Source organism: Amia ocellicauda, chromosome 10 (assembly GCF_036373705.1).
Source record: "Amia ocellicauda isolate fAmiCal2 chromosome 10, fAmiCal2.hap1, whole genome shotgun sequence".
Lineage (NCBI taxonomy): Eukaryota > Metazoa > Chordata > Actinopteri > Amiiformes > Amiidae > Amia > Amia ocellicauda.
The window spans coordinates 30,130,822-30,419,179 of record NC_089859.1 but is presented as its reverse complement, the minus strand read 5'-3'; the positions used below and the strand labels follow the sequence as shown (position 1 = coordinate 30,419,179).

Sequence of the window (288,358 nt, the reverse complement as noted above, 5' to 3'; positions counted from 1 at the left end):
GACTACTCAACTCAGCTGCTCGTCCAGTCCCTGGTCCTCTCCCGCCTGGACTACTGCAACTCCCTCCTGACCGGCCGGCCTGCAACTATACCCGCCGCTCCAGCTCATCCAGAACTCTGCGGCTTGTCTGGTATTCTCTCTGCCCCGATTCACACTCTACTCCACTACTCCGCTCCCTCCACTGGCTCCTGATACCAGCACGCATTCAGTTCAAGACATTGACCCTCACCTGCTGACCAGGTGCATTTAATAGTCTTTTTGTATGTCATCTTGTGAAGGTGTGCATTTAAGTATGAATGTAAATTGACTTGCAGTATGAAATGAGGTTGTTAAGTCATGATGCTTAAAGCCAAAGCTGGATTGCACATATATTGTATTGTCAAGTGTGTGCATTTTTACTGTTTTAATTGAAAGTAGAAGACTGATTCAACAGGTTGTGGTTTTTAAATGCAGCCACTTGTTGAGAAAAATGTAAACCAGTAAAATGTATGAAGAAAAACAAACCTTGAATATAATAAGTTCACTTGTTTAAACAGTTGAAAAACTATAGTGAGGGGGGAAGAAAACACAAAAATCCACCAGCTTTCATATTTAAACCCCACATAGATATCGTGGCTTGATTGTAAAGATGCTTTGAATAAAAATAACAGTGAAATAGCTTTATTATTTGGGTGAGTTGAACTGAACAGAGGAATTCACATGGACTCCACCTGGCAGGCTGATATTGTGATATTGTGATAAGCATCATGGTTCAGGTAGGCCTACACACTCTTTTGCCAGTATAGTGAACAAAAATGTTTTAGTAATTATACTGTTTTATTAATTAAATATATTTAAATGTATGGTGGTAACTATTACATATACATACAATTGCAGAATTATTTGCTGAATCACCTAAGAGACAAATTGTGCATATAGCACCTATTATTTGTTTTTGGTTAAATAACTGACGTACACCGTGTTTTATTAATAACTACATCTCCATTTTTATCTGCAGTTAGTACGCAGCCTTCAGGTCGTTGCGATTGACCCATTAAGTCCAAACTCGCAGGCGTTCAACAGTGACGAGGTTACGGTCCCGTTGTTTTTAGCGCAGATGTACGCAACTCTGCGCAGACCTGCACAATCCCACCGACACCATTGGTGGATCAGCAACGAAACTGCGGCAGCCTGCGCAACACGGAGGCGACCTATGACAGCGGCGCGTCGGCTCGCATGTGCAGGAAGCAGGAAGTGAAGCGCGGAAGGTCGGCGCGCTGCTGCGGGAGGGGGCCGGGCCAGTACGGACTCGCAACATGGACCCGTGATGTGGAGTCTGAAACGGGACAAGCTGAGAGACACGGCTTCGGTACCAGAAGTGGAGGAACTGTCATGACCATTCAGACATAACAAAACCAGCACACACACACTGAACCAACCCTGAAGATGTTTGAGAATTTCAGGGAGAGGTTACAGACCGTGCAGCAGGACTTCACGACGGGGTTGGTGTTTCGTTTTGCAATGTTAAGGGTGTTAGCAAGTTTTGCATTTGCGTGGGTTTGTAAGAGGGGCTGTTTGTCGCACGAATACCATTTAAATACAACAACGCAAGGCAGGCATGCTGAAGATGGTAAGCATGTAACCGACCTTTCTTTAAATGTTGTCTTTTACTCTGCTCGGTGTGTTATATTTTCATATTTCTTGGGGAACATGTACAAGGAAGCATTTGGCGAAAGTGGAAAACAGGTCGTTATTTTTAAATAAGGAGAAAGAGAGTATCAACCACAATGTATATTGCACAGCTTCGGTTTACAAACGTGCATGAGGAAATGCAGCTAAGTATTTGGCAAGTGCACTTATTGTACTCGGTCTCGACTTTATATTTCCCAAAGTATTCTTCGAAAAACTATATTAAAAGTAGGCGCAACGTATTATTATTAGATTTGTCCTTCTGAAATCCTTGAAAGGCAGCGCTTTTGACATTTTGCACAATCTCGGGTATTTCTCGCAGCTGACTGTCATGTGATGACTGGGGGAAAGGGCTTCACATAGTTTTCTGATTACGATGCATTTGCAAAGATGGACCACGTTAAAGCATGCCAACGTACTTTATTTTGCTTTCATTTTGTTAATATTAAGTTTCATAGAGGACGCATGGAGACACCAGCTTTTCGAAGGGTGCATTTCACTCCAGTTATGCTGGGTTTGTTTTTGTGGACTGGTGGTCTTGGCAGCCCCCCAGCTGGGCCTCCAAAGCCCCACTACTTCAGTCCAGAAGCCTCCTGTAAACAGTGGCCAAAGAGTATATTGTTGACAAATGAGGGTAATCAATAAGTTAACTAAGTGATTTGGATCTAGGTTTTAAACCAGAGGCAACTTTAGCTTGGTGGACCTATCACTGGTTAGGGGGGATCTAGATTTGTTTATGACAGTTTCTTGTCATGAACTATACAGGGAATTGGCCACATACGTCCCCTTCTGTTAAATAATACAAAACAAACCCATATAATTCAATTTTAAAACATGCACTTGTTTATTATTGTTCTCTTGCAGATATTCAATCCCTAGTCCAAAGCTGAGCTGAAAAGATAAATGTCTTATCTATCTAGTCTTTCACACCGTGTCTCTGAAAACAGGCCAACTTGTCTTCCTAGGGCCTTTGTGAGTGTATGCCCATCACAAGTTACTATTGCACACATGGCTACATTTAAATACATTAATATATGCTTTGTTCTGACTTAGAAAATGCCATCCTGAGGGGAAATCTCACAACATGTACCAAATAAACCATTAAAAATTACATTATTTCCATTGTCTGTGGGTTTATGCTAGAACTGGTACTGAGCAGGGTGGTCAAACTTCTGCAGAGTTTGGGTCTCTGCAGAAAGCTTGGTTATGACACGGCAGTTATAACTGCAATTGATAGGCTTTGACTGTCTATAAATGTTACACATTTCTCCTGCTGAAACAGGCAAATGCTTCATGTTCTTCATGTCCATTAAAAGTAACAGTTACAGTACATCATCAGATTATTAATTACCATGAAGGGCTGTCTTAATAACAGCTGTCAGTTCCAATTAAGTGTAAAGACCAAAGCTTTCCCTTGTCAAAGCATGCCCTGGCATATCAGATAGCAAGCAGTGCATTAGTAAAGAAAATATATTTTATACTTTGCTGTAAGTGTGTGACTGGTGAACAGGAGGAACTATTAAATTAAAAGAGTAAAAAACTCTTAAAATATTTGTTGTAATTAAAATGCTACAAAACTCATGTCCATAATAATGTCATATCTCCTATTTTAGATATTGGGGTGCTTGTAAGGGCATTCCTCATGTACAGTCCTCTTTATTTACATAATATGATTCGTAAGAGATTAGAAGTTGCTTTCTGTTAGGGATAGCACACAGGCGAAGTCATACATATGGCTTACATGTTTTAAAAGATCTTCAGATGAAATATGGAAACACAACTGGAATCTAAATGTTTGTTTCATACGAATTTAGAATAGTGCTGCAGACTTAGACATATAAATTTAGGGGGTAGGTCGGCCTGTATAATTTTACTTCACAACGCTTAATTAACTCCTGTCAGATCAGAGAATTCACATGGCAATGATAATCTCAAAATGTTTTGAACCATTTCAGGATCAAGACACTGAGTGACAAGTCGAAGGAAGCAAAAGGCATGAAGAAGCAGAGGTAAGGTATCAATCGGTTATGTTTTGTGCAGGTCTTGAATTGTCACTACTGACTGCAGACTGTTTACAACTTCAGTTTTACATCCCCTTTTTGGATTTTTAAAATGAAACATACTGACTTTTAAATAGTATTACCACTTTATAGTGATCTGGACAAATCATGAAACTTGAGTAGAAGATGTGGCTATCATTTTTAAATATCAAAATCCCTCTTCAGAGTAAAAAATAAATAAAGATTACATTTTGGCAAAGAAAAAAGTAATTAAAAAGCATACAACATTATTTATCAGATAACATGCACATCCACCCAAGTTGTACAGCTTTTGTGGAAAGAAGTAGGGTGTATTAGGCTGTGTTTCAATTCATGGCATATCATGCAAACAAATGATTGTTTGTCTCTGTAGGGTAACCAATACTTTGTGAGCTAGTTTCTGTGAAGAATGAGTTATACAATTCTCGGTCCATCTGGACATTATGCAGTTGTCCTGGACATAATCCAGACAATGAGAAGTTTTAATGTAGTACCCTGAGAACTTTATTTTTTGGAATGTTATCAGAATCTTCCAAGAGATCATTATCAAGCATTACCTTAATTATTTGCTTAATTATGAATAACTTGTGTAATCTTCTAATTGAAGTTTATAAAATAAGATTTATATTGACTTTGGCCTCTCAATTTTCTTGTTTTTTTATTTTTGTTAGGAGAGTGGATCATCTGCCACAGTTTTCTGCAGGTGTGGAGCTTCTAAACCGGTATGTTTTTAATAATTTAAGGTGATTTGCATTAAATCAAAATAAACTAGGATTATGAGCTTCCTTTATTTCATTTCCAAACAGGAATGCTCTATCATTTTCTGTCCCATGTCCAGTTTTTATTAACATGCACAACATAATGACTAATGAGAAGTAATGATGACAATGCCATATATTTGTTTAATTAATTCACCTATCTACTGTTTCCAATAATTAACACCTCCATTTAGCATAACCTAATTTGTATTCTTATTTCTTATAAAAGTATCTCTTATTGTCTTATTATTTGTAACTAGTTGGCATAGCAAAGTAATCAAACCAGAAGCAATAAAGAATCGCAAGTACAAACAATACTATGTACACAAAATTGAACACTAGGACTCTATTGTTGGCATGCACCATTCTATTTAGACAAATGCCATCTGCATCTTGCAAGAATGTACAAGTTCTTCCAGAAAACTGATTATATGACACAATTTCCTCCCTTATAGCTCTCTTTTTGACAGCCTGTTAAAACTCAAGCAGTATTAGCATCATTGATGCAGAGTCCCTTAAGAATTCTTCATCAGAATTACACAGTGCAGTGCCTTACATGTAGCTGCCAATTTGGAGGCTTGTTCTGTCCTGCCTGACAGTAATCGGTTTTATTGCTCAAATTTCCAGTGCAGTAGCTTCCCAGTGTGAATGCTTTAGATGACAGAAGTTGAAACTGAGAAGAACACATAAACAAATATGTCAAGGGGCAATTCAATACGTTGATATTTGACAGACAACAACCCCTGGAAATATATATATGTGTATATATATATATATATATATATAATGCCAATCACAAACACCCATTTAATTTTAATGTAAATGGATTAGGACATAAACCGTTCTAGGTAGATTAATCAAGTCTGTGTGCTCACCAATGAATGGTCTAATTTTGTGCATTCCAGTTTCCCACAGATGGAACCTATTTCATTTAAATTAGTTGAACATTTCTAAAATGGAGGTGTGATTTTGAGCAGCTTGGTTTATCTTTCATTTGGAGCCCAATTCAATTACTTTGCGTGGAGAATAAACATATCAGTTTTGCAACAGTAACACTGTAGACCAATGCTGAAGAGTTCCTTTGCTGCAAAGAACATGGACTAATTAATGGCATGACAGCTTTGTGAAGAATTTTGTCTAGCCAATTAAAAGCCATATGACAAACGCATCAAGCTGTTAATTGCATTGCTGATTTATTACATCCGCAGATTTTCAGACTGCATGTGTCCATAACTCTAAATGAAGACAAAAAGATTTGGGGAAGAGCTTTTTAGTAAAATATGAACAGAGGCTATTTGACAAAGGTTGACAGTATATGAGTGTTAAGTTAAGACTAAATAATCAAACAGGTTACCTAATCCTGAATCCAAACCTAGTTAAGCATTTCCCATGCATTCAGAAATGTTTTCAGGACATTTTCATTAATCACTCAATATAATGATTGGTGTTCTTAGGCTTAGGCATTAGTAGGAAATGTGTAGGTATTTTTCTCACTTAAAATTTGATAACTGATGTCAGGGTTGGGGTGAATTCCACTAATTTAATTCCAATTCAATTCTTTATCCCTTTAAATTCCATCAAATCAATTTATTATCCAAAACATTTTCCCAAATTCCTTTTCAATTCAGTTAATCTCTATTTCATATTCAGATCAATTCCAATACGATATTTCTCCCACACCAATTCCTTAATCCTTAACGATTTCCTTCTTTGTTACCATCACTTAAGTTTTCAAAGTGATCAAACACCAGAGGATTATCTGACATTGTGAAAGTGTTTGTCCAAATGGGTAGGCAGTGGGTCCTCAGCCAGTCCAGATTCAATCACAAAATCGGGGTTCTCAGTAACAGTCCAAGTCAAAAATACAAGCAATCCTTACAAAAATTATATGTTAACACCACCACAATCCTTCTACCCAACAAACAAGGAGAGTGAGGTAGGTCCTTATATAGTAAGTATTAGAACAGTGGGTAATTGAGATGGTTCTTGGGATATATCCTTCCCAACAAGAGGGCAGGACTAGGACACTGTCTTGTATGAGTGTCTGTTAGGTGGATGAGGAACTCATTGGCTGAGATTCAGATAATAGAAATTCCTCTAGAAGGCCAGGAAAAATTAACCTGAGAAGCTGCTGAGAGGCATTTACCTGTAACTTTAATTATAAAACATTGTCTTGTAAACATTATATTGTCTAAATCATTAAAAAGTGTGATGAAAACACAATTATTACAAAATAAAATAGTTTAAGAACAGCTAATACATAATTCTAGAGGATTCATAATGGATTAGAAAGGGTAAAATGATTAAAACAAGGCACATTAAAAGCATTTCCAATGAGATATTGACAATTACAAATTCAATTCCAGCTTAAAATGTTTAAATTCCAATTAAATTCCAATCCCAAAGGCTGAAACATTCACATTTCCAATTAGAAGAATCACAATTCCAATTCATGAATTTGAATTACAAGAATCATTAAGAATTTAAATTGTATAAGTATAAGATTTGAGATGGAATTAAACCATGAATTTCAATTTCATTTGAATTGACCCCAACCCTGACTAATGTATCATCTATTTTAGAAATAGCATCATCACCATTAAACATAATATATGACTGTATAAAATACAGAGTTTTACTGTAGTCAAATGGTTTTCTGCAGTCTGGTTTTCAGGGTCCATGGTATTTAGAAAGGCCTACCACATCCAGATCATGTTTCTTCACTGTGCAAGTGCCAGAGCCTCCAACCAAATATAAATCTCTGCTCTGGCTTGTGACCTTCAGTTCATGTCTTACCAGCACAGCATATATTGAGCCTGCTGGCAAGGTGCAGCACAAGTGACCCTTAAACAATAATTTGAGTTATTGTTGTTTACTTTCATTAAACACCGCCTTCGGTATTGAAGTAAATGTGTCCTCTGAGATGAGGAATAATTATCCACTGCCACAGATTGTCAATAGCTCTGAGTGAACCCTCTTGGACTAGTGGAAATGGCACTAAAGTTAATAGATTGGACAAGGAGAAACATGAGGTTGACCTTTCTCATAGGCAAGAAGTATGATGTACTGAATGTTACTTTAACAGTAAGGGTACTGAAAGTGATGTGGTCATTAGTTGAGTAGCACAGCAAAATAAATTAAAACAAAATAAATATAGCATATATAAAAATGATTTACATTACCATGATCTGTAAACTTTAAGAGTCCAAATCATGCATTTTGTTGTCACAGCGTCTCCAACACAACAACGATATTATAATATGCAGTACTTTGAACTGCCTAAAGTCAGGGGTATTGGTAAAAACATAATTCAAAACTCCCTGTTCCTCAAGCTATGATATCCCTACAGAAACAAGTAGATTATCGAAAAAAATGGTCTGGTCCGCCAGTGTTAGTTCTAGAAAGAAGAAAAATAGTGAGTCTTTTCTGAATTCTATTCAATAAGGAAGATGCATTTCAGTTAAATTATTTTGTGCAATTTACACTGGCAAGTTTTCAGATAAAATCTATTTATTCATTTTCTAAACTAGCGATCACTTTGAATATAGTGGATATAGATATTTATCTGTTGACCCGGGCGGCCAAAAAGTAGCACACGATTGTAAAGGGCTAAAGTAGAATTTACTTCCCTCTGAATTTTTTGCTCATATCATTACATAGGAATTATAGCTGTGTAGTTGGATTTCCAGTACAAATTGGACTTTGGTCATACTAGTGGTGCCACCTACTGCATTTTTTAGGAAACAATTGTTGTTCTGCAGAAGATAGAATGTGTCATAGAGATATTTATTTCCTGTCTGTGGCTCAAATTCTTGAAGGAAATAAAAAGGATGACACCAGGAATTATTTTGTTTATTTTCTCCATATCAGTAGTGCTCTTCTGTTTGTAAGAAGAAGAATATAACTATTCTGTAAAATTAGCGATTGGTATCTTTTTTATTGAGTTAAATCTACCCCATTTTACTTATCCTTTAACATCTGTGATATATTCTAAGAAAATGCAGCCTCGGCCTAGACAAAATCCAAACTTTTACGTTCCTGCATATCTGCTCAAAAGCCCCTAATCTCTAACAAATCAATGTTTTATTTACTACCAGAAGTCAAAAATACATAAAGTGATTGGGCACAGATTGATCAGTTGTGGTTCATCAGTAGGTTTAATTCTTATTTGGTCTAGGCCTCCATCTAATTCACTGAAATACATAATGCTGAAATAGGGCTGGGCGATATGACTTAAAAATAATATCTCGATATTTTTAGGAGTTTGGGTGATACACAACATATATCTCTATTTCTTTATCCAATCAAGCCACAAAATAAGACCAAAGACATTCAAACTGCAAGTATTTCGTTAATCCTCCAATAAGCAAAACTAACAGATACTACATGCAGTCTGTCATGGTAAATATATGCAGAATGCAACACATTCTGCAAGTGTTGTGTGATTACTATTATGTGTGTTATTATGTTGTTATGGGATATATATACATACACACACACACACACACACACACACACACACACACACACACACACACACACACACACACACATTTGTTTACAAATAGCTGGCGTTATAATAGTTTTAATAAATCTTAAATGCGGGGTGCCTTATCCCAGGGATTTTATATAGAACAATTATGGTACAGCAGCTCCCGTCTAAAAACAGTCCATTTTCACCGATGTCTCAAAAATTATTTATTAGAGAAAAAGTGAACATCATAATGCTTACGCGTTTCGACTTATCTTCCTCAGAGCGCATACATACATATACACATTATGATTTACTGTCACATAACAACAATAACACAAGTAATAGTGATCACGCAACACATGCGCTGTAAAGGTACAGATTCAGAGAGATTTAGCACAGCCGGGTTTATAGTGGCGCATTAACATCTGCTACACAGAGTTAATGTTGAACCACTTCACCATCTTAATAAAAATAAAATGATACTTTCTGCATGTGTTTGCATTGCTTTCCAATTAATTAAAATGCAAACAAACGTTATTATTAATTTTATACAAATGATATCAGTCTAAATTATCGGGGGTGGGGGTGCTTGCAGATCGAGTTCAGCCCGGCGACGAGAGCCCACTAAAGTATGTCTTGGTTGTGTTGGTTATTGTGTGTCAGGTCTCTCTCCTCATGTCTGTCTGTGTTTCTGATGCTCATTTCAGCCGCATCCGACACGTGTGGAAGAACCGGGAGGAACGCAAAACGTCCTAATGATGAAAAATACTGCCGTAAAGATTGCGATTTGCGACACCACGATATAAATGGTATAGCATAATATGAAACGATAGACATTTTTCTATCGTCATATCGCACAGCCCTATGCTGAAATAATGGGCTCTGGCTTCACAGCTGTCCTTTGGGGTTAGGCCTATTTTGTAAAAGGTTTATACTCATGTACAAAGTATAGGGTTGTGTTTAGTGAAGCTGTAAACTGGGTACCAGCTGGTGTGTTGTATTTCTCTGACTGAGCTGTCTGAGTGTCTCGGCCCACATGGGAGTCTCCTCGGCGTGTTACTACCTGCCTGAGAATTTCAAACGGGAAAGCTGCCCTGCCTGAGATGTTCAGGCGAATGCTGAAACTTGTCTGAACGCTGGCATTCATGTTGTAACCTGTCTCAATGGCGGATCGGCATGCAGTTGCTTGCCTTGAAGGCATGTCTACATGTTTCTTCTTGTCCTCCCATGTAGGTCTGCTTGTTCATGCCTGTCAGTGTGGGGGGCCTGTTGTTACATGCCCAAGATAGATGCATTTTCTTACAAAAGTTTTTTGTTTTGTTTTTTAATTCCCCACGACTTCAAAATATATTTAGATTATTATTATTAGTACTTATTAGCAGATTCCCTTACCCTGGGTGATTTATACTTGTCACAAAGTATACACATTTCAACAACAGTACCGTGAGACCAAGAAAAAACATTATGTAAGTTTAGTCCTAATTAGAGTAAATTAACATCAAGCACAACATACAATGCTTTATTCTATTTATGGGCAGCTAAAGGGTAGTTCAAATTAGAACAATAGGCACTTCAGTGCTACCGTGCTGTGGAGTTTTGTGCCTTATAATGAGATCCTTTACATCCCTTTAGGACATTTGACCTGCCCCCTACGAATCTAGCTGGATTGAAAATAAGATTTTGTTAGTTATCTGTTCAAAATGTCTTTTCTTCCATTTTCTTTCTGCAAAATGAAGACATATACACAAATATATGTACTATTACATGAAGTATTGATTAAAAATAGTAATGAAACCATGAATCCTTCATCTAGGAAAGAGAGTGAGTTCCTCCTGGGGAGATAAGTGATTGTTCTTAATAAGTAAAATAAGTTTGATTGTGTAGAGAATGCTGGGTTAATTTTTTTCAGTCAGGTTGTGTTGAGCTCAGCAGTACTGATATTTGGCAGAACATGGCAAAGCACACCAAAAAAAAAAAAAAAAAAAGTCCCACCAACTGATTAATTTTTTTACAGATTTATTGAAAATTGCAGTGTGTAAACTGAGGAAATGGAAATCAAAGAGTATCGTGTAATAACAGTGCAGGATAATTTTCAACAAATGTTTCCAGAACAGCAATACACTTATTTTGCAGTTCTGTAGGTATCTATTTATAGATATGCTTCTACAAGTCTACTACTTGTATATACACACTGAACAAAAATATAAACATGCAGGGTTTCCCGCAAATCCTGCTCACTAACAGGGATTTAAACAAATTTGTTCACAAAATGTGAGAGAAATATGCTTTCTGTGTGTATGGAAAATGTTTGTAATCTATAATTTCAGCTCATGAAACATGGACCAATACTTATGTTACGTTTGTATTTTTTTTTCCAGTGTGTATACACATATACTGTATATGTAATTACTTTAAGTTTCAAGTACATTAGGTGAGTCATTGAGATTGTATGTTTGGAGGAGGAGATTGGTGAGGTGTCACTGTTTGCAACAAAATTAACAAGCAAATAAGGTTGCTTGTATTATACCTGTAGTTATAAAAACATTTTGGAAAGTTCTCCTGTGTTGAAATACACTAAATTCACTACAATTCAAATTTTAAATATTAATGTTGTCATCCATTTTTTTTTCCCAAATACAGAATTGTGTCCTCAGACTGACTCTACTAAAGGTCCATAACTCCTCTTCCTCTATTACTGCTTAAAACTTACTTTAAAATGCTCACTATTACTGCTAATGATAGAAAGGTATGCAGTTTTCCACATGATTGAAAATTACAAATGTTCCCTTTTTGTGATGTTTCTGGGCTTCATAAAGATTTCATATGATTTTCAGAGAACAGATAAATAGACTTTGAAATATTTAATTTCATGAAGAACTTTGAAGTGATCTGATTATGTTCAGAGAGGTATAGGCCTAACTGCTTTTTCTGATGGCTTGTATCTGTTCACTGCATTCCACTGTGATGACTACATTAAGCTTCATATCTATAACCTGAGGTTTTATGGAATTGCTTTCTCTGTGGACATAATATACCGAGTGCTCAGCTGCAACTCAACTGGCACGAGTGACCTCTTAGCAGAAGAGGATACTGTTATGGTTTCCGATTACATAACCGATTGGGCAAATAACATAACGAGAGAGAATTTCTGCCAAGCTTTCAGCTAGCTCCAAAACATTCAAAATTCTTGTGAATTATATCAATTTTAAGATCCATTACATACACCACGTACATATGCACAATACCATACAATCTTTCAGGACCAAAAAAAAAAATCAAAACATGTATTTAATTTTGTGGAGAAATTATCTCTGGAATAGCATGCATTTTCCAACCTCGTGGTTCATGCAGATCAGACTTGTTTTCATAGTATTTTACTGCTGATCATTTTAAATATAATTTAAGTCAAGGTGAATTGCCAGCAAAGTTCTCTGAACCCAGAAGAGAAGTTCAATGTGTTTATTCAGTCAAATATTCAGACAGATTAAATACTTGAAAACTCAGGTGAAACAGGAGTGAGGCCCTCCTGAGTTGGACAGGTTACTCTAATTGAATTATAAATAATGTAGAAGATTAAATAAATGGCTATGTGTCATCCTTTCATGGGGAAATGACATTTTCACTGTACTTGTGTTGATATAGCTATCCACAGATGTCCAACTTTATTAAAATTCTGTGTGTACAGCACCACAAACTGAGAAATTCACATTTGTAATACCTAGCTCTTAACCCTCTGTGAAAGCCAAGCAGCTATAAAGATGTGAGCAGTTGTTAAAGTCTCAAATGATTGCTGTGAATCTGGATTCTTGGTTTAGGGGGTTGTTTACTGTGGGACAGTACTTTCCAAGCTCCCTGAGATTTTACCGTGTTCATAAATAACTGTAGCTGTCATTCCTTGTTTGCCAGATGGATAGAGTGATTTTATGGTTGTTACAGTATTGTATTAATGCATAGTTCTTGTGAGTCCAATCACAGATGCACTTCAAAGCACGAGTGTTGCCAAAAGGGCTTTAACGAAGAGAGACTCCTACAAAGGAGGGAAAGTGAAAGGACATTGTACGATACTACTGCTCTCTGAGAAAGCTGATGATAACAGACTTGCCTAGGAGAATGCTCACTGTGTATTGATTTTTTTTTATTTTTTTTTAGTCTTTTGGCTTTGTTAACTCTGCAGCATAATCCTATGTTTGCTGCCTTTAAACTGATTAGTTTGCCGTTGCTATGGACAGCAGCTCTTCATACGATGTGTGAAGGTTAGGATTTCAGGAACTTCACATAACGTATTTCAAAAAAGAACCCATGAGACCCATCTATACACATATACAATTTTTTTTTTTTTTACTGCGTGTTATTCAGCTGAATCTGTTTTTTACTTTTGTTCCTAGCAATATAGTGCAATATTCAGAGGTGTCTGTGAGATGTTTTTTAAATGTGACTCTGAACGTTGTTTTTTTTTTTAATGATTTTTGAAGCATGGCATAGTGATCCACACAAACAGTGTAATGAATTCAGTTAGCTCACCTCTCACACTCACTAGACTGAAATATACACTGCCTGCTGTGTCTTCAAACATTCCTGTCTATGAAGTCCATAGTCTACATTATTCCATAGTACTTAAGCAGTTCTTTGTTAACACTAAGTTGATCCAAATCTCCTACTGCAGAGTTGTTCTTATTTAAACTTCTACCAAAATTAAACTGATCACATTGATACTGAACCACTGGAAGCAAAATGATCCCTCCTGAAACACTGTCTAGTGCTGTTATAATTATTAAAGATTATGCAAATACTCAATAAGCTTGGTTTTTTCCAGTTATTGTGTTTTTGTTTCTACAATGATGCAAACAAAATATGTGGTTGTCTCATGCTTTTGTCTGGTTACTATGGGGTATTTTGTAGTTGTAAGAGCCCTGACTTGCTCAATTGAATGCCTCCATCATTTGTGTTGTATTCAGGTATATTTCTTATCCTGTTTCTTTCTGCTCTCCTTAGTTACGTAATTGTACTTTATTTGCTAGATATGAAGAGACCTGGGTGACCCTACACAAGCGAGCCAAGGATTATGCTAAAGCTGGCGAGGTGAGGCCTTTTACATAATGGAGTTGATGTTTTATTGTATTGTCTGTCTTTGTTAATGAAAACAATACATAAATAAATAAATTCCATGTCTAAACAGGAGCTTTGCTTGCATGACAATGCTAATTATTGTTTCAAGTAAATGCAGTAACAAACATTAATAATTACTCAACCAGATACAAATAAGTCAACAGATATTTTTGGAGACGTCTTTATAGGAGTACATCTTTAAAGGCAGACGTGCTTAGATTTAGAATGCATGTCTGGAATCTAATACCTGTAAAAACTCCTAATTTCTTCTGAACCAATTAATGATCTATTATTTCTGGAACCCCTGACTTGCAGGTAACAAATTGACTAAAGGAGATTTCGTGGCACAGAATCTTTTTTCTTTCTGTACCTCTTAATTCTCCCTTGACTGCAACAAAGTGTGGTTGTGGCTATACCTCATGTTTAGTGAGGTTATCAGGGAATGCTTTGCTAAAACAGGATTGTATTGACAGATTGATTTCTCTTTTACCATGTATTCAGGAATGCAATTATGAAGTCAATTTCATTTTCCCATTTCCTCCTTCATTTGGAATTCCATATCCAGATTATTCTCCTCTGCGGTAGGGAGAAAGACTGATTAGTGCCCCCCACTGGTAACTGCCTGAATTCTCTTTGCATCTATACACCCAATTAGCACTTGTTGCCAAGCCATTTAGCCCAGGAGGACAGCTTAACCCTGTTCGATCGCCAGCTGAAATCAGTTGGAGTCTCTTCATTAGGGTCGCTGTGATGAGGGGAGGTAAAATAATCCTTTCCACAAAAGAGACACAATCCAGATGCTTTCTGTCTGTTCTTTTCAGTTTTCAGGTAAATTAAATTTTTGCATGTTTTAATATCCTATAGATGTAATTGTGTGTGATTGTCTGTTGATCATTCTGTTTAGCTGATTTTCCCTGTCAATTAACAGTTCCCTGTCAATTTTCCAGTTTCCTATTGCTATACTGTGTGCCTTATTTGTGCAGTGGAAATAAAACTGTCATAAATGTAAATACATAAATAAGGAGAACCCGATATGCTTATATACATATTATACTCACTTCATCAGATTAGCTGTACTGAAGTGCTGTTCCATGTTGCCTGGAGCCTGTTTTTAAATATTTATATTTAAAGAGCTAGTTAAGACTAGCTAGTTTCCTGTAGTAACCACTTTACTTAATTGTTATTAATGGAATAGTCTTGCTGGGTGCTACACATCATCACATTTATTTACATAGTGTTTATTGTTTGTTTTATTGTTTGTATACCTCACTGTCATTTCTCTGCAATTGACAGCATTTCACATCCCATAATTAGCGTACTTCTTTACATAAATATATACAGTGCCTTGCGAAAGTATTCATCCCCCTTGCCGTTTTTCCTATTTTGCATTACAACCTGTAATTTAAATGGATTTTTATTTGGATTTCATGTAATGGACATATATAAAATAGTCCAAATTGGTGAAATGAAATGGAAAAAATAACTTGTTTTAAAAAAAATCTAAAAAATAAAAAACGGAAAAGTGGTGCATGCATATGTATTCACCCCCTTTGCTATGAAGCCCCTAAAAAAGATTTGGTGCAACCAATTACCTTCAGAAGTCACATCATTAGTTAAATAAAGTCCACCTGTGTGCAATCTAAGTGTCACATGATCTGTCACATGATCTCAGTATATATACACCTGTTCTGAAAGGCCCCAGAGTCTGCAACCACCAAGCAAGCGGCACCATGGAGACCAAGGAGCTCTCCAAACAGGTCAGAGACAAAGTTTTGGAGAAGTACAGATCAGTGTTGTGTTATAAAAAGAAATATCTGAAACTTTGAACATCCTACGGAGCATCATTAAATCCATTATTAAAACATTGAAAGAATATGGCACCACAACAAACCTGCCAAGAGAGGGCTGCCCACCAAAACTCACAGACCAGGCAAGGAGGGCATTAATCAGAGAGGCAACAAAGAGACCAAAGATAACCCTGAAGGAGCTGCAAAGCTCCACAGCGGAGATTGGAATATCTAACCATAGGAGCACTTTAACATATGGAAGAAGGTACTCTGGTCAGATGATACTAAAATTGAGCTTTTTGGCCATCAAAGAAAACGCTATGTCTGGTGCAAAACCAATATCTCATCACCCCGAGAACACCATGTTTTTCATGTTTTTCATGTTTTTCATCGGCAAGGCCTGGAAACTGGTCAGAATTGAAGGAATGATGGATGGTGCTAAATACAGCCGTCAGCCATAACATTATGACCACTGACAGGTGAAGTGAAAAACACTGATAATCTCATTAACATGGCACCTGTCAGTGGGTGGGATATATTAGGCAGCAAGTGAACATTTTCTCCTCAAAGTTGATGTGTTTGAAGCAGGAAAAATGGGCAGCGTAAGGATCTGAGCGACTTTGTCAAGGGACAAATTGTGACTGCTAGACAACTGGGTCAGAGCATCTCCAAAACTGCAGCTCTTGTGGGGTGTTCCCAGTCTGCGGTGGTCAGTACCTATCAAAAGTGGTCCTAGGAAGGAAAAGCGGTGAACTGGCGACAGGGTCCTGGGTGATTGTGACGACTCTGTGTGTGAAGAAGTGTCTCCTGTTTTCCGTTTTGAATGCCTTGAAGCCCAATTTCCATTTGTGTCCCCGGGTGCGTGTGTCCCTGCTGTGTGGAAAAGCTCCTTTGGTTTGATGTGGTCGATGCCTTTGATGATGCCTTCATGATTTTGAAGACTTGGATCAAGTCCTCACGTAGTCTCCTCTGTTCCAGGGTGAAAAGGTTCAGTTCCCTCAGTCTCTCAGTAGGACTTTCCCTTCAGACCTGGAATAAGTCTGGTTGCTCTCCTCTGAACTGCCTCTAGAGCAGCGATATCCTTCTTGAAGTGTGGAGCCCAGAACTGTCCACAGTATCCAGATGAGCTCTAACTAGTGCATTGTACAGTCTGAACATCACTGCCCTTGTTCTCAATTCTACACTTCTGACAATATACCCTAACATTCTGTTTGCCTTTTTATTGCTTCCCCACATTGTTTGGATGGAGAAAGTGAGGAGTCCACATAGACTCCTAGATCTTTCTCATGCATTACTTCATCTAGTTCTATTCCTCCCGTAGTGTAATTATAGTGGACATTTTTGTTACCTGCATGTAATACCTTGCACTAGTCCACATTGAATTTAATCTGCCAGATGTCGGCCCACAACTGAATATTATCCAAGTCCCTCTGAATAGTCTGTGCTGCCAAGATTGTATCTGCTGAGCCTCCTATTTTAGTATCATCTGCAAATTTGACAAGTTTGCTAACTATACCAGAGTCCAGATCATTAATATAGATTAGAAAAAGCAAAGGCCCTAGTACTGATCCCTGTGGAACTCCACTAACAACCTCACTCCAGTTAGAAGCAACTCCTCTAATCGACACGCTCTGTTTCCTATACATCAATATTAGGCAGGTGGTCATAATTTTGTGGTTGATCGGTGTACAGGGAAATTCTTGAGGGAAACCTATTTCAGTCTGCCAGAGATTTGAGACTGGGAAGGAGGTTCACCTTCCAGCAGGACTCTAAGCATACTGCTAAAGCAACCCTCGAGTGGTTTAAGGGGAAACATTTAAATGTCTTGTAATGACCTAGTCAAAGCCCAATTGAGGATTTGTGGCATGACATCAAGATTGCTGTACACCAGCGGAACCCATCCAACTTGAAGGAGCTGGAGAAGTTTTACCTTGAAGAATGGGCCAAAATCCCACTGGCTAGATATGCCAAGCTTATTGAGATATACCCCAAGAGACTTGCAGCTGTAATTGCTGCAAAAGGTGGCTCTAGAAAGTATTGACTTTGGGGGGGGTGAATAGTTAATGCATGCTCAAGTTTTCAGTTTCTTTGTCTTATTTCTTGTTTGTTTCACAATAAAAAATATTTTGCATCTTCAGAGTGGTAGGCATGTTGTGTAAATCAAATGATACAAACCCCCAAAAAATCAATTTTAATTCCAGGTTAAGGCAACAAAATAGGAAAAATGCCAAGGGGGGTGAATACTTTCGCTAGGCACTGTAATTTGTTTAATTAAATGTATATGGCTATATATCTGTCAATTATTTTCCCTTATGGGAATAGATCATTAGTAATTCAGTTCTTCTCTAAGCTAGTCCTAAAGTCCTTACTCCTTTTTGTATTTCATGTTTAAATTGTATTAATTTATTTAAGAGGATGAAAGTATTAAATTAAAGAGTACATTGAAACAAAAATTGAGCTCCTAGCCTGGTAGGTCCGAGAGAGTGTAATCCAGCAGTGTCCTCTCCTGTAGAAGCATAAAACAAGAATGCTCAAATTACATATTCTTCAAAGACATGCTTTAAGGTGTATTATTAACAGGAACAACAGGTGTTACATATAGGTGGGACACAGCTACCCCTGGCACTGTTTTGGTCCTGCAGACACTGTACCTGCTGAACAGTCACTCCTACATAGAAAACCAAGGATTCCCCAAGGCTGAATCTCCCCGCCCAGTCTCAGGACTCGCACACACACACACTTTTGTGGCTTTGCCAGGAGCTCTCAGCCAAAGGCAGCAAGTGGCACAGCCTAGATGTGAGTGAGTGTCCTCCAGGCTGCAGGATTCACCCTGCTCTTTCACTGGAGGCTTTTCATCAGATAAGCGATTCATAAGGCCTGTCATTCTCTTTATGCTTGTCTGTGGATCAGTGCTGTTAGGGACAGATTCTGTTCCACAGCTAACGAGATTAGTGTGACATTTCAGCAGCTGCTAGGGGGAAGCTGTTGTGAAGGACTTTGCATTATTTTCTTGGAAGATGGAAGCTTGGCAATATAGGTTCATATAATCATATTCCTTCCAGTCTTTTGTCAAGGTTTAATTGCAAGTTAATTGGTTTGTTATTGTGCTTTGCTATCTCTTGATCAAACCTATTCTGTGCATTATTGTCTTTACCATGCTTGTTGTGTACTTCACCTTTTAAGAATATAAGAACATAAGAAAGTTTCCAAAGAAGAGGAGGCCATTTGATCCACTCATTTGGTGTCCATTAGTAACTAAGTGATCCAAGGATCCTATCCAGTCTATTTTTGAATGTTCCCAAATTGTCGGCTTCAGCCACATCGCTGGGGAGTGTCTCCTGTTTTCTGTCTTGAATGCCTTGAAGCCCAATTTCCATTTGTGTCCCCGGGTGCGTGTGTCCCTGCTGATCTGGAAAAGCTCCTCTGGTTTGAGGTGGTCAATGCCTGTCATGATTTTGAAGACTTGAATCAAGTCCCCACATAGTCTCCTCTGTTCCAGGGTAAAAATGTTCAGTTCCTCAGTCTCTCAGTAGGACATTCCCTTCAGACCTGGAATAAGTCTGGTTGCTCTCCTCTGAACTGCCTCTAGAGCAGCGATATCTTTCTTGAAGTGTGGAGCCCAGAACTGTCCACAGTATCAAGATGAGCACTAATCTGAACATTACTGCCCTTGTTCTCAATTCTACACTTTTTTCAGGGTCATTAACTAAGGCATAAACTCTGTAGAATAAGATTAAAACAGGTGTAATGTCTATTCTGCTCTGTGATAGTGTCTATGATTTTTTTTTTTTAAACATCTCTGTGATGTTACTTTTCAGCTGGAGCTGATCTTATGGTCACAACTCTCTACATAGTATTTGAAATATCTGAAACCAAAGACAGCTGCAGTACAGGCCTGTCAGAGCATCACCAGGGAAGAAACCCAGCATCTGGTGATGTCTATGGGTTCCAGATTTCAGGCAGTCGTTGACTGCAAAGGATTTGCAACAAAGTATTGAAACTCACAATTTAATTTATGATTATGTTAGTTTGTCCAAATACTTTTGACAATTTGGATTTAACTACCCTCAAATTAAAGATGAATGTCTACACATCTTGATTGTTTCCTTTCAAATCCATTGTGGTGACATACAGAGCCAAAATGATGACAATTGTCTCCTTGATTAGGATGACCTGTGATGATAACTTAGCGGTTTGGTGTGCTCAGAAGGAGAAAAGTCCTCCATTTGTGTACAGATTTGAACCTGGTAGGATATAGTGCAATGTTGTTCACATTTCATATGAAACCAACAGGTTGCTGTATAAGTTCTCTTTGACTTACATCTGAAAGAGCTAATCTAATTTGAATTACAGCAGATACAAATAGTAGTAGTGTTGGCTGTCTGTTTTTACTGAGCTTACTCACCAGGACACTTATCTTGGTTAGATTTTTGACGCACATCATTGATGTACATGACTAGTCTTAAAATACACAAACATGCTTTAATGCTTTAAATTACATTCTGGGATAAACACCTGAAAATGAATTTGGTGTCAGTGTGAAATCATTGTGAGACATTTTGTTTTTACTCTCAGTCATTACTTTTGTAAAATGCCATATACATATATTTTTTTTTATCAATTTACTTCTGTTCCAAACACTTTTACAGAGTGAAGGAAATATCCCAAACTTAGTTTAACTGGCAGGCCCACATCCTTGGCTGAGGCTGCATGGTGACCCACGCTGTGCTTGTGTTTGAAGGCGGTGGATGGGGAAGTGGTGATGCTGTCTGCCCACTGGGAGAAGAAGAGGGCCGCAGTGTCCGAGCTCCAGGAACAGCTCCAGCAAATTCCTGCTTTCCTCACCGATCTGGAGTCCGTCACCTCTCACATTGGTGAGTGTAATTTCCTTCATCTACATTACAGGCGTCAGTGCAATGACAAATGTGCTGAAATAGTGTTGAAATATTATAGTGTGACCTCCTGTCAGATCAGTAATGCATGATTTCTGAAGGCTCCTGTCGGGAAAAACTTCCCCCTTGCTTGTAATAATCATTATTTTTACCTCAGATGAAAATAAAAAGTGGAACAGAACTGAAGTGCAGGTGAGGGTAGTGGACAGTCTCTAGTTCATATGTTTATGTATATCTATATGTTTTTGAATGGCTCTGCAAAATTGAAACATGATTGTTTTTATTTTCTTGCCTGTAACATAGGCCTGTAGAATGATAGTGAGGGGAAAAAAGTATTTGATCCCCTGCTGATTTTTGTATGTTTGCCCACTAACAAAGAAATGATCAGTCTATAATTTTAATGGTAGGTGTATTTTAACAGTGAGAGACCTAATAACAAAAAAATCCAGAAAAACGCATTTAAAAAAAGTTATACATTGATTTGCATGTTAATGAGGGAAATAAGTATTTGATCCCCTATCAATCAGCAAGATTTCTGGCTCCCAGGTGTCTTTTATACAGGTAACGAGCTGAGATTAGGAGCACTCTCTTAAAGGGAGTGCTCCTAATCTCAGCTCGTTACCTGTATAAAAGACACCTGTGCACAGAAGCAATCAATCAATCAGATTCCAAACTCTCCACCATGGCCAAGACCAAAGAGCTGTCCAAGGATGTCAGGGACAAGATTGTAGACCTACACAAGGCTGGAATGGGCTACAAGACCATCGCCAAGCAGCTTGGTGAGAAGGTGACAACAGTTGGTGTGATTATTCGCAAATGGAAGAAACACAAAATAACTGTCAGTCTCCCTCGGTCTGGGGCTCCATGCAAGATCTCACCTCGTGGAGTTTCAATGATCATGAGAACGGTGAGGAATCAGCCCAGAACTACACGGGAGGATCTTGTTAATGATCTCAAGGCAGCTGGGACCATAATCACCAAGAAAACGATTGGTAACACACTACGCCATGAAGGACTGAAATCCTGCAGTGCCCGCAAGGTCCCCCTGCTCAAGAAAGCACATGTACAGGCCCATCTGAAGTTTGCCAATGAACATCTGAATGATTCAGAGGAGAACTGGGTGAAAGTGTTGTGGTCAGATGAGACCAAAATCGAGCTCTTTGGCATCAACTCAACTCGTCGTGTTTGGAGGAGGAGGAATGACCCCAAGAACACCATCCCCACCGTCAAACATGGAGGTGGAAACATTATGCTTTGGGGGTGTTTTTCTGCTAAGGGGACAGGACAACTGCACCACATCAAAGGGACGATGGACGGGGCCATGTACCATCAAATCTTGGGTGAGAACCTCCTTCCCTCAGCCAGGGCATTGAAAATGGGTCGTGGATGGGTATTCCAGCATCACAATGACCCAAAACACACAGCCAAGGCAACAAAGGAGTGGCTCCAGAAGAAGCACATTAAGGTCCTGGAGTGGCCTAGCCAGTCTCCAGACCTTAATCCCATAGAAAATCTGTGGAGGGAGCTGAAGGTTCGAGTTGCCAAACGTCAGCCTCGAAACCTTAATGACTTGGAGAGGATCTGCAAAGAGGAGTGGGACAAAATCCCTCCTGAGATGTGTGCAAACCTGGTGGCTAACTACAAGAAACGTCTGACCTCTGTGATTGCCAACAAGGGTTTTGCCACCAAGTACTAAGTCGAAGGGGTCAAATACTTATTTCCCTCATTAACATGCAAATCAATTAATAACTTTTTTGAAATGCTTTTTTCTGGATTTTTTTGTTGTTATTCTGTCTCTCACTGTTAAAATACACCTACCATTAAAATTATAGACTGATCATTTCTTTGTCAGTGGGCAAATGTACAAAATCAGCATGGGATCAAATACTTTTTTCCCTCACTGTATGAGATTGATTTTTGAAGTGTTTGTGTCCACCTTGAGTGAGCCCTCTCTAAATCCACTCAAGCCTGTTTTAATGTGAGTTAGTGCCACCCTGGGTTGCTGTGATAGAGAACGCATGTGGTGTTTCAGCTGGTCCTAGTGTCCTTTTGATTACTGGTGCCAGTCAGGCCTGGCATCATCAGTTGGGATTTATAGAGAATTAGACACACACGGCAAAGTCATTTCAATGCTTCAGTAGCCAAAGATGGGCCAAGCCAGAGGTGAAAACCATTGTTCCGTCACAAATGTAAACCTCCCATCTCGGATTAATCTGATGTTTAAATCCACTCCCTTCCTCACACATAGGATATATTAATGCAAATCGTTTTCTCGTTTAAAATACATTTTAAAGAAAGCAGGACGAGGTTATTGGTACCATTGATATTCTGAACCCCCTATCTTAACGTCTGTGTTACTGGTGGCTCTTCCCAAACTCCTTTCAGCACATATGGTGCTTGTTTCCAGATCACTGCATTGTCAGTTACTTTGTTTGTTGATTAATTCATGAAGTCATACTGTATTGGGTAGCTTGATCAAGGAATGAGATGCAGCACTTCTTGATTTCCAGCCCTGCTTTTCTCCTTGAGGATACTTCTAACATCTGTTTCCGTAACGGATTTACTAGAGTTAAAATGTGCGTGCTGTGGAGTTCTAGGTGAGCATGTTTGTTTTGAAAGTATCAAGAAAATGATCCTGATTTAATTAACATCTTTTGCAAAGAGCATACGGCAAGGAAAGTGCTGGACAAACATTTCAAATCCACTTTATTTATAGATATGAAAATCATTTTTTGGCTGGGTGTTACTACAGTTGTATCCCCTCCTAGACATTGTATTGTGTATCTCCATGCAGATTTTGTCCCTCTCTTACCCTAAATATTCAGAGAGGGCCATGGATTCTGAAAACAGTGAAGAGAAATGGAATATCATGACATACATTTAATACAGATTGCACTGAAATTAAATCAATTTGAAGAAAACAAATACACAACAACCATGACAACATTTCTGTGCCCTCCAGCTTTTCAAAATTAATAGAATTAGTAACCTATGTATTATTATTTTTAAGCACATAAGAAAATCAAGGGGAACTTCAATTGCTTTCCTTTACTGTCAGTTTTCCTTTTCCTTTTTAAAAATTCAGCTTTTTTTCCAGGTCAGTTAAATGCACTTGGATGTCACCCTATTCAACAAACAGCTACATACAGCATTTCTGCTTCAGATTGCAAGCTAGATGAAATTATTTTTAACAGCAAGATGTTCTGACAACATAATGGAAAATTGCACTAGTCTCTGATCCCAGAAGGCATTTTTTATTTATATCCAATTCCGGCTATCTGAAGGCTAGAATTTGGTCTGGAGTGTTTCATCTCTTTAAACAATTAACTTAAAGAGCCTCAGAAAATAGTTTGCTCTCTCTGCTTCATTAGACACAGTGGGGAATTAACTTTATCATGCAATGGGTTTATTACCACTATGGAACATTATGTATTTTGATGAAAAACCTCAACAATTTATTAATGAATAAATGCTTACCACTTAACATCTGTACGGATATTGACTGCATTGTTGTGTATGCCTTATTTGTCTGACTAAGTTGAACTATTCATTATACATTTCAGTAAAGACTACATCATTTATTACCTTCCTCCCCTATTAAAGGAATGCCATGTATGTAGACCAATGGGTAATATTTTCACTTAATTTATACTGTAATTATATTAACTCTGAAAAGGTCTGAAATGATTTCATTTACAATGAAATAAATGATGCATACCCTTCAGATTTACCTGCTTCATTAAACCCATTCACATACAATATAATTTGTAGGTAATTAATCAACCTTTAGTTTTCAACACATTTTGTGCTGGAATTGTGAGTCAAGGAGAAGGTAGAATAACCCCATAATAAGTATTCACTGAGCAGTATTCTTCAGAGCACACTTACATTTCCAATCCAAACCTTACATACATTTTACACTGCAATTTAATTCAAGTTTTACACTAGGGTTTGACTTAGATTACCTAGTAAACTTCCATTTGTATTTTGATTAAAGAGTTCGAGAGTGCACTCTTATGCCTCCACGTTAAGAAGGCTTTTTGCGTTGTTGTGGTTGAATCTGTGCTGCCTCATGGAGGCCAATTACTTTCACTGCACCTTCAGTTTTAAACGGTTATCTTGTAGTGAGGAAGAACAGAAATGCTATAATTTATTTTTCAGTGTTTCACAAAAATGGATTACATACACCGTGGTATGAGAATTTCAGATCCTCAAGCATGTCTGCACAGTAGTAACTTTTTTATTTATTTAACTTTCATTGCTTTCAGCTACTGTTGTTTGTTATAAAATTATTAAATTCTGTTATAATCAATGATTAGATTGCTTAGAGTAAATGAGATGGAGAAGTGTTGCATTGTTGCATAGGCTTCAATAACCAGTGGGCATTTTGTGATTCATCTGTTTCACCTAGTTCCCTTTCCAATAGTTAGCTTGGTGAAATCTTATAACTTATAACTGCTAGATGTATCAAAGTACAAACCCAATGGAATAAGACACCAGTTAGTAATTAATTCTCTGCACAGAACAATGCAGAGTAAATGCAGAGCTTTTTTTTATAAAAAAAAAAAAAAAAATTGTGCCTGGACTTTTAACGGCTTTAGACAATGAGTAGAGCCCAACTTGAGACCAACCCCCGTGCATTTCAGAGAAAATGTAACCAAACGAGAGGTAATTTTCTACTCAGAGTGACAATTTTCCATGTTCTTTGTTTTCATTTCCCTGCTGCAGCCTTATTAACAGAAACAAAGTGCTAACGCCCATAGCGTATTCCTCTGAGGTGCCCAGTAATGTATGCAGCAGGATGTCAGAGAAAATTTAAAACAAGCTCTGGCATAAGCCATGTAACATGGCATGACTCACTGCATATGGGGGATCTTATTAAGCCTTTTTGACTGAGAGTAGTCCAATACTGTTTACTCTCTGGTTCGTCTTTCTGGCTGTGTTTAGGATGCACTTTTTATTTATTTGTATAATGTAATCATACTTTTCACTATTTAAAACTAGTCTGATGAGGAGAATGAAAATATACGGGTATTTTGCTGAATAGAGAAATTGCTTTTGGTTGCACTTTGATCTACTTTTCACTAATTCTGGGATTTTGCTACTGAAAATTAAAAAGGAGGGCATGCAGTAAATTAGATGTAATTATATTCCCTGTCAGGTCTTCTTATGTTGACATTGAGGGAAGACAAATGCATTTTGTTATAAGTATTGTAGGCAAAGTCTCTGTATGTTGACTTTGCGATTTCCAAAAGTAGGCTAAGAAGCATAGAGGCCACATAATGCAGTATGGTAAGCAGACAGGTAGACAAACCATTACAAATTGTACTTGACAACTTTTTCAGGAATCACTGAACAACAAATCAGAGTAAAAATGTATCCATGTTAGTCACTGTCCACTTAATGAGTGACCAGTTATAACTCAAAAAGGCAGTATGTGCTTTTTCCTTAGGTTTCTGTTCTGTGCTTGCATTGCAGTGTCTGTATAGTTTTCTGATAATGTCAGGTTAAAACAAGTAAGAAAACAAACCAGTCTGGCCAAAATAACAGAACTCCACAGATACTTGTGACCAAACGTGACCAAACAGCAAAGAGCTCCAAGAAATATAAATAAATGTTGTTTTATGGTTTTTATGGTTTATTAAAAAATGTTTATCATCATTCAAATGACATCGCTTAAGTTCCCTGAAGTCAGTCCATTTCACCTACTCACAAAAAGGACCGAAGTCCCTAAAATAAAAAATAATATAAAAAAAAGACTGGGGCTGCAACAGATTTTTTGTTTTTCTTTAATTGTTTAAATCATTCTCTGTTCTATAAAACTTCTTGATCTGCAGTCACAATCTCACAACTCTTGGTGTTTTGCATTTATATGCATCTGGAGTTCAGGCAATTAGCTCCTGAATTGGCCCAATCCCATTGTTCTGTCAAGAGGATTGTCACTTGATGTTCAGTCTGTATTGTCACAAGAAAACATCTGATGTGAAGAAAATGTATTCTTAAATTGTAAATGTTTGGGAAATACCCAATGAGATGTAATATCTGACATTTACTGACGACAAATTTAATTTTACTGAATATTTGCAAGTGCTCTTGCAGGAGTGTGCAACAGTGACATGCAAATGTATTACACAAGCCAATACCTAGTATAACCTCTTTTTCATGCAAATTGCTTTAAAGGACAGGTGCAACATTTTTATAGCATAGACTGCTTATTTATCTCCATGAGCAAATCAAGTTTTAAAATCAAGAGCATCAAGATTACATTTGCACTATCTATAACAGTTTAGAGGATTAATTGATCAAATTAAATGTTGGAATCTAAGCTAATGGCATAGCAGGTATACAACAGTTCATAGAATAGAAACATTGTCAAAACATGTGCTTTGAAGGTTTTTTTGTTTTTGTGTTTTGAATGTGCTGGTTGTTTTAGACGTGGCCAATTGGGAATTGCATTTCTCTGTGACAATTATAAAAACCTACTTCACCATATTTCAAAGTTAAAACAATAAGTAGTTCTGAAGCTTGCACAAAACAGGCAGAAATTTAATGTGAACATGTTTATTTATTGTATTTTATTTTGTATTTGAAATGGCCTATTTTACCATCATATTTAACAAGATTTTCATTAATATTCAGCATGTATTTGCTGGTTGTTTCATGTAGGTCATTAAACAATACTTGCATTTTCTAACGTTAACTTATGCATTGTTATGAAGAATTCTGCATTCAACAAATGTATGCTTTTTTGTATTTAAACAATCTGGGTTTCCTGTTTTACATTCACATCAGCATGATTTTAATGTTTCCTGCATAAGTAGCTTAATTAAGAATTTTCTGTTTACATTCAGATACTTGAAATTCATAGAATATAATATTAAAAGAACTGTAATATATTTCCATTATAATTTTCTGCATCTTGTTCTTCCAGTATTTTAAAATACATTATATAACAGAACCAACAGGAAGAATAAAAAGGTTAATTTAATTAAAATAGACAGAGAAAACCAATAGCTAGTAAAATGAGAATGATCCACCAAATTCAACACAATTGGAAAGTCTTAGAGTGTACTGTAGGAAGAAAATGAAAATGTACCTGTAAAATAAATGGTTGCTTAAGTACTGATTATTACCCAATAATAAAACAAAGCATATACACAAAGAATGTGTTGATACTTGCACAAATAGAAATTCTCAATATTGGGGTAATCACAACACACTTTGTATGTAAACAAGCTGAATGTGTTTTGGCAGCCTTTAAAAGATAGTGTGTTACTGTTCCTCCACAAGCTCATTGTGTTCCAGTGTTGGAAATATTGAAGTTGTAAGTTGGCTCATGCTTCAGGGAGAGTTTTTAAGTCCTGAAGGACAGTGCTTTAGCAATACTTAGACAGTGTAGGCTGACTAGGGTGAATTATCACTGCATATAACATGTTTTAAACAGGAAGTGTATTTTTATCTCAGGGTGTATACCACTTTCAAATCTGTCACCCATTAAGGCTAAAGCTTGAGGTTTGTTAAGGGGTTGTCTCTCAATGAAAGGTACAATAAAACAATGGAGATGTTTTTAATGGTTAATCTAGTAACGTTATCATTTTAACATACACACAATTTAACACAATTTAATTGTTTAGGGAAACTGGAACAACTCTGACCAGGCAGTGGTGCTGTTCAGTCATTGTAGTCGGTACTTTTGTCTGTATTAAATACTTTTTTCCACTAGGGGGTGCCTTTGTTTAATATATTCTCATGTATCCACTCTTAGTTAGATAATGCACCAACAGTCCCCAGTTTGTTATTTAAAGTTTGTTTAATATTAGTATTTTGAGTTCTAAATTAAAAAAAAAAACTATTTAGGTATGTTTAATTGTTTAGTTTTGTGGGAGAGTATTTTCTTTGAGATACTCTGGACTGTAGAATAACTAGCCTACTTATTTAAACTGACTTAAATCGAACGTAAAACCAACTTCAGCACAAAGCTTTTCTTAGTCTCAGGCTGTGAAATCTTAAATGCTGTCAGTCTCCATGGTGTTCACTTTCATTAAGTCTTTCATCTCCTGCTGATACTTTATTGATTTGCATGTACTTTTTTAGATTAGTTTAAAATTAGTTTTAAAGCCTGTTGCAGTTGTCTTTTTGGTCTGCAACTGATTTCTTTGTTGTATAATTTGTGAAACCTTTTAGCTTTTATTTAAAATAATGTGCTTCAGGTAAATTTAATATACATGAATAAAAATCAGTCCAAGTTTTTTCAGGCAAACAGTAGTGTGTGTCGACAGCTTATTATACCTACATATTGATTACGCTGGAATCCTTTATAAAATCATTAAGGAGGAGCAGTGTCCTATTGTTGTAGCTCTACAGTGCATTTGAGAATAGAGATTTGAAATGTCACCATGGTGATTTTCTGCAGACCAATTTCATGCTCTGAACATCTGGTGCAGATTTCTTTGCCTTCAGCAAATGCTAGTGCCCACCATCCTGGCGCTGACAGAAGTGGCACCACAGTGTACTACTTGCCTGAGGAGGAGCAGGAGAACCATAATGGCCTCGGCCTACTTCTGTATGGGCAAGGAGACGCTGTGTTAGTGGCTCAGTTCAAGGGTGACCCAGGCGCTTTGAGCTCCCAGCACCCTCGCTGTAATAGGATTGGGGGCAGTTCTAACTGCTGCAGGAAACGTGAAGGAAACAGAAGGGTTTTTTCTTGGTCTTTTAACTTTACACCAGATTGTCACTGTCTTCCTGTCTCTTTTACTGTAATGATCACAACGAAGGGAGTGGGAGTCTTCTTAATCTCATTTATGGTGTGTATGTTTATTAAAAAAAAAAAAAAAAAAAATCACCCTCTACTTTTGCTGCCAGTATTATGAATCACTTGTTAAGAATTAAATCAAAGATGCTTATACATTTATAAACACTTTTTAACAGCAAATTGTTGAAAAAATATTTGCTCTTTTGTATTATTATTATTTTTTAAGAAGTGTTCCTGTAATCCAACTGTACTAAAGCTATTGACTCAAAGATATGCTGCTGATTAAAAATATGATTATACAAAAAACAAACTAGAAACCAATATCTACATGAACACTTTATGATGTTATGTATTCTACAGTGAGGGGAAAAAAAGTATTTGATCCCATGCTGATTTTGTACATTTGCCCACTGACAAAGAAATGATCAGTCTATAATTTTAATGGTAGGTGTATTTTAACAGTGAGAGACAGAATAACAACAAAAAAATCCAGAAAAACGCATTTCAAAAAAGTTATAAATTGATGTGCATGTTAATGAGGGAAATAAGTATTTGACCCCTTCGATTTAGTACTTGGTGGCAAAACCCTTGTTGGCAATCACAGAGGTCAGACGTTTCTTGTAGTTGGCCACCAGGTTTGCACACATCTCAGGAGGGATTTTGTCCCACTCCTCTTTGCAGATCCTCTCCAAGTCATTAAGGTTTCGAGGCTGACGTTTGGCAACTCAAACCTTCAGCTCCCTCCACAGATTTTCTATGGGATTAAGGTCTGGAGACTGGCTAGGCCACTCCAGGACCTTAATGTGCTTCTTCTTGAGCCACTCCTTTGTTGCCTTGGCTGTGTGTTTTGGGTCATTGTCATGCTGGAATACCCATCCACGACCCATTTTCAATGCCCTGGCTGAGGGAAGGAGGTTCTCACCCAAGATTTGATGGTACATGGCCCCGTCCATCGTCCCTTTGATGCGGTGCAGTTGTCCTGTCCCCTTAGCAGAAAAACACCCCCAAAGCATAATGTTTCCACCTCCATGTTTGACGGTGGGGATGGTGTTCTTGCGGTCATTCCTCCTCCTCCAAACACGGCGAGTTGAGTTGATGCCAAAGAGCTTGATTTTGGTCTCATTTGACCACACTTTCACCCAGTTCTCCTCTGAATCATTCAGATGTTCATTGGCAAACTTCAGACGGGCCTGTACATGTGCTTTCTTGAGCAGGGGGACCTTGCGGGCGCTGCAGGATTTCAGTCCTTCACAGCGTAGTGTGTTACCAATTGTTTTCTTGGTGACTATGGTCCCAGCTGCCTTGAGATCATTAACAAGATCCTCCCGTGTAGTTCTGGGCTGATTCCTCACCGTTCTCATGATCATTGAAACTCCACGAGGTGAGATCTTACATGGAGCCCCAGACTGAGGGAGACTGACAGTTATTTTGTGTTTCTTCCATTTGCGAATAATCACACCAACTGTTGTCACCTTCTCACCAAGCTGCTTGGCGATGGTCTTGTAGCCCATTCCAGCCTTGTGTAGGTCTACAATCTTGTCCCTGACATCCTTGGACAGCTCTTTGGTCTTGGCCATGGTGGAGAGTTTGGAATCTGATTGATTGATTGCTTCTGTGCACAGGTGTCTTTTATACAGGTAACGAGCTGAGATTAGGAGTACTCCCTTTAAGAGAGTGCTCCTAATCTCAGCTCGTTACCTGTATAAAAGACACCTGGGAGCCAGAAATCTTGCTGATTGATAGGGGATCAAATACTTATTTCCCTCATTAACATGCAAATCAATTTATAACTTTTTTGAAATGCGTTTTTCTGGATTTTTTTGCTGTTATTCTGTCTCTCACTGTTAAAATACACCAACCTTAAAATTATAGACTGATCATTTCTTTGTCAGTGGGCAAATGTACAAAATCAGCAGGGGATCAAATACTTTTTTCCCTCACTGTATGTTCTCGTTTCTCAATCCCCCCCAAGCCTGCTCTTCATAATAGATTTGTCCAATTGAAAGTGCCAAAAAAAAATGTTTCTATGCACTGCAATATTACGCGTGTGTGTGTACACTTGGTTGTCAGGGGAGTTGACCACACCACCATTTAATGCAAAGCCTCTCTGTATGTGGATAGATAATCTCCACTCTTTAATATAATTAAAACCTATCATTCTCATTTCAGTTGATATGTCCAGTCTGTGTTGCCAGTCATTTAATTGCTCCATACATCCTTTCTCCATCTTTTTTTATGAAGCTTTTGCCTATAAGGTTCATCGCATTATAGGAAGATTTCTCAAATGTTGATCACTGGCAGTTCCAGTGTGTGACCACTAGGCGACAATGCACACCATCATTTCCCAGCATTCTCTCTATGCAAATAAGTGCTGTCAGACTCTCCTTTAATCTTGGGAGCAATATGCAAAGTGTTACACTGCGTTTGCTTTTGTTGGGTTGATGTCTTCATGGAGGAACACATCAGGAAAATCTAAACCGATTTATTAATAAATAAAAACTGAATGTCATTCTTAGCTGTGTGTGTAGTAATTCTCAGAGCAGGCTGAGAGCAATGGAGTGGCACAGTTCTCCACTGTGCTGGGCCTCTCAGGCAGGATTAACCCAGAGCTGGCCAGCCAAGATGAGAGTCCAAGGAGGGCATCCAGCTCTTGTCTGAACAGGAAACTCTAGAGAGATGGCATATGGACAGTAGCCTATTTACATTTTTTGCATATCCTTTCAGCTGATTCCTAGATTTCGAGATGATGAATTAAAGCCATAGGCTGGCAGTGCCAAGTGTCTTTTTTTTTTTTTTTTTAGAGCTGCAGGGTCTTTATTTCCTGTATCTGGACACTCCTCATTTTAATTTTATCATCCCAACTTTTAAGAACCCTGAAAGTTAACCTGAGTCTTCTATGATGGCTGTATGGGTATGCAAAATTTTATTATTTTTCTCAAAATGTTTAGGAATGCTGCGTTCCTAAACTACGTTCAGAAACACTATGGGTATTCACAGTAACAACATGACTTTTACGATTACATTTGATTATTACGGAATGCAGTGTTTCCTTGTGATCATGAGAGGGGAAGCACGGACACCCAATGAACAGGACTGGTGCATCATCATGAATGTTAACCCAGGATGTTAGATCAGTCTCTGGAAGAAATGCATCTGATTACACTTATTTTATTATTATGTTTTTTATCCCACTGCCCTGTTCCTTGAAGCTTTCAGGTAGGTGTTTCTTTAAACCACAGAGACTCTCTGGGGTTGTACATGGGTTGGCATGCATGCCAAAAAGATCTGTTCTGAATAACTAAGCACAACACAAACCTCAACAGACACAAAGGCCTGCTCAGCGGACCAGGGAAATCTCTTTCAATTAGTTCAAGGTCTGTCCTTATGTAAGGTTTTACATTTTAAATAGGGAATGATATTACAAAACAATAAAAGTCAGTAAAGAACACCACAAATTAGATGCCAAGTCAGCTGGTGAATATAAATCAGACAATGTATATTAGAGGTAGGCTTTTCTAATTATAATTGTATTTTGTCTCCTGTTTTTGAGTCTGAGTGAGAAGCAGCGATTAAATATAGTGTAAGTTTATAGTAAGACTGGAACACTTGGGAAATGGGAAGAGATAACGTCAATTTTACAGCTACCAGAATCCATTCATATCCACGTCCTGTGGGATATTTTACTTAATTTTGTGATCTATTTAATAATTGTGTTCATAGTGTTGTGCTACTTATTGCATGCAACAAAACAGTCCACAGTCTGCTGCAGTGTTATGGTCTGTTTTTCGTTTTGTATTTTGTTTGTGTGATTAAATTAATTAAATGTATTGAGTTTGTCTCAGTCATGTTGCAATAGGGCACAAGTGCACAGCTGCGTACAGTTTATTGTGGTTTTCTGAAAATGCGCATATAAATCGGCGTTGTCCTCTTCTGGTCCTTCAGGGCAGCAGCTCCGCACCCTTTATGAGTTTCTTCACCTCATGCTGCCACAGTCCGAATAGGAAACCCAGTCCCATCTCACCACAACATGTGTGGAACCCATTTCTATTCAAATCAAAGTCTTGTCACGAAATCCATTTAGCCGAGAAAACTTAATCAATCATTTTAGAGCTGTGGTTTGGTCTGCCTGGACTGGCCTGACATTCAAGCCTATGTTGCGATACACAAGTGCATCCATTGTGGCCACGCTTGTCAATGCTCTTGGCTGCTTCGGGGTTCACAGTGGGGCATGTCTTCCTCTGGCACTGCAGTCCCAACAGTCTGGGCCCGTTTTTCCTGCGCTCCTGCAGTACCAGTCACCAGACCCCAGCTGAATGATGGCCTTTCATTGACACAACCCCTTCAGCGGAAGCAGTCCTTGGTGTGCATTGCCTGATTACCAGTACTCCTTTTGTTCAGGATTTAAATAATGGAGAGACAAATCCTCACCAACATTGCGTCTTTAACTGAACAGGGTGATGCAGCATTTTTCACTGTTTTTAGCTTACGAATCCCTCACCACCCCTCGCTTTCAGATCCATTCTTTCTGCACTGCAGAATTCCAGATGACAGGCATGCAGTGGTAAAGTGCATGTCTGAGGAAAATGTGTACTAATGTTTTCAGGCTTTTCTCTACTGCTGTTATTGTTTGAAGAACCAGAGTGATTCTGTATATAACAGCATCACAATTCTGTCAGCATGAAATTATTTTTGAGAAATGAAGTTTTTCCTGTTTAGTTTTTTTATGTAAATGCTGTAGAAGGCACTTTATGCACTTTTTATATATGAAGTAGAACACTATGCGGTGAATGAGAAAAAATTAACAATGAGTTTTGATTAAATTGTTCAGCTTTGTGCATCAGTGACCTTCGGAATCTGGAACAAAATGAAACAAGTATTTAAGATACCAGACTTAATTGGTTCCAAGTGCTTCACAATGATTGACATATGGGTTGTTGTTTTTTAAATTGAGGAACATGTGGAACTCCATACATTTCCCCAGAAGTTTTACCCAGTTAAAGCTTATCTTAGGATTTATAAGACAAATTTGGCCATGATATAAAATACCAGAGCCCGTTTATAAGAGTCAGTCAGTCAAACACAGCCCTTTGGAATTGCTTTAAAATGCAGATTACAATACAATGCAGAAATATGTCTTGAACAGCTTTTAACTTCTGTCAGAACTATAGATGTGAATTTAATTGGTTTGATTTTAATGTAGCTGTTCTTAGATGTTTTAGTTAAAATGTGTCTGTTATTCCAATTAAAGTGGTTGAATGCCTTAATTTAGTAATTTTCTTTCTTACATGTGTCAATTCACATAGTTTGGCAGATGTGAATGCAAGTTCTGTATCTGTTATTCATGTATTTTAATCTAGTAAATGTGGTATCAATGTGAATCTAGTATAAGACAAATATCTAGTATACACTCACCTAAAGGATTATTAGGAACACCTGTTCAATTTCTCATTAATGCAATTATCTAACCAACCAATCACATGGCAGTTGCTTCAATGCATTTAGGGGTGTGGTCCTGGTCAAGACAATCTCCTGAACTCCAAACTGAATGTCTGAATGGGAAAGAAAGGTGATTTAAGCAATTTTGAGCGTGGCATGGTTGTTGGTGCCAGACGGGCCGGTCTGAGTATTTCACAATCTGCTCAGTTACTGGGATTTTCACGCACAACCATTTCTAGGGTTTACAAAGAATGGTGTGAAAAGGGAAAAACATCCAGTATGCGGCAGTCCTGTGGGCGAAAATGCCTTGTTGATGCTAGAGGTCAGAGGAGAATGGGCCGACTGATTCAAGCTGATAGAAGAGCAACTTTGACTGAAATAACCACTCGTTACAACCGAGGTATGCAGCAAAGCATTTGTGAAGCCACAACACGTACAACCTTGAGGCGGATGGGCTACAACAGCAGAAAACCCCACCGGGTACCACTCATCTCCACTACAAATAGGAAAAAGAGGCTACAATTTGCACAAGCTCACCAAAATTGGACAGTTGAAGACTGGAAAAATGTTGCCTGGTCTGATGAGTCTCGATTTCTGTTGAGACATTCAGATGGTAGAGTCAGAATTTGGCGTAAACAGAATGAGAACATGGATCCATCATGCCTTGTTACCACTGTGCAGGCTGGTGGTGGTGGTGTAATGGTGTGGGGGATGTTTTCTTGGCACACTTTAGGCCCCTTAGTGCCAATTGGGCATCGTTTAAATGCCACGGCCTACCTGAGCATTGTTTCTGACCATGTCCATCCCTTTATGACCACCATGTACCCATCCTCTGATGGCTACTTCCAGCAGGATAATGCACCATGTCACAAAGGTCGAATCATTTCAAATTGGTTTCTTGAACATGACAATGAGTTCACTGTACTAAACTGGCCCCCACAGTCACCAGATCTCAACCCAATAGAGCATCTTTGGGATGTGGTGGAATGGGAGCTTCGTGCCCTGGATGTGCATCCCACAAATCTCCATCAACTGCAAGATGCTATCCTATCAATATGGGCCAACATTTCTAAAGAATGCTTTCAGCACCTTGTTGAATCAATGCCACGTAGAACTAAGGCAGTTCTGAAGGCGAAAGGGGGTCAAACACAGTATTAGTATGGTGTTCCTAATAATCCTTTAGGTGAGTGTATATATATATATATATATATATTTTTTTTTTCATTTCACACAGTCATTGTGTTTATTATACATACCACGCAGAAATGCCAATAAACATATTAGAGCATTTCAATTATGTGCTGTGGATGTTTTTATTTTTGTTTTTTGGACTCAGGATGCATTGTTTATAATTTAGTGCTGTGCCCAATGTTAGATTCCAAAGGGAAGACTGTGTGAGAAAAGTCTAAAATGTTTGTGACTTCTACTAATTTGGGAACATCCTTGAAGAAAAGGCTAGTATGGGCAGATGAGTAATCCTCAGGGTCAAAAACACACTGTGCAATAAATTCTTTCCATCTCATATTATCCAACAAGTTGCCTTAAAATGGTCTGCAAGTGGAGAGGTTTAATTTTAAATGCAAGTTACATGTAATCATGGTGGGATGTGGTAATGATGGATGATAATTGAGTCAGCAAGTTGCCTAACCTCAGTGCTGAACTGTGCTTGGTTGTGCAGCCCACTTGGAAGCCGACTTTGAAGAGATGGAGAGTCGGCTGTCCCTCCTGGAGGATCTGTGTGGCCAGTGTGAACTACAGCGCTACAAACACTACCAGGTCGTGCAGGTGGAAAACTACAAGAAAAAGAAAAGGTACTTTAGCCACATATTTCCCCCTCCCCTTACGTGTACTGTACAATGACTTTGCTGCAAAAACACAGTACAAATCAGCGTATGAAAACTTAGATGGCATGAGGCTGAGAATGTTTCTCAAATTCGTAGTGGACTATGGCTGATATTTTATCAATTACATTGATTTTATCAATTACACCTGAGACTTTACCCTCTAAAGTAACTGTTGTCCACAAACAGATTCAGCTGTGCTAGCACTGATATGCGTTGTTTTGTCTTTATCTAGGTGTATTCAATTTGTAAACAGAGCTGCAGTAAGCAGATCAATTTAAAGGAATTATCTCAAACCATCAACTTATGTTTGTTTGAGGAATACATAAAATGCACTTAAAAATGTCCAATGCTCACAAAATAAGTTGTGAGCATTGGACACATGACTATATATATATGTTGCACACATCAGAATGTTCTTGCATTGAAAAATGTCACTTGATTTCTTCAGGGGTTTTTCTGGATCTGTTTCCTATAAAAATATATATATTTTTTCCCCTTCTCTCTCTGAGTCTAAGAAATCCCCAACATATGCCGATTTGCTGTGTAATACAGGAGGTTGTATCCATGTTAAGCAGAACAGCCAATCAGTCTGTTTAATCTACTTTGAATTAACACGACCATAGCCTGCTTTGTTTAAAGTATCTCACCCTCAACCATCTCAAGGTAAAGGGCACATTTCTCAGCAGGTTGCATTCAGACCAAGTGACTATATACATTTATGAATTAAATAAAAATGATGTCAATGCAACTAGATACGTTTTGGGTGAATTTACAGTAAACAGTGTACTTGTGTTAACATGTGGATCAATTCTTTGACTCTAAACAGAAGCACAGAACAGCTTTAGAAAGATGAGAAAAGTGAGATGTATTCTTGAAGTGCCTCTGGCTCCTGTATTGTGCAGCAGAGGAAAGATTAACTCCTTGAAAGGTAAATGGTTAATCTGTTTAGGATACATACATAAATCTGTTAGTGTTGCTCTTCAGTGGAACTAATGCGAAAACGAAATGAGGTAGGAGACGAGGGCCCGGCGTCAGTGGGCTGCACTGCGTCGCAGTCGTAGGTGCGCTTTTCAGCAGCTTGTTGCAGTATTGATAAAGTGAGCTTCGCAGCCAGGAGGTTAATCTCCCTAATCCCTTTATTGACTGACTACAGTTGCTATTCACCAAGCCTTTGCTGACTTCATGTAAAAGGATTTCCATTTTGCTAATTAATTGCCAGGCGAAGAGAAGCCTAGGTAGTGTTTAAGTCTCGCTGTGGAAGTGCACGCTCTGGGCCACTGCGGGGCCAACGGCTCCCCTCCGGAGCGCTGAGATAAAAATACAACTGGGGGGGAAAGAGAAGAAGGCTGTGAATGAGGGAGAACATATTAATTGGTCGTGGACGTGCATCAAAGCACATCACGTGCCGGGTCTCTCTTACTATATTCAGAACTGCTGCCTGGCTGGAGATGAATGGGGTAGCATGCTCCTGGGGGCTATTTGTCATCATTAGTGTATATGCATTCTTCAGTTATCTGCTTTGGGATGCTTCAGAATTACAGGGTCACGTGCAAAATCCATCCACGATAATGACATCTGTATACCACCACTAGCTCTGTTACCATGGCTATTAGGAAGAACAGCACATGTTGCTGCTTTGATAGAAAGAACCCAAAACTGAAAAAACTCACAGCTTCAAACAATTATTTAAAGATAATTAGGTCGTGCTTTCATGTCAATACCAACAGTCAAAATGGGTTCACTATTGTACAAACATTTCCTGTAATATTTATGTCTAATCAAGCTATATATTAGCAACAAAAGACAGGACTGCGTCATAAGAAAATTGGTTTGAAAAAGAAACGGCAGAGGACATAGTTTGCAATCATTTTACTATAAACCTTTCCCAGAGTTCAAAATAAACTGTATACTAGTCACACACTGCAGAACGTGGCTTTCTTTGTCATTACCAAAGCGTTGAGCTCTGGGTTTCATTTGGAATAATGATCAGAACGTCTTGTCAGGACTTTAATAGGCTATTCCAAATTCTTACAAACACGGGTGCCACAGAGTCAAAATATCCTTGTCTAACTGATTACACCATGTCCCTTTATATGAACAGGTTGGAAAATAAATGTATCATTTGTATGTACTCAAATTTCCATTTCAATGTACTCCTTATGATTCTGAAGTGGCCAGAATGGGGTAGCAGCTGATTCCTCATCTAGATTTAATGACTAGTTTTAGATTTACCAGATTCGCTCTATGGTGTGTTGATTGGTGCTTACTGATCAGATAAATCCCTTATACTTCTGCTTATTTGTAAATTCCCCAGGTCTGGGGGAGATTTGTAAAAATATTTTTTTACCTTGTATTTGTACATAGTTTAAAGCCCTTTCTCGTGTAATGAGCTTCATGAAGCCCTACTGACCTGCTAGGCAAGAAATGTATTAATGTTCTCCTTCATGGGCCTGCAGGCAACTGTGTTTATCCCAACAAATGAATGTAAATTGAGCGAGTGATGTTGTTGCAGAAGCCGAGCTATTAGTGTTTATAAGGGGCAAGTAACACTGGAAAGCAAAGCAATAAATAAGATTTGTTTCAATTTGATAAGCGAATGAAGTACATATTCAGCATGGTTTAGTGCTCTTTATTACACTCTGGGTTGCTTTGTTATTAAGAGGCAAATGATTTTTTTGCACACAATTCATTTTGATGTTTTGCACGAGAACCCATAGATCCTGTGAAGTTGCCATTAGAGAAAGTCTTTTTTATGTATCTATGTCAACAGTAGATGATTAATGGGAGTCAGGATACATCAGTTTACTTTATGTGCAATATAACTGCATTTGGCTAAGATTACTTGGACTAAATAAAAAAGAGGTTAGTTGTTCTATAGCAAATTAGTACATTTTGTTGACCATATATAAAGAGTTACACATGAGAAATCAAACATGAAAGAAATAATGTGCATTTGCACAGCGGTCATGGTGTTGAATTCGTCCTCTGATTTAGAGTTTTTAATGATAGGTTGTGCCTGTCATTAATTTGTAAGGTGAGAATTATGGGTTTTGAGATGTGAAACTGAGTCCATTATAAATACTAAGTGCATTGGTTGCAATAATGTGATATATTATTTCTAATGCTTATACACTTTACATTGGGCTTTCATTTCTGGAGCTCTAGGGATCACCCCTGGATTACGTCACTGCTTTTGTCTGAGAGGGCGGCCCAGTTCATAAAAATGGCTTGCGGTGTAGGACTACTGGCAAGGGCAAGATTAATATGGCCATGAACACTGAGATGCTTCATTGCAACATTACACTGGGCAATCGAAGGCAAGCTGCAGGCACATGGTTTAAAAATAGATCTCGCATTCTGCGCTGCTTTACCCTGTGTACAAATTGAGAGCTTTTGAATCAAGTTTTGCCTCCAAGTCGCTTTGATGAATAAAAACATCAGTCACACCATAAGTAGATTTCAGTCAAATAAGAACCCCTTCAGAAGCTACTGTCACCCTGCTTTTTTGTTTCCTTTCTTACGTGGTGCTTATTTCTGCCTTGCTTGTTCTTTGCCTTCACTTTGCCTCCTACTGAAGTAACAGTTTCTAAAAAAAAAAAAAAAAAATGACTGAGAAATCGCGAAGAAATGAGGGTCGCATGATGTGAAAGATGAAATTAAGTATCTAACAATACAATACACAGTGACCGTCATGTTTAATAATCTTAACATGAACAGCTGGGTTCCAGACGCCAGAATTCATAACTTTCAGAAACCCTTATTTCAGCCTATGAACAACATGAGAAATGCTGTATTTTATTATTATTATTATTATTATTATTATTATTATTATTATTATTACCCTATAATTTATTTAAAAAGACATTGGTTCTGAAACAAAGGACTACATATCACAACAAATAGAGGAGAAAGGACTTACAGTAATCATTAGTTCATACATTTCTCATTTGAATTATGTAAAACCTTTCCTAAATTTCCCAGACTACTGTATTAGAATGGCATGTGGATTTAGTTGTCTGATGCGCCTCCGCAGTGCACAGTGAAGTAAGAGGATGTTATCTCCACAACAGTACACAGAGCCGGATTAGGAAAACTCATTTAAATTAAAGAGGGGGGAAGAAAACAGATTTTGACTCATGTTATGCCTACTTAGGAAGATTTTTTTAAAGGAGTAATTAAACATTTCAGAATCCTCAACCATCATCTTTTAATCCATGCCATTTTCAGCAATAATGGGTTGAAGGAATCATTTGTCTTTCAAAAACACACTAACCTCTTTTCTTTCACCCTCGCAAGCTCGTCTAATGCAATATACTAAACTACTGTCTTGTGATAAAGCGAGGAAATACCTTGTTCCTAATAAAATACCTTAGGATGGAATATTTTATTCAAATCTTGAATACCTACAGAGTTACTACTGGAATACTAGACCAACTGGTCAACATTGAGCTCTGGGAGGATCCATTTTAATTGACTGTACTTTTGTTGTCTGCCTCAGGCTAACAAATACAATGTAAACACAAATGAAAAATAGAACCAAATTAAAATAGAGCTTTTGTTTAAAGTACACAGCATGGATGTACACTGTTAAGTACACTGTTAAGGACACTGTGGAATACTTTTTTACTTAATTTTAATCTTATGGAGCTGAATTTGAAATGTATGAGTCTTGGAGTTATAGATGCCATTCTGATTAAAATGACCTTAAACAGCACTTTACAATCACAAGGCACTTAATGAAGTCATTGGTAAAACAATGCAAACATTCGCGGAAGATCAACCCAGATCTCTCCTGTTTCACCTGTGATCTAGCAGAAGTGCAAATCCACTCATCTCCCCCATGAAGTGCATTGTCAGGTGGGTTGTCAGTAGGGGTTGTTGCTTTATAAGCTAAACAAAAATAAACAGTGCTTACACAAGTTGCTGCCACAGTGGGGGCTCTCAGTCCTAGTTTGACTCTGGATAGAAACCTGTAAGCCCCAGGCTGTAGGCCTACTGTAACTTAACTGTAGCTATAATTATACAGGGACTCTAAACAAACAGAAGGCAAGTTATGATTTTAATGAATGTTGAAGGAGCTTTGACTAAAATAAATAAATAACCAAGTAAATAAGGCCGGTAGCACAGTATGTCGTTACTTAGCAACAGGCACCTACCTACTTGCATATTTGAATTCTTGCAGTTGCAGACAGCACGCTTGCTGGGTCTGAAGGCAGAATCGACTGTTTACAGGTGTTTCACTTCTGCGTCACTCAAATGACTCATGGAGTCATTTGTAACCTAAAAATTGCTTCAGCGATTTATTGCAAGTTGTAGAAAAGCTTACAGTGATTTTCAAAACTTTATCATGTAGAAAAACATTCATCACTACTTTTTGTTTGATTTCCAGACTAATTAAGCTTCAATAATTCAGTAAAGTGTTATCCAGCTGAGATTGTACATTACTGTTCTCCTTTGAGTTTTTGTATCTCTCTCTCTCTCTCTCTCTCTCTCTCTCTGTCTTTGTTTCTGTGTGTGTGTGTGAGAGAGAAACATTTTCAAGCTTGAGCAACTTTCTCAGAGATACCAAAAATAAGTTCACGAAGGGAAGGGGACATGCTTGTGGTACAGATAGAGCTTGACATTGCAGTGGTTGTGTTTGATAAACTGTGATGAAGACTGGCAGCCGTATCACAGCCGTTCCCTCTTGCTTTCCAACCCATGTTTCTGCTGTGATGTTTGCTGGACCACATAACACATAAAGATGCTGATTAAATTCCATAATAGCTTTCTTAAGCACCTGTTATCATGGGATGCCCAATTGCTCAATACCACTGACAAGCATATAAGTGTTTGTGTACTTCATATTAGTCAAATTCCCAAAAGAAGGGTGACAAACCATTAAATCTTCACAAAAGTTATTTTTTAAGCTCTTTTTCTGCTATGACCTTTACAGTTTCATCACAGGGCTAGTGTAATTACTGCTGTCCACCCACTCACTGAGTCAAGTGCTGAGCTGTGAAATATTGTTACAGGAGACAACCAGCCATGAAGAATATACTGACACTCCAAGTACAAGAGAACTGTGGTGTGGTGCATGTCATTTTGTCCCGCTTTCCAGTCCACCTTGCCCCGTGCCAGAAGTATATTAGTGTTAAAAGTTAAACATTTACTATCAATTCACAGAAATCTATATGGCTTTCACTCATGGGCTAATCCTGTACACACATTACAAACATGGTGCCATAGTGTGCTTTTCCTAAAATGTAGCACTCTCATAAAGTGTGGGAGGCCAGATTTAACAAGAGTATGTCTTCATATCTAAACCATCAACCCCAAGGCTGTATAACAATCCATTTTGTAGAAAGCGTTTGACAACTGAGACTTGTGAAGTAAATTCAGACCTGTAAATTCAGCTGGAATGCGTTTGACAAGATTAAATGTCTGATATCATAAACATTTGAATGATGACGAGCATAACATGTTTCTCAACGATTGTAGTTCCCTAAAACCATTCCCTGTGTTAAACTGCTACTTACCACTATATTGGTGTTGAAGGTAGTATAATCATAAAAATACACAGTTAAAAGATGTAGAAACATATGTTACTAGACTGGATATGTTCAGCACTTTAAAGGTGTCACAATGGAGAGTTTGACAGTAAAGATCAGTCTTGTGTTTATGAGATAGGCTTCATTTGTTTTCTACCATTCATCTCTGTGGTTTTGAAATGGCATTTGTTGTTGAGTTGGGCTGAGTTAATAATTTTCCCAAATACTAATACTACCATCTTTTCTCTCTTTTTACAGGAAAGAGCTGGAAACCCTCAAAGGTAAAAAGCCTTGTTTAAGCTTTGATCTTTTTTTCAGAGATTATTGGCATCCTGTGACATTTTGCAAATGTGAGGGGATCGCAGCTCGATGTTAGTGGCCTTTCCAACACGCTTTCTGCTTTGTTTGTCAGAGCTGATGTTGACTTTAAGCAACAGAGAGGTAGGAGAGGTTGTTTGAATGTATTTACCTTCAGTAAATCTGTATCTGTCCATAGGCCTTTAAAAGCAGGGGTTAGTGCTTCAGGTAGTTTTTCAGATAATAATTGTTCTATTGACAGCTGGGCATGGTTACATTACCTTCCAGTCGTTGTTTTAAAGCTGGTTTTGTTCCTTGAAACAGACTAGCGGCATGTAAATTGAGTATATTACTGAGGGAGAAAAGGAGTATTAAACTTAGCAAAATGTTCAAAGGTCACACATTATTTTATCTGGTAAAATAGGTTTCATAACCATAAAATGATCGCAGCCATCTGTTTCACATTCCCACTGCCATTTATACAGAATGGTCTTGTAATTGGTTCTAGTCAGAAAGTGATTGAAGAAAAATAACTTTCTCATTCATGTAATAATATCAGTAGTGTTTGGTTTTCCTCTTGTATTGCTGGTACTACGTATACAAAGGATTTTGTATGAAACTGCACATTGTATCAGACCTAATTTATTGTACAAAGTCCGAGACTCCTAGTGTATAATCAGTATACTGTCAGTCTAGCAAAACAGAGTAGATAGCTAAACTTAGCATGACCACCTTGAGCCATTAACACTGTGTTGGTCATAAATACCTTCACCTATTGCCATATCAGTATAATACATTGTGAATATGGATTTTCTGCTGCTTTTATAACATAGGCACTAGGCAGATGTTAGTGATAAAAATGGAAGAGGTTTTTTTTTTTGTCTCTCTCTCTCTCAAATGAATAAAAATCAAACAGTATCTCGGAGGCACCCTGCCGAGCCCTCAATGATGTACAGTGTGCAGCTTTGATATTGTTTTCAAAGGCTATAGAGCCTAACCCTTACTCAGAATAATGCCAGCAATCAATAAAAGAAGGAAACAGGTCTCTTTTTTCTTTTCTTATTCTGTTGTAGTTTTGAAGTCTTTTTATATAATCCAAGATTTCCTCTTCAAGATACGATAATTTTACATGTTGCAATGAACTGAAACCACGATTAAAAAGCCTTGAATGTCTCCCAGTTAGGTGTTGCAAACATCACAGTCATATGTGTGTGTGTGTGTATATGCACATTGTACAAGAATGGCTGGGTTTATTCTTTGAAGCGTGAAGTCTTATTTCCATTAATCCCTGATTTTACAGTTTCTTTAATCTTTTATTAACCTGAATGATGAACAGGTTGAATAATAAGCCATGACAAATTTAAGGACAGTATCATTTGTGACTGTAAAATATTGAGTGTTTGTTTCTGTATTTAATGTCCATTTTTAATGCTCTCCCTGCTCCACCTCCTTAAATACCTGTCTGGCCTGTATCTCAGGGCTGAGTGGTATTACAAATAGCCCCTGTGACCGCGCTGTGCCACTGGGGATATTGCAGTACCTGTGGCCTGTCTCTCTCAGTCTGGCAGCATGGAGCTGGGCACCAGGGATGTGTGGGGGTGGGAACACATCAATAATGTAGCACAGAATAACATTCTCCACCATCTTCATGAGACTCCTTAATTGCTCCAATAAATTTGCAGCTGTAACGTTGTTCTGTGGGGGGTGGGGGACTCAGACCTGAAAAAGCACTTCCCCTTACATTGTTTTTAAGAAAGTAGTATAGCTGTGAGATGTAAATTTCCAACTTGACTTTGCCAGCTGCCTCTCAACTGGTTAATTGGAAGATTTAAACAAATAATAACTTCAAGGACACTGTACAGCCCAACTTGGAAGGTCACAGTGGGTGAACGCTGAGAGAGATGTTCAGTTTTAGAGATATGCGAGAGATGGCTATTCTGTTTGCTCAAAAGGGTTTTACTTGGTTCGGGTACAGTAGACACATTGGCCTGGCGACTTCTCATTGCTGAGGTGTTATTTCAGAATTTACAGCTCAGTGGTCTGATTTTCAGTCCAGTAACTTACACATTCCTGTTTTCATTATGGCATTCTTTCAGCAAAGCTGTTAAATATTAGATAGCAGACTGTGATTTGCAATGACCCCTGATCGCTTTATACTTAATAACTACAAATCAACTAAAATTATAATTAAAACTGAAGGGAAATTGTGGTTTAATATATATATATTTAAATTTACATATATTATTATTGCTTTCAACCATTTTTTATACAAATAATGAGCCCTGTTACAAATAGTCATTGGATTTGAATTTGGCCCTGAATATAAACTGCATGACTTTTAATTCCTAAGTGTAGGCTATAATTAATTTAAAATGGGAAAAGAAAATTATAGCCAAGTGCAAGGGACTGTACATTTTGTAAATTCATGAATTCATAATCTAAACTATAAGTCACCCTGGATATGGGGGTCTGTTAATATACATAAATAAATACATATTATTATTATAATATTTAAATTAAATTGTAATTTTCATGACAATAGCAACCATAACTGCTCTACATTATTACTGTCATTTAAATATCCTTGGTATTGGTTCCTGCTTATTCCTAATGCATATACATACTTTCACAATGGCTACTTTCCCAAGAGGTATTCATGTAATGTATTTTTACACATAGTAAAATATCTACAGTTAAAATAAACAAGAAAAGCACAAGAACAACATTTTTGGGTAGTCATTGTTAGGTCCACTTGGTTACAATAATGGCTAAATAATGCCTTTGAGGGCACATATAGTGTCTTCACAACAGAGATTTAGATGTTTGCTTAGCTTGGTTAGTCACCTTGAGGACCAGACTTGAGTAACAGAGTTAATCTGCATGCAATGGAAAGGGTTTTACTAAATGGGGTCTGCAGTGGTCTCAACCCACGATAATTAAATTGCTCAGTGAGTATAAGTACTAAATGGCAGCTTGGTCTGCATGCAGGTCATCTCAGAAGGTACCACCATGGGTTTTTCTGTTTTCCTTCTAAACCTAATTACCTGCTAAATAATGTGGATGTTTTTAAAATACTTTTACAACAGCTGAGACAATCATGCTGTTTTTCACTACCATAGTGTTACACAAGCTTTTCAAGTCTAAGACAGACTTACTTACTCATTTTTTTTCTGCACACAAATCCCAGCTGCCCATCCCATTATACATTATACAACAAAAGCTTTTCTTTTTATAGACTACTTAGCAGTGTAATTCTGTATGAAATATTAAAAATATTAATATATTTTCCAATATTCCATTGCAAACACCAAATTAGATAAGTTGACAATATGTGTTTATTAACAAAAAATACACAATAAAACATACCCAATCTTAGCATTAAGTAAGCATATACATGAAGGTGAAATGGCCAAATGTTTATTATTATATGTGAATATTAGTGATCAAATTAGGGTTACATCAGAGTCTCCAGTAATATTATGCTTTTCTTAAAGTTAGGGTTGCATTGACTTAGTTGGATTGGATGTAGATTTTTATGGGCCTAGCTTGAAATGTTGGTGTTGGATAGGGTTGGTATGTGACTGTCCTTCGAATGTCCAATGTTTCCAGTTGCTCCACTTTTATTCTGCTAAATTAGAACAACATTATTTTTTTGGTCCATAATACTTTCTCACATTACATTTTCTTTATTATTTTTTCCAGTCTGTCTTCATTTTTTGAGTTTTATTTCTCACAAATAAAAGTTAGTCATGATGACATGTTCCCTTCTGCTCGTCTTCTGGAACACTTTGATCTTTTTTTTGTGTGTATAAAAATGTGTTGTTTCCAACTGTTCATTATTGTATGTGCATTGACTAAAGGCATTTGTTAATTTATCTGAAAGTTTCAGAACACGCAGGCTGGTGGGGATTCTTTAATGATCTGCTCACAAAATCTGTCATTTTTTTCTGAATAAGCTGCTACTTCAAAGGAGGAGTTTCAACACACCATAATGTCTTTCACTGTGTGCTGAGTCCTCCCTGAAACTCTCATTAGGATATAAGTGATGTCACAGTTCTCTTGGTTTTTGAAGAGATGGACCTGTTACTAGAAATCTGTTTTCTCTTTGTCTTTTCTGCATTGCCTTTTGTTTCTTATTTAAAATAACTTAAATAAATCAGTCCCTGCAGTTTTGTCCAGAGTAGGGTCTCCTGTAGCTCACTGTAGATTACAAGTTCTTCAAAATGAGATCAACATGCTGTTTTTTCCTCCTGGTGTGGTACTGATCAGTCACAGTTAACTCTTAATGATGCACGGATTAACTTTCTTACTTGCTATTACGTTTGTTTGTGGGCATCCCATGAGATGCTTTCTGTGAGTAAACTTTATAGGTGAGAATTAAACCATAGAGATTTGTGTAGTGTATTTTGCTTGCACACTTCATTCACATTGCACACACTAAAGCTGCTTTAGAGAAATGTGTGCCTTGTGGGAACATGAACAATGTATATTTACAGCAGCATAAATATTACTATATAAGCAATGTGAATAGTTCTTTGGCTTAAAGTGACAGGCTCAGGCATGAGATCACTTTCAAGGATTTACATAGTTTGGGTAATGAAAGTGTGGTCTCACAAAGACTCGTTAAGATAATGACACTTCTGCCAATTTGAATGGATTTTTTTTTCTTCCTTGATAAAAGGGAATGGATCTCTTACAGAAGCTTTTGGAAACATTGGAGTGTCAAGAAAAGTGCTTTCAGTTAAAATGCCGTCACAATGAATAAGTAATTCACACTGTAAGAGCTTTTCTCATGATAGCAAACCAAATTCAAAATAGACAATTTGCCCCGGGTAAGGCTGTCTGCTGATAAATAAATAAATAAATATACCGATATACCAAATCAGCAGGTTTCTATGCATTTTAAGGCTCGTACATATTAAAAGCCAATCGATGGCAGTATAAATGGTTTGTAGAGTTAATATTTTATACACCCCAATTGGTGTTCGGCTAGGAAATGTCTTCAGAAATCAATTTTGATGAATGGGTGCACCGGGTTTTCTTTGTAATTAATTATTTTAGAACACAAACAATAAAATAAAAAAATCATCATCGTGATCTTTTGAAACTTTTGATACTTGTGTAACATGTTATAAGACTGTATATTCCCTAGGTAGCTAGGCGTTTTTTATTTTCTTTATTTTCTTTATGCCTATAATGTTAGGAGTCAATTAAATACAGAAACCAAATTTGCACATGAACAGATTACAATACAGAGTGAAGTAACCCTCTCACAGTACTATTTAATTACACATGAAGATTAAATACCTTTATTATAGATGATTCAGTTCGTGATCTTCCCAGGCTTATGAATCAGGAGCCTACTCATTATATCTTGTAGGACTTATTTTACTGTGTTAAAATGTTGACGCTATTACTTCTCAACTCTGTGTAAAAACTCAGAATATGCAGCAAATATTCTCAGTTGGAAAAGACGCATCATTAATGTAAACAATAGGATTTTCTAGAAAGGGATTGTTGACCTCTCTCTAGGGAAACTAAAACATCTTGAACAAAGTGTCATTAATCATGGGACCAGGCCAAGTCCTCTCTCTTTTCCAGATGATTTGTATATTTATATTTACTGATATAGCAAAGCACTTGTGAGGAAGGAAATATACAATAGCAATAGCTAGACACAGTGCTCTTAAACTTGCTACATTTAATTGAAAAATGAGCATTGCTTCCCGATAAAATACTGCTTTTTAATGGAAGTTCGTGACTCTTTTTAATCTAGCGCAGGGTCTCTGTTGAGATTTTCAGATTTATTCTTTCGTAATTGGAAAGTGCCTGGATTGAATCCTTCATGGGTTTAATGTAGCACACAGGATAATGAGTCTTGCCCAAGGTCGCTGCAGTTTATCAGCCCATCTTATCTCTATCTGTTTCAGTTGGGATATTGTGAGGATAGTGATTGCAATTGGCCCCAGCAGGAAATTAACAAATTAAATCTGCATGTGCTTATGATGTCAAGGCAATGGAGCACTTTGTCATGCTGCGTAGGGTTTATCTGACATGGCACATTGCTACACAGCCCAGCAGTGGCAATTGTTATTATTTTCCACCAATCTAAAGCCTGTACAAAAACACTGATGCACAAATTGTTCACTAAGATTTGACAGTCTACAAAGCTAACTGCAGACATAAAACACACACTTATTTGGGCTTTGTCACAGTTCAGTGAAATGCCAGAGAGAAAGCTGACACTTGAAAGTATTAGAAATGTTACTCATTTAGGAACATGCAATAGCCAGTGCAGAAGCCCATTGTTCTATGGGGGGATGGGGTAGTAAGGGAGGCATTATTTACCACACCGCTGTTTATAGCTTTTCTCTGGGTTTGCTGGGATATTCAGCATTTAAACTTAGGTCCTGCTATCGTGGAGCAATTAAACTTTTTTCCTTATCCTATAATTGATAATATAGACATGTTTCGGCTTTGCTTATGCTAAGCTCAGGATCACCTCTGAGGATGAGAGAGCAGCCTCTTCCCTGAAACACCTGTCTCACGGAGCAAAGGTCGCTGAATAAGAATTGCACGAGGGTAGTAGGAGAAGCAAGCTGTGCTGGATGATTCTGTATGCTGCACTACTCACTGCTTCTCTGTTGTTACGGTTGTCGAGTGTTATTGGGTAGAATAGGATTACAGGATGGCCTAATGTGGCTTTAACATGGACTAATATTGCTTAAAGGGCTGGAGTTGCTTTTTTTTTTAATTATTATTATCCACTTACCTCCCCCTCATTTGTGGACAGTTAGTGGTATGTTCCCAGTGCACGCCTGCTACTACTGTAAAGTCTCCCCAGCCCCTGACAGTCTGCAGACAGCTTCTGGGAAGCCTCGGAGAATCTGTGTGTGTTTGTCAGTGAGGGAGCCTGAAGGATCCTGATTGTATTGCTGCACTGTGCCGTGATTGGGGCTGTTTTTATTTTCAGTGCTCCATTTTCTCAGCTATTCTCATTTTCTTACTCTTCTGCTCAGAAAATGCCCATCAGTCGAGCTGCGTGGTAAACTGGAGTTTTACATCACACTGACACCGTGCTTCTGTTTACTTCTCTCTGAGGCAGCGATGTCTTCTCCAGGATCTACTGACAGCAGCAAAAGGAATTCCTGTAGGTTATCATCTCGCTTCTCTTCTTTACAAAATAAATTCAGATTTGTTTACAGGTGTATTTTCAGTCATGGACTATGGTTTTCTTTTTTTTTTCTTTTTTTTTTTCTCTCGTAATTCTGCTGAGTGTTTGGTCTGCAATGCAATTCAGTTCAGAGCACTGGCATTTACCAGTTATGAGCTTTAGATCTGGATTTTTATTTTATTTTACATTTGTTTTGCAAGCGGGTCTCACAGAAATTGATAGAATATCAGCTCTTTAAGGGATGTTCATTTCAACTCAGATTGTATGCAATTTGTCTACTCTCACATGAACAGAGTGTATTCCTTCTGTGGTATAGTGTTGTTAGGAATGTTGTATTTGAACTTATGTGCAAAACCCAAGTGCGCATTGTTACTGTGTTTCTTGTGCTAATATTACCATAACACTGCTTGCTCAGGAGTGGTTCTACTGTATGTAGAGTGAATATTCTTTGTTCTCTGATGCAAAAGGCTGTGTGAACTTGCGAAACACATTCACATGTGCACTGAAGAGTTCTGCCAGTCTTTAACATTTTAGTATTTATTTTCTACAATCCACATAAGATATCAATTTAGGGAATAAGAGTTTGGCTTGTTTGTGTGCCTGTTCTTGTTTATATGTACATATTCAGATGTATACATATATGTGTGTGTGTGGTTAGCTTAGCAGTAAGCCACAGACCGACTGGAAATTGCACAAATGCTTATAGCATTAGAGGGAAAGATATCACGTCTGGAGGCTTAACAACACACATGGTTCCGTCAGCCGTGGGAGAGGATGGCGATTAATATAACTTATTAATTTTGAGTCTGACGGCCATGCAAAGCCTAATCTGAGAGTATACCCCCGGTTTGCATTGATCATATCTCATAGTATGTCTTGGCTTTTATTGCTAACATTATTATTTTCAAGCACTTTGTGCCTGCCATGTCTAGAGAATGCTGACATGATTTACTATTATGGCTCCTGCAGCTGGCTCTCAGACTGAAAAGACTCAAGAAGATTTTAGATCCAAGGAGGGCATTCATTATCATTTCTCTTGCCCAAACAGAGTCTTCGTTAAGTGTTTTAATTAACTCAATGGAACCTGGGTATACATCATTGTATTCAGCTGCTCACATGAATTAGTACATTTGGAGATGATAAAACAAACCTTCTTTCTTGAGATTAATATTGTGGGTGCTTAAAGATTTGGTATTATATTAAACCAATTTCGGTTTGGTTCTCATAAGCTGGGAATGGGTGTAATTATTATTAAGAAATCTTATGAATGATGGAGGTACTCAAAATAACAAACCTGGGAGTTCTATACCTATAGAACATATCATATTTACCAGATAAACTGAACATTATACAATGGTATAAGGAGATAGATCAAACAGACTGGGCATGAAAGAAATACAGTATTAAAATGTTAAGTGTATAATATCTCTAAACTCTGCAGATGTAGAGCTTTTCACTTCATGAACAATATGCCTCAGACTTCAGGTTCACATTAAATATTAATTATAATAAAACAGACCTACACCAAAGTGAGTCGTGTCTGCACAGCATTAATGAGAAGTTGCATCCTAAAGGCACATTGTGTCTATATTTCAATTTCTTGACTGAGTGTTTCAAATTACAGCTACTTGTTATATGGTTATTATTTTTTCTTGTGGCCCTTGTGTTTTTGGGGTATGAATTTAAATGACATTAAATTAGTATTAGTATAAAGTTCAAGAAATATCTTTCCAGAAAAGTGACCCAGGAAGTGCTACGTCTGTTGTTATCTTGCTAATAAAGGATCTTTCAGTGTTTGTAGCACATGCTGCTAAATATGATACATGATTTATTAGTGTCTAACTCTCTTGAAAGCTTGGAACTTTATATGAAAGCTGTTCCTGTGCTGTGAATGCTTTTGACTTTGTTTACTGAACATATTTCCTCTTAGTAGCAGTTTTGAATTGAGGAGGCCGCTGTGAATGCTAATAGAAACATTTTACGGAATTGTAGGCAGCTAAAACCTTTCCATTACTTATTTAACTGGTATGATGAACTCTAAATGTTACTAAAATAACACTCAAAATACAGCCTAATGCAGGTACTTCACCAGGTCCTGCTATATATTTGCAGTGGCCACTGTTCCTTAATTAAACTCAAGAGACATCTGTTAATTGTGGGGTATATTCTCCTCTCTCAGTGAAAATTAGCCTTTTCCTGATAATGATGTAGAGAGGAATGGCTTCAGGCATTAACCATATTATAACTCATCCACAGTTATGCAGTAGAGCAGTGGCTGACGTCAGCTGCGTTTGAAAGATAGTTAATTGAACTACAAAGATTTACCCCTGCTTATATCTTGCTATTGCCCTGTATGGATGTGGAATAAACAGTTGTTCTTTTAGAATGTTGTCATCAGTTTGCTTGTGTCTCGTCTCTGTGTTCATGCTTAATGCTGCTTTCAGACAAATACATTGGTATTTTAATTAACGCATTGCTGTGTTGAATATGAAGAAGTACAAACCTCTTTTAAGGTGGAATATCTTATTTCTTTTTTGAAGCTGGATAATAATGCATAATTCTGTACTTAAAGCAGAGCTCAGAATTAACAATTACATACTCTGTGTCAGTGTATCTTCTTAAGGGATGTGACGGAGCTGACAGAAATCCGCATCCATCGAATGCAGATTTTAAAACATTAAATCCGTCAGATGCGGATGCCTATGTGTATGTGAACAAAGTGTATTTAGTTGTAGGTTGAGGGGGATTTTTATATTAAAAATAAATATTTAACACATTTTATTTAAATGCTGTAAATATGAAATAAAGATGAAAAAACATCAGCTCATAGTCTAAAATTGAATGTAATGAAGTACTTTTATTACTATTATTTCACTGTTGAAATAAACAATTGCATGAGTCTTCAGACATTTTGAATTAATTGTTCAGATGCAAAAGTTACAATTCAACATGGTTTCTTAGGTTCTTAACATGTATCAAATACTACTATTATTAGTCACTTTACTACTTACATGTAGTTTAGGCTTGTAGTTGTACATTACATTTCAAAAACACAAGCATCTCTAAGCATCACAGGGGGAGTTGACATGTAGGGGTTTAAACTCGTGAAGTGATGATGCGCGTGCACGTTTGGCATCAGTTATGCGGTCAAGAGCTGTACTAGAGCTAATTTGTGAGTGAGGTTAAAACACACAGGTGAACTCCGCCGTAGATGCCACCAACACTGAAAATACATTCACTTTGTAGGGTGGTACAGAAAGATACACTTCAGCCTATTTTGCAATGACAGGTAGTCGATACTGGTTCATTTTCCACCACAACAACAGGCTTTTCTTTAGTTGAATTATAGTTACACCAAAATATGTAGTCATCTCCAGTGGTGTAGAATAAAAAGGAGTGGGTGCTGCACGCACTGTTTCTATATGAATTGTTAAGTTAAAACGTGGGCTTTATTACTTATTCTCATCATATTATTTCATACAAATACACCGCACAAGGAAATGTTTTAAATACATTTATTAATAATTTTAAATATTTAGAATTGATAAGCATGGGATTGAAAGAGTGGCGCCACTCTGCCCGACACCACTACATCCCTGAGTCAGAGGCGGAGTTTTGCCTACGGATCTTAAAGTGCCAGACCAGCACTCCCGACAGCATAACAGCCCTATCAGTAGCAATCACATCATCCCTTCTCTCTGTAAAATAACATCTAGACTATACTGAGTGAATGAGTGGACTGACTTCATGCATGTGCGTGTTGCAATGGTAGACACAAATATTTTGCTACAAATTTGAATTCGTTTGGTTTAGTATTCGACTGAGTTTGAATTTGCTAAACGTGCAAAGTTCGACATCTGCACATGCGGATTTGAACTTCGTCACAACCCTAATCTTCTTGTGCTTCTCTAAATTCCACCAGGGCTAGAATGATGCCTGTATCAATGTGACTTTTCAGAGTGTCTATTAATTACAGCAGCTCAGGGTCTCTGAGATGTCTTGCATCTGTTACGGATGACAAACAGATTCTTCAAGCATCCTTATGATGAGCAATAGTCTGTGTATTGTACCCCTTCACTACAAATGCATGGGATATTATGGAACACTTACAGTGGCTCTCAAAAGTATTCACCCCCCTTGGACTTTTCCACATTTCATTGTGTTACAACATGAAATCAGAATGGATTTAATCAGGAGTTTTTGCCACTGATCAACACAGATAATGTCCGTAATGTCAAAGTGAAATGTATAATCTGCAAATTATTCTAAATGAATTACACATACAATACTAATTGAATGTATAATACTGGGTGAATACTTTTGAGAGCAACTGTATATGTATCCAGAAACAGGATATGATTAATTGTAAGGCATGGTGAGCAATGATGATGCATTTCCAGATTTATCAGCATCTGTAGAAAGAGCCTCAGATCTGAAGAGCAAAATTGCCCTAGAAGGCTTTGTTGTTTTTCTTTTTTTACATTTAAATATGAAGTTTAGGCAAACAAATCTTTTAATGTGCAGACATTTTTATTTGACCTTGTAGAAGGGGTAGGCCTATGTGGGGAATTGCTTTTGGGATATAATGTCAGTCCATACCAGGGCAAGTACAGGTTTAAGCAGAAGGAAATATCATATAATGAGACTGTAAAGTTACTAGGGCTGTGCGATATGACGATATATATCGTATGACGATAGAAAAAGTCTATCGTTTAATATTATGCTATATTGTTTATATCGTGGTATATTTTTCGTCATTAGGATGCTTTGCGTTCTTCCTGGTTCTTGCACACGTGTCGGATGCGGCAAGAAATGAGCATTAGAAACACAGACAGACCTGAGTAGAGGAAGTGACACACAATAACCAACATAACCAAGAGATACTTTAATGCGCAAGCGCACACGTTGCGCCCCGCTCTCGTTGCCGGGCTAATCTCCAAACACCCCCCACCCCCGCTAATTTAGACTGATATCATTTGTATAAAATTAATAATAACGTTTGTTTGCATTTTAATAAATTGTAAAGCAATGCAAACACATGCAGAAAGTATTGTTTTCTTTTTATTAAGATGGTGAAGTGGTTCAACAGTTGTATTATAATAATAATAATAATAATAATAACTATTTTGTATTAACACTGCTGTACTTGTAAGTAGAATCGAGATGCGACAGTCACAGGAGAAATGTCTCTGTCTAGCAGATGTTAATGCACCACTATAAATCTGTACCTTTACAGCGCATGTGTTGCGTGATCACTATTACTTGTGTTATTGTTGTTATGTGACAGTAAATCATACTGTGTATATATGTGCTCTGAGGAAGATAAGTCGAAACGCGTAAGCATTGTGATGTTCACTTTTTCTCTAATACATAATTTTTGAGACATCGGTGAATATGGACTGTTTTTAGACGGGAGCTGCTGTACCATCCTAATATAATACAGATAATTGTTCTATATAAAATACCTGGGATAAATATAAATAAATATCCCATAACAACATAACACACATAATAGTAATCACACAACACTTGCCCTGTAATGTGTTGCATTCTGCATATATTTACCATGACAGCCTGCATGTAGTATCTGTTAGTTTTGCTTATTGGAGGATTAACAAAATACTATTTGAATGTCTTTGGTCTTATTTTGTGGCATGATTGGATAAAAACAAGAAATATCGAGTTTAATATTGTTTAACATACAGGCTTGGAATTCCCAGGCAGTTTGTGCTGGGATCTTTTGATGCGTCAGAAAACCACAGGAGAAGAACTGCAAATAAAGGGATTAATATAGGCATTTAATTTCTACACAAAATTGTTTGATCATTTTGATTTGATTAAAGCAGTGCAAATGCATTTGGTGCCCAAGTATGTGCAGTGTAGATTTGATGTGTTAATTTGCACTTTTATTGTGATTATCTGCATGCATCATGCATTTACATACACAGCCCGTTAAAATTTTTTCACCCATTGTTGCCTGGAATTAAAATGCATTACAGTAGGTGTTTCCAATTATCTACACATTCTACCCTACAACTTCCAAGTGAAAAAAATATAAAAATGTAATTAAAAATAAAAACTAGCTAAAAAAAAAAAAAGAGCTTGGTTGGATAAGTGTCCACCTTCCTTATTCGTTCAGGTGTAACCTATCGCCTTCAAAATCATAAATCAAGTGAAGTGGTCCTCACCTGTGTTCAATTGTAGTGATTCACATGATTTCAGAATAATTTCATCAGTTTCTGTAGGTTCCCAAGAAGGAGATTGATCAGAGAGGCTGGCAAGTGGCAAGAGCAACAGGTTTTTATGGCCAAGACTGGTCAAAGTGTGCAGGTGACAACAATATCCCAGGTACTTCACACATCTGGCCTGCATGCTAGGGTGGCAAGTAGAAGCCATAATCAAGAAAAACACCTGGAACCACATTTGGATATGCCAAAAAAATAATAACACTCAGGAGATTCTGTAGCCATGTGGCAAAGCCTTTTATGGTCTGACAAAACTATAATGGAACCTTTTGGCCTAAATGTAAAGTGCTAAGTTTGGCGCAAACCGAACAAAAGCGCATCACCCAAAGAATACGATCCCTGCTGTGATGCACGGTGATGGCAGCATCATGTTAGGGGGATGTTTCTCATTGGCAGGGACTAGGTCACTTGTCAGGATAGAAGGGAAAATGAATGGAGCAAAGTACAGATAAGTCCTTGAGGAAAACCTGCGGCCCTTTACAGAACCTGGGATGGAAGTTCACCTTTCAACATGACAATCACCCAAAGCTGCACTAGAGTGGCTAAGGTACAAAAAGGGAAATGTTCCTGATTGGACAAGTCAGAGCCCTAACCTTAATCCAGCTGAAAATGTGTAGCATTACTTGGAAGAGGACTGTCTATCAGCACTCCCTAAGGAACTTGACAGAGCTTGAACAGTTTTATAAAGAATAGTCAAATATTGTAGAATCTAGGTGTGCAAAGAGACCTATCTCAACAGACTCACAGCTATAATTGCTGCCAAAGGTGCTTCCACTGGGTTTTAACTAAGAGGTTTGTAGATGTATCCAATTATGATATTTCAGTTTTGTATTTTTTAATATATTCATTTCACAATAAAAACCTCTTCCCCCATAACACTGCAGAGTATGGTGTGTAGATAAGTAGAACAAAATCCTCATTTAAATGCATGAAACTCTTGAGGCACTTACACAACACAATTTGAAGAAAGTATGAAGACCATGGTTGTGTGTTTAGAAAAGTACTGCTCCCTACTCTTTAACTATTGAGCAAACTTCATATTAACATGCGCCTCACACTTCCTGGCAATACAGTGCTTCGTTTCCATGCACTTTGCTCTCCACTGAGCCCACCACCATCCAAAAGTATGCCTACAAAGCAGGTTTCACACAGCCATTTGCACAGTCAGTAATGCTATCTTTGAAAGCTTTTTCAATGATTCATGCTAATCATTTGCTTTGGAAATCGGCCATATTAGCAAAAAAAAAAAGATAAAATACTGAAACTCCAAAGCTGCAGATCACAGAACTGCCAGAAATGTACTATTTGTCTTGAAGCCACATTCTGATGATTCTGACTTGACTAGCACATGATCTATGAACCATATTACTATTAACCGTGTCATTGCTTTTTAATACCGAGGCAAGGCTGACCTCACATTTGCCTCCCAGGTGCTTGCCATGCATTGTGAATGCAGCATAGTATTTGATATAAGGCAGGGATGATGTAGCACATATTATAATTTATTTTATGTTGTTTTTGTTATATTTTTTTCCCAAATCACTGCCTGGGGACGAATGATGCAAAACTGGATAGTACGAATTTATTGCTCACTTTTATTATAGTTATTCTATTTATGTTAGTTTTTTGTAGTTTTTTCTTGAAGAATTATGCAGTATATAGATGGCCATACATTTGTCAGTTTACTAGCCAATCAGAGACATTTTAAAGCTTTTTAAAGCTTTCTGCAACTGTCTCATAAAGGAAAACCTTAGATATTTATGTCAGTTCCAGAGGTTAATTTATTGGCTTGTATCTGTAAATGTATACTGCCACAAATGGACTTACAGGCTGTCATTGGCATACAATAATAGTATCATTTGTCACATTCAAATGGCTGCCTGCTGTTGAATCCAGCTGCATTAGGTTGTATACAACCGCTCTGTGGGTCTTTTAATCACCCATTCCATTTGAAACGCACGTTGCTTTGTGAGTTGTCAAATCTGAAGCGACATTCACATCTATAAACCCTAAGGGGAAGATTTTGTTTGTTTTGTTTCCTGTTTCTTGCCCTGCTCAGGTTGTAAAAGTAAGTTTTTCTGGTCATCGTGTTAACATTGAATAATGATGGACTGTACTGTGTGATGGATGAACAATAAATTCTCAGTTCAATCAAGATATAGTAACTTTGGATTTGAAGTTAAATAATAAGACACTGCTTTCTAATGTTCTCGGACACTTGGATTTGTGTTACTAGGCATTGGCAGTTCTTGATTTTAACAAATGCATATGTGACATTTCAATATTATACTTCAGAAAGCAGGATTTGTGAGCTAGGAATAATAGTCTTCCAGTCACTTCCCCATGCATGCTGCTACAACAGTAAGCTTTGTAGTGTCAAATTGGTTTCCTCTGCACTGGTCCTTGCAATCAGCTTTTCAGTCTTTTCTAAAATCTCACAATGAAATAAAGAGCAGGCAGGTGAATATGGACCAAGTTGATCACTCCTTTCAGCGCAATTGAGTACTGTTGTAGGCACATTTCCCAAGGAGATGGACTGTATTGTGTGTTCACACAGAATAAATTACCTTTTCATCTTTGTCCTTCCAAGGCCAGAAACTTGTACTGAAGTGGTGTGTTGATGATTGCATTGCTTATGCCTGCTCTGTGGATACACAGAACTGCAAATAATAAAAACTACACAAACAATATGTATTCTCATCATTGTTTGTTGTATGTCTCAATCCTCTCTTATATTGTCACACTCTAAATATAATGTCTCTGTTGTATTTGCATTATTTTTATAATAGGGTCATACTTACAAAAGTAGGCTGAAGCATGTCAATACTGACACTTTTCTTACATAAGTAGGCCCTTGCCTTTTAAGTCAGTTTGTTGGATGCTACTGCTAAGCATTTTTTCCTACAGGTTGAAATGCTTGTCTGGAAAGGGCAGGTTTATGTGTGTTCTCCCCTGCATCTCTGTATTAACTTGCAAAACTGTAACATGGTCTCTCTTTGTCAGACTTTGGAGATTAATTTAATAGTTTCTTTAAGAGTGAGACTATTTTAAGCTGCTGTAGATGTATGCAACCATGTATTGTGCTTTGTCTTTTGTGCTGTTTTGAATAACGGGTAATGGTTTAAAATATCATTAAATAATGGAGGTTTTACACTTTTTTATAGTCTTTTCTATTACTAGATTGTTGTAAAAGTGAGAATTCAAAGTCTAAATTGACTCATGTTACATTAGTCTTGTACTGTCTTTGGAAATAGACATGTATAAACAGTGGATTTGTTTTTTGAATAATCATTTATACAAGTATAACTAAAGCTTTGTGTTCCAAAGATAACATAAACCAGTCTATTTGAGTAGGCTTTTAGAGTAGGCAATATGCAATAAAGTGTAGAATGTGTTTTTCTAAAATACTTGAGTCCAATCTGGAGTATTCACATTTCAATGAAAGCCAAGGCTCAGCCTATATTATGTAATTTAAGATGAGTCTAGAGACTGATTATGTTAGACTAGATTATACTGTTCACACATGGGCTATAAAATTGGTCCCTTAATCATGAACCTGTGACTTGACTATTGCATTAAAAGTTCCTGGAATAGAAATACTGATAAGTTAAGTAATTTGATATTCTGATATCTGTTCCATTTTAGCCAAGGGGATGATAAACCAAACTGGCTCAGTATAACACCATTGATTAAAGGATATGGAAAGTAAACGATGGAATTTAAATTTAAATCTTCACTTGTGGCGCAAATAGTGCTCATAAGCATACAGTTAGAGTAGTATGAATCCTTTAAGGTGCCAGCTTAGTTTAAAAGCAATGGGTACAAAGGGTTTTCTTCACAATAGTCCCTCCTGCCAGTCCACTTCAACCTGCTCTTCATTAACTTCTCATGAGAACATAAGGAATATATCTCTAGCTCCCTGGCTTTATTGTGGCTTCCCTTCCAAAAGGCATCTCAGGACAAACTTATAAACCTGATTAGCTGCCTGAAGCCCCTCTTTGCCACGGCATGTGGCTGCATGTCTTTATTAAAAGAGAAAAGCTGAGGGTGGAGGAATGCTATAAAAATAACAACTGACAGATGCTAGTTTAAAGGTCTCCGTATTCCAGCCCCTCTAGCACATATTCTCTTTGCCGTTCATGCTCCTAGGTACCAGCAGCATTGAGTGACTTGTTCTGATGTAACACCCGGCATAACTGTTGAAGCAAGGAACAATAAACATGTTGTGGTAGCTGTTCCATACGCAAGAGACATTGATGATACAAATCCAACACAAAACCAAACTTAAACATGTCTGGATTCCAAATAAACAACAAATCAGATACCCACACTCTTCATTTTTCCTGTTGACTCCCCAAGGTTTTCAACAGACTACAGGTATCATATCAGTGACTCAGAGAGCACACAAACCTGGGCAGTGCTGTCTTCTCAGCCTTTTTTATTATTAATGACATTATTGCAAAATGATGCTCGTGTATGAATCAAGCTGTGGACTATATTAAGTCCATTGCAAAATATTTAAAATTACTAATTTCTTTATTATAATAGTATATATTCTTCTTTGAGAATCTCATCTAAAATATATCTAGAAAACACAGTATTTTATGTGGATAAATTAGTCTTTTTAAGTTTTTGTAAATCCACAGATTCCCAAGCTCGTTATATAATATATGTTTTTATATCTGAGCTAAATCCCTGCTCTTCCCCAGAATTGCCATGTCTGAGTCTGTGTTGAGGGGTGTCATCTGTATTGAGTGAAGCATCTTTCAGAAATAGAAGCAAAGACCAGAGATCCAGTTTTAATGTCATATATATGTCATCCCCCTACTCAGGATTTAATTATATTACATGCCGCTCCTTTGTTTGTTACTTCATTTCATTGTGGAGTGTTCTTTGAACAGTGGAGAGTGTCATTATTAGACTGAACGCTACTGCTATGAAATGTTATGTCCTTAAGGAAATTCTCTATTCATAAGGCCTGTTGAATTTGATTTTAATATTGAAGTGTGTTTGTAATCTGTAATCTGGTATCATTCTGTTAATATAATCTGTGTTTTGACAAGATCTATAGATGGCTGGCGGGTGAAACAGATGGATTGAATAGATACATAGATTTCATAGAGACAGAAAATATCCATATTAAAGCTGAATGTTGACATTCTGGTTCATTTACAGCTCATTAAAGTTGGGGGGAAAGAAAAACTCCAGTATTCAAATGGCATGTTTAAAACAAACCCTTAACCTTTGAAGTTGACATTTTTTCCCCTCAGAGAAAGTGCAGTTTGTGTATAGAAAACAGTTGTTTTGTTGAGTCTTAATATTAAACCAATAAAATACAGCAGCACTGTACAGGACAATCAATAATTCTTATAAACAATAATAAATAAAACTTTGTGCTTGAAATCATAATTTCCTCTACATCTGTTGTGACCTTTACCTGAAAGCGTTTCCTTCACAAACACCAGCACTTCCCTGTCTACATCATTATGACTGCCTAATCCTACAGATTCACCAAAGCCCTTAAGAGGTCAAATGGTGCCATCATCATAGAAACCATATCAAGAAACAGACAGGGAAAAATTCAGTTCAACTATGGTTAGAAATACCCATTTTCAATGATTGTGCCAATTTCCCCTTGGGCATTTTCTATTGTTAAGAAGCTTTTAAGAAGATATTAAAAAAAAACATTAAAAACTTGGCAGTGGCAATTCTTGATGTGTAATTTAACAGGATTCAGGTGTTGCAGTGAAATCAATACCCCATACTGCTTACTCACATAGCATCTCACACAAAACTGACCCTATTATATTGGTCTGTACTGATAAATTCAATGTTAAAGTAGGCGTCTGAGACAGGGTGATTAATTGGCACCTAGTGAGATGTGTTTTTTACTGCAGTGTAAGAAATGTGTAATATGTATGTTTTACACTTTGGTAATAGAAAGTGCCTCAACACAGTTGCAAAAATTTATTATTATTATTATTATTATTATTATTTTGACATTCATTTTCACCGTGTATATATATTATTCCTTTTTTAATGTATTGTGCTTTTCCCCAATAATTCATTTCACCATCATTTAGGAATTAGTCTCTGTAATCCTCCTGTCAGGAAAAAATTTCACTAATGAAAATGGTACCCGAGCCCTGCTTCACCTACACAAATATGTATCTGTGTTAGAAAAGCTCTTGTACAAGCAATTTAATTGGGAGGCTCTGAATTCAGCAAAAACAAATGAGTAGCAGCAATGTTTTTAACAAGCAAAATACTCTAAATGAGGAGTCGCAAGCACTGTGCTGTTGAAGATTACTGCAGTGGAGAAGTTAAAACTCTGCCAGTGGGTGTTTTGCATGTAAATTAGTATATCAGAGCCCTGCATTTCTAATGCTGATGGAGGAAAGTTGTTCCCTATTACTCTTATCTTCTGAAAACACTTGTAATTGGGGGACCAATTTTATTTTTTGAAGAAGGATTATGACCTTTAGAAAACCTCCTGTGCCCCTGGGCATTCTCAACTGAATAATTCTTAAAAAACCAAAAGCCAAAGCAAGTGCACAATACAGGCAATTCAGAGCAGTGGTATGCTTTCTAAAACATAAGGCAACAAGTGAGACTCAGGGGTCAACATTCTGAAGTTTCTCTTGATGTTGAGATTCAGACGGTAATAATTCATACCATGCTCATACATACAGTATTGTACCACTGACTAAATGCCTTGTAATACACATTTGAATGGAGGATATACAGGCTGTAGTGGAAGTGAAGCCATCTTGTGGTGATGACTGCAGATAATTATCATTATTTATATTCAACTTGAATATAATATTTTCATCTGAAATTCTGACATCAGAAACCATTGTATGAATGTACCCACTATCAAAGGCATTTGATAGCAAGTTATGGTTATACTGGGGTCCTGCATCTTGTGTGCATTGTTCACACAATGGATCACAAAACTGTTATATGAATCCTTTGGTAGTTTTAGCATTGCATTTTTTTTCATTTAAGGTGTTTTTCATAAGATTGCAACTTTTATATTTATCACATATAAGTGTCTGAAATAGTTTTGCCAGCTTTAAAGCACTAATGGACATCTAAAACACTAAACACATGTTGATAAATTCAGTTGCCAACATAGTGTAGTTGTTTTGGGGGAGAAAATGAGTGTTGTAAAGTGTTAAACTTTTCTAGCTTGAAAATAAACATTGACAAGTGAAATAGTAATTATATACATTAGGATAGCCTCCTGTTTCCTGTTTTTCCTGTGAATCCACTGCTAACATTTAAGATTTCCAGTTGATATTTCCAGCACTGAGTACATACTTCACCCTATCACAGAAGCCATCTATGGCTATGCTGTTGCATGTATCATGCTTCTATTTTATGTCTTGCATTCACATTTTAACAAGACCCAGACTGACTCATCTGGGTACACACTTCTTTTACTATTGGCAGCAAACGTTAATCGCTCATGTTAAGTGAAAGAGAAGGGCATAATGTAGGAGCAGCTGTGGAGAACGGAGCAATATTGCACATCTCATAGTGGGCAGAATTCATCTGGACTGCTGTAATGAAGCTGTTAGCAATGTGTGTGGATAGATTAGGAAAGGTCACTGTATGTTTGCCATCCTTGCATCCTGGCCAAAGGGTTTATTTTGGGCCGTCAAAGGAAATAAGCTGAAACAAACAATTCGCTATCCTGACTACATTTCTAATAGCAATGGTGATTATGGCATTGACTGGATTTACCTCTCGACTGCTGTCTATACCGTATTTCAGACGTCACACCAGATCACAGAATGAGTCACAGCAAGGTCTTGCTTTCCATGTTCTCTCTTGTCTGATGAATCTGTTCTAGACATTGGGGGAAATTCAAGTATGTCAGGTCTATGTACTCTGTATAAGGGTGCATAAAGCTATGCTTTGTTCTGTCTTTGAATTCTAGCAGCATTTTATGTAAATAACATAACTTCTTTTGATATCTTGGAAATTGAGCTTCAAGAACTCCATTATTTGACTGATGCTGCATCAGTGAAACAGTGTCTCGCAAGCCTTTGCATTTAATTAGTGCCTCCAGACATCCGATTTGTTAGAAGAAAAACCTGTTGGATGCTTAGAAAAACAGCAGCATACAAAAAACTATTTATTTAGATAACTGAGTTTGAATTTGAATGATTTTGTAGATAGATTTGTTTTTCTTTAAACTGCAGCTATTTAGAAGATATACAATGAGTAATATTTATAAACAAAACAAAAGCAAGTTAATATACACTCACCTAAAGGATTATTAGGAACACCACACTAATACTGTGTTTGACCCCCTTTCGCCTTCAGAACTGCCTTAATTCTACGTGGCATTGATTCAACAAGGTGCTGAAAGCATTCTTTAGAAATGTTGGCCCATATTGATAGGATAGCATCTTGCAGTTGATGGAGATTTGTGGGATGCACATCCAGGGCACGAAGCTCCCGTTCCACCACATCCCAAAGATGCTCTATTGGGTTGAGATCTGGTGACTGTGGGGGCCAGTTTAGTACAGTGAACTCATTGTCATGTTCAAGAAACCAATTTGAAATGATTCGACCTTTGTGACATGCTGCATTATCCTGCTGGAAGTAGCCATCAGAGGATGGGTACATGGTGGTCATAAAGGGATGGACATGGTCAGAAACCATGCTCAGGTAGGCCGTGGCATTTAAACGATGCCCAATTGGCACTAAGGGGCCTAAAGTGTGCCAAGAAAACATCCCCCACACCATTACACCACCACCACCAGCCTGCACAGTGGTAACAAGGCATGATGGATCCATGTTCTCATTCTGTTTACGCCAAATTCTGACTCCACCATCTGAATGTCTCAACAGAAATCGAGACTCATCAGACCAGGCAACATTTTTCCAGTCTTCAACTGTCCAATTTTGGTGAGCTTGTGCAAATTGTAGCCTCTTTTTCCTATTTGTAGTGGAGATGAGTGGTACCCGGTGGGGTCTTCTGCTGTTGTAGCCCATCCGCCTCAAGGTTGTACGTGTTGTGGCTTCACAAATGCTTTGCTGCATACCTCGGTTGTAACGAGTGGTTATTTCAGTCAAAGTTGCTCTTCTATCAGCTTGAATCAGTCGGCCCATTCTCCTCTGACCTCTAGCATCAACAAGGCATTTTCGCCCACAGGACTGCGCATACTGGATGTTTTTCCCTTTTCACACCATTCTTTGTAAACCCTAGAAATGGTTGTGCGTGAAAATCCCAGTAACTGAGCAGATTGTGAAATACTCAGACCGGCCCGTCTGGCACCAACAACCATGCCACGCTCAAAATTGCTTAAATCACCTTTCTTTCCCATTCAGACATTCAGTTTGGAGTTCAGGAGATTGTCTTGACCAGGACCACACCCCTAAATGCATTGAAGCAACTGCCATGTGATTGGTTGGTTAGATAATTGCATTAATGAGAAATTGAACAGGTGTTCCTAATAATCCTTTAGGTGAGTGTATTTTCAAGTTAATGAGAAAATAAGCAAGAATAATATTTATTAGAAAAATCGAAAGTTAAAAAAGTATCTGATTTTATTGTAGGCTTGGATATCCACACAGTTTTCTGACCTTGCACAGATTATATTGACTTTACTCTGCCCACTATTGTACCCTCCATTTCTGTTAAACCTGTCTAACTGCTGCAGGGAATACCATGTACAAGCATCCATCAAAGTGTGCATTATCAATCCATCCACTGCAAACCAAGAGCACAAACTGTAGAGCTGTCTTGCAGGAGGATGACACCACAGATCATACTGATAAAATCCTACTGATCCCAGGCCCTCCACCAGCAACAGTGCTTCAACTACGCAGGGGCTGGACCGCTCATGTACTGCTCTGGGAAAATCTGACCACATCTGATGGCAAGTGGTGTAGCCCAGATTTAGGCAGGCAAGTCAGGTTCATTTCCCCACTGCTTGAGATATTCCACAGAAAAAAACAAAAACCTCTGAGCTTCAATTGGTGCCTGTCTGTAAGGTTTTACCATCCGTTCTGCATCAGAGTATTTTAAATCCATCGTACACAATGGATTTTATCTGCTAGAGCCAGACACTGCTACTCTGAAAATAAGATACAAAAACAGCATAAGATATGCAACACCATACAGAGATGACTTCAATGATAAAGTGTTCTATAGACATGGCACTAGAAGCATGAAAAGAAGTGGGTGTAAGTCAAGTTGAATGTTCAAATTGCATCCCCGTCTCTTAAGCTTGTAATGAACTCCCGAACTTAAGATATCAGTGGATTTGTCGATTGTCTGGAGTTTTGCCTCTTTAATTATGCAGGCCACACATCCACCTTGATAGGAAAAGGTTTCAAACTTCTGAACTGTCTTTATATAACTAAGAGCGATAAGTACAGATCAGATGAGTACCATTTGCTCTTTCAGCAGAAGACAAATCATGCAGTCGACAGTAGAATTAACTAGGATTATTTCCACTGAACACAATGACAGAAAGTTTTTTCCGAGAGCTGGAGTGATTTGTTTAAAATGTGCTTTTTGTCATTTCAAATGTCACCCTGCAGTTATTTATTTTCCTCTCCTCCTTGTTTATATACTAGTGTGACTGGAATATCAGCCAGTGCATTCTTCATGCAATATCTTGTGTCTGAGACTACACTGTCTTCTTTTTCATTTTCCACCCCAATGACAATTTGACAAAGAAAGCTAAAGATACAATGATTGTTTTCTCTCTGAACCCCCTAATTTTAAGAGTCGCACCGTAAAATGAATGAGGAAACAAACTGTCAGGGATAAATATTACTTTGTTTACCAGAATGCCCTTAATAACATACTAGTAACATAATATTGTTAACACACCATGATATGAATGACATCAAGGTCCATCAGACCTCCTGCTCTGTTTGAAGCCACTTGGCTATTATCCAGACATTGACACTACAGTTGTGTTAACTTTCGGAATTAAGAGTGTAGGTTATGGGTTTCATCTCCACAACCCCTTCGCCCAAATGCAATGAAATACACCATTGACACACAGCCTGAACAGTTATCAGTTTAACTACAGGAGCAGGTATTGAGAATTTTTAGATTTGGGCCCCTAAAGGGTGTAATCAGAAATCTCTTGATAGCAAAACGAGACTGAGTCTCCAGACTCCATTTATGAATAAGGTCCATTAATATGTTTTATATGGTTTGCATATGAAACCGCAGTTTTTCCTGTGTACATTTCAGTTACCCTATACTTCTCAGTTGCTGCTTTTTCATCCAGAACCTTGCTTTCCTTGAGCCTTTCTCCCTAACATGCAAATGCCAAATCACTTTACATGTAAATAACCACATAGCCTACAGAGTTTAAGGTCTTGCTGTATTTCTTTTCATATTCTCTGCTGCCCTGTGACTCATGTTTGTCAAGGATCATTTTAAACTGTGATCTACATAACCTACAATCAGATCAATAATCTCTTTTCAGTATTCTGATGGAGATAACATGGCATTCTGTAAAGTTTCTGTCCTATTTCTACTACTTATTGACTCTAGAAGGTCATTTCCTTCTCTGGTGTGTTTTTGTATGTATATTTTGATGTTGATAAGTGTGTCACAAGATTTAATCAGCGGTGCTAAACAATGTGGATCTCATTTACAAAACTGAATCTTTAGGAATAGCCTAACCTTTTGTGAATATACCTGCTGTTATTAATTTGAATACAAAAGTGTGACATTATTCTGATTCTATTAACTTATTTTATTATTTAATAAATAAATAATGTATTATTCTTTTTTTATGTATTAAATAGCTTTGCATTACTTGCTTGGCGATTGGGAGCAGTTATTTTATCAGTTAGCCTCCCAGGTTTTAAGAAACTCATTCTTGACAAAATGCAAAGATCCCTTTGCCCTGATGTAGGATAGTTTTTGGCAGTACAGAATTAAAACAAACTTGAATGGCCTGTGATTTATGGTATGCTTTTTTCTCTCTTCATACTAGTGGATATAGAGTGATCTTTTATTTCCCATGTTATTCTTATGGGGAAATGTTAATGTTTTTTTGTCCAATTCTTAAGAAACAGGACAGGAAAAGTTCAAAAGCAGATGTACTACTTTTCATATGATTTTGATAGTTGTTTGTAAATTTAAAATACCTGAAAATCGCTTTGTTATGCATTGTCAGTACAATTTTATTTCACATTAAAATCATAATTCGCTGGAAAATTACAGAATTGGAGAAGAAACTAAATATTTGGCACAACAACCAATTGCTTCTGTAAAGCAGGCAAGTAGGTCACATTTGGTTTTTGTAATCTCTTGTGACACAGATATACTTTGGTATTACATGTAAAGGATAGAGCACCCACATGGCGCTGTACAGTATTGCAAGGAGCCACATACTATTTAGAGAGCAGAAGACTAAATTGAAATGCATCTAAAATGTAATGAAGAGCTTTCATGTTCAAGTACATGCCGAATGACACTTGACAACTCTAGAATTAAGTTTTTATTTCAGTGCCCTCTCCCTGACAATTACAGCTCAGGACACAAACCTTGCAGCCTCCCCAACCAGATGGCTGGTCCCCCTATTGACAGCAGAAGTGGTTCATTTCATGAGCCCTCCCAAGGCTTTTACATGAGCTCTTACAACTTGTCTCATTAAGAAACCAATCTGCCCGACATCAAATGCAGTTTAATGGGAACATGTTCTTCAGAATTGCGACATTCCAGTTTGATAACACAGTTCCCATCCCTTTTTGTTTGTGTGTTGATTTAAGTTATGGAAATTATTAATTTAAAAAAGGGCTGTGTACTATTCTCTGTGTTCTCAATTTGGAGTTCAGATATTAGTGTAAAACACACTTCAGGGGTAACATTCTTGGTAAGAGGGTCAATATATAGATTAGGATCTATTGTTGGTTGCCTTTATCACGTCACCCCTAGTGTCCTGTTGCTCATAGGAGATTAGGTCAGATGAGTCCCCCTAAGCTTTGTCCTCCGGTCCACGTCCGTATGATCTGTTGTACTGTTGGTAACAGGCTGGGAAAGTTCACTAGAGGATTATGGCCCCTCCCTCTGTTTCTTAGGACACATTACTGCTGTGTGAATGTAAAGAAGTGTGACATGCAAAATCTGTTGGAAGAAAACAAATAAATAATAATAATTTAAAAAAAATGGGGATATGAAGTCTTTTATGTCAACAATAATGTAAATATACATGTTTCCAAGCTTTTGTGTCTGTCACTGTGTTTGTAAATGTGCATGCATGTCTGTTTGATTTCACAACTCAGCAGATAATTGTAAAAAAAAACAAAAAAAAAAAACACATTTTATCGTTAATTTTCTGACTCACCTATACGGACAACAAATCAGTAATTGGCATGGCTGCTAATCCACTATTTCAGTCCAATTGTCAGTACCACTATTTTGTTTAATTTAGTTGGAAGGTTTTGAATAGAAAAGATTGCCAGGACAGAAGCTGTTTAGGAGAGAACCAAAAATGGAATTATTATTACCTAGGTTTTCAAATCATGTTTCATGTTATATTCCTATTCTGATGACAAGCTTAAGAAAGACACTTTTGCACATCCAGCAAGAGCCTAGAAATATCACTGAAACGTGTATAGTTTTCTTAATTTCAATAAATCTGTTAGTTTTGTTATTCAGTAAGAAAAATGAAAAATCCTACAGGCAAAAAAACAAAACCCACTACATTGAAATGGAACCACGGGTGCAGTAAGGTTGTTCTTGCATAACAGTATCAAATTACGTGGCTTTTGTGTGCTGTTTGCATTTGAAAAACAAAACAAATATAATTTCAGTCTAAAACAAAGCTCTGAACTGATTGAAAATACCAGTGTGAAGGCAGTAATGGAATTAATTTGATAACTGTTGTTCATTATTTGCTCAGAATAGTTTCCTCCTGTTTGATTGTGCCCCCTCTCCACCATTATATATAATCACCATCAGCCTATATTGATCCACTGCTGGATGAAGGCCTCCCCAGGATGTTTCCACTTGCTTTGATCTATTCTCTATTCCATGTCACACCTACAGTTTAATTTAATCTTCCCATTATATATATACACTCACCTTAAGGATTATTAGGAACACCATACTAATACTGTGTTTGACCCCCTTTCGCCTTCAGAACTGCCTTAATTCTACGTGGCATTGATCAACAAGGTGCTGAAAGCATTCGTTAGAAATGTTGTCCCATATTGATAGGATAGCATCTTGCAGTTGATGGAGATTTGTGGGATGCACATCCAGGGCACGAAGCTCCCGTTCCACCACATCCCAAAGATGCTCTATTGGGTTGAGATCTGGTGACTGTGGGGGCCAGTTTAGTACAGTGAACTCATTGTCATGTTCAAGAAACCAATTTGAAATGATTCGACCTTTGTGACATGGTGCATTATCCTGCTGGAAGTAGCCATCAGAGGATGGGTACATGGTGGTCATAAAGGGATGGACATGGTCAGAAACAATGCTCAGGTAGGCCGTGGCATTTAAACGATGCCCAATTGGCACTAAGGGGCCTAAAGTGTGCCAAGAAAACATCCCCCACACCATTACACCACCACCACCAGCCTGCACAGTGGTAACAAGGCATGATGGATCCATGTTCTCATTCTGTTTACGCCAAATTCTGACTCTACCATCTGAATGTCTCAACAGAAATCGAGACTCATCAGACCAGGCAACATTTTTCCAGTCTTCAACTGTCCAATTTTGGTGAGCTTGTGCAAATTGTAGCCTCTTTTTCCTATTTGTAGTGGCGATGAGTGGTACCCAGTGGGGTCTTCTGCTGTTGTAGCCCATCTGCCTCAAGGTTGTACGTGTTGTGGCTTCACAAATGCTTTGCTGCATACCTCGGTTGTAACGAGTGGTTATTTCAGTCAAAGTTGCTCTTCTATCAGCTTGAATCAGTCGGCCCATTCTCCTCTGACCTCTAGCATCAACAAGGCATTTTCGCCTACAGGACTGCCGCATACTGGATGTTTTTCCCTTTTCACACCATTCTTTGTAAACCCTAGAAATGGTTGTGCGTGAAAATCCCAGTAACTGAGCAGATTGTGAAATACTCAGAGCGGCCCGTCTGGCACCAACAACCATGCCACGCTCAAAATTGCTTAAATCACCTTTCTTTCCCATTCAGACATTCAGTTTGGAGTTCAGGAGATTGTCTTGACCAGGACCACACCCCTAAATGCATTGAAGCAACTGCCATGTGATTGGTTGGTTAGATAATTGCATTAATGAGAAATTGAACAGGTGTTCCTAATAATCCTTTAGGTGAGTGTGTGTGTATATATATATATATATATATATATATATATAATGGGAAGGTGTGGGGTTTTAGTTGTGCTCATTTGGGGTTGTGGCTCTGGATTGTTGCATTACATGGCCATTTTAGGGTGCCAGACAGTGTCATTGTCGATAGTCATTCAGTGTCGGTTTTCCAGTGGGGGTTCAATGTGCTAAACACATTGCAAGAACCGATCAAAGATGGACAAAGGAAGCTATCCAAAATAATAATAAAGACCTAGAAGACAACTACATAGAAGATGGGAAGATAAAATCATAAATTTTGCAGACATGGAAAACAGAAACTGTTGATCTGTAGACTGTTCATCCAGCAGTGGATCGATATACAGTGAGGGAAAAAAGTATTTGATCCCCTGCTGATTTTGTACGTTTGCCCACTGACAAAGAAATGATCAGTCTATAATTTTAACGGTAGGTGTATTTTAACAGTGAGAGACAGAATAACAACAAAAAAATCCAGTAAAACGCATTTCAAAAAAGTTATAAATTGATTTGCATGTTAATGAGGGAAAAAAGTATTTGATCCCCTATCAATCAGCAAGATTTCTGGCTCCCAGGCGTCTTTCATACAGGTAACGAGCTGAGATTAGGAGCACTCTCTTAAAGGGAGTGCTCCTAATCTCAGCTCGTTACCTGTATAAAAGACACCTGTCCACAGAAGCAATCAATCAGTCAGATTCCAAACTCTCCACCATGGCCAAGACCAAAGAGATGTCCAAGGATGTCAGGGACAAGATTGTAGACCTACACAAGGCTGGAATGGGCTACAAGACCATCGCCAAGCAGCTTGGTGAGAAGGTGACAACAGTTGGTGAGATTATTCGCAAATGGAAGAAACACAAAATAACTGTCAGTCTCCCTCGGTCTGGGGCTCCATGCAAGATCTGACCTCGTGGAGTTTCAATGATCATGAGAACAGTGAGGAATCAGCCCAGAACTACACGGGAGGATCTTGTTAATGATCTCAAGGCAGCTGGGACCATAGTCACCAACAAAACAATTGGTAACACACTATGCCGTGAAGGACTGAAATCCTGCAGCGCCCGCAAGGTCCACCTGCTCAAGAAAGCACATGTACAGGCCCGTCTGAAGTTTGCCAACATCTGAATGATTCAGAGGAGAACTAGGTGAAAGTGTTGTGATCAGATGAGACCAAAATCGAGCTCTTTGGCATCAACTCAACTCGCCGTGTTTGGAGGATGAGGAATGCTGCCTATGACCCCAAGAACACCATCCCCACCGTCAAACATGGAGGTGGAAACATTATGCTTTGGGGGTGTTTTTCTGCTAAGGGGACAGGACAACTGCACCGCATCAAAGGGACGATGGACGTGGGCCATGTACCATCAAATCTTGGGTGAGAACCTCCTTCCCTCAGCCAGGGCATTGAAAATGGGTCGTGGATGGGTATTCCAGCATGACAATGACCCAAAACACACAGCCAAGGCAATAAAGCAGTGGCTCAAGAAGAAGCACATTAAGGTCCTGGAGAGGCCTAGCCAGTCTCCAGACCTTAATCCCATAGAAAATCTGTGGAGGGAGCTGAAGGTTCGAGTTGCCAAACGTCAGCCTTGAAACCTTAATGACTTGGAGAGGATCTGCAAAGAGGAATGGGACAAAATCCCTCCTGAGATGTGTGCAAATACAAGAAACGTCTGACCTCTGTGATTGCCAACAAGGGTTTTGCCACCAAGTACTAAGTCGAAGGGGTCAAATACTTATTTCCCTCATTAACATGCAAATCAATTTATAACGTTTTTCTGGATTTTTTTGCTGTTATTCTGTCTCTCACTGTTAAAATACACCTACCATTAAAATTATAGACTGATCATTTCTTTGTCAGTGGGCAAACGTACAAAATCAGCAGGGGATCAAATGCTTTTTTCCCTCACTGTAGGCTGATGGTGGTGATGGATATGATATATATATATATATGTTAAAATGAACCTTTTTGTGATGATGATTATGGTAAGCAGATGCAGCAGAGATGATGTAAAGAGAATCTAAAAATACTTCAATCTCAATACTCAGAAAACCCGGAGGGTAAATAAGTAAAGAAAACATGAAAAACCGAGCTGCGTCCAAGCGTGTGTATATCTGTGTTAACTGGAGTGAAATGTATTATATGTAGAAAAACATTTCTGAAGCTGACCTGAAAAACTAGCATGGTTTTATTACCTTTTTACTTTTACTTTTACTAGGTTATGTCACTGAGAAATAACATATTCTTCTTGTACTAAATACTTATAAATTATTATTATTATTATTATTATTATTATTATATATTTCTTTTTGTATTTCTATTTTATTTTTTAAAGAATGTGGTTTGACACTATGCAGAACCCAACGATACTATGTGTTAGTACTTGTGTAGGAGGTGTGCTTTGGTCAGGAAGTCTCTTGCTTCGTGAGAACCTTTAGACTCCAAAGGAGGTTATGTTTAAAATAAATGGAAAAACAATTATATGGTGCCTTTTTTATTCATTTGTCTGTGTTCAGTGGTAATCTTTGTTGCGAAACATGCATCACAGAGCTTTTCTCACAGCTGAATTCAAAGATGCATATTAAGCATTAATTCTGCTAATGATGCCTTAGATTTTTCTGCTCTAAGCTACAGTCAGCGAATAAGAAATCAGTGAGTTAAATATGCATCTTTGCTTTCATCCAAGGTCTAACATGCTTCCTGAGTGAACCTTCCACACCATCCCTTGTTCTTAGCATCTACAGTGCATACAAATGCAGCTCAAACCTCTGCTGACATTTACTGGAGTTCTACAACATACATATTATATATGCTTTCAAAAAACACCTTTGTGTGCTTATGTGTGTGTGTATGTATTTGCGTGGGGGGGTAGTGTGCACACATGCTTTTCAAAGCAGCCACAGCTGTCACCCTGCATATCCTGACTTTCTGTATATAGAACATCAAAACAACGAAGACTGAAGTCAATGCGTGATAGAAGCTAAACATACCATTACTTACATTGACTTGTGCCTTACTGGTTTTCTGCAGTAAACAAACTCAAATTCACAGCCGGTCTCCTCAATAAAAAATATAATCTCTGTGTGAATCACTTTTACAACACATATTCCCCTTAATACTGTTAATAATATTAAACCAAACAGCACTTCTAGCTGTAGTTGTGTACGTTTTCTAATGCTGTTGAATGGTTGTGTTCTAGACTGAAAACATTTCTGTGCCCAATTGACAAAAAACATCAAGGAAAAGAAAATCATTTAAATACAATTTTGTTGTTTTCTAGTTAATCTCTGTACAGTTCTTACTGCAGTGGTAATAACATGTCATGTCAATCAGACATGACTCTACATAAGATATTTCATTATAACTTTTCAACCTGTACAGTAGTTTAAGTATTATTAAAAAAAAATAAAGAAACGGACTTCTCATGTTCTGGCACGAGATCCTAGTTAAACTGTATGGCTTTTATAAACCATTATTGTAGCATTCAGTTTGTTTCAAGCCATTATAGTTCTGTAAATAGTAATCTACTTAGAGATATGAATTGTCCTATTACTGTATGTCTACAGATGACAGCATACATTTTCAGATTAAATATCTTAATTATCAGAGTAAAAGTACATACAAGAATGTCACATTTTGCCTGTTGATCATTGTTTTGCAGACAGTTAACTTAATTTGAAATATTATTTTATGTGATGCATTGTAAATGGATTTCCTGCATTGTCTTGTTGCTTAGTAACTTGGTGTGTGTGTGTGTGTATATATATATATATATATATATATACACTCACCTAAAGGATTATTAGGAACACCTGTTCAATTTCTCATTAATGCAATTATCTAACCAACCAATCACATGGCAGTTGCTTCAATGCATTTAGGGGTGTGGTCCTGGTCAAGACAATCTCCTGAACTCCAAACTGAATGTCTGAATGGGAAAGAAAGGTGATTTAAGCAATTTTGAGCGTGGCATGGTTGTTGGTGCCAGACGGGCCGCTCTGAGTATTTCACAATCTGCTCAGTTACTGGGATTTTCACGCACAACCATTTCTAGGGTTTACAAAGAATGGTGTGAAAAGGGAAAAACATCCAGTATGCGGCAGTCCTGTGGGCGAAAATGCCTTGTTGATGCTAGAGGTCAGAGGAGAATGGGCCGACTGATTCAAGCTGACAGAAGAGCAACTTTGACTGAAATAACCACTCGTTACAACCGAGGTATGCAGCAAAGCATTTGTGAAGCCACAACACGTACAACCTTGAGGCGGATGGGCTACAACAGCAGAAGACCCCACCGGGTACCACTCATCTCCACTACAAATAGGAAAAAGAGGCTACAATTTGCACAAGCTCACCAAAATTGGACAGTTGAAGACTGGAAAAATGTTGCCTGGTCTGATGAGTCTCGATTTCTGTTGAGACATTCAGATGGTAGAGTCAGAATTTGGCGTAAACAGAATGAGAACATGGATCCATCATGCCTTGTTACCACTGTGCAGGCTGGTGGTGGTGGTGTAATGGTGTGGGGGATGTTTTCTTGGCACACTTTAGGCCCCTTAGTGCCAATTGGGCATCGTTTAAATGCCACGGCCTACCTGAGCATTGTTTCTGACCATGTCCATCCCTTTATGACCACCATGTACCCATCCTCTGATGGCTACTTCCAGCAGGATAATGCACCATGTCACAAAGGTCGAATCATTTCAAATTGGTTTCTTGAACATGACAATGAGTTCACTGTACTAAACTGGCCCCCACAGTCACCAGATCTCAACCCAGTAGAGCATCTTTGGGATGTGGTGGAACGGGAGCTTCGTGCCCTGGATGTGCATCCCACAAATCTCCATCAACTGCAAGATGCTATCCTATCAATATGGGCCAACATTTCTAAAGAATGCTTTCAGCACCTTGTTGAATCAATGCCATGTAGAATTAAGGCAGTTCTGAAGGCGAAAGGGGGTCAAACACAGTATTAGTATGGTGTTCCTAATAATCCTTTAGGTAAATGTTTGTATATCTATATATATATATATATATATCTATATATCGTTTTGTGTACTTTGAGATTTCTGTATGTTCTGCATTTTGCTAGTCTAGCAAACACAACTCTTCTGAAAGTACCTCACAAAGTAATACAGTACTAAAGCTGTGTCTTCTTAATCTCATGACATTATATACAGCGGTAAAGCAGCTTCCAAAACTCCACTTGTGTTCCTGTGTGTCTGTTATATGTCTTAGGCCTGGTCTTCTCTCTCTTAAATGGCCCCATGCCCCTTATCTGCTCTCATTTAATCAGTTTGCCACTCTCTGGACAGGCAAGAGGAGTGAGTTATTTCCCAGTACACAATGTGTAGTAAATAAACCAGCAAACTTTAAACAGAATCTTTCAGGAAGAAATATGCTGTGGTTGAAATCCTAGCTAATGAGCTAGTCATCGAATCTGAGTTTGGTGTGATCGTGCTGCAATGAATGGATGCCTCATACTCTTCTGCACTGTGGGTTATTTGTTCAGCTTCTATTTCCCCTGCAAAGCCTAGTGTTTTAAATCAATAAATATGATAAGTGTTGTTCTGGGATCGATAGAAAGGAGTATTTGTTCCCTTAAGATCAATAAATAATATTTATCTTTTATATCTTTTATTTATTTTATTTAAAAAAAAATGTGCTTACATTTTGATCTGATTTTGTGTGTGTCGGGTACAACTTGTTCAGCGCTGTTTCCCCCCCAGATAAACATTTGTGCTTGTTAGAATAGAAATAGTCACGATGCACTAGATAATCGTCATGATTAGTCTTTAATGATACGTTATGTACAGCAATTGATTGTCTTTTTTTGACTGGTAATTATATAATGGTTGGAAACAATTAAGCAGTCTATGATGATGGTTTGATCAGTCTCCAAGAATATACAGTATTCTAGAGTACAATAAACCAACACCCACTTGCTTTGGAAATTTATACTAAAACTCATGTTAACAGAGGATTAATTTGGGGATTTTTCTGAATGTATAGCCTGAATAGACTTTTGTACACCCTTTGCACTCTGGAAATACTCCCAACAAGATTTCCATTATGAATCGATATTTTCATATTATGTAATGGTATGATTTGCACTTTTTAATACAGTGGCCTAAAAATGCAAATATAAAAACAAAGACACAAAAACAAACATTTTTTGTATTTGCATTTTTCTTTTTGTGTATTGCACTCCAACATAGTTTAATCTATTCTCCTATATGACAATAACTTTCCACCAAAAATCTGATTTGAACAAAAACCTTTGTCTGTGCTCTGAGAGGGACAGTGCCTTTTATGTCCTCATTGATTTCTGGTGAGACTGAAAGTGTCATTGACTCATCTGCAAATCATAACAAGGATTTGACAACTGTCTTTGAAAGTAGATTGGGATCTCTTCAGAGCTCAATTTGCTGTGCTAAGTTTGATATAACCTTGAGTTAATGGTGTTTTGAATTGAGCTTTGTTTGATTAACAGGGCTGTAGAAAACCCCCATCCCCCAGGCCCCCTCCCTTCAGAGTCTGCTAGTATTCAGAGTTCCTGGAAGGCATGCTCTCAAACATTATTTAATAAAGTTAATGTGATAATTGTTTAGTAATTGTTATCATGTTGTTTGTTTACATTATTTTGTTTTTAATTGCCAAAATGAAATATGGGTGGCTTGACATTTTGGAAGCTTAAAATCTGTTTTAAAGATCAAATATATATTTATTTGGTGAATATCTTTTTCTCCCTTGAACAAGCAGAGATGTCATGACATTCTGACATTCAATTAGATGGATTCAGGCTTCCTTTATCTGAAGCTCTCTGTGTAAGCATACAATTGAGCTTTAAAGCTGTGGCGGGGGGGGGGATATTAAAATGTATGGATATTGAAAATAGCATCCACTAGAAAACAGTAATAGGGAGTGCAGAACACTAAAATAAATAATAAAAAAACATGATCTGTTGCAAGTTTCCGTGACTGCTGTGTACAGCAGTGGTGGGGAGTCATGGGGATGTGTCTGTGTGTACATGCTAACCCCCTGTATAATGAAGCAGTGTCGTATGCAAATGCCATCTTATAAACAGCTGTGCCTCTCAGGCAAATGTTGCCATTTGGGTTCATGCTTCAAAGACTCTCAGTGTGCAGCTTTTCTATAAATCATTTTACCCTGGCCTGTGTTAGACCATCTGTTTGCACTTATTTTATCGAGACCTGGGAGCTTAGCTGGCACATTCGAGCCCAAACCCAGCCCTGACTTAACATTGGTTTCCTTCCACTGTCCCCAAACTGTGCCACCATCACCACTTCCCTGCCTAGGTTTGCATAATTTGGTATTAAACTCGGGCAGCGTGGTATTAGAATTAAGTAGGTAATGCTTGGGGACATGGGAATTGGAAATAACAAAACAGTTTGAGTGTGTCTAAGCTGATAGCCTGGGTATAATAAAGAGCAGTAGCAGAGAGAGCTGGCTTCCTGATAATGAAGGAAATGTCAAATGCCTTTTTTCACTGGGGGGGAAATATAGTGCCACAATCTTTACTTTGTGAACTATGCCTTTCCTGAGCCTTATCATAGGTAAAGCCAAGCAGTAGAATATTGGTTCTATAAGTCCTAGATTATTTTCATATACATATTGATATGGCCTGTCACTACACATAAACCATTGGTGAATGTAAAAGTTTGTTGGTGTCATGGAAATATTACCGTTTATATCACAGATTTATTTATTGACCCTTATTTTTTATATATAATTCTCTTGAATGTATTATCCCTTGAAAAATAGTAAATCGCCAAATGCTGCTATATGGAAGATGTGACGAATTATCATGTATCCATAGTTTGCTTAAAGTGGTTGAATGTCCCACATATTTCCTTTTATAGCCCCTTTTCAGTAATTGCAAAATAAACTGTAAAGAGATGCTCTCCATAAGGTGGTAAGATGAGGCAGCTGCAAAATGAGGCAGGGAAAACAACCTGAGATGAATTATGAAGACTGGTCAAAACTCTTCACCTTCAGGAAGAGATGGACAATGAAAAGAGAACCCGCTGAGAGATTGTCAAAAGGATGTGTAATATCTGTAGTAAAACATGGAAGTGAAGTTTTATAACCTAATTTACATATTTTGGGAGATTAATAGGATGGAATTGAGAAAAATAGGAAGTGATGCATGTTTTGTGTGACAGAATGCCAAGAGTAGGCCTATTTCTAATGCAGTCAGGGCAAAATCATTAATTTCCTGTGATTCTGATTGTTTACATTTTTTCTCCCTAATTCCAGTGCTGTAGTGGTTTGTACAGCTTGGATACCAATCATTAGCTCTTTCTTCCACCTTATTTATCTTAGTTACAAGTAACAGGAAATATACAAAACTGTGAAACCCCTTTCCTTTTCTCCCAAAAAAAGGTGTAAACTCTGAATGCTGTTGATCTGTCTTTTTCTAGCAGAGGAAATTACTCCTTGATATGTCTTATCGATTAAGATGAGGGTAGCCATATGTATCCTGGAAAAGTATGTTTTCAGTCTGTGTAGTTTGTTGTGAGTGTCTATGAACTTTAAAATACAATTTTAATACATAAGACAAAACATACAATAAGACCAGCCCTCAGGTTTTTTTTTTATTATCCCCCTAATAGAACTCAGATACTGCAAGCATTAAGGTATTTCTTTTAAATGTGTATGTGTCCCTGATTTGTCTACTCCTTCACATAATCCAACCTGGCTGAAGTAGAATCGGGCATTTCAAAGGTATCCGCTTAAAGACGCCTGACTTCAGAATTATATAGTGCATTATTATGGTACAAACTGCAGCTTTTCAGACTGTGATTGTGATGCCGAAGTATGTCCTAATTATGCAAGTTAATTTTGCAGGATAAAGCAGTCAGTAGACATTAGAGATTAGAGTGTTGGAATGTTATTAATATTTTCATATAGATTCTTATGTTTACTCTTCTTGCACAGTCTCACAGAATAGTACAATTTAAAACAGTATTATTAAATATTATCACCTTGCACATTTTACACAGTATAGCTTTCTTAGTTCAATCTAAGCTGCTTCACAGTCTGTTAGATTGAGAACGCAGGTACCCTTTATCTCTGACACCCCATCACTGTTAAGACAGGATGGCAAACTATATGGTTATGAATGTGCTTAGATGCATTAGCCCCAAAAATAATTTTATTCAGCAGAGCACGTTTTCATTTTAAAAGTAATTAGCCATTTAATCAAACTGTACTGAGCTGTTTGAGTAACATGGGTCTACAACAATTAACTGAACAAAGCAAAACAAATAGTTATTTTTCTGTGTAGTAAGTGTAGCACTTTAAAGTCTATACTGGACAGTACCAGAACAGTGTGTTGCTTAGCAACACAATTAAATGTGCACTGAGAGGTGCAGTATAAATGCAGTTTTTGGGGTGAAATTGTATATCACATTTACTTTCAATAGCTTGTAATATATCTATCCACCCATCTATCCATCTGTCTATATGTATATGATCATTTCATTATTACAACTGTAGAAGTAAACAACTATGAAATTACAGTGATTGTTTTTAAGCCATACATGTGCAGTAACCACAGCTTCAGTATTTTGTCCAATTTGAGCTACTAGCAACATGCCACACACCTGCACTTTCACAACAAAGTGTCTACTTCAGGAGTCCCCAACCTTTTTTATAATGAGAGCTACTTTGTGTAATTTGGCCTCGATCCCGGGAGGTGATGCTGCTGCTGGTATTTTGTCAGCGGTCCCAGGGTGGGGGGTAGCTGACGTTATGATGTCATATTTGGCAGGGTATTTAGTTTGGTTTGTGTATACATGTGTTTTTTTACATAGGGAGAGCCAATAATAATAGTAATAAACAACTATAAAGGAATAATAATAATACAAAAAATGCATACAACAATTTTAAATGTATCAACTTAACATTAATTGTATAATGTGCACATTTTAAGGAAAATGGCTATTGGCAAGGAAAGTTGAAAGGGCTTTTCACTACACAGAAAATATGAAAACCGTGCCAAATCCTGGACCTCTTTGGAAGCTATTAGTGTAGTATTTTAAAAAATCCATATACAGATAAAGCGAAATCCAGTAAGCTAGTATAAAAACTCAAATTATTTTTGCCACTGACCTTTTGTACCACCTGAATTGTGAAAGCCAGAGTATTTTTAGAGAAACAGAAAGTATAGACTTAGACAAGGCTGGGAGATAGCAGTTATCGGTGCTGAGGCAATAAATCTTTACAATATTTATTCACCCTTAACATATGAATTGCAAATCGGATTATAAGGGCAAATCTGGTTTAATGCTACTTGGTGTAAGGATACAGAAACTTAATTAAGATTTTTAAATGCCTCAGAGTGGAAACTATCAATTAGGACTTCCTATAGCAGCTCGATATTGATCTGTCTACCAATCAATAGCATTTAATGACAATGTGTGTTGTGAATATGAAGATAATTAAATCTGTAGGTGTTTTTTATTATGAATGAATGTGAAATGTAGGCATACTAAGTACAATAGGTGCTTGCTGCTGAAATGAAAATTACTTTCTGAACCTCCTTTGTTTAGTGCAGCATTCACCAACTGAGTCCTTCATTACAGTTTTCTCACCCATCCACAACACACATACACACACACATTTAAATCTACAGCAGCCCAGGTCATGCCATGCAGGAGTGCACTGTGCCACTGTAGCGCAGGAGATGAGCACTACAAGATCATCTTTCATTTAAGCCCTTGAACAGCAAACCTGAGACACTAAATACAGCCAGTGAGATCTTTGAACATTGAACTGAAGTTGGTTTAATATTCCTCTGCTGAAGGGGGAGGACATTAAAATTCCTCACACACTTTTATATTCAGAGAGTGGGGGATAAAAGGAGAAGGCTACAGTGTTTCTGGGCAGCAGTGTATCTTTTAATATGAAGATGCAACAGAAACAAAACCCCTTCAATAATAAGAAATTAATAATTAACAAAACACACCATGTAGCTAGCAAATTCTGGGATATGTGCTGTATATTTACACATAACAAATCCAATGCTAATTTGTTTATTAGACCTCTTAAGCAGCATGGTTGTGAGTTCAGAAACCTTCCGTTAGTTGATGATTGGGTTGAACTTTTGGTGCACTGAAAATTATGTATGATTTTGAAGTTCAGGTTTATTTCAAACACTGCCAGAGCAAGTCTAGTTAGTCTTTTTATCTGTAATAAATATCTCAAGATGGAATTTTATCATTGGAAATTTGTTGTTAAAAGCTAACTGAGGGGGAAGGTTGTAATGCACTTCTATGTCTTCTATGATGCTGGACTCATGCAGAATATGGAGCCATTAGTTCCATCAGCGCATTAGTCTCGGGTCCCTTCACTTTTTGCCTGTGTAATTTCAAGGTTTTCTGCCATTATCTCGTATGATCCTGATCAATGCTTAATAGTCTACAGAATACTGCCTACCAAAACATCACCAGAATAATTAAACTCTTTTCCTGCTACTTTCACTTATACGCTTTTTCCACTGGCATATCCGACCTGAACTGGAACCAGGCTGGCGCGGCTCGGCACGTTACCCACTGTCAATATTATGGAGCCGACCCTGAACCAGGCTGTGAGGGGGCGGAGTTAACTGAACTCGTCATCACATAGCGTCAGTTTACCCTATTATTAAGTTGAAATACATAACAAATACTTAACAAACTACTACTGCAATTTAAATACTGTTACAAAATCATAGGAATGATCTTCACAAAGAGTTTAAATTTGTTACAGGTAGTTTCAAGCGATAGCCTTTCTTCATGTGTTAGATAAGTCCATCGTCCCATAACTTTTTTATGTTTCTCATTTTCTCAGTTCTGTTGATAGACATGTTAATTTATTTATAATAGTGAAAGCTGATCGCTTTTTAATTTCAAATTAAGCCATAGTTATATGGATTAATCCAAATGTGCAGGTTGCAACAAAGCTGTTGAAATAGGTAAGCTTGTGACGTCATTGACCTCAGCTGAGGTAGTGAACACCAGACCTGCATCAGGTTCCAACTTGGTTCAGGGTCGGGTCGGATGTGCCAATGGAAAAGGGGCATTAGTTGAGGCCGATTAGAACCTAAGGGGAGATGGCAGTGCCAGTTTTGTATTAATGTAGAATAGTGTCAATGCACGTGTGCAGGGAGCTGCTCCTAAGTGTAGAATCTCCTAATAATGAAGAATGTTGGAGCAGGTTTTTTTTTTTTTTTTTTTGCACTAACTTTCTATTTGTGTAAAAGAAAAAATTGAGTACATTTAAACCTGGGGCAGATTTTCTATTAGTGTATTACTTTTCTCTTGGCTGTATTCCATACTCTATGAAGCCTATTAGGCTCCATGCTGCAATGAACCAGACTCCAAAAATAGGACATAAATCTCCTGCTGTATGATTTCAAACAGATATGAAACTCTGAAAGCAGAGCAGCGCCGAGTCCAACTTTAACAAGCATTGTTCATCCCGGTGTTTTTACACTTTGGTCAACTTTGCATCATTATTCACACCCCACTGCACCCTGTCCTTTATTTCTGTTTCCTTGTTTCTGTCTCTCTGCCTTTTGTTTTCACTCTGACAAACTGTCTGCCTGTCTCTGCTAGATCAAAGTAACAGGCCCTCACATCAGTTCCTTGATGGATCTAAATCGCACTGCACCCGATGAGCTACGTGGTTAGGCCCAAAATTTCAGATTGGATTTATTTTCCCAGTGCTTATTCTACAATGGGCAGGAGATTACTAGACTTCGTTTCTCAGTGACACATCCTGCTACAACTGCATATTTCTTAAAGTTCATGGTGTTCGGCAAGAGATAAGATATTGATGTCTGCACAGAGTGGGCAGTTATTGCAGGGCCAATCATGAAGGGCCATTCTCTCATGATAGGTGAGGTCAAAATCAGTTTGGGCTCTATTCTGTCTGGTTCAATATCTCAATAATTAACTGGCAAGATTTTCCAGGAGTTTAGGTGACTGGAGTATAAGTAATTTTTTCATCTATATTCCATCCTTCACTTGTGGAACATATTGTAGAGATGAAATATTGAAAACATTTGTATTTAATATTGTGGAGAATGGAAAGAAAAGAAAACAACTCTTGGCAGTTATTGAAAGATAACTTTGCATTACTTGAGTTCAAAGATTGTCCAAACAGACATCATATGTAGAATCAATCTCATTTAAAGTGTTTGGGCCAATATGAAAATGTAAAATATAAATTGAGCTGTGACCAAATTAAAACTAGGATTCACCTGCCAACTGATTTTTTAAAATTCTGATGAGAACAGGGGATTCTTCCTTCAACCTAATGCAAATCCACTGTGTGATACTGTTGTATTCTGTAAGTGGTTTGTGGAATAGGTGCTATTATTGCTAAACTATTCCAGCAGATGATTGTATCTTAAAACTGCTGAGAGCACAAATGATAACATAAGATATTCTACTTTGTTAGGGACTGATTGTAGGCTAAAGATGTGATTTTCTGCTTTTAATAACATACTAGTAGTATGAAATTAGACAAATAACTATTGACAGATTTTCTTTTGTGGAGCTTGCTATTGGAATCAATCTTAGCCATTCCATCCTGCTGTCATAATTGTATTTTTAGTCATGGTTTGCAGAGAAAATATATTTTATAAAGAAACGGCATACATTCTTAAAAATGAAGCTCACTGGACTAAAACTTTGAGCTGCAAGTTATTTTGACCATACAGAGGACACATATGAGTTTGAATGCATCAGCTCTGTAATGTAAGAGGTTTTTGTATTATCTTTCCCCATGATCTTAAAGACTGCTGCTGCCTTATCTGCTCCTGTGGTATCTGTACTGCAACTTATAGATGAATCACAAGGAGTCACATTTATCCTTTACATAATCAATCATTCAATTTTTATTTGGTGTAGCGCCTCTTCGCAGAGTTGCCGCAGAGCGCTTTACAGATTAAAACAACACTGTAAGATTGTGATTAATACATAATGTAAAAGTAAACCATTAGGGACGGAGGAGACAAAAACAAAAAACTCCTGTAGGATGACAGACTGTTATAGGAGAAATTACATCTCTGGGGGTCCGCAGGCCCAGGCTTAATGGTTGCCTCCCCTCCAGGCACCGTAAGGTAAAAAAGCAGCAAAAAGATCAGAAAGTTCTTATATAGTGCCTCTGTCTGTAATTCTCCCTCGGGGATGGCTTGTCTGCACTTTGGGGGATGCCTCGCCATGTAATTTAAACATCATTCAGTGTTTTAAATCCACTCTGTTTGCTTTATGATTTGAAAACATGATTTCACACGACCAATAACATTTTTCAAGGAATCAGACAGTATGCTTCAAAACCTGCACCATTCATGATTTAAAAATGAACAAGCAATTACTTCTCAGAGGAACTTAGATGTGATTTCAGTCATGATGAGGTAAAATATACACCAACAATTTGGTTGCTAACTTGCTGGATTTATATTCAGAATATTTATTTATTTATATATAGGAGGGTTGGATATGTTGGTGTAGCCTGAAGTGAACATGAACACCGGAAAGAATTTCCCTGTGGAAATGTGCTTTTGTGTTTAACACATGCAGGGTAAAGCTGCTCACTGTGTAAGAAAAGGAAATGTGAAGACAGTCTAAAGGATGTTGCATTTTTTATTTATATCCAGCACAGGAGGGGAAGTGGTAGGTTAGGGTGTGACATACATATTTCTTATAGTGTATTTTTTGTTTGTTTATTTATTGTTTTACTTGTATTGAACATTAACCACAAAGCAGGAATGCAGGGCAAAATAACAAAAACAAACAACCATGAAAGTTGATTCACTTAGTACACTGATCCCCTGCACTACAAAGAAACCAAAAGTGGATTACTTGAATCTTTATTTTGCTGGCAGTGCATTTCCTCCATGATCAAGTGTGATGATGTTCGTAGGAAATTATCTTGTTTCTAAGGTAAGCACTTTGTATGAGCAAAGTGTTTTATTATCATTTCATTATCAAGCTGGAATAATTCGGCAGATTGTTTTAAATAATTGTGAAAATGTGCATTTATCGCTTGGGGGGTGTGGGGTGTTCATTGAACTTTTTTCATAAAATGTATGCAAGACTATTTTGAATATGGAAAAATGTATCTGTTCCTATAGTGTAAATATAATTTGCCCTTTTTGTTTGTTTGTTAAACTAACATTACCATATGGAAATTACACAAATGCCTCAAAAGGGTTGGAGAAAGTCATTGTCTGTATACACTGCAGTGTTTTGCATTTGTCCTTGTGGCATGTGTGAATATAGTTCCTCAGACATAAACACAAATCCTTATCCATCTATTACAATGATATCCTGGGGCTTCTGACAAAAGAAAGAAACAAGAATTAAACCAACTGAAGGAAAAGAAAAAATATACTTCTGTAAAAGCTGAATTTCTGACAGTGTGCCTGCAGGGTGGATCATGAGAGGTAGAAAGACACTTTTTTGCTTGAAAATATATATGAGCATATTCTGGGTAATGTATGAGTATCCTTTTGTAGCTCTGAAGACATCATTAATTTATTTACTGCATTATTAGAAACTGCATCAAGACAATATCTTGGAGAATGACTGGTGATAGTCCATTGTCAGATTTTCTCAATGTGACCATTTCTTTTGGCTCCAAGTTCTCTGAAAAAGTGTCCTGTAATGTTATTGTAATAAGTTGTAACACCACTGAAACAAGTTAAAGTACTCAAGGCAGGCTCCCTGAGTGCCCACACTTTCTCTGCTTCATCAGAAAGATAAGTGATGCACATAAAGGTAAAAAAGTTAGGGATTGCAGTGATCCTTGTTCTTAGCTCTGATGCTACAGTATCAAGTTGAATGCAGATGCAGTGATTGTGATGTAGTCTCCTCATTGTAATGGTTAATTTGTTAATCCGTGAAAAGGCAGAGGCCATGCCAGAGGCAGGATATGCAGATGTAAATGCGTAGTGCAGCTGTGTGGTGTGTCTTCCCCCCCCCCCCCCCACAAACACACACACACACACGGCAGACCTACCATGAGAAACAAAGACACTTCCTGTAGCACAGGCAAATGTGCTCTTCCTGCATCTGATAAACTGGGAGGTGTACAGGTCACAGCACAGGCTCACTTAGAGCAAGGGCAGACCCCTGGCACAGCCCCACTTTGACGGGCAGAAAAGGTAAGTGCTCTTCTTAAGAAGTAACCATTAGTTAATTCAGAGTTGCAGCAAAGTTGCAGTCTGTGGTTTTTGAAGTGCAGTTCACTAGCAAGACTGCATGTTACCTTCTGCATATGTATGTGTTTGTGTATAGTGGTGTCTACTTAGCTCACTTAAATTGTCTAATATTCTGTGACTACATTGTCTTAATTGATTGGATTCATCTAATTGCTTAGATTGTCCATATTTATTTAACAACCTGCAGTTCAGAGCAGTAAAGATGTTTTATGGTCTTATTAATGCAATACAGTAGGTGTTACATCTTTAACTGGTTAGCTGTGTTTTCTTTTACAGCATGGCACATGGTTTTTTCCAACATTGTACTGTCCTAGTTATGCTTTACCATGTTTCAGGTGCCATGCTAAACTCGCATGAATCGAATATTTGTTTCTTTAAAGGGTTTAAATGCTTATATAAATTGCTTAGTTTAGTATACAATAATTTAATTTTGTACAGTAACCAATGTTCTGTCACACCAGTCAAGTTAATAAGGAAATTTAAAAATGCATGAGACTGCGAATCTTCTTTTAAAATTAAGCAGTGAGCTGTCTATTTTTAAACTTTTATTTTCTTTGCAGTTGGCTGCCCTTTAGAGCAGTAATGCCCAAAATTTAAATATGATGCCTATCAGAAATAAAACAAAAATACAGTAACATTTCTAATTTTTCTAACCACAGTGGTCAGCCACTGGATGTTACCATGCATGTCAACACATTTTTCATATTTTCTTCTTTATTTTTGGAACACTAGACAAACAGCTTGATTGAAATGTTAATCACTGATTTAACCAAAACCATCTTGCTTGAATTGCTTTACTTTATTCTCAAAATGACAAGTGATTAGTACTTCTAGTACAGTGTAAATGACATCGCTCAACACATTTTATACTTTGTCTGCACAGGACACATCAAGTTAGAGATAAGAGCAATCGAATGCTTCAAGATAAGAAGGAATAAAATAATGTTTCCCCTTGAAAACTCTCAGTAGTAAAAGATCAAGCTGCAAATGAGTGTTACATCTTTACATGTATTTAATTTACATATATTATTTCCTCTCGAAGCAAACCTAGCCTTTTATCACAAGCGGTTTCAAATCTACACTTTGACAAACGGACAGTGTATATTTTGCAGTTTCCTGCAGAGAAAGTTTTCTTTGAACATTTTCAATTGAGTGCAGATGTGTTAATGAGCACTTGGACACCTCTGCACCATTAACAATATATATTGTATAGCTACAAGGAGGTGATCCTTTCTGTATTGTTGTTTTAAAATATATTTTTTGGTTATAAAATGATCATTGCATTGCTAAAGAGAGTGACACACTTCACTTCACTTGTTCACTGGAGTGCCAGGGGACACAGCTGATGTAAATAGGTGTCAGTGTCTATACCAGGGACACGTGTGCTTTCATTTTATTAATTTCAAAGTGCAGGGAAGCGTTACAGATTCCAGCAATGCATGATTTTATTCCGATTGGGGAATACTTTCACATTTCTGATATCTTGACAATTACCATAGATATCTGTTCTTACCTCAGCTCTTTATAGTGTGCCGTCTGTTATATCGATGCTGTTGTACCTAACTGTTGTCTACTGATTCGGGTCTATGCAAATGCATTGAGGAGACACTCTGCATGTAGGTAATGGAAGCCCATGGGACGTGTTAAACACTGCTCTGGAGACTGCTTCCTCTATACTGTGGACACGTGTCTGCTTTCCTGTTGTATATACTGTGACTAGCTGGGCTTGGAGGAAGAGAAGATCAAATCCGTTCTGGCATATTTATCTGCGAGGACAACAAGAGATGCGCTGTGTAGCCGTCCGCTATGATGAAAGCCAGTGTCAGCCTCCCTTAGGACCCTAGAAACCTTTAACTAATTCTAAAATGAACACACAAAAAAAAAGCTTCCCTCAGGTCCCAAACCTAATATAGCAGTCAAAGTCTGCCCCTGGCTCTTCATCCACAGGAAGATTATTTCTCTCTCCCAGACATTCGATACGAGAGAATAATAGTATGAGACCAGGGGGTCTCAGTAGGAATATTGTTCTGTTAGTTAATAAATCTCCTCCCCATTCCTAAAGATGTACAACTTTTTGTACTGTTATACACAGTTTCTGTTTACATCCATTATGAGCTGTGGGGGTGTCAGTTTTATATTAGAGTGTGCGTGTATAATTATTATTCCTGACTTGTGCCAATTTCAATAAGATGCAGATGATGTAGCGGTCCTAATAATCTCAAGCATCAGATAATTTATCTTGCTTCTTAACAAAATATTCACTGTACAATCCAGTTTCTCATTTTTAAAACATACGGTTATAATCTAGAATAGGGTTTAATGTAGGATTTACTTGAAAATTAATTGTTGATTTCCTTCTGTTTTCAGATAAAACTACACAGAAACAGATATATACATGCATACATATCTGATTTTAATGGCTATAGTAATGTTTTGTTTTGCATTAATTTTTAAACATAGAATAATATATTCCTAATTGGTATTTCTAAAAATTGCAGAGCAAATTGCATTCACAAATGTTAACTGCATTCAGTATCTACCATTATGTGATTCAGTTACCCTTTAGACATGCAGATGAAGCAAATCCTGTTAAGCGAATTGAATTATCTCTTCATATGTTTCTGAATCATTTATGTATGTATGTATTTATTTACTATAAAGATCTCCAGGATTCATTTATCCCTGTAACCCATGTAAAATAAAGAACAAGACATCTTCTTAGAAGGAGCATTGGCTTTGATGAAATCTGTCTTCAGCTAGCAAGAAATCAAAATGAATTTAAGTGTGTGGCCAAGCACATAGGCAAACTATCCCTCCCCAGGCACTTTTGCTGAATCTGTTAGTCTTTTTGAAAGACAGAATGGAGAGAGCAGAATGAACAGGAAAACAGTACTGCAGTAACATCATTTTAAAGACTGTAAACCAGTGTTTGGCCCAGTGTCAGGTCTCATAAAATCTTAATGCTGCCACAAGCCTTTCATTTTTGATGTACCTTGATACATCAGAACGATAAACTATCAGAGGGCATTTCAGTGAGTAAAATAACAAATATTATAGCCTTTCTTGTAATGCAAGGGTATGGACATTTTAAATATGATCTTTCATTAATTGCATTTTCAGTACAACTGCATCTTAAAGTGACTCATTCCTAATTTTGTTTTGCCATGAATACCCAACTAATTAGTAAAGTATGTACTGGGAAATCAGATTATTACATGCTGCTTCCAAACTTTACCTTATTTTAGAATATTAATGGCAACAGATGCACTAAGTCTACTCCTCAGAGACTGATTCCTAAAAGCGATGTGTTGATATTTAAGAATCCAAAGATGTTCAATAATGCATTACTATTTATATATAGACTGTAGGGTGCAGAATTGTTGGGTCTCTTTTTCTTTGTCTCTGGATTACTAGTATATGTTATGTGCCTGATCAGATACCCAACTCCTTTAAAAATACATGATAGACACTGGTGAAAAAGCTATACATCTTCTTTTTTTTTCATCCCAAACATTTAGTCTGTAGTATGTGTGCTATGTGATAGAAGCAGTCCACAACCTTGGCTTAACTTCAGCAGAATTGTGTATTATTTAGTGTATATTACCGCTGAATCCGTGCCTTAATCCTGCCAATATTGGCATGAATAAAATACATTTTATTTATAAAGCACTTTTCAAGGAACTCAAAGCACTGTACAATCAAATTTAAAACAAACCTAAATAAGTACAACTAAATAACAACTTTAATATACATACATAAGAGTATAGCAATACAGTAGCTAAAACGTGTAGCCTAATTAGTTAAAATGGAGTTCATGAAAAAGCTTTAAAAGATGCGTCTAGACTTAAAAATGCTTATCTATTCTGAATCTCTGACACACATTGTTAGCATGTATTTTTACATGACATAACATGAATTTTTTTGCGACACAGATGTACATTTATATTCCTTTAGAACAGTAAAGCATATTAGTTTAAGAGGGCAAGCAATCATTTTATTATAAATACACAGGCCCTGTCATTTGTAATGTTTCCTGCATTGCAACTACACTAAATGCGACAGACTGTGACATTAATTCAGAGTAATGGAGCCAAGTGCGGGGTTCTGGCTAATGCTGTCACTTGACTGCTCTGGCAAGTTATTTCAGAATTACACCTTATCACACAGATTAACTAAAGACCAAATATAAATCTTTATTCCTCTACTAATAGGCCTCATTTTACAGGGCTGGTATGATTTTTAAATTCTGTTAAAAAGGAGTTTTCAGGAGATGGCAGAAAGCACTTAGTATAGATCCTGGCTCCCGCACAGTGCAGTGGGGAATAGTTGTTTGGGATGCTGGGAGACGGTCACACAGCTTTGGGTGAAAGATGAGCCTCCCATTATTTCCAAATGGAGAAGAGTTTCAAATGATTTTCTTGTGGAAGGGTGGCTAGTGTCAACTTTCTCCTTTGCCATCACCACACACACTTGCTAATTCAAAAGCACCTCGGGGCAGAGATGAGGAAAGCGAGGCCACGGAGCAGCTGTACCCTGCTCAACACAGCACTGCTGGCAGCGGACTACAGCTCAGCTCCCCTCACTCTTGTCACTCTGTCGAAACAGATGAGAGCTGTCGATCAGTCACACAGCTCATCGGTCAATAAATAAGAGCACTACATTTCTTTTATACCAGGTTTGCAGTGGAATTCATTCAAATGGAGACATTCTCTTCATCTCATTCCTGTATCATGTTTAATGCATATAAGATGCTCATCAGTTTTAGCTGTAGCAGTGTGTGGGTTGGTCAGCCCGCTCACTGCTTAGAATAAAGCACTGGCATAATCCTTTCTTATAAATTGATGTTGGCTAAGCTCCCATTGGACCTTGCTAATCTAATGACAGGGTGTATTCTGTGGTGTCCATCACTGAATTACTAACATATATCTGTTCTAGTGAATATAGCTTAGTACAGAGTGAGTGAAGGCTTCCTGCCTTTTGATACATTTCCCATTGCAAGAGACAGTAAGGCCATTTGTAAGCCCGGTTTAAATGCATGGTCCTGTTTGTCTTACTACTACTACTACTACTACTGTGTTACTACACTCAACCTTGCGCTTTTAAGCCCATTAGCAGACCATGCTTAGCTGGTATCCAGTGGTTAATTCTTCTCTATGTTGATCCTGCGTATCGCACTGAATGTTCCCCTGTGTGTTGTATTGCAGCGGACCTGGATTCAGAGCATGCCCAGAAGGTGTTAGACATGGAGCATGCTCAGCAGATGAAGCTGAAGGAGCGGCAGAAATTCTTCGAAGAGGCCTTTCAGCAAGACATGGAGCAGTATTTATCCACTGGCTACCTACAGATTGCAGAGAGGAGAGGTGAGCTGGAGACTCTGAACACACACATCTGCTTTAGATAGTCACTCCAATGGCTGTGATTTCTGCCCATAGACGAGTCATGAGCAATTCTGTTTCTCAAGGGCTAAAATAAAATCAGAAATTCAGCAAATGCTCAAGTCCTTAAAACATATAAATAAAACATCAAATTCACCAGTAAAATAATAATAATTATTATTATTATTTATTATTAATAATAATAATAACGTAATTGTAAAATGGCAGTTAAAAGACAATGTGAGAACCTTTGAGTTGCGGTCTTAACCTTTTGTTCTACAATTTATGATTTTTCAATTTTGCAACTTTCAGTGAGTCTCATAAGGGTATATCATACAACAGGCAAGTCTCATAAGGATAAGCCATGCAATAGGCAAAAAACAGATACAACAGTGTAAAAGATTGTAGATACACAAATTTGTGCAGTTTATTTTTGGTACTATATTTGTACATATATCTCTGCATTCGAAGTGCTTAGGGCTAGCCCGTTTATTTTACATGCTTTTAATATTCCCCAGTCTGTCTGAAGCAGTAACAGCTAAATCACCAGTTTCCTTTGCATTGAGGTTATGAGGCGTGCACACAGTCTGTTATTTCGATCTTTAATTTACTTTCTACAGATTGTTCGTATCTGTATTACGGTGCAGAACTATTGCACTACTACTGTATCTTTCAGTTACAGTTCAGCGGTCTTGCTTTTGCTGTTACTGGTCTGGTGACAGAAATTGTGATGAGATTAAGATTGTGTTTACAGCAGTATTTAGGAAGTCAGACTTTCTGTAGTTCACTGGTAATGTCAAAGTCCAGAGATAATTTGTATCAGTTCCACTTCACTTCTCACTGGCTATTACCTTCAAATTAATCAGTAATCCCGTATTGTGATGATTACAGTATTTTAAAACGAAAATAATAATATGTCTAAAAACTAGTTTATTGTAAACGATCACTAACTGCAAATATCATGATTTTTAAATGCATTATGGGTAAAACGGCACATTCATGCATTTAATATGAAAAGAAGAAGGTAGCACATAGACCCAGCAGATTAAATAAATATGTTGTTTGCTGTTCATCTGCACAATGTCGGTGGAAGCATGCATCCCCTTTAGTACTACAGGATTTTAGCCCATCATGCGATTACATTTGGGAAGACGACTGTTGGCAGGGACTCATGTTTTAAGAGAATGACCCTGAACACTCTTCCTGGTTACTTGTGTCTCTTAGGTCATAAAGGGTTAAAAGGACGATTTTCTTTGGTCGATTGCAGAGCATGGGTAATTCTTTAGAGTGTAGCCTTTTGAATAGATTATCTAAACAGATACTGTGAAGAATCCGAGGTAATCATGCAGCATTGCGCTGAATGCGTCTGATGAACCAGAAACACTTCTCCTTGCCCAAAAAGGCCATTTGGTGATGTCTGGACACAACCTCTCAACTCTACCTAATGCTAATCACAAGAATCAAAACCTCCCCTCCATGTCTGTCCCCGCCCTTGCTCCATGTTGTAATACAGCAGTATGTAGGATGTATGGTTAGTAATGTTGCACTTTGTTTTGACCCTGTACATCTCCCCTCTGTGCATGAAATAAAAATAACCTTTAAGGACAGCCAACTCCACCCAGGGTCAATAGGGGAATTGACTGTGGGTCTAACAAGCAGAAACCATGAACAGGTAAGTAGGAAATTAACTGTAGTGTCATTAATGATCTACAGTATAGCAAATACACTGTAGTATCCTTAATGATCTACTCTCCTGCTGTATGTACAAATCATTTTCAAAGATTCAAGATAATTGGATTATTTAAAAAGAAAGAAACCAAAAAAAAACAATAAAAACTCATCTGCTTCATAGCCGAAAGTCCGTCCTGATGTGAAAGCGTCTTTTGTTGTTCATGTATTGATTTGCCGAGTGCAGTTTGTCTGACTTTCTTTCAGTGTGGTGGTTTGTAAACGAATACCAATGATTCAGATTGACTTGTCTGGGTGGGGTTCTCTTATTGGACTAATGTGGGACTTGATTGAGAATTTGGCGTACATTGCATAGATTTCAGATTAATGTTTGTTTGTTTTTGATTTAAATAGAACAAAAAAAATCCCAATGGAATAACCTTAATGAGACATCTTTTAATTTAAGTTTCATAATCATGTATATATTTTTATTGGAAAATCTACACCATTTTTCTGGATTTCCCCATTAGGTTATTGGGTTAAAGGTGACTCTTGTAATGCCATTTCCCTAAAGGGGAGCAGGAGGCATTATCATTGGGGATGGCCATAGTCCCTGGTGTGCTGCAGAACTGGAAGCAGTCTTCCATCACTCTCGAGCCAAGTCGCCTGAAGCGGTTTTGTTTAGCCTCTCCCAGACGTTCAATGGGAATGATTGGCGCGCTGTGCCCATTCTGTCTATTCAGCTCATGAATATTGACATGAATATCACTGGAGTCTAGAAGGACTGCATAAACACTGCTCAACTACAAATGCATGCAATGCTATCAAAATCACATTCGATCGTTGAATATTCTGTTTGGAAACAACATCGGATGTCTCACAGTTCAACACGACCGGTGTTTATCTTGTGGTGAATTGTTCGCTATCATCCTGTTTGGTTTTTGTTTGAACAATTGACGCACATGAGACACTCAAAAGGCTGTGAGAGGTTCATGTTTGATGTGCCCTGTGTGTTGTTACTGTGTCTTATTGATCAGGGGGGTGGGGGGTGCGGGGTGTGGGTGAACGATGCCTGAGCTGTCTTTGGACGTGTTAAATTGACAGTTCATTTCTCTCTTTATTGCGCTTCACTGTGCTGCCCTGCTTTCACAATACTTGAGGTATGGTAGCAGTGTATCAAAAAAGATTCCATTAAAAAAATCCAAATGTACAGATTGCTATGAGTCACGGTCCTGAACTATGTGCAAGAAAGCAGAGCTGTTCTGAAACGCTATCCTCTGTAATTGATTCCCACATCAGTTGTGACATTGGCTTAATGAGGGTCCCTGACTGCTTATAAAATAGTGAGCTGTCTCAACTGAGCTGTGCATTGTACAAGATAACTTTAACAAATGTTGACTTTTTGCAGCTCGCAGTCCAGAATAGATAGTTTAAGACATCTAGGTTAAATCTTGGAAAATACTGATTACTTTTGCACTAATTTGATTGTACACTAACAACCCAGAGAATGCTGTTGTACGTTACTGTTATTTTTTGCTTAATTTCTTTGAAGGGCTTTACAGTGTGTATGAGAAACTATTTTGCATGGTACATAAAGACTATATAAATATGTATGAATGACTAGGATTGTTAGGATTGTAAGGAGATGTTTCCAGGAGCAAAAGTAAATCAACTCACATGACATTGAACACAGACTTGAGCTCAGGTTTAACTCGCATCACATAATTAAACTCTCTGGAGGTGAGAGGCCAAGACCTGGTGTACTGCGACTGCCCTGACAGATATTGCAAGCAGATGCCTAATGGGATGTGTGCACAGATCTTTGGTTATTTGCTTATTGTTTTATTGGTGTGGCGGTGAATACCTTTTGACTACAAATTTGCTGTATAAGCAAACTTTGTGTGCAGATGAGATTCTATACGATTCAACAGCAGTCTGTCTTGGCTGAAAATAGTAACTAGCTGGTCACTTTCCTTGATCATTTCTAACACATTTAAAGATTACGAGATAGCCCATCCCAATCCACACGGGCCAAATCAATCGTGTAAAGAGTGCAGATCTTCCATACTCTGAATAGTACGAGGTCCTCTTCCTGGATTCACACCCTTTGCTGCTGAAGCGCACGTACACAGTGAGCAGTCCTAATTGCCATGTTGTCATTCTGCTGTTGCCAACAGAGCCAATAGGGAGCATGTCGTCGATGGAGGTGAATGTCGATATGCTGGAGCAGATGGACTTAATGGATATGTCTGACCAAGAGGCTCTGGACGTCTTCTTAAACTCAGGGGGAGAAGATAACAGCGTGGCTTCACCGATGCTGGGTATGACACTGCAACCACTAGATCACACTGTCTGTGTACAGTTGCCTCCAATTTACACCTGCATTAACTGTTACATTTTAGCAAGGGTATGAATAGACGTGTGTGTCAAGTGACATATTCATATGCCATGTAAAGGGTTGACCGATAGGAATTGAATTGAATGACACCCTCAGTATTGCAAATGCCCATTACCTGAGCGCCATTTTGCTTACCCTTGGTCCAGGGCCAGAGATGGATTCGTATCCCACTGAGATCACACTGCAGGTTCCCAGCCAGGCGGAGCTGCGACACAAGCTCTCCTCACTCTCATCCACCTGCACGGACTCGGCCAGCCAGGAGGGGAGCGACTCACCCATCGTGCAGTCGGACGAGGAGGAGGTGCAGGCTGACACCACGCTGGCCGTGCTGCAGGACCACCAGCTCCTCAAAGAGAACTCTGATGACAGCGATTCGCAGGCCGCGTAGACGCTCTTTCTCACAGACGACAACGAAAAGAACAAAAATAAACAAAACCCAACCTTGACTTCTATTAAGGTGTATTGAAATGTGCTTGGAGTGAAAAGAACTCCATCAAATCGTTTTTTTTTTTTTTAATTATTATTTTTTTAAACTCCCATGTCCTGTATCTAACTCTTCAGTGCTGTGCTGAAACACCCCAAAACAAAATCTAAAACAATAAAAAAAAACTATTTTTTTTTTTTCAAATTGTTCTTTTATGTATACCGAACCACTCACTTGTATCCAGGCTGTCTTCTATCGGAAAGCAACTCCAGTCAAACTGATTTTAGGGCCAGTACTACACTTGGGAGATGGGAGCAACCATCTACATCAAACTTTCAAAATAACAGGAAATGGAGGCTTAATCACTTTGACTTTGTGTAATTAACTTTTTAATGTACTTACTTAAAAAACTCCTGTTATCCAATGTGCTCTGATCTTAACCTTTAAAACACTATACCATGCAAAGGGGCAACAAAGTACAAATGCAAACCATGTGTTAGCCATGTGTGTCGATATCCCCGTTCAGCCACTCACATCAGCACGCATCTCACGCTTGACACTTCTGAGTGGCCATGAATGGACCGGTTGTCGATTCGGAAACCTGCCGGTGCCAAGTATGGTCATCGGACATGAATACTCTGTAGGTCACATGTCCGTTTCCAATGTAAACAAATCAGCCGTGATGATTTATCAGTAGGAAAATTGTTTAATATTTAATGGAAAATACTGGGCAGTATATCCAGTATTTAAGGTAAATTATCACCTGCCACATCAGGCATTAAATCGAGCAAAGGCGGCTGCTTGAACTTGCCATCTGTGTCAGGCGGTCCCTTATGTCGAACCATGGTAAATACAGTGCCTATAAGAAGTATTCACTTTACATGTTGTAGTTACATCGTGAAATTGTTGCATTTAAATCATTTTTCCCTTTGATTTAAACCACCTCACCCCACATTAAAAGTGTGGAGTAGGAGGTGGTTTAAATCAAAGGGAAAAATGATTTAAATGCAACAATTTCACAATGTAACTACAAAATGTAAAGTGAATACTACTTATATATGACATACATTTAAGATTGCTATATCAAATGATCCTGCACCCAGGATTCCCTATGGGTATTATTTGAGGAATATCATGTGAGCTCATTTAACTTAATGGCACACAGATCACAAACAAATACAGAAATGCAGGTAGCCATGTAAAAGTTAAAGAGGGAAAGTTTAGAACTTGATGTCCGAAGCCAATGTGTTCCTAATCAGCACACAAGTACTATACTCATGTTTCACAGCAGGGGCGGACTATTAGTGGTTAGTTGTTTCTCAATTTTCATCTAAAGACATTTAAAAAGGACAGTCATTTTGGCAAAATATGTATCTGTATATGATGTGATAGTTCTGGCAAGGTTATAAGAATTCAAGTTTAGAGAAAAAAAACTAGAAAATGACTGGTGCTAATATATTGCAGAGAGATTTAAAAGAAGCAGCAACCAGTATTAAAGGAAAGATTCAAACTTCCAGTTCATACACTCAACACAAAAGTCTTGCGGTAGAGAATGCAGTATTTATTACCTCCACTGGATGACACTGTAAACCAGACCGGCAGCAAAAATAATGAGCTCTGCCTTATTAATCGAGAAGAGAAATGTTCTTCACTCACACACACACACACAAAGCAAGATAGAAACATGGTTTGTAAAGAATTGACAGTGAATTGTCCATAAGTTTTTATTAAACCTTAAAAGTACAAACTTGAAAAGTAAAAAACTGGCAATAACCAACATGAATCTTTCCGCATGGAAGGAAAGGCTGAAGAGCAGCGCTAATAAATTAAATGTCAGACTGTAAGCAATAGTTTCACTGTAGAAAAAGAAAAAAAAAATCATAAAATACATTGTAAGGCCATAAAAACTTGACAACCACATTTTGAAAACACTCGACTTGTTTTCATTAAATACTCCTAAAACAGTTCAGTCTTCTGTAAAGGACGACAACCAACAACTGGATTATAGGATTTCTTGACAGTCCTCACTGACAAGCTCAGTGCAACATGAGTAGCTACTACATTGTTGAATTTTCAGTAATGAAAATGTAAAAACCATTTTGTGAACATCTTTCCCTTTTCTTAAAAAAGTAAAGCTAAAAAACAAAACTAAGGGGCGACAGCTACTCCATATTTATTCAGTGATGTAAGCAGCACTTATTTATAAATGTTACAAGAGAAACCCTGTAAGCATCAAACTCAAACCGATGAAGAAACTGAAATATAAGGCTTTTCTTCATCTGCTTTTCCTCCCCAACCCCAACCCTCCCCTCCCCCGAAAAAGGCTCAAGTATTTAAAGAAATTTACAGGCGTATGTACAATTTTTTTTTTTTGTATTTTTTTTTTCTTTCGTGTGGTTTTTTTTTCGGTTCTCTTTTTTTTCTTTAATTTTTTTGTAATACATCTGAAAAGTGAAAACAAAGAAAAGTGAGAGGAAAACTGGATTTTTCATTTTCACATTTTACAACCTTTACTAGTGGCTCTACTTGTGAAGTCACATCAGACCAAAATGTAAATCAAAACATAAGAAATAATAATAATAATAATAACAACAATAATAATTAATGCTGAGTTTAATACAGATGAAACAAAACGAATAGGAGAATGGAATGTTAATACGATTGCACATCGAGAATCAAAAAGCATTGAAGCCTCTTGTTCTGTTGTAAATGCCAAAATTGAGCACTTAAAAATAAAAAATAAAAAATAAACAGCACCAAAACAATTGCGTGTATTTCCTACTAAAATCAGGCACGGTTTTCACATGTAACGGCTCCTGAAGAAGGCAGCTTTCTTATGTCTTATTTCTCTTTACACAGATGCATAGTGATGTTAAATCGATAATGCTCTGATCCTCATAATCTGTCTGCCACTTGTTTCCTGAACGAACAAACAAAACAAAAAAACATTTTGGAGCTGCCATGGAATTATGCCTTTTCCCCTGATGCCGTCCTCCCAGTCCCTCAGGGGGGAAAAACAAAACAAAAAATGATTAAAACAAAATAAAACTCAGTCAAGCAAAGCAGTTTCTTTCAAGTTTTACTTCCAACGATCTCTACCAAAAAAGCTGCTTGCATGACTGAAAGAATAAAAACACAGCGCTGACCTTAATTTAAACTAATGAAACTTTTTTTATGCCCTTTCGTTTTTGCTTTAAAATAGCCGACCTTTTTTTTCACAGTTACAAAAAATCCAAACTAAATCTTTATGCAGTCGAAGGGGCTGATTGGGAAGAAAGAGTATATTTAAAAAAATCTTAATAAAGAAAATAAAAAAAAAAACAGGTCAGCCCTTTTTTGACATGCATTTGAAACAGTGGAGATACTACGATTCAAAGGGGAAAAAAAAAAGAAAAAGGTGAACCGCAGTAGGTTTTATATTTAATGCTAAAACAAATATACTTCTCTAAAAACAGAATTAAATCCTCTTTAGAGCTAGTGCAAAGACAGCTTGCGTTCTACAGCAAGTTCTCCATACTATGGTTGGGAAAACAAAATGACAAAACGTGGGAAAAAAAAAAAAAAAATATTGGCATCTTCATGAGGAACTAGAAGCACTTTTGGACATGTGTGATGAGGACAGACGGGACAGCGGGACGTCCACCGTGGCTCGTTTCCTGGGCCCTCTCTTCGCCGGGCTCTTGTTGAGGCTCACGCCGTTGCAGTTCTCGGTTTTCCCTGCCACTTTCCCACAGATCTGATTAACCAAACTGTTGATCTGCTCCTGTGTTACCAAGAGGAGAGGAGTCAGCATTCAGAATGAACAAGCGTGCCGCGAGGAACGGCGCACAAGGCGGTGGCTGATGGGAAATGAGATTAAAGCCACAGCATCTAGGTTTAACAGCAGTGAGGAAAGGAATTGAGCGACCATCTACCAACCAGAAGAAAAAACACAAATGTCTGCTATGAAAAAGCAATGTGTGATGTTTCCTGTGCGTGACACTTCCTAAAAAAAATCAGGGGAAGTCGTTGAGGTCACAACCAAAGTCCAACCACATGTGCTGGCCAAGCGAGCAAAACACTTTTTTGCAGAACAACAGTTAAGAGGTTTATTAAAAAAATTTAATTGCATCAACTGCAAAACTAGCAAAAATCCAAGGTCATTAATACATGTTTATTAAAACATTCTGTAAATGCAAGAGTCCAGATGGTTTCGCTGAGGTTAATTACACACAAAGCTGAACCAGAATCAAGCAGAAATGAAGGTTAAGTATTTAATCTGAATCTGAATTAGGGATTTAGGCCTAGACCACATCAACATTTTGCCCTACCTATTTGTGAATCGCAAATTGCAAACTTTTATTTACAGCCACAAGACACTTTCTAATACTTTTTTTTAGAAGTTGATTTGGTCTATGCCTTACTATCCAAATTCAAGAATGACTCTTACCTCATCATAGCGATACATCATTTTGAGGCCACGACAGGACTTGTGTTTCTCTACGTAGCGAAGAGCGCATTCCAGACAGAAGACCACGTTCTCGTTCTCCTGAACCACCTGCAAGGACAGAGCACAGTGATGAGCCAGAGCCAACCTCAGAGCTTCAAACACATGTACTTTTCAACAGCTGAAAGATGGTCTCCCTTTGTCACTGTGGAACTGAAGGGTCAAAATGTCAGATAAATCAACTGCAACGAATAAGATAATATACTTTTTTCTTCATAAAAGCCATTTTCTCTTGCCTTTTATCCTGTAAGTGTGACAGACATCTGGGTCATAGCTCAAATATTTATAGTAGTAACCTAATATTTTAAGGAGCCTGCCCACAACCAAGATAAACTATGTCAGAAGGCAAACAAGAAAAATGGATACATCAGTTTCTTTTGAAACGAAACATAATAAATAAGTAATAGTTTTATCATCCCTGTTTCAAATAAACACCATTATTCCTAAAACCGAATATGACAAGGGTGAAAACAGGTCCGTTTCCGCTGTGTGCTGTGGCTCACCATGGACAGGTAACAGAGGTGTTGGCATATCTGGCATCTTCTCTCCGACGTCTCCAGCGCCAGCCACTTCCGATGTTTCTTCTTGCCCTCGACTGGTGTCTGGTTGTTGTCGTGTGTGCCGTAGCGAGCCGAGGACAGCAGCCCGGCCTCATACAGTTCCTGCCGTTGTCTCAACTCCATATCCCTGCAAGGTGACATGGGAAATCAAACGACAGGAGTTAACAGCGCAGTGCCTCTTACAGAGAGCAATAACCCACTAAAACACCCAGTTGCATAAAAAGAATGCAAGTTTTGACAGAGGAAGGTGTAACTGAAAATGTTTCTGAAAAAAACATACAAAATTCTGATGCTGCGTTAGCATTTTCTCAATTAAAAGGGGGTTTATTTTCAAACTGAAGAGGTCTGTACACAACACCCTAATATTACAGTTTGGCCCAAGAATCCCAGTTGGATCACTATAAAGATACATACCTGAGATCTTTGAGAAGTGAAGAGACTGCACTCAAACTGTGACCATTCTCCCGTTTGGACTCCACTGTTGCAATCTGGTATAACAACTTCTCCATGGAAAAGGGTTTAGCTATACGCCTGCATTTCAGATCCTGCAGAAATAAGAGGGGGAACCTATTTAGAAAAGTCTAAATAGAACCAGCTTGGGAATCAAAGGATAATGTATTTTGCCAAACAGACCATTTTGTTTATTTCTAAATTGATTTCTTAAACACGGACGCCTCATAGTTTACATGCTTTCGTTTTCTTGTCAAATGTCCTGCAGAGTACATTCTGTATGATCTTTAACTCACTGAGTGTTTTGCAGGCCTGATTTAGGGATGCAGACTGTAATCGAAATTTATTCAAGATTAATTTAATGCATTGCTTATGTGAATAAATTGCACATGCTTCCGTAGTGAAGTCCCAGAGGGCCAAAAAAAAGAGGAATAGGGAAATGTGGGTACATTCATCATGCCTCAGAGCACAAGTCTTTGCAACAAGTCAGTAACTGTCACACACCCTGCAAGGCAAAGACAACGAAAGACTATGTAAAGCACACCAAGACGTTTCCTATCAAACTGCTGAAACTATCACAAGCATACACCTCTCGGTACAGACAGCGGGACGGCTGCTCTGTATGACCTGGCACACGGGCGACATTCTACACCAGACCTGCCAACTCCAAACTATAATGCTGGGACTGTAAGAGCGAGCACCAGCCCTGAACTGAACTGTATTAACCCATTGGATTTTTTCTCCCCCCCCGAGCACTTATTCACTTCTCTTCCACCTCCCGCTGGCATTTTACAGGCCTCCAAAGTGAAAGCTGAGACGCAACAGGTGTTCCCCATCGCCCGACGCACAGCTCATTTAACACGCGCCGAGTCGGAGCAAGAGGCCCGCTGGTGCCAGTTACTGGGTTTTCTTGATTTGAGAAAAAGTCAAACTGAGCGATCAAGGGCTGCCAAAGGGGGAGAGGTTTCAGTAGTGAGAGGCACGTGGTGAGGGAAGATTCACGGTGGAAATATATAATTAAATAACATCCCAGGAAGATGACATTAAATAATAACTGAAACGAAAGACAAAAGACAGACATCACCCCTCGAATCAACAGCAGCTTTAATTGTGCAGTGCATAAAAAGAATGTATCGACTGGAAACCATTTCCCCAACTAGGGATGGGGAGCATGTGCTGGACGCCCACGGCCCAATTCAACTCCCAGCCCAGTTCTGGCTCACCTTAGCAGCCTCGTATCCTAGGTTCATCCACTGGGTGGTAGCAAAGTGCACGGTTTCGGAAACACTGTAGCCACAGCATATTTTTGACACGAAGGTCCCCGGGAAGCAGACGATGAACTGGCCGCTCTGCTGGACGGTGCGATGGACCTTTATCCCCTCACGAACCAGCGCCTCCGGAGAGATCTGGAAGCAAAACCACAGGGAGCGTGTCAGTCTGTACCACGGACGCACAAGGTCTGAAACTGTCACAGGGGGCAGAAGAAAACAAGGTCACGGCCAATTCACAGGCCACCCTGTCATATAGTGATGCTTTCCTCTGCTGTGAGAATTTGATATGCACACTAACTACACTACGTTACAGCGGGAAATATTGCAGTTTTCAGTTCATTAACTTAACTTAAAACACAACTAATACTATTTTAATTAACATTGTATAATAATACAATACATTATGTCCTATCTTTTAACTTTCCTATCTGGGAGCAATCTAGTTACAAATTAGGAAATATTACTAAATGATCATTTTAAAAAGAGAAAAACTATACAGACAGTACATTTTTGCAATGAATACATATCAGCAAATTGAGTTTTCCTCCATGAAAAGCAGATGAATATACCACTCTCTCTATGCAGGTTCCCATAAACAAAGACAAAACGCTGTGTCGTTTAGGTCTGTATTGAAGTGCTGTTTTTCGTAAAGTGTGTTATACAACAACAATAGCTGTTGGGTGGCTTTTAATCCTCTTTTACCGAGGACAAAACAGATTTTCCTGGGCATTAATTTAATCAGGACTACCATTAATCAACTAATCTAGCTCCCTTCAGCCGTAGAAAATAAAAGCCGAGTTAATTCAATTTTGCTTATGCTGATACATTATAGGTTTACTGATGCGATTGGAGAGTGACTCAGTATTCCTAAGCACATTCATCCAAGGACCTCGCATTCAATAGTAATATAACTGAAATAAGATTAGACAGGGAGAGACACAGAGCGAACACTGCAAGCAGCAGTATGAGGAGCTATGGGGCGAAGATGCTACAAGCTTTTGGCAGGAAGAAAAAAAAATAATCAAGCATCGCAAAGGGGTATGATAATTGTGAATCAGAAAGTGTTTTTCCGGGTCTTGAGAACTGTCAGTTATGTCCCAGATAATGAACGTATTTATATCTGAGGCATAATGGTGTTTTGCTGTTAACGATAGCCTTTTTAAAACCGACTGGCAGGTTGTGAATCCGTCTTCGCTCCCGGCAGAGACCTCGCTATTTTCTCTAGAGAAACGCCGTGAGAGAATGAAGTGGGACTAAAATAATGAGGTGTTTTTTTTTTTTTATAATAACTCATTTCCAAGTATTTATATCGAGTAGGTTTGGCGGGGGGTTGTGAATATAAAAAGAAAAAAAAGAAAAAGAAAAGACAGTGTGGCAAATCTGTGCAGTGATGGAGGCCGTCCTCGTGCGCGTTTTGTTCTCACCATGATGTTCTTTTCAAGCATCTCTAGCCCTGGAGTCCCATTGGCCTGAAGCAGCGTGTGCACCACTTTGTCAAGTTTAGTCTTCTCCTCAGCAGGAATGCAATACCTGGGGGACACAAGACAGTGAGCACCGGAGGCCTGCGGCAGTCCTCCAACACAGCAGCTGGTAACAAACGTTTGGGGTTTGAAGTGTAAACCACTAATGAAATCATTCCACAAATTTCTCCTTTATTACACTGGCATCCACTACAAGAAATCTCCATATCCAGGATTTTACAGCTCCATCATCATCATGGAAGACACACAATCTTAACATAATAATAATAATAATAATAATAATAATAATAATAATATAGTTTTCAATGTATAATCCACAAAAAGCAAAACAGTAGTAGTTTGTATGCACTGAATTCATTTTACCTTCCACTACTTGTAGTGCATTAAAACAAACATTGTCAGAATAAGCTAAGCGTACTCCACTGTAAAATAAACCACGTTAACCTGCAAAAGAATTTTGTTCAACTCAGGACTCTATTGTATATTTGTTGTCTACCACCAATACCGCAAGTGCAATTTGCAGTACATCTTTGCCAACCTGTTACAAATCGCACACAGTACACACAGTTATAAGACACTATCAAACCTGAACATCCAGAACCCTTTCTTAAACACACAACCTTACACTCAAATCGAGAAGATCATCTTCGGCCATACTACACTGTGCCGTACGGTACGTCCGATTGTCTCACAAACTTCCTTATATTTTTTTCCCCAAGCAAACATTTGCCAGAAAAAAGATATACCTATATATTCACTTCATAAAAAAAATATAAAAGATTGTGAAATAACCAGTCTTGTTCAGTCAGTACTTTCTCCGGAAACAGTTTTCGCTCAGAAAGTACTGTAAATGCCAGTGCATTGAAGGTGAGATTTATAAAATCAAAATCATGACTGTTTTGCCATGTGTAAAGCTGCATTTTACACAGAGAATTCAACGATCATGTTGGGTTCGACAAACAACAGCACAAATAAACAGTTTAATGTGTGAAACCTGTCTTTGAAGAGAATTAATAATTAATAATTAATTAATTCTACCCATCTCTCTCTCGCTCTCTCTCTCCCCGGCTGTAAAAAATGCCCTGGATTATCTCAGACACTGGCACCAATCTGCTGACTGTGGAAACCCTTATAATTCCTGGTTCTGCTATTCTAGGCAAACATTTTAGTTTTATAGGCTATCCCTAGCCAAAAAGCTGGCAAAGGTTTAGGGGAATATAACTTTACAGAGTTTTTTGCATTTTAAACGGTCCCACATAATAAACCACACACAAAAGCCACTGACAAAAGGTGCTTATCGAAACCACTAGATTGAGGGTTAAGAGGCCTTGCAATTAAGACAGAATAAAAATAGACAGACCTGTTAAAAGTGGAAAAATAAAACCACTAATAAGCATCAATTAAATGAATAAATACAAAAATACAGCAACACTTGCAAGAAATAAGATCTTCCCTTTCCACGTCTGCCCCTTTGAGCTCCTTCTATCCCGTGGTCGCCAAGTATCAAATGTCATACCTACCTTCCCCCACATTCTTCACAACACCCAGCCATCCGAGTCTCACGGCTGGGAGAGCTGCCAGCAGAGGACTAGGGTATGGGAGGCAGGGTTTGGGGAATGCGAAATATGTGTTTGGCTACCTGGGTTCAGGTGTGCAGCGGGGTTACTAAACTCCCCCTGCCACCCAAACCGGCCAATTATAAGAAGACACACCAGGGGGGCACAACAGTTGTCCCTATAGGGAAAGCCGAGGCAAGATCACAGTTGTGTGGCATACCATCAGCTTCCTATATTTGCTCATCCCTGGAGCCAACCCAGCTCTCCCCTGGTGCTCTAATGGACAGTACCCTCCTCAACCATCCTCATTTCCCATGATAGGACCAAAGTAGTTCTAATACAAACAAAATCAAGTAAGTGTTCATACAGCATAACAACAACGCACATGTGTTTTAATTAAAAGCAAATCACTCAGAGGCTTCACTGTTCTTGAAGAAGAGAACTTGAAAAAAAGTTTGACGGAGTCGGGGGATTTTATCCGGCGATGTTTTGTGTTTCAATTTTAAGATTTTCGTTCTATATTCAAGCTGCTTCAATCCGCCACATTAGATTCCAAATAAGCATTATTCAAGAACTACATGCAGGTCTTTTTTTCCAGTAAGTTTTCAAAGAACCTGAAATATAATTACTTTGGTTTGAAGTGTTTCAACCCAAAAATGATGCCCACGTCCCACAAAGGGATTTATAGCATAAAAAACTTTTACAATCAGTTAACAGTTTACATTTCTATAATGATTTCAATCATTTTGAGTAGGTTCAAAAACCTCTAAGATTTATAATCTTATTTAGATCCAGCAAGTTCTAAACTCTTATTTCTTTGTATAGTTATTAGAATAACCGTGTGATTTATTGACCTCACTCAGAACCACTGAAATATCATGAACATGTCTGAAGACTACAAATACTGAAAGATTTTTATGCCATAAACTCCAGTGGTTATCCATATCAAAATGTTCTTTGGAAACTGGCCCTCCGGCTATTCAGTTACAGTGAATTTACCATAAAATTAAAACAATACAGTGAAGAGTACATGCTAGAAATTAAATAGGCTTACATAACATTTCACAAGTGTAATTTTTTTCTAATAGTTAACAATTACAAACGTGCTAATTGAGGTCAGATATCTAATAAAAGACAAACAAGCTAATTTGAAAATACAGCAGATATTTAAGAAACACCATCAAAGCATTTAAAAATAAGCCATTTGGCCGTCCTATGCATTCATCCAACAAACAAACAAACAAAAATAACCTTTTTCAAAATCCTTTCTTTCCTAGCAGAAATTGAAAGAAAAAACGATCATGAGTGTAATTATTTCAAAATAAGCCTGTGAACGTACAGATGTATATTTCTAAAAGAGAGGTGGGAAATGCAGCAAGATTTTGGAAACTTCAATGAAAGTTGAAGAGATGTCAGCTAGCAAGGTCCTTTAAGTGTCAATTTAAGGTATGTAAAAGAGGTTGAGAGAATTACTCCAATAGAACATAGCACAGAAATAATACCTAAAAAAATACTTAAAGCAATACCAAACAGACTGGAGTATTAGCAGATAAGATGCATTTGCTTTTGTACATGTCCTCAATCTGTCTGCAGTATTTTACCTACATCAAAGGCTAGAGGTTTAATTAGCACAGACGCCACTGTCTAGACTGCAACCACGTGATACTTTACCAAATTTGTCTTTCTTTCTCACAACAGTTTGGAATAACTGCTCTCCACTATTTAATAGACTGCAAATCAGTTTCTTGATACTCCCAGGTTCGAAGTCCCATATGCCCTGATTCCACCCCGTACACAGCTGAGAGGTGGACTGTCCACTTATTCCATGTCTTTACCCATCAAAAAAATCCCCACATCTTAAACCCCCAAGCAAATCATTTAGCAGAATGGCTGTTGGACTAATGCCCTTATCTTCTTAGCGAAGGTGCAGAACTGCCCACAATGAAGTTCATCAGGATGTCAGAAACAACGTGTACATATCAGCAGTTATAGCTTTTGCTCAAGTTGACCCCACCCAAAAATAGTCAGCTTACAATTTGCCTACCTGCTGTACTTGCTTGTTATTGTATTGTAGTGAAAACTAAACCAAAAAGTGAATGTATTCCCAGTCCAAAGTGAACTTTAGTTGGTAAAATCTGCAAAACTACTACTTTGTATATAAAAAACAAACAAAAGCAACAAACAAGCCAACAATTAAAAACATGTATAACTTTTGACCCATTGGGTTATACCGATACATAAATATGTAGAGAGACTCGCATTGTTATAATTAACCTGTGACAAGAAGTAGAGGAAGGAGATCAAGACTGGATACGTACCAAATGCAATCAGCACCAGTGTGTAAGTAATCAATGTATGGAAGGCGATTTTGGTCTCGGGACCAGCATGAGGTAGAAAAGACCATGCCAATGTTTAGCCAGGGAATGGTCACTCCTGTAGGGAGAGAGAAAAAACACCACATGAGTGGAGTACTGCAGATCAATAATATGACAATTAAATTAACTTGACATTTCACTAACATTTATATCAAAACTAATCCAGTTTTTAAAGGCCATCTGGACACTATAATACTGTTGAGCTGAGGTTTAGTTAACCCAAGCTTCAGCACTGTTGTGGATTGGGCTTGATATCATTTCAAACGCTGTGAGACAGTTAGGCGCACATGTTTTCAGAAGACAGCAACAGACTTTCTGCTTTGCAAAGTGAGCATGGCAAATTTCAACTGAAAACATCCTGAGAGAAAATCGTCCTTGCCAGGGAGCTTTAGCCGAGTCTCATTCCTGACCTGGCAGGGCTGCATGGACCTTGATGCTCAGCCCATTTCTTGCTTGGCTGTGAGAAGTTTGCTTTTTAAAAAGTGTGCTTTCCAACTGTTACTCTAGCATGGTTCCCTCGCACGAGCCCTCACTCGGAGCCCTGTGAGGTTGTATTGTGCATATCTGCAAATACTGAATAGTAGAGAAACTGCCAAACTGCCAAGAAACTCCTCTGTATGCCAGTGATTTAAATGAGTTGTGCTGGGTCTTAAATTAAGAAACACATGGCTGACATTACTGTTATTGGAGCAATATTACGAAAGGCCCCTTGTGGAACTGTGGGAGAGGGAGCTCTCTAATAATAATAAAAATAATAGTGAATGTCTTTTAAGGACAAAGGGTAGATTTCCAATAGGATGCTAAGCCTTTCCCATTTGTTATAGAACTGGAATCAAACCGAAGCAAAGGGTGCATTAAATGATTGGTTTGACCCATTATTCCAACACTAAGAGGTTTAATTTAATTTTAGACCAAATAGAAATAAATCAAAGAGTACGTTTGGTGGAAAGCTTAGTAAATCTGTCCCAGAGATGTCAAAGGAACTGGAGATTTGTTGGTTGCGGTTCTCCGTCACCTGACACCTGACATGTATTAAAGAGTGCTAATAGAGGACTTAATAAGCAGGACACAAGGTACAGAAGTCTTACCAGGCACAGCACCAAGGTGGCGCAGGATGGATCCTGAATTATTGGGAAGGACTGTGAGGTTCCATCCATGCCTGTGAAGCATAAGAAAAATGAACTAAAATATCATAGCAGCACATTAATATGTAAAACTTTTGAGTATTAGTCAGAAATTCCTTGTGTATGTAAAAAGTTTGAACACCATAAATAAAGACTTGTTGGGATGGGATGACATTCCTAGGGAAAAGCTGAAGCTGTTGCTCCTTCACTGTTCGTTTGTATTATTTTCCTTAAACCAAGTTTGCAACATTATTTATTGATGTGCTTCTTGACACAAATCATCCAGGCAGGATTTCCTCTGGGCACCTACGTGTCTTTTTGTCAATGAGGTGAGAATGGGTTAGAGGTGCATTAAAAGCACAAGAGAAACCCTCCTGCTGTGTGCCTACTGCATACAACTAACAGGGTTAAACAGCAGCATTTATTCTGAAGAACTGAGAGAGACTGTTATTCACAGTTTGGGCAAAACTACACATTACCATTTAACTCTCGGTGGCATTCGTTTTCTTTTAAGTACTAGTCCATAGGAAATAAGCATTTTTTATTTTGTTTTGCTTTTTTGTTGTAATTAAACCATCATAGATGGTAGATTGTGATTTAATCTACTTCAGATGTGAAAAAAAAATGTATTGCTGACTAATGCACATGTAAGGAAAATTCAAAACAGCAGAGCCATAACAATAATGTTTAGCAGTACTAAGAAAAATACTGCAGCAGATGGTTATCAAGCTTTAAAGTTGGACTACGGTAATGGCCTTCCTCACAAGACTCGGCAGTCTCCCCGAGCGACAGTGAACCGTGCAGGAGTCTTACTTTGAAAATGGCTCTGACTTTCCCACGGGGAAGCCGCTTCCATGTGTGTTTGTATCCACTTTCCCATAGTGCACTGCCACATGGCAGTCCTTCTGCTCCACTATCCTCCAGTATTCTTGCTGTAACCAGAGTGCAAGAGAGAGAGAGAGAGAGAGAGAGAGAGAGAATACATTAATACATATCAATTATTATTATTATTATTATTTATTTATTAGCAGATGCACTTATCCAGGGCAACTTACAAAATAAAAGCGCAATACAGTGCAAATAGAAACTTACATTGATATTGCAAACTCTGCAAACACTCACCACATTATTATTTTACAAGGCCAATATAAAATCAACAGCGTGACTTGCTTTGCTAATTACAGTCAAACTTACAATATTGTTTGGTGTCTTTCCATTGACTAGATACCAGATGCCTGTGGCAAATGGAAAGCTGCCATCTAGTGGTACATTTTGAATTTGCTATTGGCAGGCGGGTTGATGTCTGGATTTAATCTGGAACCAACAATCGCTTTATATAAAGGTGCTTTGTGGAAACGGGGGCCCTGCTTTTTCAATGACACATTGAAAATCTTTTGTGAGGGCAAGTTATGTGCTATATCGTATGTACTGTACACCCTGATTTGCGGGATAGGGAAAATCTGAAAATTCAGTGACCTTGTGGAATTTCATAGCAAAATAATGGTAACATAATATGGGGAATAAGAATTAAACTTAACAGACCATTAAATTAAACAAGCAACACAGGTAACAAGCTTTCACAGTCTATTTAAGTTAAAAAATACAAATAAAATAAAGGTAAGGTGTTCCCTGAGTATTGTGTTTTAATTGTTAACATACACGTGTGCGCAGCTCAAACTACAAAAACAATCCCACCAGAGGAAGTTCGGCTGAATAGGCAATTTTAGACAGTTATGCTTCACAGCATACAATCAGAAAAAATGTATAAAATACCATTTATACATATTTCTACTGATAGAACAATCAGAACCAAGCCATCACTTCACTGCCTCCGAATGAAGGGATGGAGATGGAAAACTGTAAACAGGGGAAAGCACTAGGGTCCAGTCTAGAGGCCTGTTAGATACATACCTCAACTTCAGCTGCCACAGGTTCTTTGTTAAAGCACATATTTGTGGTGTTCCTGGCTGTCCTGTAGAATGTGGTTAAGGATACCGATCTCCCCTGTAGAAAAACAATCAACAACAGTGTCAGTTGCCTCCAGATATTTGCATTTTAATTCTGATGAGTTTTGTGATCGGATATTCACATTAAGGGTGCATGTTAGTCCAACTACTGAAGCCATAAGTTTAATAAAAGTGTACATAGATAAATGTAGATAAATAGCTCAATATAAAAACAAATAAAATTAAGCAGCAAAATTCTCACATTAATACAATTTGTGATGTCCGCAAAAAAAGCATTTTACTTATTTTTTAACATGCAAATGCCGCGTGTCTCCATGCAGCTGTGTGGAGCCATACCCTGCACGTTCAGACTATTTCCATGGCATAAGCATACAAACACTACAAGCTTCAGAGGTTAAATGGTGAAGACAGCAGCAATACTGTGCTTTCGCTTTGACAGAAACACAGCTGAGCTTTACAAAGACTGCTGATTCTGCTTGCAAATTTGTAATCCCAAGTCATGGGAAGACACTTCTGCGGGAGTCTGCGGTGAGAAAACAAGCAGCAGAAAACCCGAAAAGCCAACACTGTGCACAATGTTCAGAGAAAATCTACCACAACCTAAATTAGGAAGCGGAAAAAACAACTCAATGTCAGCAACTTCATTTATCTTTCAGAGAAGACTCAACTGCAGAGAAAAGTCTCAACTGCCACCAGAAGTGAATGTTAGCAGTTGGAGAGAATCCTACCCTCCTTCTGAATTCAAGATCTAATACCACCTTTAAATATTTGCAGCCTGTCTCACTTTCCCTGATAGCTGGTACTCAATGGTTTTAATGAAGCTATCTGAAACAGTTCTCTATATCAGACCGCAGTTGCTTCTGGCTTCCCAATTGTTTTCCCTTCCTCTAGGCATAGGGTAGCTGCCCCGTACGGTGCAAAAAGAAACACACAAACAAAGAAAATATCCTGGTTAAAAAAGCAGTAGAAATAATAGTCCAAAGCACACAAAATGTGATCTTGTGTAAAGTCCCCTCAAAGCACCCATTTTCAGCTTTCATTTAAGTAATTTATGAGTGCGGTAACCTCACTTGGCTACAGTTTCTTTGTCTGAGCCAGGGCAGAAAGCAAACACTAAGACATATTATTCAGCTGGCTCCACAGTCCTTTAACATGGCGCGTATTCAACGGCCTAAAAGTGGTTTTATTTTTAAAACTTAGAATTCATTAATAATTCAAAAACTCTTAACTGACACCATAAATGGAAGATACTCATTCATAATTGTATTCTGATCAGAAGGGCTTTCCCCATTTTCTATTCGCTGAGTTTGGCCAATCATGAAGGGACCGGGACACCCACCTTGTATGTACACTTGTGCTGGTCACTGAGAACACCGTTCTCCTCCTCGTTCTCCTTCTTTTCCTGAGCAAATAGTCGTCGCCGGCCGCATTTTAAGTGAGTTTCCAGCTCCTTCAGCTTATTGCGGAAGCCGTTCTTGTGCACCACGCCGTTGATGAGCCCGTTCTTGGGTTCGTACCGGGGCAGCAGTAGAGACTTGTGGGTGTTCTCTGAATGGCCCTCCAGAGGGCCCTTCCTCTTCTCCAAGTTCTCCTTCTCCGCCAGCACCTCCTCCTCCAGCATCCGGCGTTCCTCGGGTGACAAAGTGTCATAAGACAGCAGGTACTGGCAGTAGGCCTCTTGCAGCTTGGCGAGACGATCCTGTGCCGACTTGGGGATGCGCAGCATGTCCGCCAGCTTGCTCCACTTCTTGAGGTCCGTCACCTGCTGCATGCCACCCATGTCATTGATGAGGTGGAAAAAGCGGGCCAGGTCCAGCTCACAGCCTCCTAGCAAGAGGAGCAAGAGAAATAGGAGTTAGATTTCTGTTAGCATGTGAGTGGGCGACACCTTTCCTAATGCCAAATTATTGGCACAGAGATGCCACCTCTCCAAGTAAGGCCTGCTCAAAGCTCTTTATATAGAAATCACTCCCCCCCCCACCACCAGATTTTCATTCTCAATCTGTACTTTACAATAACAGTTATTTTACTCCTGTGTTTTAAAACCTCTCCACATCAACATTCTTCTTTTAAAAGACAGGAATAAATTAAAGGCTAAATTTAAAAGCTTTGAGAAAACTCTTGTTTCATATTTTCTCTATTGATTACTTTATTGTTGCTGCCCCCTCAAAGCACAGAAATGGGGGTATAGCCTGGAAAGGTTGGTTGATCTTACTTCTTGCAGGTAGCTCTCTCAGGCTTGGAAGACAGTACGCGAAATATATTGGATTTCATCCATCAGGATGAGACTCCAGTCTTTTCTGTTGGTCCATTAATAGATCAGGTTCATTAACCCAGTCTTCAAAGAATAATTAAAGCCTTTTGTGACTATATCAGTACAAAGTGCGACAATAATAATAATGGACATGAAGATCAAATGTAATGGGATCTCTTTTAGATAATGTGGAGAACACCAAATTGTGTTGATATTCCAGACTACAGACTAATATGGAGGCAGGGGATAGTGACAGTGAGTGGGAAAGTGTCCTATTTACTGTCCAAAAGCAACATCAAAAATAAAATAACCATCTTACATTTAATAACCAATACAAATGTCAAAACTGAACAAATGTATGCTTGCAATTCAAACAAATGTACTATTTACTGTCCTATTGTAATGTCTGGAATGTTTTGGTAATAAAATATAACCATTGTTTGAAAATATGAATGAAATCTTCCAAAGACCATTTATAAAAACAAATAAAAAATTAAGAAATTATATCGAACATTCACTTCTTTACATGAGGTTGTTTCCATGTCATGATGCAAAAATGCCATAAATGTGTAATATTGAAAATAGGGAAATAAAAACACTTTTGCATCCTATACACATGCTTATAGGATGCTTAGGTCCTGATTATAGTTGGTTATAGATTGCGGGGCTGATTCTCATGCAGTTTAACAAAAAAACAACACACAGCTTTGCTTTCTTTCCCATTCCCCAATCAATGGGAGGCTGCGGTCTTTGAAATCCCCACACAGACATTCCCAATTTGTCACAGGACTTCACAAGACGTACACATGAGCTCTAATGACATTCAGACTCCAGGCTCTGGATGCTGGCGAACTCCGGACCGCACTGCTCAAAGTCATTGTCCACACTTTCGAAATACCAGTACGGCCAGAATCCATCAAGAGCTCCGCTTACAGCTGAATGGGAAACGTTGTTTGGTAAAGTGAGCACAAGATTGATTGTGCTCCCGGTCTCTCTGGGTGTGATTAAACAATAAATGACACTTGGCTTTATGACAACGTTGAACCCCCTGTAATCTCATCAAAGTGAACCTCTGAGCAATGTTAAAGTAATCCCTCATTATCAGCGGTGTCTAAGACTCCCAAGGTCTTGCTTACAAATTCACTGTTCTCTAAGCTTAAGGCAAGGTGAAGGTGATTTATACTGTTATGGGTGCCTGGAGTGTCTGTTATGCCCTTATTCAATAAGCATTACCTCACTATCTTTCATCCAGCAGAAAGTCGGGCACAGGTAGCACTTTGGCTCAGGTGGAGCTGGGCCCCCAGAAGTAGTCTTGGCTGAACTCAACAGCGTGAGACTAGCTGGTTCTCACTTTATGGTCAGATCCCTTTTAAACACATTTGCTGTACACTGTTTTACAAGTACTCCAATACAATAGGCATGTTGTTGTGCCATAAAAAAAACAACAACTAATGATCGCCTTATAAACGATGCAGGAGGCCAAGCACCTGCTTTAAACAAAGAGAATGGTCTGCATGGGTTTTGCAAAGAACGACAGCACTCCCGCAGAATTAATTAGCGGTTAAAACATGCAGATCCACTCACACAAACCGACACACACAGTGAAAATCCAAAATGGTTTCCGATTTCCTTGCTGCATGTTTCCTCCTTGTGTTTTGGTGGATGGGTGATGAGGTGATCATGTCTAGCACTTGATTTACACTGTATGGTCTTATTTCAGAAGATGGGCTTGATTTGAAAACTCTAATCAAATATAATTGTGTGTCACTTATATAGTGGAGTTTATAAGCACGGGCAGTTACAAAAACAAGCCTAATGAATGTAAGATTATTATTAGGAAGTATAAATTAATATGTAATGTGCAGTCCAAAAAAAACAAAGGATTCAATGGAAGTCCCCTTCCCCCATTATCTTTAACCGAGTATCATTTTTTTTCTTTTTTTCTTCTTTCAGTTTCAATCTGTTATATTTGATTTAAAACCAGTTTGCATATTTTAACATATCAGTTTCTCCAAAAAGCATGAGAAAAACTTTAAGCTTTATAAATTGTGTTTTGAACATTTTAAAAGGGTGACACACTGAGTTCAAAATGTCATGTGAAGCAGTTTGTGTGACATTTCACAGAAGGCCAGGAGTATTGTAATTTATATGAGAAAATGATTCTTCAGAAAATATCCAAGCTGTATTATTTCCTTAAATTACTCTCAAGTTATACTACAATTCACGTTCTATTAAGTGTAAGTAGAGACAACAGCATGAGGCCTACCTCAGCAGACGATTATTGTCTTCTTTACCTGGAAATCCGGCGTGAACAACATCTTCAGACTCCATCTTTCTAAACCTTCCCAACGCTCGAAATTGAAGGACCGTACCGACGCGCTCGGATTATAAATTTTGTCGCTTCACTATATATCTGCTTGTCTTGAGAAAACAATATCCAGTCAATTAGAAAAACAAGATACCGTTAATAAAATTTGGAAAAATGATTCAGAACACAAAAGAAACCCATCCAAAACAGAAAAGAAAAATTAATAAAAATCAATTTAGTTATTAATTGTATACGCAGAGTTATTTCATTTAGACAATTGAAATGTTTTGAAGGCACTCAGTCTTCATGCATCTTTACAAGGTAATATGCACTGACTCTTACTTTTTGGATCTTTCTCAGTGTTTTTAGCTGCAGAAAATAAGATGCTGCCAAGATATAGTCTTCCTTGTCAAAATGACAAACAAAAAATTGGTTCTGTAATTATTTTCTAGTGCTGTAGAAAGAGACTGCATGGTGACTGAAGTGCAGCATTGATCAACATAGCAGGTAGCTGCTCTGCCAGTGCAATGCCTCAAAAATACCACATATCATCTCTAAACCACAGACTATTTAAAAAATGTGAGGTAAGTTGAAAATATCAACCTCACTTGTGGCCCGAGACAGGCTTGAATGGGTTCTCAGACTAGAACCTGGATTATGCATAAAATCATTTCCATCAAACTGGGTGCTGGTTTCTTCATTTGCCTTCGCTGACTGTACATCTTTATTTGGATCAGTAAAATGATCCGGCGAGGGAAGATTCCACTCAGATCCACACTTGCTCTGCATCAGTATTTGTATATTTCTTTGGCAATGTTTTTGCAAGGAAAGACTGCAGTTTTGCACCTTTGGCACAAAGTCCTGCACATCAGTCAAATTTGAATGTTGCATTTTTTCCCCCACCAGAAAGAATATATTTAATGGCCCTAATCTGCTTCACATATTCCTGGAATGCAAGGGCGGAAAAGCACACTAAAGGAGACAAGTGGAATGAAATTGAATCCAGGTTCCTGGTTTCCAATATCAAATTCTAGCTGTTTTGTGTCTCAATTTGTCTGTGGTACAGTTGTGTGTTCGCAGACCTTGAAACACATTTAGAACACTTCACCATTAGATATGAAAGAGAAATGTACAAAAAAATCCCAGAAACTAAACAAGAAAGGATTAACATTCAACATCCTCATTTCCATATTTTTTAAACTTTGACTCTGCAGATAAGATCGTTGGGTCACAAAGCCTTAGAAAACACTGAAGAGAATAGCACAATCTAAAAATGTGGCTTTAGACTCAATCGCTGGTGTGATTTAAATACTACTTAATACATTAAATTGCTTTCAAAATCTTATTAAAAAGCTTGTCACCTTCCCAACTGCAGGATGGGATTCCCATCTTCACAGTGCCAATTCAGTGATCACATGAAAGGTCCTTATATTTATATTAAAACATTATCAAATTTAAGTTCTGAGGCTTTTTTTTAAACTCCAGACAATCCTCTTGGAAAAATCCACAGAAAAGACTTTAACGATTGTTAAAACACATTATAAAAGTTGAGCTTTTTATTATCACTATTAACATTGCCTGGAATATTTTGTCCAGAAATCCCCAGTTGATCAAAGCAATACCTGACCTTTCCCAATACAAATGGCCTAACTTCTCTGCAAAGTATAAATACTTGTTACACCATGTTTCTAACGACCAAAGGGTTTTAAAAAGGATAGAGGGGATAAAAAAAAATGACATCACCAATAAGTGCTGCTCTGAGAATCAGGTAATTTAAGCAACAGCTGTGCACACCAGCATGTAAGAGTGTTTGAAATCCTGTCAGAACATGCAATTGCAGCAAAGAATAAACTGATTTTTAATGCTACATAAACATTAATCCAGTTCAGACAGGACACTAACGTTGCATGCAATTAACTGCAATGTAGAACTACCCCATGCAGAGATATCACAGTGAAGGGGAAAGTTGCAAGCATTGCTTTCATCCATAAGGATTCATTTAATTCATTTAAAAATATCTTCAAATATTTTGAGATCTCTAAATCATTTAAATATATCTGCAAATCAATTAGAGATCTGAAAAAACATTTAAATACATCTAATTTAAAAGTACATTTAGATACATCTCTAAATGATCTGCAGATATCTTGGAATCATTTAGAGATATCTGCAAATCATTTAAAGATATCTGCAAATGACATCCTGTTTATTTAGCTACATCTCAATCATTTCCAGATATCTTCAAATCACTTCCTGTATGTAGCCCAAGATTATCACTTCCTGTTAACTTGTTAATTCATTTCTATGTAACTGAATGAGGAAACAGGAAGTGATAATCTCAGATATCTGCAAATGACTTCCTGTTCCATTAGAGATATCTGCAAATCATTTAGAGAGATATTTAAAAAGCACCTCATTTAGAGATCTCTAAATGGTTTGCAGCTTTAAGTGTCATGTGAACACTGAGGCAGCTGAGAGTCAGTAACACCTGACCCACATTCGCTTCGAACCTCTAACAAAATCTATCTGGGTACCATTTGTTTTGAGCCACTGGGGCCAAGACAGAAAATTACCGATAAGTGGGGGATCCTCCATGGTAATGCCCTGAGATTTGAGGTGCTTCTTGATGCAGGCTAGCCGTTGGACGTTGGGGCCCCAGCGCCTGCCCAGCTTGTGGATGTGCTGCACCTGTGTGACAAAGCGCATCTCGTCGTTCAGCTTGCACTCGGGCCGCCAGTCGGGTGGGGGGATGACCCTGCACAGGCCGTAGGGCTCCACCTGATCCCGGATGGACTCCATGTACACCAGAGGGTCCTGGAACTCCTTGTGGCTGGGCCTGAAGATGGGCACCTCGGTCATGGCGGCCCAGCCCATCTTGGTTTTCTCCTTCTCCACTTTAGGCTCTGCTGGTTTCTGCGGGGTGGGGGAGGGCTCGGATGCTGAGGTAGTAGAACGGTTCTCGGCCAGGGTGCCCTGGGCCTTGTTGTTGTGTGCTTGTTTGCTAAACATCAACCTGCCAGCCGAAGCCCTTCTGGGCCGCTGGCTCTCCGTAGTGGGCTGCTCGGTCTCTTTAATGTGCCCATTGGCCAGGGCCTTGTCCAGGTGAGCGGTCTTGCTGCGCGTCTCCGGTGAGCGCACGTGCAGCTTGGCTTTCTTGGGGTCTGCTGGCACCCGTTTCCCTGCGAGGCCGCCCGTCACCACCTCCAAACGCCTCTTCGAGTTGCGCAGGCCCTCACGCACCTGCCGCCCCTCCTCCTTGGCACAAAGCCGACCGTTCAGCCTCCCGTTGAGTCGCACGCATCCCCCATTGGCTGGCTTGTGAACCCCATTGGATAATAGCACCTGTTTGCGAGTTTTTGCATTGCTACTTTCGGCTTTTCCTGAGTTGGAGTGCTGGAGGCGAGGGTGGGTGGTGTTATGGTTGCTGTTGTGGAGGTGGTGGTGGTGGTTGTTGTGGTGGTGGTTGCTGTTGTGGTGGGGCGGGTGAGAGGGGGTGTGTTTGCTGTGGTTGAGTTTGGTTTCCTTGACCAGTTCTCGCTTTGCTTTGGTGTAGGTGACGTGCCCCTTGGTCACAGTGGCTGTGTACTTTACAGTTTTGGACGGCAATGGTCGGAAGTCTTTAGTCTTTTTGGCACTGGGTGTGTGTGCACCCAGGGAGGACGCCCGGGTGAATCCGTTCACTTTTGAAATCTGTAGAAGAAGGAGAAATAACACAGATTTAGTCTCAAGACTAGGCATTAAAATTAATACATTAATATATATAATACTGCGAAGTGCGATTCACACACACACATTTATTATTACAGGAAATATTAGAGCAAGCCAAACCCTTTGTTCATACATGTTTCAATTATCCATTGTCCAACAAGTGTTCCTTTAATAAATACTGCTTTAAGAAGAAAAAAAAAATATATATATATATATATATATATATAAAAAAACACTTTTCACTTAAGCCATCTAAAGGAAAATAAATGTATTAAACAGGTAAGGTCCGCTGAGATGGAAAACCTGGATTAAATTTGAGAAGCAATCTGTCACACAATTTCAGTGCCAAGGACGGAAATAACTATGTTGGCTTCTCCATTAGACCAGATGGACCATAAAGATCAGGTTATTTTGAAAAACATGTGCACTAATTAGATCACAAGTGATTCACAGACTGAAAGAACAATCAGAATCCTGAACATCAGTAAATTGTCTTGATAAAAGGTCTCATGACTTTCCACACTGTTGAAGCACCCAAGAACAAACGTCAAACTGATTTAAGCTCCGAATGAAAGGGATTCAATAGTATCATTTCCAGCAAACCATTGTTTTAATTCTGCATTAAAACCTTATTTCAGATACAATGCAATACTCTGCTCATCTCAATGTTGCCTACAAGTTATACCTCTGTACATTGTAAGAGCTTGTAAATGGTGCCAATTAAAAGATTTCATACATTAGGTTTTCTGAAAGTGCTTTTTTTAAGTTTTATTAATATTTTTCTTCTTTTAGAAAAGGGCTACAGTACATATACAGGTTGGTACTCCATGGCAAGGCCTGCAGTCTGTTTCAAAACCTGAATCGCTTCCCAATGCATAAAAAAATAAGTTTTATTAGGTATGGGTTTTGTAAGCTCTTAAAAAACACTTTAATATGTCAAATAAAATGTTTTTTTTGGTGGGTTTTTTCTGCTATATATTTGAAACCTGAATATGCATATCTGTTAGTAAAGGCCCGCCAATAATTTTTCATGATAATGGCAAAATTCAACAATATTTCTGGTCTTCTTTGGCCAGGTTTCTCAACATATGTTATTAAAATTGCGTAACGGCTTCTCCTAAGAATGTCTTTGGAGAGATTTGTTTTCCCCAGTGATATGAAATGGCAGATAAAACTTTAGTGTTGGTAGTCACAGCCAGGAAGCTACTTAATTATTTCAACTCTGAAAATCCTCTGAACTTTCATTTGCAGTCTTCTTGGCTTCTCTGGCCTTTTGCATACTTTTGGTCACGTACTACTTTTGTGTTTGTGTTTTTTCTACTTATTATTTTTAACAACATTTGTTTGACTATCTTGACACATACTGTGTATATTAGACTTGGAGTTTGTCATAAAAGGAGATTATCTCACCAAATTGTTGATAAACAAATTAGTCAGGGTGGTGATGATGTCTGGCTTTCCACAATCATTTACACAGATGAGCTGGATTGTAAAACTGACTAAATAAAGATATAGACTCCTGTTCTCCGATGTTGTACCATATTAAGAACAATCATCAGCCCATATTAATCCACTGCTGGATGAAGGCCTCCTAAACTAGCTTTGATCTATAGTTTCCCTTTTCCATATTATGTCTGCTAAGTTTATTCATTTATCTTCAAAGTGTTCTAATTGTAACAAAGTCTAATTTATGTGCAATCCATAATAATAATTAATACAAGCCAAGAGTGTAACAGAACAGTGTTGACAAAAAAAAAAAAAAAAAAAACTTTATTAGGTGTTCTTCTTGTCGGGTACAGTGAATCATGTTTAATAGGGAAGGCAACTGAATTGCTAATGCCATTCGAACTACCTTCTTTCTCTAGTAAGCCAGAGGAAAGAGAATATTTAACTGCAACACGCACGACTGCCTCCAACCACAGGTATACCGTACAAAGTCATGACAAGAATTTGGCAAAGACTGTTCCAGCCAAATGTCTGCTGTACATGATTTTCAGCCAGACCTAATGAAAGGTGCTTTTGCAGCCCCCAAGTCACCAATATCTCAAATCTGCCATGAATTTTTCCACTACTACTTTAAATAAAAGAGGTGTGTCTTTGGCTATTTGATGACAACCAGTCGGACATATGCTCAAGTGGGAGAGGACGGGCCCTGGTGCTGTGGGATAGTTTGCACATCCTGTCCACAGTTCGTACAGCAGTGCAGCTAGCACCTTCCACACATTTGACACTTCTCTGGGATGTCATTAATTAACCTTTTCTTAGCTCATTCAATAGACAGTTACATTGTAGTCCTGCATTTGCAGTGACTTAAGAGACATTTATTTTGACTAGCCTGTCAAACAAGAGATTGCTAGAGGTCTAATTGGATCTGATGGTACATAAGACATATAAGAAAGGCCAGTTGTGAGTAAAATTACATTCATATCTCAAAGGAATGAGGAACATGAACTATTTATACATTACTATACAGACTTCAATTAGCATTAGTCTTGGACAAGGCTTTAATCTGGGTCTGGGAAACCAGCCCATAGGCGCCAATGTGGGTATTATGTGGAATCCATCCCAAGCTATATGATGCACAAGGGCACATGAATTGAATAACACCAGCTATCTTTAGATTTAGTTAACGTTTTGTCAGCCATGTCTGTGAACAGGAAGAGCTGAAGCTGTGTGATCAATCAATCATAAAGAAAGTCTGTTTACATGCCTTTTCATCTGACACAGTATGCAGTGGGCCTATCAACTAATCTAACCATACTATTAAAGCTACAATACATAGGATGATACAAGGTTTGAATCTTATTTTATTAGCGCTTCTTTAAGGACTATAAATGGGGGAGTTTAAAAACATCACACTGTCAGAGGCATATGTCAATTATTTTCTGACTTTTTTTTAATCTTACTCTACACATGCCTAAAACAAGACTTTACAGAGCCTTTACACCACTAGAGGGCTCACTGGTTCCACGCATTAGGTCTCTGGAGAGTTTGTACACGTGAGTCCTGTCTGGTAAACCAATTCTTCAGTGTCAGAGAAGAGAGGAAAAAAACTGCAGACGGGCTCGTCACCGAAGCCGTGTTCGGAGTCTGAGAAAGTCTTGCTTGTGAGGAGTGAAAACCGTGACTGCTCGCATCCTGTCTACATGCATCTGTGCCAGAGCCAGCAGGAAAAATAAAAACAATAATAAAAAGCTTTGAAGTTAATTTCGGTGCACGTGAGCCCAAGGAAGATGAGCTGAAATGACATCATGTGTTGCTATACCCCAGCTGCTGGATGGCAGGAAGATTAACATGAAACATCTGCAGCTCTGCAACCTATAGGAGGATCTCAGAAAAGAAGGGAAACTTAACCCCTTGCATTGCTTGCTTTTAGTCTTTCGTTTTCAGAATTCAGACGTTTGTGGTGCTGCTATTGTCTGGATTACACTTCAGATACATATCAAACATATATTATGAATGCATTTAGAGGTGGGGAGTAAACCAAAGAGCACAAAAACAACAACTAGTTACATACTATACTCTGGTTTGTTTCCCAGTCATAAAAAAAAAAAAAGGTTCACATACCAGAAAAATCCTCTATCCCTGTTGAATTTCACATTACTGTAGTTAAGCTAAGGTGTTGGATGAGAACACTGACAGTTTCTTGCGAATAGTTTGGCATTTGATTTAAAGCATTACTGCTTTAAAAACAAGTATAGTTTATTTTATTTTACTTAGTCCATGTCTCACTTTTATCTCCATAAACGTATATGTAAATCTTCCAAGATGAACTTGTTTGGACCTGCCAAAATATTGAAGGCTTATATAGATAAGATAGATAATATGTTTTTATATATTTGTAATATATTAATAGCGCACTATACACATCTGAACACATTTTAGCAAGAATTTGTGTGTGTGCGTGTGTGCATGCATTGTGTCTGGTTTAAACTTGCTGTTCCCACACTAGTCTGAAACTAACTCTTAGTTCTGTACACTTCCAATAGAATACCTATATCCAGAAGCATTTATTGATACTCATGATTAAAATAGCTGAAATCCTGTATGGGCTGCAGAAGGCTATTAAAGGCTAATTTTGTAAGAGAGAGAACATGAAAGAGCCAAAAATATCAGGCTATATATACTTTCACACTCACTCACTTTGTCCACATGCTTACTTCCAGCTGCCCCTAGGCTCATCCACAATATGGAGTAATTTGAGCAACAGTGAGAGAATTATTTCCATGTCTCGTGAGTTTGTGCTTTAATCGCGGTGTTCACGATGTCATGTCAATAGCACTTCACTATTTTCAGCTCTTACTACAAGTGTAAGATTTTCAGAAATGCTGAACAATGAAAAGCCAAAGATCAAACCACGTTGACATTATTCGGTCATAGATTAAGTCAATAAAACACATAGTAACTGCAGATGTCTAAAACACTCGGCAAAGTAAGATTTACATTTGTGAAGTATAAATAAGTGGAGCCATTTGTAAATAACAGGCTATTTTATTCCTATTTTCTTCCCCATCATACAAATTTTAATTAAGAAAAAAGTTTAAACCGGTTTAGTTAAAATACTCAAGAGTAAGCATGACATTTGCATACATATATACGAAGTTCAGTTTGGATCACAGCTGTAGTGTGTTGAAAACAGCATATTTTTATGTGGATGCTACGGTATAACCTGAATATATTTACAATATACTAGCAGCAAAACCTAGATATTTTTCCTGTCATAATGAATATGATTTGAATAAAAATAAATCCATACATCTTGAAGATATCATGTAATCTTCATGTTTTTTTTTCCTGTCAATTGGTCTATAATTGAAATTTAACAAAGATAAAGTGCCCAACCTGCCTGTTTAGAATGACACTGGTCTTATAGATGTGAAGGCGGAGTTAAAACCCAACAGCAGGTGGAAAATGTTAATCTCTCCAAGTGATTGGAGCCCAGTTGCCAAGCATGGCAAATCTGTCAGAGCAACACATGAGCAGAACTAAAAAGAACAAAGAGTAATAACTTCAATGGATTTGTATCAGCCTTCCTTGCTTATTAAGATTTCTTGTTTACTTAATTAGTAAGGTAAATGACACTTTAAACAATCCAGCACAGATCATTGGTTTCCCAGCTCGGAGTGGAAGTCTCAGTGCAATTCATTCATGTGAAATACAGACTTCTCTCTGTTGAGTGCTTCATGTAACTGTCAAAGCTAGAGGAGCTGCTTAACAATGTCAACTCTCGCACTTGCACAGCTTAGAAACCACACACCACTAGTTTCCGTGATCTACTGTTCGTAATTTAGCCAGGGCAAAAGTGAGACACAATGTTCACACCAAACTGTCACTCAATAACTCTGCTGAGGTCCCTCTACGGCCAGGCGGGTCTCGAGAGGTCTCTCTTTGGACATTTATCGCCTGTGCAATTTTTAGACAGTCTTGTAAGAACTCTCCTTCTATTATCACTATTAAGAATAGCCCCTGATATACTGCACTAGGATTATCTATGACACTACCAAAGAATGTTTCTCTGCTCTGGTGCCAAAAAGTTGCTCCGTTAGCCTCAGCCACCCATTTTGACATTGTCATCGAGTGTGCGGGTTCAGAGACCGTGTTTCGTGTTTACCTGCTTGCGGAGCTCCTGAGCTGTTTTGCTGTGAGACAGGCCATTGGCTGTAGGGCCCCTGGCTGAGGGTCCTGTGTGGTTAGCAGCTGCAGTGGACACGGCCTGGTCTCTGCGCCCCTCCGCCTTTTCCCCTCGCTCTTTCCCCGGCGTGGCCTCCTTGCCTTTGTGTTTCTGAGTGGAATCCTTCTCCCGTGACGATTTGCTTTGTCCATTGAACACTGCAGAGAAGAGAAAGGGGAAAGGGGAGGTGGAGGGAAGTGGGCGTTCGAGGGAGACAATTAGACTTCAGAACTGGCACTTATTTGAAAATATAAAGCAACACCTGAGAAATGAAATACTGTCCCCCTCCTAGTGGAAAGGCTACCTCCCAAAAAATCACAGTGAATGCAAGTGAGGGACTAAACAGGCTAATAAGACAAATCCTAAATAATCAATAAGACATTTTGGATAGGCAGCAAAACTGAGGCCTAACTAATATTAATTGGATATGTAACAATGGAACAGCGAAAATAAAGGTCATGTTTATACAGAATGTCTTACTTAGGAATGAAAAAAATGTTTCATTAAAGGCTACCCTAGAACAATAAAGGACATCTGCTGTTAGTAAGAGCTTACGTTATTGGCAGTTATTCGCTAAAACAAAACAGATAAACTCCCCATCTGATATTCAGCTTTTTTCCTTAAATAAGCAGGAGCAATTGGAATTTTTGTCTCTAATACTGCTTTCACATTGATATGAGACTTAGCAAACCCAGACTTTTGGATAATATTAAAAGCTTTAAAAAAACACATTTGTGGAGTTATCTTTGTACAGCCAATGAATTCATCTTGGACCTCTTTTTTTCATAAACATTAAACAAAATGTAAAAACACTGTTTTCTAAAAGGATTCTCTGTTTTACTAAGCGTCAGCTGTACAACAAACAGATCAAAATATTTGTGCAACATTATTAAGTTTGTAGATAAGCAAATCAATATTTTTTTTCCTTTTTCTTCCATGTAACACAATTTAAATTATAATCAATAGAGTTTAGGACACGGGTCACAACTCAAGGAGAGGTTTTTAATTTTTACTACATTTTCATTGCTTTGGGGAATTTGTTTTAAATAACCACCCACGTTGATGTTAAAAAAAAAAAAAAAAAAAGTAAAAAACCAAATCACAGTGATAGCTTTGAATGGAGCCTCTTCTTCCCCCTAGACATATTTAAAGTCTACCAGGAGTTGAACTCCATGAAAACTGTTAAATATTCGAAAGAAAAATATTTAAGATTTTCTGAAGTACTCTGAGTTACTTCTTAATGAAAGCACTACTCTGTAGTCACTCCAAGGACCTTAAGGTCATATAAATGTGTTGGATATTTGCCACCATAGCTCAAAATCTTTCACAAATTAAAGGTACTAATATATTCAGCAAAGTCCATATTTTTTCTCCATATATGTCCATGTCTATGTCATATATATATATATATATATATATATATATATATGACATAGACATGGACATATATGGAGAAAAAATATGGACTTTGCTGAATGTGTGTATATATATATATATATATATATATATATATATATATATATATATATATATATATATATATATACACACACACACACACATACACTGTAATTCCAAAGAACACTGATAATTCCTCCCACCATTTCATTAGAAAACCTAGTCCTACCCTATAACTACAGCTTACAGGAATACAGATTTCAGCCTTCACACACATGGCTTGTGTTTTAAACCAAAAAAGAAAGGGTGAAACTATGCAGGATACTATGGGGCTGATCTGCAGCTTTCACAGGCATGTGTTCAACTTTTGAACCCATAAGTAAGGCTATATGGGAAACTCATACCCCTCTCTTGTCCTAAGATGAGCTTGTCTGCACTGAGCAGATCAAATACCATTTAGGAGCAATCATACAGTACAGTTTAATTCTTTCTTCGGTGTTGCTGACTAGGCAGCTGTTTGGCTGCTAGCACTGTAAGGGATTGTCCTGTGCTCAGATTACATGCCCATGTGAAAGAACTGCATTACATACAGTAACCTTGCGGGGAATTAACCACTTTCTTTGCCTTCTCTATGCAGCTGAGCAGCTACAGACACTTGAAGCTCTTCTACTCCTGATCCCTGGCTAAGGTCTCGCTAGTTGAGGGAGCCACACTTCGGTCTCTCACCGCTAGAGAAACCTGAGAAAAGGAGTTTGTCTGTGCATATGTAGGTGTGGTAGGAGGGTGAGAAGGTGCTCAAGACCTCTGACCTCAATGGCTTTATTTAGGATTTATTATCACTGAAAAAAACTTGAAAGATGTTGAGTAGGGATTGTTTATCACTTTGTCTATAATTAGAAACCACAGTTTTTTTTTCTATTTCACCATCCTGTAACACACCTCCAAGTTGTTGTTGTTGTTGTTGAGCTGGTTAATGTGCTAATTTTAAGGTTATATCAATTTCACAAGGTCTGACTGTGAATTACAGCAGCCCCAACACATGCATCCAACTTCTCAGCCCTTTTGTTTAATGGGGTGGGATGCCAAATAATTTAATCTGCTGTTTGCACGCAAAGCAGAGTACATAAAGTCAAACTACAGGGCTCTGGAACACGATTGGAAGGTTTCCAAAACACTCTAAAGCACCTTTGCTTCCTCTCCTGCACCGCAGACGAGCTTTTAAAGCTGACAGCTCAACATAATTCACAATAATAAAATAGTAGCTGGAGGTAGCTGGAGGGTGTTGTTCTTTACATTAAAAAAAACAACAATAATCGGTTTAATCTCCATTAATAAAAGCGTTCTTGGAGCGGGCACTCAGCACTGAAAACTTGTTACCATTAACTTCTATACATGCCAGTGGATTTTAGTGTTCCTTTCGATAATGAGTGCTACAGAAAGCATAAACAGTTACACTAGCTCAAAAGCATATACAGAATATGGATTGCAATGTGAGGAGGAAATCAGCTGTATGCAGAGAGAGCATAAGACAACTGACCCAAAAACCTAATCCCCAGTCATCCTCCTTTCAGTTGAGTTGACATGTGCAACCCCCATTAGTACCAAAAGTTGATACTAACCAATGCAGAATGAACTTCCTGTGTTTTCAACTTTCATTAACTTTTTTTTTTTTTTTCCTGTGTGGCTAATACTCTTAAGTACAATGCATTCAAAGTGTGCAATTTTCAACTTAGTGGCAGAAACCTTCTCACCACATCTCTAACCATACCGCTTTCACTAAAGTCACCGCATGACTTCATACTTTCAATAACTGTGGAGCTGTTATATGCCTTTGGGCACACTTAAGCCCCATGCATAATTGCTTCCACGTAAACTGGTTCTAAAAAATATGTACACCCTTATCATGCATTTCGAGTTTCATATGTTTTATATGTGGAAATGGTTGACAAAAACATTAAATTACCTATGGAATCAGCTCAAGTCATACCTGGAGTGACATACATGGATTAATAGTACAAAATAATGAGAAGATTTAACATAACAATGCTAATGTTTACCTGCCCCCCCACAACACCATATTGCATTTCCATTCCCCTTAAGGAAAATCCCATGACCTATGCATCTTACAGCGGTTCCTGCCTTTAGTCACAGCTGTGCCACAAATTAATAAACACATTGTTACCATGTATCCTGCTAGGTGTTAATTGGAGTTGAAAGAGGGAAACATCTGATTTTATCCCACATGTCCTCCCATGTCTCCTTGCGGGAAACATGTTTGCTCATATGCTACATTAAACATTCAGCTGAACAACATGAAACAAAAAGGCATTTCAATATGTTATTCTGTGTAACAAAAACAAATTGGACAACACAAGTGATTAGTAGGGCAACACTGTCACTTGACCGTGACCTTTGGTCCCGTCTCTGCAACACCACTAGACACAGTCTACATGCATTGCCGAAGAGTGTGGTATTTCTGTTAAAAGCTTGTTTTGCTGATTTGCGTCACTGGCAGCAACGTCCATGAAATGGCAGGGTGATAACTCTACAGGTGTTTACCAGGCCGATGGGAAACCTCAATACGAACAAAAGGGCCATTCTGTTTCTGGTTAGAGCTGCTGTTTGTGATTTTGTGTAGCGGTCCCATTCTACCAAAGCACATTATTCATGTATGTATTTTGTTTCCCTCACTAAAAGGTATCCTACATTTCTCAACCAAAATGAATATGTATGGATATACGTTCACATTCGGCAAAATACAGAATTTACTCTTTACCATATCCATCAAAAAGTAGGGTTTAATCTAAAAAGGGGACTAGGTGATAAGTAATGAGATATCTTTACAAAATACGCTTTAAAGAGCATGCAGTTACGTGTTAAATGCAACAAATGCCAGCAAAGAAAAAGCACAAACCTGAACACGGATGTATAATTCTACACTGAAATTCATCACGTCAACCCAGTGCTCCTTAGAAAGTGCAACTCGATGAGATGAAACTGACACAATATACAAGGGTTGTTAAAACGTACAGTACCTTTCAGTGGTATATTAAATCTGACTTGGCCAACTTACACTAAAAATAGGAAGCATTACAGCATCGCTTTGCATTTTAATCTTGATCCTCATCCAGTTCAACAGCGTAGGTAGCAGCAGAGGCCAGCCTGTGTTGTGTTTATTCTCTGAGATACAACTAGCAGAACTGTGCCTCTCAAGTACAATTCAGTTAATATCAGTTTCTGATCCAACCAGACGCCCTCTCGTATAATACAACCCTCTTAACAGTCTACAGTCCATTCCAGCAAGGAAGCATGGCATGGCATGGTTTTAAAATGATTTGTTTTTAGTAGCGGTTCCTTTTCTTTACAATGATACAAGAAGCTCTGCAATTCAGGATAATCTGAATTCTTCCGTAACCAATTTTAAATGACTAGACCAAGGGAAGAGGTAATCTCAGTTCCCTCTTGAAGTCAACTGACTGATTAAATTGCCAGCACAGCAGGTATGAGTTAAACTAAAATTTGAGGACTCTCCAGCTCTGTTTCAATTACTTTCCTCCCAATGTTCCGCAGAAATACATTTGTTTTATAATAGAACATGCTTTGTTGAACTCCTGTGCTGCACTAAATGATAAGATAAATGTGTATGATGCATGAGCATACACACATCAGTAATTACTACATTGTCTTAATTACTTTCAAATTGCAATGCGTTGTTTAATTCAATGCACATGCTGCTGAATATTAGATTAATGCTTATGAAGCAAGATCTCAAAAAGTCCTAAAGGTATAATGTTTACCTCTGCTACAAAGGTGCAAAATGACATTTATATAACATAATTTAGTATAAGTTCTTACCCACCCCACCCCACTCCCAACCGAGGAGGATGCCAGATAAAGACAGGCAGAGACAGTGACGTACCATGTCCATTCAGCGTGTGCTTGCCCTGCAGTTTCCCCTTCCTAGGAGTGGAAGAGCAGGACGTAGACGCTATGCTGGCAGCTGCTTTCACATCCTCATACTCCTCTTCCTCATCCAGATCCTCTTCATCCTGAGAGCTTCCGAAGTATGCCATATTACTAGGCAAAGCAGGGGTGCCTGGGAGGAAGGGAAAGACTGTGTAACTGAAAATGGCAGAACACTCAAGCAACTGGTAATCTTGGGGAGCGTCCCAAATAAGCATCTCTTCAGAACATCAATAATGACTCCACAACAGCTCTGTTTTTGCATACCAAGGTTATTCTCTTTCCATCTTCAAAGTGGATCATGCATTCTCTCAATTTTTGTCGGTTTTATTTTTGTCACCATACTCCAGCTTACATGAAATGAAGGGCTCTTGATTTGTATTTAGTTAATTTACATATCAGCATCTGAAAAAAATACCTATAAAGTTAACTATATATTAATATTGCAAACAGTTGCTACCACACTTACAAGGAAAATCTACAAAAAGGATGTGGATGTAATTATGTTATCATCAGTAGTGCAGGATACTTTTTTGCTGATTGGTTACAGTTTAATTTCAGAAGAGTAGTTTGAGAAAAAGTGCAATGTTTGCAGAGCATGGGCAAAACTATTGTCAGAAAAGATACTTGAGTCAAGGAAAAATAATAATGGTATTAAATAAATAGGGTAGCATTAATTAAAACTATATAGATTAGTTATTAATCAGTCAAAAAAATCTATACATACAAAATGTTGCCATTTGAAATATAATAAAAGAGTATGAAAGACAATCTCCAGTCATAAAAGCACTTTCCAATTTTCCTAATTAATCATTTTGGTCTCGAAACTACAAGATTCATGCAAATTACATTTACACTAAATTAACTGTGCAGACAAGCAACAGTTGCTAAGCGATTTATGAATGAGTGAAAGGCTGTTTTAGAATGAAATCTGTGTTTTTTAATTAAATCAGGACGCCTATCGGTAGCTGCTGAAAAAAAAAAAACTAATTTACATTCACATAAGATTTCTTCAGCCAGGGCATGGGTTTAATAGCAACACATTCGCCAAATTGACATAACTTGATGGTGGCTTTTTGTTGGCCAGAAGCTTCACCCTTTCACTCTGTAGCCCATGAGTACTGGATGTGTAATTTGTGATTGGCAAACTAGACACTAGAACCCTGACACACTAGAACCACTTTTTTTCCAGCGCACGTTCTCTGCCACTGGCACAACAAGCATACATTCCCGCAGCCACAAGCAATCGGTTTCTGAACAAGCCTGCAACCATGGATTGGCTTCTGTATTCAGGTGGCAGGACAGACCCAGACCTATAATGTATTTTTCCAGCATCATGTAAATAGTGGCAAAATTATTATTATTAACAATGTACTTGGGGCTGGGAAAAAAAGATTGGAATAACACTGGCAATGGTCGAAATCCTATCAACTGTTCCCGATATGACAGCCATTAATTAACCCATTATGACAGCGCCTTTAGTGCTTTTATGTAGATAACATTTATGATTACCTACTTCCGTGTTAGTATTGCCTCATAAATTAAGCATGAACTGGAATTCAATTCACTGGCACACTTCTATAAATTTTGACTCATTAGCCAGCCAGATAAATCTGCATTTATTTCCCTGTCCAGGGCCAATGACGGACTCATAAAACCTGGTGATGTGGCCTGTGTGTAGGATGTGCTTCTTCAGAGCAATGTGCACTTAAACGCATGCTTAACATCTATGTATAGCTGATTTAAACTGAATATAATTGAGGGTTGATAGATTTGATCCTGATAATGGTCTTTTCAGAAAGCAATTATGAGCCTTAAAAAAATATGTATGGCGCAGATTTGAACTTTAAGTGGACAATTAACATAGACATAAACCCTTTTAGAAATCCATAAGGCAGCAATTGCATTATTTATTCCACAGTATCATAGACCAGACAAATATTTCTTTTCTGAACAGCTAGTATATCGACCTGCAGGTTAATTATTACGGGAGACATTGTGAACAGTCTTCAAGGGCCGACAGTTCTTATTCTATCTATCCCTTTGGAGCCCGTGTGAGCTGCAAGCTTCGACAAAGAAAACCTATTTATTTTTTTCTGCTAGTGGTTATAGCTTGGGCTTGCAAGCCTATTGAGAACTGAAACGTCGAGATTTCTTTTTTTTTTAATTCATCAGTTTAGCGTGAATGTCTCTCGTGAGCTGTTGAATAGTGGACATGGACCCACATGAGCAAACTTGTGGAGGTCAGGGCCCCTAAGACTTGCGATAATCTCCAAATAACAGCCAAGACTGACTTTGTGTGTATCGGGGCACATGACAGAATATCCTGACAATGGTCCACACAAGTTGAAAACACATTCTCTCCCTCTAGATATTATCATTTTAGTTTTAAGGGCTCATGAGCACTTTTGTTTTTAATGCCTTGATTCAAGGCTGCACTGACAGCTCAAAGGCGACTCGAACACTAATCCACTGTTACCAAGGAAACAGCGACACACTCTTTAACCTTGGGGTTGAATGGCATTATTTTGGTGCTTCAATGGTACCCTTAAAATCTTTTTAATCAAGTTTAGAATTTCTCACAACAGCAACCATGTTTAAAAGGGAATTCAATGTCTAAAACAGGCTTGCATATATATACAAAGAATGACACCAAGAAAACAGAATAAATCAAATGTGGAAAACAATATATACAACTATACATGGTATTTATCATTTCTAGGAATAAGTAATTAAACATGTGGGTTTTCAAGTGGAAGTTGTGAAAGGAATGTTAATTTCTACCAATTTCATATGCAGTTAGGTTTCTACTATCTAATCTAAGGACTATCGAGAAGTGTATAAATGTAACTAACCTTCATTGTGCCAGGTACAGTAGCCTGCAATTAAACGCACAGTAGAACTAGAATTAGTTTCATGGTGACCACAGGCAGATCTTAGAACGATCATTAAAACTACTGAATGTCTACACATGTCAAATACAAAAAAGACATTCAAGCCAAATAATGAGCACGTAGCCCACATAAGCCATCTGCATTAGCCCCCGAAAAACAGGATTCCTCTTTAAAGTACCAGCATACAGAACAGAGAGGGAGAGCCAACCGGTTGGGCTTTTAAATGTAGCAATTAAACGAAATGTCAAGTACAGCTCCTCTCCTGCTGCAAATTGCATGTCACCCATGAGTTTACTGAAAGTCTATCACACCCAGCTTCCTGCCTCACATTTTAATCATAACATCATAAAGGCTATTTACACATACACACACAGACAATTTTACAATACTTTATTTAATAAGGAGGTTAGGAATAATAACCCTGTTTCACCACCACTCTATCCTGCGGCCCCCGAATGACAGGGATTTATTGTTGTTTTACAGATGGTAGGGTTTGAGCCACAAAATATTCTGAAACAAAAAAAAAAACTAGGCCTTGCTCTAAAAGGCCCAACTCTAGGGGTCATACTTATGCACACTATGTCTACATGATTGAGCACCAGTATTTCAAATACTAATACAGAAACGTATTTTTTTTTTCAAACTAGTACTATTTGGTTTTAACACTGAAGTGTGTTTACTTTAGCTAAATCTAATGGTTACAAAGTGAAGGGCCGCATTACACACCAGCAAGAGTTTAAAATGCAAATGTACCCAGAGCACTGAAATAAATAAAATAAACCCTGCAGCCGTTTTCTTTGGACGAGTCAGCAGTTACATTCTCACCCTGACACATAGGTTGGAAAGAAAGGCAAAAAGCATGAAAGACCTTCAATTCATTATGATGTAAAAATGCATTTCTGTATCGAGAAAAAGACTGGGAACACACAAAGTGGAGGACTCTCTTGTGGTATAAAAAGGTCAAAGAGAAAATCAAAACAGGCACCACAGGAGCCATTACTACAGCGTCAGGGTGACCTTCTTTACTGAAATGTGTCAGTCTCTCTTACCATCCTTTGTAGAATGCTACTGTGCAAAAGGGCTGGGCCTTTTTTTTCGCTGAGAAACACGTCAAGGATGGAAACTTAAAACCGCCCAGCAGCCAAGTCGTATAAATGTTTCAAACCCAAAATAAGACTCCAGTTCTTGCCGATTTGTTTATTGCAGGCCCCGGGAGAGCCCAAGCCAGAAATAATTTGACAGGCTTCCTGGTCCGTGGCATCTTATAACCAGAGTTCCTTTCACCAGGAATATTGAGGGGATTTATGATACTGATACAGGCTGACTCGCAGCTAAGCATCTGGCACAGCGAGAACAGGGCCTGTCAACTCTACTCAAGCAAAACCCGTAATGATTCAGAGAATTACCAATTATAAAAAAAAAAAAAAAAGAACAATCTTAATTATGGGCAAGCACACCAATCTGTCTTCAAACTATTTTGAAAATGTAGATCTTCCTAGCAAGCTTCCATTTTGACCTAGTGTGTCATAAACTACTTGGACATTAAACTACTTGAACTTCCAGGATTTTCCTTCACTGACATTGACTCCCTGACTAATGACATGTTTATAATGCTGACAGTTTTTTTTTTTTTTTTTTTTAGCAGTTTCTGTAAATATAAGGATACCAAAAAAGATTGATACATTTGACTAAATTGTAATTGTCTGCATGGATTAGGAGGCCTTTTTTTAAAAATAAAAGTTATTTAATTATATTGAATAAGAACCTTGCTTGGTCTTGTTATACACAATGTTTGAGATTTACGTTTAGAAACTTTTTCTGGGAAATTAAAATAAATGAATGAGTGGAATAAAACTGTTCCTTCTTTCTTTGTGTGACTAAGAATTTGTCTATCATATGTCTGACTGTTTACCAGTACAGTGTCCCTAACAGGAGGCTTTGCATAAAAATGGTCTCAAGATTAGCAGTCAGATGCAAGAGTATCCTACAGTATATGAAGGTTTAAAAAAAAAAAAAAAAACTTTTACATTTTTGAATTTCTGCAAATCCATTAACCCCGCTTGCCCTTAGCTGAAGAGTCATGGACAAATTTAATCAGTCTGTTCCCTGCCTGTGAAGTCCCAGAGCTGATTTAATTGAATTTAAAATCAGCCATCTTGTTATAGGCTCCAATATATTGCCACTGTAACAAACACAGGACTGAACAACGGCAAATGTGATTCGCACACACACAATGCACAGTGCGTGTTTAACAGGAGGCGTCTGATCTGCTGCAGAATGTGATGCAGAAGTCCAGAATGTCGTTGTGTTTTTTTTCCCCCCCGTTTGTTGCGTTTAAATCAGCTCATTGATGGTACACCAGTTGCATAGGTGTGATGGCCCCCTGGTGTTACCTCTTTGAAGTAATGGTCAAAGGGGAAAGAAAAAAAAAACGTTCTCTGTAATGAAAGACAAGAGAAACACCAAGTAGGCTTTCACATGCAATTGGAAATGTCGGGTGAAAATGTCAGCAAAGAAATGACAACAGGGGACACAGATACTGAAGAATTGCTGAGCATATTTTACCCCTGCTCTCACAGGAAGAGGGAAGCAAACGGAAGCAAAATTAATTATGATTAAAAAAGGGAAATCTACTCCCCCACAGTTGAGGTTTATTACTATTTTCTTGGAATTTTTATCTTCTTATGGCACATTTTAAAGGGACTTTATAGCATTGTCTGGCTGAGCGGTTCTTGTACATTTGCCATGTTTTTTGTTTTGTTAGATACGATTTTTTTTTTTTTTTTTAAGTACTGGAAGTGAGCTGTAACTGGATTGTACGAATGACCTGTCACACGCTGGAACGTTTTGCTGCTTACCAGGAATTAAATTGATTCTCTTTCAGAACTGGTTTTCAAGCTTCACGGTTGCGTTGTTCCAAGGTAAGATAAATAATAATAATTAAAGTAGAGTGTAACAATGTTTAAAAAGACTAGATAATGGGAAACAGGCACCCACACGGGATGAGAACCATTTTAATCCTCATCTTTTTTTTTTTTTTTTAATATAGTATCCATCTAAAGAACGTCAGCAGGAAAATCAAAGCCAGGGGATGCTTTGAAACATGAAAAGCAAAACATAAAACACTGCCCCTTATGTCTGTCTCCGTCTAGCTACATGGGGGTCATCTGTGTATCCCCCCCTCTCAGTCTGTTATAACTCTATACTGCAGCAGCATGTTCACATGAAGCTTAAATAAAAAAATATATATATTTAAAAAGCACAAAACCCCTGTATAAAAATTCCATTAAAACTACATGAGATCAGGGGAAAATGTGCCCATTCTCCGCTGGGGAACATTATCTATAAATAATGCTGGCACTGAGATGATAGGACGGAGGTCGGCTGGGTGGGGTTTACATTCCAATGTCTTCAACACCAGAATAATGAAGCAGGCCACCAAAAAAAAAAAAAGTGCTCCTTCACAGCCCCAGTTAGCTAACCACGGTTTTGAAAATGTGCAGTTTTTGTTTTTTCTTCTTCACTTGGACTAATGAGACTGAGGTTACAGCAAACCAGAGCCACCACATCCCTGCCCTATAAACCAGTCTCTGCTGTAGTACAGATTGTGTACATTACAGACAGTGCTGCCCGCAAGTAACAAGAACAAAACATCTGTTAGACTTGGGAAAATATGAAGAAAATTGATTTTATTTGTACAGCATGAGAATTGGTATGCTAATGGTAGAAGCAAAAGCCTAAGTGGGTAAAGTCTTTAATGTGCGACACTTTTGTCTGCACCAAATGATAAACACATATAAAATGCTTTTGAAGGTTCTCTGTGGCATTTGTATTGGTTTTTGGTAAATGTAAGTTGTGAATCTGAAGTTGTGAATTCTTTGTTTTAACTCAACTTTATTTTTTTATGCCGTTTCAGTCCCTAGTGGGTTTTCTTGTGCCTGTTTTAAATCTTTAAAGTGGTTGTCAAAAAAAAAAAAGCTTGTAGTTGCCAGATTTTAAAAAACATGAACAATTCTCAATTTTCTTCATACTAGAGACCTTTCTGTCGTGTACGTTTTTGTTGGTGTTGTTATTGGAGCTGATGTTTAAAAGATACTGCTCAGGATGCCACTATGTATCAGAAAGCCTCACTCAGATTGAAATTGTAGTAGTTAAAGTCTTGTGTTGGCTTTGTTCATGGATAATAAGTACTGTTCACCCTTCTTAAATAAAATTTTAAATAAAAATTAAAAATCAGGGAAGGAATCGATTTCCCTGCAATCCTTTATAAACTGAATCCACAGCATTAAAGCTCTACTAAATTATTATGCGGTTATGTATGAGCTAATTTTATGCTAAGGTCTGTAGCTTATACAAGGAACACTTGAACACTTACTGCAGAACATCACATGGTGTTTTGCAGCATATTTTATTACATGATGATCCGGATTCATACCTTGGAGACAACCTCTTAACCTAACTATGCCATCATCGGTACAATTGGAAGGCTATTTAAAAAAGAAAAAAGAGTGCTATTTCTCATTCCCCAGAGAAGAATAATCAGATTCTTCCTTTAAGTGTCTGTAGTTAAAGAGTGCCAATGGAGAGTGCAACACTTGTTAGGCTGTTGAACTCTCATACAGACTCAAATGTTTAAAACCTTAAAAATGAAAAGTTCTACTTCAACCGAAAACTAACTTTGTTAACAAAACAAACAAAAACAACTCTGTGTTTGGACTGGCAAACTGATAAAAACCTAGCCATCTCTGTTCCAAAGTAGACTTTCTAGGAGGAGTGTGTTTGTTCTGTTCTACACGTGTGCTGGTGGGTAGGCACCCCACTGAGGCTCGGCGGCTGATAATGTTTTGGCTACTCGACTGTCATTTTCCAAAAGTGTTTGGCATGCTATCCGAATCGATGGAACCTACACAGGATTTAGCCAGCAGCTACTCAGGTTGAAAGTGCTCAGCTCGTACGGCAATTCCCTCGTAACCCTGCTAGGTTTAACTACCGTACACAGCTCGTTTTTTATTCATTGTTTTGTAGGCGACTTTATATCAGAGATTAAAATGCACTCTAGCTCATATACAAGGCATTAAGTAAGTCAAAAACCATTATAAAATCAGTGTACGCTGTAAATCTACTCTGTGGTTTCCAATATCCCAAAATAGGGTGTGCAGTGGGGGCCTGATGTATAGTTTCTATGTCCATAATGGAACCACGTAGCAGAAAAACACACCATTACAAGTGGAGCTTCTGTGGGTTAAGTATGCTGTATCAGCAGCTGCCGTTTATCCCTCTCCACAGTGTGACCAAAAAACATGGTTCTATTATAGATTGATATTGGTTAATTGACCAAAAGCAGCCGTCTTTGTTCGGTGCACTCCCCTTGCAATTCAGTTTAAACAATTCCAACAGCTGAACAAACACGGCGAGGACAATAACTTTTCTCTTAAAAGCACAGTTAAGTCCTAATTCGACAGGCACTTTTGGCAGACCTCGGCCTGAACAATAAAGGTACTGTATACCAGTGCTGGGCTTCAGTAATTCCATTCAGTTTCATTGATACCAGTGGCAGGATCGCCACCCTTCCCACTACTTTTCAACATCCATATGGAGTGGAAAACACTAGCTGAACGAAAAGGCTATATAATTCATCAACACACATACAAGAAAGCCACAATGTCTGTAGTTAGGACTAGTTAGTTAGGACTTGAACAATTTGTGCTATAACTGCTGCTTTCTGAATCATTTAAAAATCAAACACTCAGGAGGGGAATAAATAAATAAATCAAAGGGCTCTCTTGTTGCAGTTCTTTAGTGGAAGCCCAAAACTCAATGCAATGTCTCATTTGGAGAACCCATTGGTGTTCCACAATAAAAAGCAGAAGGGTCTGCCTAGAATGGAAACAAGCATGACTGTCGAGTGAAATTTGCCTAAAAACAACAGCGTGCAACAGGTTTCTACCTCGAAGGCAGAGGAACGTCAGGAAGTCCTCCGTCTTGGGCTTGCGTTTGGAGAGGTCAGTGATCTGAGATGCAGGAGTGGGTAACGCTGGCTCCACCACCTTGACAGGGGTTGTGCTGGGGGAGTTGGGCTGCGACTGAGCAAATTTCCTTTGTGCTTGCAGTCTCGGCCTAGAAAAATGACAGTGAAGGAAACCATGTTAGTTTTACAAGCTATTAAAATCCCTCATATGAGACTCACATTAATCCCCCGCCCCTCCCAAAAAAGTTTCCACAGTGTTTTACATTTAAAAACAATCATCACTCAACAACTCTGCAGACATTCCCCAGCCAGCTAAGGGTTTTGTTTTCTTACAGACATTCTTAAGGCAGTAATAGTTATGATAACTGGTACCAGCTTCCGTAATCTTTGTTCTGCAAATTGGGGTGTATGAAATGGTAAAAGCAGCAAAAAGTAATGCACAATTTGTCTGAATAATCTAGATTGAAAAGATTGAGGAATAAAAAAAAGCAACAATAACATTTGGAAGCATTTCATTCATCATTCAAACACTTGCATAGGAAAACGTGCCAGCTGTTGATTAATGTCGAGGATATAAAATGTAATTAAGTTCTCTATTAAATACTGCCAAGACCTTTGCTACTCCTGACAACCGATAAAAGTACAGAGCCCTGAGGATATGTCTATTTGCTGACAGTCTTTCAAGGCCAACTTCTGAAGATACACAGGGTGTTTCTTTGAGTTCTTCTTCCTCCCCCCCTCTCCTCTGTGTGATTAATTTTTTAGATTTTGTGGAAGTTGCTAGACTGACAGTGCTGAATACTAAAGCCATGCATTTGTGGATTAACAAGCAACGTACAGCAACCCAATCCCCTGAAGCCTCATCTTTCCCTACTTCCCTTCCTTCAGCACACCTGTAAAGCATGGAGACTTCCATCTCCAAAAATAACGCAGAATGTTTATTTTTAAAAAGAAAAATACATTAAGCGTAAACACCCCAAGAAGAGTACTCTTACACATTATTCTCTGTGATTATACTTTTCTTTTGCAAATTAATTCTCTCAAACCTATCATGTTCCACCCCGGAAGAACTGTATTCTGGTCTTAAAGCATTTGTACAAGTTAAATTAGACCAGGATGACAAAGTGTAGGAATTCATTGTTCATAACAATAACAACAACACATTATACTACAATTCTTATATAGTTTTCACCAATTATGTAAATTAACACTACTTAAATGTACAATATACAGATAAAGGTTGATATTTTATGATTTAGTGGCTTTATAGCATGTAGTCTTGTACCTACGGAGTATGTTGTGTCCCGACTAACATATCTGTGTTTAATGAAGTTAAAGATGACGATCCGCTACACAATGCAAGTTTTCAACTCCTTCCTTTGTTGATACAGCTAAAAGAAAAGGTCTAACTGAATTAGTAGGGATTGTGTTCTTTAATCAAAATGGTAGTTTATATGCCAAAATATTTACCGCATATTTAAACTACTAGTGCCATGCAGATATACAGTAATAATTGTACTTTTCCTGTTGAAAATTACCTTTAATTACCCTTACACATTTAGATTAGAACAAAAATGTCCCTATAATTTATTTAATAGTAGGCATTAAAAAAATGTAAAGTGATAAATACGTTTATTTTATGATTAATAATGCCCTTTATTGAGACATGTGGGTATAAGATTCAGATAACAGTACCCTTAAATGGCTTGGTTTGCTTTGTTAAGGGACAAAAAATAATAAAGTACCATTACAGTGTGGAAGTATGCATCTACCGATTGCTGGGCTGTGAAACACGGTACAACATGCTGTTCAAATCAAACTAGGCCAGTACTAGTTTTTCCTGCATCATCTGAAGATTCAGCTGTCAGGTCTTTCCATATGCTATTACATGCTGTGCACATTTTAGGTTTGCTTTGTGATTTTCAAGAGCAATCTGGGACATTTTGTGAAAGGGGAAAAAACAACTGCGCGAATCTCTTCTCCAAACCTAGACGTCTTCTGACTAACCTCTGCAAGACCTCAATGTCTAACACACTGACACATTCTCAGTGAGAATAAAAACTATTACAATTTCAAATCTGGCAAGCAGTCTGCAAGTCTCATGTTCATATGATATGAATACATAAGGCTTTTTGGAAAGCCGCTATAAATCCGACAATACCTATAATTTCACCACTGGTAGGAATTACAGTGCAGACGTTTCGTCCCAATTCTCTGCTGAGGAGATAAACAGGCCATAGCAGAGTTGAAATAAATCCTTCTGAATTAGGAGGGATAAATACATTTAGGAAACACTGAAAAAAAAATCGTACACATATGCAAATTCACTCATGTATATTTCAATAGAACAGTTTAACATATATAAGGGTCATTATTGGGAAATTATGATGATTGGACAATTTTTTTCCAAATGGATTTCAACATTGCAAAATCTGAAGTATAGTGAAGTATATTGATGTCATCAAAAAAATACACACATCTCTTTTATAAGACAACCCAATACCAAATTTGTAGGAAGGCCATTCGTGGTCTTTTTTTTTTTCCTCTTACGGTTTTAAATTAATCACATGTCTGGCATATTCAAGTCAATGAAAGTAGATCATTTCCCAGTATTTTCAGTTCCAGTGGTTTGACTTCATGGGCACAACAAATCAAAACTACAGAAACAATGGGGAGTTGAGCTAAATCTGCACACAACTGTATCGAAATTGAGACACATGATGTGCTTTACCCCCAACCACTGTCAGTGGTATCTTTGGAGCAACAATAAAATTCAACTCCATGAAGCCCTGTAAGCAGTGCGCCATGGTTGGTACAGATTAATGACAGAACGCATTAGTTCCAGTGTGGTCCTAAAGGGAACAGTGTTCATTGTGAGAAACAGATGATCGCAAGAAGAGGCAGATACACTGAAAGAACCATCAAAGAAAATTCCAAAAGATAATATGGGGTTTAATTGTGCACCCCCCACCCCCCTCGATCAAGGAGGCCAGCAAAGAGGCCAAGAAATAGAGACGGAAGAAAAAAATCTAATGAAACCACATTAAACTCAAAAGCAGAATTCAGATTTAAAAACACTTTCCTCAAACTTAAAAACTTTGCTGAAACGCGAGTAGGCTACATTTGCACTCCTCAGACAGGTTTGGTCTGAAACAAGCGTTCTTGTCTTTGTCAGACTGTGTTAAAATCGTATGCAAGGGATTTATTTCCAAGGCAACAATGGGGTAATCTTCAGCTTATTGAGCAAAGACAAAATATTCACAAGAAGCCTCATATTAAAAACAGCCAAAAGTGGAAAAAGACGAAATTTGGGATGACAGTGCTCGACATCCCAGTCAGAAAAAACAAAAACAAAGAAAACTGCTTACACTCTGTAAATGTCATCCGATTAAAAGAATGTTAGAGTTAAACAGAATTAAATCATTTAAAATTCCTTATGATTGTATTGAACTGACTATCATTCTCCAATGTAAGGGGGAGACATCAAGCAGAGAGATGGCTGCCAATTTGTTTTGTGTTTTGTTTTTCTTAATTTCACAAGACAATTCATCCTCAAAGTGCGTCTTTGCGAAACAAACTCAAAATTTAAATGGGCTTATGAAGACACCACGACTGAATAACTAAAATGTTTTACAAATTACATATTGATGTGTTTGTCCTCTAATTATTCCTTTAAAATATAAATAGCTTTCTATGACAAATGCAAAAAACGAATTTCCCAAAATTATTCATAATGAATATTTATATGAATACGTAAACAAGTATTGTGGGCTCAGATTATACCTAAAACAAAAGTGAAAACAGACTGGTGGTCTCCATTTATTAGGTAATGGATTAAAAACTGGTAAGTACAATACAGTGTTAACAATTGCCTTAGGCACAAGACCGCATGGATCCATATCGATTCGACAACGAGTTGTTATATCACTTAAGACATTTCTCGTTAATGGATACTGGCTCACCAATGAAATACGTGAATTCGAAATCATGCCGAGTAACTGTTAATTTGTTGGTTGGACATGTTTTTTCTCTAAAAATTGAAAAATAACAGTTTTAACCAAAGACCGATTTACAATATGAAAGTCTTGCCAATAGTAAGATAGCAATAAGATGAATTCATACTACTGGAGAAGTTAACCATCACTAAGCTGAACCTAAATTAAAAATACTATAGTGCAATGTCAGTAATCTGTATATATACATTTTTTAAAAGGAACATAACAGCTGCGTTTACATTTTTAATCCGTATAACAACTGATGGTGATGTCAAACAATGTTTTGAATAATGGATAAAACGCTACATCCACATCATCCAAAGGTTGTTGGAATGAAATGGCAGCTGCTATGGAATTCGACTCTGCAGTTCAAAGCTATCAGAGGAAGTGCAAGAGTAAAACACGCCGAAAAACCACATGGAAGTAAATGGTTTGGGGAACAGGCCGCAGTACATAGAGAATATGTAAAAACCTTTTAACCGATAATATTGTTTGGGGTTGAAAGCAATTTTATCCATATGGCTCTTATCCAAAAGAAAAAGGAAATGTTAGCAATCAGTTTGAGTTAATATTTCTTATTTTTAAAGCCTCATAGGAGGGGGTTGGTGGGGTGGGGTGTTAAATAAGGACCTTTTAAACATCAGAGCTCATTAAATATAAAGAGTGGTTTAATTGGTCTGGATGTGGCTCAGAGAAGAAATGGACCAATAAAACGATGGGGGACTACCAGGGTTTAAAGACCCTGTCTAGACAAGTAAAGATACAGATGACCAGTTGCATTTATTGGGCAGTTAATACATCCTGGGTTTTATTTGTAGCACCCTGCTTCCCAAAGTTAAAGTACCTAAAACTATAACAAAAAGTCCATGAAACCATCTTTACTCTATTGAAGAGAACTTAAGTTATACAAAACAAAAAATGATTATTTGACAGCCACCTAAAACAATAGGCTGGATGTAGTTTGCATGTCTCTTGTTTTCATATTATGCATCACAGATTAAGCATTTTCTCGAGATACAAAGCTTAATTCATTAAAAAAAAAGTTGCTCTTGTAAAATATCTAGCCAAGCACTGAGTGATTTAATCCTTCTGTCCTTGCCCATCTCCGAACAGTAGAGAAGGTGTAATGTCAAAGAGTCCTTTGTAAATGGCCATAAGACCTTTTCGGTTTTATCCGGATACACAGCATTGTAGCATTAACAAGGAGTAATAAACTTTTTACATGTCATACTATCTGCATAGGCTGAAAATACATCAAACTACACAGAATAAAAAAAAAAAACCTCATGTTCACACCTGTTTCAGATTTGAATACAACAAAAACATTTTGACTGGTTTTCAACAAATTATCAAAGTAGATGTTTTTTTTATTCCTTTATTTCTCCCTTTTGTATAAGTGAGGAAAGCTAGAAGAGCCTGCGATGATTGCAATATCCTTTCTACCCCTTTTACCGATGAAGGTATGCATTGTTGAGAGAGAACTCTGCTCCATAAAGAAAACCTGTTGGATGAGCACTGAACACGTTTACTATAAAAGATAAAAGAAACTGAATGATATAAACATGATCATATCTGCCAAAGGGTGGTGTCTAAAACAGCTGCACCAGCTTGGAAATTGATGAAGAAAAGGCAAATTGTATTTTTTTATTTATTTTTTCTTCTGAGACCATTAAGGCTCCCGCAGAACTGTGGTGTAGGCCTACTTATATTTTTAAGGCCCACCAGCCCCACTGACCCCTGCCCCACAAACTCAAGCACAGACACTTATGAGATCGACACAGAGGCGGCCATGGAATTACTAGAACAGAAAAGAACACTTTATCATTCATTGCTCCGGCACTCTAACCCCGTTTAAATAAAATCATAAATGACAAGAAGAAAGAGGGAGGTCATCACCTATCTTACATCATATCGTACACCTCTCCATTTGCTCGTCTTCAGGGACAGTTTGACATTATCAAGGGCAGTGCTCGTAAGCAGGACGAGCGGCCTATTTCCAACGATAGTGTTGCTGTATTTTTTTATTATTTTTTTATACGCCAGCAATGACGCAGCAGGCTGCCCTTCCCCAGCCCACAGTAATACTCCCAGGCATTCGAATCGCACAATAGCCCATGCAGTCTACTGCCTGCCTGCTACTGAAATGGGCAGGATATAAGGCCTTTGACAATAAGAGCTTTTATCAACAAGAACAACTATGCATAATTTATGAACACTCAATTAAAAAAAGAAAAACATGGGGACAATGGGGATGCAACCATTGCAGGTACCTGGTAGTGATCTTGTTACCATAATGTATTTATCAAAGACAAAAGAAGAAGGCTCAGCATGATGCCAGCATTTATAGCACCTTCAAGTGGATACAATGCCCATATACCATTGACAATGGCAATAAAAATGAATTAAACAACAAGGGTGGGAAGCAACATGCAATTGCATAGCATTAACATCCGTCTCCAAGGAGTAATTCCATTCAATTTGGCAGTGTCCACATTATGTCTGCGGCCAATACTTTCCTGCACCAAGTGAACACAGATTTCATGTAATTCCAGGGGGCTCAATAAACACTACATTGTATATTAGTTTAAAACAAACAAAACTAAGGCTGTTTTTATTTTTTCCTCTTGTGCATTAGTCCATTCTCATTGTCTTATAGTAGCTGTGATTTGATGCACTTTAATACCATTAAGCCAAATAAAAAAGGGCTTACTCACAAGCTCCAACAATTTACATTACAAACATGTTCTGTACAGACTTCTCCCTTGATTTACTTGGCATAATTTGTCAGTGCAGAAACTGAATTCCAGCAGCTCTTGTATGGATTCAGATTAAGCCCATCTTTTTTGCTATAGAGTTTGCATCAGTCACAGGATGCTTTTATTTCCAGACTAACATAAACAAAAATAGTAAACTGTGATTCTCCCTGATTAAACTCAAGAGTCTTGCAACTTGAAAGAGTATAAAGCTACAAAGCCAACCATATCTAGCCAGTACACTTCATCAAGATCTATGTGTGTGTAATCAGGGGTCTGCCTTCAGTCCTCCTTGTCACATTAAAAAGTGTTTTTTCTGGAACTTAAATTTCACCTAACAAGCAGTCAATATTAAGAAAAAACACCTAAACTTTGACGTCTTCATTTCTTTAATAAGATATGCCAGTGGAAAAGGGGTAAAAGTCTAGTCTAGTGTAACCCAATGAGATCAGTGCTGAACAGCTTCTAGGCCTATATCCTTAAAATACTACTTCTGTGATCAGTACACACACTTTGCCCTTCAGAAAGATGTACCGGTTTAAGGCCCAGAGTGTGTTTAGCCACCTCCTACAAAATACATTTTAGAATCTGGAATTTCTTCTGTGTATGAGCAGCAAAAAACACAGTCCTAATTGAAAGGCTGCAAGAACATAAGAACCTTGTGAAAGGTAACAGAGATGTGGGCAACACTTGCGATTGTTGAGTGCAAAGCCCCATTTGAAACCCTGCACTGACTGTACACTGCCAAAAGAAACGGCACGCAAAACCTGATATCCCACATGATTAACACAGACTATTATATCCTGTTTGCTTGGAGCGAAAACATCTTCAAAACCTCCAGCAATTTACACAGCACAAACTGACTACAAGGAAGATGGGTTTACTCAAACAAAAACCCTATTGGCAGGAACAGTAAACATCAATGTTTTATTTAGAGCTCGGTGTGGGCCTTCTTCAGCATCAAAGAAATTCCTGACTGACTGGAATCTTTGGTAATCCCCATGCCGGTCTCAGGTCTCTTTATCAGGACGGCTGAATGGGAAGTGAGGAGCGTAGAGGGTTGCAGTGCCATAGGGCAAGTTCACCGGCAAAGAAAGACGCTGTCTGCACTTTAATAAGCCTGAAACTTGATATGTTTGTATTGTGGCTTCTGTTGTTTACAAGCCTGGTGACCTCCTGTCTGGAAAATGCAGGATTCATACCAAATGCTAAAGTTTACCAATCCCCACCAACTATTACTGCCACCCCAGACTCAACAAAAGTGTTTAAAAAGTAATTTTTAAATGTGCTGGAAATCTTTAATATGTGTCATCGACATCAGCTTATACCAAACCACTGCTGGATGAAGCCCCCCCCCCCCACTAGATGTCTGCACTTCCACCAATTGAATATATATTTACATCCTGCATTTAAAATAATGTTATTCAGTGATGCATTTAGATTAATCAATGATATCAGTTATTTTTGGCAAAGGCTGATTCAGTTTAGTGAAACCTCTAAAGATTCCAGCTGGTTGGCTGCAGTTAGGACAGGGGGGATGTGAACTTTTGACTGTCTCACCATAAAAAAATCAATGAAATACAGAAATAGAGTTTTACAATGTACAGCACAGCCCATGTGTTGCCTGCATGACTACATGGTTTAATTTAATATGCTCTGGAAGACACACACCCCTTGTATACCACATAGCACTCCATTCACAAGCCTCACATACAAAGCCTCCAGAATACAGCATACGCCACAATATCAAAATAAAAATATTACTTCACCAATCACTTGAGGCACAAAGAGGAGTGATTATGGTAAAACGTCTTTCTTATTTTATTATTTTTATTATTATTATTATTTTTTTAACATAACCAGCCTATAAAATGATCCACAGAACTGTTCACATCTATTGTTGGCAGTATCTCAAAATGACTTTGTTGTGTATAAAGCAATCCTAGGAAAAAAAAAAAAGCAGCTTAGGGAATTTGATTTATTTTCTCAAGTCGGTTCCATACAAGTGTCTTTCATTTGCATGTCTGTCGGGAGCAGAACCGACTGCCCCGAAGATTAATGACGGAGTTTCATTTCAGCCAAGTTGAGGCTGACATAGTTGACAGTTCTAGTCAGTCTGTGCCACCTTCCATCCTGTCCAGATGTTGAAGGGTTTCTGCAGCTGTATGAAGATGTATGCATCGGTTATATTACCATACACCAGCTGCAAGATATGTGCAGCATGCAATTCTGTATTTGTGATTATTTTTTGTAAGCATGTCAAGGGGTTCCTCATTTCTTGATATAGAAAAGACACGAAGCGCATGCAAATGGAAAAGCATGTTTTTAATTATCCCTGGCATTCCACATTGGAAAGTGCAAAGGGTAACGGAGCAGTTTAAGGGATGGCTGCCATCTCGTTCTAATCACCCGTTTGCAGTCCTCTTCCAACCTAAACACTTCCAGATGCAACACATGTTGGAATAAAGTTTATCTCAGCAGTAACAAGCCTAAAAGTACAAAGCACCTAGCGCAGAATCAAGCAGCAAATCTGAACCTTGGGTTTGGAAAGGAATACAACAGATCACATATGTATGCATTCCCATTCTTATACAGCTTAGTGAAAGACGTCATACTCTTGGCTGTGGATTTAAGAGAGGAAATAAGTTACAATAACACAATCTGACAATGAATCGGCAGCAGAAAAAATAAACGTATAAATTAGTAGCAATTAATAATCTAGTAATGTGTGGTTCCCCCCAGGTTGTGGATTTGTGGATTCATGATTTATATTATTGGAATAGTGTATTTTGTTTGTATCGTTTATTTAATTTGAAACAGTGTTTTGTTGGCTGCTTTTCGGTTTCCGAAAAACTACTAAGTGAAGTAGTAGTTACAAATATCATATAATGGTTTCAATCTGTGGCTAAATCTTTGGTTCAGATGCAAATGATGATCAAAATACTGCAGATTAAAATGCAGATTGAAAAGTGAATTATACTGTAGTAGGAACACTTCCCCATTTCTGCATCCTATACTGTGTAGTGGGAATTCATCCTTGCTCCTGCTTTGGAGATGCTGTATCCTATACTTTTATAGGCAAAGCAGTCTGTTGCCATTATGAAAACAACATCTGCCACCGATTGCAAATTAGGGAATTTCTATGGATGGAAATAAGGAAGAGGTTATTCTCACTTTTTAAATAACAGCTGCCTTGAGCTGAAGATGAGCCGTGGCAGCAGAGTGCACGAGTAGATCTTGAACAGATTTTGTGTACTGAAAGAAAGCCTCATGCTCTGCACAACAAATGCCTCTATTATTCTTAAAAACTCCAAATACTATTCATGAGTAAAAAAAGGCCAACATTTCTAACGGACTAAACTTATACCATTGTAAACATTGTTAAAGGATTTAAAAACTAAAAATCAAACAGATGTCCAAAGCACCAATGCACAAAATATTTCAAAGTTTCATGGTTCTGCACACCCACACACCAATAACAAATCACTACAATAGCACTCAGCAAATTTTGTTTGATAAAGGATTCTTCATTCTACCTAATGTAAGTACTGTTTTAAAATTTCTGGGTGGGTCAAAGCTCTTACATGGTCCGAGTCTGGCCTGAAGTATTAACCTGAGCTGGGACAATTTGTCAAGAAAATAAACTACAGAAACTCAAAGAATCTAGATGAAATCACTTTTTTTGGAATGTATTCATCCACTATATAAACTAAGAGTTAGGTGCTATCCATTTGTTAAAGCCTCCCCGAAAGCCTATGCATTTACCCAGGTCTTAAACCCAACAACACTGCCAATCTTATCTCTCCCTACCTCCTCAGACTACTTAAGCTATGCAGGGACAGGCCTGCAGGTGAAGCTTGTCCTGTTGTCACCATGGCTGAGCGTCCAATGTGTAAACCAAGTAAATATTTGAGGAGGCTCAAATTCAGGAAACTGCAGAGGCTAATTACCCTTTAAAATGTTTACAAGCTTCAACAAAGCACAGCAATCTCTCAATGCCCATGATTAACAGGCCATAACCAACTGCTATAAAGTGACATATAGGTAAATGACTTATAGGTTTGTAACTTTTGAGCGTTTTGAGCCATGAAGCAGCCTCTCTGCTCTTTTTAAAGGACTTATTTTCTACACTTAATATTCCCAAATGTAATCTGTTTGCTTTTTCTCATCACTTCAGCAGTTCTCTACACAAGGAAGGCAAACATCTGACCTACCAATGCAATCAAGCTCATTTGACATTATCTTTATGGAAAGACTGCAAACACTTTGACACAAAATGTGCCATGCTATGGTTCTCAACGGGACAATAAAAATACATTAATACACAGAATGTGCCATGTATCGTTTTAGTTTCTTCTCCCAGACCATTATCCATCATATTGAACAGTTCTGTGCATGCCCCTTTCTGTAGATGTACGTCATAGAAGAGACCAGAAGGGGCTTTCTTGTGATCTGTACTTAGATGATGGACGACAAGGGAAAAGCAAAGAGTGCTGTTAGCCTTACCACAGTGATGCCATCATGGGACACGGCTAAAGACCATTTAAAACAAAAGAAAAATGATGCTAGACCCAGTAAAGTATAGTAAAGTCAGTGTCTATCCTTAATCCCTCTGGTCTGCTGTTCTCCATTTTTCAAGAGTGAGGTCTAACATTCCAGCATTAATAGACAATGATCACATTCCTAACCTCCCTTTCCATACACTTTGTGCTCAAGCTCTTATTATGTAGCAGAATAGAATACTGTGGCAGAGACTGACATTATGAGGGCTCTTTTGGACAGTTCAAAGAGTCTTAAGGTTGGAAAATGCAGTGGTTGACTCAGATGCTCATTTAAGGGATTCAGAGGAAGTACTTTGAGAAATGTAATAAAAAACAGCCCCCAAAGTCATCTATCATTCATGAACCTATGCGTTGCTCCCCAAGGTTATCAACAGCTGCTGTATTTAAATACATTTTTATTTTTTTAACACCGCTTACATATCCTAAGAGAACGATGCTCTCAAATGTGTGACAGGTTCCCAGAGACATCTACAATCCACTAGACCAACATTTAAACAGTTTTCATCACTGCCAACCACTGTTCCACCCACAAAAAATGCAAATAAAGCTTTCACAAACACCGAATACACTGAACACACATTAAGATCTGTGCAAGTTGTGAGATCAAAGATCTAAAATAAATAAGGAAGATAAAAGTGTAAAAAAAAAAAAAAAAAAGCTTGTTTGTCCTGATAAAAGCCTCTTCTGCAGCTGTCTGTCAAGTTTCTTTTAAGGTACTTGCTAGAGTGGCCCTGGCCATAAGATGCTCTCCTGTTAGCTAGTCATTTAATACCACCAGCCCCTGCCTGAAAGACCATGCATTATAAAATACAAAGAAAATATTTCGATCACAAACACATGCAGGTAACTATACTTCTCCAACTTCTACTTTTCACCTCCCAGTCCAACATCAAGGACAGTGCTTTACTCTTTGTTTTGCAGTTATACCTAGTAAACTCCAAATATATGCCCAACATTTGCCATGTTCACATTCCAGCCTAGGTTCACTACAGCAGGGGAGATATTTAAATGAACTTATCTCCGAAATACAATCAGTTTCTTTTGTCAAACTCCCCCTCCCGTCCCCTCTTGAGGTGCTAAAAACATTTCCAGTGTGCTTGCAATTATTCAGGGAATACATAGAGCCAGAATGCCTACTTGAAGCACTACAGCAATCAACACAGTCAGTTGTGCAGCATTCTGTGATAGTGGCAGACAAAATACACTGAACATTTGTTGACATTACATTACCTCAATGCTATTTGAGGATTCGACAATATTAAATAAAAGTCCTTGATCAAATCAACACTTTCACCAACCTAAGAATCACAAATAATAAATGTATTGTCAGAGTACACTTATATATAAAAACTTGACAGGGTACAATTCGGTATTTTGCAATATAACAGTAGGTCAAACTTTTGATTCAGTCAAGGCCAGTATAAGGATTTTGTTTTATTCCCATAGATCCTACAGATTTTGGGCATGTCAACTGATGTCCCCCTTTTTAACTTAATATAAAAGTAAAGTTGGAGATTGAACGAGAGATTTATTTTTTGTCCATTAACCCTCCCTTATTTATCGATCTGTGTGTGCTGCAATTGAGTCAATCTAATTCTGCCCATTAAACTGTCATGCATTTGAAACCCCTCCAAAGACTGTCAAAATAATTTATGTTTGACAAGTTCAATTTATCTACACTAAAAGGATAAATTATATTTTTGGTTAAGTGTCAAAATATGGGTTTACAGCATTAACATATTGTTTTCCCCTTTGAACTAGCCTATATAATATAAGTTGAAAACAAATACACACATAGTCATCTGAAAATGTATTCATTCAGTGGATAAAGGAAAAATAGTTAATTTTGGTTTATTTATTTTCTGGTCTTGTCATTTATCACAATGAATCAAAAGGTGAATATGTATAACATATGTAAATAAATACCTATATATTTGCATAATTTTGGCAATCAAATTTTAATTACCAAATCACAAAGCACCTATATAAAACTATGACTCTGGCTGCGCTGAATGGCCTACAGAAGTGCTCAAAACAGCAGAGGTAATCAACCATTCATATTTAATCAACCTCGGGGCATTGCATATTTCCCAGTCATCCAAATCAAAGTCAGTCTATTGAAATTGAAAACATATCTGCAGTCAATTACACTCTGGTAAAAAAGGATGTCTTTTTTTTTTTTTTAGGGGGGGGGGGGGGTTCTTTTGTTGAGGCTGAGCACACAAATCTCAAAAGCTCTCAGATATCTGATGTGCCGATAGACCTAAGTGGAGTGCTTTGTCATGTGTCACCTTGGGCCACCTGTACCCCCTTTCAAGCGGTGCCAAAGGCCAAGCCTGCAAGAAAACCCATCTCGCAATATAGCCTCACCCACCCCGGTAGAAGGGGAATGGGGAATAATAGCCTGACTGACCTGATAAGTAGGTAGAGCCAACAAATCCATTGGCTAAGAAACCACAAGAAGAACATTCCTGTTCGATGAATCAGTTAACCGCAGGTGTAGGCTGGGCTACCTGTGGCAATAAGTCTCACGCTATCGTGTGGGATGGGGGAAAGCCCAGAAGGCAAATTACCTTCCTTTCTACCCATATGAGAATAAAATAACACACATACACATTTACAGAGAATTGGCATGTTAACATTTCAAGTTTAGGTCACCAACACCTCAGCTAAGGAAGCACACATATTTAATGCAAGATAGCATATGAAGCAGTCAAGTGACACTAATGCAGTAATGTGTCCAGCACGGTACACATACTTATCTGTGTAGACATACACAAACGAAAGAAAGAAAGAAGTGTGTTTTTTTTTTTTTTTTTTAATCTCGTCAGAAGCACACACCCATGAGGCCACCAAACAATTAGAAATTTCACAACTTGTGTACTCTGCTGAACACATGACATTAATCCATTCAATCATGCAAGTGCTCAAAAAACAAACAAACGATAAACAAAACGTATACAAGGTGGAATGTTCAAATTATGACTAACTTGAATGAATCCACAACTTGGTTCTTTTGCTTTTTTAATATGTAACAAAAAGATGCATGCCTTTCAGATCAAAAGCAGGATAAGGTGTTTTCTGGTACGGAGATACATTTTCTTGCTCATAAAATTCACATATACTGCTAGACACAATCTCCAAGGCCATATTCCTCAGCTTTCTGCTTCTCAAACCCTCCCATCCATAAATGCACCTGTGAACAAACCTTTTCTTTTTTCCTTCAACGCGGTCAGCAATACTTGAGCTACTTTCTGAGCCTTGGGAAAATAAGTGAATCCTCTGTCTCAAGCACTGTTCTTGGCACTTCCCAATGCTTTGATGTACTTTTGAAGTAATCAAACTGTGCACCTGCAGACCGCTACTTCTGGCCAGCAGCATGCACCTGCCCTCCAAGTCACCATAGGCCGAAAACAAAGGCAACTCGGGCCGGTTCCATCTCGCCGTCTGATGTGGACCACAACACAGCCTGAGAACCTCTCAAAGTACGCAGGTCTGTTATCGTAGCCACAGCTTTCTGGCAACTAATTAAAAGGGGCTGTGGGAAACACGATACTAGTTTTCCTTTTTGTTGTTGTAGAAGCACTCAAACCATTAATGGGGGTGTGGGGGCAGGGATGAACGGAAATAATAAAGCCTATGACTGTGAGATAGATGGTGGGAGTTAACTTGCTCACAGCATGGTATTTTTCTTCAGCCCTTTACTTTTCCACTACTAATTTATGCCAAATATGGGAAAAATAATCCAAAGCCACTTTTTTTTTTCTTTTTTTTTTTTTGATTGACCAGTGGCTTTAAACTGAATACTCGTTTACATATATTACAAATCAGTGTCTAATTACAGGTAGAGTAGTGGAAAATTCTATAACAGGCAGTCAAACAAGACATCAGAAAGGAGGCCTAAAACCAAGCTAGTAGTCTGAACATCACCAAGCCCCTCTGCTATGTGTAAATTGTTTATACAGTGTTTATATTGACATAACCATCAGATAGAAAGAGGACGTTATTCCGAAGGGCAAACTAAAAGTCAGTTTCCCCAGGTATTCAGGAGACCATGGTCATGAAAACCAAGCAAGAAGAACTATCACAAGGATGTGATATTGAGCAAGGCAAAAACAAATATTATACAGAAATATAATGCTCTCAACAAAACTGTTTAAGCATCCGGGCAACTCCTCACTGCCATGTAAAGCTGTATAGCTTTAAAAAGAAAACAAAAACAAGCTTTGAAGAAGGCGCCCTTTGAAGTGGTCATTGGTTTTATGTTGGTTACTAAAGGCCAAATTAATTACTAGAATGCAAATCGACAAACCTTTTCCTTTGCCCAATGCACTGTGGACAAAATTGTAATTCTGTCCTTTGAGCATTGACAAAATTATACATTCAATCAATGAATACTGATTTAGACCAACATCACATAAAGTGATCAAACGCACTTCACGGGTATATATAAATATATATACACACACATACACACATATACACATACATACACACACATATATACATATATATATATATATACACACATATACATATATATATACACACACATATATAATGTGTTTGTGTGTGTGTATGTACATAAACTCACACAGACACAGATTTATTTATTCTAGGTTCTAAGAAGGGTCCCTGGGGAGGTATAATTCTCATACATCTTTGTTTTCTCTCCACAGTCATTTCCTGAGGAAAGCCTATAGGCCAAATTATGTTTTATTACTCTTGTTTTTCCTGTGTAACATTTAATTTTTTTTTTTTTTTTTAGAAACCATTCCCTTTCACGATGTATTACAATATTGTATTTGTATTTGTAGTCGTGTTCTGCTAGGGTGCACATTTGGAGGCCAATCTGTAGGATTCACAACCAGGGGTATTCCAACTGTTCAAGCTGTTCAAGTAACTTAACCTAAACATTTATGAATGTGTTCAGGCTTTTCTCACTGACAGTGCCTGTGATATCATTGCTGAAGCAAATCAAGCAGCTTGCGACTATCTTCTCACTGATACAGTTTCATCCAGAATGCAGGGTTAACTACCATCAGGAGGACTTAAGTTTAAAGCCAGATTGCACTATCAGTTATGACCGGGAGGCCCTAATGGTGGAAATAAACTGTCAAAGCACCACTAGGATTGGAGATTCATCTTTCGTGCTTTGTAAAACCTAAAACAAAGCACAAGGAGGCGGCAACAAATGAGAGACAATGAAGGAGAATTTTCAACACGCTGTTTGATCATCACAGCACCCACAAAAGACAGCCACATGGTGTCAGTTGATGGCTTTTACAATGGTGTCTCTGGACAGTCTCAGCCGTGCAACTTCTCATTAGGCACCAGTAACAGTTTCAGTGTCAAAGTTTGCAAACAAGACTCATTGTGCTTGTCTGGTGTTCATTAATAACTAAGTGATCCAAGGATACTATCCAGTCTATTTTTAAATGTTTCAAAATTTTCAGCTTCAGCCACATCGCTGGGGAGTTTGTTCAGATTGTGACGACTCTCTGTGTGAAGAAGTGTCTCCTGTTTTCCATCTTGAATGCCTTGAAGCCCAATTTCCATTTGTGTCCCCGGGTCCGTGTGTACCTGCAGATCTGGAAAAGCTCCTCTGGTTTGATGTGGTCGATGCAAAGGCCCTAATACTGATCCCTGTGGAACTCCACTAACAACCTCACTCCAGTTAGAAACAACTCCTCTAATCAATACCCTCTGTTTCCTATACATCAACCAGTTCATATTCCATCTATTTACATTACCCTGAATGCCTACAGCTTCCAATTTGAGAAACAGTCTTTGGTGTGGAACCTTATCAAAAGCTTTTTGGAAATCTAAGTATATCATATCATATGCTTTCACCTGATCTACAGCTGCAGTTGCATGTTCAAAACATTCTAATAAATTAGTAAGACATGATCTGCCTCGTCTAAACCCATGTTGACTGTCTCCAAGAATATGGTTTTCATTAAAATGCTCCTCTAATAGTTTTTTCCAACATTTCACAAGTAATGCAGGTGAGACTGATTGGTCTGTAATTTCCTGGCTCAGTTTTGTCCCCTTTCTTGTGGATTGATATGACATTTGCCGTCTTCCAGTCAGTTGGCACATCCCCTGTTCTAAGTGTCATTTGGAAAATTTCAGTTTCAGCCTATAAATATTGTCCCTCATTTCTTTAAGTACTGTTGGAAATATCCCATCTGGCCCAGATGATTTGTTTGTTTTTAATTCTGCTAGTCCCTTTAGTACTTCCTCCTCATTTATCCTGATCTCTCAGAGTTTGACTGGACTGATCGTTAACCTGTGGCATGTTATGCATTTTGTCTTTTGTAAAATCCTCTGTGAAATACTCATTTAGAACATTTGCCACATCTTGTTTGTTTTCCTAGATATTTCAATTTTTGTCCTTGGTTTAACTTCCTCCTTTATTGATCTCTTGCTGTTGTAGTATCAAAAAAGCTCTTTGCATTAGTTTTAGCTCCAAGAGCTATGTTTCTTTTTATTTCCATCTGTGCTTTTCTGATCCCTTTCTTAAGATCTCTTTGCAGTTCAACATATTCTTTGTATTTTGTTTCTCTATCACTTTTGTCTGCGCTATACAACATTTTCTTTCTATTAAACCATTTTGGCCAATATTTTTTGGTCCTCAATTTGCTAAGTTTTGGCACAAATTTCTCCTGAGCCTCAAGTAGTATATTGTTAAAATATAGCCATTATTTTCAACTGAATCTGTATCCAGTGTGCTCCAGTCTAACTATTCTAAGTGCCGCCTCATACCTCATTCATTCAAAAGTTTAACCCACAAAGATTCTGTTTTGTTACTGGGATCTAATTTGAGTTCTTCTGCCTCCATGTCATTTTTGACATATAATGCAACCCCACCACCTCTTCAATTTTGTTCAACTCTCATAAACTGTTTGTATCCTTTCAACTTGTATTCATCCCCATCATTTTCTGTAAGCCATGTTTCTGTCACTCCTACAACATCATAGTCACACACCAGCACTGTGGCTTCTAGGTCTAACATCTTGTTCCTTATACTCCTGGCACTGAGGTACAAACTTTTCAGGACTTTCCTACAAGGATCCAGGGAGCAGTAAAAACATCTAAGAAAGTCCCACTTTACAGATATTTTACTTATGGAACACTAGCACAAATAAATCACGTCACACGATCCTTAGTAAATCACTGAACTCATCTTCAAAAGAAAAAAGGAAACCAAATTACAACTTTACTGGTTAAAATATGAATTTCCTTCTTTATTACTGTGGAGGGGTGTCTTTCTAACCTCATACACTTGTTATCAATCCTTGAGATCAACAGAAGCAAAACAAATGTCATCAATTGAAAGTTAGCACATTTTCAACTAATCTCATATAAGTCACTTTTTATTTGGCTCCTAAGCCTTCCATGTATTTTCCCTCTCAGCTCAACTACTGTAGCTATCTCAGCTGAGATTTAGCATCAAAGAGAAGTTTTTCATTTTCCCCCTCAACATTATTTACAATTTACAGATTACGAGTCACTGCTACAAATTACATGACTACGGGTAATTGCTTATTGTACTTGAATGTATTAACTTTATGTGAATTATTAATTTGAAATTTTATTAAACATCTCATGAATGCCTAATTAAGAATCACTAACGCCGGACGATTTCATTTTAAGAATTAGTCCTAATTACAGCACTCATAATCCATAAAAAGCTTTTAATATATACATTTAATGCAGTTAATTTTTCTTCTAGTTCTCTCTCTTAACGAGGGCTTCCTTTTCCACAGCAGTGTCCAGCTTGATGGAGCGAGCTGAAGGGTGTAAAACAGATTCCCAGAAGCACCGTTTAATTGAAATGAACGCAATCAAATTATCCTTTATTGTGAAAAGTCAAAGACCTGAACAACCCAAGAATGTAACGATCACATATGGTGGCGCCACGAAGGGGGTTTAAAAGACTGACTTAGATTCCTAAGTTTGATATTAAAAGAGATACGTTTCCTTATTATTGTGAATATTTTTAATATCCTGCCATTTACAATCATAGCACCCTTCTGTTATTTGCCAGGCTAACTGCTAAATGTAGCTCCCGATACTGTGCAGCAGTAATAAACCCACATTATTTCTTCATATTACACATCTTCAATTTTGAACTGTGGAGTAAAAGAAAATCCTATAATGCTGCCTTTTCCAGCATCTCTGCTTTAGTCCCTTGAACTCGATAGACATTATTGTGAAAGTATCCTGTCAGATAAGGCTGCCCACATTCACTTTGCGGTTATAGCCTTACATTTTTGTTGCTGTTGTAATAATCCACTGTTGCTACACCCGACCCATGAAAAAGACAGACTGCACAAAGGGATTACTGTGAATGTACAAAATCCTCACCACTTCATTTTAACTCACTCAAATACATATATCTTTTTTAATTTGTGTTGTTGTTAAGGTTGGCAAGATGTGTAAAAATACCTCCAGATGCTTCCACTGTTTAGATTGCAACATTGTACCGCAGCACACTTTTAAAACCCCAACAAATTTCAATCTGGAGCTCACCTCTTCCTGGTGGGGCCATCCTCGGAGTAGTCACTGCTGCCATCAGTACTTTGAGATGACCCTCGGGATCCATCATCTTTATCGCTTCCTGTCAATGGGCCCCCTTTTGGTCCAGATCCATTTAACTGGCCATTCGCCAAAGAACCTAGAAGCCAAGAAGTGAGACCTTGTTTAAGGCAGTTAAAATAAACACATGGAAAGCGACACCGAAAATAAAACTAATTCCCTTTCTAGGCCGGTTACAACCTCAAACACACACTCATTTTCAGGTAGAAAAACATTTGGATCATGCAAGTGTGAATGAATAAATAAATAAATAAATACACTTCTCATCACTGAGGTCTCTGTCAAGGGTTCAGTTTGTATTCCCAATTCCTATCCTGGACAAGTTCCAATTTGAAATCTAGCGAGCTGTAAAATCCTGCATTCAAATTAGGCACAAATCACAAGGCAACCCCCACAAACGCTGTAAGAATCCAATGGCCACTTTTAAAAAGAAATATGATTTATTATGATACATTTTTATATCACAAAAGACAAATTTCAAACCAAAGATGCATAAAACAACCCACATAATTTGTCATACTCTTTCTTCACAGGCTGAATCCTAAAAGTTAGGCCCTTCACAAACAACCACAAGTGATGACACGGAAGTGATAAAAACAACAGGTTTGGTTTAGTGTATGATCCATTCATTAAAAAGGCTTTGTATATGCAAGTCTGGGCAGTTCAAATTGAGACATCCTCGTGTTAATTTCAACAGCATACACTGGTGTATACTTAAAGAATTTATCTTGATCAACAGGATAACTAGACCGTTATTGCCGACATTGGTGTGACTCAGTTCAAACGGACCATGTTCAGAGTATCTATAGTCAGCCACAAATCAACTCAAGATACTGTTCAGGCAGGCCAATGTCAAGTCAGACCACACAGAAAGATTAGTTTTAATGCTTCACCTCTTCATTTTGATGATGAAATACTTCTTGATGATGATAAAAGAGAGGCATGTGCATTTTAATCTGAAGATATGATAAACAGCCTAAACATGAAAAACAAAAATACACCCAAGCCAAGGGAAAGGTGTGGGAAATAATTAAAGAAGTGCACACAACAATTTTATAGCAGAGGATACAGGAAGAGCAGGGCAATGTGGGAATGGGAAAAGAAAATGTTAAAAAACGGGAAACATGTTTTGGTACAAACTTAATAGCTGAAATTGACAGGGATACTTTAAATTAATGCTTTGTCAGACATGGCTAGTGTATTAAAAAAATGGAAATATATTTCTGAGAGTTATTTCGGTTTTATTTCTATTCCTCTTTAGCTTTTTTTTTTTTTTTTTTTTTTCTCATGAGGTGGCTTCACACAAGTAGCTTTATGAGAAAATATATAAGAGCATTGCCAAACTTATTCCAAGCTCCGCAGGGTCCCATTCTGTAAAATATTATACTGGTTTATCCACTATATGTCCTTTAGGACCGTAATCAGATTTATGCGTGTTTAACTAAGCCAATCGCGTCAGGCCTGCTTCTTTCCTGTTCTCCTGAGAGCTCCTGAGAAGAACGCCAAATGTAGCCCATTAGCCCAGGCTTTAGTAATGGCTAGGGTTGACATGACAGAATAATTGAAAACAGGAAAATTAAGTAAAAACATGTATTATATAGGGGTTAACTAACCATTTCCACCATAACCATCGCTAAATCATAACATTCCTAATGGACTATTAGGCCGGGATTCTAATTAACAGAATAGGTGAGGTGTGTTTGATTTATTTTGTGCTTTGGGTTTCAGGATACTGATTTTGAAAGGAAATTACATCTTTCAGACTTACATCATATAGTACACCAGAGAGTCACATCAGCTATATTGCCTCAAATCTCTCTGCTTTGATGTCTGACAACGACATTGGAACAATAACCTTTTTGCAGTCCCTGATCTCTTTTTGGAGATCCCGGTTCTTGGAGTAGTACTAAGAGGGGCTTTTTCTGTTGGGGTTTTATTAAAGGTGACAAACAAAGGTCAGAAGAAAATTGAACAAGGACTCAGCTTGCCAGTAGTTGGGAAAGACACGTTTGCAGACAAATATTGGGACAACCTCTGCAAACAATAAGGTGCTCAATCTCAATTTGGGCTTATCAAAAAATAGATAAATGTATATACAATTTTAATGAAAGCTTCCTAAAGTAGTTTAAAACGGCTATGCTCTAGAGACAGATGACAGTCTTTGCAATCCAGCTATACAACAATTCAGACTTCACTGTAAACTCCAGCTGGCTACTCAGTACAAAATCCTCACCACCGGCATTATGCCTGTTGTGGTTGACACTTGTGGTTGACAGTTGATCCCTGTTCACGAACCAGAGCAATGAGTCCTGTGCAGATCTCTCCAGGTGTAACCAACAGACCCTTTTCCAGCCAGGAATGGGGAGGTGGGAAGTGGAGGATCTCTTATCTGTGCTGTAAAGGAAGAAGCCATTCCCTGCTGGGTGGGTAATGCAATTGTGAAAACATGCAGTGGGTAAGAGGAGAGGGACAGGCTGCAAGAAGATGGAGGAAATCCAAGCTGGGCAAAATTAGAGGCCAATCGATGTGAAAGTGAACCTTCCATGTGGGGACAAAGCTGCTGCAGCTCAGGAAAACAGCTTTGCAAGGGACAGACCCAAAAGGCACACTGTCATTTGCTTAATAATGTGCTTAGTGGCTTGTGAACTTATGAAGAGAGAAAAGCAGTGGGATCCGAGAGTGCCGTGATCGGTGATTATTGGATGGGAACAAAGAGTGGGTAGAATTGAGACTGACACATGCTTAAGGCACAGAGGTGTTTCTCGGTTTTGTTTTGGATTTTTTTGTGTGGTGTGTGTTCCATGGTAGCCTGCCAATCAAGCTGACGGCTTAGCAGGAAAGCAGTGTGTGAAATTTAAAGAGCCAGGAGCTGCAAAAACAACAGTTTCTAATAAAGAATGAAGGAAAATACGAAAGCACATTTTCAGGGAAGCACCTCCAAACAATAATGAGTGATTTATTTTAAATGAAAGCCAGTTCATTACATGAATGTAATTAGCAGATGTTATTTAGTGCTTGATTTCAGTAAGACAAGGGTCTACTTGTCAATTCTTCATCTGGCTTCACTGACTTTCAGAAATGGTTAGATATGTGAATCTGTGTTATAGAAAAATCTATCAGTGTAATGCATTTGTTTATATCATGTATAAGGGTCCAAATGTTAATTAGAAATACTAAAATATGAAATGCTTGAGGACCACTTAATACTTCCTAAAAAAAAAAAATCAGAAATGGTTAATAATTAAATGCAATAAATAAATATGTAAACTCAGTCTACAAAAAATAATAAAAATAAAATAACCCCATCTTGCAAGTCTTCCCTGACCCCCCCCCCCCCCCCTCCATCTCTTTTTCAACTTTCCTTGAAGCCTAAAGCCAGAAACGTTTCTTTTTGCATTCCTATTGCTTGTTCAGAGGGGAGTTTGCTCTAAGGCTGTCTGATGTTCAGTATCCTTGCTTACTGGGTACCGAGTGTCAAATAGTGTCTTGTTAGAAAGACTTCAGATCGTTTATTCTTTCCTCATTTCCTCCACAGGCAAACACTCCAAGAACTGGGTGTCAAGTCGTCAAACTTCACTCAGAAGCTTTCAGTTCTGTGTTCAGCATCCACCCCAACATGTCCTGAATGTTTCTATATATCACTGTATGGACTAACAAAGCACATTAGCTTTCTGTGCATTGTATGCTTGGTCATGTCACTTAAAAGTATATGCAAAGCATGCACTGATATTTGTGTTTCTCCTTTGTGTATTTAAATCAAAGTAATATTTCCTTATTTTCACATTCATATTATCAAAATATTGAGAACACTATTGAGAAAAGATTAACTGAAGACCCTGAACTGGTGTACTGTATGTGTGAATGCATTTTTAAAGGGTTTGTGGGATTCGCTGTAAACTCTGTAGGGTAATGATGACAATTTCCTGTTACTTATTGTTTAAAGCATGTGGAATAATATTTTTGCTGGAAGATTATTTAAAAAAAAAAATTGAGAAAGGAAGCAATGTTGGGATTTTTGTACACTTAAAAGCACACGTGGAGAAAAATAGAAGACTATCGTGCATATGTATTTAAACTTTTTTACACAATGAACAAAAAACACTTTATCCTGTTATATATATATATATATATATATATATATATATGGATTTAGGCAGCCTCAGTTGCTTCTCTCTCTTCATGAAATCCCAGACAGACTCGATCTTGAGATCAGGGCTTTTGTGGGGGCCATACCATCACTTCCAGGACTCCTTGTTCTTCTTTAAGCTGAAGAAAGTTCTTAATGACGGTCGCTGTATGTTTGGGGTCGTTGTCATGCTGCAGAATAAATTTGGGGCCAAACAGATGCCTCCCTGATGGTATTACATGATGGATAAGTATCTGCCTGTACTTCTCAGCATTGAGGAGACCATTCATTCTGACCAAATCCCCAACTCCATTTGCAGAAATGCAGCCCCAAACTTGCAAGAAACCTCCACCATGCTTCACTGTTGCCTGCAGACACTCATTCGTGTACCGCTCTCCAGCCCTTCGGTGAACAAACTACAAACTACAGCCAAATATTTCAAATTTTGACTCATCAGTCCAGAGCACCTGCTGTCATTTTTCTGCACCCCAGTTCCTCTGTTTCCATACATAGTTGAGTCGCTTGGCCTTGTTGCCTCATCAGAGGTATGGCTTTTTGGCCGCAAGTCTTCCATGAAGGCCACTTCTGACCAGACTTCTCCGGACAGTAGATGGGTGTACCAGGGTCCCATTGTTTTCTGCCAATTGTGAGCTGATGGGACTGCTGGACATCTTCCGATTGTGAAGGAAAGTAAGCATGATGTGTCTTTCATCTGCTGCAGTAAGTTTCCTTGGACGACCACTGTTTTGAAGGCAAAGGGTGGTCACACCAAATATGGATTTGATGTACATTTTTCTTCTGTTCACTCACTTTGTATTTAGTTAATTGATAAATATAATCTATTAACATGTCTAATTTTTGAAAGCACTATCACTTTAGAGCATTTTTTTCACACCTGTCTAAAACTTTTGCACAGTACTGTAAATATAGATCTATCTATATATATATCATCATCATCATAAGCCTCTATCAATCCACAGCTGGATGAAGGCCTCCCCAAAATGTTTCAACTTGCATTGATCTATAGCTTTCCCTTTTTTTATAGAATATATACAAGCAACCTTATATAAGCAATTTGCAGTTTCTGAGTCTCACAAGCAGAAGGCAGACTGAGTAGATAAGGCACAAGTTTTATTTACAGAAGACCAGTTCCTACACTACATGTCCCTAACCAATACAGACAAAGGCTAGGTGCATTTAAAAATGAAGGAAAAATGATCAACTGTTAAAGTCACTGCCCCTAGATCTCTGCAAAATGCAATCTCTACAGTTACTGACTGCCACAGCAATTATCCGTCTTCTCTGGTCTCTCTCCAAGGAAACCTTCTTAGTAGACAGTGAGAACAGATATACTGTTACATTAGAAAGGTAGTATGCATGTTCCCTAGTGGAATATATTATTGATATCGGAGGCCAACCTATATTGACAATATATTTGTACGTTCTACCTCCTCTCAAACAATTAAGGAAGTTAACTAAATGATGTTGCACATCTTTATTCCAATCTTGCAATCACAAAAATAATGACTTCATACTTTAGATATATATGCTATGTACAAAATAAATAAGATGGAAGAGAAAATAAATTCTAATTTTGTTTTCAGTTTCTAAAACATGTAGCTGTGTATAAAACTACCCAGAAGCAAATAAAAGAAATCCAAATCCTGATTCAACGGTCACCTAGAAAATCCCTGCTATCATTCTTCTCCCAGGATGCTCCAAGCCATATCCTGGAGATTGACCTCTAATTCCCAAAGGTTCTCAAGGCGATCCCGGAGGCTTAGCAACCCTAGACAACACCTCGGTACTCACCATTTGTGTTTTTGGTACTTCCCCCGATGCCGTCTCCCAGCTGTCTTTTCTGTGCGCTCTTGAACTCCTTCAACGACAGGTACAGCACCTTGCGCACAACTCGCTCCTCCGACCACGGGATCCCATCACTGTCGTCCTGTGCAAAAAACAGAGGGATCTGGTTAATAGAAACACAACGGCAACAAAACAGGCCAAACAAGAACACAGCACCCACACTTTACAAGCCCCCGAGGCAGTGGTTAACACGTGGTTAGTGGTCCTACAGGAGTGAAATATTTTAGTGTTTCCAGCTTAATAGCAGCAACATGTCTTTGCTATTTTTAATCTAACGATCATGTAAACAAAAAAAGAACTCTTGTACACAAACAAGCATTTTCTTCCTCATAGACAACAAAGAGTGCGCACTATGTCCTCCGTGTTGAATTCGCCACAAGACCAGGCTTTAGAATAACATCTGCAGTCCATGCAAGTAAGGTGGAAATGCAGATACACATTAAATGGGCATTTGATACAGAAATGTATATATTTTAAAATAGATGAATATATATATATATATATATATATATATATATATATATATATATATATATATATATACACACACATAAACATAAAAAGTGCACTTGTGCCCTTGGTGCACTGTAGTAGCTCTTAGCTGAAATGGAACCAAAAAATTTACAAAATCACCAATTTTTCGACACTTTGAAGGGCCAGTAAACTGAGTACATTGTACGTCACAGACCTTAGAAAGCTCTCATGAAACATTTATATCTAATTAATGGAGTGCAGTGACTTTCTAAGACCATACGCAGTATGTTGCCCGTTTCTCCCTCCCTAATAACCTTCAATGAATAAAACATTTAAATGTATGGCGTCCTATAAATCACCCCATTCCCACTACACTAGTGGTTGCTACACTGAATCTTTAACAAAGCCATAAAACTTTAAGGAGGAAATTAACTTTGACAACTGGTTAAACATTATGAAGACGACGAGGAGTCAGAATTGACAAAGTAAGTCTTAGGGATTTTGGCAACATTTCCTTTTTGGCATCATTAATATTCTGTAGTTGGGGCGTTTCTTTGGAGTTGGAAGTTAGGTTCTGCAATACATTTAACTATCAAAAAACATTTGAGTTCCCAGTTCTACTGAACACTTTGATTTGTGGCGGCTGGATCAATGACAGATGAGCATTCCCTCCCTTCATCCGTCGACACATGTACAAAACTACACCCTGATCTAGAATCTCACTTTCAAAGCCTTGTTTTTGGGTTGCTGAAAATGTCAACAATTAAATGTATGGCAACAAAAATCTCAATGCCCTTGAACTCTCAAGATGACATAGAGCCAAGCAACAACATTTCAAGGCACCTTCCTCCAGAAGGCAGAAAGTCTCCCACTCCCACTCTGCCCACATAAAATGTCATGATAGCACAGAAAACGCATCAAAAGCAGGCTAGCGTGTGAGACGTTTCACTCTTTAAAATTCTCATCACCCACATGAAGTTAGCCTACTCTCAGTGTTAATGGCTGTGTGTTCTGTATTGGCTCCGTGAAATTCTTCTGCACTCTTCAGGTAAAGAGACTATACCGTATACCATTACCTAGCATGGGCACTACCAACAACTTGCAGAGCTACACTCAAACATGATGACTAAAGCAAAAAGTGAAACCAAAGCTCATTTTAAAATTAATTTCTTGCTTACATCCACGATGTCAAAGTCCAGGCATGCATCCTTCTAAATTACATAAGCTCATACATCCATTTATTGTGAAGTGGGAGGGGTGGGGGATGTTCCACATACGCAAGTACTTCAGGTGTCAGACATGCAATAAACGAGTGTACGTCTTTCCCAGCAGTGACATTTCTATAGTCAAGGGAACTGATCTCACAGGTTACCTTTACCACCGAGAACAGCGCCTTCGTGGTTCCACCTGGGCAGACCACAACCGGTTTAAGCAACCCTGCAGGCTGGAGTATTTACATAACATTAAACCAAGAAGGCTGACTTTGTACTTGAACTCCTTATCTGTGTAAACAAGAAACACAAAAATAAAAAAGCCTGGTGGCATTCCAGACAGGGTGTAGCCGAGGTACGTCTATGACAAATCTAAAGTATGCATCAAAAATCCACATAAGGATACCTGTCCCAGCAAAAGCTCGCTTCCATTACAACAGACACGCGAGACAAAATAGCACTTTCCACTCAAAATACGACATCAAGGCTGTATTATTCATCAACGAAAAACTATTTTGTATTCCTCAAAAGGGCGCTTCGCAGTCCATACTTGGTTGAGAACAATGTGCAACTCTACGAAGTGCTCAGTTCTTTGGCGTGCTTCTCGTCCTGTGTGCTCTTTCTAGGAGCTTGTAAGGAAACGAGCACGTGTGGGGTTATGCAGAGCTGCTTTTTAAGACACCGAGCTAAAATTCAGGCTTTGGGAATGCAGTGAAGCATTGCAGCCCGGGGAGAAAAAGGAAATTTTAGTTCCATTTGAGGATCGTGACAGGTAAGCAGCACCACTGACGGAGCAGACAGAGCTTAAAGAAATGTCTGTGCACTAGTGCTCTGCAAACACTGACAGCATCTTATGGCTAATGAAACCACTACAGGACTTCAATATAGACCTACATTCTGGTCTTAAAAACAAAACCTCTTGCACTAAAATTCTACAAAACACACCTCAGTTTACAGTCGATATGGTTCGTTTACTTTTATATCCTGCTGGAGCCTGCGATTCAGTTTGACCTCATTTTATTCTTGTTTTCATTGTTTTCAGACCCAGTCAACTAATGACAAATTGCTTATTCATTCTTGTGGTTGCCTAATTAAACTTTCGCCTAGTGAAGACACTGTGCTTTTATTTTCTCCTCCAGTTTAACAAAAGATGGTTTTAACACATTTTGTTATCAGCATAAAACAGATATGCACGCTGCGCACTAATCACACTTTATCGTATAAAATCTCCCCGATGTGTAGCAAAACAAGATTCTTAAACTCTATTGGTAATTAGTAGTTTTAAATTAGGATGCAAAAACAAATCTAAAAACTGTTCATTAATCCAAAAGAGAGGGGAATAAAACAGTAGTTTCAAACCCTAGTAATACTTTGGGGAAAACAAAACAATCAAACAAAAAACAGATGTGCATTACGGTTAATGCCACATTTCAGTTCGCTTTCATGCACAGCCACTTAATTACATGCGTGTGCTTTGTCTGTAATAGGAAGAGCTTCCCCAGCAGACAGACTATTTACCTGGTCTATATACTTGCTGCACACAATGAGTCTGAAAACATCCCAGGGGAAAATTACACAAAAGTGTCGCCCTTTGGAATTGGTGGGTTATTCCACTGTTGTGCTTCAAATACAGATTCATTTCTCAAAAGTGTCTACATGAGAAAAGATTATAATCAATTAACGGCATCTGAGACTGAATCATTATAGTTACTCGTAATTAAAAAAAAAAATAGATATACTAGTAGTTAGAAATGCAATATAAATAACTCCTTCTATACCTGGAAAAACGTCCTTTTTAGAAGACTCTTGAGAATGTTCTACACTGTTTCGGTCAGATAAAGAACTGACAGCATGTTCTGCAATGACGGGAAACATCCCGACTAAAAAGAAAGTTGTTCAAAACTCCATTCTCCTGAGCAGCGAGGCAATGCCGGGTCAGTGTGAAAAGTGCTTCAGTTCGGGAGAGAACAGGTTCCAGGTAAAGAACAGCAATTAGGGAAAAGCTGTTATCCCTTTTCTTTGTGGTTTGGATCTCAGCCAGCCCCACAGTCAAGGGGCATTATTGAGTTATGTTACACACGCTACTGTACTGAACACTCCACTTTGAACCCTGGAAGCCGACTAGAAATTTGCTGGAAAGTTTTTCAGCAGATTTTGGCATGCATCCAAAATGCTGTTTCATCATCCTCCCACCCCACCCTACACCCTTTCACACACACACTGACACCACATAAAAACTATCAAGTAACATTATCAGCTCATTATCTTGACACAGAAAGAATGGAGAATCCATTGTAGAAATTAGAACTATACCCAGATACCCAGTTTATTTTAAGACAATGTTATCGCCTAGTGTGGGAGGAGGCTTTGGGAGTGGTTGCGTGCATTGCTTGGTCACTCTCTCTAGATTTTATTCCTTTCAACTATTTCAGATACTGATCTGGTATGTTTTACATTTTGCAACATCTATGTAAATTAACTTGAGCGATGACTGCTCAGAACAGCTTGTGGAATAAAACGATACCCCATATTTACCCTGGGGAGAGAGAAATTAACAAATGAAGAAATGTTCTTAAGTGAGTTTAATTTGTTTCATTGTTCTCATTGTGTGTGTGTATTCCTGATGAGGTTTGCAGGCAGAAAAAAACAAAAAAAACAGTCATTTTCCAATTGCCACTGAAGGACTGGTTTAAGAATTACTCTAGTCTTAAATACAGATATTGTACATTTAAGAAGAGCATTGTAGCTAGATGTAAAATATGCCATAGGGTTTTTTATACATGTCACAATAGAGCAAAGCCTTACTTAGGATCAGAGTAATGTTAGTAAGAGACCTTCCACTCCTTATCCAATCTGCATACAGTACTCTGGCATAGTCATCTGTTTAAACATGTGTTGATTACTTATCAGTTTAGTTAGATAATATTGGTTCTCAAAGTCCTAGGCTGTAATTTCATTGCAACTCTAGCTTTGAGAAGAACAGTATACAGGATGTGTGCTTCTCTTCCCTTCTCTGCCATTATACATCTCTGAGGATTTAATCTGGCTAATTGCAGGATAGCATTAACAGTGAACTTACACTGGACATATTCTGACATTGTCTCTGTGGAAGTTTTCAGGACGATAAATCATTGCCTGCTATCCAATTCTCATTTTGTGTCTATTTATTGAGCCATTGTCCAACTGTTAAATTCTGAATAATTATTTGAAAGCTGAATACAAGAACTGAACAAAAAAAACACATTTTGCATACATTTTACTTCGGTTTTTGTTAGCCTATCAATCTACACCTTTCTGGTTCATACAATACAGTCTTACCCACATGCACTCGCTAGACTTCCTCTGTCAAGTCACATTTCTCAAACAGGCATAAGGAGTCTCATCTAGAACATGACAAAGTGATGCCAGGTCTCTTCAGAGACGAGACGTTGGTTCAGATCTGTTCATATCTGTTCTGTACTCCTAAATCTTACACACTGCAGCCCTTTCGTACCAACAGCCTCGCCAGCTCCCACAAGACCAGAAGGCAGTGCTAATTAGCACGGGGACCCTTTGTTGTTCAGCAGAGCAGTCTAGTGTTAAAGAGCACTCAGCTGCAATGTATGTACAAGTCAGGTGATGATCCAAAGGGATACATTTAAAGCAGCAAATCTTTACACTTCATTGTGCTGGTTCTCCATCTTAGCGTTATTATAATACTGCTCCCCCCACAAACAAACAAAAAAACGCTACTAAAACAGATCCAAGGTGTAATAACAGCTATATCAAAAAGTAAGCAGAGCCGAAACCATTAATCAATGCCCTCATAAGCTGCCAATGACTGCATTCATGGCAGTCAGACAGTGTTGCATTAAATAAGCACATCTTCACTTGAAAGAGAGAGACATGCTGCACCTCTCTCCCTCTGCCAACCAGCTGTGGGGAATAAACATTAAATCAAAGTGTTGGAATGAGAAAAGGAGCACTGAGCTTTTCATTTTCCAGCCACTCGGCTCGTCATAATCTATGCCTAGCAGAAACAAGAATAAAAAAGCAAAATGCCCTTGCATATGAGAGACAGCAAACACTTCTCTAAAACACAAAGCCACATTTACTCTGAATAATCACTGGTCATATTTCTTGGGTTGTTTTACAGTCAAGTGAAGTATAACTGATTAGTAGTTGCATCTAATGTACTGCAGTTCATCTGTGGTGCCAACTGTTATGATTGATTTAAACTGAAAATCGAACATCAAATTCAACCAAAATAAAATTAAAGACACTGTGAAAGACGAATATTATTTAAAAGGAGCACAGAATTTAAAATAGTTCCCGCATTCATCCAGAATCTCTGCTGCTGGCACACTTTCAAGTAAATAAACACAAACACACTCTCAATATTACAGAAGTGTACGTCTGACCACCAACAGAAAAATTACATCAGCAGAAAGGGCACGGGATATTTTAAGATATTTTCGGTTGTTGTTTCTTTGTAGAAAGTAAGGCGTTAAGCAAAAAAAAAAAAAAAAGAATGAAAGGCGAAAAATTGCTTGTGATGACTTAATAGCACTGGCTTCTTTCCAAAAGCTTTGTTGGGTGTTCCCTGGAAAGCTCCTCTCAACCCTCCTCCGCTCAACACAAACACACACACACACACACATACACACACACACACTCTCCCCTCTGGCTTTCCTGCTGGCATTGGATGGAGATGGTGGAGGAGAGCAAGGATAAGAGCGGAGCCATTCCTGACAGCTCGGGATAGTAATATGTTTGCAAGGTTGTACGGGCCCTGGGGTGTTTCGGTGGACACAGGAAGGTCAAACACAAAGTAAACAGGAACAGACACCAGGAACCGAGACAGTGCCGGAGCTCAGAAACACTCCAGGCTGTCCCAAGACCCAAGATGAAGTTAAATAACAGCCACTCTCTCCCATTTCGATCTCGGATGCAGCTCTGTACAATACTGAACTGATCTAGACTGGTGGTAATGTGGATATTTCACATTTTAAAAACACCGCATTGTGTTCTGCTTTTCTTTTCTTTTTTTTTCCGATCAAGACGCATGCAATTTCATTTCTGCTTGTGTTCCGGCTCATGCATCAAATTCAATTATCACTTAAAATCTGGTTAAAAATGACATAGCTAGATGTAATGGTGTTAGCGCTGATTTGTAAGCATTTTTAGATCAACACCGACAAGAGACCACAGTATATAATATGACCGAAATGAGAAAGCTTTGCGTGTGGTTAAAGGGGAGGAGAGAGAGAGGGGAAAAAAGTGTTCATTATGAAAATAAAATAAATAAGGTGCTGATCTATGTGTCAGTTTGGGGAGATATTTCAGTGAGCGACTGTTAAGGAAAAGATCAATTTACATTTCTAGTTTAATATGTAAAAAAGAGGCGCGGGGGTGCTTTTGTTTCCTATGAATGTTTATAAGGGGTTTGTCAATAAGAACATCTTGTCCACTTGAGATTAAAGGTAGACAAATAAAAGCTTTCACAGGGCACGCTAAAAATAGAAGTAGTGATTGTCTGGATTTCATCTCCAACGTAGGCGGCATGCCAAAATGATCCTTTTACATGCTGAATTCTGTTATTATAACACACATTCCCTAGAAATGAACGGCTCTGTTTGTATAGCACACATTCCACCTACAGTAGCTGTGCGACTCTCTAGGTTCTCTGTACCACACATGTCCGCCAGCTGTGCTATTCTGGATTATAGCAGAACTGCCCTCGGAGAAGACAGAAGAACAAAACAATTCCACTTTCTTCTGGTGCTTCCTATTATTCTATATCTATCTCTCTATACAGGTTTCTTTTAAATGCTCAACGAAAACATAAGCAGAAAAAAATGTAAGTTTAAGTCATGGAAAGTAAGTCTGTTCTAGATCAAAATGGGAATGTAAATGGCAGCTGGGTTAACAAAGAAAGGGATACAGTTAAAACGTGCTGCTTTTTCATACTTGGCACCCCACGGACATACGAGTATGCTTGTTACATTAGCTTGAATTTGGCGCTAGTCAAATGTGAGGAACAATGGCGCTAGTTACAGTGGAACATAGAATAAGTATCCCAGAGAGTCTCCTTCCAGGCTATTTAACAGACACCTTAATCTCAACCCAGACAATCCCCGCCATTCAGCCCTTCTACAAGCAAGGGTCAAGTTGTCAGAATGTCTTTGGCATCTTTCCTAATCTCAGAATCTGAGCTACACTAGATGTGTGTTGTTGAGTTACCTGTAATTATCAATTAAAAAAAATATATTACATTTAATGAAATGACTGCAATTTCAGCAGCATAGACTTCCAATAAAAGGACCAACCACGTAATTTCTCCTACAGAAATATCTTCACACGGATTTCTTGAGCCTTTGCATATTTCTGGAAGTGCTGGAAAGTGAATAGGATATTTTTAAACTTGACTTTTTAAACACTGTAGTTGAAGCTCCACAACATTGCAAAATGCCCATTTAGCCAAGACAGATATTTTTGGTTGGGTGTTTATTCCAAGACTAAATTGCAGAAACACGTTTTTTTTTGTTTTTTTTCCCCTATACCAACTTGATCTGCTTGAAAGCTCAGACGAAATACTCCAGCAAGCTGAATAAAAAACTGGGGCCAAACTAAACAGATCTAAAAGGCAGATTGGCAAGGAAAAACAAAGCTGTCAAGACAAAAAGCTCTGTATTAAGTTGGAAATGTCAGGGTTACCTCTTTTTAACTTGAAGGGTTCTTAAAAATAAATAAGAAAACAGTCCTTTTATCCTTGAGTAACAGTCAGTCAAATACTACCGAACCTATTGAAAAAACAAAAAACAAAAAACAATTCTTCTTTAAAACTGACGCCCAATAGTGGCCCCAGCTACCTCTGATTATCGCCACAACAATCATGCTGGGTCAGCTATCCTCGCCACACAAAAGGTAGGCCCCCAGCCAACCTGTCCAGCAAACAATAAGTGTTTACACGGCAGCCCAATCCTCTCACTGCTGACAACAGCAGCATTACAGCCCTGGCCCCAGACAGCCCTCACTCCCAAACTAATTCACACTGTAAAAACGAGGAACTGTTCTGCCAAAACAAAAACAGAAAATTGGCACAACTTAACACACCTCTGCAAGAAATGATAGACTTTCGATGCACGTCTATTCCCGTCTCCAGGAATTTTTCAGCACCTTTTTTTTTTTTTTTTTTTTAATAAACGTACTAGTGTAACACCTTCCTCTCACTGCCTGATTAAAGGAACAGAAAATAACACAGCTATCACAAGTCAGCATTTGGTAAACGTGTACCCCAAATACTAACTCAAGCTGACTTTATTATTAGTCTGTCAAACACAGCTATAGTAGATGCACTGCTAGACAATGAAAAAATACATTCCCCATGAAATTCAAAGATATATTTAAAATCTTTCATACCTTATCAGTGCTGATTTATTCCAGTTGGGGGCAAAAGAAAGAACAATTCAATTATTTCTGTATCTGTCTATCTGTATTTTAGGGTTAGGTTTAGGTTAGGGTCGAGTTTCTGCTGACTTAATTAAGATTTCCTGTGGTTGGGGTTCTCATTATGCGGTCTCATTACTTGTCTGGACTATTTAAAATCAAATATTTAAATGTTGTTTACATGTAGTAGTAAAGTGTTTGGAGGGGAAAAAATATGTAGGTTGCCTTGGATAAAGGCTTCTGCTAAATTACTTCATAATAACATAGTGGAAAATAAAAAGGCTAAATAAAGCAATGCACCAGTCTTAAACAGCGGGAATCAAAAGGTACATTATCTGGGATGCACTGCCTCATCCATGGTTTTACATTCTCGGAAAACAGACTGGAATTTTCTATCCTGTTCAACAGCACGAATAAAAATAGTATCGTCCTACATACAATCACACCAGCACACCCAGCAATCTGTATATAATCTTGACATACACATGAATGTGAATTCATTTTCCTTGGCATGCGTCAGCGTGACATAAGCAAGAGACATTTAACCACTGGCAGTTCCTTGTGCGTGTCTCCATTTCTGAAACCACTCAGTGCAGATAAGCATTAAAGAAAAAAAAGAAAAAAGGTATTTCCTATTAGTTCTGTAAATAATTAGATCTCTGTAATACAACCACAGAGATCATGGTAAGCTGTGAAGAATGGTAAGACGCTAGAATCTGCATCGCTACTTCAGTTATGTTGCCCGGAGCTACATTTGTGGACCGAAGGCCAGTACAGTAGTTGAACAATCTGTAACCCTGTCCACTGCCTGTGACATCTGCCACTATATTTGTGCCTTGCTGACGCTCAAGAGTGTAGATCCCTAATAGTGCATTCCTTTTAACCAGAGATAAAGATGCTGCACTGATTAGGTCTTTCAGTGCTTCAGTTCAGTCCTACACGTTGGTGTTCTTGAGTGTCTGGACCACCAACGAAGCTCTTAAAAAAAAAAAAAAAAAATTAAAAGAAAAATCCACTGGAATACTGCCAAGCCAGTCCTTCAGCATTCTTAGTTATCTTTTTCAAGAGTTAGTTGCAAAGGCAGCTGCTTGAGTTACCATGTGACCTGGTTACATGCGCGTGTGTGGGTGTGTGTGTGTGTACGTGTGGATCAAAGTTCTCTTCATGGTAGTAACAGGTACAGCTCGTAGGTGAGAGAAAAGAGTTACAGAAAGAATACTGTAAAGATGGCAGAAAGTTGAATGCACGTATCTAACCAATATTAATAAAAGATGGGGAGAGGGTGTTTTGGATAGGGCTTCATTAAAATTATGTATAAAGACATGGCTTCCCAACCTTTTTCTCTATTTAAATAGCGCACAGACAAGATCAACATTTGTCTGACACAAATACTGCATGGTGATGCACATCCATGCACGACTAGAATTTCAATTTAGAAAGTTTCAAAGCATTTTAATGGGATTTGATTTTAGATTAACAAAAACAACCTTGAATGTGGGACCCCGTTTCTTTAGTGTGCCACCCTTCCAAAAGACTTCTGACCTCAAGTGTCTGTGGGTTAGGGTTCCTAGTTTATTTCCCCTTTTTAAATCCAAGACAGAATTTAAAGGTCTGACACGGGCCTTAATTGCACTGCTGCTTCTTCAGGAAGGAATAACGTGTTTTAAACGAGTTTTATCTTCATTCAGACCAGGAGTGATGAAACCAAAACCTACCAGCACAGACCGTGACAAAACGGTTGAACTGAAACAGCCTGGTGCAGGGTGGGAGTAGTGTATGTGATGGGGGGGCGTTGGTTTAGTTTCTTTTATAGACACACAAGGTGGATGTACTTCCTTCCGTGCGTCGAAAAGCCCCTCTGAGAAAGATCCTGTTTCCTCAAGAAATATTGCTCAACTGCAGATCATTTATACACCATCAAGGATCCCCTTTAAACTGGCACTTTAAAGGTCTGTTAGTCCTATGAATGAATGACACAAACTAAGCAGATTTCCAAGTCAATTTTATTTTCCTCTTGGAATTCGGGGGCTACCCGCGGGGACAGACAACTTCTGAGCAATTCTAGTCAGCTTGCTTGCGGGCTGGGCCAAATGAAAAATGAGTCGACACAATGAGGGAAGTCCACCTGGTTGTCATCACGATGCAGGGAGTGCAAGCGTGAACACAAAGAGGCCAGTATGGAGAAGGAAGAGCAGGAACTAGCTGGGGGCCGGCAGGAAGCCAAGATCAATTCCCTAATTACTACATCCTCTGATTGAGGGAAATCGCTGGATTCCACATGTGAGCTCATACTGATGGTGAACCAGAAACGGAGAGCCGCGTTCCACTTAACTCAATCGGCTCTTTGAAGGCTGAGTAATGGATGTTATACACAATTAGCATGCTCAGTTTTCAAAAGTAAACAATACCTCAATATGATCTTCCTTTGCGCTACCCAACCATCAAATCCATGTGCAAGACATAATGCAACACTGCCAACAACGCACACTACATTGACAATGTAATGCTTAGGTTCACAGCTGCTCAAAGGCTGCATGCATGAATTCTTGAACTAGCGGTTAAGAGTTAACAAGCATTTCTGATTTTTGAACTCCTAAACTTAAACACTGCATTCCTAATGTTCAGGCAAGTGCTTGTGCAGTCCTTTCCAATTCATAAAAACTGGCAATGAAAGAAAAGTGCACTGGGGTCTGGTGAAGGCGATTCGGAATTCATTGGCTTCTGTTAATGACACCCTTTGGTTTATGATAAAGTTTTACAGAGAAACTCATTCACTCAGCCAGAACGAACAGTCACTTACAACCACACAATGTCCTTCCCCAGTTAGTTTCAGAATCTGCTTAAGGGTTTCACTAATTTCATCACCATATTCTAGTCTAGGCTGAATCTCTCATCAAAATTATTAACTTTGCTTTACAGTTTACGTGAAAATGTGCCCTGTATCAGAGAGCAATGTAGAGCCCAGTTCCAGCTGCACAACTAAGCAACCAGACCTCCCTAATGCTAATCCAGCGATGCGCCACCACAATCAATCACAGACATCAAGCAGCTTAGCCAAAATCCAGATATTTGATCTTCAGGATGTTGAATTCACAGTGGTCTGTGGGCAAAGGCTTTTAAAGAAGAAGCCATACAAAACCCCAGCTAACAAACAAGTTGATGTTAAACAGAGATTCTTCAATGCTATGGCTGAAACTGATTTACAAGTAATAATTTGCTTGGGTGATGATATTATCAGAACTGGACAACAATTTGTTGAATTTCCCCAAGGGAGATCAATGAAAAATATTAAGTTACATTTTCAGAGCCACAGCATTTAACTATACTTAGGATATATAAAACGATGTAGGCCTAGCTATTCCCAGTCCCAGACAGAGTATTCAGGACAAGGAAGTTCTTAGAAATATGAGGGGGGATATTTTACATTGCTAGCAAAATGGGCCTTTAACCTTAAAACGCCAAAACACCAAAACCAATAAAAGGAATCAGAAGGGTTAACATTTCAGGGAAAAGACTTCTAACAGAACCTGCTAGATTTTTTGTATCCTTAATGAAACTGGATAGTTCCTCTCAAGACCACTCAGTGTGAGGCCTCTCAGAAGCTCAATAAAAAGTTTACAGAAGAGTAAATATTCACCAATTAGACGGAACAGATGGTGCTGTCCACCTACCTCTCTCTGAGCTGAGATCATTTTAAAGGATTTGACCATACCTTCCCCAGTTTGCTGGATAAACCCTTACATAAATAAAGCAAGCAGGCTTCAGGGCCTCTTAAAACTCGAGCACAAAGCAAACCAAAATACAACACGAGGTCAGTGAGAAGTGCAAAATTTCAAAATAGTATAGTTTTATCACCCTGGCGGCATGGGATAGATGATTGGGAAAGATGTTCTCTACTGCCAGTGCAATACCCAATGAATACTATTGAATTGTTCGGATCAACTAAACACATTTAAAATGGGGGCTAAGGGATGTCAATTTCCTGAGAAAAAAATAAAGACTTGAATGAACACAATGCCTGATTTGACTCTTCCATCTCCATTCAAACATATTTTATGACTTGACGGGCAAAATAAGGATCACATCCAAAATTAACATCTGCATTTCCAATCCTACCATAATATCCTTTTTGTCCATTATTTACAGTATTATCCAAATCCCAAATTCATGTGCTTATACTCCTGTGTGGTCAGTTCAGCCGAGATCGGATCACTTAAGCACCGGTTTTCATTCTTTACAAATTCACCTTTTACAGGCCCTTCACGCTTCTCTGGATTTCAGATATGTATTCAGCTGCTGCGAATGTGTATGGTTGGAAAAATTGTAAACTGAACTGAAGAAGATCTGAGGAGAAAAGGGGAGGAGGGGGTTTGGTAGGAGAGAGCAGTGTTTCTTTAAACTCCTAGGTTTTTGTGCCAATATCAGCCAGCTGGCAGCACGAGTGTTACTGAAGCTGTTCTCCTCCCCGGCTGCCCAGCACAGTGGGGGACTACTGCAGAGCCTTGACCCAGCAGCGCCACACAGACCTGCTTAAAGAGACAGTGCAGACGTGGAGCGCTGCAAATGATCAACCTTCCTCCCGAGGCGAGGCGGAACAACGCAGAAGCAGCCGTTGGAGAGCTCCACCACTGGGGGAGAGATTTCTAACTGGGCTCGGCTCAGAAAACGAAATTTAACCTTGTTGTCTCAGCTATGCTCTTGCAGATGGAGGTATGGGGTTGCACTGCTTGGGGACACAGAGGTCACAATTGAAGTTTGTTGGCAGGACTCTGGTAGTATTTTCTCATGGGGCATTCTGGCATTTGACCAGTCTGCACATGGTTTCATTCAACGGGTCTTCCAACTAAGTTATGCATTTAAATACATACATAAACAAATACAAAATTAAGATGTCATGTCATAATGGTCAAGGATATTCAATATACTAACCCGACTAGCCAAGTTGATTTTATACTGGTCCATCTTTATGGGGGCAGATGTGCCCTACAATTGAAATCTTAACTTATTCCCAAGTGACTCAGTAAGCAAAACAAAACCACCAAAATAACAACAAAAGCAGCTGAACCCTTAAAAACAGAAGTGCAGCTCATACAAGTGAATACCGAGGGCTATTAACAAGACAACACGCTTTTCTTGAATTAGTGTGTAATTTATAAGACTAAAAAAAATATTCTTATTTGAAATGCAATCAGAGCAAAGTATGAGGCTGCACAAGGCCTGCACAGTCTCACATAATAAGCCAAAACTATTTTTTACATAATACAGAGAGCACTACAGGCACAACTAGTCCCTTACCTACTGCAATACATGCTTATGTAACAGAATATATGCAGTGAAACTCCTGGGAGAATGTACATTTTGACATCTTTAATAGTGAAGACTATTCAACATGACTACTTGAGACATTTTTGTCATAAGCAACATTACAAAAGGACAGACTGGACATTTTTCAGTTCCTTTTCAGTGAGAATGACTGGTAACAGGCACTTGTATTCTGGTTCACAGTATATGACAGAGTGCTTTGAAAACGGTGGATACAAAGGCTAGAATATCACGTAGGCATTTTATTGTTCCTAGGCTTTGACTGCAGAGTTTCCTACATTTCACAGTCAAGTCAAGAACAGAGAGGAAGCTTGCTTTTATTATTTACTTTTACCTGAAATTCAAGTATATGAGGTGAAAAAATTATCAACATGCAGACATATATAACAATGTGCTTGGCTCACATGCTCTGGATGATATTAGTAGCCAATTTCTCCAACAGATCTTACAAGACAAGCTCTTAAAATAGACCAATGAATCAGCTTCCAGGGCAGGGCTCGATTCATCTGTTTCACTGAGAAAGCCAACCTCTCATCCAAAGCTTGGTCTCTGCATGGGAAGTGTGCTCATGTTTTAAAGAGGCCATCGTTTCCCTGTTCAGGATCTGTGTTGAAAAGCACAGCCAGTGAACACCTTGTTTTATTTACCTTTTCCTTTTCTTTTTTTTTCTTTTACATCCTCACTTCCTGTACATAATTTACTCTTAGCTCCCGTGCCAAGTCTTGGCCCCAACCGCGCTCTCGCTCTCTCTCCCTCTCTGTCTCGCGCTCTCTCTCTCCTCTGTAATTGTATGAGGTTAGTGTAACTTGTTACCCCTCTGACAGACTGCCAGCTGGAAGTGGGCCACGAATTGTCTGGGTGTACGTGAGAAGACAGCCAAGCAGTGCATTCTGTGATACAGTACCCACAGGTGTAGGACAAGACGTAAGAGAAGAATATACAGCAAACAAAAACACAGTGCTTGAGGATGGGTTAAACCTAATGCAATTGAAAATGCTCAGCAGACAATTTAAATTAATTTGTTTTGGGCTTAGACAGTGATTTGACAATATTGATTTCAGGTGCCCAAGTGCCAAATTCCAATCAAGTGTTGAATTCTACTCAAAAGGTAACCTAAACACCACTATAAAGCATCTCAAAAGATTTACTTTGTAAAGCAGCTCTCACCATCATCTTTCTAATTACACAATCGCATAAAAGGGGCAAAGCTATATCCAAAACACAGCACCAAGACATCTGCAGATAGGAGAATGATTAACAAAACATTCAATACATGCGTCTCATTTCACAAGCACCAGCGTTAAATACTTAAGATTTCAGGGCCTTTCACCACATGGTTAAAGTGTTGAAAAGAATTCCTTGAAGTGAGAGCTTGCAAATTGTGCCAGGGGTTTCATTTTCGCACACTTCAGCATGGAGGAAGGCACGGTCTCTCGATCGATACGTTGACGATTTCTGTAACCATGATCACACAAATCAATCTGAGCACTTAGAAAATGCACACCAGTCGAAAGATGGGCCTATGTCGTGCCCTGGCCTGCAATCTAACATTTAAAAGAGTAGCTGCAAGGAGCCTGCAAGATTACAGAGAGTCGATTACACCCCGTAAACAAGTCCTGAATCCAAATTGCAACATGGATGCCAAGTTGAGCCTTAAAATAAGGACCTATGTCACCCCTATTAAGTCGAAAATCATCTGCTCGGATGGCAGGCTGTTCAGCAATAGCAATGCCGTTAGCCTCTGATCGGCTAAATGAATCACTAGAAAAGGGCTTAATACTCCTGTTTAATAAATGTCACGCTTAAGAACAGGTAGTAGCAGAAGCCCGAGCACTGAATTAAGGGCAGGAGGCTCATCAGGTAAAGGCAAGAAGTGATACTGAAGATCCTTTTTCATAGAGAGCGCTAGGGAGAGGAACATGAATTCGCCATTTGGAATAATAATGAGGTACAATAGAAAAGGGACGCGAAAGCAAGCATATAACCACCGAAGCATTTGAATATTATCTGAGCAGGTCAAAAGGGTGACTTTTACCAAGCTGAACCTCACACTACTCTCATATTCAGAAATATATAATAAAACAGCTGTAGATCTGTCAATGACAGGAAACAAAGCAACCAAGACACAGGCACTAGATGGTCATTGATTTTAATGAGGGTTCAGAGAAGCAATCTAAGCCTTGGGCCGGAAATGTCTGAAAATCTGATCAAGCTAGCATTTTCCAAATACATTTATGGAAAGAGAGATGACCAACTGAGAATCGGCAGGAAACAAGACGCACTTTATTTTCAAAACCAGTTCTGTACATGGTATATAATTATAGATGATATACTTGAAGTTTGCATGTAAGAGACACCCAAATATGGCTGTGGCTTTTTGACCATTGCTGAATTGCACTGGTTCGGAGAAGGTAGCCCTGAGAAACTAATTTATTCTGATCTGCTTCTTCAAGACTGTGAAACTTTCATTATAAGTTCCTGAATGTAAAATCAATTACCGATGCAATTAAACAGTGAAAGATAAAAGGATTCCCACTCCTGCCTGCAAACACAGCATATACAAGGTATTAAAGGTTATAATAATACATGTTAACTTTATAGAAAAGCTACAATAACAATGCATTATTAACAGAAGTAAATTAGAAAAATTGAGACACAGACTAATCATTCACATAATTACATGGTTTACCTCTATAAACATACTGTATAATGAGTAGGTAATCGTTGACATAAACCACTAATTATCCAGTTAATTATCATATATATGGCGACAAACTACAAGAGATTCATTTCGAAACCAAGAAGATAAGCTCAACGCTATTCACATCGCGATTGCAACGCTGAACAAAAGTGTTATTCAAAAATCTAGAAAGTTACAAAAACACCAAAAGGTAGCAGCAACATCTGGCATACCCAAAACAAGAGCAAGAACAATGATGGTAAAATCAAAATGGTGCAACACAGATGCTGTAACAAAAGCAAAGAATACACTAAATCCTGACTATACATCAGTTTGTATACAAATTATAATTAATTGAATTGATTTAACGCTATATAATTTGGGTCTTTAAATGTGACCAGGTTTGGGACTACAACACACTACATATTCCTTATTTGTAACTGTTTTAGATGCTCTTCAATGAAGGTTTAGCATATATATATATATATATATATATATATATATATATATATATATATATATATATATATATATATATATATATAAATAATGTATGTATAGCACAACAACACCCTGGAACTGTGACTTAAGTGCAGAAAATGCATCTGGGAAATGAAAAGTGCTGCTGCTGCTAGTAGTATAAAGTGACTCAAACACATTGGAGCATTTTCAGGTTTCTTTGTGCTTCAGGTGAAAACCCCATCAGTTGAGAACAGATTTATATTTGCCACACATCAAAGCTCAGACGATACATTGCTTTGCTGAACAGAAATATCATGCAATTTAAAAGTCAGAGAAAACATTCAAATCCAAATCTGTAATAATAACAGGTCACACGATGGGACTGTTTCATTTGAGGAAGTTCCTACCCGTGAGTTATTTGAGGAAGTTCCTCCAAGTAAGTTGATAGTCAATTCTTAATGTTGCAATAACTGGGAAGAGGTGAACAAGAGCTCTTGCAATTTGTAAGCTAAAGCCCAGGCACAATGATATCACTGTGCCGAGCAAGAGTTCCACCGAGAGAATTAATTTCTCACAGATGGTGTAAATATTTTTCATAGGGTTGGCAGGCAACAACTGCAAACCCGCAACAGGGAGGTGTTATTCAGTGTTTCAGTGTCAGAAAATAGTCTTCATGTCACACTAGCCTACAATGCGAACTGACCTTAAATGCCCTCTCAACCGTGCTATTAAGATCCAGGGAAATATTTACTCTCGGTTGGTCTCGTGTATTTCCACGCTCTAGTTTATGATCTCTCTGTGCCCAGGGAGGGAAGGGAAAAAGGAGTGAGAGACAGAAGCTATGTAATGGAACAAAGTTTATCCCATGGAGATTTGCACTTGTAAACAAGATGACAAATTCAACAACATTTAGTATTAAAGTATTTTCTTTGCAGTGTTTCTCGATGAACACACCTCATACTTAGCTCACGACAATCTATTCACGTGCCTGTTTCTGTGCCTTGAAGTGATAACCTGAAATTCAGACTTCCACCCCTCGGAGCGCCTCCTAAGATTTCTCATAAATGCATCCGACCGTGACAAATTGTCAGTCTGTTTTCAGCACAAAAAACGAATCCATGTCAATTTATGTCACACTTATTCTTAAAATCCCCAGAGGAGAAAAGGTCTATCAATTAATCAGTTGCACTACCAATTTACTCTTTAAGGTGGACAATGCCAGGCAGTATTAAACATGGCGACCATGTGTGAGTGTAATAGAGCGAATTCAATGCAGAAAAGAAAGATGCACCCATTTATAAGGCGCTGACAAATCTAACCAAATCAGGTGAAACACCAAGGAAAAGACTTAAAAAGCCATAATAGATCTACTTATGAGATTAAAATAATAAGAATAAGAATAATACAATTAAAATGTTCAGTTAAATTGCAGCTCCTCCGTTTGTATACATATTTAACGTACAGGATCAAGTTTTCACACAAGGTAAAAGACAAATCAATATGGCACCCTTGAACTGAACCAGATAAAGAATTGTACTAATAACCATCTACAACTTAAATCGCTACAGTACATTTGTATTGCTAAGCGCATTAGTCAACAAATTAACATGCAGCAAAAAAAAAAAAAAAAAGTGCTATTAGATACGGATGACTTAAAAGTGCCCTAGGTTGGAGACACATGTAAAATACTAAACACAGAGCCAATAATTAAAAAAGATTATCTTTGTGTTTATTGCATGCAGTTAAGAGACATTATACAGTGCTGGGTGGGCTGCAGCTCTAGTCAAATGGTTTTGTTTGGTTAACCAGGGACTGTGAGGCCATTAAGCTCATTGTACAGCAACCAAGTCCTAATGAGAATCAGCTGGTGATATCACAGATCTGTACTGTGCACCTCATCTCCTACCCTCAATCAAACCACTAGGAAACTGTGGTGAGGACAGACTGTTAAGTCTGCTGCGGAATCACATGAATGTGTTATTGCAAATTGTCAAATTGTTTTTTTTATTTTCCTCCACATTACAAGAGATACCATTATCCTCAGGTATTCCATATGGGTACTGTTAACGGAGAACAATAGAGGTCAAAGTTAACATACGTCTACAATGGCAAAGTTTCCTAGACTGTTTTCTGCTGCACAGTGCAGTATATTCCAATGGGTAACATCTTCCTTGTTAAGTTTGTTTTCAGTCTGTTTATTGCAGGTCTGTAGCCATGCAGCACAGTCATTTGTTTGCTATTCTAAGCTAACAGACTAACTAAACAGTTATTCCATCAGGGTAGTTAATAAACATTTCAATAACTATTTCTATAAGACTCAACAGCCCCCCACTCCCACATCTTTGCCAAAGCAATGTATTGGATAAAACATGTTCAGCTTCACAAAAGGACTAAGAACAAATAAGATTAAGCTCTCAAGCATTAGTTTTGAATCCATCGGAGTCAACAATGGTTGCATTTTTCATTTTAGCAGCTCTTTTCAACTTAACCATTAAAGTCTACTAACACGCAGTCCTAAAATACTCAGGAAAAACATAACCTTAAAGACTGCAAGCATTATGTACTGGAAACAGACCCATTACACACAGTAGACACATAAATAGGAGGCTTTGCAGTATGGGAGGGCATAGTTTGACTAATGTGGTAGAGATTTGAGGAGGTTGTTAGCTTTTCAGACCAGAACCTTATGGCTTTTAATATGTTAATTATAATGTTATTTCCCATGGTTCCTTGAGGGTCTGTGCCTAAGGTGGTGTCTCATGGTCTCAGCTGCTCCTCACAAATGCTGCTGGATCAGTTAACGCACAAGCAAATGGCAGGTAGCAAAGAGCTCGGTTTATTTTCAAGCACTGAAATATTTGGCAAGAAACATCACCATGAGAACAGCTTTTGGCAGGACTCCTTAAAAACCACATCAAAACCAACAGCTGCAGGTTGACAGGCAGGTCTTAAAACATTTTCAAATACAAGCTTACATGGGCACAAGTTACACAAGTAACTACACTATGGCCACTCGGCAGGACGTTCCTCAGCCCTTCTTGTGTGGCACACAAGTATCAGATAGATTTCACACAAGATTTGAGGCTTCACACATTGTTCTGACAACTACAATTTGGCAAGACCTCAGAAATAGTAGAAAGAGAGGAGAAATGTTAATCCGTACCTGATGATAGGAAACAGAATGTGTGTTTGCAGGCCTTATTAGCAAAATAACACTTCTAGTCTATCTAGTTTTGGTTGAAAGAGGTGGAACTAGTGGTGGAAATATTCTGAGAAAACACGGTTGTTTGCATTCTTGTAAAAGTGACAGTTATACTTCTTCCAAAGTCACTTTTGTAGGTGAGTTTTGAGACTACTTCCTTTAGAAAATATTTAGAATTAAGAAGTGATACAAGAATTGCTGAATAATAATAATAATGCACAGTTAGCCTCATTGCACTCCGGAAGGCGGTGAAGAGCTACACTTCAGAGCCGACTCAGATTAGGTCATGGTTTCTTCAAATTTCCTTCCATTTAAACGTGACGGAAACAGGCACTTCGACACAATTCGGGGGTCAGTGGCAAGCAGGTGGTCCCAGAGCCAGGGTCACTCTAGCCGGACACCGCTCTCGCAATGGCTGAGCTGCTTTACAATAAAGGCCTGTCAATCATGATCGATTATCTACACTCACTAACCCCCCGCCCCACCATCCCCACTTTCCTTTCCCTTGCCTCTGCTACATAAAAGCCCTCTGCATGACAAAGTGGTAGAGATCCCAGGGGGAAAAACACAACAACATCCTTTCTAACCTCGACCCCCTCTCTCTACCACACCCCTCTTCTGCAATTCACATGAGTGGAGTTTAATAATGAATGCTAAATCCCAGTCTCCCAGTCCCTCCTTTAACTTCCCAGGCATGTGCAGCCTCAGCCATATAGACAATCCTAGCACCATGACGTCATAGGGAGCCTCAAATGGCCGCTTGCTTGACTGACAACACCATACTAAGCAACTCTGGGAAAATAATGTGGGGGAAAGCATGTGTGTTCAAACCAATTATTATAATGTTCACATTCCTTGTATTTTTCTATTTAGAAGCATTACAGTTTCACATAATACAGGTAATACATCAAGTGTCAGGTGAATGGGGATGCATGCTTGTCTTGCATACCAGAGCCCTCTAGCTACAGCACTCTCCGATACATAAAAATACAAATAAAACGGTTTTCATTCACCCCGCTTGGGACACGGTCAGCCAATGCCACAGCACGGTGCATTAAAATCTAAATTAATCCCAGGAAAGCAGTCACAAGGTTAGTGTACTGTTAGCCTGCAGACAACACCAGAGCACGGCTTTCTGTACATAAATGCACTGTAACCCACTGGAACACTAAAGATGGCAATCACTTTTTCTTTTCAAGACTGGGCACGCTGCAATGTTTTTTTTTTTTTTTTTTAAATCAATACTTGATTAATACTTCTTATGGATGACAATTGCTTTGCTCTAGCTTGTGTTTTTCTGTACATTCACTCAATTATAGCAGTCGGGGTTAACAGTGAATTATACTGACAGCAGGCCCTGCCTCCTAACTGGGATTTATGGATTTTAAGTATAAACAAAAAAGTGCTTCAGAAAACACTGCTTTTATCAGGTAGGGAAGGGTATTACATTTTCAGCTCTGAGAGAGGTCTGATTAGTGTGCGATACACACTTTGCATACAGCTCTAGAGTATTTCCCTACACGGGTTCGATAAAAATGTGAATAAAATAAGTGAGATGAGGTATAGCTGATCTTCATAAAAAGGTAAATAATTGATCTTGAAATAAGGCTGATTCTTATATATATGTGGATCAAGTGTTTTACCATTTTTGGTGATTTCTTGAGCAGATATTATAAAAGAGGTATCACTATATATTCAACACTAATATATTCAGCATACAAATGAGGCAATGCACATTTTTACAGGCACAAAGGTAACTGTCACTGAACACAGCTGCTTATTATAAAATCAGATTTCGTCTGATGCGTTCTAGCTTGACAACACAGTTAAAGAAGTGGTCTTGAGGAAGAATGTTCCCATCTATAGGTGTGCGAGGTACTCAACCATATATAATACAAAAACTGCATAATAAATGTTTAACACAGACAAAATAGTCAAAATCATTTGTATTTATTTATAATTCACAATGTAATGCAGACTTTAGTTGGAACTGTAATCCACAAAGATCACAAAGAGTGCGTGATTAATTCCTACACCATCAGAACCAGAAAGCAAAATGTCTCTTCCAGGATATAAACATTCAAGCAAGTTTTTACATGACTCTTCAATACTTTCTAGTCATTGTGTTTCTCGCAGGAAAATGGTTTTAATGCAAAGCAGAAATGGGCTGTACAAGATAAATATAAACAATGCCTGCCACCCACCCCCCACCTAAAATAAATAAATAAATAAATAAATAAACGAAGCATAAGGAAACTGTCAGAAAACCTTTCAGAAAAAAAAGCGAAGGAAGCTAAGCAGAGACACTCTGCAATTACAATCTGGCACACATTGCATGGTGTTCTTCTGAAAGAGCTTTTGTCACCTTGCATTCTTCCATAGCACAAGAGGCTCAGCAGCTTTTCAGTCTAACACCAACCTAATTAAAGAACAACATAAAATAACACGGCACTAACAGTATTTTGTTTTTCTTGCTGACAAGCACGATTATGCTTAGCTTGTTCAAATTGCAAACATTAATTAATACCTCCCTGTAACTACCCGTTCAAAGACAACCACTTTATACCCATTATGTTTTTTCAGTTGATTTTTTTTTTTTTTTAAGCAGCTATGAAATACTACATAAACCAATAAAACCACAATGGAATTCAGACTGAATTGTGTCAATTTAAAGAAGATATTTCATGTCGTGGCACAGTCCCAGAAAACTCTACCCAAGGAGTTGAGAACATAAATTACAAAGCCTCTCTTTATTAAAAACACACACACACAAAATAAGAAAAATGTATTAAGAAAAAAGTGCTGCCAAGATGTTGAATTTACATTTAAAGAGAAAAGGAAAAAAAAAAAAAAACTTCTAATTAAGATTTGCATCGATTTTCAAATTACACATTAATGAACAATGAAACTGTTCCCAAATTAGACTCCCCAGCAGCAGAACTGCAGAAACACTGAACCAGCTGTAGCAAATAATTCTTGATCCCACAACTTCCACCCAAACCACCTTCCCTTGTTAATGTTTCTTCCGGCACTACTTTTGTGGGAATTACACAGCAGGAGAGAAGCATATAATGCCATCATAGTGCAGAATAGATTTTCCCCGTAGTCTGGGAGGAGGCTGGATGAACATACACTGCTTAAAAGAGAAACCAGAAGCCCCTGCTAATGCGGGTCCGCAAGTGATTTTCTCATCTGGCCTGCCTGTCTGCTGGCGCTTTTTTGTGGTAGACCACAAAGACATTCCCATTCTGCTGTCTGGCAGAACAAAGACTGTAGAAAGGGCCACAATGCTGAAGGGAGATCCTCTTGGGGGGGGGGGGGGGGGGGGGGAAGCAGAGCACAACCAAGAGACAACTTCAGGGTTGCTTGAGCTACTGTAATAGACTTGTATTGTGTGGGGCTGGCACGCAGTCATACTTTTGAATTGGGAGGATTTCTCCCGACCTTCTAGGTACATAATTTGGTCAGTTTGGGGATCAACCCTGGTATTGTTGACTGTTTTTCAGGCCAGGCTGCAATGTTTTTGTGTCCAGAGAGCGAAGCAGAGAAATGCTGTTGAGTTTCATGAGTAAGCACGTCGCATTCATTTATAATGATGCATTTATAAATGGGATGGGATTAAATTGCAGTTTGTAATAAACACAACTTGACTAAACGTAATGATACACCAAGCAAATGTGCTGAGATTCATATTTCCACTGATGCAATCCAGTATCCCAACAGGGTGTAGAATGTAGCTCCACCGCTGGCTGTGATCACCACTTGGACGGTATTAGTTGCACTGAAAAACTGTTGCTACTGGATTCACAATATACATCTTTTGCAGGTGCCTCTGTGATGTTATTTTTTTGTTGTTGTTGTTTTTAATTTTGGAGATCCTCCCAATCTGGAAAGGTAGTGTAGTTTGAATTTGAGTTGAGATAAGATGATAAAAATAAATGCAGAAAAATGGCATCTTTGTTGATCATGTTTTAGAAACTAAAGACCTTACTAAAAGGCTCCTACAAACTATCAGTTCAGAGAAATAGACACACTTGGATGTTTACATAAAGAGAAATATTTGCTATCCAGAAAATGTAATTCAGCTACATAGTTATGGGGTGGGGAATGAATCCTTTTAAACCCAGAATAAGCACACGTACCAGGGCATGATACCTGTAAGACAAGATACCAGAGGTGGGTGGGAGCTGGCACTAAGAACAAGATGCTTTACTTGCTTAAAAATGTTCGGGAGATAAGTTCGGCACACGGCCTCCAGTGCTGCAGCTGAGGTGGTTAATAAGGGTCGGACTACTCTCACGTGTGGATAATTACCCCACAGTGTAGCTAAGCCAGTTTGTACACTTCTACAAGTCTCCTACCCTCTACTAACCTTGCTGTGCCCAACACTTTCGAGAGTATGTTCCTCCTCTTATCTGGCTGGAGGGCTGCCAATCTGGCGGAAGGTCTGAATTTATGTTACTCTTTCATTTAATATGGGACACCGCAGATTGCTTCCCCATGCACATAACAGTATGAGCTTCCAGTCTCCTCCACAACACAAATAAAATCCTCTTGAAAGGTTTATGCTGCATTTCCCATCTTTATGTCCTGGAAACTGAGACTTCCTAAGGAATGTAGGTCTAATGGGAGATGGTTCTCAGGACAGAAAATAACTTTTGACCTAATTATTGGCTTGTTTGGGACTTTGAGGAAAACTGCAAATTCTTTGGGGAGGGGGATTTTTTTTTTTTTTTTTTGCATTTAATTTGGCAGGATGTTCCTTTAAGAGGTCATTCATTGGTAACTGCAAATGAGGTTCAGACACACAATTCACAATATAAAATCGAGAAGCACACATTTTCAAGTTCTCCTTCGGCCTACTATAATAAATCTAAGCTTGTCATCAAAGAGTAGTAGAAGTGTCACTAAATTAAACGAAGTTAAACATGGCAAACTCAGGTATAGACCAAAACACTAGACAACTCAGACTTCCAACTTATTTATAAATGTTAAAATTGAGTATCATTTCAAGTCACTTAAATAAAAACATGTCAGTTTGTGTTGCTCTTCTTCACTGCTTAATAGTCTCTGGGTTGCTCCGTTTCTTATTTGTCTGTTTCCTGCCTCTCAACTTTGGTGTCAGCCAAATGGCACGGAACCAACACCATCCATTTTGGCTCCCTTTGAAATTACATTAAGGTAGAGACATCTTTATTAGCACCACGGGGGAGTCATCCATTAAAGGAGACAAACTCTGACACCCACCACCGAGATCAGCACATAAAACAAAAGCACCACTTCAAGATCGTTCTGCCTGGCATGAGAAGGAAAACCAAAACAACGACATAAAAAAAAAAAAAAAAGTACGGCAGCAGTGGACAGTCGCATACCTGATTACTTATCTCCGGTTGTCCTCTGAACTACGGAGTATGCAAATATTTGCTTGTGTTTCCTTATCAGGACTGAATCCATCAAATGATTGCAACATAAATGAAAGTGGAACTCATTCAGTAGCTATCCTACCTGTTGTTCTGCAGGTGCGAAACCTCTCTCTTTTGTAAGCCCTTGTTTATTACACAGGTCTCCAGGTAACAGTTGCTGTTGTACTGTGTCTAGCCTGGAGCCTAGAGGGGTTTACACAGCATCCGTTGCTATAGGAGGTTAAGAATGAGATGGAGACACTTCTGCTCTTAAAAACAATGTATAGCATTCCAACACTTCAGCAAATCATTAAGTCACAGAAATGTTAATGATCCTCCCATTCCCAAAGATGCATAGCACTTGCAGACACATTCTACTGTATGTTAAGTTAATAAAGCCAAACTGACTGGTGCTTTTAGTGGTTATCAGACAACTAGAGGTTCAGTCTCTTATTTCAGTCTCTGTATCCTCTTATAAGATAGTACTAGATACATATTAGACAGACATACACATCCTGACAGTTGTATGATTAAACACCATCATTGCAGGGGGTGTATTTCCAAAACCACTGTAAATAGAGAAGATGAGAATGTTTTGGACAGGAGCCACGAAGGCATATACTGCTGCTGTGAAATGCGGATTACATAGCATCTGACAATAAAAAATGACTGTACAGGAGGAAAATAAATTAAATTAACCAAATAAAGTCAGAGTATCTTAATGTTACACATTGCTCGCATGCAATCCAAGTGCTGGTTCCTGTACCTCATTTAAACAGCAACAACAAAAAGTGAGGAGCCTTTATCGAATTTGTGTAATGGTATAATTTTTGAATATCATTTACTAGGCAAACCCTGATCTCCCCTTCAGGCAAATCACTCTTACTGTAGTGGCATAGTCTCTCCGAGTCTGATTAATACTCTTCCTATAAAAGTTGGCAGACAGGATCTACATTGATGAATAGGATACGCCTGCACAGACAAGCTGTCCCAAGCTGAAAACAAAAAAGGGAGGCCTGGTTCCCCAGCTGCTGGGATTGGGTAAGAGTTTTTCAGTAACCCTACCAAAAAGAAAACATTTTATAGAGCTACTGTCCGGTTAAAACCACCATGAAATCTTTCTGCTATGGAAAAGTATGGGGGAAATGACAATGTGCTTGTGTTTTTAGTTATTTATTTAGTTTAAAAATAAAGCACACACAAATCAGCCTTTTACTTTATCAACCAATTCCTCAGTATTGGTTTAAATGTAAAACCTGAACTGCCTTGATTTTGAAGCCTCTATGGCTGATTAGCACAAGAATGCATTCTCAAAATTAAATCAGCCATAACTGTTCTTGCCTGTTACTCTCGCTCTCTCTCTCTCTCAGGAAATCCTTTGACTGATCAGCTGTTCAAACACAGGTCTAGGCAGCTTTCCTTGTGTTGCCCAAACAGACCACAAAACAACACAAAGCAGTGGCTGCAGGCCCTCCAACAACATGCAAACATCAATACCAGCGATTCATTCTTTAACCTAATTTCAAAACCAGGTTGGGTCATGAGAAGAGTTTGGCATTCAAAACCAAACAGAGACAGGATCTCTTGAAAGCAAAGAAAGCGTAACCTATCCCTCAGCGTTGTTCCGTTTATTATTGTCATTGCCAACACTGTAAACTGCCCTATCAATTCTTCCCATTTCATAAGCAGCATAATAAACAAATCAAAACAAAAAAACAACAATTCTTTTCATTATGAAGATCAATAATCCCTTCTCCCAGCATCGCACACATACGCTAGTCGTCATTCAGGCTTGGCGGGGCGAGGGATGCTGGAAAGGACTTCAAAGCAGTGGCAGGAGCTCCTATTCCACTATGGTGCATGTTTGAACAGCTGCGGTTTCTACAACCAAAATAAAGCGAAAGAGAAAATCCCTTAACTCCTGCGTTACACCCCCCAAACATGCCATTTATGACCAGAGCCTGCAATCTCATGCCCCATCATGGCCCATGTGCTATGGGTCTGCAAATGGTGCCAAGGAACAAGTAACTCAGATGAAGGCCTACTCTTATTGTAGTGGCATGGATCTTTCTTTTAAAAGTCTGTTCCTTTAAACCAGTGCCAGTTCGGCAGGTGTGCGGGGCAACATACACGATGAGAGGCTTAGGCAGGCATTGTGGATTTACAGCAAGTAGCATGGCAACAGGAAAACACACACTTAGGACAGGATTATGGTGTAATCAAAGAAAAGGATTGCAAGGCGTTTTGCTTGACTTGATTTTAAAGTTCCATTCTTTAAGTATCCTGCAGATCCACATTCTTCCACAACATGACAAGGCATTGTGGTCAAGGCACCCTCAACGCTTTTGAGTACCTCATTGTCGTGTGCTAAAACACTCTTTCAATTGTCTTCCACTAAAAAGTGGGGACTACTAGAGCGAAAGCTGGGTGGGACAAAAGCTGGGCCCAAAGAAAACTGCTTTGGGGGGGCAAAGTGACCTTTTTGACATTAACAAAATGGACTGCACCATTAGCAGGGTCGAACAAGGTCATTCATTGTGGCCCCGCTCAGAGCTGTGCCTTTTTAAACAGTTTCTCCACGACTGGACACCCAGTGTATTCACTGGAATCTACTGGTGCGCCAAACTGTGTGAACATGTGGAAACTAGAGAAAGAAAATTGCTGCTGGAGTTAAGCATTGATGAGAAATGACATTTTTATTGAGTCAAATGCCAACTACAGGAGCATGACAGAAGGGCTGAGGTCAGTCTGGCAACAGACCCAAATCGCACATATGCACTGAGGCAGATTCTTCCTCAGTGCACAAACTGTGCCGTACAACAATGCCCAGTTCTCCGGTTTTGTAGGTCTCAACAATGTGAATCGGTTAATCTTTTCTTCATACATTCCACTCACACGGAGCAGCCATCTTTAAACCATAAATTGCTAGCACTTTACAACAGGATAATCTGAGACAAGCAGACTATTTCATCTTGGTTAACTGGTTGTAAGCAATGACAGCCTGGCAGTATATTAACTGTAATATTTATGGTTTCTCATTTAATATCTTTAGACATTGGAAGTTTCCTCTCAAACACCTATTCAAGCAACTAAGCAAACTTGCTATTCATTATTTATTTATTTTTCTCTGCCAGCTGGTCTGTAGAGGCCATGGTTATAAAAGCTGTAGCCAGGTTGCAGGAAGCACTTGCTAGATGGCAAAGTCAATCACATGTTGTGAAGGAGGATGTTATTGTTTGCTGTGGTTTAATTTGGCAGTGAAATCACCTCCACACCCTCTGAATTGAACCCACACAGCCCGGCCCCTTCCCCAGTACTGGTTGTGTTCACTATTTCAGACAAATACATCACAGCCCATTCCGCAACAGCACACAGTTTCTCTTTGTCCACTTAAGCAATAACTAGAGCAGTAAATTTAATAACATTCAGATCTGCAGCAGAAAAGCATGCGTGTAAGCCGAGCATGCTTCAGTGCATTTCGGGGCTTGGGGGATTTGCCTCTCAACCATATCTACACAGAGAGGAACTGAGTGTTGCCCTACCATTCAACTTCTGCCATATGAACACCTTCAACACATTTACTCAATAATGTAAAAATCTGTGCGATTCAAGGGAGTTGGGAAAACCAATAGATTCAACATTAGTCTTTAGCAATTCAATAAAAACAAAGATGAGGACTTTAAATAACGGTTGCAGTATGAACCCAATAAGTGCAAGTAACCTTTTCCTGACTACCTCATCGGTATTGTCGTTCTGCTCTTGCACGCTATGTTACACTAGGAACTTTGCCTATATGCAATTACTGAAAGGAATAAACGCCAAGGGCTAGGCGATTTACAGTCTTTTTTATGGAAGACTGGCTTATTTAACAAAGGATATTTTTTATAGTTACAGGTGTAAACCTGATGTCCTAAAAATAACCAACATAACCCAAAAGAATCTACGCTTTGCAAGGAAACTGCTTTCATTAAAATAAATGTTGCAAGTATAGCAGTTTCAATTATTTGGTGGTACTCAAAGGTATAGGCCCATTCTGCTGTATACTACATTAATACAAAATATATATTGAAACAGGGAATTGGTTGTCATTGTGGTCTTGCCCATTTTTATGGACTTTTGCGGACTAAGCGCAGGATTCATACAATAAACTGAGTAGAAACTGCAAATTTAAACTAAATGCGAAGAGTTACTTATTCCTTATATAAGGTGCTAATAATGTAGACAAATGCCAAGGAGTTTACAAGCTTTTCCTGCCAGCATAGCTCCAAGCCCCATGCTGTAGTAAAATAAAGAATATCTCTGCCTTCTTGCTACTTAATAGGGGTTTAATTGCAAGTTACAAGGCTTTTCTTCACTTTAAATAAGAAGTTTAATATACACTGGTGCCTCATATATATTTTAATGTTATTTTTGAAGCACAGTAAAGTAAAAGTAACTTAATTTGACCAATTTAAATAACCAAGACTATCTTAAATAGAACAAGGTTGCTGCAGTACATGTATTTGGCAATTAAGTTATTCAGACTTTAGTCAGTTAAAGTGAACACATTCACCCAGTAGCTTACTTTATACCAAGACCAATCACAAAGACCTGCACACTACTGTATTTAGATAATTAGGTGCATAAAAGTCTGTCAATCAACACATTTGATGTGATTTCCCAATGATCATTTGCATTCTTAAACTGGTAAATTGTCACTTCCATTAAACAATATGATTTACCTCAATATAATTGTTAGTGGATAAATAATTATTTGAAAAATTAAATTAGTTCATTTCAGAAAACCCAACTGGCGAGAAATAATGTATTATACTTTTTCCATGAATGTAGTCTACTAAGCACTAGCTGGGTCATTAAAAAGGTAGACTTATTTCTTCATTTTAATGAAAGAGGAGAAATTATTACTGAAGAGCATTTCCTTTCCATTCTCTGCAGAATTCCAAATAATAGTTCATGCCTTTCAGAATAAAATAAAAATGTGAATTCAGATACGAGTACAATGATGTAAGATTTTGATCTAATGTGGACACACAATGACACCGGTGAGTAGGAGTGGGTCTGCTGTAGAGCTCGACAATAAAACTGCGGTGAAATCAGAGGTCTGGCGTCTGTGCCAGGGCAACGATTAAACCCTGAAACTGAGGAGCGGCAGCGCCTGAACACTGAACCTGTGCGGTCCTTGTGTTTACCCACATTTCTTGACACTCCAAGGCCCCCAGGAAAGACAGGCCTCTCGGCTCCAACCTCTGTGAATTTTGATCTGCTGTAGTCTGTGCCCTCTCATGGCTCTGTGCCACTGTGGGGTCACAAGGGACTCTTGACTTCCAGACCTGTCAACAATTAAAGCCAGCCAATAATGTGAGCGGCACCTGCCAGGATTGAAGGCTTCCCCGTTAAGAACAACATTTGCTGGTTTGGCGCATTTAAGAAGGTAGAATAACACAAGCTATGGAGGAGAAGCCTTTAATCAGTTTACAGAGCACAAGAAAAACATATAACTCTAATACTATAGACTTCAATACTATAATACTTCAAGATGCCAAATCCAGTAAAAGATTTTTGTCGGTCACTAGAAAGGATAAAAACCGTCTAAGGTTTACTTTGCTCTTTAGGGCTTTCAATTTAAAGGTCCTTTGAAATTAAAATGATGAGCATGTCTTTTCAATCCAAAGAAAAACTGAGAGACCCTAAAATAACCACCTAGAGCTTGAAAAGCTCTTCATAGGAAACCTGCACAAGCATTGTAGTGCACGGTGAGACGGCAATACACAAGTCTTCTCTTGAAATAACAGTTTGCCTGTATCCATACAAAGTGTATTAATCAGCCTGTCATACATTTTCCTCTGGATGTCAGCAAATATTAACACAAAAAGAACGGTAGATTAATATGCAGAACACTTACAGGGGAATAGCTACTGTGCTTTTTAAAGCAAAAGACAGGTTTTCGACTGCGGGGCACACTTTCAAATGGACAGCATGTGTTTAGAGGATTAAGGAGAAGGGCTAACAGCTGATTTCCTTTCTGCAAAGCAAGCATCCATGAAAATGAATAGATGAGAAATTTCAGGCTGTCAATTCACACAATCATTTGAAGATACAATTTCTGGTTACTCCATGGCTTTTGGAGGGAGCATTCATAAAAATCGCCAATATCAGATGAACAATCCTTACACAGCAGTGTTAAAACACGAGAAAATATCTGAGAAGAGTTTAAGAAAAAGACAAGAGGAATATTAAGCCCACTGATTTCCAATCTGCCAGACTACTGAGACAAGATTTTAAGTATCATAGAAGGAAATGTGATTCATATCTCTCCCAAATGTATTCTATCATTGTGGTTTACTATTTGTAAATAGGCCTTAGCTTTATTACTGTGCTGGACCTCTTAACCTGCATTTCAACAGTCTCTCTATTTATGTCGTCCATCAAAGAGGCTATGCGAGCTTAAGTATCTGCTATGTTACGCGATCTAAAGTAATGAATACATAAACATTTTCATATGGTTTGAAACTGCTTAGTTACAGAGGGATCCCAGGCTAAAAATAGCTGGGTCCCATGCATCTAATCCTTTGTCTTGGGTGTCACTGTGAGACAACAGAAGACAAAGGGCATCTCTACGGCCCAAAAGATGGCAAAGATTGCACATAGAGAGGAAGAAACCCTAGACTGGTTTGGAGCATGGCTGTAGTTATTGTTGGCACCCAATGTAAGGCTGTAGGGAAAAGAAACTTGAGCCATGATTGGGGAAGAACAAATATACTGTACTGAAAGACGAAATACACACGCAAAAGACAACAGGTAAGTGAGGGCTAAGCTTCATTAACCACAGATTGTCTTCCCGGGTCAGCTCACTTTACCCAGTTTAATGGGAAATGACAAGACATCACACAATCTTCGAGGCTTGGCTTGCGTGTGGATGGCACTCGCAGGCTTCCAGAGCAAACTAAATTACTGTTTTCCTCAGGATAGTTGGACATGTATTAATGCAACAGACAAGTATAATTACGTTAACATAGTGGGGGAGAGGGGTGGGGGTGGGGGTGGTGTTGTGACTAAGCAATAGCAGATTAGAAGCCTGGCCTGATTTGTAAAACAGGGGTCAGAGAGGCTCTTAAGGGAAGAACAACGCTGATGCTCCGATTAAAAAACAGGCTGTGCAAGAAAGCCAGGCTTAAAGAGAGTCGATCGTGCATTAAGCAGTAACGGACAATGTTGAAAAAAAAAAAAAAAAAAACTTCCCATGCGTTCCAAACGACTAAAATGGCATGCCAATTAAAACGTAAATGCGATTGTCACTGGGGATTTCAAATCCAATAGCTCCAAGGTGAAGATTTCATCAGTTGGAATATAACAACGGCCGGGCTGATCTTGATTAGCTCAAATTATTTTGCTGGAGCTGGACTGCAACAGTGTCCACTTTACATCACAGCTCACTCCAAGAAACTAAAAAGTGAGACAGGAGGAACAAAAACTTGTGCGACTAAAGTCCACATCTTGCTTGATAACTTTTAGTTTTTGGCACCCCTCTTCACATTCAGTAAAGCATCACTACACAGAAAAGATTTATACATTTCAGATTCAGCAAAAGTGGAAATCCGACATTCAGAACGTTAGTGATTTATACCCTCAGATCTTTTGCTTTTGTTCAAGTTGTGATTCATATTATAAGAACTATGGTGAAGGGGAAACCGTTTCCCTCAAAGAGATGACAGATTTTAAAATGTGCGTGCCAGTCAGTGCATGTTCTAAAAATAGAATGCATGTATATTAATAAAGCTAGTGACAATTAACATTTTATTATTAGTATTAGTATCAGTATAAGTCCTTAGCCTCCCTTTCCTCACAAGTATGTAATGACTTATAAGTACTGTAACGTTCTGATTAATAGTTCTGAGAAAACTCAAATTGTGATTTCATGAATAAAAACAGATTTTCTTTTTAAATTTATCTGCAGCTGTTTCGTCTCGGTAATCAATTCACATAAAAACCCAGAGGGAGGGTGAGGAATCTCGTTCACACCCAAGAGGTGTCGTTACATAATCTGCTATTGATTATTCAAGATAACCCATGATTCGCAGGGGGAGGGAGGTGTTTAAATTCCTTGCTTGTGCAATCTGTTGATGCACATGAGCAGGTTTCTAATGCACAATACAATTACATTAAATACAATTACATTTTTGCGTCTCTTAAAACGCAAGAACACCAAACCGATTGTGTGGGTATATAGGCATAGAGTAGTGCCACATTGTGCCAAGACCAAGTGGTTTGCAAATGGATGATGTGTAAAACTACATCAAGGTTAGTCTACATAGTATTACTGCAATTATTTTGCCTTGTTTTATAAGAGTGCATACTGCAAGTGCACAATTTCAAAGCCAGAGATAACCATGTTATTCCAGGGCAGGGGTTAAAGTAATCTTTTGTCAAACGCACAACTAATTAGACCAACCGCAGTCTGTGGTGACTGTAGGAGCAAGAAGAGAGCTGTCAGCATGTAAACCCGATACAAAAAAAGCTTTGGATAATGGACAAAGCTCTGTGCCCATCAGGAAAGACATTTTGTATCAGCTCTAAACCGGCCGATCATGTGGATTGAGTTTTGTTTCCAGTGCAGGCATAATGAGAAATCCTCATTATGAATAACGAGCAGTGGTCTTTCCATTAACGTGTGAGGATGAGAACTCCTCAACCTGCGAGCCATGAGAAACTCTCAGGTGGTCCAAAAGGACTCTCAAAGCAGGACCTGTTCATTGCAACATTCATCTTTCCTGCCACTAAAGACATATGCTACAGCGCTTATAATAGAAGTATTCAGCTTGTTATGCAAACGTTAAAAACAGTCACTTCAAGGCACAGTTTAAAATAATTGCTCTAGGCCTATTATCTCTTGTTTTTGTTTGTTACCGGTAGTGGTCCTTAAGGATGGGGGAAAACAATGGAAAATGTTGGGATTTGCTGAGGAAAATGAATGGGAGAATAACTTTTTATGCTTAAAAAACAGATACTGAGTTTGTGTTTTTTTTTTTTTTTTTTTTTTTTTAACTTTTTCTTAATCCAAATTACCCTTTTGATATTATAAATACAGCTCAGAAGTAGAGAAAGCAAACTTTTGCTGTCTAAATTGAACAGTTTGCAAATTAGAGAAACACCTGTAATAGATTGCACACACATAGGCCTATATGATGAATTTTGAATGACTCACAAATGCATTTTTACATGAAAACGATTTCCCCACCCCATGGAATTAGAGAGCATATTAGCCTGCTTGGAGCAGAATAAATAACAAAATGCTAGTAGATAACATTTGTAAATAAAACTAAAGTTATCCAAATAGGTTGAAGCCAAATATTAATCCGAAAGAGGGATACAATTAAACTTCACATATGTATGCGACTCATTTCAAGGATTCCCATTTGTTTGGTCTCCCTAACCACCAAGACAGCAAATCCTGTGTGTATAAAAGAAAGTGCCAAGTCACGTTATGGATCTTTTAAGAAACCACTTAATGAGGTTCTTGGATCAATAAACCACACAACTGTACATCTTTTTCTTATTAATACTAGTTTTTATGATGCTTATTATAAAACTGCCTCACAGTGCAGCAAAGCCCAACTCGCTTTGTACTACTGAAACTAAACTTTACATTCCCAAAAGGTTTTCCCCAAATAAGCAAGGGAAGAGGAGGGGGGCTGCAAATGTAAATCCAAACACGTGAGAAACTCTTTTCCTCCTTTAACACCACTCACTGTTTTCTGGCCCTCTCTCACCCAGGGCAGCTGGGATCAATTTCTATAGCGCTACATCAACAAACTGCTGTATTTTGGACAGTCTTCATAATTGCAGACATGTTCACTCGCATATGTTTTTAAATAGCAAATGTCTTGAGAAAGGAGAGGGGGTTGTTCCGGGTACAAATGCTGAGTCTTGTACTGTTAACAGCTGTTTGCTGACTGCAGCAAAACAACATGGGATGTCTACAAGAGATGTTGACAACAACAGCAACAATGGACAGAGGAGAAAAAAAAAAAGCAGAAGGATTCAACACACAGAATAGTAGAGAACGAACAACAGTGTGTCAGCACAAGACTGTTTCATTGCTCCTGTCTGAAGGAAAATGTAATGAAATTACAAACAGGCTGCCAGTTTCACGGTGAATAAGAGGCCTATATTCTGTGTGAGAAACGTACTAAGCCAAATGTGTCTCCCTTACTTTCCATCAACCTTGTCAACAAATGTAAGTTACAAGGATTCGATCTTAAAAATCTTTTTTGTTTATGGAAGATTACCGAATTGGAACAACAAAATAATAATAACTGATCTGATTAAAAATACTAATATCTCTCGACAGATTCAGTCTCATTGGATAAAGAAGGCAGTGCGTGCCAAAGCTGGGCAGCACTGTAACAGAACAGCCTTCACATTTCTCATGTTCTGAAGCAAGATCAAGGCGAACAAATCTTGGCTGACTTTCTTTCGAGCGTCCTAGTTTTTGAACAACAACAACAACAACAAAGCTTTGCGATACACTTCTGGAGATGTAAACCAGCAGATACATGTGTCAGATGTACAAATTATTAACGTGAGAACTAGACCTTTGATGAGTGCCATCAATAGAAGTAGACTTTACATTTCAAAATGTAAAGATGTAAATTTCACCAGTTCCTCAAATTCCACCAAAGTGTTAAGTGTATTCTGGGGGATTGAGGGATTTTATCCTTGCCTTCAGTGCTAAAGTAAATGTTGGCCAAAATCACTGCAGCCAAGAACTCAAGAGGAACAAACTCCAGACAATAACGAAGCTTTAAATTAGCCTTGAGTTGGGGGAGAGATACAGGGTTAAGACCCAGAGTTTAAACCATCAAATTATCTTTGACTTCTCAGGGTTGGCAATGGCAAACCAGAAAATGAAATAATTCTAGGTTCTGCCCCTAAGAAGATCACATCAGTAATTTAAATCACAAAGAGCCCTGAAATTACAGCTCAGTTGGGATGAAAGAAAAACAATTACAGTATTATCAGGCCGGACTTGGACTTGGATGGAGTAGTGTCACTCTAGTCCATATGGCCCACATTGCAAAGTCTGGTATGTGTTAAGGACAAGCTCATAAGCATTTGACCCATGTAGTTATATTGCATTACTTGGACTGTGACTTAATCAAATCCCCTGAACTGGCTTACTGTATTGTTTAATAATTATTTCCAAATTTATTTAGAGACAAATTATACAGTCTAACACAGAAGTAAACAATTTTATATTTAATCCATTTTAAAGATTTATAACTCTTAAATATACATCAGCACTATGTTCTGATAGTATGCTTTATACAGAATCTTGAGTGTATTTCCGGAGATGGGCAACTGGAGAGCAAATTTGTGCTTCGTAAAAATCCGTTAAAACTGAAATGAATCACACTGCTATGCAATGGGACACATATTTCCTTCCCTGAAATATGCAAACATCATTAACCACACGGATAAAAGGGAGGGGGATTGGGAGGGTCGACAAGGAACTTTTCAATGTGCAGCAATCTGCTAACAAGACCGACTCACCCTCACCACCTCTAATGAGAACCAGAGGGCCAGCCAGCAATAAAGCCTGGTAAAAACACAGTCCATTCCAACCTCACGGCTGGGTTTGTGATTTATTTAAAGAAAAAAAAAAAGTAAATAATGACCTCAGCATGTGACCATTTTAAATTAATAGGGGGTGAAGTGAAGGGGCCTGCTTTTCATAAACTTCAAGCATGCATCCACCATCAATGGATTCACTCAGTGAATAAAAAGGCAGGATGGGGGGGCTGGGGGCTGTCTGAAGGAGAGGCTGGGAGGCTGTACTTCTGCAGTAATAAGAGGACCCTGACAAAGGAAGAAATGCTCTTTTTATAACAGTCATTCACTGAAAGCATATAGCTCTCAGTCTCTATTTATTTCCTGATGGTAAACAGTCTCGCCCCTTCTCCTGTGGCACAAACACTAATTTCTGTGTAAGGTGTACTGTCCAAAATAAAATGTGTAACCGAAAGACAAAAAGAGGCTTTCTTGGAAATCGTTTTGCCAACTCTGTACTTGACCTTGGTGAATGGCTTCAGAATAATATGTGTATTCAACCATTTTTAAAGCCCTACATGCACTTCATGAAGGCTTTTTCCAGTCAGAAAACATCAATACATAAATCTGTATTGAGGGCATGCAATGATTAATTTTTTTTTTATATATATATATTTATATATAATAAGTTTTTTCTTTTAATTCGGCAGCTGTCCTTACATTTGGCGAGTCTCCTTTGTATTTAAGCACTTAAGCTTCAACGCAACTCTTTTGTTTGTTGTGGTTGGCAGTTTGCTCATGTTTTGGGTACGGAAATGAAATCACACTCGACTCGTGCACATTTTTATTTTGAACCGCCATATCTATGAAGAGGGAACTCTCAGTCTGTACTTGTCTAATGGAACTACTTCTCCCGCAGGTCTGGTGGTAGAAATGGGTCCCTGTCACTCCAGTTCAAATCCAGCTGAAGATTTAATGGCCATGCTCTTAAGCACTGAAGGATATAAATTATTGCAAGGAATGTGCAGCAGGCTCTTGAAAGCAGTCTTCCATTGAATAATCCGGGAACGTACACCCTTTCTGGCTCCAGTGTAGTCAGCAAAAAACAACATGAGTGACAGGTCCTGTTATTTAACCGAACGGAGAAGCTCAGAAACATTAAGAAATTTACATGTTATCAAGATATAACGTTTCCGATAGCGATACTTAAAGCAGCATGGTAGAAATAGAAGATGGATGTTAAAAGCCAGTGAAACCAAGCCTTTTTTCTCTCTCTCTAAATCGTTACTGAGAACACGTTGCTTTTTTTGTTGAAGCAGAAAAGAGACACCACAAAAAAGGGGAAAAAAACCATTCCTCACAGTTATTGATGTCAAGATGTCTATATACACGAGGGAAAGAGTTAGGAGCGCACTGTACAATCCCTCCCCATTACAGCCATTCCCCACCGGCCCTCTTCTGTGCAGTGAAAATCAGCTCCGGTTACAAAGAAAACAGCAGCTAGTGTTCCCGGCCCAAACTACAAGAGACAGATTCAGCACATTCCGTAAGAGGATATTAATCATGTGATGAATTATACATAATGTTCCTTAATATTACAAAAATATCCCTTTCATATAGAGCTTATAATCTTTAAGAGAGGAGGGGAGAGTGGGGGGAGATTAACCATAAAGGGAAATAAACGCAAAGCTAGCTAGTCCTACTATGAGATGGATTTTTAGCTGCAAAAATACCTACTTTACCTGTGAATATAGAAATAAGGGAAAGCAATCTATAAGCCTATCTGTGTACACTGCTGGAAGACATAACCTAAACAAACAAGATGAATCCATATTTGAACACGTTTACTGCATGTCTAATATTTTTTGGAATGTGCTAATAGACGGGTATACACTTAAAGAAAATGAAGGCATTTTAAAAATTTAATAATTTAAAAAATTGGGGTTGACACCCAAACAGCTACCCTTTCACAAGTTTAAAGGCTTATGAGACTGATAAGGAATTATATTCATTTTTATGGGGACTGACCTAAACCCTTGTTCTCCCAAGGTAATGTTGTAAATGAAAGATAATCGCAGTGTTTTATAGTAGGCATGATAAAGAGAATATAGCTACAATCAATATGTCTCTGTAAGTTGTGTGTGTGTGTTTGTCATTTATTATTTATTTGGGTGTTTTTCCAATCTATTTTTACATCTGGTATTTTTACTAACTGGTTAAAACGACAAGCACAATGAATGCCAGCGAAAGAACAACTGAGCATCGGCCATGCACCACCCAGTCACAAAAAGAACATTCCCCCGATCTTCGTCTTGGCACAGAAAAAGAAAAGCATTTTTGGAAGGGGTGGACAGGTAGTAATTTCCCTTGCTCTGAAACATGTTTAGTGCGCGTCTAAATGCTTTCGGGAAAGTGTTATCAGGCAGGTAGGGCAGGTAAACCCTGGGGGGAATGACTTGATGCGAAGGAATTGGCTTTGCCTTTGTGGTCAAATTTTCCATTTTGTATTCCTTTCATTAAAACATAAAAAGGTGCCTCGCTCTTCCTTAACTCCTTAAATCCGAGAGTTGTTTATGTGAAATGTATCTGAAGTCATTTCCCATTCCCTGTCTTATTAGTTGCTGGGCACCACAGTATTCTAGACTAGCACCCTAATGTTGAAGCTGGTTAGTGGCCCGGGCCCCTGCATTATAAAACCAATGAGTCCCTGCAAAGTGCTTAACGAAACTCCCAGAGGTCTGTAATCTCTCCGCTGACCACTCGCTAAACAACACACAAATGGAAGCCATCAGTCACAGCCCGTGCACCCCCTTGCCTCCCCCTCCATCCAATCTGTAGCCACCTACAGCAGGAAGAATTAAAAGAGGTATTAATGAGAAAGAGACCTTTAAAAATAACCCACTAGAGCAAATCTGGCCACACAAGCAGAAAAAGAAATAATTAAAACAATGCTCTCTTCTGATCTCACTCCCTCCCTCTCTCTCTCTCTTCAAATTCAATTCCAGCACCAGATGGTACCCGTTTGTAAAGGAGCCCTGCAGTATTTTAAGTCAGGTTATCCCTTAGGTAATCTCTCGTTCGGTGGTGTGACACTGCACAGAAAGTAGCTGTTAATTCTGTAACAGCGGCAAGAAAAAGCTGGCCTATTTCAGCATAATAAGACAGTGTCTGGCTCTAAGAGATGGATTTAATTTGATTTCCTAATTCAATTGCAGATGTTTTTTTTTTTTTTTTTTTTTAGTCTACTCTTTTCTAACCCTGAATCTTTCCAAATAATTAAAAACCCTTTAATGAGGGCATGTCTTTAGCCCCTGTCCTGCAATTAAAAACAGGAGACAGGGGTTAAACACATTTGAGTTCAGAGTAGCCTAAACTCAACACCTCTGACATAGTAGATCTCATTCACACTAATTGTATTTTCCATATGCAAGAGGATGTGGACTAGAAGGTGTAAAGTCTAAAATTAAAAACCCACAAACATCTCTCCCGTCAGTGGCTAGAAACACAAGAACGCAAATGCATTTCTTCCAAAGCCTGCAGTAGCTGTACTTCAAGACACAAATCCTGCATCTCAGACAGATGTTCATCTCATCCTACGTCAGAGAAGGCCAACTCATTTGGGTGCATACAGTCATTGATACATTAAAGCACGTGCTGGCTCATAAACATAGTTATGGCTACAAGTCTGCTGCAACATTTCCGGCCACTATAATTAGAGCATGCGCTTTGTTTGGTTTTTCTTCTTTTCTTTTTTCCATTTTCACATTTATCCTCCCACAGGCAACTTCTTTACTATCCACACATGCAGAACTGATTTCCTAAACCAACAACATGACCTTCTTTAATTATCAGCAGTGTGCTGGCAGTATCAGAAGATCAAAGGGCCATATTGTAAACTGAAAGCCAGTTCTTTAAAGACAGTGAATTAAAGCCTGCAAGAAGGATTTTTCAAGGCTAGTTGTGCTTTGCTGATTGCAAGCACCTCCTTTGTCATAAATCTTACCTCAGAAGTAAAACATTTTAAAAGTCGGTTTTAAGTTCTCCTTTTTGTCTTTCATAATAACAGCAAATCCTGCCACAACTGAAGGATGTGCGGAAATATTAAAACAAGTAGCTTTGACACAGAGATTAAAAAACCTTTAGAAAACGTGAAAAAAAGCAGACATTAAGACAGATGTATCTTCGTCCCTTGGATATGTTCAGTTGACAAAGCCTAATGCAGGATAAAGGCCTATATAACACAGGCACAGAGGAACTGGGGGAAACGGGACAATTCCACTCTTTTTGGCGATTATCTCCATAGAGATATTTTATATTTCCTGAAAACAAAGACTGCACATGTGACTAAGTAGTGTGACCAAAATGAAAAGCAGAAGAGTTTGCTTAACTGGTCTTGCTATTTTTTCTTATTTTTGTTACTCAGCCTGACCACCGTCTGCTCCAGTTCCTGTCACTACTTGTTCAACCAACCATTATCACATTTGATTACCTCCTCTAATTACGTTCAGTAAGAAAACACTTTGGTAACAGGATTAATGACTAACATTTAGGGGGTTTTGATACATAATTTTGTGAACTTATTGAAATGGTCCGCTAAATTTAAACTAAAGCGACCTTCGCTACCACAGGTGTCAAGAAAAACTGACTTTTTGTGCAGGTTTGCTACATTACTCACGCACCACTCAACTGTGTAGCTCTTAAAAGGTTAAATCAGATGTGATGATTCTTGTAACTCACATAAAATTGAAAAATAAACTTAGAAACAGTACTATAGATATACACATGGAGCTCAATAAAATAAATAAAACCTATTGGAAAATGTCCCAAGGATCAAGCACAAATCTACTCCATTCCCAGTGGCCTTAAACACATTTCAAAGGGAGACTCTTATTATCTAGCTCTCAAAGGAGCTTCAATGAGCTTCATTCCATCTCTTATCTAATAGTTTATGGAGACTTCGGCCAAAGTTGCTTTTAAGAGACAGGAAGCACTTTCAGGCCCTGGGACATGGAAGCCACTCATGTGTAATTTATTTCCCGCAACTGGCCATCCAATCAGACTACAGATTACCACCCCAGAAGAACAGAAGCAGACAGCCCAGTGAAAGAGTGGAGAATGATGTTGTTGAAATTTTAAATCAATTTTTATTGCGTGGTCCTACACGTCTTCCCCCCCGGGGGCTTCTTAAAACAACAACAACAAGAGCAAATTGAAAACAGGGTGGTTCATTTCCAAGCACTTTTAAATGATGGATATGTCCCTTCAGCAGAACATCAGAGTGAAGTAATGGAAGACCCTGAATACATGATGGTATCATTTGAAACACCTATTGGGATTGCATAACTATTAAGGTCAACCCCCCAGATGAAAACGGTATCATCCCTACAGGGGCTGTCTTAGAACTGTTCCAACTCTCCCGTGCCCCTCTGGTATGATGAGGCTCGGGATACTAATGGTTTCTGACATATTCATTGGTTTAAAATAAGAAAATATCAACTGAATTGAGTAGTGCTTTATTGGATCATTTAGTACTTTCAAATACAAAAACAAACATAGCAAGGCCAAGTGAACACAATCTGAGACTTGCTTCTCCTAGACTTCCAAACTTCAGTATAGTTCTTAATGCCAGTTCTGGGAGAAACCTAAAAGCCAACTTGTTCCATTAAACCAGCACCTATTCACTGGTTTTAATATTTAATATTGATTTACACTGCTTAAATCACACTCATAATGTCCTTGAGATCTGTAGTACAAACTGCACTGTAGAAGTCAAATTGATTTTAAAATGCTCGGATCAAAAACAGGGGAATTGGAAAACATTAAGACCTCACTCGACCTGACTTCATGGCCATAGCACTACAGAACAGCAACTGCTGTAGAAGTGGAACTGGTAATGAGACCTGACAAGACTGTATATCAAACTGATTTGATTGAGTGTGGCTCCAGGCTAATCCAACCAGACAGGCTTGGTGCAAACATGTTGAGTGGGTTGTGCATGTATATGTATGTATACAGGCACACAGACTTCAGTGGGGTTTTACTGCTGTGTCCATCTCCTAGAAGACCACTGCTTTTCTATGTCCGTCCATTCATAACCCAGCATTACTAAGATGCCCCCTTGACAATTTATTTACTTTTTTATTTTTATTTTTAATTTGTCTGCTGCTCCATTTCCTTTTATAAGTACTGGGAGATGGCCAATTTACTGAGTGATCGGCAACTTCCATAGCTATCAAACCCCCTTCCAGGTTTCATTTTATGATGCATCAGGGAGACGCACTCTGCACAACATATTCTTCTGATCTTTAAAAGGAGCAAAGAGGCTTCAGGACAATTTTAACTGGAGAAATGCATTGTCCTTTATGAGTGAGACACCCAGTGACCTGTACAATGCATTCCTGTTGATACGTGGGTATTAATAGTAAGCAAGTGTGACTGATATAATTGCTTAATTTCCCCAGCTAAAGACAATCAGAATGAAAATAACACCTCCAACAAAAAACCTATTGCTGTAAATATAACTGACAAAACAGTAACAATTATTTTCAAATAGTACTGGGTTTCCTGGGTTACACATTTAAGTCCTTAGGCAACTGTTAGAACAACAAAACTTGAAAATAAGAAAAATTGGCAGACGTTTGATTTGAAGAGGAACTATTTAATTAATTTGGAGAGCTAAGCTTGTCACTGTAGTCTGTTTCTATATATTGACCCACAGTCATCATTTAATGAAAACAAAAAACGTTTGCATTCTTTGTATTAATTAAATAGTATTTTTATGTTTTTCCCTCACTGAGGGTGAACATCAGGTGGTTGTTTAAATGTCTTTGTATTTCATTGTTGTATTTAAATATTCTTCAAATTATAACCCACACACAGAGATTTGAAACGTACTCATGAATAGATACTGTAGATGTCTAACGAAAACCTGTAATTACGGATATCAAGGAAAGTTCAACTGGTTTACACAAAAGACAGACGTAATCTAGTGTTGACAATTTCTCTATACCAGGATTGCCTGCAATTTACACCACCTTCAAGTAAACTGTTCTGCCTAAGACACACATGTATTTACTGTTTTAAAGACAAAGATAAAAAATACAGGTTTATTTATTTCTGTGTTTGACCTAAACAATAGCAATGCTGTCCTACAATACCAAAGAATGCCAACAACAGTACCAAAAAAAAAAAAGTGAGATCACTTTTTGACAGCTGCTCAACTTTCTAAGATTGTACTGCTCTGCCAACAGGGGGTGTAGTTATGGACTTGGCCTCTTTAGGTAGATGAATGGGTATTGGTAGGCTATAGCACTGCTTAAAAACTGCTTCTGATGCAATCAATAGCTCAGAGAGGGACATGAATACATTGTAGTGGTCTTGTTACCAGACACTGTAGACTAAAATGGTTATTAAAAAGTTAGAAATGTTTGAATATAGGCCTAAGTATTGTTCCCTGCATTGCTCCTGTTGCTGTTCTTTGAAATCTGTTGATATACTTATGACAGGAACTATAAAAATACTATTTTGACAGATGCCCAAGATTATATTTATTTTCAAGTAAACAAAGGAACCAAGTATCCCAGCAGACCCAGTGAGTACGAGAGAGTGTTTTTATGTGAACTGATTATACTGGATTTGTCTGTGCAAAAATGTTTGCGTCAAGAGGCAGGGAAAACTTTGGGCAAGACCATCGAACGCCATAACAAGTCTACTACAGGCCCTGAGAATCTGTACTCCATGCCAAAGGTTATGGCATCGTCCTGACGACAAAAGAAACAGCGCGTCGAAGGGTTTAGTAAGGGCACTGAACTTTCAGTGCTCCCAGTCTATGAGCGCCCAAACCATTACAGAGAGGCCACAATCTCCAGCCATGAATCGCAAAGGCTTTATCAAGTGGCGTCTCCAGGAGCCTGCTATCTCGTACCAAGGCCCCATTTATAATGGAATTACTGAGGAAACAGCTACAACAGCATGAAATTAGCAAGAAGACTGGGGGTGGGGTTAAGAAAAAAAAAATGCTGGAAGGGTTCATTTGGTGTCTGGAAAGCCTCCCAAAACAGGCAGAACAGTGAGGCAGGGCGCTGGAGACAGGTTAACTACTACTGTCTGCACGCAGAGGAAGCAGCCTGGTGGAAGTCAGGGCTAAACATCCGTTATTTATAGTGCATTCATTGATCTCACTTCAATTCATACCAAGAGAGCGCTAACAGACCCCCTTTTTTTAGTACAATTAAAGCGCTGTGGTCACATGACTGGCTACTGAAGTGAAACCATTGCATTTTTCACTCTTTTGTTTGTTTGATTGTTTTCTTAATCTCAAGACACTCTGTGGATGTTTCTCACTCTTCAGTTACCCAAACTGCTCATAGACTAACACAATCCCACACCCAACCCCACCCCCACTCAGTTAGTGTCATAGACCCAGAAGAGGAGGATCTTAAAATAGATTGTTATATTAGTACTTATCTGTCTTAGAAAATTACTGGGAAGTACATTAAAAGTCTTTATATTCTAGTATGGGGTTTGTTCAGCTTGTGTTTGAAGGTAAAGTAATACATGGACATAGTGTAGCACTGACTATAGCAGGCACACAAAAAGAAGGACTCAAACATGTTTTGCAACTAAAAACAATTAACATTGTTCTGCAGCAACCACTTCTTGTAGAAGTTTCAGATAAATACTATAACTAAAGTTTGTAGCACCATTGTCCTAATTCAATTAATTACAATGATGAAGGGAATGTTTGGTCTGTGTGGCCCTATCCTGTGCATATGGAACCCTCCCGAACCCAAATTACACTTTTTATTTTACTGGTAATGATGTGAGGGTGAGATTATTTTAAGAGAAAAATCTAGTCTGTGAATATATTATTTCACAGTATACCTTCACAGAGTTAATGCAGTCCCGAAGCAATTTACATAATCATGTTGCAGTCAGATACAGTACAAGTAAAGTGGAATGTCAGTGTAAAATACATTAAATTAACAAACCATAGACACACGTTTAAATTAAAAGTACTTTGCAGTTGCGGATTTTACTTGACGCTCATGATGGTTAGAACATTTATCCAAATTGCCTACAGAGGAATGAAATATTTCAAAAGAAAAATATATATTAAGAAAACAATATGCTAACGTTATTCAATTTTCATAGTAAAATGGTTTACAATCAAGAAACAAACAAATGTGGCAGGAAGCCAAACTACCACTATGGGAAAATGAATACAAAATAAATATGAGCTGACAAACTTGTTTTTATTTGCAGTAGATATATGGTTGGGGAGGAAAGTCTTTAAAATGTCCTTCATGCACAGCAATAGTTACTGGCTATGTGCAAAAAAAAATATATATAGATCTGCTTTGTGTGGTCTCCCTTAAGTTTGTCACCTGATGTCAAGAAGTCTGTGTACTTCAAGCCACAAAATATCAAACAGGAGTCAAAGCATGCAAGTGAGCATTCACAGCTTCTGGACTATTTCTTGGACCTATGCCCATATGGTTGCTTTACAAGACTTGTATTTGCAAGGGTCATCCAATATCCATAATCTGCACAGGTCTCATCTAATGCCCCTGTGTAGCTCAGTCTACAGTTGCAAAGTACTTAGAAACTCCATAGATCCACTTTCTTCCCCTACTGATTCCACACTGATTTAACAATTAACCCGGCCTGCGGTTTTCATTTGAATTGAGCCAGCATGCCGCAAAGCTGGAAGGGAAAATAAATAAATAAATAAATGCATCAATAAATAAAGCCAATGTCACATGTAACAGTCTACATCAACCCCCCACTCACAAATATGGCAAACAAGCGTGCTCTTTGAGAAGGGAGAAGTCACATGCTGAAAAGCAGGATGGGGAAGAATGAAGGGTCGGTGGGGGAAGCTGCAGTTGAGTCCGTTTCCTCTGTTTCCCTGCAGACACCGAGGGAGTCGTTTTACCCCACAAGGAGCACAGCAAACGGACTCAAATGCACACAAGTTCTGCGTGAACGGGGTTTGTGTGCAAGCGTGACAATATTTTTTTTATTTTGTTTTAAAACTCAAAAGTATTCCCTTCCAAGAACTGCTTACGTGACTTATTTTATTTCTGTCTCTCTGCCACAGTAGGTGACTACCCCTTGCAAAGACAAACACCAGCACACACACGTAGGCAAAACTTTCACTTTATACACAGTTCTTGGAAATTGAATCTCGTTTTTCTTACTTTGTTTATCCTAGGCCTAATGGCGGAGGGGGTTTTGTGTTCTCCTTTTGTTTTTGTTGTCATTCTATGCTTCTCAAAGTGAAACCCCCCTACTCACTCACATGTCAGTGTAAAGGGCCTGACTGAAACTAAAGGAGTGCCTTTAAATGGAGTTACTTCAGTTTTGTTTGACAATGTTAAACAGATGTTCTAAGAGGAAAATAAAAAGTGTTTGTTTTTCCCCTTTTAAAAGGCAGCTATTTCCAAATACAGACAAGAATGGAGGCTGTACATTTCAAACAGGACCAAAACTAAAAAAAAAGACACAAACAGTTACAACTTGGCTCTCAAAACAAGTCTCAATAATACAGGTAGACTTCATACTGGGGTGAAACACTGCACAATTGAACCACTTGAGACCACTAGATATTAGTGCCTGTAGTTGCCAGGAAACCATAGTTCATTGCTGATTTTATGGCCTGCAGATAGCCAAAGCAGAGCAAGCCATAAACCATGTAAACCTTTCTGCCATTCTTCTTTTACACTGTTTGGGAGATCATACAGAATCACTGGTCTTTGATCAAGGTAACATTTCAAGGTACATGCACAGCAACAGGTATTAATAAAGGAAATAGGACAGACCTAATTGCAGGAAACATCCAATTCCTGTGAGAGAATAGAGATATATTCACACACAAAAAATATACATAGTGAAGGCAAAGGGATGTAATTTGCTAAAGGTTTTCTCTAAAGCTCCGTTTTTCAGCAGACCATGTAAGAGTTAAAAGCCAAGGTCACGGAGTTCAGGTTTTGCCCAAACTACAAAAGAAAAACACCAAAGGATTCTCTTCCAATTTCCGTTTCAGGTCCAAGCCATCCATCAGCAAACCCATAACGACCTAATTAACATAGTGGACTTCAGTTCACCTCACCTAGCTAGGTTTCCTCAATCAATTTCCCTAGGGTTAATACTACACTGCCGCCCTCCACTCCTCGTTGTTGGGACTTTTCTGCTAAGATTGAACACTTGTTGCTTTTGACATATGATCTGTGAATTCCTGTGACTAAACAAACAAACAGTTGTGATATGAATGGAGAGGTCACAGAACACTTATCATTCCCTTAAAGCAGGTGTTGGTGTTGCTTAAAGCAAAGGCCATTAAAAAGCCACCCCCCACCTAAATAATTTAACTATGAATAATTCCAAAAACTTTTCGGGGCTTCAATGACAGGTACTTAACCCACACTTTCACTATATTTTTCAGATTCTACCTCTACCGCATCACATCAAACGCATATTTTAACGTCAAATATTGAAACCTTGAGTAAGTGGAGTTTCCTACCCAAATTCTGTCCTCTGATGGTAAGTGTGACAAATATCACAAGTTAGATGTTAGGAATATGTCTGATGTCTCGCCAACTATCACGACAAATACACTGCCTTCTGTAACACAGCCAGCAGAGGGAAGGAAGGATTGAAAAAAAGAAAAAGAAAAGCATTACTCGTCTCCTGCTGACAAGGTAAATTAACTTTGCGCTGACATGCAAGCTGATGGCTATCACAAAACGAGCACAAAGACATTCCGCAAAGGAACACAGGTTTCCCATGAAGCAGCAATGCCTCAGTAGGAGTTGCAAATTCACAATACAGTAGCCCAATACATTAACTTAAACTAATGATTTGCTCCCCTATTATTATTATTATTTTTATTTCTTGGCAGACGCCCTTATCCAGGGCGACTTACAACATAAGTGCAAAAATACAGAGACAACAGACAACAGACAACAGACAACACCTGTATGAAGGCTACACTTTAGCATGTCTGTTTGCTAGCAATAACCGTAGCGAGACACCCACTGTGCTTTTAATGTGGCCACTGTACCATTTCACCCTTGATAGTGTTGCACAGGTCACGGAATCATTCAAAACAGATGGTATGATGTTTTGCTTAATCTCAAAACATCAAAATGGATACTTTGCTTAACATACTCAAATCAAGAATGGCAATAATGAAACATCACATGCCTGTTTAAGTCTTTTGTGACTAATAAAGATTGTATAACCTTTAAAATACTTTAAGAGACTTACTTTTTTTTTTTTTTTCCCTGAAACCAAGTGAAACGGTTAAAAGATTCCCTATAACAGGTTGACATTAACTGGATAATGTATTTGCTCTTCTACAATACAAAGTAGTGGTACAGTTTACTCAGAAGAGTAAAGGTCAGGATTGTTTAAATGATATCTTAAAAGGAATCACTTCTAGGCTCTCAGAAAGCGATTTGGTTCATTGCCTTGAGTTTTTTTTAAAAGCCTGATTAACGTAGAAAACAGCCAAACAAAGCAGAAATCAGATGCTACCGTTTTCCTTACATCTCGGAAAAGAATTGGGGGATCTGTACAGGCCAAAGTGAAATTTAAAGGGAAGAGAAGAGAAGGAAATGAAAAAAATGCTGAAATAACTGTAGGGCCTGACAAGTTAATTAGGCCTGGAAACACTAAAAACAAAGAGCTAACAGAAGGGAATCGTATCCAAACTAAGGCAGATAAATAGCTATTTGACCTGTTGTCCCAATACAATTACAGGTTGAAGTCCGGAAATGGGAACTTTAGAAGCACAGAGACAAGACTCTCCTATTCATAAAACTTAATCTGTGAACATCTTAGCCAGAAACCTTCCACCGTGCTATTACTAGCGGGTTATTCGCATAATTTGTCAAATGGCAGTTCAAGGTTTCCCATTCAAGAGCTAAAAATAACCTTTAAAGGAAAATGTAAATCTTTCTTTCCATCCAGTTATAAAGACAATGCATTCAGTAAAGTAAAAACCTCTCCTGAACCATCGAGCAGCATGAAGTCCGAATCAATACTTTATTGATGGGAGGCAATTGAAACTAAATTTTCATTGCATCTGTATGCATTGATTTGATCATACACAGCGATGTCTATTCATCTTCATCTGTTCTGCATCCCTGCACTGTCCTAAGAGTAGAACTGGGGGGGGGGGGGGGCTGAAGAATGAAGCATAGGAATAAATGGATAATTAAACACAGCAAACATATTAACACTTTCTTATCCCCCCCCTCTCTCTCCCTGGTGCTGCCTTTATACAGGGCCCTTAGATTTGCGGTGCTGTGCGGTATTATTCGCAGTCCTCGTTGCTGCGGTTATTAGCTATATAAACAGAAAAGACAATGCTCAGGGGACTCCCTAAGAGTCCGATTACACTACTAAGGGATTTGCAGTTCAGTCATCAAAAGCACTTTGTTCTCTGCAACGCCTGGCCCAATCAGCTGCCAATGTGTGGAGACAGTCGGCAGCGGACTGGGCCAAGGAGACCAGGAGCTCCTCCCCAACTCCCCCCTCTCCCTAACAACAGCAGCATGCGGCTTGGTCTCTTGAGCACACCAAACACACTCTCCGCTCTCTCTCCCTCTCTCTCTCTCTCTCTCTCTCTCTCATTCTTGTCAGAACTGAGGCTTAACTCTTTCCCTGCAGGATCTGGTCAGTTTCTGTGAGCTTCTTTGTGCCCCCCCACCCCCCAGTCTCCTCACCCTGCAGTATTCTGGCTTTAGAATAAATATCAGTAACCAGGCTAGGTCTTGTGGTTTTTAACAACTGCCCGTGTGAAACTGTGAATGTTTGACTTCTGAGTTCTGCAGCAAAGTAAACTGCTCTCCACCAGATGACCGACTTCTGCTTACAATCTCTCAGGCTGCTTCTCATTTCTGATCGGTGGGAGGTCAGACTTGTAAGACGGAAGCACACGCAAAACAAAACACACACACACACACACACACACACACACACACACACACACACACACACACACACACACATTCCAGCTCATTTTCAGAAGGCTGTGTGAGGTCTCTGCTTTGACCTACTTTTCAATTGCTGTGTTGAGAGAAATAAAAAGAGAGCAACATTAAATAAAAACAGCTTAACAAAAGGATTATAGGTTTGTCATTTCGAAAGGGCCGTTCTAGAGAAATTTCCAGAAGGTCTAACACATAGGTCCCCAACCCCCCACCCCCCCCCCCTTTTGCATGCAAGAACAGGCCTTTCCCACTCTCTATCTGCATAGCAACAAAGAGAGGCCCCCTTCAGAAAAAAGAGGTGTTTACATCAGCCTGACAGCAAAGGGCTGTCAGAAGCCATCTTACAGCCTGCTCTTCATAGACTTTTACACTGCACCGCCACTGTGGGTCAAATGACACAAGACCGAGCTTTCGTTTTCTTTACCCCTTCACCATTATTTTGGGGTTTTATTTGTTTTTAAAGCAACCTTTCAGACTGGCACTGGGAGCTTAAATATCAGACTTCAATGCCACAGCCTACAGTGCAAGCTTTGATGCAGCACGTGCATCAGAGGAATACGTTCAATAAATAAGAGCAAGCAGAACCAACTAAAAGCACGGCCAAGAATGTTTGAAAGACAAACTGACTGTTCATCTGTATTTGGTAAAGCTTCGGAGGGGAAAGACCTCAGGAAGCAGCCGTGAGATACTGTGACATTGTTCGAGAGAGGCCAGTTCAGCTCCCTGGTGAAGCCATATTCTCACAAGACTTAAAACGGGGAGAGAGCAAAAGAGATAGGAATCAGGCAGGCTGTAACAAAGACCTGTCTGTTCTCCCAAACCCCATCTTCATTCAGAACTAATTCGCGCTGGCTTGTAAAGCAATTGTACGCAATGCTTTCCTCAACAAAAGTCATAAAATTCCCAGTTGAAGACAGAGGAGGGGGTGGGGGGGAGAGCTTGCATTCACTAAAGTGTTACATTAAAGTAATTAATGTTACTTCATAAAGCTTACTGAAGCAATTCTGTGTGGCACAGTGTATAAAAATGATACAATGGGATTTGCTTTCATATGTCCCAGCACTACTTGGTTTCGTCTCTGAAATTTACTTTATCTTTTTTTTAAGCCACTGATTCAGCAATGCCCATTATCCACAGCATTAAAAGAACAAACCTTAAAAAAGAAAAAGAAAAGAGGAAAAAGTGAAGAGATGAAAAGGTATAGCCCACAGAGTCCTCTGAACAAAGCACGGAGATGAAAATTCCCCATATCTGAGACATGGGCTACGCAGTCATCTTGCAACTCTTTGAGAGACATCTAGTAAACACGCATTACAGAAAATGAACGGTTTACTGTTAAAACACTTGTTCTTCACTTTGCATCTGACAACTACTCTGCACTTTCCACCTTCATGTATCCACATATGCGTTTCCTGGATTAACACCTCGCAAAAATCCCTTCTTGATAACACTGTCCTACCTTACAAACCGTCAGAACGAGATCATCGCTGTCCTAATGACAACTGGGTAGTCAGCACAGTCCGGAAGAAATCCCTCATCCCACAGTGGGCTGATTGCCTCTTATTTAGTAACTCAATTCCTTCTGCTTCATATCCTGTAATTACGACTGACATTTAATGGCAAAATTACACCATAAAGCCTCCATCAATCGGAAGGACGAGGCTGTCAGTCAAAGTCTGTCAGTTCCACAGCCCGTCTCACAATGCAGAGGTATATTTCATTCTACTGCAAAACGCAGAAACCTTCAGAAAAAAATACTTAAATCTTAAAAGTTGTTTATGTGGTATAATCATACTTGAAATACAGATACAAAACTGCAATACAGGCTAGAACTCCGTTAAGTCAGTGTTAAAATGTATTAATCTTTATATTTTCTTACATAGGATATGTGCACAAGGGTTGCTTTATTAATCAAATCTATTATTTTGTCTGTCCATAAGATGCAAATATTTTCAAGGTCAGGCTTGAAATGCAAACATTCTCCTTTCTGTCACTTAAGACAATCAAACAAACCATTACCAAATAGCATCAATTTGAAATATAACAATGTCATCTGACACTTTGGCTGCTGAAAGCTTCCAGAACCAAGTCACTGACGGAGTGTCATGTAAACCTTATTTGGTGAGCGGATCGGGTTTCTTTGATTACTCTGCAGAATTGGTATACAATGGCACATATACAGTAAGTTAACATCACACCTCATCACCGGAGCTACAAAAACATCACCTGAAAGGGAAAGATTTTAATGTGATTACCACATAGTGAAGGTCATGGACTCTACTCGTCAATCCCAATACTGAATTATATTATATAAAATAAGGCTCTAAAATGGCTCATCCAGTAAAAGCTAGTCCTATATCCTGGATATTATGAAGGTTTTAAAACCTAGTTTTTCTGCTAACAATTGGCCATATATTATGTGTCTTCACATAACCCAGGCTAAGGGTTGGGGAGAAGTGGTAAATGCTGCAATACTGCCCAGCCACCTGAGCTGTAATTTATGAGCAAATCTTCACTGTGTAAAAAAATATTTTGCCTAGTTATAATGAAAGTGCCCGTGTCATTTCTTGGAGCTCTCTGATACAGTTAAGGAAAGTTTCATAAGACAGCTCAAATATTCAGCGTAGGACAAAATCAGTTTCTGGAAAATGAATATAGAGAGGAAAGAAAACAACCACAAACATGTAGAATAAAGTCCCTTGCCATGGTAAAGTGTCCGTATTTTCATCGACACATCCAGTTTTCATGCTGCTGGCAGCGCCAGTCAGTGCCACCTGCTGAGCCGCCCACTCAACCCAGCGCTAAGCAGCAAACTCTTTGTCTTGCAGACTTCCACTGTGGTTAAAACTAGTGCAAAAAACTATATGTACTATAACCAGGATAAACTGCATAGTGCACAGCCACGAGGAGGGAGAACACAGGGTTTCAATGATTTAATGGCACCTGTCTGTGTAAAAGGATACATTGTTCCTTGGACAGGAAAAGCATTACTGAAATGACCTGTAAGAAGACCACCTGTAAGAATGTGATAACAGCCTAGTTTGGCTGAGATGCAAAGGTAAAAATGTCTACTTCTAACCCTACGAGCGGACATAACCCACATCAAACTAAACGAGTCAATGCACATTTTTCAGTGCTGTGCTAAAAATGAAAAGGCCCAATTGTTCATTCATTTAAAACAAGAACAAATCGAGTATCTGCAAAGTGTTAAAAACTTGATGTTAAATATACGATCCAGTTTTCTAAAACTGTTAACCTCCATTTCAGTATCAGCCGATAGCCCGGCTCTGAAAGCTTTGTTTGCTTCAGCCTAGTAGAACAGGACACATCGCTAGCTTTTAGAATCAATCAAACCTTGACAGGCTATTTAAATATTAATGGGCCCAGTATGGGAAACTCACTGGAATCTCAATAATAATTCCATTCTGTACAGTTAAAAAAAAAAATAACATTAATGCAGTACACTACTTAATTACACAAAAGCATTTAGTAATAAAGAGTCAATTGACATGACCTTCTTATTAAGACAAAACTATAAAGGAATTTAACTCCAATTATTTAATAGATATAATAGAAAAGTCATCATGAGCTCTTTTTTATTACCATTACTAACCACATTTGGCAGGTTCCATAGACCTTGATCAGCTCTAGTCTAGACCCACTATATCCCAAATAACATTAGGCAGTCTAGTGCTAGACTAGTGCTAATTCGGGTCTGTGAAACCAGCCTCTTATCTATATAAATAACAGAATTATATACATTTGAGCAAAAACAAAATGCAAAAGTGCATTAAAGTAATGTTATATATAATCAGGCAAATCTTACACAAGGATTGATGAAGCTGAGCACAGAAGGACTTTTAATGATAACAAAAAACACAACCTATTAACATAGTTTTAAATGAACAAATCCCAAGTTGAGAAACGCAAGTTGCTTGAAGAGGAGACAGAAGGGGTCTCAAGCCCCCTCTTCTTTTCCATTAAATATTTTGGGAGCCCAGGCTTCACCGCCTTCTGCTCTACCCAGTGAGCCATGCTGCTGCCTTTCACCACAGTAACAGTGCGATTGACAGCACGGGCGACGTGCTTCCCCAGTCAATTAGTGTCTGGCTGTCTTTGTGACGAGACCCAGCAGCCTTACTACAGATTTAACTGAGGAGTTTTCAACAAAAGGCTGCACACAAAGCACATGGACAAGATGGTTCCATCGCAGGCCTCAAGATGGATCAAGCAGAGACCACTTTACACCTGAAACACCCCTCTAAGAGGAATGCACTTTAAAGCACACTGACTTTGCTGGAATTCACAATTAAACATATTGAGCAAATACTTCCACTCCCTCAAAGAGAGCAAAGGGAAAATAAATGCATGCAAAACAGTGGTGTGGAAGGCCTCCCCTTACAGTTCTAGGAAACAATGGCCATGGCCGTGTGGAAACTGACAGTTGCAGTGAATCAGAGCAAATCTGCTTAACTTTCTATGAGCCTGTACATTGTCAAAGGGCTCTGCCTGTCTCCTGACTGGCACTGAATCTCAGCTGTTTGCATTTCAGGATCGTAGCATAAGACGTGGATAGTTTGGCAATAGCCATGTCTCAGAAGACACAATGAGTGTTGTCTGAAACTTTTTCAGGTTGGTGTGGGGCTGCAGACAATTAGACATTATGCGATTTATATTGATTGTATAAATTTAATACATTATTCCATGAAAGTGAAATAGACATTCTCAAGCATAGGTGCATAACAGAAGTCGCAGTGTGGATTTACAATACTTTTAATGATGGACACTGGTTACACCAGCACTTTCTGGGTATATGCAGGCCTGACGCACTTCCTTCCTGTTGTTTAATACCACATGATAAATGAGGTAAGTCGCATACACAGGTGTAATGCAAAGATCATTCAAAAATCGATTTTCTTTAAAAGCGATAGGTGCTAAACGCAAACAAAGCATAAACCTGACAATATGGCTAGAGATGGTACCGACTCGAGGATAGTCGTAATATTCATACACACACACAAGCAGATGGAAAACCCATGAAAAATGCATCATACTCATTTTGGGTATATGACCTAGCAGTACAAACGATTTGCAAACGATTAGCAGAACTTGGTTTTCTAAACATATAGGAAACCACAGACTGTGGCTGACACGGAGAAACAACACACTGTGTTCATAACATAACCTATGTCAAGTGCCTAAAAAGTTCCAATAGAATCACTGATTACATGTCCATTTAGGGACAGTCATGTTTCAATTAGGTTCATTGTAGCTGACAAGGTATATTTTATGAAGCAAAGGGTTAGATTAAGAGAGTTAAACCATATAGATTTGAAATTTGAAGATGACTAGTTTGCATTCTGTCAATTTAAACAAATGTTTACATAGTCTGAAAAATATTTGATGTACAATGTAAACTTTGTACTTAAAAATAAATAAATAAACCAAAAAGAATTGAAACATTACAAATCTGTAGCCCTTTTAAGTGTTGACAATTACATTTGAGGGTGACAGATTCAAGTTGTGAAATCTGCAGTCTCCCAGTAACCTACTTTTTTGTGTCTTTTTTGTCTTTTCTATGTAATTGTAAGCCAGATATACAAAAAAAAAAAAAAATTGCCCTGCACACAAGTGAAAACAAATGTCATCCACAATCTCCCTTCCTCTGTAAAGGGATGTCACTTTCATAAGTGGTGTTAATAGTCGATGACATCATGGGCAGAACCGATGCTTACTTTCAAGTGTTTAATGAGTCAGTTTATCTGCGCTGCTCGAACAAAATAATAAATTCCACGACATGAAATGAAGATTGTGAAGAGGAAAAGAAAGGGGTGATTGAAGAAAGGAAAGACTTTTCTGTGAAACTCTCTCAAGCATGCCTAAGAAAGAAAGGAAACATTTTTCATCTTTCTTTTTAGTTCCCACGCACTTCGTACGAAGAACTAGTAAAGAGACTGATATGACTGAGATAATTTTTTTAACACAGGGGTGTTGGAAGGTAAACTGGGATTCCACTAAGGTATGACGTTAGTTGGCGACTTTCTTTTTAATTGTAGCATCTTTGAGACTGGAAAAGAAAGATTAGGTCTGAAGCTACTGGGCTTTGGTTATCGGCAGCTTCAAAACAACATAACAGTGATTTCTTTAGATGAAAAATAAAAATAAAATAAATCTCCCCTAACAGATTTATCACCACAAGGCACTTTCAAGACTCTGAAAACACTTATCAAAGCCAGCCTTTAACAAAATCTCCCAGTATCTCCTGAACCACGCGAGCACAGTTCACAGCCAGTGCCGTCTCCCCACTCTGCTACCCCCAGCCCTTCCCCACCACTTTGTTTGGCAATTTCACTGTGGGTTTTCGGCTCCCACTGTACTCTGCTTGACCCCATGTCTGTTGAGTTCACATTGGGAGGGCGCTGGTTTAAAAACGCTGATGATTGCTTTTCCAAATGTTCCACTTGCAAGTTTTTTTCTACCTTGCCGATCTGAGGCAGGGTGTCCTTGCTTCTCAGCCCTATGCAAAGATTCCCACCACAGTGCTGAAACAACCATGCAAACACCCGCCCTGCTGCTTCACGCTTTGGAGGAGTTGGGCAGGCTGTGTTTGCAGTGTGCTCAGAACCCTGGCTTTCCCAGAATGCCCAGGAACTTGTTTCAAATGTGTACAAATTAACATTTATTATGCCATAGTTTGGTCAGCAGGTCTCAGTAAACCCACTGATTTATTATTATTTGTATTATACTTTAATGCAAAAAATTAATAAACAACTTCGTAACAAGTTTCAGGAAGATTAGGTAGATAAAGAGGAAGCTTGATTTATTAAAGAGTAAAATGTGACGGACAGAAAATGTCTCAGTTTTAGGTACAAAACAAGTCAGAAAGAAATATAATTCACCGACTGATTGCATGGATTTATGAAACGGGTCAATATTGGAGGACTTGGTAGTAAATACATGGATATTTACAATAAGTGCATGCACTGCATATTATGTACAAATTAATGGGAATCAATAGAATGATTGATTCAGGATTCAAAACTCCATGTCAAATCCAATAACTACTGGCATAAATATACATCAAAGCCAGAGCAAAAGCTTTATACCAGAAACATCAAGAGGATACATCTGTCCGATGTGTTGAAAGGTATGCGTAGACTGCAGTTTCCTGCATTAGGAACCAACTATAAGCAAACTATAGAAGAACTATAATTCAAACAACTGAACAATAATTCAAAACCATACTGGGTCAGTCTTAAATGACAATAAAATGTATTTCAAACTTTCTGTAGGGATAATTACTTTTGCAGTCCCATGCCATTTAGATAATTTACAAATTTTGAGAAAACACAAGCTCATCACCACACCGTATACATCCCAATTTCAATTGCAAGTTAAATATAGTTCAATATAGGAGATATATTTTGTCAACATTAGAAAAAATAATGGATCCACAGAACAATAGGATTATTAATGCTATAGAAGAGCCTAACAGTCCTTGATGGTTTCAAGAGCTCCAAATGTTATAGGAATCTCCAAATGTTATAAATAACAAATGATAACCAAGTAGGGAAAAAGACTAGTGACATCATGTCTTTCCTGTTGAGTAGTGACTGGAGACGGACCTTGAAGGCAAAGCATTTTCTTTGAACATGCGCTCTCAAATTTGGGTCAACTAGATTAAAACATTCAGAACCATCTTGTAAGTGAAGACTGAAACAGATTTGCCAGTCACCAAATTCAGACACCTTACCCAGCTTTATGTAAATTAAATTATTTGCATATGTATGCTAATTAAGATGCAGAACGACGACATACTTTTACCATCACACATATTTATTGGCAAACACCCTGCTGTTTGCTGCAAGCAGGGAATGCCTTATATTAAAATATAGGGATTTCAGATATTAACACCACAAACTTAATTATAATGCAACTGAAATCCATTCAGGGTTTTTGTTCTATAAGCAGATGTGGTATTTTTGCACTTTGGGGGATTTTAATATATAAATATGGTTCAATAGTTACAAATATAGTTAAAAATTTATAAATACAATTTTGAGAGAGAGCGAGAAAGTGTATTCAGACTCACAAGCTCTAGACAACAGCAATTAATAGTTAATGAGTACAAACCACAGCCCTGTCATTTTTATGGTTTGTTTCAGCCTTGCTTAATCCCGTTTAGTTTATCAATGGGAATCTTTCAGAAAATGTTTAATGTGTATAAAGGTCATCTAACATCTACCCCAAGTCATTCTGTCTGCATGAAAAAGTAAACAAATACATGTTAATGTATAATTCAGTTAGTGCACACTTTAATTTCTGTCTAAAAGGTGAGTGTACGGAGGTAATTATTATTTATTTATTTTTAAAAGAGAGGTTGGGTAACCCACACTTTATTAACTGTGCACTTCGGTCATTGTATTACAGTACGCAAGGCCACAAATCCAATCTCCTTGGCAATGGCAAAGATCATTTCTAAAAAAACTAAATAGTATTCTGCTGTAGTGAACCCCACAAAGTGAAGCTTCAGGCTGATATAGACTGAGGGTGATGCACACACACATATATACATGTACATATACACATTAATATATCAAATACGGCTTCTCACTATTTTGGGACACTTAAGTACACCCAGCACTTAAGTGTTTTTTTAATACGGCTCAAAGACACTCCATTCTTCTGCTTTGGCAGTTGCTATGGAGACGGGGTGGCAGGCCCACTGATGACACTGAGCTCCAAATAGCAGCTATTTTGGTTTCCATGGCAACTTATTTTTCTTTAAATGAGTTTAAATTTTCAATTACAAAATTTTGCACTGGAAAGTTTTCATTTTATGAATTAGTGTGCCGTTTTACAGTTCCGCCAAATGGCCTTATCAACATATTAAGAGTATGACTTGTACCATTTCTAGTCCACAGGTTATAATCCTTCATTACATAGGTTTTAATCCTATTGGTTTACAATCAGAAATACTGCAAAATTATACTACTTAAAAATAATAAAAATAAACCCCACAAAACACAGTTTCATATTAGTTAAAACAGCAATAAAATGTCACCATGAAGACGGCGTGGATCGAATTAGTGTTGTACCGATTGAGTTTATGGATGACGTCCAGTTCAGAGGTCACACGTGTGTTGAATCTTTGTTTAAGGCTTGTTTCATGATCTCACTGAGCCCCTCTGACAGAGTGTACCTTGCCTGTCACCCCCCTATTATAACTAACACTAGACTCTCCTACTGCACTGGCCTACTGCGCTAATGCAGACTTGGGAAATTAATACAATCCCCTAGGCGTTTTTGCATAAAGGGTGCAGTCTGCCATTCCCTGCTAAGAGACTTGGAGAAGAAAAAAAGCGGAGGATTCCCAGGCCTAACGATGTATGCTAGCACAAGCAACAAAGGCCCACCCCCCCATCCTGTCAATCCAAATACCACTAAAACCTCACTATGCCGTACTTAAAATGAATCCTGTGTATTACAGCCTACTGAAGGGAAGAACTTGTACTGATATGTCTTTACAATTTGAAGATAAACGACACCCATGCGCAGTGGTCACTTCAACGGTATGAAACCTAGAATGAGAAAAAAACAGCTGTAGTATTACGAAAGACACAAAACAGCATACAAAATCCGCCTTAATAATTCTGGAGACAAACGAGGCAAGCACTTCAAAACATGCTGCCGATTTATATCACAAACATCTTCCCATATAGCAAATGGGAAGATATTTGTAATGTGAATACGTAGAAACTCTGTTCACACGAACTGTACCATTGTCTGTTCATAGCCTTCATATATGGCCCTGCCGTGTCACACAATGAATAATGTTCCATTGATCATGTAGAAAATGTACCGCACCACTCTTTTAGCTCATGACAAGCCGTGAGACAGAGCAGGAAATCAATAATTTTCTCACAGTGACTCCAGTACTCAAGCTGAATTGCCGGCCTATTCCTGAAAAGGACTCTTCCCTGCTGAGCTACACGAAGAGTTCACTTGATTTTCCCATCACACCATCTCCACATAACTGCCGTGCGTCTGTTTAGCGTTATACCGAACGCTATAGTTCAAAACAAGGGCTGTTTACAACTTCATCACTTCGTGGAATTGAACAACTAAGAGGTGTCAAAAGGTCTGCCAGAACGCATTTGGTAGGTTAGCTTAAAAAGGCAGGTAAGCGGGGTCTCAAATGGTTCAGTATTAATTGCGGTAACAGGGAATTTCAATTTCAAACAGAATCTATTAGAGTCTAAAATTAAACCAGAAGAAAAATATAGTTCTGTTGCAATTGAGACACTGGGGAACGGTTTGAATTAACACACAGGGCAAATGATAATTGAAGGTTTTATGGGTCAAATCTGACAAATAAACAGCTTGGGAAAGCACGATAAAAATGATCAGTATGAACACTAGGTCGTTTGAAGGGCAACCTTTCGGCAGAGTTGAACTGAATGTTGTTACTATATCATAATTAAGGCTGGCTTGTCAGTTGATAACCAGTTAAACAAAATAGGATCAATGAATTAATGTAAGAACTGGAATCACTAAAGGACAGGAATGAAAACATGAAACCCTGTATTAAATAAAAGATATATACAATACATATATATATATATATATATGCTCAGTATATAGAGGGTAGGTGTACATTGGGTGGACAAATATATATTCGAGGTAAAGATATTGTGAACTAAAAAAAGTGAAAAAGGTGTTGAGAAAAAGTTGGTTGCATTCGGGTTTTAAAAAGTAGCTGTCACTTAGCTGATGACTGAATTACTTTTTAAAGCATGGAGCTACCAATTCCTGTATTTAGTACAGCCAGTCAGTGCTGCTTAAATTGAGAAAATAAATTGAAATTGCATGTCTGGAGGCTGCTGGGGTTTCTCCTCTGTAAAAGATTTCCCATTGTTATTGTTGCTGTGTGATCCTGGCTTTACAGCAGGTAAACAGGTAGTATTACTTTAAACTAGAAGAGTGCCGAGTTCTACCAGGAACCGATGCTCTTACGGGTAGGAAGAGTTCACACGAAAGGAAAGGAAAACTACAGCATTAGCACAATAGTAAGTGCATCTTAAACATGACACACAGCTGCTGGACAGTCTACTAGAGGAGTGAAGGTCTGAGAAACAGGGCTGGGAGGAAGTGCAACGTTGGCTAATGCTTTTGGAAAGCTGATTTTTTTTTCTCATACGCAGGAGAGATGAAGATTAACGGCTGCTGCACTGGTCTGCAGGAAGAAGAATGGCCACACTCTGTATCCCTGTACACCAGCTGCAGAGTCAGCTGAGACCAAAATAAATTCCTTCCACATGCTCTAAAGAATTTGTTGTCCTGCCTCTTCTCTTCCCCGAGTGGAGTATTTTAGTCTTAATCCCAAAGAAGCACGACGTTGGAGAAGTTGGAGGCACTGATTCAGCTACCGGCTCATCAACAGTCTGACACAGGGGATGCCAAAGCTATATTCTCGCATTTGCGGCTCCAGCACATAAACAGGTTTAACTGTTCTCACGGATCTGTATCAATCCGCGTGGAAAAGCCCAAAACCCATGGGAAAACAACCTAATTTAGTCATCTTCCTGGCCATGTCTGTATGCCATTTTTGAAAATCCCCCCAAAGTTTAAAAAGGGTGTCAGTTTTTGTAATACAAGTGTAACAGAACTGCAAAATATTGGAAGACTAATCTTTGAAATTGATGTAAATTACTACACACTACCGCAACCACTATAGTTTATTTAGAAATGCAAAAATATATGGTATAGTAGTTTTAAAACAAGGGCAACCATTGTATATATACATGCAAAGCTTAATAAATCTGCATGACATTTATACTGACTAAAGATTGTGCTGCCACGTAGTCTTGGTCTAACTAGTTATCCAGTGGCAACAATTACCTTGAACTGTGCATACATTTATTGCCTTTGCCTGACTTTTCCATTTGTTGCTGAAGGACTGTAATCACAAGGTTTCATTCACCATAGGGGCTGTTTAAATGCAAACATCAGCCAACAAACATCTTTAGTGCCCATGCAGCCTACATTTAAAACCGCATACCTTTGATGTATGCAAGCACAGATTTTTATGCTAAATAAATAAAGACGTAGCTGCGTGCTCTCATCAATTCGAGTGATTTATTTACGGCCTTTGGATAAACAGAGGCCGAGGTCAGGCACTGCTCGGAGCTTGTTAAACTGCCTTGTCCTTATGTAACATTTTCCAGCAGAGGGATTCAAATTTGAAAACAAAAAGTACAAAGCCATAGATGAACAAAAACAATTCAGCTACTTAAAAGATTCTTCTGTAGAAAGAGAAGCTGACCTCAAAGAACACGAGGTGGGGTAGAAAGTTTCCACTGTGTTTGAATGAGGGATTTCTTTGTTTTAAACGGGGTTTAGACTGATTCGGTGTATGCTGGGGGGTTGATTTTTGAGTGTGCGCGCACTGACCACAGTATGATTTGTATTTTGTTATGCAAAATATAAAAAGTTACGTTCATTCAATATGCAACACATTGATTTGGAACGATCACTTGATTAAAAACAAACAAAAAAACAACCTCTAAAACACACCCAAAAACAGAAAGGATAATACAATGGTAGATCCGTCTGCAGCTGATTAGGTCTAATTGCAGTCAGAAAAGAGAAGAGCCCCAGTAATGATGCAGTAAACTGGAACATCATTCGCTGGCAGGCACAATGAGAGACTGTTTGAAACTAATGCGAAAACAAAAAAATGCTGCTCTTGCATAATGTCACAGTTTCTTTCAGAGATCCGTGTCTCTGAGCATTCCAAGACTCCGTGCTCTCTCTGTAAACAAAACAACCAGACACACAGAACAGTTCACATTTGTGTTGATCTCAAGCCAGTGCCAGTTTCTACCCAGTGTTCCTTCGGAGAGCTTGTTGTGCCAGCTGGGAACCTTTTGAATCTTCATTCAGCACGTTACTGGCTCTGCACTCGCTGGGGGAAAGAAAAATGACGGAATTTGCATATCGTAGCCCTGGGCTTTGACGTCATCACAATAGACTACTTCTGCGTTTTAATTCAGGACTCACGAGTCGGACGGTTTCACATTAGTTCTTTCCCGCCCCAAAGTTCATCATTAACGCTGTCAAAAGGGTGTGTTTGTTGGTTGATTTTTGTGTTTGTTTGTTTTTGTCAGTGCAAAATGTTCATGGAAGAACAGTCCTCAGAGCAGAAATTTCCAAAAAACGATTAACAGGAATAATTTACAGCTAATTTCCTGTAATTAAAAAGGACAGCAGCCCATTCAGTGGTCTGAACATAAACACTCATGTAGAACATAGTCTACTCTTATTCTCAGAGATGCTTCTGGTGAAAAGTTATTAAAGTTAAGTTAGTAAATCCATCTATTCATTTTTCATCATTGATTCTCCAAGAAGCATTAAAGTCAGTCAAACTAAAGGCCTCTCAGACATTCATAAATTCAATGTCTTATTACATGAGAAAAGCAGCTTCATATATTTGACAACAAAAAATTGCTTCATGAGACCAATTGGTGAAACATGTGGAAGAGGTTTGAAATGTTATGTTAAATTGGCCACGTTTTCAAACAGGAATTTATTAACATAAAAGGATACAAATCAAATACACGGATACAGTAATATAGACAATTAGTGAAGTTCTGAATAATGACCATTATGAATGTTAGTAAGCGATGATTTATTGTCATACAAATCTATTGATTTAAAATGAGAAAACCAAATAACTAAAACACAACGGCTTAGAAATAGATGTCAAGATGATAATTTAGTTCCCGTGTACTTCAAAAAGTGCTTCTCTATAATCACTACACCGCTTTATTCCCCGGGGGAAAAACAAAATACACAGCATAAAAGGGCATTTTAATACAGGTTTACCGATGTAATTAGTGTAGAAAAAAAAACGAAAAACATCATTAGAAGGCAAAATTGTAACTGTTCTTGAACGGCGTAAAAGTGAAAATAAAAATCATATAATGAAAATGTACCTTATCCAGTTCTCATCTTTTTTCATTTCAGAGCCTATCAAACCCTCCTACTTTAATGCCCTGCCTCTTGAGAATAAAGCACTGAATTCTAGCATGTCAAACACGTAAATTTTAAAGACCGTTTGCGCTAAAACATAAGGTTAAATGAAGCTCAGCTGAGCCTGGACACAAAACACGACAACCTTGAGGGTCAACTCAAGGCTCGCATTTAAATTTTAAAGCTGCAGAACTCGTTCAGGCTTTGCAGGCCGGCACCGTATTCTGTTTTGTTTCTTTTTGTGCGCCACACACTGCAATGGATTCTTCAACTTGGCCTCATCAGTTGTGTGCCTGATGAAATAAACACTGACAGCTTCTTTACATTTGTAAAGGCCCCAGAGCAGCTGTGCTTATCCCAGCGTACAGCAATGAATTAGAGCTGAGCCCCAGCTGGGTCTAAATAGGGGCTTGTTCTGCACAAAATGGCAATATTATCCATGTTAACTCTGGTCTTATTGTCACATTCTGTTAAACTAAATGACAATTTAAAAAAATTGCTGCAACATCACTAACCCCCTTCCCCCATCTGCCTTGTCCTTAATCCTGATAAACACAAAAAAAACAATATGAACCTGGTGCTGAAATCTGACAGGTTTGCTGCATCAGAAGAAACCATTAATCATAAACCACCACGAGTTCAGGCTTCTTTACCAAACAGTAAAATGTTACTGTGTTTCTCTGGCTGTGTTACACTTAAGTCTATCAATCGGGGAACTGTAATTACATTAACACGTTTGCTTTTTCTCCATCTTCTACTCTTTACAGATGAATTTTTATAACACTATCCCTTGTGCATGTGAAAAAAACAACTTGCGCTCTTGTTACAAGGGAAACAGTTAAGTCAAGCATGTATAATAGTCTTATGCTAATTAAGCAGAGGTTAAATTAGTAGGGCAAGAGCCCTGGTCTAAGTAGTGGCTCTAGGGATGTCTGTTCCAGGTTCTGTTTTTCTTTTTGTTTTGTGTCTTGAACCTAACTTTGCCTGATTTGGTTAAACCCGATTTCCATCAACAGCAGCCAAGTAACACAACAAGAACTCTAAAATGAAAGGTTAATCTGGGGGGGAGGGGGGGGGGGGCGGAGAACTTGTAACCTAAAGGAAAAGATTGTCTGAACTTTACTAGACAAAATTGAACAGTTGCTTTGTGTTTTGCAGAACATAGTCACTTATTTCTTCGAAGAAACCACAAATGCCCACACTTAAAGAACACCTCTAAGTATGCATCAGTAATATCTGACTTTGACATGCATGTCTGTTAGAGGTTAACTATTACACTTTATGAATCGCCAAAAGAAAGAGTGTTAATACATACTTCTGGGGAGATTTGCTTTAATGAATGCAGACTAAAACTGGTATTGAAAATTGTGAAGCTGCCACTTAAGATGTCAAACAGAGGTACACATCACACAGACAGAAGGTTTAGTTAGGCTGAGGGGAAAGAGGATGAATGCTGGGGAAGTAAGCTTTAAATGGGAGCCACATTGTATACAGAGGTTTCCCTGATTAAAACAGGGCCTGCGAGATGTCCAGGAGGCCTCTTAAAAACGTACCTGCAATTTAATATTCTGCTTTTCCTTGCCAAATTGCGTGCCAGGTTTTAAAGGGATTTTTGGTAACAGCCTAGTTCCACATAGACGTGTTTGTGTTTAGCTTTCCAATTAGAGAGCGGGACACAGCTGCAGCCTAGAGTTACCAGGAACATTAGTTCACAGGGCTTGTCTTACTATTGTTGAAAGTACCCAAAAGTCTGACACCAACTTTTTTTTTGTTTTAAATGAACCCTGTCAAACAAGATGAACCCCACTTAGCATACAGATATGCATTCTAAAACAATTTAGTAGTAAACTGAAGCACAGCCTTTTTTATTTTCTTTTACAATGCGAAATAAGGAAAAGATACAGTATGTTGATTAACATATCTGCTAAGAAAATACTTTGAGGGTTTCTACATTTCTGGTTTAACTGCTGTTGGACTTCCTTAATGAGCAATGGCTGTTATAGGGAATAGTATGAACAAATGTATCAAGTCCTGGCAGGTGATGCCGTTATGATATTCCACTGAATCCTATTTGGTAAGCAGCACATTCATCATAGTTTAAGGTGAAAGGTCACCATTATTGTTATATGGCATTTTAATTGAATAACTTCCCTGAGAAAGGAATTTAAACACAATGACGGCCAAATCATGTGCGTAGATCCAATACAATTGCCTGTGGGCGTGAGCTCAAAGCCTAAAACCATGGCCCTTTCTATAACGTGTGAGTCACTAGTCCAATTTAAAGTTTATGAGGTGATGCTTTGTTCTTGGCATGACTCAAAAGAAAGAGTTCCCTTGGTTATCCCTTTAGAGTCTTAGGCTTGAAGTTATTGCAGATGACCTATAAAGTGGCACAATATTAAGAATTAACCTTTCTAGGCCTAGACCAAATAAAAAATGTGATGTATCCATGATTGGGAAAATTATAAACTTCTACCCAACAGCATTTTTAAGTAGAAGAAATTGGCTTATAACTATAAATTAAACCGCAACAGAGTTTGTAATTTGCCATTCATGGGCAGGTCAAAGTTCAGATTTGGTCTAGGCTTAATTCTGAATGGAATCTAAAACCATAATGGGAGGGTTGTAAACTGTTAAACGCAACCCAAATGCACCCAGGCTGCAGACCAAATATTTCTAATAGGATAACATGCTAGGTATACTAACTAGAAGCACACATGTACATTATAAATAAATGTGAGTGTGCATACATGCTGTATCTACTGGTAACATACAAATTTAGTTGAAGAACCGGCCAAAAAAGCAAAAATCATTAATGCTTTGCAGTGATATCTGGCAGTTCATAATGAATTACTAGCAAATAGCCACCTGTGAATCAGGGGGGAAAAAGGCCAACTAGTCTCAAAAACTAATTTTAACTTGATAAAAGGAATTTTGGTAGCAATGTTTCAAAAGCATTCATTCTGAAAAGCCAATTTTAAAGCAATCAGTCTGTTACTGTTGTTCTGAAAGCACTTAAAACTATTTCACTCAGAGCAAGCTCTACTCATAGATAAAGCCTTCGATTAATAACAATCCAGCCAAGCGCTATGTGACAAAAGCCTCCCACCATCACAATTGCCCTCTTTAAAATCTCAATATGTCCAAGCAAGGGCACAGACCAGTTGGGTTCCAACTGAATTTAAGTTTTACTTTTGCACAGATTGCTCTGTTGTGAGTAGACACTTATTTAGGTTAATTCCATGATAAGGAGTTCATAAGAAAACTGAACGTCAAGATCATACATAGAACATGCACATATTGTAACAAATTAATCTAACATCTCTGGATTCCACCTATCAGCCTTTCTGTTTCAGTAGTTTATTTTAATACATCAGACGTTCTGTATCATTGCCAAATTACTAGGAAACTCTTTAGAATAATAATAATTGCAAAGGCGTCACTGTATGACAAATAACTTATGTGAAAAACAGATTTCACAGCTCGATCCTATATGTGATCAGCTGCATAGAAATGAGCCCAACTATGACATCATAAGTTTTAAAAGCCTCAGACAAATCATTCCCTGATGCTCGAAACTTGAGAGATGGATTGATGTGCGTTTTGTTTTACAGATGAAAAGTCTGTTCACTTCACAAGGGGGTATTTAAATGCAGCACTTTAAAATGCAAGTTGTCCGACTGAAACGGGCTTAAAAAGAAAAAAAAGAAAAACAGCCACGGATGCTTTACTTCACGTCTGATCACATCACTCTCTGCTATGAACTTCAAAACAGATCTATACACATGCAATATACATTACAAATCGAATGTCCTGCAGCTTGCAAGGCCAGTCGCAAAGGGCCAGAAAACTAACTCCTTTGTGACGTCATCAAATGAAATGTGGCCTCTCCCGACACGCGGAATCGCTACAATCGACCTGTTGCTTTAAAACATCATCCACACGGGTGCAAATAAAAACGGGGAGCAACATCCAGCAGCCGGCTGATCCTGCAGTGTGAGGGGTGTCAAGATAACACTCCCATTATGCAAATTAATAAAACAGACGAGTTACTTGAGTGATTAAATACTGCAGAAAAGTCCGATCCGCATGCAAGAGACGTGCCGGGGGAGTGGGGGGTGAAGTTTGCGATCAATAGTTATTCAAGGGAAGCGTGGCAGTGCCAAGCAATGCCATATTTCTTGAAGGTTAAAAGCCCGCTTCTACTCCCAGACAGCAGGACATGCCCAGTAAGTTAGAGGTGAACATGCGAAATCGGGTTACAGAAATGTGCTGAGCGACTCGGCCCCAGACACGTCTTTGTTTTGCTGCACACATTTTTTTTTATTTTTTATTTTTTATTTTTTTTTTAAACCCCTTACATAAAACTAAACCCGGCATGAAAAATGTCTCTGCCTACCACTCTTCAGTGACTCGAATAACCCGAGCCGGGTTGCTTTCCCCAACCCCTAACGAGTTGCAGGATTATTTCTTGCCCAGATAAAATGGTTGCTGCTCTCTATCACAACGTGAACCTCTGCAATGCGACTGGAATGACTCCCTTCTTTAAAACGATCCCTAAATATGTCATCTCTCCGTGCGCGGAATCGGCAGCGTGTTTAACACCCCCCGATTAGACTGAAATCCCTCCCCGGTGCCACATTTACCAATAATGTCGGGGAATAATCGGGGCAACCGAGCCCCAGCTGCTGCAGCCACTCAGAGGTCACCCGGAGAAACGTGCCACCCGAAACAAAAACAAGTCCCCGCACGCCATCGCAAGACCTGGGCTCCCAGGCGCCGCCAAAGCAGCCCCGATTCCGATCGGCGAAGTTCACTGCATGCCGCTCTGCCCCGTGAAGACGACATCCAAAGACGGGGGGGGGGGGGGTATTTTTGTTCGCCTCCCCTCTTAGCAAGACATTTAAAGATCAAACAACCCCCCTATCGGCGCACGCTTCGGTGGCCTGCACTCCTGCAAACGTGCCTTTCCTCGCAAAGCCCCCCGAAAATCAGCATCTCCCACCCCCGCTCGGTAATGCGCTCGCATCTGAGCGCCGTCATTAAACTCCAGTAAATCGATGGCAATATGACAGTAGATTAAAGAATTGCTCTGGCATCTGGAAATGGAAACCCGGAAAAAGCCAGAGGCGATATAGATATATAGATATATATATATGGCTGCTGCACGGCTCCACCAAAAAAAGAGACAGAGAACTATATATTAAAGAGCAAACAAAGCCATTTCTTGTTACAGTTACTAGGGAAAACAACATTTACCCCCCCTCTATTAATGCAATCTAAACAAATGCAAGTCGGTGTGATGTGATGTGATGGTCTTCTTTGCACGGGAGATCAGCAAGCCATTAAATAAAAGAGATGAGATATGGAAGACGCCGCGCACTCCAAATCAGTGCCCATTTCAGCGTGAATTGAATCTATACCCAGTGAGGAGACAGCACATACATTATAGTGCCCTTGTGTGCTAACCAGACAGCAGCGGATTCAAGCCCTCCATGCATTTCCCTCAAAACAAGCGAATCGGACGTGCAAACTTGTTCAGGTCAATAAACCCAGCATTATCTCCCACTCCAGCGGATTAAGAAAAGAAAAAGAAAAAAAAAAAAAAAAAAAAGAGGGCACTTACATATTTCTTTTGAATAATATTCCTCTTGGGTCGTTCCTTGCTCATTCTGCAATCCAAATCGGGTTTGCTAAAGAGAGAATCGCCACATGAATTTTCTTTTTTGATTATTATTATTGTGATCTCTCTCTCTCTCTCTCTCTCTTCTCAAACACACACCACAAGCCGATTTAAATCCCAGGTCAGTGTGGGTTTATTATTCCTCTCTTCTTTATTGCCTTCGCTGGAGCTACAGGGGCTCGCCTGGATGTGGTCGGAATAATCCCAAGTTAGAGATCCACGATGAGAAGGAAAACACAATCAAACAAAAAAAGCACTTCGGCAGAACAGACTCGTCATGATTCGCAAGGATATCTTCCATTCGTGGCCCAAAAAGGAGGACGTCATTCACTCTCCGTTCTCGCTCGCGACTGAACAGTATTGTGACGTACGCGTGCGTGTGTGTGTGTGTGTGTGTGCACTGTTGGAAGTTACATCTTGTCCGGGAAGGGGATTTAAATGTAACAAAATAAATAAGAGGTTCGCAGTCACGTTGTGGCTGCAGCTCGCAGACGAGGAGTGACTGCTCCGGCGGCGCTGCTGATCTGCACTAAGCGCCGGCCGTCCTTTCTTCCAGGGCTGCAGCCTATCACAGCGGAGGCACGGCACAGCGGTAACTTTTAAAGGGCCGCTTCATTAGGGACCGGCTACAAATACCTCTTTCTGACGGGGAACACGGGTCGCCTTTCGCGGAGCGCAGACGTCCGCCGGGCTGCGCAGATCTGCTCGATCCCGCCGCTCTCATTGGTGGAGCCGGGCAGACTCGAGCGCGCCTGCGGATATCTGCGGGCACGTTTCTTCTCGCCCAGTCGGACGGACGCACGCACATGGGTTGGCTTGTGTTTTTGAGTCTGTTGCATGTGTCACCCCCACCCTACACAGATGCATTAGCGTTAGATCACGGTATCGCCAATCGTGGCTTGTTGTTCTGCATTTGCAGCCGGCGAGGATGAAAAAGGGCGCCCTCTGCATTTCATTTGCTTATTCCACGCTCTCTCGTGTTTCATTGCCTCTTTGAGAAGGATAACTTCTCTTTTGGGTCTTGGAAGAGGAACTCGTGGAATTGGGTACGATGTGAACGCAGATATGTCGTAATAAACTGTTCCCTAGTAACACACAACGTTGCTGCAACATTTAACAATGAGGCTGCAATGATACATTGTCACCTGGGTTACCCCTTGCTATGAAAGTGTCTTTGAAACGTTTGATTTCCTAGGTCTGCACTGAAGAGGAGGTCTGTGCAGCCTATACAAGACCATGTTGGCCAAATAATGCTTGATATCAAGCATTATTTGGCCAACATGGTCAAGATTAATCTAACTTTTATGTGACCCATATTGTAATAAAAAGTTCATGGATAATATATAGAGTGTGCGTTATGAATACATTACGAATTATACATCCCTCTTATGGTATTGTGGTCAGATTAAAGAGTTTATCAAGGTTACAAAATGAGAAACTTGTTGGCCCACCACATTGTATATTTTGATGTCTGGATGAATGTCGATAGGCAGGTAGATAAAAAGGGAGAAGTAATGTAAGGCCACAGACGAGTGCTAAAGCATGGTTCAAGTGTTTAAATGAAGTGGACCTAAGCAATTCTCTTGCAAGGCTTTAGCATCTACTGTTGAATCACACACACACACAGAAATGGAGAACTTAATTTCCTAGACTCATGACTCAACTGAGTTTTAAAACTGCTTGATGAATTTGGTCTGAATTGATGAAAGTACAGTATGATGCTCCATGACTTCAGCACATCAAAGTGTCTGCTTGTACCAGGTGGGAGGCTATTTGGGGCAGCTGGATGTTTGGATGGCTATAATTTTGCAGTCAAGTGGATATGACTGTTAGATGACTAGTCAAATATCAGTCTAGTGATGACAGTGTGGTATAGTTTTAATGTATAATAAAGACTAAAGCCATAGTCCAGTACCACTGCTATAAGTTTACCAATGGCTGTTTTTAGTCATTCATGTTGATCTGTTGATAAGTACATATATACACTGATCAGCCATAACATTATGACCACTGACACTGATGATCTTGTTTTCATTGCACCTGTCAGTGGGTGGGATATATTAGGCAGCAAGTGAACATTTTGTCCCCAGAGTTGATGTGTTAGAAGCAGGAAAAATGGGCAAGCGTAAGGATCTGAGGGACTTTGACAAGGGCCAAATTGTGATGGCTAGACGACTGGGTCAGAGCATCTCCAAAACTGCAGCTCTTGTGGGGTGTTCCCGATCTGCAGTGGTCAGTACCTATCAAAAGTGGTCCAAGGAAGGAAAAGCGGTGAACCGGTGACAGGGTCATGGGCGGCCAAGGCTCATTGATGCACGTGGGGAGCGAAGGCTGGCCCGTGTGGTCCGATCCAACAGACGAGCTACTGTAGCTCAAATTGCTGAAAAAGTGAATGCTGGTTCTGATAGAAAGGTGTCAGAACACACAGTGCATCGCAGTTTGTTGTGTATGGGGCTGCGTAGCCGCAGACCAGTCAGGGTGTCCATGCTGACCCCTGTCCACTGCCGAAAGCGCCTACAATGGGCACGTGAGCATCAGAACTGGACCACGGAGCAATGGAAGAAGGTGGCCTGGTCTGATGAATCACTAGTTCAAGGTGTTGACTTGGCCTCCAAATTCCCCAGATCTCAATCCAATCGAGCATCTGTGGGATGTGCTGGACAAACAAGTCCGATCCATGGAGGCCCCACCTCACAACTTACAGGACTTAAAGGATCTGCTGCTAACGTCTTGGTGCCAGATACCACAGCACACCTTCAGAGGTATAGTGGAGTCCATGCCTCAATGGGTCAGGGCTGTTTTTGCGGCAAAAGGGGGACCTACACAATATTAGGCAGGTGGTCATAATGTTATGGCTGATCAGTGTACAGATTTTTAGTGGCTAACAACATGGTGGGGGAACTGCGCCTTCTGGGATCCCAAATTAATGAGGGAGAGCACCTGACTGCCATGAGTTGTTCCTCTTTTTGACAATTCGCCTCCCAACATATATATATATATATATATATATATATATATATATATATTATGACTCTGAAAACTGGTCAATAAACATAAAAATAACAAAAAATGGAAACAACCCAAATAGCATGGAAAGATGCATGCTTGTATCAAGATGGGACAGGGAAATAAATGGATCTGAGAACAAACAAAAGTGTGACCACTGAAACTGTGAAAATTATAAAATGGCAATGGGCCAGACACATTGCAAGAAGAACAGATCAAAGATGGACAAAATAAGCTATAGAGATGAATAAAGACCTAGAAGAAGACCACATCAAAGATGGGAAGGCAATAAGAAGCTTACTGAAACAAGTGGAAAGATCTTGGGGAGGCCTTCATTCAGAAATGGATCGATGAAGGCTGCTGCTGATAATATATAACTAATTCCAAACATAATTCTAATTAGGTTCCCCTCTGTCTGTACACATGTATTGCAACCATGTGAAGGAAGTACATTTACACTCTTTAAATACTCCTTACAAGTCAGGTACATTGCTGAGTAGTACATGTTTGTATTTATCCAGACCATCTATTCTAACATATTGTATATAGAAGACATCACTGTCCATTTTATTCTCACTTTGGTTTTTAAATAACTAAATAAATAATAACACATCATTTAATAACACTATGAAATTGGCATATTTATTTCCACAAAACAGGCCTACAATGAAAATAAACTATACATTAACCACTGGCTTGTGTAAAGACATCATTTTGAGCATAAGTGTATATTGTTATATGTCTCATGTAACCAGATTATGTAACTATCTGGTATTGTGGTTTAAGAAGTGTCATACTGAAATATCTGAATTCCGGTAAATATCAGATTTTAAATAGATTAGAAAAGTGACTAATGGGTTGGGGAAAACAGCTTATTTTATAATACTTTTTCAGTCTGCTATCATAGAGAGACCTGCAAATTCTATTGATTTTCACATCATAAATCCGCCGTAATTAGCTTAGTTCAGTATTGGCTGCTTTTCAATTTACATCATGGAAATCTTTATGTATTTTTCTCAAAATTATTTCAGATTCAGCTACTGTGCAGCCCTCACAGCTTGACTGTTTCTGTTTATATAAGGCCAATGCATTTGAAAACATGTTTGGAGCAGTTTATTTAGGTGAATCTTTAATGTAAGGGACTGTGTCCAAAATGACAACTAAACAGGAACAAAAAGAAAAAAAGAAAGAAAACAACCTCTTCACAAAGAAATGAAACAAATATCAGTCAATCAGTTCATGTAGAGACTTGAAAATACAAACTTTTTTGTAGAAGACCAGATTGAATTAATCCAACTTCTCTGCACATGTCATGGTTTATTAATGTATTTGTTCTGACAGCTTTATTGGGGGGCATTCTTACTAAGACTGGGCCCAATAATAACCCTTTCCTTTTTTACAGGCATCTGTGATGAGAACAGATGTTGAAAATAACATCTGTTCTCATATGTGAAGAACACACCAAAGAAAAAAAAATGCGACACATCCACTGTTTGACATGCAGAAACCAGTCCAGGTGGATCTTATTTACATCCATTCGACAAATCAGTACAAAACAAAGTCATTTAAGGTGACTCACATTCATTACAAGGGGTAACACCATTAGTACATGAAATAGAAATACATTTGGCCACACATTACATTGAACAACAAGAAAGATTGAGGCAATGCATTCAGGTACAATGAATGAGTAAAAAAGACAATGGATAGCATCAAAGGTTTTCTATGATGGGAACGCTCTATTAAATAAAAACACACCCACTGATACATATTCAGATTATACTAACATCATTCTTTGTTATCAACAGACCAACCCTACCGATCTGGAGCAATAAAACAGTAAAATAATCCATGAGGCCATCTATTTTTTTTTTCCAGCCACAGTCTGAAAACTTGTCAATCGTAAATAACCCGCTAGTTTCCTTAGGTGTCTGTCTTCCACAGTACAACAACCGCTGTAAGAAGAGTGCTATAGGGGGCAGCACTAGAAACAAGCATCTGAATACTAGAACTGTATCGAGTAAGCTGAGGCAAATCATATAATGACAGGAGCAATAATTGTGGAGGCACAAGTAAATACAGATTTGCATTGACTGAACAAACAAACAAACAAACAAAAAAGTGAATGGAACTTACATGGTTGCTATACACAAATGGAAAATTGCTGTAAACAATGTACATAAATGTGACACTTGTAGCCTCACAGCATTCTGTACTGTTTCCTTTAATTCATTTTCAGTGTCTGATTTGGAGCCAGAGTCTAAAATGTCAAAATGCATTAACACAATCATCAAAGCAGCAGGAACGACAGCATGTTTATTTTAGACAGCAAGTATAATAAACAATGGTTGCTTGTCCACTTTTGGGTCATATATTTGTCTGTTTGGGTTGTATTAAAATGTTTGGGCACAAAACACAGAGTTGCCACGGATATCCCCTACTTATTATTGCTACTGCTCATACCCAGCAAAATGAATATTTGTAATAACAATTCAACATTAACATCACGTATCCCAATATACGCATGATGTTCAATCACATCTTAAACCTAGGGACAGTATTATGTACACATATTGTGGTATATACATTACTAAGGGGTCTGGATAGTTGGCCAATTGAAAAATATCAAGTAAATATTCAGTTTCTGAACTTACCATCAACTAAGAGAGCATACATTTTTATAGAAATAGCAATGGTCATCAACAGTCAGCCATTAAGTGACCACTATGGATTTGCCACTTGGATTTTGTGGTGTATTGCAAAGAATCAGGAATCAGCTCTAAACTTGACACTAGAAAAAACATGGTATGCCTGAGGTTGTCTAGACACTTTCAGTACAAGCACTGGTCTCCACAGCCAGAAGAGGACTCCCATCTCTGATGAGTAATGTGTTTAAAGAGGCTCTTGTCTGTATATACCAAGAACAAACATCATCTCTACCAGAATCAAGCCACCACTGAGCTTTATAGTTTTATTCATAGAGGAGTAATGGCACAGTCTGCAAAGCAGTTTAGCGATATGAACATGCACTGGGAAAATTCACCATCTGTGATGTTGCCTTGTCTCAACTCCATTAAATGTGTCCAGAATGCTCTTGGAATACATTGGGGGATCTAGAAACTCTATGCTGAATGCAGTCCATAGCTGGAAAATGGAACAGAAATAATGAACAACACTGACTCCTTGAGAGTACACCATGTTCCGTGTGACCATATAGAACATTTTGAGCAGTATTCCCATTCTGCTAATGGGACCAGAAAGTGTAAGTCATAATACAGTTGGATTTGTATTTTTGTATTATGCTGAATGCATACAGTTCTGTTGGCACTTTTAATACCATTGATTTTTGACTGCTGCTGACTATTTTAAATGTCAAAGTATAAATATTTGACTAGGACTTTGTTGCAATCAGGTGACATTTTCAATTATTAGAAAAATGTCATTGTGGATACCTAAACTACCACACTAATAAGAAAACAAGAAGACGTAGATGTGGAAGATCATAGCCGTTGTGGTCTGGATCATCATTGGTGAGCACTTCACCATGGTCCACCAGTAGTTGTTGACTGACTCGACCCAAAGTTATCCACCAAGTGCCTGTGAATACCTGTCAAAAAAGCCAGATTGTAATGTTGATGAAATGAAGCACAAAGCAACTGGTGCATTGCCATTGCACAAGGGATTACCCTGCTTTTGCATCCGGATGCACTGGGATTCATCAAGATCTGCCTGGATCAAATATTGGATCAATGATATACTAGGGTGTTGAGAAATCACAATCTTGTCATTTTTACCTTTCTATCCTTTTAATTTGCTCCCTGACAGATCTGGCATTGGATTGTCAGGCATTCTGGACTCCAGCTAAATCATTCTGGGAAGAAAATCAAATACTGCCTTTTCAGAACATCCTCCATTCAAAATAATAAATCATCCATGTTTAGGGAAATTAAAACTAAGTGAAAACCTTTGGGTTGCACAATTGTCATAATTTGTAGACTGTTTTAATCAACTAAGTAAAATCAATTCTAAAAACTGAAAACAAATTTAAGCAAAATCTCTTTCCATCTTCCAAATGTTGTGGCCCATTGCAGAAAAGTATTTTTTGATATTTACACTGAAAGGAGCAGAATCTATTAGGTATGCTGTTTTTAGCACTCCTGAGACACTCAGTCACTTCCAACATGCTGTGAGTGGCATTTAAGCACAAATGAATCAATAGACTTGCTTGGCTGGGAATTGCATGCTACTGCTGTGATACTTCTTCTTGTGTATCTATATTTATATCCACACTGCAGGCCATAAGTTGAGCAGCATCATATTATGTGTAATGAAACTGAGGCTGAAAAAGATATTGCTTGTTATTTTTCATTGTAGTCCCTGGCTCGTACAACTATATTGGCATTCTTGATCATTTTACTGTCTCGTCTCGCAGATGCAGTAAAGGGGAAGTTTGGTGGCAGCTCAAAATATCCCCCTTTTTCTGGTAAGGGTATTGTACACTGTCTTATGAATCATAAAAATATGTTTATTCTTTCAAAATAATTATACAGTTGTAATAAGTACAATTACTGCAGTTACTGAGATATGAACAACTGGGTATTGCACAAAGGTCTTCTTGAGGCGTAATATTGTTTCTTCACCTAAATGGCTTCCTTATTTCACAGTTTTTTGTCTGTACACATTTAAACTGTAGCTCCACAGCACACAACCCCTTGAAGTTCACTTCTTTTTCAGATTGTAGTGTAACAGATCCTGTGTATGTTAAATTATAGTACTTTCCAGTGACATGCGACACCTTGTATTCTGATGGCAGTGATATTCTTGATAGTGCTTGATTAATGTTTTTAATTACGAAACCTCATGTCAGCCTTTAGCATTTTTACTATTTTTTTATTCTGGATATACAACATTCTGTTTTTGTAATTGAATTAATAATTCCTATTCATTTTAGTGGTGTAATAGAAAGTTGGATCATGATGAATGATGTCATCTGTGTTTTATCCAGGAATTCCCTAACACTGTATCAAAGGTTTAGATTTAATTAGCAAATTGTTTAGCAAATTCTGATTTTCTTTTGTTTTAAACTGACATTTACCAGGAGGCATTTATGCAGTGTTCGTGTGTGCTGAAATGTGTACTAGCAGGATAACACTCCTTACAAATGTCTGTACAGGATTGATGAATAGCTAGTTCTCCTGAGAATGAACCAAATATAAATATTTGACATCCATGAAAAAGCTGTAAAGTTTATTCGCTTTTGTGAAACTGCACCCTAACTAATAAAAGCACATTTGCTGTTAATGATGTGAGAAATGCCCCATATCTTTTGTGTGTGTTTCATTCTTGATTCAGGGGCAGTTAAGATTACAAACTGGTGAATGAGCACAGCTGTTTCAGAGATTAATACATTCTGTCCTTCAAGAGGTAACATGCAGAAATCAACAACTCTGTAAATACTTATTTTCCCCAAAATCAGGCCTTCACTGTACAACATCTAATCATATTAGAATTCGAAATTGTACTGCATGACAAATAAAAATATTAAAAATAAATGTATTTAATTTTGCTCTTGCTAGCCATAATCATAGCTAGAAATCAACTTTTTAAAACTACCAGGTTTTATCAGAATAATTGTGTAGAAGTCTACATATTCTACTGCATAGCTTCTGTGTTGCAATAGAATTGGTGATTTGGTGACCAACCAAATAAAACCAATAAAATACAGTAAATGCTGATATTATTTGTAATCACTGCTCAGTTTGGATCTAAGGCCTTTTTAGAAAAAACTAAAAATGACTATATTGAGGACAACCATCTTGGATCAATATGGTCATGAACCCCAATGAATAAGGTAATATTGGTTAGAAATGAAATTTGGTCCACATTCTCTTTTGCTTTCCCAATCTTCTCTGTATCAGCGCCTATCTCATCACAAGCATTGCTCACGTCAGCACGGCTTTTTAGAGTGGTGCCCAGTGACATGAACAGAAATGTCACCCCTGCCTGCAAATAAAAGAATATTAATAAAAAATTCTATGGAGTTTACTCTACACAGCTCTGGTACATAAAGCCACATGATTTACTCACATCCATTCTTTAGAATTCCTTTCAGAAGCTGATTTATTTTCCTCTCTGAATACAGTTCTCTCGCTCACAAAGAATCGGGATCCCAGGGGGATAAGGACAAATCCTTCAACACATCACTTTGACTGAACCGAGCATCGTTTTAGTTAGGAAATACAATGACAAGTTTTTAAAAATGTGACGTTTGAACATGTCATTCGCAGACAGCAGCCTTGTTGCTTAAAACAACTGTAATCATTTTCAGACATATCTAGTAATTAAACTTACTTTATCTAGACTTACTGATATGTTGTAGGGTTTTCTTTTTTTAATTTTAGCCTGTGGGGTGTTTACCTCCTGGGCTGTGGACCTGAAGGGCCTAATGACTAATTGGGTACATTGAGAGTTAAAATCCCTTCTGAAACAATGTGAACATCTTAACAACATGGTAAACCTGCCTAGGTACCTGACAGGTGGCTAGGCATAAATGCTGTCATTCCACCTCTTCATAAATCTAATATGAAATGTTGTATTATTTAAGTAATTGTCAAAAGATGACATCTCAGAGAGTGAGGTTAAGTATTGTAGCTGTAATTGCTGTGCTAACCAGGGAATAATTAAGCAGCTGGCTCTTGCAGTTTGATTCGGTGAAACCGGCGTCTTCACTTCATCAGGGAGCTTGCCCCTGTTCCCCATCCAGGTGCTGGAACAATAGAGGAGCATCAATCACCTGAGACTCTGTAGGCCTTGACTCTTCACATTCACAGGCCGACTTTTAATTCAGTATACAGTACTCTGGGAAGCCTTTGATATGTGGGGCACTAATACAAGTATACATTTTTATCTTTTTCGTGTTTTATAGGGACTAAACTGCATAAAAACAGGGCATTAATAATCCTTTGCCATAACTCTGAGCCGAGAAATGCTTTTTTCCCAGAGTGTATTCCAACTAATGATTTCTGCTTCCTCTCTAACAACCAATACACTATGGCCATGACACTTTTTCTTCTGTACTACACAATATTCCATCATTGCAGTGTCTTCACTTTTACATTTAGTTTAAGCCTGGGATACGCATGGGCATGGGCATTTACAGCCAAGATATTTAACTCCAGACACAGCAGTGAATGTGCCTGGTCTCTGGACTAAGACCCAGTTAGTTTTCTGCTGCCTGTCCGGTAAGAACCATACTGTTACTGTAGGCTGTCTTCCTCCATCTTCCTACACCATTAATGCACCATGTGGCCAGAATGGACATTAACTTATAAGCAAGGCCTTTGCCTGTGAAACAGCTCGGATGAGAGAGCTCTGCTTGGTAACATTAATTGTATGGATGTTTTATCTCTTGATACATATCCTTCTTTTGCCAGTCAGGATCTATTTTGAAGAATTAATCAGATGTAAGTTTCATGTGTTTGAGACCAGAAAGAAATCAGCCTAATGTCCATAATTTGAATTAACTGACACTTTGCAGGAACGTTTAGGCATTTTTATGTCTTTCAAGTCGATGTCAATGATTGATATGTGGTGGAGGAATTTGGATTTCATATAGGGGTTATCTTGAAATCAAAGTGAAAGATCAAAATGCTAGAGTTATTATTGTAAAAAGGTCCAAAAAAAGTCCAGTAACAATATGAGCAGTTTTTTAAGTAACTGTAAAGAGAAGGTATGACTTTAAAAAGACTTAGGTATAAATATGAGTAATTGCTTTACAATTGATCCAAATTGAAATGTTTTTCTGGAGTCACACAAACACATGCAGCTTTTTAAATATTGTGTTGATTGAAAAATACAAATAAACACATGTTGATAAAAGAAGAAAACTGTAAAACATTGACCCCCTACCAATCCCTGATTACGATTCCAATACTTTGAAGGCAGAATTTAAGCTGATACAGGATTTCCTTCAGTTTTGTTGTGGTTGAGCTACCTTCTTTATTATTCCCAATCAACGTGGTTCATTTAAGTACATGGCAAGTTAAGGAAGTTTACATATGGTGGTCTCCTTCACAAAATTGCTGCTCTTTGGTGTGTGCAACCTTAAAAAACGCTAGTGCTGCTCTATGTACACTTTAAAACCTCTTATGCCAGAACGCTTAACAGCATTCGGTCTGCTTATTAGCCCAGCAGTGTCATATTACTCATCTGGAGTACGCTGGCTCGATAGCATTGATTCAACAGCAGCAAACAACTATGGTTAAACTATGACCCTCTTGTCCCATTTTCACAGGTTATGAGCTATATTTGACTATAACAAAATTTTAGTATAGAAGGAAGCAGATATAACCCGATTAATGATTACCAAGTACAACCAACAGCCAATAAGTTTCACTGAAAGTCAAAGATGGCCCAGGATATGTCTTTTATATGAGATTTGAACAGTTTCTGTGGGTGGTAAGGGAATGGCATAATAAAGAGAAATTAATTAGTGGTAGCAAGGAATTTTGGTGAAAGGTGTATTAATTTTACCAGTACCTGTTTGATGATATATGGGGGAATTAGATTTGTAGGTGGAACACAAGAACTCCAAGTTAGGCTTTACCCCACAGTGCTTTAATCAAAGGACACCTGCACCAAGCACAAAGCCATTCTCTAGGTTTACTATGCTTGCACAGGATTTCTCCTTTGCTTAGATGTGAAAACAAAATAAGACAAATGGCCACAGTTAAAGAAAAGCCTCTACAAAGGATATAAGCCAGCTTGGGTGGTCTGCTAATAAAGACTAAGCCCAATGGAATGACTGAGGAACCCCTGAAGTATATGATCAGGACACACTAAACAGCAGTGAAGGAGGAGTAGAGAGAGGGGAAAAAATAAAAGCATTGAATCACTGCTTATGTTTTAAGTAGTTAACTGGAGGTCTAAGGAAAATCTGTTTTATTTTTCCCTGTCATAATTATAACAATTGGCCCAGTGTTCATGTACTGCACAACCTCAAATAAATCACATCTACATTTAAGTTGGAATTGGTCTTGAAGCGCCAATTTAAAGTTCAAAACATAATTCTACCCTGCGGTTTTCCTTATTTAACAATCACTTGGTCAGCTATGGAATGTCAATGTGTGCTAAAACGTGTTTTATAAATAAAGATTTTTTTTTGTATGATTAGCTCTTTTTAACAAAAAAGTAAGCATATTAGTAACAACATTGCATATGCTAGCCTATTAGCAGGGCTCTGTTAAGTATAATTAATTGTTAATCAGATCTGCTGAGCTGTACTGCCAGCACAGGATATATGAATACACATTCTCCAAATTCTGCCCTGTCAAGCTATCCAATTCTATTCACACGGTGCAGACAACTTAGGTAAGGAGCCAAACAGAGCTTGACACAGTTTTTAATGACAGCACAACAAGCACAGGTGACTGACCACTCACAGGGGTTATTAATGCCCTGCTTAACAAGGAAACCCTGGCCTACTGAGAACCTGACAAGCATGGTGACACTTATCCAATTTTGTGCCTAAGAATGGAAGTTCCTCATCGCAGCCCATGTCTCAGATCTGATTCAAACCAGCTACTGGACTCTAGAGCCTGACATTTACCGATTGAGGCACTCAGCCAGTCCTTTCCATGTCTTTTCGTGAAATACTTAACAAAAAGAGATGAACGTTCTCTCTGGTTAAACAGGCTGGCGGAATATAAATGACTTGATTTCTCACGAAGGTTTGGTTAAGTTCTGCCTGTCCAATAACCAGCACTCCAGACTTAATCCTGTTTTCCCGCATGATGGAAATGGGCAAGGAAATCAGGTATCACCACCTTGGAAGCAGAACCGATTGAAAATGTGCAGACACACAGATGACATTTTATCCTAAGAGTGACCAGATACACTCCCCTTCACTCAAAGGTAATTTAAAAGCAGTTTATAGCCAATTATTGTATCTAATAGTCTATGGCATTAAGAGCAATAGCTTAAAAATGAATCTTCCAGGATTAATAATGTGGGGTCAATCAAGTCTTCTTTATTCACAGAATACATAGGAGCCCCTCCAGAATGGTGCTCTCAGAGATTGTAGCATGCCTAGTGTTTTTAAGCAGAGGGCTTATTTAAGCTGCATGGTTTGCATGAGAAAAACAAGAGGCATTCTTATGGGAGGATCAGATCATTTGCATTCCCCTTGGGTGCTTATGATTTAGTTACATGTGTCCCTTTTTTAATAGGTTGTCTTTTGCTATCAGGCTTCTTTTTTGTGTTTTTTTATTTTCTCATTCTTCTAAGGCCTGATTTGCAAATGAAAAGAGACATAATTGTACTTGAACTAACTGAATAATCACTAGGTGGGTAGTGGGGAGTAAATGAGAGGGAGATGTGCGTTATTTATGAGCAGAAATTAGCTTGCCGTTTGCATGTGGATTCTCTCTATTAACGTGAGTGATAATGCCATTCCTGAAATTGCAAATATGTCCTGTGCAAAACAATCTGGGAATATGTGCGTCAGGGGGTCTGCTTGGTAATTGTTTTACCATAGAAAGCAGAGAAAGAAACATCATATTGGACAATATGGTTCATAGCTGAAATTAGATTTAAATAAACATGCGTTGCCATCATGCTTGGATTCTTCATGATATTTATCAATGATAAGTATCAGTGAAGGATACAGGCACTCCCCAGACTGCAGATGACTCAACTGAAGGAAATCTGACTTTATGTAAAAGGTCCCAGTAAAAAATAAATTAAAAAAAATCCTTTACATTATTCATTATTTTTCTTTACAAATGGTTTTTAAATAAAATACAGTGCACTTTGGGCCTAGAATAGACATAGATAAGATGTGATTGTGATTATATTAATTATCACTACTCTCCATTATAATATTCACCTCATATTCTATCCAAGAGGTGGTGTTAAAATGTCTCAGTAGCTTCATTACTGAGTAAAACTGCACTCCTGTTTATTACTAATAAGCATCATAAGTCCATCCTAATGATGCATGAAGTCATAATAATAATTCAAAAAAAGCATTTATTACTTACACACAGGATGGAGATATTTCACACACTGTCCTGAGTCCTTCATCCTCAACTCAGCAAAAGAAGAGAGTATGTGCTAACTCAGATGAAAGATTGAACTATGAGCATTTGTATAATAAAATAAAAAACACAAACAGATGAAAAGAAAGAAACATAATTCATTTGACAAGAACTGGAGCATATTTTTACTAACTAAGGGTCACAGGGTTCATTATGTAGATATTTCTGCTACAGTGATGTCACTCCCATAGACTTGGAAGAATGTATAACCCCCACCTATGTCAGGTTGTCTGTTCAAATCAGAGGTCTGACCTGACCATACAGTCCACAATAAGATAAAAACAACACATATTATACGAATGCAGAATCACACCTTTTATCTATGTAATAACTGATTTAAAGAGATGTGTTTACAAAACCATTATCCAGAGAGCCTGGACATCATCTATCATCTTCATTAAAATGTTGTACATATGCAAATTGCAGTGCGCTTTGTACTACCTGAGCATTTGTCGAAATTCATGTTGGAGGAACTTAGTGAATCAATACTCCACCCAGGAAATGGATTGCAATCCTCCCTCATACAGATGGAGGTGTGGGGGTGGGGGAGGGCAGGTCTATTTAGTCAGCCAGCAGTCACAAACACTTCACTGAAACATCATAACCAATTTGACCATGCTGTTGTCCTACCACTTCCTGCAAGTCATCTGTGACACTTTTGCAATACAGTACTCAGAGGTTGTGTCATTTGAATGTGTCAGACAGTATTACACCATTCAATGAATGTCTTTATTCAGCACTTTATACTACTACTACTACTACTACAACAACTACTAGTACAACTACTGCTACTACTACTACTACTACTACTACTACTACTAAATAATACTAAAGTATAAAGTATAGGTCTGAAATAATGATTTTCAGAACAAATGGCAAACAACCATCCATTCCCATAAATGCCAAATTTGTTTTTTGTTTCATTTTAAATTAATTAACTATTGGAAGAATTTTATTTCACATCTTATTATGACTATTATGAACTTACCAAGAGCTGCAGCACAAGCAGATGAATGCCATGAAACCCTATTCTGTGGCATAATCACTGAACACAAAACACCTATTTTATATTTAGATAAAAAGTCTAATCAATATTTAAAAAGGTCAGCTATAACATGGCAAGGGTTGATAGTAGAGTTTGGGTAAACAGCCCAGGGAGTTCAATGTATAACTATGGCATATTTACATATCTGTTTTTGACATTATAATTACAGATTCTTTAAAAGTGAAGAGCATTTTGACAAATTGGAATATTAAGGAATTAATTACTGAGGCACTCTTTAATGACGACGATTACTGTTTTCCCTGCAACAAAATATGCAGGGCTGTAATAATCCAGAGAATGAGGTGATATAGTGACGTGTGGTTATTGTTTGATCATTTCACCTTCAGTCTCTTTCTGGCTTCAAGCTGGCTGTTAAGGATGGTATTTATTGCAAATTCGCTTTTGTTGATAGTGAGGGCAATGGGTTGTGTTGTGTTCTGCAATGAGATATAGCCTGGTCTGAGCCAGCTTTATCTCAGCCAAAATGTTTGGCCTCTTCACTTCCTTTGAACACCCTGATGATACCAATCCTAGAATGGTGGGGTGAAATATAGTGCCGACATAAAGCATAATCATAAGGTATACCATCAAAATACCATCACGGTGTTGAAAGTGTTACGCTTTGCAGTTATTTCACTTGCATAACTCATACATCTTCAGCTGGAACACTACAGGTGCAAGAGACATCATATGAAGATAGAACACCCCCTTGCCTTGAGCTGAATCTCAAGCAGCTTATCTCAATGTCACAGCTGCCGCTCATTTTAATATGTCAGAGCTCTATGTACATACACACAAATACATACAAAACGAATTAATTTGAATGAATAGATCATTTCCATAACAGACTTCATCAGCTTCTTAAACTATACGTCCATGCATTGGCAATGATTTAATTTGCCAGTTGCAAAAACAAGACAACATTCCAAGAAGCCGGAGCATTTTTCTCATGAAAAAATGTCTCTGTTTTTGCTATTACCACATCTGTTTTGCTCATATCTTTCACAACATACTCTACTAGGTGGGTTTCACACCAAATGACAGTTAATGTAATGCTCTTTATACTTCCTTGTAAGTGTTTTGGCAACTTCCGAGTCACATCTGTGGGAATAAAATATTTTCTATAGGTATTTTTTGTCTTTTTGCATGGAATTAATGTGTGGGCTGAATATTATTTAGAAAAACTATTTAGGGACCTAATGAGCTGACACAATTCTTTGTGGTACTGACTGAGTCTGAGATGAACCATGAATTAATACTGTCATGCAGGGGAGTCTTTTTAAATAGGAGTCTTATCAGTTGTTTGCTACAGTATACACTCTGTTTTACATTTCCTGTTCTGTTAAGTATAAACATGATGACATGTTGTTCTCTGACCAGAACATAGTGATATAACTTGAACAATTGAGTGTTCTTTTAACTTTAAAAATGTATAACTGATCAAAGTAGTGCTTAAATGATGATGTAGGATAGAGTGCATCACAGTGTCCGTCGGTCATTGTGGCACGGTGTGGGGTTTGAACCATGTGTGTTTGGGCTTGCGGCTCTGCATTGCAGTCAGTTGGGTCTTTTTCAGGACCCAATCTTGGTGTGGGTAGTTGGTAGTCTGCGTCAGTAATCTAGGGGGGGTTCTCATACAAAGCAAAGTCTGTATTCGCGTTCTATGTCAGTTGTCTTCACTTCCTCTCGCTCATGAATGCAATAAAATGTGATAAATTGTAACAATTGCAAGTCACACTGGATAAGGGCTTTTGCTAAGAAATGTTATAATAATGAGGGGAAAGCTCTTTGTCCTGAAGTGAACTACTCCCCACATGCTGTCAAAGGCTATCCTTACTTCAAAAGGTATGATTTCAAAAAGATAAATAACTTAACCCATAACAACCAAATGAATACTAATAATTAGGTTTAAACCAGAATTGGGATGGTAGCTAGAGTTCATATGGAAGGACAACCAAAATATTCTCTGCTAGCCCAATATGGGAAAAATGCATTAGGCGCCTGATCAGAATTAATTATATGTGCACTTTTTCTAGGGACTGCTTTTCAATAATCACATGAAAAAGAAAAATTATGTTAAAAAACCCAGACAGTAGTACCGTTGAAGCAGACAACTTTATTCTATACAATACAATGTTATACCCTTTATCCTTACAGAAACACATATTTATATTTCAAGACAAATGCAAAAAAAATATTAAAAAGAAAAGAAGAAATGTCAGCAAAATAAAATGCGTTTCTAAGAGCCCTAGGGATTTGAAATAAAGTTCAAACATCCCTCTCAGACAGCCTTTGTCTAACTGTAGAATTTAATGAGAAAAATGCATAAATGAAAGAACAACAGTAAGCACAGACATTACTGGTATAATTAATATCCTAATCATCTTGAAAATAGTACGGCTGTGCTTTTCTGACATAAGAAAAACAAACAAACAAACAAATATAATCTTCTAAAGGTTCAGAAATTCTGGAAGGGTTGGACTCTGAAATTGAGAAATTGATGTACTAGCCCACCACAGACAAAAATAAGAGTATTTCACAGGGACACATGAAACTGGATTTCCACTAACCGCCCCCCTGTCATCAGAGCTTGTTACAGCAAGAAGTCTACTTAACATTCCAGCAGGTTTTTTTAACGGAAGAGATTACTGAAATTTCTCCCTATCTCCCTATCACAGCTGTTTTCAAGACGCCATAAAGGAAAAACCTGCCACAAGGAATCTGTGGAGGTTCCTCTCTGACAATCTAGCGATACAAATTACCAGTAACTCTGAAAGGACTCAGTAACGTTTTACTTTAAGAACTCGTGACACACTCTGTGTTTGTAATGCAAATGTGAATATTTGCCACGATGTCATACCGTGTCCTATGAATGAAGTTTGTATGAGGAAGTAATAAGACAAGGTTTGCATGAGATCCAAAATGGGTGGAAGTCTGGTATTTTCCCGAACATCCACCCATACAGCCTGGCATGAACAGATTAATTCCTTACAGGGTGGGGGGCCCTCTCTAGAGAGATGGTAGTGTACACATTACATTGAACTGTACCATTGGATGTGTAAGTGTGCACAATGACAGAGATATGACCCTGGGCCGGAGTCCAAGCAACTTTATTTTGTGTTTGAAACTGATGATGGCAGTAAGTAAGTAACTTTGCTTTAAATGTTCAGAATCTTCTGTTCCTGTATTTTAGCTCAATTTTGGATGATTTCTAAATGGGCAAATTCTTTTGTTTCAGCAGGAGTGCCTCAGAAATGGCAATCTCATTCACCTGCCTTAGCAGACGATTCAGGAGAGTCGGAGAAATTATGCATCTACAGTTGTGCTCTGAACAAACAGATTGGTAAGGGCCTTCCTAACAGCAACAGGTGGGGGGGGGGGGGCTGTGTTGAGGGTGCGGATATGTCAGAATGTCATTATATGTAGAGAAATTACCACTCAAAATGTCAATTTGTATTTGATGTGCCCCACAAAAAAAGCCAGCCATCCAGCTCTGAAGGTAAGTGACCCCATGCAGAGAAAAATCATCTACTTTAGTGATTGCATACTGCCTACTTAAGTCATCCCCATGAGTCATGAACAGTTGCTTGTGGGGTCTGAGAACACTGCACAGTCAGTTGCTTGAGTACACTGAAAAGAAAAATAGAAATGTAGCGCCATTGTATAATAATAGGTTTACAGTATACTAACTACAGCAATAATAATTGTACTTTTTGTCCACTTAAGACCCCTAGTGAACCTCTGCAAGTTTGTTTTCACTGCACATTTGAAAAGATCTGCTCTGCTCCACTGGGCTAAGTCATAAAAAAGCAGTGTTGGGCTTTGATAGGAACAGTTTTTTAGAGGCCCTACACTAAAGTAAACTCATATTTAATCTGGAAACAATCAGACCTGAAGAGCAGACTGCAACAATTACTGATAACATTGATTAGCCCTTGTTTGAAGTGAAACGCTTTCCTTTACATTTAGTATATATGAGAGATTCCTGCGATCCTTGTTTTTGTAAATATTAAAACCCCTATGTTGAGGAACTGTGCTGGCTCTCACTGTATCTTAAGCAGTCTGATGCCGGCCATCAATCCATGTTATAACCTAAACCCTTGTCCTAAACATACATTTGCCTTGAAAACATGAAATAGTGACTAAGTCAAGGATATATAGCACACATTTTAATAAATTAGCTAGGAGCTTTATAAAGGACTTAAACTGTGAGTAGACCACATATCCACAATTTCCCAATAATACATACAAACACAGTTAACAATAATACTCACTCAAATGTTTTTATATGAGCACATATTCAAATCATACTGTTAACCTTTTCATATAATTTACTCTTCATCCAGATGCAGCCCATATTAAATTACAAAAATGGTAATAACACCTCCCTCCAACACAATTCACTCTTCACAACACTTATAAGCTCTATAGGATTCCAGTAAACATTCAAATTGCCAGACCTGTTTTGAAGTGTGTAACATCACAAGAAAAGGGAGAACAGAGTTTTGATTAATTGTAAAATAAAGACAGCTTTGTTTCTACAGACATGTTTTTATGCTCATTGATGTTGCTGTTTTTGTTGTTTTTGTGTCCGCTGAATAATAACGGCACAAAGTATTCTTTGTATCTGAGTGAATGCCAGTTTTTAAAAATTACACAGACAGCGGACAGCAAATTTGTATTTCAGCATGGTGGGAAATGTTTTGTTTCCCCGACATTGTTTAGATTCTTGATGTTATGCACTGTACTGCAATTTCTGTGACTATGGACTACTGACTTTATTTATTTTAAAGACTCAGTATAGTCCTGGCTACAGACCCAGAAAGAGATGGAAAATTGTTGTTAGGCCATTTCAGAATCTTGGCTAGAATAATCTGTAAGTACAGCAAGGAAAGTTAATGAAAGGAAATTTCACAGGGAAATCTGGGGGCTTTGGTCTGCATGAACTACCCTTTTTAGTTGCTATTTATGTAGCTTATGCTTCTGTCTCTGATAAGGATTCAGTTAAATATATTGAAAGGCAAGACTGTTGTGTCTCCTGCCTCTGTCAGTATAAATACCTGGAGTGTTCAGTGCATACACACAAGCCAGGCCCTCTGCCATGAAAGGATTAGTTTGTATCAACAGTATTTTCCTGTTATTTAATTTCTTACTTGTTGCATATCCTTTCACAATTAGTCCGTGTGATTCTCCCTTGTGGCTTTTGCTTAGATGTGCTAGTTATTTTGCCATGCTAGCTAACTCTGTGTCTGAAAACCTTTTGAAATCTTATTACAGAGGACTGTTTAGGGGAAGTGAAGCCATGGTTCAGCTGGCATCACATGCCACATTCAGTGTCATTGTCATCAGAAATGGCCCACAATAAACATGTTTTGATCCCAGACACTTCTAAAATGATAGTTAGCCTGCAGGGCATAAGTGGTACAGAGAACATTCAATATTACAGGAGTTTTCAAATGGTGTAAACAAGAAAGACTAGATAATTGAAAAGGAAGCAACTTGAAAAGGAATACAACTGAAGATGTACAGATCAAGGCTGCATATAACTATGAATAAATGGGATCTAAGTACGAATATAGCAATATTGTAAGTTCATTGTTGATTTCTTGGGCCCCTCTGTACAACACTAGCTTATCCCACTGTTCTGGAGTAGCGACCAAAGATGTACACAGAGAAGCTCAATGGCTGCAAAAGAAAGCATTCCAGCAGCAAACACAGATTTCAACAAGTGGTGATGAGCCAACAAGCCCTCAAAACTGGAACGTATCCCCTTCTATTACTGCATGCTAGAGTGATTTTCCTTCATTCCTTATGACTAGCTTTATACTTGTTAAGAAGCTTTGCAATGTTGTCTGTGTAAAATGGAGCCAAGTCACTGAAAATTATTCCAAAGACCTAATCCTGCTATGAGGTAAAAAAGCACACTCCTCATGTTGAGAAAAATACAAAAACAACTGTGTGGATAACGTTGATTACTGGTATGTATTGTTTTTCATATCTCCGAGAAGTTTAGATCAGGTTAATACCTGATCCTGCTAGATTGACAACCATATACATTAAGCATGTAATATTTGGACTATAAGCCTTTTGCATGTACACTGACATTACAACTACAAAATCATTGTAGTCATGAACACATAAGATTTAATACACAAATGTGTATTATATTAGTCAATAATATTAGTCAATAAGTAGAGATCACATGAATTCACATGAATTTCACTTTCCCTCATTTATGTTCTAAAACGTTCATTCAAAGTATTGGTTTGGTCATTTTCATGGAAATGTACTATCTGGCAAATGGAGTTAGCAAATATGATACTTGAAGAAAAGTACATGTGTGAGCTTCCTACACTGTTTCTATTTCAATAAGAATGACAACATTTCAAACATCGAGGAAAATATAATTTTACCGCATAGTTACTTCCTGTCAAATTACAGAACTAAAATGTTCTTATACTTAGTAAGGCTTATCCTTATAATTGACAATGTTGACAATAAAATTGAATTATGGTTGCGATACTAAGAATAATCATCACTATGGTTCTGCCAACCAGTTCCATTACGGACTCCCATGGAATTCTGCCCAAATTCACATGCATTTCATAAAGACAGTCACTGTTTATTAATTGTATTAAACATTTTAAACAACTCCTACTATATTGAGTTCCCATATAAACATGTATTGAACACTACACTGCTGGATCCCATAATAGGAAGAGTAGGTAAAGAATGGGTCATGCAATGCTACACCACAATGTGTGAAAGTGATACCATAACATGCCATCCAACCACTAGACCTACATCTGTGTTTGTTCTCCCTGCAATAAAATAGGAGAACTTGCCTGAACACTAGAAGCTCCATTATCATAAACCCTACACACCTCGTCAGGTGATTGTGTGTTGTGAGACGTTTTTATGAGGGCTATACAATTATTTTGCCCTTTAGCTGTTTGGAGCCTAAAATCACAGCAAATTTTGACATGTTTTCACGGTTCATCCCAACCAATCTTAGCATGCACTGAGAAATCGCAAACGATTTCTTACCACAAAACTCGAAAGCAAATCAAGCCTGCTGTTTAAATTAAGTAAAAGGCTTCCACTTAACCCTCTCCACCCCCTGCTGGGAGTCTCAGGATTGCCTGTATTTTAATGCAAATCAATGTGCATATCACGTGGGTAGCCATTTCTGTTACACTCTTAACACACACTCCCCTGCTATTGAGCCTGGCTACAATTTTGCTACAGAACTTGAAACTGAGAGCTGGAGGAGAACATTTCACTTGCTATTGTGTATTCCATCGGTATACAAAGTTTAACTCTGATAATGTAATTCAGCGAACATATCGCAGTTACATGTTCTTGTTCACGTTTTCAAAGGCCTGGGATTTTGGAATAGAGTAGACACGCATAGATTTAGCACAGAGCAACAGGTGGCTCTACTTCCTGCAAAAGCTTGTGAGTTTCCACCACAAATCACCACATTGTGGGTGCTGGCTTTCTGGGATCCTTCAAGAAAAGATTGATGAGGGTCTTGGATCAATACGATGGGACAAACGGACAAATGGGTTTTGTAACCCGTCCTCTATTATTATTGGAGAGCAACCCAGAGAAGTAGCCCTTTGGTGACTACAACCAACCAACTGTATGGAACTGGAAATTTAACCTTCTGGTGTTTTATTGCCATGGTAAATTTGGTTTATCATCATGTAAAAGCACGATTATGTAAAAGATGACTGCACCTCCACCTACTTCCATACTTTCCATTACCAAAGTTAGAAAACCAACATCAGAAAGAACATTTTCCATTCATTAGCAAGATGACAATTTATTATTGGTTTATTTCTTATTTATGTATTGATATATGTATTTAGTATTCTGAAGTGGTGTTTGTTTTAGTCCACGTTATCTATGCCATTTTGTTGTATGTCGTATATCCAGCTTAACTCAGTGATATTAAGCAGGCTGTAATTAAATTGAGGGTTGTAAAAATGATATAAACAGTGCACAAACCTGTTTAAACCAATCTCAGAGAAACCTGCTGCCATGTTTTCTGTTGCCAAGTTGTAGATATTTGGAGCCCAGCTGCAATCAAAACCAGAAGGCCTTGTGGCTCTGCAGGGTTGCAAACCTCTGTTTAAAAAAACAACAACAACAACAACAGGTTAATAAAAAGTCTCTTCATTTGAAAAAATAAGAAGACCAGAAAATTCACAGGGTAGACCGGCAGACCAACTCATAACAGGTTCCATCCACTTAATGTGGCCAGACCCCTTACTATAGCGCTGTTTATATTTAATCAATAAGAAGGAAAATGAAAAAATCTAAGTAAATAGTTTGAAACCATAAACATAACATTTTCCCAACCGCTGTTTCCTGTTTTCTCAAGTGATCAGGTCATAACACAATCCCTTTGAGTCAATTTGAGGTCACCCTTCCTTTTGGATTTTTTAAAAGGGATAATTTTGGCAAGCTCTGCCTCCCTCTCTGCTATTTAGGAACACATATTGTTTTAGTTACTCCCGTGTTATGCATTATGCTGTCATATAAATGTTATGCCTAGGTTTAAGCTACATTAAGAACTAAGTCCGCAATGTATTAAGGGCCAAAGTTTTAATGTGTCCATCATTTCCTTTGTATGTTTCTCCTTGGAGGATATTAAGGACCAGGTCTACAGAGCATGTCCTGTCTGTAGAATGAAATAGAAGATTTAATTTGACATAATCTGCATTTTGATTTAACTGAATTGCATATCATACATAATACATTCCTGTGATAGCAGAAAAACATCTTGTTCACTCTTTCTCAAAGAATATGGTTTGTAAAATTCCTTCCTTATCAAAATGAAAACATGAAATATCCTTTTACAGCAATTTTTTGGTTCATAATTCAAATTTTGTATCCAATTAATTGATATATTTTAGATCTGAATATTATTTGCGACACTTGTGATTTCTGCTAATTTCTTGCAATGTATGAACAAAATTTTGTCCCTCACTTTGCTTGGAATGATTTGTATGACAAAAATATCTCTAGTGTACGTTTACCAGGTTATGAAGATATAAATATATATTTTTTAATTTGATTGTGTTTGTATTATAATTTATATAAAAGTAGGTAAAACATCTGAAAAGGTATCCATGGCAACTCACATTTAAAGATGACAACAAATTATCAAAATGTATCAGTTTCTGATTTGTAGACTTACGTTATATGGGATTCTTTTCACTCTCCTTTATACTATATAAATATGATTTACAATTTAGTTCAGCGTGTGTGCTAAATTCAAATTATGCTCTTTAAGGAATATAACACTATCTGACATTGCATTGCATATTCTCTACGAGACTTCACATAGCTACCTGAAGACTCTCATCTCTCCTAACACTCTCATCAGACCTCTGCGGATGTCCTGCACCAGAAGACTCACGGTACCCCCTCTCCACTCCCCTTCCTTCAGAGAGACTGTTCCTTTTACATCCTTGCTCTTAAGTGCTTGAACGACCTTCCCACTGAGGTCAGGACTGCACAGTCCCCCACCACTTTCCTGCGATTACTCAAGACACATGTACACACACTGTACTTGTAACACAGCAGCCAAATCTCCTGCACTCAGCACTCTTGTTCTTATGCACGATCTTATTAAACTCTGCTTCCTTATGTTCCTGCTAACTTATGCATTGTTAACACTTCTATAAATTGACTGCAACACCCCCTATGCCTACCCCTCCCTTTAGCACATATCTAGGACTTAACTATATTAATCCTGCAGTTGTTAGCTCATTGTAATAAGATGTATGCTTATTGTATTTTGTTTGGATTGTATTACTGCACTTTTAATGCTTTGAAATGTTTCTTATGTAAACTGTAAGTCGCCCTGGAAATGGGCATCTGCTAAGAAATAAACAATAAAACAATGTCCACAGTGTGTTTATTTCAATTTGGAGGACAGAAAGGACAGCCCTGTTAAAAAAATAGCTTTTAGATTCCCATTACTAAGAGTCAATGAATAGAACCCACACTGTTACACAGTAAATTCAGAATTTAATATCTATTGGTTTTCATCCTTTATCTCTTTAAGTTGTCATGGAGATATAACCTTTAACCAAGTAAAGAGCTCTCTTTCAAGTCAGATCATTATAAACACACATTTGGAAAATTGGAATGCTACTGCTAAAAGGTGTTAATTTGTTATTCAAATTAAATATGAACATTTTAACAGTAATGCTTTGCATTAGTTGTAGATAATGCAGCGAAGTGGGGAACATCTTATATTGAGAAGCAAAACTTTGGTTAATTGGTGTATGAATGGATTTGTTATGGGAAAGAAATACATTCTTATCATAGGTGATAAAACATAATGATTATGCATTGGCCAGACAAGCCACTCTTCTGTGTCCCCGTATATTAGTGCAATTAGGTAGATTCATCTCTACAAAATTTGAAAAAGTACTGAACATTAAAAAGTTATATAATTATAAGGGAATTAAAAGGAAAGTGGAAACCTATTTTAACTCTAAAAAGGCTGTGCTAAGTCTTCCTATAACAAATCATCTGAGAAGAATAAGATGGACCATTAGTAAGGAGCTGTTCCATGTGACCAAGTAAACTGTTGGAAACTGTGGTTTCACCAGCATAACTGTTAAACTGAAGAACCGAAAGACTGTCAGAAAGCAATAGGTCACAGTTGATGAACAGGAAAACTTAGTAACTCCCTACTCTCCACCACCAACCCCCCAAATTATTTGCCTTACATCCCTAGGCCACTTTGATACATAATATGCTTTTTAATTTTAGGATATGTATGTATACATTTTAATCTTAAACCTTTATATTAAAAATGACATATTGGCACTTGATTAACATGAGTCAGCATGGCAACACAGTAGATGTGTATAGAAAGTGCATCATTATGTAACTGTAATTATCCATAACTAAACTGGGGGCATAATTTATTTAAAATTGTTTTTTAGTGGGAAATTGTGAAGAAAATAATTAAACTATGTAGCGCTCTGCAGCTCAAATAAATACAAATCTTACAAATACATGCAGGTGTATTTCACTCAGACAAAACATTAAAGGCAAACATTAAACATGTTCTAATTAGAATTACATATAAATATAATTACAAGTACAACATCTCTTATCTTACAGGTTTAACTGCCTTGAAATACAATTTAGGGAAATACAAATACTTGCTTTTACTTTGTTTCATTTATTGTAAATTGGTCCATAGGTTACTTTCCATAATTCATATCGATCCCCTAAAACATCAAAAAACTGAAAGCAACATTTAAAACCAACGTGTGTATTTCCGTTTTACCTACAATTAATTCGAATTAATTTGTTCTGAAACACGGTTATATAATGACACCAATATTATATGATATAGGTCTGCAAAACAAAATCAAAATCGACAGTTTTTAAATACACCAGAAAACATAACATTAGCCTTTCACAAGGATTTACAGACTTCTTCTTGATATGGCATTGGCAGACGGAAAACATTTTTCAACTACATGAAAAACAATAAACTGTCAGCACTTATTTTATAGATGAGGAATATATTCCAAATTTAATATAACTTAATTAATGGGGGTTACTTTACTTGGGTGTAACACTATCTCGTTGTTCAACTCTCAACACATCCTTTGATTTAAAGGCAACTTTTCGTGGAGGAACACAGCCAATTGTAGCAGTTTTAAAACTATAAATAACAAAAAGCTCTGCTGGGTATTGAGAGTTAGGACTTTCATGTTACTTGCTTCAAATTAAGGTGGCCCAGGTTTGCGTTCTCCTTTTACTCATTTATATTTTCTTAACAAAATCTCTCCTGAAGCTAGGCTGACAAGTGATTTCCATGTCAGATAACCACTAACCCAACAGACATTTGTACCAAAGCATATAATTAAGGTAAAATAAGGAATGAGAGAACATGACATGCTTCCAATTTCCTATGTGTTTACAATTTGTTATTGTAGAAAGTAATGGGGCAAGAGGCATGCAAAGCTGGCGGCATGACAAGTGCATTCAGAGTGCTGACCTTCCCTTTTTCACACACAGTCCTGAAAGAAAAGCAATGGGGAAAGGGAGGAAAAAAAGATCTCAGGAAAGCAAACCCAGCTGCAAGCGCACAATGCAAACGAGAGCTTGGCAGGGGCTCAAAGCTGCTCCAAATGAGCGCTTCAATTTTATTTCCAAATTAAAAGCAGCCAGTGTTATAGAGCTTGGGGGGAGGGGGCAGGAGATTATGCATTAATGCGTTTCTTCGTCAACATAATCCTAATGATTACACTAAAATAAATAGAACTTAGGCCCTTTTTCATCCTCTCAATTTAATTCAGTGGGCAGGTGCCAGAAAGGTTGTAAGAGGAGGAAGCCAAAGTAGGGGGCACCTAAATATTTAGGTAGCACAATGCCTGAATCCTACATCATGGTTTTTGGCTTTTTTCATACAGACTGGATAACACTTCTAAGCAGAGTTATAGCAAGGTGGGTTGGGAGTGGGAAGGTGGGTGATTAAAGTACTTTATCCAGTCCAGTATAATACATTTAAAATGAAAGTTGCACAAGGCGTATAGACATCTGGAACAGTGAGGCAAGCCAGATCTGGACAAGCAGCACGTGCTCATGAATACGTATCTACACAGCTGCAAGAAAGTGATACTTCACTTGGGTCTATAAATTTCCCTTGCACTGTCACTTTTGATAAGAGCAAAATATGGTGAGGGAATATGGCGAGAAACCAAGAAAAACTGAAACCTAAAATAATAAAAACACACAAACGTCAAGGTTGTCATTTAAGCTCACCATTCTGAGAGATGAGAAATTTAATCTACAACAGAGAATTTGCTTTCTCATTTAACCAGGTTTAATCTTTTGTGGAATGACTCCAAAGAGGGGACCAAACTTTAGCTTCAGGTGTGTCAAGGTAAATACAGATTTTTAACATTCATCTGTAGAGTACAGCACAATATATCATGAAGGCACTGTAACTTACTCAAGGCGAGAGGGACTGAAATCTTTATCTGAAGAATAGTAGAGAAATCTGTGAACAGTCTATAAAGTATAGCATACATCAAAAGCCTTTGATTGTGAGATTATACAGCCAAGTGGTTAGTGGGTGTGTCTTGGTGGGCATTGGCATTGGATACATGTGTCCCTATCTGCCTGTGGGCCAGTAAAAACGCTCAAGTGCACTGGAGGGGCGTTTCGGGTACTCGGATTTGCAGAGCCATTGTCATAGTCCGAAAATAGAGGTCATAGCCCTGAGCATTGATAACGTTGCTGAGTTGCATCAATACCAGTCCACAAACCAGCGTGTAAAACATTGGGTTGTGGCTGTAACCTTGTATCTGAAATTAAGAAAGTTTCCAGAGGGCTTATGGGTCATAACCTATGACACAGAAACACACAATGTTTTAAAACAAAGCTGCTGATAGGCCCCTGTGTTCCGTGCCCCCCCCTTCTTTACCTGCCCCCTGAAACAGCCTAAGTACACTGTCCTGGGATAGCTGGACTTCAGACAGACATTTGTGTTACACTGTGACACATCACAAAAGGACCTGGAGCAGTGTTATACCAAAGGCAGGGAGGTAAGAGGGTCGTAATTGCATATGGCTTAAGAACACTGACACTGCCAGAGAAAAACTACCATATGCACTCTGGAAAATTTGAATTTCTAGCATTAAAATGGGCCATTTGTGAGCATTTAAGGGATTATCTGTACCACACACCATCATTTGCTGTAGCCTGCAGATGCCTGCCTGTCTCCAGTCCACGGCACCATCCATCACCCCTGACCCCGGCTCACTGTCCAGCACTGCGGGTGAGACAGACCGTCCACCTTGCCACCACTGTGGACACACACACACACACACACACACACACACACACACACACACACACACACACAGCTCAACATTCAATTCATAGACAACATTTAACACAGGAATCAAAATGCACCTTGTCAATACAACACCTCTTAATGAGCATGAAGTCATAGGTATATGTCTTCAAATTTTAATACATTTGCTTACAACCAAATGTAATTAGCAAACTCTTGGCACAGCATGACTTGTGTACAACCTAAGGAAAATCAGAGACATCAATTAATTAAGGCATGAACTGAAAATTCAATTAATGTGTTCAGGAAAAACTCACTGCTTTCTCGCTGTTTCCCGCAGACATGCTCCGCCTTTCTGGGTTTAGCATGCCTGGTGGAAATGGGCGTGTTTTCGTAGTTTTTACGCCATTTACTGGAGTTTGGGGGATTGACCTTGCCCTTCTCTGTGGCTGTATATATAGCTCGATTAAATGCCTTCGTTTGGTTGAAAGCTCTCTGTGAAGAATATGATTCACACATCAACAATTACAATCACCTTTTATCCGGTAATTATGTGTAAATATCTTTGTTGTCTATGAATCTGCTTGAACCTTTTATGGACACATTTCTAATCCAGCCAAATGTAATTTCTCAAAGTAACGTTTTCGTGCCTCAGACAGCAATGTCTCTTCATACTGCTACGGCATCTATGCTATCAAAAGTTTCACACTGTAAAAGTAGATTTAAGATCAGTTATCTGCCTTATTTCACAATATTTTCAATCACCTGTCATTTGTTTCTGTACGAGCTTTACCCCCAAACAAAGATGGAGGCCCACAATCACGTGTTATGTGACGACACGAAATAATTGCGCAAAAACAACATTACGACACTTGAATGAATGACGGACTGTTATACATTCATGAATGTCATTAATTTTGCATTGTTAGTGATTGAGTCAACACAGAAAATAATCCAAATTGTTTGCATATGCGTTCTCATTGTCCTTACCTACATATGTGCATCACAAATGAAGCACATGTCCCCTGAACTTGTAGTTTATTACTGTTTATTTATTTTTATGTCTTTCACATAAGGTCAACTTGGCCCTGCAGGTAATTCAGGTCAGGCCTAGAGTATCTTTTATTAGTGCTAGCTCATACAAGGGAACCCATATTTATCTCACTTCCTGGACATGCCTCATTTGATCTGCAGCTCTCAGCACAACGTTTTCTTAATATAATGAGGCCAACAGGCCGTTTCTTTTCTTTTTGCATAGTCTGGATCATGCAGACAGGTGATGAAATACATTGCCTAGAAAAACCTTGCTTTCATTTAAGCAGAAGATAATTCCTTCTGTGGCTCAAACGGATATGTGGAACATTCAGCTTACGCTTCTTGCCTTTCAAACAACTATGGGATTTTCTCTTTGTTCGGTTAAAAAGTGACGAACAGCTGCAACCCTTTATTAAATTAAACATGATTTAACCAAATTTAACATAACAGTTCTAAAGGCTACTGTAGATGCTTAAGACAGTCATAAATGTGGTTTATCAACCAGAACGAATTCAGTCGACATTGTTTTGTGGATTGAATAAAACAGGGATGTACAACTTAATTTTATTTAATTGGTGCAGGGCATAGTAGGAGGGCAGAGGCTCAAGGACATACATGGGACTTTTGTGTTTCTCTCACCTGGAAAATAAAGAAAAAAACAAAAACCCACTGCTGGCTGCCAGAAAATGAATCTGACTGAGAAAAAGGGCCACTTTTTGGACATATCGTTAGGAGGGCAGGGGCTGCTAAAACTGTTTAGATCTCAATATTCAAATGTATTTAAATTCATTAAATTCATGTTTACCTGAAGTAGCAATGTTGTTGAAGATATTTCTCTTCCAGTGCTAAATGCTGTGTATAAAATAACTGATTGAGATAATGACTTCAGCCTTTTTAAGGAGAAACCACAATGAGATTATAGTTCTGTACATATGACTGTAGTTTCCTCTGCAGGTTAAAGTGCAAGACTGCTAATTTCCTCCATATCTTCACTGGGGAGGTTATGAAAATGTGTAGGACTGGCAGATCTGTTATCTGAAAAACATATTTAGCCCATATTGATGTGGAGCTTCTAGGGTCTGTCTTTGCTTAAGCGTCTCCTAACTGTATGTTTCCACTTACCAAAGAAACAGTGGGATTCTCAAATGGCAAACATTCAAATGTTTTATTGTGCTTGTGTGATACCTTTATAATCATCAGACATAATAAGAAAGTGCGTAAGAGCAAGAGTGCTGAACAGCCCAGGAGATTCGTTTTGTAAAGTAATAATATCAGTTCCTTGGCTTATAAAAAATGTAGAAACACAGAAATATATTAAGTCAGTGCAAGAGCGAAGAGACTGGATAGAAAAGCTTCTGTAATATTGTTACAGGAGAAATGTGTACAAGGAACCATTTGGAGACTGAAGATGAATAAGATAATACAATCAGTACCTCCTGCTCATCAAAAAGGGGATATGCCCAAAAGTGGCTGAATATTGTCTAACAATTTTGTATTTTTTAATGAGTATTTTGCTGCTGCATGCTACTTTTGCAGATCTTTTTATTTCTCAAAAGGAATATGACAGTTAGGCTTGTAATACACTTGATCCCATTAAAGTTTTTGAAATGAAGTGGCTGGTGATTTAGAATTGTGTATACAAAAATACACATGAGGACAAGCAAGTCTTAAAACGGTTTACAAATCTCCCTTTCAGTGCCTGAAGTGTAAAGCCCCAGGGAAACTTGTCAGGGTGATAATATGTGCTTAATATTAGATATGAAAACTAAACCTGATCCAGTCAAATGCCAAATGCCTGCAAGAGTTTCCAATGTTCTCTGGCTTAAGGCTATTTTTAAGAGAACCAAATCTGTGTTGAAACAGGGACTCCAACATCTGTTGAGCAAGGTCTCCTGTGAACATACTTTCTGCAAAAGCCATCCATCTCCCATGAAGGTAATAACCATTCACTTCATATTTTAACTGCCAGCATTTAAAACACATGATGACAGTAATATACTTTAACCTAGTGCTGCTATTTGCAACACGTGCTCAGAGCTTCTGCACTGCACAATGTTTGTAAGACCACATTTCCTGTTGCTGACTGGCATAATGAATTCCCTCTAGCGGCTGTCTGAGGTGTAGTTGTGGTTGTCCTATGCACTCCCATACATTCTGTGAGGAACTTGGAGCCGGAAGCGCTGTCATCTGCATGTAGTTATCGTGACACGGACGACAGACTATTTCCCAAGGACGCATTTTATATTTACCCAGCTATTTCACCCTTAAGAACCAAAGCTGGCTCAGGATTATTCAACTGGAAAATGCATTTGATACATCTGAAAGGATATCCTAAATCCACATCTTGCATTCACAGGCATTATGCCCATCTTGAGAACAAGAGTAATTGGACAGAGCTGGGCACACAAATATGATACTTTCTCTAGCAATGTTCAGTGTAGCAACATCCTGATAAAATGATCCTTTGGAGGAAATAAATAACTAGAATAAATGAAAAGTCTGATCTGTAACAGGCGATCCTGAGAATTGTGTCCACCGGCCTCTTTCGCTTCTCAACAATGGGGACCTGATTTGAATGTAATTTCAATTCGAAGCACTTATTTGCAAGCTAGCTATTTTGTTTTAAAATTGTGCAATTTGAATGTGATTGTGCCTTTCTGTATGAATTAAATGTCTTAACCTGGAATGAGCGCATCTCCTTTACACATGTTTAACAGCTGTTGCACACAAAAGAACATGGTTAAGATCTGGTCCGATCATGTTTATGATGTTTCTCATCACTGACACACATATAAAGGCTATTTGCAGATCCCATGATATAGATAACATGGATTGCAGTAATCGATAGACAAATCAGCTCACAGATAGTGTGGCCTAAAACGTTTTGAGTCTCTTTTGCAATTGTATTATCAATGTTAATGTAACTCCTAGTTTGGGAAAGTTTAGTCTGAGAAATGGTAACTTAAAGTGGACACAAGCTGTTTATAACCTTAAAGCAATAAGATTACTCAGATCATTTGTTTGTTACTTAATTATAATAAGTTCAGTAATCATACAACTCTAATGTTAGATCTAAAACAAATTAATCATGTATGATCTGATGGAGAAATATCAAATGTGAAAGACAACCATCAGAACACACATTTCTGTTAAACCGAACAATTTAAAAGCTGGTTTGACATGCTTAGCGGTGAGCAGTGCTACGCAGTGCTCTAGGCGATGTCCTCGCACGGGCTCTCGTTTCAGCGCTGAACAGAGGCCTGCACAGCTCAGGCTATTGTCAGCGATGAAACAGGATACAGGCTCACAGAATGAGAGTCAAATTGTTTTTATTACACTTGACAAGCACTTCCTCCACCAGCTTCAGAGCCAGGCTTTGGATTTGATTTCAGGGGAGGAAATTTTATACTAGCTGGGCCTCAAAAACTCGCCATGACCAGGAAACAGGCTGGCAGCACCCGGCACTGAATCAAGAGCACACCTGATCACCATGCTTAACATGTTTAAAGGGACACATTGAAGTGGTGCCAAGAAAAAGGGATGATAGTATCAGTGTCCATATCTTTTCCAATTAGGACTTGTCTGTCTTGAAGGCTGCGACAACTGGCAGCTTCCTTAATCCACTGATGAGTGTTCTGTATATTGATTTCCTCCGCTGGGTGGAAAAGGGTAGTCTTTGTCCATGTCCAGGAAGTTACGTCTAGTAGTTTAATGCTTAAAATTAATGGCTGGCTGTACTATAATTTGTAGCTTTAACTTGTGAATTAGGAGAAACCTCAACTCTTCGCTCATTCTCAATTATTGATTCATCAAATCAATTTAAAATCAAATTCCCAGTTAAGACTGAATGGATTCAGAGAAGAGAGGTATCAGACACGTGACACAAAGGCATGTCAAAATGGGGTTGTGAAAATAGGGGCCTATGTCTTCATAAGCTCTGAGTTTGAGTTTCTGGAGCGCATGTGTATAACTGGAATCGGTGATAAATAAATAATATAAATATAAACCATTTATTTCCCAAGAAACTAGGAATGCTACAAGCTGTATATCTAATTTTCAGCCGAGATACAAATTGGAAATGTTGCACTGGAGTCTTGTATCTCTCCATACTCCCATTCCTGCAGCGTTAATTGGATTCCTTAATTAGTTCCAGCAATAATTGTTAAACCGATATTATGGAGTGGTCTGAAATTTGATCACTCGTCTCCGTACTAATTCCTAGTTTTAATAAAGTGGGTCATTAATTAAAGCCTTCCCAATTCATTCAACTAAGGGCCACTATTCAGAGGTGCATGTCAAATACATTCTGAGCCAATGATTGTTTTCTCCAACTTTGCCCAAAACAATTATGCTGTAACCTTTGAAACTGATATGCAAATGTGGAAGCCAGGCACAGATAGTTTTAATTAGCTTATTTATTTGCGACTGCTGTAGTAACTGTAGTTACTGCATTCGCAAAATTGATTTTGAGATGGCCAGCATCATAAACACTACTCAATCTGAGAATTGTTTCTGTTCAGTTTTAAGTGTGTATGCTGCGTAATCTGCAGAAAATGTATTAGATTGTTTTAATGAATTAAAAGTGATACTGGTTAAAGGAGGTCACAGGTCATACCACTTACTGTAGAAAGGCAAGCGAATTTGTACATTTGATGTACCTGAGATATTCTGCTGTGCGTTCTCTCTCGTTATTTCAACACTTGAACATACTCGGTCACTCTGAGCACTGTTCAGCTTAGACTGGCCCCCCTGTCTCAGATCTGCCACTGTGATTAGATTTACAAAACGAAGTATATGCATCTTGTTGCTTAATTTCTATTTATAGCTAGAGAGTGGGCTGGCCTGCTGACCTTGCTGACTCCTCACACTCACATGCACACACAGTCCATTGCTATTGTACTGCCTTCCAACACTCTTATATCAATTACCCATGAAATTCAAGCTAAATGTACGCAATCATCCGTCAAATCCCAGACCAGCTCAGAAGGGTCTGAAAAAAATATAGCTCAAGCTCTTTGCCCAGTGCGATACAGTAATTACACAATCGCCAAAACAACAGGGCCTGATTTATCCAGGGATTGCATTCAGCAATAACATAATGTTCGACAGCACTCTTGTTTCTTCCCACTCAAATTCCTGGTTCATAATTAAGAAGAATTAGTCCCCAAGAAGACTAGATTGATTTACTTTTCAGTGGAGATTCCCTGCTGATACACTTAAAAAAAATCCACAGAGGACATGTATTGCTTTTACGACATTCAATTCAAAAATCAGTTAGCGCAAACGCTTTATTATTATTATTTTTTCTCCTAGAACTTGCCAGATATAGGATTTTGAAACGATCCAGACCTAGAAATCTAACTAGGTGTGATCTTTCATTCACATTGTCGGTCACTGCATTTTTATTCTCCTTCCTTCCTTGCAAGATGACCACAGTACGAGGCTGTGTTTATTGAGAATATTGAGTAATAATTTTTTTTGGTGACTGGGCAGCTTTCCCAGCAACATTTATTTCTGTAGGCGTGGTGCAATAAACACACAGATGTTCTTCTCATTATCTTCACACTTACAAATATGTGTGTGGTGCTCTTGCAGGTCAATGTAAGGTACATTTCACTGTTCCACTGTTTCACTGGACACTGTGTCCAGCTGCTCGCAAATGTATTAGAGAACAAGAGTGGTTAGAGAAGAAAAAAAAAAAACATCGAATTTAGCCCAGGCTGCTAGCACAATCGCTAGTTTAACTTAAAAAATATTTAAATTTGATTTACGTGTTAAAAAAAAAAAAACAGTTACCCAACAAAAGTCAATTGGGGGTTAAATCTGCAAACGTACTGTGCAATCATATGGTAAAGAGGAGAGTGCTGTGTGTTTCAGCAGATGCAACTTGCCATGTTGACTGCATGTGACACCTGTTTCTCATTCCGCAAAGTGCAGCTCCATACTTTTGGTTCACCAAGAGGCGGACGTTAACCAGCATTTCAAATGATCGGTAAATTATACACCCACACAACAGAAACAAAGACACATACCGAGCTGTCGCTTACAAGAATTCTCCAATTTAAATGCACCCCACCACCACCTATAACAAATAGCTGCCACTTAATACTTGGAAGCTGCTGGTTGAAGCTATTCATCCCGCATGTTTTTAGTCTTATTTAATATGTTTAACATGCCATTCTAAAAAACATGACATTGCTCCCTTTGAGACAATGCTATGTTCTTCACACATTTCAATTTTTTAACTGAAATAAAGCAGAATCAATAATATACATCTAAGGATTTCACCCACTAAGACAAATGTAACTTCAATCAAGAGTTAGAAGAGACCCCTTGACCCAGTAGAATTCGTCTTAATTGTCTTAATTACTCAATCTATTTTCCTGTCAAAGAGTACCTTTCCATCTATACAATTAATTGCTAAACTAGGGCACAGCAGAGGTAAAAGCAGAAGATTAACAATCATGTATCAAGATAAAGATCTCAACACAAATCGCTTTACAATTCCAAGATTGTACAAGGTGCTAGTGTATTGTTTAAAGTTTAAACTTTTCAGTAACTGATTAAAATAAATTGCAAGTCAGGATTAATTTTCCATATCCAAAATACAGTACTAATGATGTGACAACATAATTAAGAAATATGGGAAATCGTGATATATTGTTACGTCATTAATGAGAGCTGATGCAGAGAAATCTGCCCTGATAAAAAAAACAACTATTTGAGCATAAAAAATGAAATGGTGCAGAAAAGATTTGACTATAAGGGGTAGGCTGAAGAGAACAAATGCATCTTTATTTAGATTTCGCCAAAGGAGAGGGTAAGGGTCTGTCTAGACAGTACTTGGCAGAGAGATCCAGAGCTGAAAGTTTCCCCCTGAGTGTAGTTCACAGAGATGTAAGAGTTCTGAGCAGGCCGGAGTCAACAGATTTCCGTTGCCACCTAGTAACGTTCAGCAGATCAGGAAGCTAATTGGAAGCAATATTTGTAGGTTAGGAGAAGAGTCTGGAAAGTGACTGCAAATCCGATAACCAGCCAGCATAGATGAGCCAGGTGTGTTGATTAATGGGCTCATGCTGCTTGGTACCAATTAGAATTCAGGCTGTTGTGCTTTGTACCAGCTGGAGCCCGGTGATGGAGTGCAATGGGAGTCCAGTAAGTAGAGCATCACAGTAGTCCAGGCAAGCAGAGACACAGGAATAACATGAGCATGAGCACAGATAGAGGTGCTTTCATTAAGAGCTGTGGGTGGGCTTAAAAGGGTGATTTAATGATATGTCTGATGTTTTAAGTCTGAACTCCTAGGTTTCTGATTACAAGGGCATGGCATGGTACTAGTTTCCAAGGCCAAGGAGACATGCTGTTGCTGTTGTGGTTTGGGTTCCAGTAACAGAGAAGTTTTGGTGCAAGCAGCTGAAGAAATCATGGACATCTGTCCGCTACACATCTGTATTTAAGATTATGAAAGGTGACGGGGAAAGACCTCACATTGGTCCTTAAGCATGTCTGTATATTATAAATATAGGGAGAATTAATGATGGGACCAAGAACAGGACCTTGTGGGACACCATACCAACAGTCTGTCTAGGCAGAACATTGCCCCATAAAAAGGAAGACTAATTACATAATCCCAAACACAGAACATCAACCAAGTGCATTCTGTACCAAAGAGACACGTGTATCTGTTGAAGGAGGACAGCCAAGTTGGTGGTGTAACAAGCCTGCTATTACCCCATTCCTCCCGGATTCAGTATCAGTGCAGTGTAGCAACAGAAGCCAGACTGGAGGGATTCAAAGAGGTGATGTTCTGCAGTGTGTTTTATGCACCGGCTGACGAAAACCTTTCGTAATCCTAGGAGAGCTGAGTTGTTTTGCATGACTCACAGCATTTATACAAATAGAGACAGTGGGGGAATACATTTGCATTAAGCGCTTACCTCAACAACATCCGGAGAACTGAGCTAATTCACACAACAATTCTGAAATATACAGACTCGACCCCTCCAGAGGTCTAAGGAATTAAAAATGTGTCCCAAGCCAAATGGAAAAGAAAACAACTTCTTTAAGAACCAGAAGAACCTGGACCTGTAATAATGACTGTTGATGGCGATGAACCTTTCAAAATGATAGACACCCCTTATAAGCATTGCTACAATAATGTATTTGTTTCTGGCTTGACAGAAGCTTTTTATTGCAGAAGTCTCTGCTGAAACTGCACATTGTCATGCATAATTCACAAATAGTAAGAATTGGTGTAAGATTTACTTGTCAAAGAGTCTCAGCAGAGAGCATTTTAGCAGCAGGTGTAATTCACTATAATACACTAATTATAAATAGGTTTTGTCCAGTCTAGTAATGTGTCCACAGACAATAATCTAGCCTTTTATGCACTTTCTATTTACTATGCTCTGTGCTATATGATGTTGTATCAATAGATATATCTGTGCACCTTTTAATCAGATGTATTAACACTGAATTGAATGGCCTCCCATGATAATTATACTGAATATTAAATACAGCTTTATATTTAATTATGTACAATATGCAATACATTTGTCTCATTTTGTTCTTGTTTTTAAGGACACAACCAAAAAGAGTAGCCACATTAAAACTAAAAAAACTAGATTTGGCTGATATACAGTTAAAAATAAAAGCTAAAAATAAAATAGTCACAAAGATAATAAGTATTACATTACTTTTTGATCAAATATACAGTGTATTTTTGGTCAAATGCTTTAAAAATAGTCTAAACTAATTTATAGTCAAGTCTAAACTAAATCTAAAAGCATACATTTCTGTAGATAATTATCATGTGCAATTATCACTGCCCTTTAATAATAAGTAACATGGCATGAAAATGATAGTATAGACTAGGAAGCTAATGCACACCAGAAAAGAGTAATAACAGATTGAAAATGGAGAAGAGTGTTTTTTATATATATACCTGCCAAATTCTAAGAGCAGTGGAGTATGAATTAATTGTTTAAAAAGCTGATGTAACAAATTTGTGATGTTGTGTAAAATGTTTGGGGAGCAGAGTGTTCCCTAGACCACAATCTGCCTACTTATGTGATTATCATGTGAGTCCTGCAGGGCACATGGGATCACAGACTCTAGCTGTGCTGTGGCTGTGTGCTGATTCTGATCCCAAAAGAAAACTGCCAGCAGGGTCACAAGAAAAATAATCAGGTTTCCGTTTCTCTCCGAAAGCAGCTTACATGCTTTCAAACTTAAACTTTAAATATTTAAGGAAAGGTGAAGTTTTTGCCTTTCCCGAAAAAGGGGAGTATGTTGTAGGCCTTTGTAACTTGCTGTTTTACTGTGATTTCGTTCTGTTAAAGATTTTTAACATTAACATTCTTTTTCTATCTGCATGGGGGAAAAATAAAAGGCATGCAGTCGAAAATGCAGACAGACTTTATTTGTTTAATTGCGGATATAAAATGTATATAAGGAATGAATCATTATGAATGTGTAGGGTGTTGTTACAGTAGGGCAACACATGCTGTTAAAATCAAATGCTGAGCTTAAATAATCAAGGTTAAACTGTTTTTTTTTTTGTTTTTTTTTATGTGCAGTGGAGGAATTCATTAAAGAGCCGTCTCCGTGAGAGAGGCAGTTTTAGACGACAGGGATTAAAATCCCAGCCTCTCTCCATGTTTGAGATGACAGCAGGAGGTACAGTGTCTGGGAGACTGGCCAGGCAATATAAACACAATGTGGACTGTTATCTTTGACAGAGATCACTTACATCAGACAGCAAAACTACAGATCGGCCTTTCCAGACGCATATCTTAATTTAACATTGCTGGTCTTCGAGCTCGTCTCTCATGCCACTTTGAAGTTTGTGAGTCATGATTGTGCTGCAGTTACAGGGTGACACGATGTGGCACTTGTGTTTCAGTTCCTTTCTCCTTCCTGTTTGAGTAATGTATATCATTTGACCATCGAATATTGTCTGAGAATGTTTTTTCTTCCCACTGGAAAACAGGATACATTAGAGTTGTTTCTCTCTTTAAAGTCTACACCCTGGCATTGGATGAGAGGGAGTCCCAAACTAGCAGCAGCAGTTAAGCAGCATGACAAACCAGGGAATCGGGTAGCATAATGGCCTAATATCCTGCCTTTTCATCTGCTTAACATTCAAATTCAGTCTGGCAGTCGAGGGGGACCAAATCAGGTGGCTTGGCTTAGTCAGTTTGGTCATCAAGGGTTTATGGTATGTGTCACCTAACCACAGCAGTGTTCAGCACAATGAGCCCTGTGCTGCGAGGCTGCCCTGACTGGACACGCAATGGTACCCACATGCTGCAGTGGCCACCTCATCCTTTTGTATCGAGAGGCCCCTGGGTTGAATGTCTTTCCAGAGGAGGGTGGGAGGGCTGGGGGGAGGGAAACTAAACAATGGGGTGAGGGGCTGTTGTTCCCTCAGGGTCGCAGTTGAGGTTCATTGGACAAACACCACAGGGAATCTGGCTTCTCAGCATCTCTGAGCTTTGCCTGGTTTTGTCATCACTTAACTTAAAAGAAAAAGAAAAGAAAACTCAGCGTACTGCTACATTGCTGAGGAGGAGCACCTGGAAGGATGGCTATTGTAAAAGGAATGCTTTCAGATGTATTGTGGTCTACAGGTCCAAAGGCTGTGAGAAAAAGCTGAATAAAAACGTCTACTTGTAATCTTTGTTTTTTTTAAAGCTCCTTTTTAGAATTAATTAAACAAGAAGTAAATATTAGAGGATGCATTTAGTTCAAAATCAATAAATAGATCTTTCCTTTCAACTTCTCAGACTTCTCTGAAAGTTTTATTTTTTCCTTTAAAAACGCTAATACACAAGATTTTTTACACCGAATTTCAGACTTCAGCCGTCAGATACATATATAGACATTCAGTCCCTTTCCTTCTATTTTTTCACTACAAATTAAACAAAATTAAGATAATTAAGACTGCATAAATTAACGGATGAGTGTTGCTGTGAGTTATAAATACAGTAACAGTTTAAAGAACTTCCTGTGTAGAGTGTTAAAGGCTGTGAGTCAGGTAATTTTGTTTTTAGTCTCTGACCTAAACAACTCTGAATTTAAGAGACTTTGCAAATTAGTTTGAATTGTGTGAGCGTGGCTTCCCTAAATTGCTTTTCTAATTAACACTTCTAATCACACTCCTTCCCTGGGACAGAGATTATTTCCTGTTCCAATCCTTTCCATTAATCACACCTTTACTACTGGCTCTACATTTCTACAGGTGTTTGAATGATGCCACTTTTCAGGGAGTAATATAGTTTATCTGTTTGTTTCAGGAGGGGATCACAGGACTGGGGTTGAAAAGGTTTCAGAGTTCAATCTAACAGTGACTCCTGTAGTTTGTTTAGTCCTCTATTTAATGGCTAAACTCTACAGTTTGTTCTGGTGAATTGTAACATTAAAACAAGCAGGTGGCCTAATGATGCAAGTTTCTCGGGACCAGAATGATGGCTTAATGATCTATAATATGAGGTTAGCATATCTTAGGCCCATGCTTTGTCGTCTTGCGCCCCAAAAATTAACAGAACAAAAATGCAAATACCTCCTGTTTCTTGCTAGTGCTTGCTAGAGATTGAGAACACATACCCTGCTGACTTGGGGAATTGTACAAGGTTAAAAAGAGTTCTTGTGATATTATGTCAGCAATGTTTTTCTGGAGCTGAGCCAGGACTTCAGTATACATTACTTAGTAACTGGAATGAATGGAGCACCAAAGGTTACTCTGTATCCTACAAAGGAATTCAGAATGCTAGCCTGGTGCTCGGCCCACACAAAACACCCTGCAGCTGGGTTGCTGAACATGTAGTTTCCATTTCTGTTTGGGAAGTATTCGACAGTGTGAAACAATCCAACACATTGTGCATTTCCTTTGCTGGAACCTTTCTTTTTTTAACATCTTTAATTAAACATATATATGCCTGTTATGTAACCAGCCTGGTTTGTTCTGACTTCTGACAGTAAAGTTTATGATTTTTAATGCCTGCTAGGCTGTTTCAAAGCGGGCTAATTTACTCCTCCCTCCAGTGCTGAAGTTGCTCCGTTTTTTCTTCCCAGCTGCAATGCCTTGTTGAAGTGGTATTATAATGAAGGATGGAGGAGTTCTGTCCACTGGCCAAGCTTTTGTTAGATTTCATTCTGTGTGAAGCACCAATCCAGAGGGAGAAATTTGATTCAAATTTGGTGGGACAGCCTAACACAATGACCTTATGATCAAGAAGATTTTGCCAGTGAGAAAGAAGACTTCAGTGACTTCTATAATTAGCATACCAACGGGCATGTATTGAGAGACATAAAGGGACTTAAAATCACGGCAAATGGTTAATAAAAATCAAAACAAAAAAATAGTAAGGAAACTGCAATATGAGACAATTATTTTACAACCTTTTATTTGAATGAAATAAAAGTCTGGAAACACTTACAGTTTCTCATTTTATCTAAATTAGCATCTGAAATGTAATGTTTTTTTAGTCTTTACCTGTTCTCCTCTCATTTTCTGCAGAACCAAATAGGATTGTCTTGTAACTGCCTTGCATGCTGAAGAACAGACATTCACTGACTAATATAAATTCAGTGGCAGAAGCTTTCCAGAATTAATTATTTGTGACCTCAAACATTTTGTTTTAAATGGTGGGGGGTGTGAGGGATTTTGATTGCAGACCTCGGAAGGAAATGTTAGCTGATACATCAGCCACTCATTAAAACCATGTGAACTGGCATTTAGGATTTAAAATAATGGTCTGGTAGGCAGGAACCTCAAAGGACTCTTACTTGATACACGAAACAGATTTCATTAGCTCCTGCAATCACGCAGATCCTTCAAGTGACCATAATCCCGTGGTTAGAATGGTTAAAATATAAGCAAGGGCTTATGCCTGAGCTCTCTAAACTACGGGCTGCAAAGATTGATTGGTTCAAATTAATCTATAAGCCCCATTGTTTCCGTATTTCACATCTCGTGTGCATCTGTGTCTCTGAGGTCCACTGGGCAATGAACTTTAATGCGCCATCAAAAGCACATTCTGAAACCTTGGCCACCACTTGATGCAAAATGAATATTTCTGTTATCACAAAGACAAAAGCTGTTTAATATAATAATGTCTGGGATGAATGAACAGGATATGCCAAAATGGAAGCTATTTAATGTGTTCAGATGCGAACACTGCACATTGGGAGGCACATTGTGATCTCTGTGTCTGACTTCCTGATCTCCAATAGCAGAAATCCGCAAGCGGTGCCATAAGACATAGGAACTGTGTGAAAGGAATGCAGTAATGATGTGGGCACCTCTTTTTGAAAAGTGTCTACATCTTCCCGTTTCCCTTAAGTATTACCTTACAAGCCTTTGTACACTCTGCATTGTTGCCCCATACATTCATGTTCACCTCAGCCAAGAAGTCTTCCTTCCAATCACTCTTTGAATCCACTGTCAACAACCTCCGCAAACTCTACTCCACCTTCTCCTCCCTCTTTGCCCCCTCCCCCTCCTCCTCCCTCATCTCTCACTGCACATGATTTTGCCTCCTTCTTCTCCTCCAAGATCACAGACATCCGCAAGCTCTTCAGCAGTCCCCCCTCCTCTCCCATCCCACCCACGTCTCCCATCAATCAAGCTTCCTTTTCTTCATTCTCACCTCTCTCGGACTCTGATCTTTCCTCTCTCCTCCTAGGTCACAAACCTACAATGTGTGCCCTGGACCCTCTCCCTACTCGCCTCCTCCAAGCGACCGCTCCTGATCTACTCCCCTTCATCTCCTCCCTCCTCAACTCCTCATTCCTCTCTGGCTGTTTCCCCTCTGCATTTAAACAAGCTGCTGTCATCCCACTCCTCAAGAAACTTACCCTTGACCCCACCTCTCCTCAGAACTACCGCCCTGTTTCCCTACTCCCCTTCCTCTCAAAGACCTTCGAACGTGCTGTCCACCGTCAGCTGTCTGCATTTCTTTCCCTTCACTCACTCCTTGATCCTCTGCAATCCCACATCCGCACAGCTCACTCCACTGACACGGCTGTCCTGGCAGTCACTGACTCCCTCAGCTGTGCTTGAGCAGCCTCCCTCTCCTCAGTCCTCATTCTCCTTGATCTCTCCGCAGCATTTGACACTGTTGATCACTCCATCCTCCTCTCCTGCCTTGCTGACCTTGGAATCTCTGGGACTGCTCTCACCTGGTTCTCCTCCTACCTCAACAACCGGACCAACCAAGTGACATGGCGAGGTTTGTCATCCACCCCCCAACCTCTCCTCACAGGCGTTCCCCAAGGCTCCGTCCTGGGCCCCCTCCTGTTCTCTCTCTACACTCGCTCCCTGGGCCCCCTCATCGCATCCCATGGTTTCTCCTACCACTTCTACGCTGATGATGCCCAGATCTTCCTGTCTTTTCCCTCTTCTGATCCTCTCATCCCCTCTCGCATCTCTTCCTGCTTGTCTGCTATCTCCACCTCCAAATTGGATCTCTTATTTTTTCCCCACTCTTCCTCACCTTCTGCTGATCTCTCCATCTCAATCCCCTTGGACTCTATGACACTGTCTCCTTCTTCTTGTGCTAAAAATCTAGGAGTGACCCTCGATCCTGCACTCTCCTACACCCAGCACATCACCACGCTGACACGCACCTGCAGATTCTACCTGAGCAACATACGCTGAATCCGACCCTTCCTCACCGACTACTCGACTCGCTGCTCGTCCAGTCACTGGTCCTCTCCCGCCTGGACTACTGCAACTCCCTCCTGGCCGGCCAGCCTGAAACTACTACTCACCGCTCCAGCTCATCAAGAACTCTGCAGCTCGTCTGGTATTCTCTCTGCTCCGATTCGCACATGCTACTCCACTGCTCCTCTCCCTCCACTGGCTCCCGATAGCGGCACGCATTCCCACCGAAGTCAAAACAGCAGAGTCCTTGACCTCCTTCTGGCGATTACTCAAGACACATCTTTTCAGACATTACTTTTAATTTAGCCATTTACTCCTGTAAGATAGCACTTTACAACGTTTTATCATACTTCTTGCCTTGCGTTACTAGTGTTTGTATTATTTTGATTTCCCCTATGCTCCCTTTCCCTTGGCCCCGGACTGTGACCTAACATCTTGTCTGCACTCAGCTTTTACAATCCAGGATGGACGACCTCATATTGTATTCACTTGTGTAAATTGAAATTTGTAAAATGTATTATGCTTTGAATTGCACTGTATTATGTAAATTTGAATTTGTAATGTTTTATGCCTTGAACTGCACTGTATTTTTGCACTTTATATTGCACTTATATTTTGGTGGCCCTGGATAAGGGCGTCTGCCAATAAATAAATAAAAATAATAATAATAATAATAATAATAATAATAATAATAATAATAATAATCATCATCATCATCATCATCATCATCATATTCTACAAAACATATCCTTTATCCTTTTTTTTTTTTTTTGGAGGAGACGATGTGATGCATAGTTTATACTGGCCCTACTCCCATAAAAATAATATTCCTTGATATAATGGATTGCCCATTTGCCCATTGCATATGTCACCCACTCAGACAGAAGGCTGAAGATAACTTCTTGAATGATTATAGGCAGTTGAAGTGCTTATAAATGGGGAGCTCGAAAGAGAATACAGAATCTTTTAGTAAAAAAACTGGACATATTAGTGGCTAAATCTACAATGACAGAAGGATACTGCTCCACAAACTATACTATGTCTTAACCGATTTCAATGAAAGGTAAAATAAGCCTTATTCATTGTACACTATGACCATTGTTAACGTATGAGTAAGCCTAATATATGTCGTCATTAGATATTAGCAGCAGAGAGAAAAGTCTGTTAGAATTGGGAGGGAGCTCCAAGCAACTCCAGACAGTTTAGTTCTTCCATGATTAATGCAACACTTTTCTGTCAGTGTCACAATTGAAGTTACGTTTTATTAAGCGTTTGAGTAAAATGAATTAGATTGCTGTGGGTTATCTCTCGGAGAATCAGCAGCTGTGTTTCATTCACTTTAAACTTGTATTTAAAGTCAAAATGTCCGTGTTTCCACGAATGTTAAAACAGCACACCCTCCTCTAAGCCGTGTTAAAACCAAATTGTGGAAATTAACATCAGCGACTCATCAGTGAAATTCCCTGGGTGCACATATTATTTCAGCCTGGCATGATGCTTGTCTTTATATGAAGAAATGTCGACTAAAATTGAACAGGCTTTATGCCAAATCTTGCTCAAGTACCATGAGTTCCAGTTTCCCTGGCAAAATGACATCTGGCATTGTATCCTGTATTACATTACTGTCAATGTGTACATTTACAAAACCTAATTCAAACTATTGCCAATCAAATGAGATCTTTATTTAGTAAATTCCTAATGATGTGTTTGTTGTATTTGGTTGTAATTCAGTACAAGATGATTCTTTCCCTTTTAAAGCTGTAAGATGTCATGCACCTAAGGCACTTTTTTTTTCAAGCAGATTGAAAAATCATTAATAAATCGAAAGTGTCACATAATATACCTTCACATTTGTTGTCTCCTGTTTTAAGTATCTGTTATTCAAAAGTTTATCTTGATTTATTCATTATTTTGTCCCTATTTATATGTGTAATGCTTTGTAGCTTGATTAGGAGTCAATCTTTTGCAAAGGGTACAAGAATTGTTTGTTGAAGTTGAGCCTGCTTACTAGGTAATTAGTCTGTATTTGAAAGTATAAGCAAAGAATCATCTGCTACTTTAAATTCTAGTTGAGAAATTGAAAGTCATATTAATCTGAAGCCTTGGTTGCCAAGATTAATTGGTCACTGTTCGCAATGTCAAGTATGTGACTCCATGCCCTAATCACAACATAAACGCAATATGCACAAATGATAATGTCTGATTGACTGCCAAGAGATAATAACATTAGCTTGTGTGCTGGCAATCTAAAATAATTAAGGCCAATAATTCAGATGTTCTAATGATTATTAGAAAATACTTAAACATTCAGAGAGGTATTGGAGAGAAGCCAAAGAGCAGAAGACAGAAAAGAGTGAGAAGATGAGAGAGTGCATTAATGTTTGCATGGAAAACAAGTGAGTTACTGCTGCTACTCTTGGTGAATAAAGAATGTACTTTTTACTGAAATGTCTGAAAGTAGAGCATTCCCCTCAAGTGTTTGTAGCAGGTTTGTGAGATATGTAGAGTTTCCTGTGATGTGGATCAGATTAGTTTGATGGAAGTTTAAAAAACGCATTTCAGTTCAGAGCCAGTATATAGGTTTAACTGTTATGCTTTTCATTTATTTAACAAATTAATTAATTGTGTTTGAGCTTTTAAATTACTATTTAAATCAAGCTTTATTTTATTCTTCAATGTATGCCAGGAAAGGGGATTAGAGAGAATTGTGTGACTAATTTGTATATTTATTAGTAATTGTTTTCTTATGTTGTATAACTGTATATGTGTGTCATTAAAATGTATGGCAATGCCCTGTATATATTATTTGTATTACTTCTGAGAAAGTAACAGGTAGTTTCATATTTCACCAGTAAATATGTACTTATATTAGTGGTTGCTTTGTACTAACTAGTCTTCAGGAGTTAACAGTAGATCTATTAAGAAATGTACTGTATGATTACAACAGTATGCTAAAGGATTCCTTGGGTATAGATTTATACAGCCATATGTCCAGCTCTGATGATCCTAGTACATGCCTGCAGATAAGCAAATATGTATAAGCTAATAATTAATCCTAGTGTACTATGTTGTATGATAAGCCTCAGTGCACAAGAAACACATCTATTTTGGATTTGTAGGATTTTCAAATTGATAAAGTCATCATTAAGGATATTAGTGCCTATGCCCAAGAACATTTAATAACAAGTGGGTATCTTGGAAGACCACGGACTTGATCGGTTTATCCTTTACCACACCAGGAGCTTTAAAACACCGCACAGCTTTGGAAATCTCCAAGCACTGCCCCCAGCCCCTGCCTCTAATAATCTAAGGATTAATTCTAAAAATAGGTCCCTAATTCAGTCCTGGGTGGGGGATGTGGAAGTGGGGGTGGGGACTTCCAATTCTGTAAAATGTTTTAATGAAATCCAGGACAGAGCATCATAACAGAATAACCTATTTGTTGAACAGTTCATCTCATGGACTTCCACTTCCTGCCAGAGGGCAATCCATGCTACACCCTTACTGCACTAAATAATTGGAATGCAAAAATGTTCCAGGGTCTCTGCTATGAACATGGAAGGGTTCACAGATGTCCGTTCTAGGCTCATTAAACCTTTAGAGCAGGGACACAATGCATCTGGGTCACATTAGGCCTCCAGCAGTTGTTTGAATAATCTACAGGTGCATCTCAGTGCTGAGGCCGGCTAAGCTGAAGAAAAATATATGCCTTTGGCAGTGAGAGTTAAGGGCAGGCGAGCTATTTCAAATGCAAATAATATGCTCCATTCCAGTAATTTGCTCTGTTGAATCTACATGTAAAATCACCCCCTGTGTAGCTGTGTTCATAAAATAGTACACCATACAGAACAAAGCAGTGAGCTGCTGAGCTGGACTTTTTTTAAATATCGGAGAGCAAATTACTCATTAATGGACCCATTATAAGTGTGTAGTGTGTGTAAAACAAAGGCAGGGGGAATGATTGTACATACCCTAAAGGTCCTGTGTAACCTTGCAAGTACATTGATTAAAATATCAAAGGGAAAACTAATGTTACTAAACATTGAATAGAGTAGTCGTTTAGGCTGAGTATGCTTCAGTTTTAAAGCCCCAACAGTCTGTGTATAGTTTAATATGGTTGGACAATCTATCATGTTATTCTTGCTGCTATGTTTTTGTAGACCAATAAAACTTTAACAAGATGTAGTTCTCAGACAACAGAACATGTTTCTTTTTTTGTGTCCTTGTTGCTGTTTTTTTAAACAAACATACCCCAAGAAGCATTTATAATGTGCTGGTAATACATCTCATATAATGGCTACCTGTGGTAACCTTCCCCACAAACTTCCCTCATTGACACAGAAACAGCATTGACAACACAATTCATTGGTTGGCAACAATATAGGTATCCTTGTAAAATCTTCAGTGGCTTTTGACAGATTTCTTGGAGGCTGCTCACAGGATGTGTCTACACATGACTTGCTGTCTCTTTGGCACA

At 38.4% G+C, this 288,358-nt stretch overlaps 2 protein-coding genes and 1 long non-coding RNA gene across 6 annotated transcripts; 1 reads left to right on the top strand and 2 right to left on the bottom strand.

The window, feature by feature from the left end:
• Nucleotides 1–1,251: 1,251 nt before the first annotated feature.
• Nucleotides 1,252–98,604, top strand: dtnbp1a (dystrobrevin binding protein 1a). Of its 2 annotated transcripts, none has more exons than XM_066715876.1 (10): nt 1,252–1,481; nt 3,624–3,677; nt 4,379–4,429; nt 13,958–14,018; nt 20,574–20,706; nt 36,591–36,723; nt 43,545–43,567; nt 93,740–93,895; nt 97,756–97,899; nt 98,123–98,604. In XM_066715876.1, exons 1-10 carry the CDS (start codon nt 1,426–1,428, stop codon nt 98,362–98,364), a joined length of 1,053 nt encoding a protein of 350 aa, XP_066571973.1. In that variant the 5' UTR covers nt 1,252–1,425; the 3' UTR covers nt 98,365–98,604. The 2 variants fall into 2 exon arrangements, with proteins under 2 accessions (XP_066571973.1, XP_066571974.1); XM_066715877.1 differs by having other exon boundaries at nt 1,479–1,609.
• Nucleotides 98,605–100,110: 1,506 nt separating this feature from the next.
• LOC136760464 (protein Jumonji) lies at nt 100,111–239,732 on the bottom strand. Of its 3 annotated transcripts, none has more exons than XM_066715873.1 (19): nt 239,129–239,732; nt 167,687–167,822; nt 161,683–161,827; nt 141,814–141,983; nt 135,828–135,851; nt 132,929–133,105; nt 127,552–127,769; nt 120,806–121,922; nt 115,010–115,497; nt 113,615–113,707; nt 112,517–112,635; nt 111,668–111,738; nt 110,523–110,637; nt 106,592–106,697; nt 105,120–105,302; nt 103,861–103,991; nt 103,390–103,573; nt 102,830–102,937; nt 100,111–102,163 (listed from the first exon to the last, which is right to left on the bottom strand). In XM_066715873.1, the coding sequence occupies exons 1-19, from the start codon at nt 239,171–239,173 to the stop codon at nt 101,978–101,980; spliced, it is 3,816 nt and encodes a 1,271-aa protein (XP_066571970.1). In that variant the 5' UTR covers nt 239,174–239,732; the 3' UTR covers nt 100,111–101,977. The 3 variants fall into 3 exon arrangements, with proteins under 3 accessions (XP_066571970.1, XP_066571972.1, XP_066571971.1); XM_066715875.1 differs by lacking the exon at nt 239,129–239,732 and adding an exon at nt 238,149–238,239; XM_066715874.1 differs by lacking the exon at nt 135,828–135,851 and having other exon boundaries at nt 239,129–239,731.
• A 3,630-nt stretch (nt 239,733–243,362) lies between these two features.
• On the bottom strand, nt 243,363–284,151 carry LOC136759636 (uncharacterized). Its single transcript, XR_010820082.1, has 3 exons — nt 283,989–284,151; nt 262,346–262,465; nt 243,363–245,798 (listed from the first exon to the last, which is right to left on the bottom strand). It is a non-coding gene; the product is annotated as an uncharacterized LOC136759636 (long non-coding RNA).
• Between the last annotated feature and the right edge of the window lie 4,207 nt (nt 284,152–288,358).

Excerpts from the sequence above, each read along its gene's own strand:
- dtnbp1a (XM_066715876.1), top strand. The coding sequence starts at position 1,426 with ATGTTTGAGAATTTCAGGGAGAGGTTACAGACCGTGCAGCAGGACTTC. Across the intron at positions 20,707-36,590 it reads GTCCGTCACCTCTCACATTG|CCCACTTGGAAGCCGACTTT; the intron begins GTGAGTGTAATT and ends TTGGTTGTGCAG. Across the intron at positions 93,896-97,755 it reads ACAGATTGCAGAGAGGAGAG|AGCCAATAGGGAGCATGTCG; the intron begins GTGAGCTGGAGA and ends TGTTGCCAACAG.
- LOC136760464 (XM_066715873.1), bottom strand. The coding sequence starts at position 239,173 with ATGAGCAAGGAACGACCCAAGAGGAATATTATTCAAAAGAAATAT. Across the intron at positions 167,823-239,128 it reads ATATTATTCAAAAGAAATAT|GACGACAGTGATGGGATCCC; the intron begins GTAAGTGCCCTC and ends TTTTTTGCACAG. Across the intron at positions 112,636-113,614 it reads CTGTGGCAGCTGAAGTTGAG|CAAGAATACTGGAGGATAGT; the intron begins GTATGTATCTAA and ends CTCTGGTTACAG.